The 287,500-nt window shown below is 39.2% G+C and overlaps 9 protein-coding genes and 1 long non-coding RNA gene across 22 annotated transcripts in view; 4 read left to right on the top strand and 6 right to left on the bottom strand.

Annotated features, from left to right (window-relative positions):
- LOC108263499 (regulating synaptic membrane exocytosis protein 1) overlaps positions 1-5,239 on the bottom strand; it is an 83,444-nt gene extending 78,205 nt beyond the window's left edge. For all 4 annotated transcript variants that reach the window (XM_017464347.3, XM_053679740.1, XM_053679741.1 and 1 more), the window contains exons 1-2: positions 4,676-5,239; positions 2,999-3,073 (exon numbers count right to left, since the gene is read on the bottom strand). In XM_017464347.3, the coding sequence (XP_017319836.1) occupies positions 2,999-3,073; positions 4,676-4,845 (245 nt within the window). In that variant the 5' untranslated portion in view covers positions 4,846-5,239. The remainder of the gene's footprint in view (positions 1-2,998; positions 3,074-4,675) is intronic.
- asrgl1 (asparaginase and isoaspartyl peptidase 1) overlaps positions 1-17,856 on the top strand; it is a 19,228-nt gene extending 1,372 nt beyond the window's left edge. For 2 of the 5 annotated variants that reach the window (XM_017464362.3, XM_017464363.3), the window contains 6 exons: positions 9,281-9,482; positions 10,197-10,339; positions 13,631-13,785; positions 14,552-14,673; positions 15,949-16,059; positions 16,730-17,856. In XM_017464362.3, the coding sequence (XP_017319851.1) occupies positions 9,296-9,482; positions 10,197-10,339; positions 13,631-13,785; positions 14,552-14,673; positions 15,949-16,059; positions 16,730-16,932 (921 nt within the window). In that variant the 5' untranslated portion in view covers positions 9,281-9,295 and the 3' untranslated portion in view covers positions 16,933-17,856. Of the gene's footprint in view, positions 1-5,396; positions 5,554-6,226; positions 6,330-7,505; positions 7,527-9,280; positions 9,483-10,196; positions 10,340-13,630; positions 13,786-14,551; positions 14,674-15,948; positions 16,060-16,729 lie in introns of those variants that run through there. The other 3 variants (XM_017464361.3, XM_017464364.3, XM_053679745.1) reach the window with 3 other exon arrangements.
- A 7,161-nt stretch (positions 17,857-25,017) lies between these two features.
- Positions 25,018-33,630, top strand: LOC108263638 (uncharacterized). The gene is made up of 2 exons (XR_001812220.2): positions 25,018-25,625; positions 33,068-33,630. It is a non-coding gene; the product is annotated as an uncharacterized LOC108263638 (long non-coding RNA).
- A 4,356-nt stretch (positions 33,631-37,986) lies between these two features.
- Positions 37,987-48,533, bottom strand: ogfrl1 (opioid growth factor receptor-like 1). The gene is made up of 7 exons (XM_017464782.3): positions 48,135-48,533; positions 46,488-46,574; positions 46,006-46,084; positions 43,732-43,810; positions 42,390-42,456; positions 42,077-42,222; positions 37,987-40,069 (listed from the first exon to the last, which is right to left on the bottom strand). Exons 1-7 carry the CDS (start codon positions 48,303-48,305, stop codon positions 39,589-39,591), a joined length of 1,110 nt encoding a protein of 369 aa, XP_017320271.1. The 5' UTR covers positions 48,306-48,533; the 3' UTR covers positions 37,987-39,588.
- Positions 48,534-63,091: 14,558 nt separating this feature from the next.
- b3gat2 (beta-1,3-glucuronyltransferase 2 (glucuronosyltransferase S)) lies at positions 63,092-79,427 on the top strand. The gene is made up of 4 exons (XM_017464057.3): positions 63,092-64,418; positions 69,419-69,563; positions 74,231-74,379; positions 77,910-79,427. Exons 1-4 carry the CDS (start codon positions 63,879-63,881, stop codon positions 77,994-77,996), a joined length of 921 nt encoding a protein of 306 aa, XP_017319546.1. The 5' UTR covers positions 63,092-63,878; the 3' UTR covers positions 77,997-79,427.
- smap1 (small ArfGAP 1) lies at positions 78,844-199,940 on the bottom strand. 4 transcript variants are annotated; one of them, XM_017464052.3, is made up of 11 exons: positions 199,569-199,940; positions 162,432-162,565; positions 158,740-158,825; positions 152,799-152,874; positions 145,100-145,171; positions 139,527-139,607; positions 109,656-109,734; positions 106,584-106,711; positions 84,307-84,529; positions 81,926-82,257; positions 78,844-80,014 (listed from the first exon to the last, which is right to left on the bottom strand). In XM_017464052.3, the coding sequence occupies exons 1-11, from the start codon at positions 199,684-199,686 to the stop codon at positions 79,886-79,888; spliced, it is 1,458 nt and encodes a 485-aa protein (XP_017319541.1). In that variant the 5' UTR covers positions 199,687-199,940; the 3' UTR covers positions 78,844-79,885. The 4 variants fall into 4 exon arrangements, with proteins under 4 accessions (XP_017319541.1, XP_017319544.1, XP_053535713.1 ...); XM_017464055.3 differs by lacking the exon at positions 145,100-145,171 and having other exon boundaries at positions 199,569-199,933; XM_053679738.1 differs by lacking the exons at positions 158,740-158,825; positions 162,432-162,565; positions 199,569-199,940 and adding an exon at positions 153,230-153,469 and having other exon boundaries at positions 152,799-152,916.
- Positions 199,941-201,541: 1,601 nt separating this feature from the next.
- sdhaf4 (succinate dehydrogenase complex assembly factor 4) lies at positions 201,542-205,346 on the bottom strand. The gene is made up of 3 exons (XM_017464059.3): positions 205,192-205,346; positions 204,906-205,028; positions 201,542-201,851 (listed from the first exon to the last, which is right to left on the bottom strand). The coding sequence occupies exons 1-3, from the start codon at positions 205,292-205,294 to the stop codon at positions 201,742-201,744; spliced, it is 336 nt and encodes a 111-aa protein (XP_017319548.1). The 5' UTR covers positions 205,295-205,346; the 3' UTR covers positions 201,542-201,741.
- A 2,343-nt stretch (positions 205,347-207,689) lies between these two features.
- Positions 207,690-212,403, bottom strand: tlx1 (T cell leukemia homeobox 1). Of its 2 annotated transcripts, none has more exons than XM_017463212.3 (3): positions 211,420-212,403; positions 210,082-210,319; positions 207,690-208,872 (listed from the first exon to the last, which is right to left on the bottom strand). In XM_017463212.3, exons 1-3 carry the CDS (start codon positions 211,889-211,891, stop codon positions 208,662-208,664), a joined length of 921 nt encoding a protein of 306 aa, XP_017318701.1. In that variant the 5' UTR covers positions 211,892-212,403; the 3' UTR covers positions 207,690-208,661. The 2 variants fall into 2 exon arrangements, with proteins under 2 accessions (XP_017318701.1, XP_017318703.1); XM_017463214.3 differs by having other exon boundaries at positions 210,082-210,283.
- Positions 212,404-237,775: 25,372 nt separating this feature from the next.
- Positions 237,776-240,516, bottom strand: lbx1a (ladybird homeobox 1a). Its single transcript, XM_017463331.3, has 2 exons — positions 239,734-240,516; positions 237,776-238,992 (listed from the first exon to the last, which is right to left on the bottom strand). The coding sequence occupies exons 1-2, from the start codon at positions 240,056-240,058 to the stop codon at positions 238,508-238,510; spliced, it is 810 nt and encodes a 269-aa protein (XP_017318820.1). The 5' UTR covers positions 240,059-240,516; the 3' UTR covers positions 237,776-238,507.
- A 45,686-nt stretch (positions 240,517-286,202) lies between these two features.
- The window catches only part of slc2a15a (solute carrier family 2 member 15a), a 14,931-nt gene continuing 13,633 nt past the window's right edge, over positions 286,203-287,500 (top strand). For both annotated transcript variants that reach the window (XM_047154131.2, XM_017463229.3), the window contains exon 1: positions 286,203-286,454. In XM_047154131.2, coding sequence (XP_047010087.1) covers positions 286,410-286,454 — 45 coding nt within the window. In that variant the 5' untranslated portion in view covers positions 286,203-286,409. The remainder of the gene's footprint in view (positions 286,455-287,500) is intronic.

Here is a 287,500-nt window from a genome sequence, read left to right as displayed (position 1 = left end):
GTTCCTCGAATCATTCCTGAACAATGTATGCAGCGTGGCAGGGAGCAATAGCTTGTTGAAAGAGGACACTGCTATCAGGGAATACCATTGCCATGAAGGGGTTTACCTGGTCCACAGCAATATTTAGGTAGGTGGCATGTGTCAAACTGACATTAACGTGAATGCCTGGACCTAGGGTTTCCTAGTAGAACATTTCCAATCGGATCACACTACCTCTGATGGCTTGTCTTCTTCCCAGAGTGCATCCTGTCGCCATCTCTTCCCCAGGTAAACAACGCACATGTACCCAGCTGTCCCATGATGTAAAAGAAAACCAGACGACATTCTTCCATTGCTTCAAGGTTCAGTTCTGATGCTTGCATTCACATTGTAGGCAAAATGCACTGTGTGTTGTGTGATATTCCTCCTGTAACAGTCTTTAAAGGTTTCTATAACTTGTGCCACAGTATCCCTTCTGGACAGAACTTGTCGCTGGTTCATTGTTTATTCCTACTTGGAACACTGTAGGTAGGTACTCGCCACTTCTGACCGAGAGCACCCCACAAACCCTGTTTCAGAGGTGCGCCGACCCAGTCATGCAGTCATAACAATTTAGCCTTTGTCAAAGTCATTCAGGTTTTCATGCCTGCACATTTCTCCCATATCCAACATGTCGACTATGAGAACCATCTGTTTGCTTACCATCTAATACTTCCCAGACCATGCCTTTTATATTTTTATATATATATATATATATATATATATAATTACACACACACACACACACTTTCTGTCTAATTTTGAACATTCTATTATCTATTATATCATCTATTATTTTTATGTTTCTGTTATCTATTACTTTTATGTTTTTAAACATAATCTGTTTTTATGTGCAAGTGTGCTTATGGCAACTTTCTTTAAAATAAATGCCACATGATTTTGACATGTTTCCTAATGCAGTGAAATCCATACATTAGTAAGTGTGGCCTAAGTGTCCATATACTTTTTGCGGCCACTGTATGTTGTGTAACTTAACAACATCTTGTTAAGTTAAAACAGCTTTATGGACTTCTGATTTCGACTCTGCACTGTAGCTAATAAGAATTTGAACTCAGTCAGAAATAAGGAAACTGCTGTTACCTGTACTGACTGCTAGTAGTGTAGTATTTTGTGCTTTTCGTGTAGCTCAGCACTTACAAGGGTTTTACACACACACACACATACACAAAGTATCAGCATGCAATAGCTCCTATTTCCCATTCACCTGGTATAGCCTGTTTCCTTCTGTGCCCTCAGTTATATCTTTAAATTAGAGACATCTACATTAACAACATTGTGAACACTTTCTCTGATTTATATGACATGTTCCAACAATATTCTGAACCACTAGTCAGTGGGAATGTAGCCAAATGCAATGCACTCATTGCAGTGGTTTACCCAAGACCCACCTAAACTGGCTGATGTCTTGAGCTGCATTATATGGTGTTACCTGACATTTTCTCCATCCAAGTTAGAGCTTTCCCGATGTAACGATGCACACGAGATAGCCAGAGAGTGAGCCTTTGCAGCTGGAGCATTAGGACTCTGACTGTAGCCAATGCCAAACCAAGAGCTCACACTCAGAGCTGTAGGCCCTGCTGGTGTGTGGGAACAAATGGCTTCCTGAGGCTCATCCTCCAGTGGGTGCTAATGTATGGAGTGTGAAGCTATTGAAAGCCTCCACTGCATGATTTGCTTGTTGCTTTATCTATTTCTCTATTCATGTATTCCTCCCTTTTTTGCTGGATTTGTGTCAGTGCTGCTCTGGCACACACCAGAAGAAGAATAGAGATCTGAGATGTGAATTATATTAAGCCCAGCTCCGTGGTGTGATCTTTGACAGAAAGCATCTGACTCACTCAGGATCTAAACCAAATGGCAAAAAAAAAAAAAAAACATCTACAGAGAAAACGGTATGGTCAATGAAATCTCTATTCAATATGACTCATAACCGGATAATCAGCTCAGGTCTCTGTCCTTTCCAACTGTACTAACGGCAATATTGACACTAAACCTGGTGGTGAGTTACACAAATATATAAGTAAATATCACTCAAACACACATTGATGTAGCTGTGGTGGTTTGTTAGTGAAACTTGATATGACCACATTCAGGGGCTCCATGTGGATGCATTTGTCCTCTAATCCTTCCAAAGAGACACTTACAGAGAGACAGAACGATGTTGATGGTCTTTATCTGTACTGTGCTGCAGCTCTCTCAATCTGGTGAACGGGAAACCAGGGCAGTGCTGGCACATATAAATATTTTAATGTGGCATAAATATTACTCTCATGGGCTTCTATAGCACAGCTGCAGGAACCTGTAATCGTTTTTTTTTGTGTGTGTGTGTATGTTTGCAGGACAGAAGAATGTAAATGTGACCGTCTTCTTAATCACAGCACAGACCCTGTGTCCACAAGATTATAGCAGGACAGACTTCAACTTTAAAAACAAAAGCGGAAATGTGAAGTACGCACAAGCTGAGTCACTTTGAGTGATGAATAATATTTGAACAAGATCTTGAGAGGAATTCCAGCAGGCATGATGCATAAGAGCACTGACACTCCATAAGCAGCCATTCCTGCTGGCACAAGATGACAAATTAAGATGGCACCCACATCTCAAAATTTCACAGCTTAGCTAGATTTCTTCCAACTGGAACAATATAAACTGTAGATATACAGATATCTCGTATACAATCCAGAACAGCTTACCCAGATTATGCCACTGAAATCAAGCATGCACTTGGAAATAATTAGAAGCAAGCCTTTTACTGGAATTCCTACAGTGAAAATCAGATGATGAAACCAAAAGAATATCTTCACATCAATAAACTTCTTGAACAAGAGCAAACATAGCAGAGGAGAGATCACTGTTCCTATGTAACTGAGAAACATAACCAGCTTTTTATAAGTGCATCAAACACCTTCAGACTGAACACCTTATTTACCAGTAAAATACGTCTGGATGATGTGTTTACCTGATGTCATTCTGCTGTGGAGGTTTCTTGTTCCCAACCAGGTTCACTGTTTTTGCTTGTATGGGCTTCTCCTCTCTGAAAAATAGAGTGTACAGAAAGTCACAATAAAGCTGTCCAATTTATTGTAAATCATGTTTGGACATGTTTGTTATCTCATTAAATCTTGCCCAAACATTAACCCTTCTTCAGAGTTGTTTGGACAGATCTTACCTGACTAAACAATTCAACTTGCCAAGCGTTTATCTAAATGATGCTACATTATTATTATTATTATTATTATTATTATTATTATTATTTTTACAGACCTGCAACTTTATTCCAATTATAGTTTTATTGTAGTAGCATTTTTTAGAAAAGTGCTGTGCTCCAACAAAACTGCCAGATAGGTATTCATTCATCCAAATCAAATCTTTGGAGTAGTGCCTCTAGAAATAGAGAGGAGCACTGAATGAGAACATGCCATTTGTGTTGTCATTTATGGGACATGGATATAAATGTCTCAAAAAAGCAACCTCCATCCCTTCCTCCATCATGTTACATTAACACAAATAAATAATGTCGACCAGTTTATTATTGTCCTGTGTAAAGTCGGTGATATTAAGTATGCATATCTGAATAAAGGGCACTGGAGTAGTGCCACTATTTTGCTAGTACTGCTAAGAGGAGCAGGTCAATGAATGGGTTAAAAACAGACCGACCGTCACGATGACGAGGCACGGGAAGTTTAGTCGTGACAAAACGAGGAGACCTAAATCTTTCACACCTTTCAGCCGTTTCATCACGTCTGGACGTGATAATGTTGATTCGTTTAAAAAAAAACAAACAAAAAAAAACCGGAAGTCCTTCCCAACACCCGCTTTAACCAGCCTTGGCTCTGTTCATTCATGTCCTGTAAAGGGTCTGCGGTGTGAAAAGAACACAGACGAACTCAAAGCTGTACTTTGCAGTGTCTGTACCTCAGATTACTCCATTTTTATTTAAGAATTTAAGCAACATATTTAGCCAAGTGAAGCCTATCTCAGAGCGAGAGATCAGAAGTATAAATGTTGCAATCTGTTACAGACTCAAGTATCCGAAACTGTGTGAGACTAGGATTGTTGTAAATTGAGGGTGCGGTAATATCAACTCAGTGAGATGCGAGTTAAACAGCTTATTTTTGCCACAACCAGTGGTAATGTTTTGGTCTCAACCGGCTTTGAACCGTCGTGCACATGTACCCGCATTCACAAGGAGCCAAAAGAGTCCTAGCTCCTGTCCGAGCGCCATACCTGTATAATATCTACAAACATAAGGCAGTATGGTGAAAACACGACAGTGAGACAGATGATCGAGCCTTGAGTATTGCTCAGATGTTACAGCTACTGAAATCAAGAGCAGGGAGTACTGTGAGTTCCCAGGCTTACTTACACTTACACTTACACACATACACACAGAGTGGGGGCTATGCTTAAAGAGGGACGGTAAAGCAAACAGCGGCTCTCCTCAGGCGCGCGCGCGCACACATCCACCCACACACCCGTATACACACGGTGCAGCGCAGGTGCATGTGCCTTTTATCGGGTGTGTATGACAAATGATAAACACAGGAATGAATCGGGTCGTTCCTTGTTCTAAACATATGAGAGCTTCTAGGTTTCTCTCTGCAATGGATGGAAACAAACGATCACGCTGTCTTACTTGAGTATGGCCTGCTGCTCCTTGGCCTCCTCCTCCCGTTGCCGAACCATCACAGCCATGATAATCTTCCTCTCCTCCTCTGTGAGGTGGCTGAGGTCCGGCAGCTCGGGCATCGAGGGCGGCGCAGTGGGGGGGCGAGGGCCGCCTCGGGGCCCCACCGAGGCCGACATGTTTTCCCCGTTCCTTGGCGGACTCGTGTTTCCGTTGCGAAAGCTGCTAAAGCCCGCGAATCACGACATGGTCCACGGGTGCATCGGCGGCTCACGCAAGCGTTGCAACCCTTTCATGGTGGCGGGGCGGCCGCCGTTGGTGCTACCCTTCCTAAAATAGTTTATAGCCCGCCCTCCCGCCTGCCTTTACCCCCTCTATCCCCTCTTTCCAGTTATCGGTAGCCCATGTCTCCTCCGGAGGATGCTACTTGATAACAGGACTGTTGTCTTTATTGTCCGGCTCGTGATGATGCTGACGGTGAGGCGTCGAATCCGCGCGGCTCTCTCGGTTGGCTGAGGCGCCAGTGCCGCCGATGCCGCCGCTGTCAGGGAAACGGAACAGTCAATGGGACCGCAGCCCCTCGGGCGCGCGCATCCTCCGCACGGAGACGCGCGCACACTCATTTGAGAATGGGGCTCGCCGCGCGCACGCCGCCTCTCATCTCCGGTCTCCAATCAGAGCGCGCCAGTGACGCGCCTCCTATCCGACAGCCTCCTCTCCTCTCAGCCCGCGTGCACGAGAGCGGCACCGGCCTATAAGTAGCGATAAGCGTCATCCGTGAACGTACAGGCGCTCGCGTGGACAAATTCACACCGACAAAAGAAAAGCGTTGGTGTCTCACATTAGTGAGAACAGCATTCTGGACATTTTTACCTCTACTGAACAAGGTAGATGACAGTGGTACATTTATTCACTTTTGTGACATTGTGTTTAATAGAATTCAGGTATGAATGTTAATTAGACCTGAAAATAGTAACTAAAAGTATCCTAATCAATACATCTTTGCTGAAAGAAGAGGTGAATACACCTTTCAGGACCGTGCGTAAAGACAGGCCTATAAATATATGTATAGTCCTCTGAATAAATTAACATTCATTTAATTATAAAGATACAGACCTCTTCCGAAAAGTTGAATTGTTTCACTTTTTCATTATAAAGGTCCAAATAAAAACGTTCATGTATAAATAAACATGTACTTTATTTATCTCAATGCTTCTTCCAAACACTCAAATCTTTTTTATTATTATTATTATTATTATTAAAAAAGTTTTCCTTCATTCAGTGCACAGGGGAAACCTGCAATACAAACTACACGTTTCTAACAGATCATTTCCTTCATTGTAAACTCGTGCGTCGTATCGTGAAGACTAGGCTGCGGCCGCAGGTTCATTCAAAACAACATTCGGCAGGATGTTTCAAAAACAGTGCTACCTTCAGCACGCGCTGTTCCGGCTTAGACGTTTTGTCTTTTTTAGAATGTAAACTCCTTCAAAAGATGAATGATAAATATTAAATGCAAAAATCGGAATTACTATAAATATCGATCAATTTCGCCTAAATTTGAAACCCATAAACTTTTAATTTGTCGACCTGCGCTAGTGATGATGTTACGCAGCCTCTAGCCATTGGTCAATATCGGATAAACACGTTCTGAGGTATACAGGTAGGAAAATAACTCGTTTTGCTTTAATGTCATATCTGATCGTATTGTGTAGGATTGATGTGGTCACTGTGTCACGGGAGGATATTTTTTATAATTAATTGGCCATTTTGCTGAGCGCGTGTTAAACAGCTCTGCACGCAGCCTAGTTTCTCAGCGCGTGCTGTGCGGTAGATGATGTTGACAATCCCTTTGCGTGCGAAATAACTTAATCCTATTGTCATGTTTAGTCCAACCGGTTAAATTGTGCTCAGGATTAGGAAATAGTTCTGTGAAAGGAAATAATTGCTGTTTGTGAGTCACTTCTGTATATTAGCTCTTCTATTTCATTTTCTTCGTTTATAATAAAGCCCAATATAACTGATGCTTTCACTAGATAATGATGCGTGAGGAAGAAAAATAAACTATTGAAACTAGAGATGCACCGATGTATCAGCCAATAATCGGTATTGGCCGATAAAGGCTATTTTCCCCGCTATCGGCCATCAGCCTATAGTTTAGAAACATCCAATTATCAGGGCTGATTATATCCTGTCAATCAATAGAGGGCGGGAAAACACATCGATTTCGTGCTGTGTGTAAAGATGATGTCTCTTGTGTGGAATGATGACAAGCTGCAGGTTTGTATCGGTCGATATCACACTGAATAATCGGTTATCGGTATCAGCTGAGAAATTTAGTATCGATGCATCTCTAATTGAAGCTGCCTGTCCTCAGCAAGTTTTCAGACTGAGGACGTGCCTGAAATGCTGTGACCTTTTGATGCACATTGTTAAATTTTCCTGTTAGAAAAACAGTAAAGAACTGGCAGCATTTTTACAGTAAAACACTGACAAAAGAATTAGCAGTTAATTAATGTTTATTTGCACTTTTTCACAAGTGGTATATTTGCAGAATTTTATTTTTTCTGTTCTGAAATTACAGTGATGGTGGAAAACATTACAACCTACTGTAGCCCCATCCTCTCTTTTTGTCACGTTAACCTTATGAAGAATTTTACTGAGTTCCGTTAGCCATTGACTGTGGAAAAGTTAATTATCACTTGCTGAGTTACTCTTTTCCCATGAATAAATTTTCAAGAGCTCCCTGTCTAAATATCACAAACTCAGCCAGGCATTTTCAGCAGCAAAATGTTGCTTTGACATTTTGATTGTGACAGTGGAGTTGGAGTCCTGAGGCGAGGAAACCAAATGACCAACAGTAAGTTAGCATTCGTCACTATTTAGTGTTAATGCTGCTGAAAAGGCCTGGCTGAGTTTGTGATATTTGGGCAGTTGTAGCTCAGTGGTTAAGGTGTTGACCTTCTGCTCAGACGGTCATGAGTTCAAGCTGCCACTGTTGGGCCCTTGAGCAAGGCCCTCAGTTGCTCAGATGTATGAATGAGGTAAATGTAAGTCGGTCTGTATAAGGGCGTCTGCCAAATACCATAAATGTAATGTAAATAATTGATTTTTTTTTTTTTAAATAGGATGGCTGATATGTTAATATTTAAAAGTTGGCCAAGAGATTGATTTTGAATTGTATATATATATTTTTTTTATCTTTATTAACTCCATTTCAGAATTAATCTATGGACTCCCATTGCTCCTGTTAGCGCTCAGATCATAATGATAAGCCATTAGCTGACCCACAGAGCAAATGCACATGGTATTGATTTGACATTACTGAAATCTGTTCACACAAATGACAGATGTGGGTCACTTACAGCCACAAATATGACCTGTCCTGATTTTCAAACCTATAAGTATTATATATTTTCTTAACTGGACACTCCAATGATCATACCCATTCACTTAATTAAAAACTGTTGATAGAGTCAAAGTGGATAGTAAATGAAATATGAAAAAGACTCAGTTCATAGGGTATAAAGTATTGGGAGAGAAAGTAAGTATTTTATTAATTTAATGGGGTAACTGGAGATCTAAATGTTTCACTCATAAATTTAATTATAAGCATTTTTCCAAAGTAAAGGTTAAAAATGTAACAGAATATCCTTCAGTGAGCATCTTATGCTCACTGCTAAACTCCAGGCAGCTTGTTTACAGAATATTTCTTAATTCATAAGCACTGTACTTTTTATTTATGTTGCTGGTGATTTATAGCAAGTTAAACAAAATGCGCTACACATGCTGTCTTTTAAAACATTAATATTTGTTGGTGCATGCCGCCATTCCATTTCATTACACTGGCCGGAAGTGGGCCAGAATTGAACCATCATTCATTCGCTATCTTGTGTGTCCTGCAAAAGCAACTCTGCTATACTGTGACTGAACAGCACTGGTCACCCTATCTGACATATACCACTTTTTAATTCCTGTAAAAGAATCTGCTCTTTTTTTCTGCTTTTATATAGTAATAAGCAGCAAAGTAAACCAGCTCCTTTTCTGAAGAAATATTTTGGGTTACAGACTTTAAACTGGGCTGTCTTTTCTGTCCTAGCATTTCAGTTCCAGACTAGAGTTCCTCCAGGGATAAACTCCTAGGTTAAAGTTCCTCAGTGGACAGATTACTAATGTCAGATATCTATTGTCTGGTATGGTGCAGTCTGACTGCACAAATATTTTTAAAATTATTTTTTAATGAACAAAATAATTAAGCAGGTGTTTTTTGTTTGTTTTATTTGTTTTTTTTTTTTTGTTTTTTTTTTTTTTGATGTTAAGTGAATTGTGAGCAGCCTGGCTGCCTGTAAAGGCTGAGTATTCTTTACTTATGGCAGAGCTGCAGTACCTAAGTAAGTCAGAATGAAATAGTCCAAGATTATTTAATTAAAATGCTATACTCAAAGTTTATCACTCATCAGAAGCAGTCTATGTATGAGTGAAATGTATAGTAATGCATAATAAAAATAAAGTCATCATCTATAAGCAAATTCCCATCCCAAATTAAATACTAAATAAAGCTTTGATTAAATTATTTGATTGTTATAGTGTATGGTATATTTCTACCTCTGACAGATTTTGAGGATTCCAATGTTGCCTGTTGTGGTAGTCCATGGTGGCGCAGGTTATGTTCTCAAGCAGCGATTTGAGGTCTCCACTGCCGGTGTGAAGGAAGCAGCAAGGAAGGGATATGCCATTCTGAAGTCTGGAGGGAGTGCACTGGATGCTGTGGTAGAAACCGTTGCCATCCTGGAAAATAACCCAACATATAATGCAGGTAGCACTGTCGTACAGGAAGAGTATTGAATTGAGCCTTGACCGTGTTGTTTAATTTATCCAAAATATACAAACTAGTCTACTGTGGAAAGTGTTTAATTTCTGTTAAATATTGACTTTCAATCTTCCTTTTATTAATATTCTTTTTACAGTTAGAATGGAGAAGATGAATAATACTAAACTAATAATAATAATAATAATAATAATAATAATAATAATAATAATAATAATAGTAATAAAAATTAAATGTCACACAGCCTCAGCAAATCAAACATTCTTAAAAGGCCTGGCAATCATCCTTTAAAAAAAAATAAAATTCTGCAAATTTGGTCATCTGCCAATTGCCTGGTACTCACTCACTCACATGTGAAGCCAACTAATGCATCTTTTTGGCCTGCTGTTCATGCTGTGTCACAGGGTGACATAACACACTCGAACGAAAGGGCTATCTGCTCTCTTGTGCATACATGAGCTCATAGATGCACACCAGTGGCTAGTGTCACACTGATTGATAGGGAATGAGTAATGACATCACAGACAGTGAACATGGGCAGATTTGCCCACTAGGATTCCCGGCTAAGGTTGGCTGTGACATCAAGATTCAAAATCTCCTGATAGGGTAAACACTTTTTTTTCTGTTGAACAACTTGGGTGCTCTGGTGATCGAGGTCGATTTTGGAAAAATGTGGATGTGTTTGTATTTGTGTGATTTCAGGTCGAGGCTCAATGTTGAATGCGAAGGGAGAAGTGGAGATGGATGCTCTGGTAATGGATGGGCGCACATTGGCCTGTGGGGCCGTGTCTGCAGTCAGGAGATTGGCTAACCCAATACACCTGGCCAGGCTGGTCATGGAGAAGGTACATTTGTGAGAGTTAACATCTACCATTATACACAAACACCCCCCCTTCTGAATATCTAGCTCTTTACTCAGTTATTAGAGAGTTCAGTTAACACGGTTTTTAGACAGGAACACTTACTAATTATATAATTAAGTGAAGTCAATTTTCAGTGAAATCCAGGACCAATTCATATTTTAGGCTTAAACAAAATTTTTTCACTTCAATTCAGTTAATGCAAGACAATAAATGTAAACGGATTGAAGAAATGGGGGGGAAAGTATGGTGATTAATGTGCTGTAACAGTGCAGCTCTGACAGAAGTTATTTATTGTAGGTTTATACTGATGTGCTGTATCTAATACATTATCAGTTCTATTGTAACAGCTCATTCACAGATACTTGTACGGTGGATGCGCTACATAATCTAAGGTTAATAATAAATGGATTTTTTTTTTAAACTAAGAAAACCATAGTTAATGATATTCTGATGCTTTCTGTTAGGAAATCTAGGGTGTCGGTGCTTTGCAACAGTAGGTTTCAGTAGGTTTCCTGCCACAAGAGAGTCTTCAGGACGGAGAACCTTCACTTCAAGAGAGGAAAAAAGGAGGCTGATGATGAGAGTGACTGTTTATAAGTACTATATGGAACTATATAAAACTATTTATAGCACTATATGGTCAAAAGTATGTGTTGCCACAATGTAGGAAGCACACGAATACATTTGTGATCCTTACAATTTCTCTTCACTGGAACTAAAAGGCCCAAACGTGTTTTAGCATGACTACCCTGTGTACAAAGCGAGGTCCATGAAGACATGGTTTGACAAGGTTGGAGTTGAAGATCCCGAGTGGACTGCTAACTAATAACTAAAAACAGAAGTTGTTCAATTAATAAATACAAATAGCAATTGTTAGCAAATTGCTGTTGTACAAGAGGTATAAAACACTTTGGGATGGGCTATATTAGAAAAATAATCTCGTTTGGGGTGGTAACAGCACACCCCAAAGTGTTTCATTCCTTACATGACAGATTTCGAATTTCAAGAAGAAACAGATTTAGCAGAGGATCACACAAACATTGTCAGAGTTCAGCAGTGATGTTATACTTAATTGTTGATTATAGATGGAACAAAACTGAACTATCTTTCCTGGACAAAACGTTCTGGACACTTTCTAGAAAAGTGTCACAACACACAGTGCATCAAAGCTTGGTGACAGTGAGTTCCCTGTCCACTGCCGAAAGCACCTACAATAGGCACGTGAGCATCAGAACTGGACCAAGGAGCAATGGAAGAAGGTGGTCTGGTCTGATGAATCACAGTTTCTTTTGTAGATGGCTTGTGCATGTGTTCCATACCTGTGGAAGAGATGGCACCAGGATACACTGTGGAAAGATGTTAAGTGGAGGGAATGTGATACTCTGGGCAGTGTTCTGCTAGGAATCCTCGGGTCCAGCCATTCATGCGAATGTTACCACCTTATCACCAAACTACGTACCACCTTCCTAAACATTGTTGCAGTCAAGTACACCCATGGCAACGGTATTCCCTTTTAAATTAGATTTAGTTTCTTTCTAGAACAAAAAATAATTGACTGGGCTTCCACTTTAAATAATTGGACCTCAATGCTCAGATACTTTCCCACCAGTAAAATAACCGGCATTTAAAACGACAGCTGAAAGCGGTCGTTTTACTTCCCCCCCCTTCCAACTGCCCTCGGTGAGCCAAAAAAATGTAAAACCCGAAGGAGAAAATTCAGAATGCAGGGTTGACTCCCCAGGTGTAAGTAACATTTCAGTCACAAATAAAAAGTGTAGGTGTGCCTACAAAAGTGTGCCATATGATGTAATGAAATTGTTTAAAACAAAAGTCTTATTTGAAATTGGTCGTGCATTAATAAGAGCCGTCTACACTGAGGTACAGTAAACTCGGATTCTGATGAGGGTTAAAACTCCAATGATTGGAGATTCTGATGATTAATCCCCCCTCTGCGGAAGTGCGTCTCACTGTTGGTACGCAGGGATCTGGCAAGGAGTCCGAGAATATATGGAGTCCTGTGTGTCTGAGCTCCATGGAACGGCAAGAAATGAAGCGTCCATTTCCCAGGTTGTAATCAGGGAATACACTGTTAAACACTGTGATAGTCACCAGAACTCTCCTAATCCTTGCCCGAACTTCTCCCTCGCTTACCGCGTTTTCTGTGGTGTTTCCTTTGGTGGAGGGTGCAACTGCATAGGCTACAAACACCAGCAGGTAACGGGAGAAAGAACCAAGGATTAGAGATCCTGTCCCCAAAAGTTCAGGCTGCACACATCCGCAACAGAGATCTGTATATTAAGGAGAGTTTGCTGGTCATCAATTTGGATAGATGAGGCGGTAGGTGCAGGAAAACTTAGTCATGCAAACAACACAACCATACTGATCACCGACAGGAAGCGATGGCCTACCAAGCACACTGACGCCATCTCTGTCCTTCCAGAGATCATCCCTAATGACCGTGGCCTCTTTCAGAAGGATAATGCACCCTGCCACACTGCAAAAAATGGAATGGCTTGAACATGACAAAGTCTTCAAGGTGCTCCAAATTCCCCAGATCTTGATCTGATTGAGCATCTGTGAAATGGGCTGGACCAACAAGTCTGATCCATGGAGGCCCCACCTCACAACTTACAAAACTCAAAGGATCTGCTTCAAACATCTTGGTGCTAGATACCACAGCACATCTTCAGACGTCTTGTGGAGTCCATGCATTAGTCGGTCAGAGCTGTTTTAGCAGCACAAGGGGGACCTATACAATATCAGGCAGGTGGTTTAAATGTTAGAGCTGATCGATTTACTACTATTGTGTGTGTATATATACACTTCAGATTTACACACGTTTTGTGTACTTTGTGCCTTCATAAGTATAAACAAATATGTTTTTTAAAAAAACTAAAGCTTTCAGACACCACAAATGAACAGCATTAGTACTTTGCAACAAAGACGTTGTTGGCAGTTACAGCTTTGAGACCTCTACAGTAAGAATGATTCTTTTCTTTTTTTTCAACAGTTTTGGCCCATTCCTCTTGGCAAATCATTTTCAACTCCTCAAGGTTACAAGAGTCTGTTGGACTCATAATTTCAAAATAATTTTTCAATGGAATTTAATTCAGGAAATTGGCTAGGCCATGCAAGGCTTTCTTCAGTTATTCTGGCTTAAACTCTTGTTGAAATGTCCATCTTGTCCCCAAATTAATTTTTTTAGCCAATGAGATTATATTCTCCATTCATGTTACATTTGATATGTAATCTCCTTATATTTACTTTATGCAGACTAGTCATGTGTGTCTGACTGCTGAAGGGGCTTCCAAGTTTGCCAGGGCCATGGGGATCCCTGAAGTGCCTGAGGAGTCTCTGATCACAGACCATGCCAGGAAGTGCTGGAAGGACAACCAATGTCCAGACGCCAACCCTGTGCAGTACCAGATGTAGGAGTTTGTTGTTGGTTTTGTTTCTCCCTGCAAACGAATGCTTAAGATTTATGAAAATGTAATTGCTGTTAAGTTTGTAAACAATGTACAGAAGTTCAACATTGGAATCACCTTGTTACTAATCAATTATTGTGTGTGAGTGTAACTGAAAGGTATTAAGTACACAAGTCAATTATGGACCAACACAAATCTGAAAAAAAGACAAAGACTGACATATGTACAACTTCAAACTAGAAATTAGATAAACACTCACAGACTAGTCCTCTCAGATGAAGTTTATTACAGAAGGATGAATACAGGATAGAAGATGAGAGTGCTCTGGGGCGCTCGTGCTGAACATGTACTCTATATATGAAGCATAGGGCATGATGCACAGTAAAATCCCGAGTGTTGCATTAACACCCAGAGTGTTTTTATATGAGTCCAGTTGACTTATATAAACACTGAAGGGTGTGAATTCAACACTGTGGGTGTTAAATCAACACTGGTGATTTTGCTGTGTAAGGAGCAGTTTGAGGCAGTTCAAACAGGCTTTGTCTCAGGGTCTTAGCAAGGGTGCAGATGAACCCTTAACAGATAAAACATGTTTGTGTCTCTGTAAGCAGATAAACATTCTGTACTAATATAAATGACATGACATGACCTTCTTAGGTGTGTGTCCTTGTGCAGGCATAGAACACAACATACAGCATGAAATAAAAGACAATTTCTCTCACACTTTAATGCTGCAACACCCCGTAAGCTTTTTACTTGTGTCTTCTAGGGGTAAAATGGGTACAGTTGGGGCAGTAGCTCTGGATGTGCACGGAAACCTTGCTTGTGCTACCTCTACGGGTGGCATAGTGAACAAGATGGAGGGTCGTGTGGGAGACACTCCATGCATTGGTGAGTTAGAAACATCTATCGTTAAAGCATAGTGCAATAGTGTAATCACTGAACATGACTGCATCGATAAAATGGTACCTCATTAGCAAACTGTCAGAACTTTATTATTGGTAGTAATGTTCATTTTGCAAACTTAAAATTGTGATGTACCTGTCAAGATAACCGTCTGTCAACAGCACATTACAGTGATGCAGAACTAGCCAGCACATTGTAGCTGAAATAGTCTGATTTTGTCTTCTTGATTTTTCTTTGCTCTTGCCCATGAAGCTTGTATTTAGGAAATGCAAATCACAACAGAAATGGAATCAGGAGATTCATATTTGTATAATGGCAATATCAGCTAGGTTATTTTATTTATTAATGCATTTATTCAGAATTTAACTTTTTATTAATTTATTTATTTATTAATAAAATAATCAAATTATGACCCAATTTATCAATAGATTATTTATGTCATGTAGTAGTAACTATATGCTTATTTGCTTAAAGTAATAGTGTGGTCTACCATTTGGGATTTTATTTATTTATTTTTATATATGTTTTGTATTTTGGGGTAGGTCGCACAGTCTAATAAGATAGGTCTGTCTCATCCCATGTCTAATATTCACAATCACAGTTCTCAGTCCTGATGTATAGGCTCACTGCATTACATGTCCAGTAAGAAGGAAACTGACAAATACTGTTTGAGTATAAGGTACAGACTAGTGAAAAGCCTGCAGTGGTTTTGATCACAGTAGACCTTTCACCTTTGAACCTGCAAGAGTGCATATCAACCTGCCATGCCTTGCGGAGTTAATCAACATATATCACCTTGCTGACCCACACATAGATTTCCGGCTTCTACACTCAAGTTTAAAATAGACAATCAGATGGTTTTATTTGTTAGTCATTAAACAACTCTATATAAAACCTATTTATTTTACCCAGTTGCAACATTTATTTCTTTTCTATAATTCTATAATTCTTTTAATCTACTGTATATTCAATATAGGAAAGTTTTGTATATCTACATGGGTGTGCTACTTCCATCTAGTGGTCAAAGAAAGTGAAATCACTTAAATTGATTATTTGCTGTAGTTAGATTAAAGGTCTGGATTCAGTTTACTTTGGAATAGATGTAGTCCAAAGTACATGACTGGCAATATCACACACGCACAATATTCGGCACAAATATCCTTCAAATCTTTCGCTAGCAGAACTAGCCACAAAACATTCATCAAGATCAATTTGGCCATATTTTGTCAAAATAATTACGTCTGTGTGTCTGTGTGTCAGGGTGTGGAGGTTATGCAGATAACAAGCTTGGGGCTGTATCAACTACTGGTCATGGAGAAGCCATCATGAAAATCACTCTGCCCAGGCTTATTCTCTTCTACATGGAGCAAGGTACTGTGTCACTGTACCACCAATCTATATTTTACTTTAACATGAAAACACTAGTTATCTTCTGATTTTAAAATACTCATAGGACCACACAACAAAATGTTAAGCTTCCATAACCAAGTGAAGCCAGTGAAAAGGTATGTACAAGGCAAAATGTTAGTATGTTGAAGGTTTTAAAGTTGATTTATACCACTGCACTTTTTTAAATTCTGGCTTCTTCTCAAATCCAAATATAATGCTTAATTTCTGTAACAACACATGGCTCGGGTTCATATTTTATACAAGTCACATGTTTATACTTATGCACTTGTTCTAATATGTTATCGTTTCTGTAGTAACAAATTCCACAGAGACATGTATAGCAGAAGCTCTATATAAACCGAGTTTTAAAAAAAATACATTAAAAAGCATGATCATTGATAATATTGATATTGATCATTTTGATCCAAGTTTTCTCTTGGGAGACATTATTAGGCATTTTTGGAAGGCGCTTCTAAGAGACTGCAGGGCTGCATTAAGCAATTTATGTAGTCTGCATACTGTTTTGTGTTGCACCATAGTCCTGAATAAACATTTCGTTACAATGTGTACAAGCTATATAGAGGAATGACAATAAAAACTCATTTGACTTGACTTGAAAATGGTGTAATGTAATGTAAAAACTGTTTTGCAGGAAAAAGCCCTGAGGAGGCAAGTGACATGGCCCTGGCCTACATGATGGAGCGAGTCAGTGGTCTGGGTGGAGTGGTGGTTGTGGACCCTAAAGGTACCTGGGCAGCTCGCTTCAACAGCAAATACATGTCATGGGCTGCAGCACAACAGGATCAGCTCCACTATGGCGTTTCTCTTGGAGAGGACTTAACTGAGCCTCTATAGTTTCCAGCATGCTCACCAAACGAGCTTGTTTCCCTTTTAAATTGTAATTTGCACTATGGCCAACAGATACCATATTTGTTCATAGTGATTTATTACATGGGTCACAGAGGTGGTTGCTTGTTTATGCATACAAACCATTAACATATTACATATTCAGTAGAGATTAATGGGAAATTGGTATGATTTTAATTTAATCATAAAATGCTATTGAATAACCCATCATTTCAAGAGAAAATATATTACCTATATGCATACTGCTGGTTTTTACTGCTCTGTCTGCCTTATCTTCTATAAACTCTTGGCAAACTTACAAAATGCAATCCACTGTTATTCACAAAACTTTTTTCATTCACAATTTTCTAGAAATCTGCAGCACCAAAACTGTAATATTTAGGATCTGGGTCTGTAACTATAAATGATCATTTCTGCCCAAATAATTTTTACTTCCTAACTTTTTGTTAGAAATCATCACAACAGTTTTGAAATTACCTGCCATTTTTAAAGGGACTTTGGGTAGAACTGGAGTAAAATACTAAAACAACAATACCAGTAAATATCTTTACTCCTTGACCCCCTCACCTCCCATCCATACTTCCCTGGTGACTACAGTTCATCCACAGTTGTGAGGTAGCTAACTTTACATCCACTAACTAACTGGAAACCCATCTTAAAATTACTGTATAACATTTACATAAGAAAAGCAAACTAAACCTCTAGTTCATAGTTACACCGGTGATGTTTATTGCCTTCATGTATGCAATGTTTTTAGTTAATTAGCTGATTAGAGTTCTACTCAGGTTGTCATTTCTATATTATATTAGAATAACTCTTTATTCTAATATTTTGAGATACTGGATTTTTGATTTCCATGAGCTGTAAGCTGTAAACATAAAGATTAAAACAATAAAATCTTGAAATATTTCACTTTGTGTAATCAATCTAGAATATATGAAAGTTCCACTTTCTGAAGTAAATTATGGAAAATAATTTTCCACGATATTCAAATTTTTTGAGATGCACCTGTATATGGTTAAACATTTGTGGTCACACCTATATGTGGGTCTCCTCCAAACAAATGCCACAACTTTGGCCCTTTTGTCTCAGAATGTAAATGTGCCCCTCTCTGGTCATAGTAAATAATTTCTTCTTCTTGTTCTTCTTCTTCTTCTTCACCATTTCCACTAACAATTATAATAATAAAAAATAAAATAAATAATGTTTTGGCGGAAGTATGCGGAGGTGGAGTGGAAGGCGGAGTTTCCTGTGCAGCCACGCAGCAGTTTCTTAGCCGCGAGTCTTCAAAATACACGAGCAGATAAATGTACATTTATTCTACCATGCTACTGTAAACATAGCCAATCCGGCAGCATGCGAGTTATACTTAATTATAATAAAAGTATAACTCGATTTCAGCCACATTTCTGAAAATGACATTCAATATATTTTTATACAAGGCCATTCACCGACATTAGCACAGTTTAGCATGTCCTCATGTTTGGGGAAGCTTGGGGAAAAACATCTAGTGAAATGAAATCGAAGTCCAAGTCCAACTCTCTAAATTGTAAGGAATTTTCATCTTTGATTTCATGATAGCTAGCACTTTCATCCATATAATACAAACATAAAGTTTACAACATCAACAAAACTGAACCAGAATTCATCATAATTACCTTCTTGATTCTTGCCGTTTTGTTTGGTACAGTAAAAGTAAATAATATTTAGTAATATTATCATTTCCCTATTTTCATTTGATGTGTTATTCATTCTATTCTGTTTGTATCAACGTCTTTTCATAGAATGTCAAGGAAAGAAAGGATAAAAAGAAAAAAAAAACATAAGAAACTCTCTGATGCCGCCGAAGGCAGCATCCCTCTCATTAAAATATTTAAAAACATAACAGACAGACGAGTACTGCTTTAAATACAGGTAATTTATCCATCCATCTTCTATACCACTTAATCCTTTTCAGGGTCACAGGGAACCTGGAGCCTATCCCAGGGAGCATTGGGCACAAGGCGGGGTACACCCTGGACAGGGTGCCAATCCGTCGCAGGGCACAATCACATACACACACATCACAATCACACACACCGATTCATACACTACGGACACTTTGGACATGCCAATCAGCCTACCATGCATGTCTTTGGACTGGGGGAGGAAACCAGAGTACCCAGAGGAAACCCCCCACAGCACGGGGAGAACATGCAAACTCCGCATACAGGGCCACAGTGGGAATCGAACCCCCGACCCTGGAGGTGTGAGGTGAACGTGCTAACCACTAAACCACCAGTAATTTAGTTAATAAATAAGTACATTTAAAATCTGTTGTTGTTGTTTTTTTTAAAGAGAGAGAGAGAGAGAGAAAGAAATACATTTGGTTATGTTAACAGAAGTAATAATGTTTTTTTAGTGCCACTTTTGGTCCTTCCGCCCTTGCCCCAGAGGAGTTCTGTGCACACCGCTGAACTGTACTTTGCCCAACATCAGTTCCTGACATCACTAATACTCTTGTGGCTGAATGAGTGCAAATACTCACAGCTACACTCCAAAAATCTAGTGGCAAGCCTTCCCAGAAGAGTGGAGTTTATTATAAGAGCACATAAGGAGACTATATCTGGAATAAGATTTTCAACAAACACATGGATAGGTGTGAAGTTCAGGTGTCTACAAACCTTTGGCCATATAGTGTACTAACAAACTTTTGACTCACTGAAAATCTGATATATATATATATATATATATATATATATATATATATATAAAGGTTATATAAATATGTCTCTTAGCTATTATTTTGAAATAATCTCTTATGGAAATAAAGTAGATTATCATTAATTGACAACACAGGAAATGTATGGTAACATGAAATGTGTGGAAAATTGAGTCTGAATGTCTTTAACCTAGGTGTATGTAAACTTTTGGCCTCAACTGTATTAACCTGTGAGTACAGACTCTGGCCATAGGTGAGGTGTATAAAGTTCTGATTTGGTTGATAAATTATTTTTGTAGACCAAAATGTTCTAACGTTGCAAAGAATGTCCAGTTGAATTTGTCAGAAATTTTCTCTGCAGTGAGTAAGCCTATAATCTAATGTTAGTTGTCTAACTTGAGATGAGTAATGTATTAAATTGAACAGTCAACATTAATAACTGCATGTTAGTGGATAAGTGTCTGTTCTTGATGAAGCCAGTTTGATCAGGATTGCTGCGTTGATTCTGGCAGCTAGTGTTTTACTTTTTAAAATATTTATATTTGTGTTCATTAGTAACAAAGTGCAGTAGCTAGATGGTAGCATGGGGCTTTAGGTGCCATTAAGTGAAGTGAAATATTCATGTGTAAAGGAAGTCTTGATCTTTCATTAATTTCAACTGTTAACCTATTAAAGACTAGTATTAAGATTGTCCAAAATGCTTGTAAAATTCAACAGGGTAGCCAACAGGCCCTGAAGGGTTATTATCAGGTATATGATTAAGGGCATCCTGGAGGTTTTTTTTTTAATGTTAATCAGAACTTACAGTATGTATGTTGGTTTGTTCCTTTGTTAATCATTATTATTCAGTATTGTTATGAAAGTTGCTAATACCGTCCGTGCTTGGATCACATTCTGAAATGTACATTCTACATTTTGTGAAGAGATTTCAAAAGGTCTTATTTAATTTCTTCAAAGGTCATCAAAGGACTCTGTAGTATTTCCAGTTGCATCTTAGCTGTGATTGTTGCTTTTTTTCTTTATTTCATTTATTCATATCACCTATAACTTTTCCAAATTTATTACTAAATTCTACATTTTCATGCCTACGTTTCTGTAATAAAAATTGAGTCTTTTTATTTATACATTCTTTTAGTTTGAATTCTTTGAAGCTTTGCTTTTAGGTCACTTTCTTTTTTCCTTACTTTCCCCTTTAGTTCTGCCTTTTGCTTCCCATTGTACTCTTGTCAGGATGTCTGAAGAATCATTTATGTCTAGAAAGGATGTGCATAGTCTTTTGATGTATAGTAGCTGTCAAACACTGCAGAGTGTATTACAGCATCATAAAAAGGTTGCTTAAACGGATTATATTTACATTTTAGTCCTCGGTCTACACACAATAACCCATAAAGGCAAAGCAGAAACAGGTTTTTGCTAATGTCTAGCAAATTTATTAAAAATCACTTGGATAACTATTCAGACCCTTTATTCAGTATTTTGTAGAAGTACCTTTGGCTGCAGTTACATCTTCTAGTATTCTTGGGTAAGTCTCAACAAGGGTTTCACACCTGTATTTGGCAGTTTCTCCCATTTTTCAACATGTGTGGGAAGACTTTCCACAGATGTTCTATTGGGTTAAAATCTGGGATTTGCTGGGATTTTTCCATTCAAGGACAGTAAGAAACTTGTCCCAAAGTCACTCCAGCATTGTCTTGGCTGTATGATTGGGTCATTGTCATCCTGAAAGCTGAATCTTCACCCTAGTCCAATGTCACATGCACTCTAGAGCAGGTTTTCATTAAGGACCTCTCTATATTTGGCTTTATTCATCCTTCCCTCGATTATGACCCATCTTCCCATCCCTGCCACTGAAAAGCACCCCAGCAGGTTCTCCCACCTCTATGAAGGATTTCTGAAGCTCTATTAGAGTGTTAACTGGGTTCTTAGTCACCTCCCTGACTGAAGACCTTCTAGCCATTTACTGAGCTCCAGGAAGAATCCTGGTAGTTCCAAACTTCTTCCCTTTCACAATAATGTAGCCCACTGTGCTCCTGGGAATAATATTCAAAGCTTTAGAAATGATTTTATACCCTTGCCCAGATCTGTCTTGACACAATTTGATTGTGGAGGTCTACAGAGCATCCCTTGAAATTTATAGCTTGAATTTTGGTTGGACAAGCAATGTGAATTGTGGCTTTCTATACTGTGGGCAATCACAGGTGGACTCCAATCATATTCTATAGACATCTCAAAATAATCAAAGAGCTCACTTTGGAGTGCTATAGCCAATGAACCCCACTGAATACCTTTGGGATAAACTGGAATGCTAAATGTGCCCCAGACCTCTTCGCCTGACATCAATGCTTGACCTTACTAACACTCTTGTGACTGAATGAGCACAAATCCCCATAGCTATGTTCCAAAATCTGGTGGACTCTTCCCAGAAGAGTAGAGGTTATTATAACAGCAAAGGAGGACTACATCTAGAATGGGATGTTCAACAAGCACATCTGGGTGTGATGGTGAGGTGTCTACAATTCTTTGGGCATTTTCAGTCATGTGAAAAAATAAGTACACCCCATGATATACTTGAACAAAACTACAAGGAAAATTAGCTTTTTCAATCATTTATTCAACAGAAATATCAATACATGTGATATTCTTCTGTGGAAAAAGTAAGTATACCCTTGGCCTCAGAAGCTAGTATTGCACCTTTAGCAGAAATAACTTCTTGTAGGCATTTATATAATTGTCCACCAGGCTTGCTGGAATTTTTGACCACTCTTGCATGCAATATTCTTTCAGTTGCAAGATGAGGGTTTTCTTGCATGTACTGCCCATTTCAAATCCCCCCACAACATTTCAATGGGATTCAAATCCAAGCTTTGACTAGACCATTCCATAACCCATTTCTTCTTTTTGAGCCATTTCTTGGTGCATTTGCTAGTGTGCTTAGAATCATTATCCTGTTGAAAGGTCCACTTTCAGCTCAACTTCAACTTTCAGACAGATGGCCTCACATTGTCTTCAATTAATATAATGCAGAATTCATAGTAGAATCAATGAATGCAAGTAGTCTAGTCCCTGAGGCAGCTAAGCAACCCCAACCCATAACATTTCCACCACCATGCTTCACAGTTGGTATGAGGTGCTTCTCCTGAAAAGCTGTCTTTAGTCTGTGCCGAACATGTCTGCTTTTACTGTGGCCAAACAACTCTGTCTTTGATTCGTCTGTCAAGAGCACATTATTCCAAAAGGCCTGGTCTTTGCCTATATGCTCACTGACAAACTTTTTTCCTGGCACGCCTCCCATGCAGATCAAATTTGTGCAATCTCTTTCTGATTGCATGAACTTTGACACGAACAGTTGCAAGACTTACTAGCAGATCCTGTGATGAAACTTTGGTGTCCTTGGAGACTCCTTTTTGCATCAGATGGTCTGCTCTTGGGTTAAATTCGCTGGGAAGGCCAATATAGAGATCTTTTTAAATCCCTTGCCAGATTCAGGCATCCACAACCTATTTTCTGAAGGTCTTACAGAACTATTTAGATCTTGGCATGATTACACCACACACCTGAATAACAAAGATAACATCAGACACTAGATATGAAATGGGTATAAATAAGACAGGTTCCACCTTTACTCCCTAAACAGGTTCTAATCACCCAATCTTGAACACCTGATTCTAATTTTATGGATTTGAAGGTGTGATAAATGTAGGGGTGTTCTTACTTTTTCCATGTGACGGATCTATTTTTTTGGTTAAATTAAATTGTGAAAATTACTAAAAAATGTCAATTTTGTGTCATTTTATAGTGCATCAACTTTATTAATAGGCACTGTTTCAAAGATGATCAAATGTTTGCTTGTCCAAATATGTCAAAAAAAAAAAACAGGGTGTACTTATTTTTTCACATGACTGTAGTGTACTAACAAAGTGGATGTAGACTTTTGACTCACTGATAATCTGATATAATATAAAAACTGGCATTAATCTGTCACAAACAACCATGCCACAATGCATGTGTGTTTAGGGATTGAGTGATACCTTCTTAATACCCTTGCACTTCCACTTGTTTTGTTTTTTACAAATCTTTGATTAAAGAAATTTTTTTTTTTTTTATGACCATGATTATCTGGCTGGGTGCTCTGCACTGGATAACATCATGTTCAACTTTCTGGGAACTAAAGATGGATTGAAAAGGTCATACAGGAGTGTCTATAACAACGACTGATGAAAGGAACATGTATACACAACCAAGGAGTGTGTCACAGACCTCTGTTTGTACAAACAGTTTCCCTCTGGTACACTTGATTTGATCACATTACCTCAACAACTATTTTCCATCATACTCTCAATATATTTACACATTATTTCTAATTGTAAGACTATGACAGTGTAAGTATAACATACTATAGTCAGTATATTAATGAAAAACAGTACTAAGGAACAAACAGGTGTCTATATTGAACAAATCAACTAATAGTTGTCTAATGATTTAATTGCTTATATTTATTATAATTACTTATAAGTATGTTATTTTCTGTATCTGTTTCCTTTGATTGTTGCTGCTAATAATCAAAATCCCTTTAATCCTTTAATATTCCAAATAAGTGAGCAAACAAATAAAAATAAAAACAAAACAATTGAGAGACAAGCTGTTTCACCAGTATTCTATTAGTCTCAGGCAGTACAGTAAGTCAGCGGACCCTCATCTGATCTCTAGAACAGTGTAGTAATACAGGCCCGTGCTTGTTGTGTCAACAACAACCAGCTTGCTTAGTGCTTTCAGATGTGATATATGACACAGCTAATACCCCAAAACCAGTCTCTCTACTCCCTGCCCTCTTTCAGTTTGTGTTCAAAATATTACACTGCTTATGAGGGTGGCTGAAACACACTTTACTATTGCCTTTCACAAAAGCACAGAACTAATTTCTAAGGTCATGCCTTAGAAATCCTTGATGTGTCATTACAGTGCATATACTCCATGTTCAAGGGCAGGGCAGATTTTTTTTTTTTAATTAAAAAAAAAAAAAAAAAAAAAAAAGGCCTAAGGAAGAAAGAAACACTTATGTCAGTGCATCATGTTGCCAGATGTTACAGTAGGCTACAGTGTATGTGTAGCTTCCTGTGGTTTATCTCCTCTGTACAGAGAGAGAGATTAGATAAATCTGCAAAAAAATCATATATTAACGCAATTATGTGCAATTACTTTGCAGTAAGGTTTGCTGTAAAATGGATAAAACAGTAACGTGCTGCGTGAATGAAGTGGAAAACAGTTGATGGGAGGATATGCAGGTTGTGCCTGAGGTCACAGAGTGCAGAAAGTGAAGGCCGTAGAGTACAGCTGAGAGCCAAGCGCCTCCTTATTGGTCAGCCCGGACAGAAAAGGGGCGTGTCAAAGCGCGTGAGTCCGCCTAGAAAAAGTGAGGACAGAGACAGTGTCCAGAGCGGGAGGGTGATGTCTGTCTTATCCTCAGCTACGGCTCGGACGGAGCGAGATGAGCCATGAATCCACCTCACTTTGAGTTGCCATCTTTTCCAGCGCTCTGCATACTAACAGCGTTACGTAATTATACAGTTATACGAATGACCGGGTTACGCCAAAAAACCACACACTACCGCACTAAATACCGTACGAGGCGTAGTTTTGTGCGTACTGTTTCGACGGGTAGTGATTCAACGCTCGCTTAAAGTTCGAGCCCGGTCAAAAACAAACAAACAAACAGCCGTTTGAAACGGGAAGCGCGTCGGTACTGAAAGTTGGAGGCAGGTCGAAAACTGTGTACAAGACTGAAGAACATGGCGAGGGTCGGTTTAGAGAACGGCGTCTTAATTACCTGCTCGAAAAGAGCGCATAAAACTCCGAGGCGAGCCGGTAAACACCGCGACGTGAACAGGAACGAGGCAGCGAGCGGAAAAAGCCACTGACGACCGAGTTCAAGTCTTCAGAGAAATTCGCTGAAAGCAAGGCTGACAACGATGTGAAAACTCCGGTGAGTGTATAATATTTATGATACAGTACTGCACGTTCACCATGACGGTTTATCTCCGAATTTATCCACCGGAAATGTTCAGTTTAAAAATGTTTTCAAGTCTACACCGGGTTACCCGGAAATGACCTCATTAGAACGACCGGACTATTTCACTAGATCATACATGTTCAGTGTTTTTACCACTTAGCTTCTCAGTTATATCTACAGTCTCTGGTCGAACTGGGAAGTTCCTTGTGAGTGTGGAAAATGTAAATATATCACATTTGATTCTATATATGAGAATAAATTTGCATAACCTGTTTATTTCTTCCTTCATGTAGGGAACGCTTACTAATGAGTTCATTTTGTAGCTTCTGCTACCTCTCTTCTGAACGTAACCGGAAGTCAGTAATGTCTGTAGGCCTGCAGATGTTCTGCAGTTGCATGATCTGCCCCGCTATGTGCCCTTTTGCTCTGGTTTTCTTCTGCCTCAGAGGACAGGGTGTTCTTCATTTACAAAAGAAGCAATGGATCTTAAGTTATTCCAAGTAGAGTTAGAAATTTGGAGATTAGTCTACTGCAGAGGAAAGAAAGATGTACTACTGTAAGCATTTTGATTTGCAGTAGTTTGCATGTTAACAGTAGTATAGACTTTTTTTTTTTTTTTTTTTTTTTTTTTTTTTTTTTTTTAAATGGCTTGTGAGAAGAGAAGGAGTGGGACTGTGTGTCATTTGTTATTGTATGTCAAATAGTGGGCTCCCTCTGAGTATGGAAAGTTGGCTTTCTTGGGAGTGTTCCCATGGAGATAGGCACACTTCCTGTCTCAGCTTAGGAATGAGGGAGTCTAGCTTTTCAGAACTGCTTACTCTAACTTTTTTTTCTCTCTCTCTCTTGTGCTCTTTAATTATTTTAGTTGAGGCTACATATGGGGGAGTGATCTATTAACACTACAATCAGGAGTTATTAGGTGCACATTTTGGTCACTCATAATAAAGGCTTATGTTGTTGCAGCAACCGAAACCCGGCCTTCCACTTGCAACAAATGAAGCAGGCATTTGGGACTCCAAAATGAAACATTTTTTCCCAGTTTTCCTGTACTTTTCTTGTGTCTTGGGACAAAGTACTCTTCAATGAATACAGCGAACGACCTCTGGAAGTTAGTCAGCTCTGTTAATCAGTGTATGGGTGACATGGATGACTTGTTCTGTTCCTGCACATTTCGTGCCTGGAATATTGTCTCTGTGTTTAAGCGAGAGAATGAGAGTACGAAAGTGTGACCTCTCACAAGGTCAGAGAGCCTTTCGCTCATCTGATCTTTGCTTCAGGCATGTGTTGGTTCTTGTGGGAAGGAGATGAAGCGGAGAGAACAAATAAGTGAGTAGAAATGTGTATGTGTGTCTTATTTATATAATATAAAAGAGAGAGAGGGCAAAAATTCAGCATTTGTGTTTATTTATTAACATACTTGGTGATTAGTTGGTACATGTATATAGCTACAGATTAAACTTAGTCTGTTGTCACAAAAATCAAATTTATAACCTTTGCCTTTTAATAAGTGATGCCAGAATGAGCACAAATTTCAAGAAATTAAAGCGGAGAAATGTGGTTTGAGAGTGATTTAAGGAAGAATGCTTTGATGAGGAGGCAAGGATCAATAAAAATGGTCCACACAAATCAGAAAGTACAGGGAGATCACAGGAGCTGGAACATCAGGTCTCATAACCTGGTACTATTTATGGTTCTTCACTTTTACAACACGTTCCTCGCTTTCTCTGATCTGCGCATCTGTTTGATATTGCTAAGGTTATAGGGATAGAAAAAGAAACAGACAAAAGGAGTAAGAAAAGTAGATTCAGGCCAGAGGGTGTTGAACTGTTGTGCGCACACAGAGTTGGATCTCTTTGACCTTGATGTGACTTTGCTGCAGTTGAGGAACATCATCTTCTTTCAGTTCAATGTCTAAAATCTTTGTGTTTGAATGACCTTAACGAAGTGTTCTTTTGGAAACCTGTCCTGTGATGGACCGTGAACCAGGACAATCAAAGAATGGAGAAGAGCAGAGCAAGTTGAGACTGAAGCAAGAATACAATACAGTAGAGTTAGTCAGTAACACCACTGACATTGTCAGTTAACTGTGGGACCAATCAAAGTAAGCACGCACTTGAGGAAGCAGTGGGTTTCTCTCCTTTACCCCTCCCCCTCTGCTGTACTGTGTGCTATACGGTTGCCAAGTGCTAAGAATCTGTGGAATGTGGGATTGCAGTGTTCTGATAAAGTTTGCTTTGTTCCCGCCGTGCCCTGAACACTAGGAGGGATATGAGACCCTGGGAGTTTCACTGAAGCACTGTAACACACAGACATGCATCCCTACAGCATATATCCAACAAGCTTATTCTGGTGTGTGCCTCATTCACTTGACTTGTAGACTGGAGACATGGCGCACAGTGGAAGAACAGCTGGAGTCCTGTCAGACATACTGTATATGAGGTGCTATAAAAATGACCAGTAACCTTGGACACAAGGACCCATGTGTTTTTTTTTGTTTGTTTGTTTGTTTGTTTGTTTGTTTGTTTTTTTAAATCACCGTCTTGGGTCTAACCTTTTACCCTGAAAAAATTCCTTAATTACGTCTATAAATTTTCCCACAGACTCATTATCTATGCTATTGTGACTGTATTGAATTATTATGAGAAACAGTGTGAGAATATTTTCTGTGATTATTTTCCTCTTCTACAGGAATTTGAGGTTTCTTCTGTAAGCGAAGGATTGATGACAAAGAAAATACTCATGAAACATGAGAAACCTCAGACTGCCCATGAGTCTCAGATTACTATGTTGAAATGCACACATCACCATTGTGATGGGTGTCCTGCATGTACAGAGGACAAAATGGAGGCTGGAGGTGGCTGGATGTTACGCAATGACCTCACAGAAGTCGCATTCACAGCATCAAACTGAGTCCAAAAAAAAACACGTAGGGAGTCTGAAAATGCAAGCTAAGCTCCTTGAACATAGGGGACATAACATTGCCATTTAGAGGGTAAACAAGATGTGTGCCTTATGGTTGGTACTCACAAAGGTGTTTGTTGTGAGATGGTGACGATTCTGACCTTAGGACATCTTGCGTGTGAAGCTTCTGCAGATTTGACCTTTCTGGTAGTGTCATAGCAAAACAAACGGCTTCCACTGACTCCCTTCTTTTATGTTTTCAATGTAAATACAGCATTTCTGCTCCCCATGGTAAGCAGCCCTCACGAGTTCTGATGGAAAAACAGCATCAGATATGCAGGTGCACTAAATGCTTCCACAAGGACAGTCTCTGACACAAGCTCTGCCTACCTTCACACAAGCTGACCTTTTCCCCTGTAGACATTTATAACTATTAATCGTTGTATGTGTTGCTCTGGGTTAAAAGTTACATCAAAGGGTGACCGGTAAAGATGTGTCAACTGTAAGGCAACCAGAAGGATCAAACCATGCCTGGCTGGCAGTATGGGCTACTGTAAACATCCTTGACTGGAAGCTGGTGCTTAAGATGGAGCTTTCAGTCGGATGTTTGCAGCAGCCAACTGCCATTACCTCTTCTCATAATGCTTGATAAAGTATGGAATGAGTGACATACAGAAAGTACTTTCTCACTGTCTTCAGGTGATGTAAAGGTGCATTCATTTATGCTCATTAAGATGGAGACATACTTATGCCAGTGTCTAATATTAATCCAACAAAACTGATGTCGGAGCATGTGTTCTTGTGTCTATGAGAATTTTATGTTGTATGTAAAAGAGGAGGGATTTTGTTAGCTTAAGCTCTTAAGCTAGTCAAATAAATATTGAATTTGTATTCTCATTATTAACAGAAACACATGTCAAATGGTGAACAAGATTTAGAGCTGTTACTTTGGCAGCACAAGTGGATCTTCAGATTGGGAGCTATGTGAATGGTATGGCCTCAGGCAGGTTGAAATGGAAAGAATAGTGCCAGTGAGCGATAGCAGTTGATCCTGGATATGGCTGGATTGCTGACTCCAGAGGCTGAACGTCAACCTGAGGGGCTGGGGCACACCATTTGTGTCACATTAGCACCTCAAGGCCTGTAAAACACATTCCGGCCTGGCACCTGTGGAGAGCTAAAACCCAGATTAGTGCCGTTGCTTCTGTGCTTACTCTCCAGTTCTCACTGTTTCAAAGGCCTGTAACATGGAGTTGAGTATCACAATCTCTTTTTCCCACCTTCTGCATGAAGTCTCCCACGGGAAGAGCAATGACGCTCACGGAAACGTGATCTTGTAGCACTTGTAGCTCTGCCTGGCAATGGGAAATTGTTTGTAGAGAAACGAGTTACACTGGGGTAATGTTTCAACTCCTTTTCATACAGTTTTGTCAATAATGTGCCCTTATTACTGGTTCGGCATGAATCTAATGTATAACTTACAGTTGTTGGTTACTGATAACTTGGTAAAGCTGGTAGATTTTACTGAATTTAGGGTCTACGTGACTCTTGATTGCAGTAGATAGTCACTTCTTGTTTAGTACTCCATTCCAGTTTCTCCCAGTAGTACAATTTAGTGAATAGTTTCCTAGCATAGTTGCATATAATGTTGTATTTGAAGTCAAAATACTGTGCTTTTTTTTCTTTCCTCTTTAAACCAGCCTTGTTTACTATACATGCTACAATTAAATGAACAAAATGATTATTTATTTTTTTTAATGAGTGTCCAGTTTCAGCACTCTGGACAGCTCTTTTAGGGTATGACAGTGGAGTCACCCAGTCCCAGGGGAGAGAGCGAGTCCTCAGGGAGGTTGGCTGACTGATGGGCAGTACCCCCCATTCATTCTCTCCTCAAGAACTCCTCAGCCTTTTTACTGATTTGTGACTCTCACGTATTCCACCAACTGAACTCAGTTTTTTAACTGCAAGTGACACAAACATTTACAAAGTGATAAGAAGGAAAGGTACTAATGAGAGAACCGATACAATATTTGTACAGTTCAGCAAACTCGCTTAAAAGCAGACTAATGATAAGCATAGCTGTATGATTGTAATCTGCCATAATGTAATGTACCAGCAGTTCCTGTTTGCCCTGGGAAGGGTGTTAAGAAGTTCAGGGGAGCATTTGAAAGGAACTAATTGTCAGTAAAAGCTGGATAAATGGGAGCTGAAGAACATTGGTGGAGATTGTGTATTTCCCATATTAAAGTCAGCATACTGTTGTGGGCTTACCAGAGTTTCGTTTCTCCACACATTGTGCCGATCATAAAAGAAGAGCTGGAACACTTAAGAACTATAAAAGCAACTACCATATTGCTGTTACCGTTTTTTCCATTGCTCTTGAGCTCTGGTTCTGTCTACATCCTTTTCCCTTAATCAATGCTGCTTCCTTATGTTTTACAGATTCACTCCAACCTCTTTGTATCTTTCCTCATGTACAGTTTACCATATACTGCCTCTCTCTATATCACCTTCCTTTCCTGTCCATGCCCATAGCCTGTTCCACGCCTGACCTTTCCCACAACAATCATTGCATGCATTAAGCGAGGAGCCCGAAAGCAAGAGAAAGCGCTTGTCCAGTAAGAGGAAATAGGCCTCAAGAATGCGAAAAGCTCCAATTCAGGCGGGTTCACAGGGTCTGGGAGTGGCCACATCCTCAAGAGAGGGGGGATCTTGGACTGGAGCCATGAGAGCTGTGCTGGCCAGGCAGATGACGTAGGTCTGTGTGAACACCCAAAGCGCCCCCCCCCTTTCTATTTCTATAGTGGTATTGCCCTTTATGTACCCCCACCCACCCCACCAATAAAAAATATATGCAGCTTGTGTCTCCCTCAGGCCCCTAAGAACAGAGCTCAGGTGGCTAGTCTGCTGATGAATGTAGCTCTATTAATAGAAAGTTCTGCTTATCTCAGAGTTGAATGACAAACATTGAGCACATTTCTCACAGGTCTGAAAAAGATATGCCCTCACCCACTTTAGTTTCACTCCTTAATTGATGCCGTGAAGCATCAAAAGCTTAATACAGTTATTTCTGAGCCGAGCATGACCATGGGGCGGTCGGGTAAAGTCGGTTAGTTTTTAAACACCAGGCCAGGCCGTCTCAGCTTAACCCAGGAGCCTTGTGCCGTGTGAGCTTCAGGGAATGTAAACATCCTACACTCTCAGCTGGAGCCAAGACAAGGCCGGGAGTGGGGTGTTTGCGCTCTCTGGCTTACGGATGCCGTGGCAGCACAGAGGAAATGGAAACAGCACCACAAAGGAAACCGGCTTGTCTGCCATCATATCAGTTGAGCTCATTGGACACATCCGGAGGCTTTCAACGTCTGGTACGTCAACGCAGTGCTATAATCTTGATGTTTCTCCATTTTTGTGTGGCTTCATCGCTTGTGAATTGTGAAACATCTTCAAGATTGTAACATTGCATTGAGATACTTCTACTAGACATTCAAAATAGCCTTGATGACTGAAAACCTTCATAGACAACAAGAGGCGTCTGTTCTCTCTGTGTGTCTAGAGGCCAGTGTGGGTGGGTGTGGTTTGTAGAACTCTGAGGAAGTAGAGCTCCATTGTGAGCATTGCTGTTGGGTCAGGAGGTGAGGCTGAAGGCTCTTTTTGAAGCACTCTAACCCAGCAGGGTGGGACAACTCCAAATGTTTCCAAGCACTCCTGTCCAGACTAAGCTGTTGTCACGGCGACAGAGTGGCCCAAGAGGAAATGGCTATTTATACCCACCAAGTGCAGAAAGAGAGGCACCCTTCCAATGGGCGGCATTTGACTCACATCCTCCAGCAATCTGAGTTTGGGCCTTTGCATGTACCCACGTTCCCCTGTCATCCAGCGTGTATATATTTAAAAAAAAAAAAAAAAAAAAAAAAAGAGAGAGAGATACTTCTGCTACCATCTTGCAGTGATTTAAACCATGCTATGGTTGTTCTTTCCTGGCCCCACACATGGACACAAACACTTAAGCAACTTCTAATCTCTGAGAAATTACTGGGCTCACTCTCCAAATGCAGTGTCTTGTTGTATGTGCTGTCTGGTTGGTTTGTTTCCGCTCAGCCTTCTGTCCCACAGTGACACTCAGGATGCATGCCTGCTGGTTCGTGTTCCCACCCTCTCCCACTGCAATTATTTCAGTCTACTTTTATTCTGTGACCTCATTACAGCAGCTGCTCCTTCTTAATCCACAAGGTGGCAGACTGTCACTAAAGATGGCCTGGGAAATGCATTTATAGAACAGGTTGCGCAAACACTTTTAACAGAAAATTTGTTTGATATGGGTGGCTTTAAAGTTCAGCCAAAAACTGAACTCCAAAAGCAAACAAGCTACAAGAAATCAGCATTTATTTTACTGTTTGATTGGAGTTGCATTACTATGTCAAGTATAAAGAGGAAAAGATGAAGTAGGTCTTACTGTTGTGACACTCGAGTCAGGATTGCTGTGTGTTTCTCACTGTTATATCTGTCCTCTGCAGATGAGCAGCATTTTGGGGAATTGGAGTGATGAAGTGATGTTTACATGGAGAGAAATGAAGAAAACCATTACGGCAAGAGTAAATTCATGTAAGATACACTGAGTGTCCCTGAAGCTAAGTGGCATCACTGTTGTGCATTTGAATCCTAAGAATTTTTTTATTATTGTTTTTAATTCCGACATTCCCTGACCCTATATTTAGTGAACCATAATAGTAGTTTGTAAATTCCTGTAATGCCAATGAAGATCCTGGGCAGTGCATTTGACACACATTGTACTGCTGAATAACTGGTAAGCAATTTGGATGTAAAAACAAGAACCACATAATGAAATTGTAATGCTAATTCAAAAAGGTCATTTTAAAATCTTTGCAGCAATTGTTTACTGGTTAACAGTTCACTGTTTTCCTGTGGGGGAGTTTGCAATAACCTGAAACAGCACCTTGATCACTTATGCAAGGTTATTGTTGAATATACAGTGTACCGTTATAGTACTGTATTTAATTTAAATGTTATGTGCTGTAATGTATATCTTGTTTAATAAATCATTTTTTTTAAAAATCAACCATACTGCTTGTTGTGTGGTAACTCTACAGGTCCTACTAACAGGTTTTACTAATCACGTGTTGATTTGATAATATCTTGATTTGGAAAGTCCGCTGAAGTTCCGATACTGTAACATCCGTGTTTAGTTTCGGGAATGTCCAAACTTTCAACCACATGAGGAACTGAAACCATGCTCTATTTTTGCAGAACATTTTTCAGTTGTTTTGAGCTGCTGCTGTGGCACTAATAATAATATGCACGTTCACATGTGTAATACTAAAATAGGCTAAGATACCACAGGTTACTCACAGGTCATGAGGCTAAAACATAGCTGAACCTCTGGTCTTCTGCTCTAATTCATGCTTATACTCATTTACACAGGCTATAAATAGTGATGTCAACATCAAGATATGTTAGTCTTGTTAACAGCAGAAATTATAAAGAGCTTTTAGCGTGATTAGGCAAGAACATACAAGCATTTCATTTCATCTGTCTCAGAAACCGCTGCAGATATCTTTAAATTCACAGCAGACAGACATCTGCATATTGTACACAAATAACTTTGCAATGAAGGATGTTAATCACAGCTTCAGGTCCCTGGTTCAATCCTGAGTTTCACATGGTCTCCCTGTGAATGCATTGGTTTCCTCTGGGTTTTCCATCTCTTCTTTTTGTGTGTGCATGTGCATGGTCCCCTGTGATGGACATTCTAGGTGTATTCCTGCTTCATGCCCAGTGCTACTGAGAGAGGCCTCTTGGTTGGCAAGTTCTGAACTTCCCTTTGTGTATGTACATACAGTACATGAACACTTTGCCCTTTAGGAAAAGGAAATTCATTGGGGTTTCTTATGTCTCACTATTCTAATGTTATGAGTATTTCCGTGTGAATTGCCACAGTCCTTTTGCAGCTGGTATTAATCCTCTAAAGGTAAGATTAAGAACATTGTTACATTGCACAATGCTGAATGTTTCATATCTGATACATACATTCATATATTATACATGGAAATCAGATGCCTTAAAATGAGACATTCACAATCACATGTACTAGGCAAATACTGGCTCATTCCCACTCAAGAACAGTCACTCTCTAATACCTTCCTAGAGCTTTGTCAAGACCTTGCACTGAACACTTTTTATGCCAGTGAAAAACAAACAGCACCTTTTCCTTTATCACGCAGCAGGGTGCCAGAGCACTGACTGTACTGTGGAAATTAAACTGATGTGTATTATCTTCTCCAAACACCCTCCAGTCTCTCTATCACATTCTGTTTCTGGAACATTCTTCTCCTGCCCTGTGACTGGCACACCATAACAGCCTGCCAAAAATGTTTGAACTGCTGCTCCCAGTTGAGGGATGAGAGGGATGAAGTTGAGTGTGTTAGAATGAAAGAGATGAATGGAAGCACATAAAAGAAAAAAATCTCCATCACTTCTAGAATGATTGGCGTGATAGTGATGGGCCCTAGGGCCTGCCCTGTGCACATCCTGCACCTGCACTGGGCTTCTATCTCTGCTTTCAGTCAGGTGGCCAGGGTTAACCACCCAAACAGAGAGAAATGTTAAAACTGAGTGTCTGAAAGCCTTTGCTACTCTGCTCAGTGAAGCAATGCATCACATTGGAGTTTCTATCAGCATTCAGTACTTTTGTGTTTAGATGTGAAAATACCACCTTTTATATCAGTCACATTCTTACATTTTTGCAGCACTGTTTCCAGAACAGATTGCCTCATGGCAGCATTACAGACATCACTGCTTTAACCTCCAGTGGACAAGCAAGGACAACTTGGCAAGGAAAATCTCTCTCAGATGGAGCAAAGAAACCAAGACTCAGCAGCAGGGTTTTTCAGTGGCTTGTAGACCTCACAGTGGTAGGAGTAGGATCCAAAAGGAAGTATGGCAGTCTGTCCTGGATTTCGTGATTGCAGAAATTAACACAAAATCAAGGAATTTTTTGTAGATTTGGACCAGGACACGCCATGTTGCGTCATCACAATGCACATTCAGCGAAAGCCCCCTTCAATTCACATATGTCGAACATGAGTACAGCTTAAAGGTTTCATTTACCAACAAACATCACTGTGAAAGACCATGCAAAACAATTTTGTGTAAAAAAAAAAGTTCTCTACAAAAAAAAACCCTGCAAATAACATCGCAAATTTAGAAAAAAAAAAGCCATGGCAAAATCAAACATTTTTGGCTGCAGCAATCACAAAAAGACTCTGAAATCCTGTAATGGGCTGGTAGGGGCTTGTAGGCCTCAGACTGGTAGAATTAATATCGAGATGGGACTGAGGACATATAGATTTGGACAGAAGTAGGAGCTTGGAAACCTCAGGTTGGTTGGAGTTGGATTTTGAAGCAAAGGCACATACAGTATACCTCAGGCTGGTAGAAGTAGGATTAAAACAGGAGCAAAGGCTTACATACCTTATGATGGTGGTGGTAGTAGTAGGATCGAGAAAGGAACAGAGGCTTGTCAATCAAGTATTGGAGCTATGGCTTGTAGACCTCAGGATGGTGGGAATCACTCCAGCAACCTTCTGTTCTATTGTAAACATTGTCAACACTGTATGGCCAAATGTTTTCCAATAGGTTTTGAAATGTGGCTGTGTGGATTTGCTCATTCAGCCACAAGAGCATTAGGTCAGGCACAGAAGTTGGGCAAGGAGGCCTAGGGAGCAGTCGGCATTCCAGTTCATCCCAAATGGGTTCAGTGGGGTTGAGGTCAGGGCTCTGTGCAGACCACTTGAGTTGTTCCACTCAAACATTGACAAGCCATCTCTTTGTACAAAGGGGCTTTGTCATGCTGGAACACGTTTGGGCTTCTTAGTTCCAATAAAGGGAAACTGTAACGCTACAACATACAAGGATATCATATACAATTGTGTCCAACTTTGTGGCAACACTTTGGGGAAAGCCCGCATATGGGTGTGATGGTAAGGTGTCCACAAACCTTTGGCCATATAGTGTACAGTTAAACAGGTACATTGTAATATATAAGTCTAAGATAGGGAGTCATCTGCATCTTTTGGAAATACTGTGTCTGGGTATGGCCATACCAGTTAAGCCACTTTTGCAGGATGCAGATTCTATATTATCCACATTTCCTTTTATGAGAATGAAGACTTGGGAAATGTGCATTATTTGTCAGAAAACAGCAGTAAAGTAAGTGCTTTGGGATTCTTCTCTACACCAGATGCAGTTAAAGAGTGCTGTTTTTTTTTTTTACTAATATGTGTCTCTTATGAGGTCATTCAAATACGTTAAGTTCATGTGTGCTGTCTGGTGGTCTAACACTTAAGCTTTAAAACACAGAGCTGTATTTAACAATTCTCAGTCCAAGTTGTCAGCTAAATGGTGTACTGCAAGCATGAGCTACTTGTGGACTTAAGTGAAAGAGACTACCACACAGTGAGATTCATAAACACACATTCACCTAGACAGCGATTCGACAGGAATCAGCGCGTCCTTTCTACACTCGAGACCATTAGAACAAAAGGCCGCTGCCTCATTCTGTCACTCCCATTCAACTCATTTTACTGCTTAGCACACCCAAGTGCACACTCTACCCAGCAGGAGCACGCGGGTTTACCTAATTCACTTAACTCAATACTTCACAGACTGTGCTTACTGTAGAATACCATGCTCCCCAAAGAATTCTCAACACCCTCAGATACATTTCAAGTGGTAGAGAAGTCATATTACCCCTGAATGATGTATTAACTAGCTTTTCACAATCCCATAATGTACACTGGAGTCAGGAATGAAACCATACATAACAATGTTGAGGAGACTGAACGTCTACAAAGTTGAAATGTACAAAGACTGCAGTAAAGGCAGGACTAATGCTTATACCAAGTGCTTCTAGGCACTTCATCAAAAATAATATGTTCATGTTTGGTCACAATCAGACCAAAGCTTTCTCTGCTGAAACACATCTGATCAGTTGCAGCAATGTTTTGAATAATTACTGAGCTTAAATCACCAACTTTGTGAGGATCATGCGGGGGGAAAAAACAACAACCTAGGACTAGTTTGAAACTGTAGGATTGGCATGTTATGCAAATTAGATCAAGGTATTCCCAGTTGAAGGACAACGGCCCAAAAAATAAGAGATACGAATTTGAGATAAGGACCAGAAGATAAAACACTATTTTCAATGGGGACTTCCTCACTGGATTGAGTAGCAGGGAAAAGACTGCCACTGCTAAATTATATTATTTAGTCCTTATATGTTATACACAGAAAACCAGATTGTTAAAACAATACTGTTCTCAACGTGCTTGGACTCCCAGTAAAAAAAAAAAAAAAAATGTTGATCAGATCCTGAATTTAAATACAAGAGTGAAATCTTCAATCAACACATAGTAAATAATTTTCCAGAAATAGCTGCAACTTTAATACAATAAGTCACAAGAAGAGCCCTCCATAATCTCACATTATCTTGTACAAAACATTATAAAACACATGTATAGTGCCTCACATAAACAGAGACAAGTCAGCACTCAATCCACATAAGTAACTTACAGAAAACATTAAAAAAAATAAGAATCCTTGTGTTGCACTGAGAAGTGTTTGCACTGCTCATGCTACAGTCCTTATTGAATTTGAGTTACTGCAGAGGGAGTCCAGGAAACAGATGGCTATGTTCTCCCCGCTACCTGTGTGAGAGGATGCAGTAGGAAATATGTACCAACAAGACATGCATACACACACAAAGAGAGAAGAGATTGAGAAAGAGAAGAGTATACAAGCTGTAATCCTTCCTTACTCCTATGTGTGCTTTCATAGAAACATAGTAATAGAAAGTGCAGGCAGAAATTCAAACATACACACATGCACATACTTTCATTTTAGCCCATAATCTAGTGAGTATACACTGGAGCACAGCACAGCTTTTGTATATGTGTAGTTAAATAAGAGAATTTGTATATTCAACACTTCACATATCAAAGCACAATTCCTTCTCTCTCAGAGGCCAGTGACCTCATTTCTGATTGTCCTTACTGATGTGGGTTAACTCAGCCACACATAGACTAAAAATTTGAGGCACTTGATATAAGACACTGCACAAACTCTGGATCACACACACACACAAAATAGTTCTAACAAATAGTGATATTTTAAATATGCTACTCATTAAAGTGATATGTTCATAATAGGGCTGTCAAATTAATAAAATAATCACAATTAGTCTCATTTTTGTAGCTGGTTGCAATTACTTCTATAGATAATTTCCACATTTCAACATCATGCTTTTCTAGTTCAGCAACTAGACTAAGAATAATTCAACATCTGGCTGGAATCAAAACATACTGGTATGTAGAGACACTGTTTCAATTTCTATTTTAAAAAATTGTGTACATCAGTATTCAAATCTAACAAGGCAAAGGATGGCACCAGGAAAATGCATTAAAAGCTTTTTTTTTTCTCTTTTTAAAAAAATATAAAATAGGATGATTTTATCAAATGTATTGTACTACCGCATTCTAGCCATGTTAACTTTGACAGCCCTAGTACTTATGTTTCTATACAAATAAACTTCACTCAGCTCTAAGACTAAGGCTCAAAAGGCTCAGTTGAAGCCTGGAGTCCATCTAAACTCCACAATATGTCACAGAGGAAGACTGGATAGGCAAAGTTGCAACACACACACACAAACACACAATCAAGTTAGGTAATAATTCACACCTACACTTTGTGTGTTCAAGAAGTGTAACAGATTGAGGCAGGATTAGCAATACAGTAGAAAATCATCATCTGATATTCTAAGCCTCCAAGTGAAATTAACAAAATGAAAATTGGTATTTAGTTACGGATTTGCAAAAAAGCCAAAGAGTAACAAATCTCTCATTGCTATTCACTGAAGGCCAAGACAGGGAATAATATTGCTTTGAGCCACACCCACTACTAATCCCCAACACTGTCGGTCCTATTATCAGGCTCGTTTTCTCAATCCCCCATTCCAAAATTCTCAAAGAGGTACCGTTTCAATGTATTCCTCTATTTCCCCCCTACCCTGCTGATGGCACCTAGATAACTTTGTTGTTTTCCTCTCTCCTACTTCCCTCCCGTGTACCCCTTCTCTTTCTTCGTCGGGCCTGTTTGGACTCCCCTGCTTTAGAGCTCTAGTTATTCTTACACTCCTGTCCAGTGGGGACACGATTCTGTTCGGTCTTGACCCAGGGGAGCCTCTCCTCTTTGGAGGCCCCCAGATGAAATTCTCCGGAGGTTGGTAGTGGCGCTGGGCGAAGCGCAGCAGTGCACGTCTCTGGCTGTGCTTTCGCAGTGTGTAGACAAAGTACTCGAGCGCGCTGTGCCGCATGTTAGCCAGCGTTCCCTGCACCAGAGCCTCCTCCAGCAGCAGGTGCACCAGAGGCAGCTTGTAGTTCTCGAAGCCCAGCTCGCCCAGGCTCTTCAGAATGCGCGTGATCCGCAGATAGTTGTGCTGAGACCTGTGTGTGAGAAACAAGAACCCTTTGGTTGATTGGCATTTTTAAACTTAATAAGAGTTGGACCTTATCAAATGTAGGCAGCACATGAACTTTGCATGGGTAAGGGCTATGATAACAGACCGCATAACTCTGAGATCTCTGTAAAGTCATTGTCAAGGGATAGGGATTCCACTCTGAGTGTCTGACCCACTTCTCTGCACACTGAGTGCGAAAGTAATGGGATATTAATGGCATAGAGTCGGTCTCAATGACACTTAGGATAAGCAAGAGCAAGTGGCTGATGCTCTGCAATTCTGCACTCACAGATTCTAAGCGTATAAAACACTGCAAAACATAGCAGGAGAAAGACTACATACGTACATGTAGAACAATACAGAACAAAGCTAACTGTGGGACAGGAATAGCAGGAATGCTAAGTCAAGGTCTGGACAGGAAGGTCGAGTGGAGAACTGCACACACTGTACACTCATTTGCATTTTCAACTCAATTAACAAAAGCAATGATCCATCTACACATGCTCATGTTTTTAAACTTGCTAATTGATATTATGCAAATGCTCCTCTCAGCTTTGTCAGCAAGAATAGTGAGAAAATGAGTGGGGCTTCGGGGTGGGATGGGGGTGGTGCAAGATACACAGAGTACCATGTAGTCATGGGAGGAAAGATTTAATAAAAGAAAGGGGAGGAGCCAAGAAAATGTGAGTGAAGTAGAGTGGAAGTCAGACCCTGCACAGGATGTGTTTCCACCATGAGACCTTTACAAGAATACATGATGTTTTTCAGGAACTCAATATCTTTAGGAACCAAGAATAATGTTAGTGTCTAGAACCTCTTTAGTTTGAGCTCTGTACTGATCATTCCTGATCATGTGTGTTTGTTACAGAAGGAAATTCTCTCTCATTTTGTATTTTTAAAAGCTAGTGTTTAATCAAACTGGTTTTCGATCAGTGGCTGTTTTCACATGAGTAAGGAGTCAAACACATCTGGTGTACATCTCACAGCAAACTGCACTATACAGTTGGGTACATTAGTACTTGGGTAGTGCAACATATTTTTTTGTAATTTTGCCTCTGTAAACCAGCACAATGGATTTGAAATGAAGCAAGATTGAAGAGTAGACTTTCAGCTTTGCATTAACCATTTAGGAATTACAGTTCCGGAGCAAGATTCTTTGGACAGATGAAACCAAGGACGAGAAGAGTATGAAAAAGGAAAGGAAGGGCTCATGATCCAAAGCATAACACATCATCTGTCAAACATGGTAGAGGTAGTGTTATGGCATGAGAATGTATGGCTGCCAATGGAACTGGGTCACTGGTGTTTACTGATGATGTGGCTGCTGATAGAAGTAGCAGGATGAATTCTGAAGTGTATAGATTGATACTTTCTGCTCAGATTCATTCATATGCTGATAGGACAGTGCTTCATAGTACAGATGGTAATGACCCAAAATATACTGCAAAAACAACCCAAGGGCTTCTTAAGGCAAAGAAATTCAATGTTCTTTGGTGATGTCCATGGGTTCCAGACTTCAGGCAGTAATTGACTGCAAAGGATTCACATCCAAATATTAAAAATGATAATTAATAACTGTTAGTTTGTGAAAATGGAGGGACTATGTAATGGCTGTGATTCCTAAACAGTTACACCCGAAACAATATTTTTGTAAACACCTTGAATTAAAGCTGAATGTTTAACCTTCTGTTACATATTGATTTCTTCATTTCAAATCCATTGTGGTGGTCTAAAGAGGCAAAATTACAAAAATCACTGTCCAGATACTTATGGACCTAACTGTATAATGGTCACTGTCCGTGCAGTGTGGAGGAATATCAAGCTACAAATTTGTCTAGGAACTATCATTCCTATTCAGGAAAAATTCCAGAACCCGAGAACACCCAATCCCCCGGTTATTTTAAGGAATATTTCAAGTTCCTCAAAATATTCAAGAACTTTGGAGGAAATGCAACCAAAGTTTGTAGAAAAAGAGTCTAGATCCAGATCTCACTCATTCAGGTGTTGGAAACGATCTTTCCAGTTTGCAGCACGTGCTACGTTTCCATTCTTATCTAGGAGCTTGATCCCAAAGAAGTCCAACATGACGGCGTACGCCAGCACGAAGCGCTGCTTGGCTTCTTGAGTGTTCTGGAATTCCTGTTCATGATATCAGAGAATCACTCTGTTATTGATCAAGCATCGTCTCACCTAATACACCAAAAAACAACTACAGTACATCTCAAGAGTTATACACTGAATGTAACATTTTAAAGCCTTCATCTCATGATCAGAGAGATCAAAAAGTTTTCAACTTTAGCCTTTACCTTAATCTCATCCTGAGTGAGTTCATGGGCATAGAAATTGAGGCCTTGTTCCCTGAGTGGGAAAAGCCTGCAGGAATGGACAGAAGTTACTGCATTATCTTCATGTGTAAAGAAGACTACAATAGAATAGAGTAAAGAAGAATCGTTTCAGCAATTCTACAAAATTACAAATCACAGTGTAATGATCCCAGACTTTTAATCATTTTAATACATGCACAACAACACGTTAATGCATAGGTACAAACATACAGAGACTACAGCTGCAAAACTTATTCTGTTTCTTTTGTCTGTTTCTAGGTGATGAAAGCATTAATAAGATCGCTCTCAGCTCTAAGAAATCCTGCTGGAATGGCCATGAATGACTTTTACCGGGAGAAAATGAGAGATAAGACATATAGAAAGGGCAAACTGCCTCTCTGTCAGCTACTTGATGCCCTGCGCTGCTGCCATTAAACAGAAAATGGGCAAACTCAGCCCTAGGCTCATTTCTGCTCTGTCTTGCCACCCTTCTACTTCTGTCACTCTTTTCTCCCAAACAGACCAAGCAGTTCTGGCTGGCTGCCTGCCTGCTTCACTAGGCTGCCATTTCTTATTAATTCAATACTAGCAACTCCTCTACATTTGTGTTTTTGAACTCGCTAATTGACATTATGCAAATAGTCCTTAGTTTTGTCAGTTCAAAGTGTGAGAATGTGAAAGTGTGTGAGAGAGTGGCGGTAGTGGTGGTAAAGCTGCTAGCATATGTGTGAGGTCTGATTTCGTTCTGCTGATTCCTGCAGGGCCACCGAGCTTACACCAACCAAACATGTCACGCAGTAGGCCTCAGATCACACTGAACATTTATCCTAAGGTTTATTAGACATTGTAAGTAAATCTCGGCAAAAGACAAAGTGAAAATGTCGACTGGAACACACACTTTAATTAATCCTAAAAATGAATCTCTTTATCCTGTTGTCTTTCTACTCATAGGCAAATCTTCTCAGCAGTGTTATTTAGTTGAACAAATTTAAAACTTGCATTTTGGATACAACTTTCTCAAGTATCAAACAGTCATACACTGAGTAACCACGGTGAATCTGCAAATTATCCCAGGAACATTTTGTGTGAGGCAGGAATACACCTTAGCTTAGCCAATCCACCTACTGGTATGTTTTTGGGAAGCAGGAGGAAACCTGAGAACCCAGAGGAAATCCACATAGATATGGGGAAATGAGCAAAACACAATACAGAGAGTAATCTGAGCTCAGGATTGAACCGGGGACCACTGCCACCCAATATCAAACAGAAAGTCACTGTTACTTGCCGTATGAGACAGGAAAAAATACTGGAGGCTTGACTTTACCATTGTATATATGTGTGATTGTGCTCAAGCTTGTCATAGTCACCCTTCCATTTGGTGAGGATCTCTTCAACATAGATTCCTGCAGGGACAGATACAAACCTTTACTGTACCATGTGTCAAAGGAAACATAATACACAAGTGGGCAGCATACTTCAAATTACAAGCATTCATTCTTCTCCAGTAACTGCTTTATCATGGTCAGGGTCATGATGGATCCAGAGCCGATGCCAGGAACACTGGGCACAAAATAAACCCTGGATGGGATTCTGGTATTTTTGTAAAGTTGGGGAAAAAAAGGAAAATCCAGAGAAAACCCACACGAACACAATGTGACGCTCCGAAAAGACGGTTACCCAAAACTCAGGATTGAACATGGGACCCTGGATGCTACCTGCTGTGCTGTGCAAAGGTACACTGCCTAAATGTCAAACCAGTTCTTCATTCACGTAATGAGAACTGAAATGCAGTAAACGATGCCAAGTAATGCCATGAAAAGACTATGGAGACCTAATCATGCAAGTATAACTGTCTAAAAATATAGACGATCTCAGTTTGCTTATGACCATGTCTGTGTGGATGTGTTTGTGTCCACTCTTTTCACCAGTTCCTATGTGGTTCAGTTTTCAATCCACTTTATGATCACTGATGTCTAATCTGAAAACCACCTCGCAGAGACAAATTCTTCCTAAAGACATTAAGGAAGAAGGAGAATGCCAAGTGCATTGTTTGTGACTGTGCATGAGATGGGCCTCCTGAGAGTGCTCAACTCAGGCTGTTTCATCACTCACGCTGATGTGCAACTGATGTGGTTTTATGTACTGCTACATTACTGTTCGCACTGTGTGATAGATCTATACCACAGGTTCAGAGTTTGTGATTCAACAAGGCTTTCAAAGAAACATTACATACACAGTGCACAGAACACTGAACAGTCATTTTCTCACCACAACTGCGAATGCAATTGTCATAAACCACAATAGAAATGATTTGTGAGAGGTTATCTTCATGACACAGGCAACCTTCTTGCAAAATTATACTCAAATGTGCTGATTAAAGGTTACAGGAATGTCACTGTTCTTATGGAAATTCCTATGGGATTTTCAGTGGAATACAGGGGTTACCATTAGGGTTCATGGGTCACTGAGGGAACACCATTCAAACTCACGGGTTCCCCCATGAGACGCTGTCGTGCGTTCATAGGAACTCATAGGATATACTGTATATGGTGTTATATAAAAATGTATGGTGCTCCCACACAGCCTGCCATAAAAGTCATCTAAAGTGCTACTAAGGGCAGAATGGTCAGGTGAAAAATGAAAGGAAAGGTTTGGGTCCACTTGCCTCTTGACTTAGAGGGACGGGTCACTGCAAATCAATAAAGATCTTCTGACTGATCACCTTAATCCTATGGAGAAATATTTCTATCCTGATAGGGATGGTCTCTTCTAGGATTACTCACTGAATTATTTGAGTATGAAAATAATGTAAATCATATGCTATGGCCTTCACAGTCTTTAGATCTAAACCCAACCGAATGCCTATACAGGATTTTGGAACAATGTTTTAGACAGCGCTCTACATCACCATCATCAAAACACCAACTGGGGATATATCTTTTTGAAAGAAAAGTTTTCTATCCTGCCGGTACAGTTTCAGAGACTTATAGAATCCATTCCATGGCACTTTGAAGTTGGTGTGGTGGCTCGTGGCCTAACGCCTTACTAAGACACTATATCAGCGTGTCTTTTAATTTGTCTATATATTTGACATTAATGTCTAAGTGATAAAAAATAAAAACCCAAAAGGAGCCCCATAGATCACACCCATTGATCATATTCAAATGGGTACCATAAAAACAGTAATGCACTAAGGTACTATGAACTACCATTAACATCCCATATTCAAGTGCCAGTTCCACGTGGGATATAAAACTGAATACCTATATAATTTTCATGGAACTCACACAGGAATTTTCACACAGAAGGGTGACGAAAGATAAAATGCCAAAGTTAAAGCTGAAGAATAAACCTTTACAGGTGCCTCAAAACATATTAATCCACCTTTTACAATTACCTGCTGTATTTCCTTCTTCTAACAGCAAACACACTGACTCTCCTACAGCTAACTCTTTCACATAATGATCCATTAAATGAACATTAAAAAGTGTGTTAAAGCTTAGTTATGGTAATGCACAGAAAGACCTAAGTGCATACACTTTACATTTACAGCATTCAACAGATTCAGCAGATTACAGAAGCATACACAGACTCTTACCATCTGGAATCAGAGGAATCTTATTCAGATAGAATCTCAGATTGCGGTACTCGTTTCTCAGCCGAGGCTCCTTGTAATTCTAGGTGCCGAGAAACACATGGAAAGGAGGAGAGAAGAGGAGTGATAAAGAAAGTGTCTCTAAGTGATAAATAAATTGCCCTGAGGCTAAGAAGAACTCATGTTGAACTCATGATGAACTTGTTCGGAGAGAGGTAGTTATGCATTTTTCATTTGGACACCAAAATTATTTTTCCTTTTTTACAAACCTGACACAAAACATGCAAAACACCCGAAACTGGATTTGAAGATGCATTAATCTAGTGTCTTTCACTCCATTTTTTCTGCTGTAATACATCAAACAGGTTACAGTATGTGAAAAAATATGGCACTCAAAAAAGCAAAAAGCCATTAAAAGAACATCCGTTTCTGAGTACAGTGCTATGGCTTGGAAAAACAGCGAAGAGAGTGGGTGAACATTTTACCGGATAACTATGGCGGTACTTGTACAGGTCCTTGGCAGCATAAAAGCTTCTTTTCATCTTAGTGGATGACTCAGCCGTGTGATTAAACTGTGTAGGAGAGAAAGAAGGAAAAAAAGTAAAATAAGCATAAAGAATGTATGAATGAGTCTGCTCATGAGTTGAACTATTAGTGCATGATTCCACGTATGCATTCCTGTACATTTTTAGGTTTTCCCCTTTCTTGATCCTCACTCACTCTCTAGATCAAAACGCAACACTCTAACCTGACTGTTAGTATATTGCAGACAGCAGCATGTGGCCAAAAAGGACTGGATTATAGTTGGACAGAAAGAAAAGCAGGTAGCTGTAAATTTTTGTTGTTCACTTTCTTAACTTTACTTTATGTTGGATCAAACCCTTTTACTCTTGAACTTAAAATCAAACTTGTAAATGTTGGGATCCTTGTTCTGTCAACTAAAATATATTTTGTACCATGTCAGGATGGTAATGTTGTTTGTGTGTGTGTGTGTGTGAGTGTGAGTGTGAGAGAGAGAGAGAGAGAGAGACTGAAGACTCATGACTCATTCATTTAATAGACCTTGGCCCACCGTCAATCATTTATTCAACTGACTAATTCAAATAATTAAAATATAAATTTGCTTTAAAAATATGAATGAATCAAGTTATTATGCAAAACTACTTACAATAGTAAGTGACCTATGGCCAATAAAAAAGTATACTTCAGATATTATGATATTATACTATAGTTTAGTTTACAATAGAACAGACTAGTGCTGCACCTGCACATGGACCACATGTACACTTTTTGTGGATTTTGTCCATATTTAATTATAGACAAAAGAGTCATTAAGTACAAAAATCCCAGTGAGACCATGATAAAGCGTTGTTGGATTAGCCCATGGGTCTTTAGACTGCAATAGCAGGTGAGCAGTTTGGTCCTGTTTACAATATGGAAGAAAAAAAATTAAAAATCCAAGACATCTCAGAGACATGAGGAAATTGGGTCAGATTTAATAGGTTACAATGTCAGTTTCTAAAACCAGGAAAAGCTCCAGGTTTTAGCATCACAGCGCCCACATCCCAGCAAGAAAAGAAGCTGTAATGAACAGAGTCGAAATAAACAACATTGTAGTAAACACTGAGATCAGATCATATGGATATGGAGATGCTATAAATAGCGCGAGCTGCTTTTAATCCCCACAACAACAGGACACACAGATTATAATCTATTATATGATCACAATAAAGTGTCCTAGTAATAGATCCCCTCTCCTATTATAGATTATAATCTATTATATGATCACAATAAAGTGTCCTGGTAATAGATCCCCTCTCCTGTAGAGGTTTTATTGAACAAATGGCTACACTGCCCTCGCTTGTATGTAAGAGGCTACCCTACAAGGGGCACAGCGTTTTCCCTCGTCTTTCCTCTTTCATGTCGCATTTTAAACACGGCCTGACACAATACGAAATGAGGCCACGTTAGGAACATTATATTCTAGTAGCAGTAACCGTGTCCACTTCCGCACAGAGCTCCATTTCCCAGCCTGTCAGGGATGAAGGTGAAGAGCCCCGCTGTGCTCGGTGCTTCTTTGTTGCCTTTCTGTCAGACGGACAGTTTGTGTGTACTGTTCTAGAGCGGTTTACCTGAGGAAAGCCGTCTTGATCGTCTCCACAGTGCCCTGAGTCTGAAGCACCGGTGGACTCGGACACCGCGCTGTCCTGCTCGTCGCTCTCCGAGTCCGTCCCCCACGTCGAGTCGCATTCCTCCACGGTGCTCGGCTCCTTGTACCTCAGAGCGCCCATCAGATTTCCCATTTACACCAGCGCCGGTTTCTGTCCGCCGCCACCGCGTTCAAACCGCCTCCCTCGCCGCTACATTACTCCCGCTGTCACCACACAGCGCTTTATAAACAAGCCGTGCGATGCTCTTGCGGTGTTTCTATTGGACAGGAAGCAGGACTTTCCAAGCGACGTGAACACAAGCCCTTTAACGCGCAATGGTGGCGGTGATCAGCATCACTGTGCAGTTAGTGAAGATCACCGCCCAGCGCCAAAAATACGCTCTTCAACCAGCTGCTTTACTTCCTCATTGAACTTTCACTGAACCCTGCTCAAGCCCTTGAACAACTAGTCATGAGCACTTCATGCAAAACCAGCCACAGAATCATTTGCTGTTGTTATAAATAATAATAATAATAATAATAATAATAATAATAATAATAATGATGATGATGATGATAATATAATAATATCATCATCATCATCATTATTATTAACAACAACAACTACTACTACGGCTTAGTGGTTAAGGCTCTGGTTTACTGATCTGAAGGTCAAGCCCCAGCACTGCCAGGCTGCCACTGTTGGGCCCTTGAGCAAGGCCCTTAACCCTCTTTGCTCCAGGGGCGCTGTATCAATGCTGACCCTGCACTCTGACCCCAACTTCCTAACATGCTGACATATGCAAAGAAAATAATTTCACTGTGCTGTAATGTATATATGATCAATAAAGACTCATTAACAGCAACAATAATAATAAATCCAGGTACGACAGTTAGCTAGGCCTACCGGTTAACTGGTTTTCTGATTCCTCTATGAAACTTTGGGTATTTAGGATAATACTGACATGGTGAGGCACTGAAGGTATATCGCGATATTTGGTGATGTTCCGACAGCTGTTCATGTTTGTACTCTGTTACTATACTTAAGTATTATTTTGACATATTCATACTTAATATATATATGTATATATATAGTAATCATTACAAAGCATGAAGGTTTCTTCTCTCATCCAGCCAATGGCTGTAGGCCTACACTATTCAGTTTATCACAATTAAATGGACTCAGTTTTGCATCAAATCATTTCAGTTTATCATCCAAGCAAGTTCAAAAAACATATCAAAAACATTCCAAGAATCGTGTCCATTCACCATTTGCACTGAAATTTTCACACTACACAAAGGAGTTAGAGTTATAGCTATCTGTGTGTGTTTTGGATATGAATAAGCCACTAGACTGCAGTGCTGAATTTCAGGATGAGCGTGCCTGGCCCTGCCTCTGTAATATGTTTCAGTAGCTAAGCAAAGACTCATATAAAATGGACTGTCTTCTTTGCTTTGCTCCATAAATAAGAGGCAAAATTATGTGGAACACCAACATCCAGTTAAATTGTTTTTAAATCCAGCTAGAATTTAAAAACAGTTATTGAACTGGAGCACTGTTCCAGAGTTTACAAGGCAGTGTAAGAAAACATCTTTCACCAGATTGATCCTTGGGATTAACAGTAGCTCTCTGAAACCATTCAGAGATTTAAATGTCATGAGCAGGATTTTGTAGTTAGTACTGAACTTAATAGGCAGAAAATTGTAATGTTCTTTTACTGGTAAAGATGGAGGCTGCTGCATTCTAAACTTCTTTCAAGACCTAACATCAGTATTTTTGTTTAGTCAGAATTTAGAAAAAGGAAGAGCTATTCATTCAATATTTCATGTATCTTACACAGGCTGTTATTTTGCATAGCTGTGCCGCTGAATTTGTCATTTAGTGACTCCCACAATTCTTTTTCAGAAGACCAGCTAATTTTTCTGCTATCTTCTTGTCAGTAGATTTAGTGGAGGATGTGCAGTTGTTCACTGTACCAAGGGATGGATCTTTTAATTATTGTTTTTCTCACGTGAAAGGTGCTACATTTCAAGGCACATCTTAGGGATATATTTAACCGCACAAGCTGGAATATATCACACTGCATAGTTCATAGTGAGCGTTGCAGCTGAATGGTGTAAGTACACATTTCTTATGTAGGCAGGACGTAGTGTTAGAATTTGTATTCATCTGAAATCCAAAAGAGACAGTGGTCAGATAAAGCCTCGTTCAGGGGAAGTATTGCTAAAATTGATCCCAAGAGTCAGAATTACACCCACTGAGCATTTTATTAGGAACACCAGTACACCTACTCATTCATGCAATTATCTAATCAGCCAGTCATGTGGCAGATGTGCAATGCATAAAATCATGCCGATACAGGCAAGAAGCTTCAGGTAGTGCTCACATCAACCATTAGAATGGGGTGTGTGTGGGGGGGGGGGGGGGGGGGGGGGGGGATTGTGATCTCACTGATTTGGACTGTGGCATGATTGTTGGTGACAGACAGGCTGGTTTGAGTATTTCTATAACTGCTCATCTCCTTTGATTTTCATGCACTCTAGAGTTCACTCAGAATGGTGCAATAAAGAAAAAAACACCCAGTGAGTAGCAGGTCTGTTGAAGCTCCTTGTTGATGAAAGAGGTCAAGCTGACAGAAAGACTACAGTAACTTTGATCATCACTCTGTACAACTGTTGTGAGCAGAAAAGCATCTTAGAATGCGCAACATGTCGAACCTTGGCATGGATGGACTACAACAACAGAAGGCCACATATCGGGTTCCCTTTCTCTCAGCCAAGAACAGAAAGATGAGGCTGCAGTGGGCACAGGCTCACCAAAACTGGACAGTTAAAGACTGGAAAAATGTAGCCTGATCTGATGAATTTTGATTTCTGCCAAGGCACACAGTGAGTCCTAAAATCTTCCAGCAGTGAAGGAGTTACGATTGATTGAATGAAACTGACGTTGCTATTCTGCAGCCAATCAGAAGAAAACCTTAAAGCTCTCTCCCACTCAGTTGGAGAAGGGTCTGCTCAGCTGCCATGTTAAGGAGGCAGGGGAATTGTTGGCTCTTTTCAGTGAGTCAGCTGATTGTTTAAAGAGCAGACCCTTTACCATTTCTCTTTATAAACCAGGAAAAGTTTATGATATTTTGAGCAGTGATTGTTCTTCCTAGCCTAATTTTGCAGAAATTACTTAATAAAATATTACACTACCTTTTAAATAACAAAATAACATTACTATAGAATTTGTTGCATCAAGTATGTGTTTAATTTATTTGTAGTACCAATAAGGTACTTGTAGTAAGGTATTTGTAGTGCCAGTAGTGTTCTACAAATGAGTAAATATCCCTGCATAATAATTATAACGTAATGCCTGCTGGCTGTGCTTCAACGTTCATCCAAAATAACATGCTCAAAGAGTCGACTCTTTTGCCAGTGTAACATCACTAGAGTGCAGCAGTGAGAAAAGCTGGTTAGAATAGTCTAGGCTATAAAAATCTTGGAGCTGAAAACAGAGAAGTCTTCATAATACAACTTAGTAATACAACATACAACTTCATAATACAAAATAAAACTTCATAATACAAAATAAAACGTCATAATACAACATAAAACTTGAGGGGAATCCATGAATGACTGATTAACAGTCGAAAGGTATGATTTTATCCCAGTTTAATCCAGAATATTTTTGGTTTGCTCGTAGGCAGTTAAACAGAGACAACAAACAGAACCAAGCTGCAGATTTAGTCCAGATCTAGTCCAATCTTTTTATTTTCCTTGTCCTTGTGATGTAATGAGGACTGTTAAAATCTATTTTAAAAAATATGTTGATTTTTCAACATTCATATGCACTATGTACAGAAACATTTGTAGCATTGTAGTAAAAGTGCATGTGAAATGTGTGAATACATAGCTGTTAATAGGAAAAGTTTATTGTTGTTAAGATATGTATATTTTTTATTTGTTATTGTAAGATTTAAGAGGAGTCCTGAGTCCCGAGATGTAATTAATATAGACCGTAAGTACAAATTATTTTTTGTTTTTATTTCATTTGATTACTTAATCAAAATCTAAGTATATTCTTCTTGTTACTGTAACTTACCCTAGTTATCTTACCCTAAGCTTACAAAGTGCCAAATTTAGATTAAACTGCATCTAAAATAAATGAATAAATTGTGACCCGCCTTGTGCCTCAGGTCCCCTGGGATAGGCTGAAGGCTCCCTGCGACCCTGTGTAGGATAAGTGGTATGGAAAATGGATGGATGGATAATTCTAAACTGTAGTGCATCATAGTACTTCATTAAAGGGAAGAATAATTACTGTAGATTATAGTAATGTTATTTTTTGAACACTTTAAATGCAAATACTGTTAACTAAGACTTAAAATGAGCACTAAAGTGTGTTATAGAAAATGATTCAACAGATTGTAAAGAACTGCATATTTAACCTATATGGCCAATGTTTATATTTGGTTCGCATTTTTCAGTTAATCAAAATTCCCAGCTGGTCCACTTCAATATTCTGTATGCTTTCTCATTCTAAAAATTATGGTGTATAAGTAATGTTTTTCTCCCCCCATTTCTTCTAGGCTTCTTCCCAAATTCCTGTTTACTGAAAAAGAAAAAACAAGAGAGAGAGAGAGCGAGAGCGAGAGAGAGAGAGATAGAGAGAGTAATTTAATTTCCTTAATGGTTGTCTTTCATCAGTGGCAGTGCTTTGCGACTTGCTGATGTAGAGAGAAATCCTGTGTTGCTCTTTTTTAGCTAAACTCAGTGTGTTTTGTGATAGCATAGTTAGTAGTAGAGTGGTGATCATCTTCATTTATTTTCTGACTGGTATAAAAAATACATAAAAGAATTTGTCAGGAAGGTTTATTTTCTAAACAGCTTGTTGAAATGGATCGAATAAAGTTTTTATTTGATTTTCCTTCAAAATTCTTTTAAATTAATTATTATTAATTTATAAGAAGGCATAAAAGGTAGAACTATCAGTTATCTGTATCGGCCGATTTTTTATTATTATTATTTTTTAAAGCATGCATTCCTTTTACGAGTAGTGCACTGTATACTGTATAACAGCTGCAAGCTGTATTCTATAAAACAGAATCCTGAGGGAAAGCTATCAGCAATTACATTGCACCATTTTGAGGCTTGTAAAAGCCTGCACCCCTCATGGAGTCTGGCCCTGTCTTAAAACAGATGACTCACAAAACCTGTGTGCTATTGGCAGTTAGATTTTTGAAGTCTGCACTGCTTGGCTACTTGACAAAGTAATTAAGAATGACTTTTTGATTTAGATAGGAAATCAAGAAACGTTACTATGAAACCTGCTAGCCACTCACTTAATCAATAGAGCACATAATGGTAGTGTTCAAATAGGGAGAACGGGTGGATGAATTCAAACTGAGGCCCTGGAAAGGGAATCAGCAAAGGAGTAAAATTAGATTCAAGGAAAAAGTCCTGAAAAGGGACAGGATGAACACTAAATACTGATGAGCTGTCCTTCACAGTCCCAGAGCTCAGTGACTAGAGCTGCCAGCAGCACAATACTCCAGAGTCTTGGTGGGCATCCAGAGCTCATTTAAACTGGGCATGATAGCATATGGCATTTCCATGGCAGTCTGCCTGGAGCCTCTGATTGATGTACATTACTATATAGAGTGGATCTGCCAGCATGTGAAACACCACAGCCATGTCATTAAACCCACCAAGTCTCTAGGTACAGCTGGATACTGGACAATGGTCTTAAACATATCTATTATTAACACTGCAATTGTTTTGCATGTGTTGTATTTTGTGATTCTTCACATTATGTTAAATTTAGTTTCTGTATTTAATCTGTGCTGTCATGTAGTTTATTTACAGATACTATCTGGCATAAGTAGAGACTTGCAGTACAAAAGCTGTTCTCACACTTTCCTGATTTTGTCCAGTGGCTGATGATGTAATAGTTGTTGTCAAAACATGACATTCATTCCATGGGGTTACAAAGATTCCGTTTTTTCCCCTCTGTAGCTTCATCACTTCATAGTCAAATTATGTATAGAGTGTTGTGTGTGTGTGTGTGTGTGTATATATATATATATATATATATATATATATATATATATATATATATACACACACACACACACACACACACACACACACACACACACACACACACACACACACACACACACACACATATCGGATTTGTGCATAGTTAAATGTCTCCTGGTTTTAGAGGAGGGATGTGGAGTGGGTCAGTTTCAGTCTTAAGTGCACTTAGTCTTGCTAAGAGGGGAAAATCCTGGAAGAGAAAGTATTAGTGTGTGAGGAATCTTCCACAATTCAGAATTCAGGTCTGTGAAGGGTGGGAGGCTGTAGCAAATTATTGAATCTGCACAACACTCAATGTGGTGTCATGTGGTGTAAAAGTGTGATGATGCAGATCTAAATCTGATGGAAATAATAGATGTGATGACTGATTCAGTTGTGGGTATAAAGAATTAGAACAGCCGAACTTTTGACAACATTAATTTCTTAAATTGACACCAGGAGTTTATGCAATGTTGTAATTGTGGTGGTCCCATTTAAGTTTCTGTAGGATTCTAGATGATTGTACTCTCCTGACTGTGAAGTTATGAATCCCACTCCAGTTCTGTTTTTACACTGAGTGACTACAGTGATTATCACCACAGGTTTTGTGTCACACGCTCCAGATTATGAGCTATAACATGATGTTTTGCTTCCTTCTAGCATGTGGAAGCATTAGTATTTGAAAGGAGCCCAAACAAGTTAATGTCATCTACTAACCTGGACAACTTTACAGATTCACGCTGTTTGCTTCTTTCACCGTTCAGTATTTGATTGTCCACTGTAATAAACATAATCTCAGAGTCCGGTGCCACCTAGCACTCCTTTTCTCAGGGTTGTTTTTCTTACCACTTTCGCCTCATTAGGGATCAAGAGCAAAATCTGGATGTTCATCTAAAGCTGCTTTGTCTTAATGTCTAAAGCACTATACAAATCAAATTTGAATTTAATTAAATCATGAATGCAAAAAATGTGTGTCGCTCTGAGGAGGGAGAGTGGAGGGAGGGCATTTAATTCATTTTCCAATCCCTCATGGGCAAACTACCCTTCCCAGCACACAGAGATTTGCTAGTAACTATTTGAACTTTACATGACACTGCATGTGGTCAGAGTAAAACAGTCAGCTTACTGTCAATTTACAGTCATGACAGGGGAGTATATACTGTGGGAGAGAGCACACAGGTCAGCGGAACACAAGTACTACAGGGTCTGAGATGCAGAACACAGAACTGTCCGAGTAGGTCAAAGATCATGATGTTGAAGTCTAAAAATGGAAAACTGCAGGGCCATGTTGATGGCATGGTTTACAAATGCACTCCAGAACTGCTTTATCTCCCTTTCAGTCATGGCTATATGAAAAGCTCAAAGTGGTGATGCTTCCTAAAGGTCAAACAACACAAACACAACAAAAAACATCTGTATCCATAATGTCATACAATGTAAAGATTACATAGATATTTAAGTGGTTATCATTAATCGAAAGCCATCATACTGCTGGGTAATACTAAAAATCACCTCTAGAGAGCAGTAGGTCTCCTGTAATGGCACCATGGCCTTGTTGAACTCATATTTCAACAATGTTCTCAACACCCACTCCCCCTTATGCATCAAGCTGTTTGATCATCAGGCAGTAGCAGATGGGTCATTATCTGAATGTGTATGACAAACTATGTAGAGCCAGGCCTGAGGATTTTGCCTTCCATTACAGCCAAGAAAATGCCACCATGCCAGAAATCCCCCTGCTTAAACACGAACACCATTATATATCCATTATTTCCTTTCTCACACTCTTACATCTAAAAGCAAAGCAGCAACTAAACCCAAATCTCACCTCTCGCTTTTTATTATTCCACACCTACGCTACTAACCAACTTCCCCTTGTCCAAACCACTCACACAGCTATTTACTTTACAGTCCAACGCACACACTAGTAGCCCTGAGGTCCAGAGTACTTTATCAGTCCATTACAGTGGCTTTAGTGGTGTAGTGAAAGCACAGTGGCCCCTGCTTCATTAATATCACATCTCTATAAATAACGCCAAACTGCCTAATGCTCTGTGTTTGCCCATACCCACACAGCACACTTTACACCATGTTGCGCACCTCCAAGTCTCCTCATTCCTCTGTGCACATTTACCCATTCAGTACCTGCTAATGAGCTCTGCAGAATGAAGCTTAGAGGCAGAGACAGATCTGCATTATACCACCCCACCCCCCCCCCCCACACACACACACACACACAGACCCACACACACACACACACAGTGTCTTGTAGTACTACTCTTGATATTTGCATTACCTCTTAAAACAGTATACAGTATGCTTACTGAGCAGCATAAAATATGTTTGAATTAATTAAAAAAAAATTAATAAATAAAAATAAAACGTTGTAATAATGGTTACAATGATACACACTGAAGCCACACTGCAGTTTTCATATATGAGGCAGAGTGAGTTTGTCTGTGCAATCAATAAAACACATTTGTTATTCATTTACATTATTGAGCATAAGCATCTAAAGGTGACTCTTTTCATCACGAGCTTGTGTTTGGAATATACGTGGCATTATGCCCTGACAGTATCTGCAGAGAAAAATAATTTAACATGCATCTCGGGCATAGCATGAGGCGGAGCTGAGCTGGGTCCCGATAAGAGTTATAGAGGGCACTGGGACAACATTATTAACCTGCTGGCATGATACTGGAATATGAATTCTGTCCTTAGCAATTCTGTGTTGTTGTAATTCTTATTCCACCCTACATCCTGATATTCCTCACACACACACACACACACACACACACTCACACACACACACACACACACACACACACACACATGCTCTCTTTCTCACTTTCTCTCTCTCTCTCTCTCTCTCTCTCTCTATACTGAAATCCCACCTCAAATGTGTGCCTGGCTGTTGTGGATGTGTAACACAATGGCTTCTGCTTGGCCATAGCTGCTAAATTACATCCTATGGAGCACCATGTGCAGGGACACCACATGCTTCACTCCCAGCACAGTGAAACAGCCAGTAGACTGCTCCCCTGCTTCTCCTTCAGCTGTCTGTCTGTCTGTCTTATGGTCTGTCTCGTCACCATGATGCACAGGGGACAAAAATGCTCAAGACAATGACCTGAAAAAAAAGAGGCATACCTACAAAAGCAAATTGGCTCGTTTGCTGGAGTGCGGATTTGAGAAATGGTCAAAAAATCGAACACAGTGAGTCATTAAAATAGGTTGGCTTTAGCACTCTAAAAAACATATCGCACACCCACACTTAATATGCTACACAGACAGATGCCTGAAAGAAAGGTAGACATGGGGACTTTAGATGATCATCTATAGCCATATGTTTTTAAGGATGGCCCAATAAGGGCTGGATGCTCTTTCCAATGCAGAATTTTTTTTTTATTAAACCTCACAAGCTGCACATCTAACATCTGTGCCCATAAGAGCAGCAAAGGCTACAAAAACCGGCCATTCATATTTTATTGCCCATTTTGCCGGCCATCCATAATTCAACAAGAGGCATACTTAACAGCTCCATGCTTAGGGAATGGTCCAATTATGTAGTGTTTCTGAGGAAAGACTGATTTGGGTTTGCTGTGGTGTTTGTTCATATGCATGGTGCATGGTACATGGTACACACCACCTTATTGAAATTATAAATGTAACAAGCTGCCAGGCAGTGCTGAGTGTTTGGGAGTGGGCTTAATTACCAGCACTGAGCTAGCACCCCATCAAGAGAACCTGCAAATAACTTTCTACAAAGAACCATTCTGGAGATAGCAATGCTAAAGTGTAATGTGGGAAATTATGGCAAGTGAAATGGATAATGATGCAGCATTTTGGTCCATGCCTTTTTTCAGAGTCTGTTAAAGGCTTTTAGCCATTACGTGCAAGCTATTTTTATGCAACGTGGAGGAAGCTATGTGTGGAGCATACAAAAATTGCATTAATTTGAGAGTCCTTTTAGAGGGAATTGCAGAAGACTCAGTGTTTCTTAATCATGTGATGCTAAGATAGAAAGAGAAAGATAGAACAGATATCAGGTATCATGCCAGGGATTCAAGGTTGTTTCATCATAATTGATCTTAGAGCCGGGTTGGAAATCCATTGTGGAAGTGACTGGCAAGTAACGTTGCAGCATCACATACAATATGTTGATCTAGAGACCCAATCACACATGAATTTGACAGTCATTTTAAAGACAATTTCAGAAAACACTTATGTTAGAAATCTGTCATTTCTCAACATTTGATAATCAGATGATTTAATCAAGTCCGCTTTTTAGTAAATAAAAGAGATACTAAGATTGAGAAAAATAGATAGATAGTGAGGTCTATTAGTCATGTCCTGCTTTACACTGATGAGACCGAGAGCTTAATGAGTGTCCTTTTCCCAAGGAGAGAAGCAGAACCAAGGGCACAGCCATTCATCAGCTTTAGGGACACAGAGTCAGGGGGCTGTATGAACAGACGGACAGTGCAGCTCAGCAGGGACAGTGTGGAAACCAGCCTGCATGCTTTAAACTCACTTTAACCAGCCCCAGGTCCCTGTGAACCTACACCATCCCACAACATGGACCACAGAGACTAGCCTAATTGATCCGCCTGCCACTGCTCTTTATTGTTAACAACAACTTGTCATGCTAACAAATTAGATTGTTGAGAGATGAGACCAATTAATTCTGATGGGCATGTGGCATGCCAAGTTTTCTGGGCCAAATTGCAATTGCAAACAGTTTTCTTTCCAGGTAGTGCTTTGAAATGCTAATCCAAATGCCAACTCTCTTACACGATCTCTCATATACTAGAGCATCTAAAGATATACAACCACTGGACACTTTAATAGGAACATCTTTACCCCTGCTCATTTGTGTAATTATCCAATGAGCCAATCATGTGGGAGCTGTGCAGTGCAGCACAACAGGTCACGAGCATCTGTTAATGTTCCCATCAGATATCAGAATCTGATCATCAGTCTTTGTTCAGTTTTTGGTGAGACTGTAGCTGCAGATTCCTGTTCTTGGCAGACAGGAGTGGAACCTGATTTGGTCTTCTGCCATTCACCTCAATGTTTCACATGTTGTGCATTCTGAGATGCTTTTCTCCACCACAGATGTACAAAGTGGCTGTTTGGTAAGAGCCAGAATTAGGCACAACAGCATTCACAAGACAAAGATATTGCCTTGCATTTCTAAAGGCAGACTTCATTAACAATGCACATTAATTCTCATTCTCTCTCTCTCTCTCTCTCTCTCTCTCTCTCTCTCTCTCTCTCTCTCTCTCTCTCTCTCTCTCTCTCTCTCTCTCTCTCTCTCTCTCTCTCTCTCTCTCTCTCTCTCTCTCTCTCTCTCTCTCTCTCTCTCTCTCTCTCTCTCTCTCTCTCTCTCTCCGTTTGTCTTGTCTCACGTGTGCCCATGGCAGACTAATATAATCTCTCCCCAAATTCATTAAGTATGGAACTGGTCTTTTACAGCTTCCATGGCCCAGAGCCAGATGTATGAACAAGTGCTGTTTTATAGCAATCATCCACAGCCAACACATGAATCATCACTCATGGAGTGCAATGATTCACTGGCACCAGATTAGAATTACTATGCTAGATGCATCTTAAAGGATATAGCAGATAATTGGTCAAATCAAACACAGAGTGTAACCTGGCATCACATGCTAATACATGCTTATGTGGATCTCATATCTCTAGGGTAGGCTAGGATTTTAGAAACATCATTATGCTGTATTGGTGCAGTCTTAATATTCATCAGCTCTCATGTCACATCCTTTCTCCTCTGTTTACCCGAGTGTGTGCTGTGAAAGACACTTACTTTTGTTATGCAAATCAATCCCATAACAGATATCATGCCAGGGACTCAAGGTTGTTTCAACACAATTGATCTTATAGCTTTGCTGAAAATTCATGTTATTGCAGTGTTGAACTGTTACCTCTCTTAATGTGGCATTAGAAATGTTGCAATATCACGTCCAATTTATTTGTATGTGTCTTGGGGAGAATCGTTGGCTGAAATTAATTTTTCATAAGTATTTCTGTAAATAAAAATTGGGAAATATCGCCCTTTGTTAAAATTCCCTGAACATTTAAAAGGAAGCGCTGCAATTTCCTGAATTGCAGAAATAAGCTACTATTTGATCAATATTATTTGTTTTGTAGCTTAAAATCATTTTACTCTAGAACAGTTATTGTGGCAAACTATAAGAAACGTTTCTATTCATAAGCAGCAATCAGGTTGAAAAGCTATGAATGCTTTAATCCTGAAATTAAATCCAACCAGAAACAAGAATTGAAACAATTTCCAAATGGCTGTGATTAGTTTAAAGTAGACTCTGTAGCATTACCTTGCCACAGTCTGTAACATAGAAACCAAATCTAGTAAAACGTAAACCCGTTTCGATTGGGTTACACTGAGAAAATGTATTAGCTTGAGTCAAGTTCACACAATAAAGAAAAGTGATGAAAAGCCATTTCTATGCAAATAGTGTTGGCATGCATGGGCTATATTTCCCATTCATTATGAGGATCTAAATTGCTTTGCCACACACTTATTGAATTGAGATCTAAATGATCACTTAATCTAGTTGAGCTGTGATCTATTTTCATGGGGCAGGGCTTTAATTTGTTGTTATTGCACATTGGATGCTTGACTTGAAGTATTGAAGAAATATTTCTCCATCAATAAACCACTTTCTTCAGTCTCCTCCCTGTCCCTCCTCTCTTCATCTCATCCCTCCCTCCATCTTTCAGAAACATCACACTCCAGTCCCTCCTCTGCTGTCAACATGGATGGAGGGATAGAGTGTAAAAAGAAAATGCTATTGCTCTTTTACACTTGCTGGTGAATTATGATTCAGATGGGTCCATGGAACACATCCTTCTTATTCCATCAGCTTCTTCCTTCCCATTTCACACTAGTCAATCCATGTGACACTCATTTCACGCCACAAATGAATGCTATCTAAAGCTTTCTGTGTCTTTCTTGAGCCTCTTTCATTGGCTTCTGTTCTTTTGCTCTACTTTTCTTTCATTTCATTCTAGGTGACAGAGCTGTCACATTTTCACCATCTTGAACAAAAGCGTCTCCACAATGAGACAGTGGCCTGTGACAGCAGCCTCCATCCTTCCCTCTCATCCTCCACTTGATTGACATTTTCCGAGCTGACAGTGGCTTATGTATCAAGGGAAAGGAGGGCAAGACTAGATGTCACAACAGGTAGCTGTCACAGTGCTCAAGAAGGAGAGATGGGAACGTACGACACAGCAGTGCCGACATGAACAACATATTGCTTTGGGGTAAATACGGCAGCCATTTCAGCCACATTGTCTTTCTAAAACATTATGAATAACTTAATTACTATGTTTCTTCTCAGTTGACATTAGTCATGCATCAGAAGATTAGATGCTTGCCACTGGGGTTATCTATCAAACAGAAATTGCGATACGCTTTCATGTAATGAAGGCCAACAGATGGAGCTTTCAGTCTCTGCAAGACAGCCCAAAAGAAGAAAGAGAGATACAGACAGCACGGTCAATCACACCATTTATATGGATACAGATAAAGTGAGAAATTACGGTGGCATGACGAGAACATCGGCACTGAATAGTAAAAATTCATGATAGGCACAAGAAATACTATACATGCTTTAAATCGGCCCATCCTGATACATCCATTCATTTTCTGTTCCATTTATCCTAAACAGAGTCGCAGGGAGCCTGGAGCCTATCCCAGGGGACTTGGCACACAAGGTGGGGGACAAGATGAGCGGGGTGCCAACCCATCACAGGGCACAATCACACACACCAAACAATTTGGAAATGCCAATCAGCCTACGTTGCATGTTTTTGGACTGGGGAGGAAACTAGAGTACCCAGCGGAAACCCCTGAATCTTGGTGAGAAAATGCAAACTCCACAAACATAGGACAGAGGTGGGAATTGAACCCCCAACCACAGAGATGTGAAATCCAAGCCTATCTTGGAAATAATAGGCATAAGACATGAATACATCCTTGCTGGGTCAAGAGTCGATCTAAATCAACACGCACACACGTATTCATACACTCTTTCAAACCTAAAGCAATTCAGCTTGGTCAGTCGACCTGTTGGGATGTTTTTGGGAGGTGGGAAGAAGGTAGAGAACCCAGACGGAACCTACATGGAAATGGAGAGAACATGCATAGAAGCTCTGCACAGACAGTAACCAGAGCTCAGGATCAAGCCGGAGACTGTGGAGATGTGAGAAGGCAACACTGCCCACAGTGCTACCATGCTGCTCCATCTTGATACAAGTTACCAATATTCTTAAATTTCCCATATTAAGTAACTAATCAAAGAGAGATTTTAAAAATCTTTGTGGAATGCACCACAATGACCTGTGTGGTCATCTATATTGAAAGATCAGTGGAAACAAGACACACTGAAGGTAAATACAGTGGTTCCTAATACTCAACAGGTTCGGTCAAAACAGCTACACACGTGCTGGATGATTTATGGTCGGCATGAATTGCATAAATTCGTAGGGTAGTGGTGGCTCGGTGGTTAAAGGCTCTGTGTTGTTGATCAGAAGGTCAGGAGTTCAAACCTCAGCACTGCCAAGCTACCACTGTTGGGCCCTTGGGCAAGGCCCTTAATCCTAAAATTGCTCAGTTGTATAAATGAGATTAATGTAAATTGCTCTGGATAAGAGAATCTGCCAAATACCGTAAAAAAAAAAAAAAAAAGTACATCTCTATTGTGATTTAGCTGGCAAGACTTATTTCCAAGGTGTGCCCTGTGCCCACGCACTTAATAATGCATCTATTATCCTGTGCAGCCATATTGATGATATTAGAATCACAGTGCAAGGTTCAAGGATGAGTTTGATGCTATAGTTACTGTAATTACTGTAAGTCTAGCTGCATAAAATGCGCAGGAAAGTCAAATGGATGCGGCATCTTTGTTATTTTTTCAGAAATATAGTAACAGTGGCAATTTAGTGAGTGTTTAATTCCGTTGCGTTTCAGTCAGATCGTTTAGTATTCAAGTCACACACACACACACACACACACACACACACACAAACGAAGAGAGTGAAGTCTCAGTCCCTCACATGACAGCACTGTTATATCTGAGGCAGTAGCAGCATCAGAGCTGGACCTGCGCACTGTTTCTCGGCTCAGCTTCAGAGCTCAGAAGCGCATCTCAGAGGACAGATGGAGGCAAAGCCAGCAATGCGTTCAGGGACTGCTTTCTGTGGACCCAGTGCAATAACTGTACCTGTACCTGCTGATTGTTATTCCTGCCATCGCTTTCAATGCTGATCAGTAAAGGAATACCTCGTTTTTGCCTCGCCTTTAGCCTTTTTATTTTTGTTATTTTTTAGAGGAGACAACGGAGGAACGGACAGAGGATGGCTCTGTAGAAGAGCCGCTGTAAGAACTGCGTAAGTTTGAACACTGGTGGACTGTGAGAGCATAAAAAAGTCAATCCAGTCTGTGGTTTAAAGATGTATTGAAATAGATAGTGAGCGAGTAGATTATGTTAGATGGAGATAGCTTTAAGTTCTTGTTAACTCCGCATCCTTGAGGATACTCGTGTTAAAGCAGTCTATTCCGCCTGACTGAGATGGATTGGTGATCCCGCATCTCCGGCAGCGTCCTAACTTTGCCATGATGAAGTCCATCTTTTACAGCCGCTTTTTCATCCTGCTTCCATGGGTGCTGATCGTCATCATCGTGATAGACATCGACACGAAGAGGTCCTCCGTGCGCAACACGGCGCACTCGTACCTGTCCCGGCTGAGCAGCGCGCCCCGGCGGGACGCAGCTGTCCATGCGCCCAACCGCACCGCGCCGCCGCCGCCGCTCATCTACGCCATCACACCCACGTACAGCCGCGCCGTGCAGAAAGCCGAGCTCACGCGCTTGGCCAACACTTTCCGCCAGGTCCCGCACTTCCACTGGATCGTGGTGGAGGACTCCGCAAGTCGCACCGAGCTTGTGTCGCGCTTCTTGGCGCGCGGCCGCGTCCCGTACACGCACCTGCACGTGCTCACTCCGCGCCGCTTTAAACGGGCCGGCATGCCGCGCGCCACCGAGCAGAGGAACGCAGCGCTCTCGTGGCTCCGCGCGCACCGCACAGCCACCGACTCCGGAGTCGTGTTCTTCGCCGACGATGATAACACGTACAGCCTGGAGCTTTTTGAAGAGGTAGACTTACATTAAAACAAACAGAAATAGCAAAAGTTAGTCGTGATTGCGCCAGTCGGGCTCGTGCATAGTTCCAATTTTTTTCGTTGTTGTTATTTTTAAAATCACATCCGAGTGGCATATTTCTTCAAACAGTCGAAACCCCTCAAACGAGTTCAAACATCATTTAAATTCTGATCAGGGGTTAAGATGGCTTTCAGAGGTGGAACATCATTTCCTTGATGTGTTTCAACGACGTGGGAAAACTGCCATCATTTTACTGGGATTAAAACAGGTTTTCAGTACAAGCTCTAGTTTCCGCCCTATTGCGCAATTTACCAAGCTACAATTGCATGATCAGACTTAAAAAAACAAAAAACAAACAAAAAAAAAGATCAGTAGCCGATTCCTTGTCAGTCTTGGCATACACCTTTGTAGGCTATCTAAATATCTTCTGATGAAATGAAGAAAGATGTCAGATTTCAGCCTAGCAGAATGAAAAGCAGTATATTTTTTTTCCTTATAATAATCCTTTCCTCTGTCCATCAATAGTTCACTCAGCTCTTAACTGAAGTCTGATCTAAACGGTTTTTGAGACAATTATAGGTTGCACAAACTGCCTATGAAATTGAATTAAAAGATCAATCCCATTAAAAAAAAAGCCTACAGTGTAAAGATGTAAGCGTATTTGATTTAGCTGGCAAGCACAATAGGGACGGTTTCATCTAGCTATACAAAGTAGATTAGACACTGAAAGCTTTGGATTGGCTTTAGTAATAGCAGGGGAAAAAAACAGTCCAGGCAACCTAAAGGTTGAGGCATCATTCAGTAATTTATGTAACGATTTGAAGTACTATAAAACAGCAGGAAGAGCTGCATGATTATGAACATCAGCAGGGCAAACAGGACTTCACCGTAAACATGCATTGCCAAAACAATAAGAGAAAGGTCAGGGGTGTTAGTGCAGCTATATGTGTATGTGTGTGTGGGCTGTGTATATGTGTTGGTGTGATTTGTCACACAGAATAGTTAAATGGATTTCATGAAAATTGTAAGATCAGGATGAAGTGCTTAATGAGAATTAATGAATGAGTGAGTGAATAAATGATTCAAACCAATTTACGATACGTTCTCAGACTGGAGCGAAGCTTTGCTTGCCATCATTTCACATGAAACAAAGGTGCTAGAGCTCCCCTGTGGTCCTGCCAGTTTAACTCCAGTATTAGCCCACCTTGACTTAGTATTAGATGTTCAATCAAAATGACCTTTACTGTTTTAAAAGAGCCTGTCTCACAAAGCACAGTTAATCTGAGCAAGACTTTATTAGATGACTGTTATCGTTTAAAATTAATCAGGCTATGGTTTGATGGACTAGAGAGACTTGCACTTGTTCGATGGATATTTGATACCTTGAGGGAAATTGGGCAATTGTATGATCCCGGAAATAACATTAGCTTAATTTCACTGCCAGCTTCAGAAGTATGAGCGAGCAGCCTGATAATCATTAACCTGTGGGATTGAGAACCTGACAGATTTGTGGGATTAGCAATGTAAAACACATACTGTACAGGTATTTCAGGGATCTAGGAGCTGCAGAAACACAGCGGTTTGCTTTTAATGCGTGTGCAAGTCAATAACTTCCTGCAGCAGATTACTGCTGCAAACAAAATGCGAATCACTTCCTGCGCACAAGTTTGCATAAATCACGTATACAATGTGTGCTAGTATAAAGCTGCATCAAATGTCTCTACATTAAATAAAGATAGCATGACCAGAGCCTTCAGTCTTAGGTTCATGTTCATCCCCAGCCAATCAATTAATTAGTTAGAGCTTAAATTCAGGTTCAGTGCACTATTATTGAAGAAACACAATCACTGACCTGAGTGACAATTCACATAGCCTTGATCGAGGAAACTTGCATTTTTCAACTCCACAATATTTTGTTTATCTTTTTGCATGTGAACTAAGTCACATCTCTCTCTTTCAAAGGAAAATAAATGGGTAACAAAAGTTAATATAGCCATAATACTAGAAAAAAGTATCTAGCTTAAAATTGTTCAATTATTCACTATTCACACAATACCAGCAGATAATCATAAGAAGCTTTTGATATTTTCTGTTAGCTGTATTAATGTAGGGCTGTGTGACTACACTGGTAGGCAGCTACAGTTCTGGAATAATGAAAGCTGCTTCGGACTCCTCAGTTCAGATCGTTCTGCCATGTTGCGTGAAATGCCACGGTTCATTGAGTGTCTGTGGCTAAGGGCTAGAGGACATGCTGCTCAAAATTCCAGTCAACCAATAAGACATTTAAGGTGTATGCTTTAATATAAGGTGCACTAACCTCACAGACAAATGCGCAAAGGAGTCAAAAGCAAAGGCAAAGCTTTAGCACCTTTTAACAAATTGAATAAATAAGGAAAGTGTAGTGCGCATGTTTGTTTTTGAAATGAAATATATTTAATATATTTAAATGTCTGTCTGAATTTCCGCAGAGCATGAAAGTGGAAAATACTATAGTCCATACATAAACAGCTGATAGAGGAATTTCTCTTGTATTGCTTCATCTTTGCAACATCTCTTGCTCAGGCTCGTTTTTTCCCCTGCCTTTCACTTTGATCACAGTCCTGTTTATTTCCATCTTCCCACCCTTGTGTTCTATTACCGCACCCCACTCTAGGCTGTAGTCCTTTATCTCATAACTCATATTCTCCTATCTCTTATGTTTTAATATCTCGATAGCAACTGCACATTCCTCTTTTCCATCTTTTAGTCTTTATTCTCTCCATTCTGTGTTCTCTTCACATATCTCACTGCTATATGCATTACCTTCCAGATCAGCTGTTTTCATGCCACAGGCCTCGTGAGAGTGAAAGACACTCTTTACATCATCAGCATTGGCTTTGTCTTCAGAGTTCCTCTCTTTCTCCCCCGCCTCCTCTCTTTCAATTCAGTTTCTCAGCACAGCTGGACACGGAGTTGAGCACATGGAATAGACCATAAAGGGCAAAACATAATGCAGTTGTGCTGATGAATGCAGCCCCGCTCAACACGAGCACATAAAACACCTCAGGCTTGATTTGGAGCACAGCAGTCTAAGTGCCTTATTATCACTGCTCAAATCAGTCACATTCATAACAAGAGGCAGCTCCTTCATTATGATAGTACTACCTCATTATATTATATATGTGGGTCTTTTCTATCCTGTGGTGACGAACATAATTGACATTTTTTTTAACTTGACATTTTGTGGTATGATGCTGCTGCAAGTTGTGTTGGTGCCTTGTAGCTCCAGAGTCCAAGGTACTGTCTGTGTGGAGCTTTTCACTCTCATCCCATGGCGGTGTGGGTTTCTTCTGGGTTCTCTGGTTTCATCCCACCTCCCTAAAATTTGCCACTAGGTGGACTGCCTACTCTAAGGTGGAGTTGCAATGGACTGGCATACCAGGGTGTACTCCTGTCTGGTCTCATCACGAGCCTAACCAGAATAAAGTAGTCCGTACAGGATTTTGCTGAGGTTTTTTTTTTTTTTTGTGATTGTTGTGGCCAAAAATGCTTAATTTTGCTGTGGCTTTTTACAAAATTTGAGGAGGTTATTTTTTGTGCTTGTTTTTAGGAAAACTACTTGAATTGGTGAGACTGCAATTGCACAAAATTGTTTTGCACGGTCTTTGAGTGTTCGACATGTGAATCGAAGAGGCCTTTGGTAGAATGCATGGTGTGATGATGTCACATGCTGTGTCTTTGCCCAAATCTGCAGAAAATCTGTGGTAATTTTGAAAAATCGCAAGCTCCTCCGAATATTGCGGAGTTTGCTTGATTCCGTGTTTATTTGTGCTCAATCCTGAAGGGACTGATAAAGCAGTTGCTGAAAATGAATCAAGAAATTGACTTTCTTCATGAATTCAGCTACACACTGCCTTGCATTTTGTATGCTCATATAAAACTGATGTTTCGTTCTTTTTGTATAAAAGGTTTCTTTCCTCCAGAGATTAAAGCTTATTCTTTAGCAGGCTCTAATGTCTTTTGCTCTTGCTATGGCAGGTTTATGTGTTCTTAGGTCTGACCTCGGAAGACGCTCTATGATGCCACTGCTTGCTTAACCAGAATGTCTCTGCACTCTGACAGCAATGAATCTAGCGGTATTTGATGCATGTCGGTGCTGCTGTAGTTGATGACTCAGAGGGATGATTGTGCAGCTGCAGGCGTTGATGTCCTGACTACACTGGAGAGTTCTCCGGCTCTCCGGCTTTGATTTAGACTCCCATTTATAGAGCTCCATTAAGGAGGAGAAGCCTTTGAAAAGTCCCTAGGAGCAGATGGGAAGGGGGTGGTGAAGGGACGGTATTAGAGTCGAGCAGCTCAGATACAGCAACACTCCAAGCACGAGCTTCAAAGCTTCCTTCAGCCTACAGGCATCGTCGTCTGACACTTCACAATGCCACGTACCATGCTTACATGAATAGCACAGCCATTAAATATTTAAAGCCTACTCTGACTTTTTTGAGGGGGAAAAAAAAATCAAAATGGCTTATTCACACTCTCCTTGAACCCTATCCACACTTTATAGTTCCGTTACTCCTCTAGTGAAAAGAACAAAAAGATCATTTAGCTTTAGGTTGTTTTAATTTGCACCAGCCGAAAGCTACCATCAAAAAGAACATCTGCAATATAAACAATGTGCTGCATCAGGTGCGAATGATCTTATTGCTTTTCCAGCTTCACAGTGGCTGCAGATGGATGAGGTTATTCAAACTGAAAATGAGCCAACACGCTGTAATACAATCCCACAGAAATCCTCTCTCATCTACTGAAATTCAATAAAAATAGATGGCCTCACAACAAGCACCAGTAGATCAACACAAACCATATATGAACATTTTATATCTAGAAATGAATTTTGCAGTCCCTAGAGGAAAGACAGGTGAAGTGTGTGTTTGCTGAAGCTTTTTATTAAACATAAATTGTGTCATATTCTTAGCGCACATGTTGAACGCATTTTATTCTTTTTTTCCTCTCAGATGCGGTCGACTAAAGGAGTATCAGTATGGCCGGTAGGACTCGTAGGGGGCCGGAGGTATGAGCGCCCCATCGTAGAAAAGGGCAAAGTGGTGGGCTGGTACACAGGCTGGAAGGCTGACCGACCTTTTGCCATCGACATGGCAGGTAAGACTTGTCCATACTTAAAAACCCATTAAACAGTAGCTATGGCCAACATTTAAAGTGCACCTATTATGGTTTTTCAAATATCACCTTTCATGTAGTGTGTTATAGAGCTGTTTGTGAATGTAAAAAGTCTGCAAAGTTAAAAAAAAAATCAAAGCACACGACAAACTGGAGTTTGGTAATGCTGCAATTTAAATTATGAGCACAAAGTGTTTTTCGATCTCGGATCCATGGAAATCTATTGTATGAGACCTTTAGAACAATACTAGGCACGTTTCAAAACCATAATAGGTGCGCTTTAATGCGTTTAGTACTTTAGTAATTCTTTTATCAGTCACTCCATTGAATACATACATGATTTACACATTTGACTGGTACAGCACAACTTTAAGACACAGCAGAACATCCCTCAGGAGGACAATGTGTCTCGCTCTCATTCAAATTGCGAGGAGTAAGAATGTCATTCGCTTCTGTGTGTTGTAAAAGCTTGTCATTTGCACAGTGACATGTGCGCTGGACAGCTGGACTGGCTGTAGCTGCAGTAGCTCACATGACGGGACACAGAATGCCACTCTGCAGAAGATCCCAAACCAAACTTCACTCAAGATGTCTGCAGAGATATAAGGTCACTAAAACTTGACAGCAAAGTGTTACTAAGAGAGCATGGGGTGGGTGAGATACTCAAAGAACATGGAATAAAGACACTATAGTAGCACGTAAAATCACTCACAACCTGGTTTGTAGATTTGCCTATATCAAATAAGACACTGCTTAACTGCTTAAATGTACCTTTTACTTCATGAGGGACAAAAAACAAAAAACAAAAAACAAAAAAAACACTACATGCCCATCCCCTTGTTCTGATAAACCAGTGTTGTCTGGCATGCATTTGCATATTGGAACACGATTGGCTATTATATATTATATGACACAATAACACTTGCTCATCCTGTGTTCAGTACTAAGCTCCTGTTTCTCTAAAGAATGCAAAACAGCTGCACTGCCATTTATTACACTTTCACTAGTCGAACTTCACAAAAGGATTAAATCATGCTGTACAGAGTTCAATAACATTAAAGAACATCTTTTAGATCATTTGAGTTGATTTTTGACTGTTCGTGCAAAAGACTGAGTGTTTTGTGTTTTTTCACGTTGTACGTGCTTGTGCCACATACAAAGATGATCACAACTTAAGTAGGTTAACAAGTTCTTCTCATTTTTTTGTATGCAGGCAACAACTAACTCTATGCTCAGAACACCATCACGTTTCATGTTCCTCGGTGCAGTTTGTCGGTTACGGTGCAGAACAACCCAAATTTATCAAAGGATATCAAACGATATATTATGCTCCAAATGCATTTGGGAATAATGGCTCCGAGACGCAGATCAATCATAGCTGACGGGATGCTGATTCTCTGAGAACTCTCTGGGTGCTCTTAATTAATGCCCCTTAATGACTTTCCTTCCAAAAACAAATTTACCTATAATTTACCTATTATAACAGTAATAACACAATGTCGAGATTTCCGTTGCAGCATATTAAAGTGAGTCACCCTGTTTCTGTTACAAGTCACTGCATTCTGCTGATTTACTGCATTTCTATTGGAATAACAGCAGTGTACTCTAAGGCAGTGTATTAACGTCGGTGTGGCAGGAAGGTGCTGACACGTCTGAAACACGCAGAGTGCCAGACTTCACATAATGCAAACTGAGGAGGATAAAGAGAATGGCAGAGCTCCAGTTATATACAGCAAGAGCAGCAATGCAGAGCAAAGCAGAATGCAGCGGAGAACTCTCCAGGCTCCTGCAGTGCCTCTGGATGTTGTGCTGTTAATTAATGGCTGATAACAGGATACTACATTATCCTCGCCTTTCTTCTTGCCCCCGGTCTGCATTTCGATCCTTTCGCTCTACCCCTCCCCAGCTTTCTCCTGGTCTTATCTCTGGATCAGCCACCTGTAACATCAGCATCAGTATAAAATTCTGTATAATATAAAATTCCCAAAACCATGTAAGCTCCATGAGCCCGATCTATTAAGCTTGCATCAGAGCAAAAGCAGAGGACAATGAGATGAATTTAGTATTAGCGCTGTCTGGGTCCTGCATAGAACAAACAATAGCGGGGGCAAAGAGGTCCCTCCTCAGCTCTCACTGCGTTCAAGTGCAGCTCTCACCTGAAGAGGGGCTCAAGTGTTTGTCCTAACCCAGAAGACTTTCTAATATAACCCTCCTATTTGCCATCTAGCTTTACTTATGTAAGTTTAAAAAAAAAAAAAAAAAAAAAAAGTCTGCATTGCAGCTACACAAGGTTTAGCCCATGTGACTCACCCAACCTGTCTGTGTCTAAGGCAATGAGTGGGCTGCATTAACACAATGTGATTTTTTTGATTGCTCATAGCTGCAGCCAAGCAAAGGGTGCACGCAGGGCCTGTGCCTAGAACATTAAATCTGGAGAGCCCTTGAACATAGCTGAGTGTACGGAGAGCAAAATAGAGCAAAGGATTATTAAAATATAATAAATCCTTTCCTTTTGAGCTCTATCAAAGTGTCTCTGACGCGTAATGTGTAATACGTAATGACGCACTCTTACACGAGCGATATCGGAACGGAATGTATTTAAAAAGGCTAAGAGCATTAGAGGTAAATTGACTGACCATCATTTATTAATAAACCGTAGTAAGGCTCATGATAGAACGTACTTCGAAGCGCTACTTATAGAGCAGGGACACAGTTGCGAAGCTCGGCTGAATCTCGGCGTCTCTGCTGCAGTGAAGTGACTGTCGCTGTGGGGGTGGCAGAAACCCAGGTGGCTTTAGCTAAAGCACAGGCGTCCTAGAAAAATCAGCCTGTACCTGGGATAAAAAACACAACTGAGGGCTATATTTCCCTCTGGATTTTTTCTTTTCTTTTTTAGACTGAGGCTGTTTCTATGTAACCCACCACCACACAACTCTTACACAGGACCGTGGAGTCTTTGTTAGCGACTTATATGGATTATTATAGAGCATTAAAATTACTCCAAAGAAACGTGAAGAAGGCAAATGAACACATGCCATAATGGAAGGATAAGGGTAATCAGTAGGGCAACAAATTATAGAAGACTGTGTGTGGATGCGTATGAGCTTGTATTGAGGACCTGACTGAAATGAAAAGGTGGGAATGTCGCAGAAGAAATGCAAGTAGTAAATACTCACAATAAATACCTCTAATAATAAGCTGACATAAAAACCCAAGATAATCAAGTCACCCGTCACATCATAGAGTCCCAGATGTTTAGTTAAGTCGATGTTTTAATTTGAAGGACTATTACAGTAAGGCACGAATAAAAACGGCAACTTTTAATAAATATATATTTAAAAAAAAAAAAAAAAAAAAAACTTGTTATATCCTCTAAATGAATATCTATATCTTTGAAAGATCAAGGAAAATCATCACAACTTTCTGCCAGGTAGAATATAAAGGAGGGATAAACAAACCAAAGCATCTCCACCTAGTGAGAGGCAAGGTAAAGGTAACCATGGTAGTTTCATGAGTCCTGTAGAAGATAGGCTCTACTGGCACTCTGATAATTGGCAGCAGTGGGTAAGGGCTAAGTGTAAAACTAAAATATTTAATATTTCAAATAATGCACAGCAGAGCCCTCTGACTTCCCTGAAGGACAAGAGTGTAAGGGGAAGATAGGCTGCTGCACTGCTCAGGTTTTTAAGTTAGTAACATGAGCTCTAAGCACCGTCCTAGCGCTTACTATCCCATGCTGACTGAAGCTGCAGATGAGGAGTTTACTTTTCCCAATGCTCCGTTATACCACATGTCAGTCAGCTCCTGTTCCTGTTCAGATTTTGTGCTGCAGACACTGAAGTGGTAAATAAGATATGAGCCCATTTCTAGGTTGGAGACAGTATTAAAAAAAGCATTTTCTGTGGAGACTTAAGGGGGACTTTTGAGTGAAAAATCAATTGTGCGCGCAACAGCAAAGCTGATGGTAGGAGTGAGACAGGTTTAAATTTTGAGTATAACAACACACAAGTGCAAAATAAGTCCTCATTATAATGATCACCAAAGGACATATTTCCAGTTTTAAACATCAGCAGGACGGGAAAGAGGCATGCAATTAAATTTAAAATGATGGCAAAATGGAATCTAAATGTTAAGCGTTGACAGTAAGACCGGCGGTCACCTTTCACAAAACAGAGTGTAGTATTTTTGGTTTCTAGTTGTAGCCAAGAACTGCCTACTTCCACAGGAATAAGCTATTTCACTGTTATTACAAAGGGCATTACTGACATTACTCACCACTAAGTGTTCATAAGTTATGAGGACAAAATGTATAACTTTTAAAGATGGGATACTGGAAGCTTTTTTCAATCAAGTGACAATATAGTGCTCTGAAAAGCTCACTGCATCACAGTGTTTAAAAGTTCATCGTCTCTGTTTGAAGTCAGTGTATGTAAGTGCGAATAGCCAATCCGATTGCACCCTTCAAAGTGCTGAAGCTGGTGAATACATACAGTATGTGTACAAAAGTTGCTGAGGCTACAATAAGACTGTCACGTGAAGAATGAAATGAGGAAAAATCAAGAATCCCAACAGTAAACATAGTTAAGAAGCAGCTCAATCTTCTCATCCATGGCACTACATTAACTTCTCTCCTCTTCTCCATGGCTTAGGCTTTGCCGTGAACCTCCAGGTGATCCTAGATAACCCACGAGCTCTCTTCAAGAGGAGAGGAGCCAAGCCAGGTATGCAGGAGTCTGACTTCCTCAAACAAATAACCAAGCTGGAGGATCTGGAGCCAAAGGCTCGCAACTGCACCCAGGTCAGTAACGTGCCCTACAGTATACAACATAAAATACACAATATGGCCAAACCTATGTGGACACCTGACCATTACATTCATATGTAGGCCTTCCTCAAACTGTGGCCACAAAGTTAGAAGCACACAATTATGTAGAATGGCTTTGTATGCTGTAGAATTACAATTTCCCTTTACTTGAACTAAGGGGCCCAAACCTATTCCGGCATGACAATACCCCTGTGCACAAGGCGCACACCTTCTCACCACCGTATACAGCGGGACAATAGAGTGTGTCCTGACCAGCTGTCTCATCATGTGGTATGGGAACTGCACAATCACCGACTTCTAGATTGTGAGAACAGCGGAAAAGATCATCAGGGTCTCTTAGAACAACTGCTGCATCTGCAAAGCCACCAGCATTGTGGACGACCCCCTCACGCATCCCATGGACTCTTCACCCTCCTGCCATCTGGCAGAAGGTACAGGAACATCCGTGCCATCACCAGCAGACTCGGCAACAGTTTCTTTCCAGAGGCAATCAGATTACTCAACACCCTCCTGCCTCCCAATGATCAACTGGCCTAGTCAAACACCTAACCCAGTACGACTCAATACCACTGCACTTTACAAAGTTGTATCAATCACTTTATGGAACGCTATACTTATTGCTGCTACACTACTAAATAGTTTACAGCCCATGTACTGTGTATTTATTGTCCCGTGCATTTATTTTTCTGTTTAGCGTATTCTTTGTCCTGCACTCGTCTCACACCGTTGTGTATTTGCACTTTAGTAGTCTTGCATACTGTTGTGTGTTGCACCATAGTCCTGGAGAAGCGACGTTTCGTTCTAAGGAATACATGCTATAGAGACGAATGACTTGACTTGACTTAAAGACATGGCTTGTCAAGGTTGGTGTGGAAGAACTCGAGTGGCCTGAACAGAGTCATGACCTCAACCTCACTGAACACCTTTGGGATGAACTGAAATGCAGACTGCGTGACCAACTTCAGTAATGCTCTTGTGGCGGATTGGGCACAAATCTCCACAACCAAGTTCAAAAACTGTTTTGCAAAGCCTTACTGAAAGAGTGGAGGCTGTTATATTATATTATATTATATTATATTATATTATATTATATTATAACTCCACATTAATGCCCATGATTACAGGCTGTTCAGCAAGCACATATGGGTGTGATGGTGAAGTGTCCACATACTTTTGGTCAAACAGTGTACCTTTAATCATAATTGAATCAGTGTCTGAAACATTCCTGTATAAATAGTGGCGAGTCACAATTTTCTGCCTCAATTGTACCCTAATCCAACCTTGACTAATCCCAGCCTTTATAAGATCAGCAATTCCTTCAAGCTTTCATAGTTTAGAACTTCACATGTATTACTTGTGTATAGTTACAATAAATGTCTTTCTATATCTTATATTTTTCATATTTAAAAGTGAGCATGGCAGGTTAGAGTATTGAAGGGTCAACACACGGAACATACGCCTGAGCTGGTAACATCTCCTTACTTTGGGTGTAGGTCTCTCACCGCACCTTATGTCAGAGTAGCTTCTCTTCGCAGGCCCTGCATGTCACAGCTAGTGCCATCATCATTATCACCCAATTATCCTAATGGCAGCAGTGCTGGGATTATTAATAGTGACTATTAGCAGAGCTGACATTACCACTAATCACCAGCGCCAGCCAGTGGAGGACACACGTCGTACAGCAGTGTCTTACACTGCTATCATTATCAGTCATAGCATAAAGGCTCCATATTCAAACTAGCGTAGATCTAAAAGCATAACTCTACATTACACCGTAGCACTTCATAAAGTGAATTCAGGACTCAGCAGAACACCTCAAAGAATGCTGCAAGTGACTGATTATATTAAAGAAATGAAATGGATTCCAATGAATATGGATTATAACACGCTTATTTTAATAGATGACATTCAATTAAACACTCATCAAGAAAAAAAAAATAAAAGGCAAGGCGACTTTGTCTTGACATTCATGGTTCAGCTCGCTCATCGTCATAGCAGTGTACGAGTTTGTGCATCCGAGCAAAGCTTTACACACGTCTTAAGAAAAGGTCAAACTTCTAGAAGTGTTTTAAAAATCATCTCTGGGGACAACAGTGAACAAGCTGTACCACAGACATGGCAATGTGGGCAGCCCCCAGCATGCATCTCAACAGGAAGGGTTGTGATGTTGGACTGATTGGCCTGGTTCAGACTCAACTGAGCAATCAGGAGATGGTGGATGGGGGTGGGAGAGCAGGAAAAGAGAAAGAGGGAGGCAGAGGCGGAGATTGACAGTGAAATAGAATGGGCAAATGAAGGACAGCGTGACAGATGTGGCAAGATGGAGGTTGAAGGAGGGCAGGGAGCTAGAGAGTGAAAAAGTTTGAAGCCGTTCTCAGTCCCGATTCTGCTTATTAATGTCAATATGCATCTCACTCTCAATGTCTAGAACCTGCCAGCTTAGCACACAACACAATCAATCAGATGATTCCTCCTCTCTGCAATGCACTCAGCCTTGAAGAAATATTTCAGTCTAAAGCCTCATTAGACTCAGTAACTAGAGCTGCACATACAGTTGATATTTATTTATATATAAATAAAAACTGTCATAGTGGACAACTACAAAAGGTACAAATGAACAATTTTAGAGACAGAAATGTTACACCTCAGCCAAGATATTGACATGCAGCTTCAGGTTAACTGGAATAAAGCGCTGGTTGAGACAAAAGAATGAATACCCCAACTATTTTTAACTAGAAATTCTTAAATAAAAAACTAAACAATTACACATCTCCTCTGGATTTTCCGTCACCATTTTTAAGGGCTAGATGTTGTGCCAACGTTGATGCGTAAGATTATGGGATATGCAGGACAACAAAGAATAGATGTGTGCCACCTTCAGTCAGATGAATGGTTATCAGAAGCCATGTACGTAAATATTAGATTCGAACACGATTTGATGCCTTCCTCTTGCCAAAGACAGCTCGAGTAGGTAGTAATTGTAACAATTCAGATACCAATAACACAAGTGCAGACACGGTAATTGGCTGAGTCTCTACGGCCTAAACTAGATGCACTAGATAAAAAAAAGAGGTGTAGGATAACTAAAATATTCAGTGTTGGATCATCTCCTGTCGGGATGAGCAGCTCATCAACTTCAAGGTGTCGCATCACCGGCTGCCGAATTAGCCTGGTTAGATATGAAAAACAAGCCAATTATCAGTACCATGTGCTTTGGAAGTGACGCGTCACACCTGGGCGAGGTTGCATTAACAGCACACACACGACTGCTCGCACTCCACTCTCACTTATAATTAAGAGAAATTGCTACAATAGGCCAGGGAGCCTACATGCTCGACAGCATCGACCTTGAGCACAAACAGCATGAAACAGCACCACTGAGGGGTTACTGCTGTAGATGATCTCTGAAACTGACCTAATTTTCCTCCAAAGCACCTTACTCTTACTGAGAAAAAACAGCTATGTTGATATCTCCATTCTGAACATATGATTTTCTATTTCAGGTCCTGGTTTGGCACACCCGCACAGAGAAGGTCAACCTTGGCAACGAACCCAAACGGCACCAGGACTCTGTTCTGATTGAGGTCTAGAGCACAGGACTGGCGTGGGAGGCCTCACAGCATATTGCACCAAGTTGCCACAATCCCTGGTATTTTCCCAATTAGCGTCAACCTCTGCACTGATAGCCTGCTGATTCATGCTGGAAGCTCTGTGTGAACTCTGACGTCTGTGTCACCCAACTCAACACTCTGGACCATCCAATATAGTGAACATATTTCTGGCCGCATAAATTGGCTGGGCTTCATTTTGTTAATATGAATTTCCCATCATACTGAGGAAGCATACTGGGTTACTAGTAAAGAACTCAACTTTTAAACCCGTATCATTATGATACAGCTGACTTCAGTGGCTGCTAGTAGGAACTTTTACCTTAAGATTGAAAAGACAATCTGGAGCGAAAGCAAGTGATAAACTCACAACGATAATTCACAGTCTTAGAACCTGGAGAACTTAATATATACTTGGGACCAGTTGGAGAACACTAAGTTTATGAAGCTGGAAGCATCTGAAGGAGAGCCAGCTGTTGGAGAATAACATGTGGGTTAAATGTACTTTCACTGGACGTACGTAACTGTAACTATACAAGTTTGTTGTATATAAGCAGTTATTAGATAAAGCTTTCTGTAAAAAAGATCTTATTGCCATGAATGTGTTATGAGCCTGAGAATATGGACATGAAGAAAGATCCAGGGCAATGCCAACAGCCTGAACCCAGCACTACAGGAACAAACCTTTGGATTACAATGGTCTTTATTCCAAATGACCCTCTTTTAAAAGTAAAGTAGAGAAGAGAAAAAAAAAATACATAAATCATAAAACAAAATGAGAACTTTACAATAAAATGAAGCATTAAGGAAAAAAAAGATCACACAATAGTTCATGGCTACTCACTGTTTAATGCACGGAAATAACATCTTTTTCCCCTCTGTACTAGGCACCAGAAAAATGTAAACACATTATAGAAATAAACCTGGATGACGAGGTGTGGATACTCACGTTATTGCACAGCAGAGGGACCCTGTCTGAGTGGACTTTCACTCTGCCACAGTCATGGGACCAGCATGTTCATATGTGCACGTTTGTTTGATTCTAAAAATCAGCTAAAATTTCCTATTCGCTCACAAATCCTTTCTGTAGACACCCCCATTCTCGATTTTGCTCCCCGTAGCTCAATTAATAATTCCACCCCCTTTCTCCCATTGGCCGTTACACTGCTGTTGAGTCGTCCAGGTTTATTTGCCTGTTGCTAACTGTGCTTCTCTGTAATGCACACATTAAAACGTCACAGTAAAAGATGGACGAGGGTGATGGAGCTGATGGACTTGTACAAGGAGGGAGAGGTGAGAGGGGGATTGACTGCTTCTCTATCTTATGCTTACATACAGTACATTGGATCATACGATAGCTGCTACAGGGCTTCAGGATATGTGGCATATACACTGGTGGGGGAGGGAAGGGGGCAGCGGTCACAAACATGATAGCCATATCTCTGCCATTTAAATACTAGTACTCACTATTGATTTGGTAATGATATATTAGACGCTTGTATATTGGTCCAGCAGCTTTCTTCGCTGATATGTAATTTTTTTTTTTCAACCCAAAAAATATATAGAAGAAGAACAAGAAGTAGAAGAAGAAGAAAAAAAACTGCAAATAAGACGGACAAAGCTGCCAGTCTCTTCAACTCTTCACAATCTCGATCGCTCGGTTGACTCACAGGGGGCGAGGTTGAACTGACAATCTCCAGTAAAAGAGTTATGGTTGGAAAGAAGTGGGAGGGGGAAAAAAAAAAAGAGCAGTACGTGGATAAAACTCTTCGTGTGCTCTGGCGGATGGTCAAGGGAGGGAAGATGGAGGGTTGGAGGGATGCTGTACCCTTTATTGTCCTCCACCCTCCCTTGCTCGCTCACTCACTCACTCACTTCCAGAGCTGGGTACTGAGGGTCTGACCAGAAGGAGGTCCCACCCAGCCCCCCATAGCGGTCCCAGGCTGTCCAAAGGCCATGGGGGCACCGTTCAGGTTCAGCCCAGACATCTGCTGGTTCATCTAGTCAAAAAAAAAAAAAAAAGAATGAGAAGAGAGACATAATCAATTTAAAAATGACAAAGGTAGAAACCATGTATTACTGAGTTAGCAGCCAACGTCCCGCACTTCTAATCCTCTTCTCAGTCTAGCAATCTATCTATGATTTTATTTTCCAGCAGTGCTTCACCTCCAGCCCATCTCTCTTTAGAAAAAAAATAAACAAAAAAATTCTTATCCTAACAAAATCTCTTATGCATTAAGAAAGAAAGGCAATGAAATTAGAGCGTCTGATTGAGCTAGTCAAACACCTCATTGTCCAAAAAAAAAAAAAACAGCTTTTATTCAAAAGGTGTACACTGAAAATCCCTATTCTTCCTATTCTACACCTTCCATGACCTTTAGGTTCTCAAGAGCATTGTATAACTCTGCCACAAATCTAACTGAAGTTCACACCAGGCACAAAAGACTACTGCTTTCATCGGAGACCTGTTACCCCAGATATAGTTGCTTTAACCAGAACAGCCAACAATGTCTGTACTGTAGCAGTGGCTTTTTGAACGTTCTATTGCATGCCTTTTATTCCAGGACACCTGCAGATGCAAAGGGACACTGCGGTGAGGGGACTTTAATTCGGGTTGCACTTATGTGAGACGCATGCTGGATTTATAATACATATTTAACCTTGTAGAGTGAGAGGTTCGAGACGGTGTGTAGGTATTTGTATGCAATATGCAATGAGGACCGGGTGTTGATACATGCCAAGTGTGGCTGTCATGGTCACTGCACTGCTGTCAGTTATGAGAGGTTATTTTGGTAAATACAGTATACATAACACAAAAATATTTCTGGTGGTACGTTTTACATTTATTATTTTCTATAAATATTCTGAACACACTCTTTGAAAAACGGTTTCTCCCTTTGGGGACCCTTAAATAGTTTATGTAGAACCCTATTACACAGAGTTTCCTCATTAGACCGCCCTGTAGTATTATAAGAGCTTTTAACTATCCGGAGAATCAAAGAGTACATGTAGCAGGATGTAAAATACAATATGATGGCATACAAACACAAAGTAAACCTAATTTACCAACAGAATGAGAACAAGGTGAGACAAATATCCAGTTAAAGGTTTCTGCTGTAAGACAAGTGGGCCAAATAAAGTGCACTGTTTAAGTTCAACTGCTATGCTATGGTTGAAGTGATGTGAACTATTAGCCAATCATAGGGCAGGAGGTGGGATTCATCAGAATAACTTATCATGAGCTCTACTAGCATGTCCCCAAGATACTGCAGTCATTTTCTGTGTGGCAAAACTGTGACAGTCCTAATTAACAAGGGTCTCGTTTTGAATGAGCACCTTTAAACAGGCGGTGACTGAAGATTAGATGCTGTTAAATGATCTTTCTAATTCTGATGGGAGAATACGACAGCCTCTTTAGATGAAGGCTTCACTGTAATTGATCAAAAATATCACTGTCTAATTTGTAGTATCAAATCCTGTAAACGTCTGGGATGAAGCAGCCTTCAAATACCTAAAAGGTTTTATTTATGCATGCATTTTTATTAGTTTGGCAAACATCCTGCTGGATTATGGTGGCGTATCAATTTACTTTTTACTCAAACTGAGTATTATAATATCTATGCTTTTGGACATCTCTATACAGCCTGGCAGCCATTAGATTGATGATCCACCCACCACCAGCACTAGTTCGGCATCATACGGATTTGCTGATGTGGCGATCATAAGAGTGAAAGCTCAGCCCTCTGAGATGAGATACAGTGCATTAGCTAAGACCACTGTGGGCTGACAAAATGCTGCGTTAAGTGTTTGGCACACTGAATCTCCAGCAAATGCGTCCACATGATGCCATCAGCAGATTCAGTATCTTTGTGTCTGACAATATTATGAATACGGCAGGTCGAGTCTTTTACCTGTCCCACGCTCCACTGGGTCTGTTGGCCAGGCTGCATGGTGTACATGTTCTGTGGGGGCACAACGCCTGCTGGCATTGCTCCAGCCTGCGCTCCCATCATGCCAGGCGCCACCCCCATTACTCCCGCTGGGGCGTTTCCCATAAAGCCATTGGGCATAGTCATGCCAACCATCATCCCAGTATTCTGGCCCATCATAGCCCCGCCCTGGCCCATAACTGCGCCCATCATGGTGGTGGGCGGCATGGGGCCGCCCATAGCTGGGAAGGCCTGGAAGTTAGCTTGAGGCTGTGCAGGAAACGGCATCTGAGATGTACCAATGAACATAGCAGCTAGAGGGAGAGAGAAAACAAAATGAAAAACCTTGGTAAACACCCTTACAACGGCATACACACAAACAACAACAAAGATCAGTCAGCACACAAACACCAAGAAATAAATGACGGGAGAAAGGTGTACACAAATGCCCAGAGACAGACCCAAAATGAAGCGTGCACTAATATGCAGTGCCAGGCCAATTCACCTCAAGTGATCTTTGAGATGAGAGAGGAAGAAGGAGGTGCGCCAGCTGAAAGGGCTTATTAAGAGGTGACTCGACAGTGGAGAAATGGCAAAGCCTTCATTTGGAGGCTGAACTTTTGCGGAAATGTGCTGTTTAAAGAGTGCTACACGCCAGGTGTGAGCCAGGCAGGAGCTTTAAACTGCGTTCAGCAGCATCACTGTGCTGAATCATGGAACCATTCAATAGCTAAATAATTGATACTCACATTCAATCATGGGCTAAACGCTGGTTTATGTTTTCTTTTCAGCAGGTTGGAAACAGAAAAGCAGCTGCTGTAGCAGGATGAAGGTCTTCGAGGAAAGTCAGTAGTATTGGTATACCGAAGCTACTTGTTTAAAGTAGTAGTCCGGTGGAAGTGTTGTAGCAGAGTTAAACTATTTTATCAAACGTACCAGAGCAGCACTGATAAATGCTACATTGTTTCTTTTTCCTTTTTTTTACCTTTCCTGCCCAACACTTCAGAGATGTGATGATTGCATGCACTGTAGTCTTTCTTAGATGCGGTGCGACATCTCAGTCTAAAGCTGGACACCATTTTATTTAAACAGACAAAATGACATGTGCTTTCACAGATTATTACTTGATGCTTACTACCCTGCTGCACTGTTTGAAGGACAGCCTGCAACAGCTACAAACCTCCTAATGTTCTTAAAAAGCAAACATTACATGTACATTTATTCATTTACTACTTGTATATCTTAGGGAGTTTTTCCTTGCCACCGGCTTGCTCAACTGGGATAAATTCACACATTTAAAAGCTGTATCCCGTGTTTATATATTTCTGTAAAGCTGCTTTGAGACAATGACCGTTGTAAAAAGCACTATAACAAATAAAATTGAATTGAATATTCATTTAGCAGATGCTTTTATCCAAAGCGACTTACAAATGAGGAAATACAAGCAAAGCGATATATCAAGCGGAGAACAATACAAGTAGTGCTACCATACAAGATTTTTAATTTAGTTCTAGAAAAGCAAGGTGCACAGAGTAGAGGTGTTAGTGCCAGAGCAAGTTGGGTTTTTGTTGTTTTTTTAAAAAAAAGGATAACGTGTGGTTGGCATTTTAGGGGTTGGTTATGTGTTCACAGAAGAGATGGGTTTTTATCTGTTTTTTTGAAGATGGTGAGAGATTCTGTGGTCTGGATTGAGGTTCATTCTACCACTGAGGGACAGTTAGTGTGAAGGTTCTGGAAAGGCACCTTGAGCCAGGGTGAGTAGGCACTACGAAGCGTTGGCCATTAATCGATCGCAGATTGTGGGAACGTAGGAGAGAGTTGAGGTAGGGGGGTGCTGTTCCAGACAAGGTCTTGTACATGAGCATCAAGGCCTTGAATTTGATACGGGCAGCTACAGAAAGCCAGTGGAGGGAGATGAAGAGGGGTGTGACATGGGTCCTTTTGGGCTGGTTGAAGGCGAGGCGTGCTGCTGCATTCTGAATCATCTGAAGGGGTTTGATGGAGCTGGCTGGGAGGCCCGAAAGTAGTGCGTTGCAGTAGTCCAGTTTTGATATGACAAGAGCCTGGACATTTGTGTTTTAGGCCTTCAGAAGTTTGCTTTGGGTGGTTCTGACAAACCACACACGCACAAAACCACTGTAACAGACTGACTCAATGATCCATTCATATACAGACAGACAGATATGCACAGAGAGACATACACAGAAAACAGGCAAAACACAGACAGATTTACTTTACTTAAACATCTACCAAATCCCCTTTTCATGGCCCTTCTTTCTCTTCTCGGAAACACACCGGTGGTTCATAATATGCACAGGTCTCTTAAGTCCATATCTGAAAATGTGGTGTGGTGTGGTGTTTACCTGGTGCAGGTTGTTGTGGGACAGTGCTGGACCCATACAAGGAGAGGATAGAGTCCTTAGAGAGAGGTTTCTTGGTGGATTCCTCTGCTTTGTTGCTGCTGTTCTCACTGAACAGGTCCAGATCAGACTGGACAGGAGCTGCTCCTGCTGTGCCCACAGCGCCCGAGGTAGCTCCCACACCAGGGCCTGCAGGTGTGCTCCCAGCTGCTTTAGTGGAATTGACCTGCACAGATCAGGGGACATGATCACCTCAGTGATTCCACATTCAAGAAGCACTTTGTATGCAACTTGAGTTGTAATACCATCACTATAACTCTCATTAATATAAGCTTAGTACCCTGTTGCTGCACATCAGAAAATTATAAGAAAGTAGCTCATGTCTATGCCTTGTCCAACAGCTACTAGAAAAAAAACAAACAAACAAACAAAAACCCTGACTTGTAACATATATTATACTATTGCAGAATTAATTAGTAATTCTTAATTTGGGGATACTGGTGTGTAGAATGTGACTCATTATGTTGGCTGTTAAACTGAAATATATACACAGATCACACAATACACCAGCAAACTTGAGGCTTATACAGAGCTCATCAGTATATTCATCAGTATCAGTTCATTAGTATTCACTAAATTTGGACAGTTGAGTTTTTGGGGGATTGCCTAGTCCAGGTCAACTGTCCAGTTTTGGTGAACCAGTGCCTACAGACGCCTCAAACCACTTTTCTTGGCTGACAGGAGTGGAACCTGATGTGCTCTTCTGCTGCTGTAGCCCATCCACCTCAAGGTTTGAAATGTTGTGCATTCTCAGATGCTTTTCTGCTCACCACGGCAGTAAGGAGTGGTTATTTGAGTTACTGCAGACTTCCTGTCAGCTCAAACCAGTCCGGTCATTCTCCTCGGATCTCTCATCAACAAGGCATTTCAACCTACAGAACTGACACTGACTGGATGTTTTTTTTCTTCCCCAGTTTGCTTTTCCACACCATTCTGTGTAAACTCTAGAGACTGTTGTGTGTGAAAATCCCAGGAGATCAGCAGTTTCTAAAATACTGAAAGCAGTCTGTCTGGCACCATAAAAACATGCAATGGTTAAAGTCACTGAGACCACATTTCCCCCCGTTTTGTTATTTGATATGACCATTAACTGAAGATCTTGACCAGTATCTGCATGGTTTTTATGCATTGGAGAACTGCATAAATAAGCAGTAGATGTAGAGGTGTTCCTAATAAAGTGGATGGTGAGTTTATACATTATGCAATCTGTAGTTATTGCCAGTCCGTAAAGGTCTGTAAAATCATTTAGTGGCTGTACTGTTCAATGACTATGCAAATGTGCTAAGAATGCTGTCTACCCACATAAACATGTCTAATATAATAGCTTAATATAGGTTTAATGATAATTTATATCACTAGACTACTCTCTTTGCAGTTTGGTGTGCTGCTTTTCCATTTCAGCACCGTGGTTTTTATAAAGAGAATAGTAATGCAGAGGCACAAAATGCATAAAGACAGCTAGGGTAAATCAATACAGTCAGATAAGATTTTTATTTATTTATTTTTTCACATTTTCATTAGACCAGTGTCTAAAAGCTAAAGAACAACATGGAGTTGATATTAATTCATTTGCGTGTAACAAAAAGGACATTAGGATGGTGGAAAATACTTGCAGGACTTGCAACATGATATGTAATACCCAAAACTTGATTGGTACCTGAGGCTAAACAACCTGGACTTGCTTATTTATAATTGATGACACTTCTTGTGCACAGTGCTCATGTGTACAAACTTGAATCTCTATGGATGGAGCAAGCTTACAGCATTATAGTGTGTACAGCCATTAAATTTATTTATAAAGGTACGATCACTGCTGCTACTAGCAGGACTGAAGCCTACGAAGCCACATAGTGTGGCCAATCCCTAAGGTAAAATGTGTGTTTAGTCTTGCTGAGATGCATGTTTTGATGATGGGATGATGAGTCTTTATTGATCACATATACATTACAGCACAGTGAAATTCTTTTTTCTTTGCATATCCCAGCATGTTAGGAAGTTGGGTTCAGAGCACAGGGTCAGCCATGATACGGCACCCCTGGAGCAGAGAGGGTTAAGGGCCTAGCTCAAGCGCCCAACAGTGGCAGCTTGGCAGTGCTGGGGTTTGAACCCCCGACCTTCCGATCAGTAACCTAGAGCCTTAATCGTCAAGCGACCACTGAGACCCCCCCCCCCCCCCCCCCACTCCCACTACTGGCCCCCCAGGATGGTGCTCTCTTGCTTGCCATTTCTTAAAATTCATTCTGAAGATGGAATATTAGCCATTTCTGGTGAATGGTATCCAGCTAAGTGCTGGCTGTAAGTCATCATCAATCCCCCTCTACTGATAAAAACTCATTTGAATTTGAACGCAGCATCTACCACAATGTAACAGCTGTTACTTATATTTATACTTACATTTATACTCCGCCATGCCTATGCAAGCTAACTACTGTACATCCCCACTCCATTTTTGTTCATTCTTGTCCTTTTTTACAAAAAAAAAGAGAAACGAACAGAAAAAAAAAGGATTCAGGCTGACATTGCCAAATGAGCAAATTAATAACCAGTCAATCCCCGTAAAAGTCATTTAAAGATGGAAGACATCTAGCTACAAACAGTATACACCAAGGCTTTGAGTTCTTCTATCTCTCCTTAGCATCTCTGCCTCCTAGACAGAACACCCAGTGATGTCTTTACCTAGAAACTAAAAACCCAGACATTACTCTTAACACAAATGTATGGGGCCCTTTTTCTGTGTTTGCACAGCCTATGGATTCTCCTCCATCTCTGTTGTCATTTATGTGAAAGCAATTTACTTCTCTGTAAAGACAGGTGTAAAGCAAGGCCTGTCAAGAGCTGCGCCGCAGCTTTGAGGCTACACTACGTAGCTAATTACTATACCTTTCACCCTCTATCGCTTTCCCACAAGCTCATCACTCAAAGGCATGACACCAAGAGTGATGAGGAAAAAGGGAGGCTACATATCATTTGGATGCAAATGAACTGAGCAAAAACAAAGAAGAATGGCTCAGCTCCACTGCTAGAGGCCCCGTAAAAGACGACTGATGAACAGAAGTAACTTGAAAAAACGAAAAATAAGAGGAGTGAAAGGGCACAGACTCAGACACTCGGTCACACCTCAGCTCTCCCGTTGCCTTTGTGTCAGAGCTCCAAAGCCCCAGGGCTGAACGGGCACTGTGTTGTTCAGAAGGCTGGAGAAGCAGTGACGTCTCTGAGGACAGGGTATGAAGGACTGGGGTGAAAGCACAGTCAGAATATTAGCACTTTTCCAGTGAAGAGCGCAGCACGGCATGTCTTGGTAACAAATCCAAACTCGGGACTGTGCATGATGCATCTCGTGAACATTCCGGGGGATCAGGTGCTAACTAGTAATATGCACAAGTTGTCAAATGATACTCAGATGTAAAATCTGACTGACTGAGCCACGTTTAAAGCCATTGTAAAATCCTTGCTATACAGTGCATATAAGTCCACATACCTGACATACCTTTTGCTGACATCATCTTGGTTGCATCTTACTTCAAAAGCAATGGTCCACAATGAGATTACAAAGCATGACTGGGACCTCATTGTTGAAAAGGTACAAAAGAATTTCCAAGGCACTAGATGTACCATGGAACATAGTGGTGACAATCATTGACAAGTAGAGAAAACATGGCACAACACAGACATTACCAAGAAGAGGATATCCCTCAAACACTGATGAGAAAACCAGGAGAAAATCGCCCAGGAATGCTACCCAGAGGCCTAGAGCAGCATTAAAGGAGCTGCAGGACTTTGTTCCCTACATGCAATGACGATATTCTTTATTCTTCAAATCTCTGGGTTATAAAGTAGGGTAGCTAGATGGAAGCCAAAACGTGCATATTTTACCAAAACATACACACGATCACCAAAGCCTCATGGCAAAATGTGCTAGTATATGAGGAGACCAAGGTTGAACATTTTGGCTATAATTCCAAAATGTATATTTGGTACAAAAAGAAATTAAAAAAACAAAACAAAAAGAACACCATACCCGTGGTAAAGCATGATGGTGGCAGCATTTGGGTGCAAAACCTTCAGGCATCTAGTAGAAAGCTGAAGAGAACTTGCACCTTTGGGGCACGACAACAACCAAAAGCATACATTCAAATCAACAGAGCTTCACCAAAGATGATCATTTTGGAAAGTTCCAGCCAGAACCCAGACCTGAATCCAACTGAAAATCTGTGGGGTGACCTGAAGAGGGCTGTGCACAGGAGATGCCCTCGCACTCTGACAGATCTAGAATGCTTTTGCAATGAAGAATGCAAACATATTGGCAAGTCAAGATGTTCCAAGCTGATAAGACTCTTACCCCAAAAAGACTGACTGCTGTAATAAAATCAAACGGTACTTCAACAAAGTATTAGTTTAGGAGTGTGCACACTTATGCAACCAGGTAACCATAAGTTTATTAATTTTATTTTTTCCCCTAAAATGTTTGATTACATTTTTTTTATAGGTTGCATTATATAATTAAAGGTGGAAATAATAAATGTTCTTATTTTCATGTCTTTGTATTTAAAAAACCTGCCATTGTAACTGGGGTGTGTAGAATTTTTATATCCATTGTATGCACACCTGTGACCCCATCATAACAATTGAATTCTGTCTTAATGCAGCAAGTTTACACCAATAAGACGGGCCATTTTTCTGTGCATAAAATACCAATCTTTGTCCATTACGTTGCTTAGAAACCAAAGCTTAATGTTAACCAATTATATATTGCATGGTATTTTAAGAATTGTTTATTGCTTCACGTCGTGTTTAAGGCACCTTTACACATGATAAAATCACTGCAACACATTCCCTCTTGAGGCTTTACGATTCTTACCAAAAAAAAAAAGGAGCAGTGTATCTTATTTGATATTCTTGTCATCTCCCTTTCAGAGTGAGCCGAACACTCAAGTGTGCCAATAATTTAATCCTTAGTGAAAATACAAAGAGGCTTAAGTAAAAAGTTTATCAATATACATTTTAATACAACAAAAGCATGAGAATCATGCAGTTTCTGTAGTTGTATCTCAAATAGTATTCTATTGTGCATGTAGTGTGATCTAAGTGCACAGTACACTTGGGTAGTGTGTGCAACTCCATTATGTGAGGTAATAAATTAGGTGAACACAAAGCTATTTGGGATTCAGCCTAAATTGCAGATGCTGGATTATTCTTGGATCTCCAGTAAGAGTGACGGCCATAAGAAAATGAAATTTAAATTGACAAGGAAGCTTTGATGGACAGGTAATAGACAGTTAATGGACTACTGAAGATTGCTATTCCAGTAAAAAAAAAAAAAAGAGGTATTATCAGGAACATTCTGCTTTTGACCAAATTGATGGGATGAGCTATTTTTATCTCCACCCATATGTGGTAGCTGGGTAATACAGCACAGGTACAGCAAAGCTTGGTTGGTGGGTGACACTACAAGAGATGGCCACTGCTAAATGGTCTGCAATTATATGGCACTTTTTTTTTATTTAACCTTAGCGGTTCCAAACACTGGTTCTCATTCACCCATTCACACACACACCAATGGTACCAGAGCTGCCATGCAAGGCGCTAACTTGCCATCGGGAGCAACTTAGAGTTCAGTGTCTTGCCCAAGGACACTTTGGCATGTGGAGTAATGGGCCAGGAATCAAACTGCCAACCCTACCTGCTCTACCACCGGAGCCACAGCCGCCCACAAATCCATTAACGTGGAAGTGTAAGCGCAGTACTGCATTGATGGGATGCAAGGACTCACCTCTGACTGATGTTACTGAGAAGAGAACAGTACTGAAGAGCAGCACTATGTGAGAAGCCAAATATGAGATTAAAGGTCCGTCAGAAGGAACATACATACACACATGGGGAACAACCAATATATATGCACACATTTGTGTTGTGACATGCAAGACTTGTGACCATAAAGCTCGTCATTTTCTGTAGGAGTGAAACAGGGATAATGGGGGAAAAGAAAAAAAAAAGGATTACGCAAGCCCTCCTCCACTACTCATCACATGACAAGCAAATCACTCAAAGGCATCCACAGGGGAAGAGGGCAAAAGCTATTAGGATTAATAATGGATGATGCTAAGACCACTGCTCTATAATTCGTATTCTTCTACACTCTGCTGTGTTTTTCTGTATTTCTATGTGAATGAGGAGGCCATTACTGCAATAGTCTATACACATTACTGAAAGTTTGCTTGATTACAGAAGGAGGGCTATAAATATTCCTGTGATCTTAAAGCTGTGCAACTAACGCAACACATCACACATACACACCAATGAATATTCTCACACACACAGAGGCACTACACAACACTGTGCAGTATATCCCTGACATTCAGGGAAGGCCATAAATATTCCAGTTCCAACTACCCCCAACTAACCAAAGTTACACTGGCGTGCACTCTCTCTCTCTCTCTCTCTCTCTCTCTCACTCTCACTCTCACACACACAGCGGCTTCCTGTGAAACAGAACAGGCTTTGTGTGATCAGCAGCCGTACACAGATAATTAGCACTCTGCTGGTGTACAGGGCTGGGTTGAGCTAATCCAGTTCCCCTCAGCAACCTCCATCTGCCTGGGAAACCAGAGAAAGACTTGCTGAGAAAGGAGAGTCAACGAAAGAAAAGACCAAACAAAAGAGTTCTCAAATGACAAATGTGTGCTTGGAGGTAGTAAAGATGCCGGTTCACACCAGCAGGCTGACTGACTGGGGCTCTTTAAGAGAAATCAGCATCAACAGCATTAATGGCAAGCCATTTTGGACCACTGATGCTGTGAGACTGAGGACTGCAGCAAGAAAGAGGACAATAAAATACAACCGTGCAAAAGTATAGTCATAATTCATACATCTGGTTGTTGTTGTTGGGAGTGGGTGTTTTTAACGAGTGCTCTAAAGAATATTATTAAACAGCGGTAATAGCATAGATGCAAAAAAATAATTAAATCCGAGAAATGTGTGAGAATGATGAACTGTATCTGACCTGAAGCCGTCTCTCCACAGAACCGGACTTCCATTAGCCCTAACCTGGTACTCCACAACTCCTTGAACTGCCATGCTGCATGCTCTATAAATAAGTGCTTTTCCATCCTATTTTCCATCCACTCCTAACCTATAAGATATTACCTCACACAATAACTCACATTTCTCTATACTGAGGAAAGAACAGAAAACATGTTCACTGGAATCGTACTTATAATGGAAGCGTAAGGACATGTTGACGAGTGACATCAATAAATGTTTAGAATATGCTTTTATATTTATATCTGAGAATGAAAGAGAAATGAGAGAAATTCATACCAGTGCAGGTTGTACATAATTTTATGCATCTTTCCGACAGTGGAGCAATACTATAAAAATAGAAGTCCCTGTTAATTACTTTCATGAATGGTTTGCTGGGTTACTGTGCAGTCAGACCCAGACAACTGCACCGGTAACACACGAGCACAATATCTTTCCTCTCTGAAAAGTACCCGTATCTCTGAAAAGATTTTAATCTTCATTTTCACATAACTGACTGAAAAAGAATCAGGAAAGTATTTTACAAAAATATGTTTTGCGTAAAGAATTAGTGTCTGCCTCGTTCTCTGTCCCTATAAGCGAGTTTGAGTAAACATTGTTTCTGTTGTCAGGAACCAGCAGAGATGCTGAAATTGTCTCTGATAAGCTCATATATGCTACAGATGCAGTAGACAAAGATTTATTTACGATTATGATTAAAAAAAATTTGCTATGGTGGTACTGTTTCCACATTATAAGAGTTGCTCACAATGCTTTTTGAAAATCTGTGGCATGCTAAGCATTTAGAAAAGTTCTCAACTGGGGTGGGTGATATGATAAAAATACCATATTATGGTTCTCAAATGCATTTCTCTGATACATGATGCACTATATAGCCAAATGCTTGTGAATACCTGACGATCACACCTGTATGTGGTTCTTGACAAAACCTGCCACAAAGTTGGTTGCACACAATTGTATACAATGTCTCTGTGTGCTGTAGCATTACAATTTCTCTTCACTGGAACTGAGGCAAATATGTTCCACTATGATAATTCCCCTGTGCACAAAGTGAGGTCCATAAAGACATGGCTTGCCAAAGTTGGAGTGGAAGAACTCGAGTGCCCTGCACAGAGCCCTGACCTCAACACCTTAGGGGTGAACGGGAACGCCGACTGTGTGCCCTCAGTCAGTCAGTGCCTTACCTCACTAATGCTCTTGTGGCTGAATGAGCACAAATCCCCACAACCACATTCCAAAATCTAGTGGTAAGTCTTCCCAGAAGAGTGGAGGATATAATAACAGCAAAAGGACCAAATCTGGAATGGGATGTTCAAAAAGCACATGGGGGCTTATAGTCAGGTGTCCACATACTTTTGGCCATATAGTGTATATCACAGTTGTTACAAATAATAAATATATGGGTTATTTTTTAATATGTAAGCTGCATTATTTATTTTAAAAAAGTATTTAAAAATCTGAAAAAAGGTTAAAAAAAAAATGTAACATCAGATCAGCTGTTTCTACTTAATTAAATAAAAAAATATATATATTATACAAATGCTATAAAAGGATATCATGTGGCCAAATTCACAATAAAACTTCACCATACATGTACTGTATCGTTAGATCACTGGTTATCTATTTTCAAGCTTAATATCTTCCAGTGAAGAAAGAGCAAGTGCCTCTTTTGTTTTTTATACTTCTGCATTGAAGTGTATTTGCATCACAACACAGAGGGGGTTTATGTTAATGATCACAACTTGTTCAGAAGTCAGAAATGTGCTGATGTGCAGTGAGATCAGGGCTCTCATGTGAGAGAGAGAGAGAGAGAGAGAGAGAGAGAGAGAAGTGACGAGCTGCAGCTCCTCTAGTCACTGTGGGCATGAAATGCAAGCTCACAACTTCATTATATTTATGCAGGGTTACTATACAGTGCGTGTGCATATTTATACACAGTATCTCACAAAACTGAATACACCCCTCACATTTTTGTAAATATTTGATTATATCTTTTAATGTGACAACACTGAAGAAATGACACTTTGCTACAATGTAAAGTAGTGAGTGTACAGCTTGTATAACAGTGTAAATTTGCTGTCCCCTCAAAATAACTCAACACACAGCCATTAATGTCTAAACCGCTGGCAACAAAAGTGAGTACACCCCTAAGTGAAGATGTCCAAATTGGGCCCAATTAGCCATTTTCCCTGCCCGGTGTCATGTGACTTGTTAGTGTTACAAGGTCTCAGGTGTGAATGGGGAGCAGGTGTGTTAAATTTGGTGTCATCACTCTCACACTCCCTCATACTGGTCACTGGAAGTTCAACATGGCACCTCATGGCAAAGAACTCTCTGAGGATCTGGAAAAAAGAATTGTTGCTCTACATAAAGATGGCCTAGGCTATAAGAAGATTGCCAAGACCCTGACACTGAGCTGCAGCACGGTGGCCAAGACCATACAGCGGTTTAACAGGACAAGTTCCACTCAGAACAGGCCTCGGCATGGTCGACCAAAGAAGTTGAGTGCACGTGCTCAGCATCATATCCAGAGGTTGTCTTTGGGAAATAGACGTATGAGTGCTGCCATCATTGCTGCAGAGGTTAAAGGGGTGGGGAGTCAGCCTGTCAGTGCTCAGACCATACGTCGCACACTGCATCAAATTGGTCTGCATGGCTGTCGTCCCAGAAGGAAGACTCTTCTAAAGATGATGCACAAGAAAGCACGCAAACAGTTTGCTGAAGACAAGCAGACTAAGGACATGGATTACTGGAACCATGTCCTGTGGTCTGATGAGACAAAGATAAACTTATTTGGTTCAGATGGTGTCAAGCGTGTGTGGTGGCATCTGAACCAAATAAGGTTATTAAGTTGATTAAGATATAATCAAATATTTACAAAAATGTGAGGGGTGTACTCACTTTTGTGAGATACTGCATGTAGTGTTTCAGTTAGTTAAAGTTTTGGGGTAGTTAATCAAACATTTAGGTAAAAGTTTAAGAAATAAACCATGCAATTGAGAGATGGTAAGCAAGGCTTATTATATAGTCTCTTTAATTCACACTTGCCTTTGATTCATCTTTTTCTGTGGAGAAAATCTAAATATTTATCATTATATCACTTGACTTAGTTATTCACTTTCTGGCCCCTAGTGAACATGCTCACATTACATGCGAGTATGAAGGCAGACATCAATGTGACAGGACAAACTGACATGCTCACAAATATGCTGATATAGAAGTATAAACCAGCCTCACTACAGTATAGTGAGCTGAAGGATGAAAAATTAAACCTCCAGGGGGTTTCTGTCCTAACACACACTAATAGGTAGGTGGATGACTAGAGACAGCTGGGGGGACTCTTTCTCAACTGGCTATTAAAATTTCTGAAGAAAAAAAAAAAAAACAACCTTTTCCTTTGGATGTTTATTTTATTGCTAACTGCCCAATTACCAATAAAGTTTCTGTTTTGCAAAGATGACAACATGAACTTAGAGCTGATATTAACTACTGCATTTACAACTTGTTTTTGTTTCTTTCATACATGTTTAATCTCGTTTAACACATAATTTAGAAAAGATAATCAAATAAACGGAATAAAATAATTAATATAAAACAAAAAAAAATATATAACATTATAAATGTCAGGGAATTATCAAAGTGGTTTATTTGTTAGTAAATGAATTATCTTGTTGATAAAAAGCAAACAGCAATATCAAGGAATACGATATCGAACCAATTTATAGATGTACACATTTACAGGCGAGAGAGAGGGAGAGAACCCCAAAATTGCAGTGACTTTAATAATTTTGCAGGACTTTTAAGCGGAATGAACAGATGAATGTCAACAGCAGTTTGGAACACTGCAAACAGCCCCATTCTCTTGTCCGGATGAAGCAAAGTTGCCTCAAACAACTTAAAACACATTCTCTAACAGAACCGTGGACAGCACTTTGCAGTAGCAGAAAATGGCCCTCAGCCCAGTTCATACGTCTGCCTGTGAGTCAGTTTCCAGACAACAGTCATTACAGCAGAGGCACTACAGCACAACCCTGCCAAAGAGAAATGCGATCTACTAGAACAAAACCAGACCACCAAAGATCCAAGTTTAAAAAAAACAAAAAAAAACAAAAAAAAAAAACGGGGCAGCAATAAAACCAACAGGCAGTGAAAAGCAGGGCTATGGTAAATGACCTGATAAATAAAACAGTGCTATGCTGCATGACATTCAAGTGCTTAACATACTGCAGTGAAAGAGTCCGGCAGGAAGAACAGCAGTGAGTGATGGTGACAGTCGTTCTCCACAATGCCAGCTTCCACATGAGCTGCAGTGTAGCGGAAAGAAAGCAAAACAACTCTGCTTTCATTACGCATTAGTCCTACTGAGAGACCATCTGCACCAAGAGGCAGAAAAACCAAGAAAAAGGGCAAGATCAGAGCCATGTAATGCACACATCATATATTATATATTTTCATAATCGATTACTTGGCCGAATATTCTTATTTATTTATTTATTTATTTATTTTGGATTAATCGATTAATTGGATGGGGGCGGGGCAAGCTTTCAGTACCCTTTTTTTGGTTTATTTAAAATAAAATCCACAAACTGAGTGTTATAAATATAAACTTCAGAATAAAACTTTACACAACTGATTCTCCAAAACAAAAAAGAACCCAATACACACACACCAGAATATATATTATTAATTTAGGACTGTAGTTTAATAGGGTGCTTTTTGTGCACCCATAAAAATAATGCACAAATATTCTAAAATAAATGTTATGTGTGTGTATATTTTATTTATATATATATATATATATATATATATATATATATATATATATATATATATATATATATATATATATATATATATATATATATATATATATATTACACATACACACACACACACATACAATATCTCACAAAAGTGAATACACCCCTCACATTTTTGTAAATATTTGATTATATCTTTTCATGTGACAACACTGAAGAAATGACTCTTTGCTACAATGTAAAGTAGTGAGTGTACAGCTTGTATAACAGTGTAAATTTGCTGTCCCCTCAAAATAACTCAACACACAGCCATTAATGTCTAAACCGCTGGCAACAAAAGTGAGTACACCCCTAAGTGAAAATGTCCAAATTGGGCCCAAAGTGTCAATATTTGGTGTGGCCACCATTATTTTCATATTACAACCCCAAACACAACTCCAAGGTGACCACCGCCTTGCTAAAGAAGCTGAGGGTGAAGGTGATGGACTAAACCCTATTGAGCATCTGTGGGGCATCCTCAAACGGAAGGTGGAGGAGCACAAGGTCTCTAACATCCACCAACTCTGTGATGTCGTCATGGAGGAGTGGAAGAGGGCTCCAGTGGCAACCTGTGAAGCTCTGGTGAACTCCATACCCAAGAGGTTTAAGGCAGTGCTGGAAAATAATGGTGGCCACACAAAATATTGACACTTTGGACCCAATTTGGACATCTTCACTTAGGGGTGTACTCACTTTTGTTGCCAGCGGTTTAGACATTAATGGCTGTGTGTTGAGTTACTTTGAGGGGACAGCAAATTTACACTGTTACACAAGCTGTACACTCACTACTTTACATTGTAGCAAAGTGTCATTTCTTCAGTGTTGTCACATGAAAAGATATAATCAAATATTTACAAAAATGCGAGGGGTGTACTCACTTTTGTGAGATACTGTATATAGCAAATAGGGCTGCACGATTATGGCCAAAATGATAATCCCGATTATTTTGATAAATATTGAGATCTCGATTATTTTTCACGATTATTCATTGATTTTAGGGATAACATATTTTTATTGTACTTTCACATTTAAATAAACAGACCTCTCCTTTCACCTCCATGTTGTGCTACATTCCTGCTAATGTACGAATCTTTGCATGAAATTAGATTGGTCCTTAAAGTGCATCATCTCGTAGAAGCAAAATATGAATAAAATTGTACCCAAAATATAGGATAAGTACAAATGCCATCAACCAAATAAAAATATGAATCAAATATAACAATATGCAGCTAATTTAAAACAATTCAGGTATATGCAGAAAAGGCAATAACAGTGTTCACAGAAGGAGAGACGCAAGACAATTTCTTTTAGGATCACAGTTGAAGTTTTTTTTTTTTTTTTTTTTTTTTTTTTTTTTTTAAAGAGATGGTAGCGTTAATGTGCCACAATATAACACACAAGTAGGCATGAGAAAACTTGAGCTTGTCAATTATGACAGAATTTAGGAACATAGTGCGTGATCAATAAAAGATGGCGGTTGTGAGATCAGAGAGTTGAGAGAAGCAGATGATGTGCAGTGTTACTTGTCATCATAATGGCTTCTCTGCAGTATTTCCACACTCGTTCGGTTGACTGAGGTGATGAAAAGCAGTGTGAAAGTAACTGTTGCTCAGTGTAGATGCATTTTGGACTTCCTGTAGTTTTTATTCCGATTGTATTATACAACTCCGAACAGGTCACTCGCACCGGTGCGAATAAATATTTATACACAGTCGCACGCAACTGAAATGGTCACACTGTAGAGCCCTGAGTTTTTCTGCAAAGTTTTTTCCCGTTTGACGTGATGAGTTTTAATGACAGCCTCTGTAGTGCCATGTAGCATCGTGCTAGTGTCATGATTTCCCCTCTCGCAAGCGCTGGAGCTCGCAGATAAACTGGCAGCTCGAGCGCTAAAATGCTAAACCCGTTTCCGTGCATTGGCGCTACAAAATGACGTCATCCCTGTGCCGCTCTATGTAAATTGGCTGTAAGTGTAGGAAGTGCTTGATTTGAGTGGAGCAAACAGCAGAGTTTTCTATGAGTGGAAACTAGAGAACTCAGAAGAAACTCACATGTACATGGGGAGAATATGTACATAAGCACCACACAGAGAGTAAGCTCAAAATTGAACCAGGGATCCAGGAGCTGTAAGGTGGCACTGCTATCCAATGCAATACTGCGCCACTCTAGAACATTTTGTTTTGTCTTTGGGCTGGAAGCTATGTCCTCTTGTCTACAGAGGGACTATCCTCATGAATTCAGAATGACCATGCGAGTTCAAAGTGCTTCTGCAAGTGCTAGTACTGTCAATGAATTAAAAAAAAAAAAATCATTCTTCTCTCTGTAATAAATAATGGGGGCAAAGTGAACCCCATGCATTGGTTTTTCCCACTACGACATACAATCCCCTCATACAAACAACTTGGCACCTTTTGTGGAAACACACCCGTTTTCAAGTGATGTAAAATATTCAAACATGCGACTGACAGGTATTTCTTGTTGCCCAGGTGTGCCCTGTTAGATTGATTGTTTAAACAGTTACTAGATCGGAATATCTAATCTTGGTTGTTCTACTCAATTTGCTGTTTAAAAAAATAAATAAATGAAAAATAAAATTGATAAACCAACATGAAGACCAGAGAGAAAAGCAAGCAATTATGAAGCCAAGAAAAGAGGGAAAATCACCACAGCCATTGCACGAGCACTAGGCATGGCCAATACAACACGTTTTTAATGTTGTTAGAATCAGACATCACGTTGACCATGGAAAACAGCAGAAGCTGATGACAGACATGGTGAGAGCTGTTAAGAAAAACCCAAAAACAACAGTGTGTGACATCACCAGGGCAGAGCAGAAATATAGAGGCTATACCACAAGATGCAAACCACTCATCAGCAGTAAGAAGTTGAAGACCAGAGTGGAATGAGCAAAGGAATACAGAAATGAACCGAGATTAAGCTCATCCAAAGTGAAGGAAAGGCCAACGAGTGGAAAAAGAAAACGTCATGATTCTCATGATTCAAAACAAACAAGCTAGTATGAAGAGAGTGCCATGGCTTGTGCAGAATGAATTTAAAAGTCAAGCATCCACAAAATGCAGAAATTAAGAGAGTGAAGAAAAAAAACAAACATGCATCATTACAGTACAGCAGTGCGGGTCTTAATGTGCACGAGTCTGTATTTACATGCGTTTGATTTAAAATCTCACTGTGCATGTTTTTTTTCCCTGCAAAATGTGTTTGGTGTAAATAAATCTCCATAAAAAAATCCCTTAAACGGAATGTCACATTCGAAAAATAGGGCTGTTAACATACTGTAGTCAGACAAGTCCTGTGCCCGTGCTGCCATACACCTCGGATTAAGCAGCACTACTTTGTCTTGACTGCGTACCAGGTTTCAGCAACATGGCAGGACAGATGAGCCTCCATGATCTGGTCGCTTTCTCCTAACCTTTAACTCCACAGAGCACAAAGCATGAAGGTTGGAATTTCAGTCCAGCATTGAGTGTTGGATTTCTTTCTTCCACAGCTATATCATTCCTTGTGTGGTTTTGTTGGACGCATGTGTTAATGTGTGTACATCCAGTTCTTATGAAACACGTATAATATAAATACACTTTAGTGACTGCACACTGGTGAAATCACTGCTCAGCAGTGCCAGCTAGACCATATGCTTTCTCTACGCAATGCTGTGTGTATGTAGATGCACCTGCTTATATATAAAATCTCCAACTGTGCTGTGTGCACGTTCAGAGTCTCATTTGTACACATTCACAGCTTTAAGTGGATATATAATGTATTAACCATATGTTGTGTGAGTAGTGAGACCTGCCAGAAAACCGGTGCCAGACCCTGAACGCCTTGCATCTTGACCTTTATAATTAACATGTAATCTTCAGTGGAATCCAAGATTTATTTTGCATTGACATTCTGACCTGATTCCCCCCCTCCCAAAGTAGTTTAAACTACTTTAATTGACAGAGTTCAACATGACACACTTGCTGATAGTAAGATTGTAGGGATTTATACCTTGCATCACCTCTCTCTAGAGACCGCTGCAGCAGCATTTTAATCCTTTGGTCTGTCCCGTTTTCTCACCTTCTCATCTGTAAACTCTGCTCAAGCTTTCTAAACTTTTCAACTTGCATGCTAATACCGGTGTTGATGTCAGCATGCTCGTCATTGTAGAATCTCAAGCCTCGGCTGTAATGAAGCACGACAACTGGGAAATTGGAATGTTCCTAAACGAACTCAGACTTCCCACATTAGCGCGTTCACGTGAACTCGGCTGTCTGAAGTCATAAATGAAACGAATGCTCGCTGTAAGCGGTCTACAAAAACAGGAATTGAAGAGTTCTCTGGTTAGTGCTTAATTTGCTTTTAAAGTGGATGTGAGAATTTGCTGTAAAGAGCACCAAAAATGACATGAAAGAGCAGTTTGATCAAAACATCTCACAGAAAGCGAATCAACATTTAAATGAAAACATTCAACGTGCCATCCAGTACTTAGTGACTTCAAATATAAACAGAAACCGACTGCTGAATGGACTGCGTATTGTTCTCACTTTATACTACAAGCACCACCATGTTCAAGTGACGGCATGGGATCACAACTCGGAGAAGTTAATCAAAGCTGACTCTGCGAGTAGGAATTACGACTTGGAAAGCCATTGCAATGGATCTTTCCTGCAAGAAATGTAAACTTCCTAGTTCCCATTTGGCCATGAACACAACATTAACTGTGTCCCCCCGTGATGGCACCTTATACAACCACTAACTTCTCACAGGAATAACAAACAGTACTGCCCAACAAATTAGCTCCAGAATAACAAATACATTCATGCAGTTATCTAATCAATTAAGCATGGAGCAGCAGTGCAATGCATAAAATCATGCAGAGACAGGTCAAGCGCTTCAGTTAATGTTCACATCAAACATCAGAATGAAGAAAAAGTGTGATCTGTGTGACTTTGATTGTGGCATGGTTGTTGGTACCAGATGGGCCAGTCTGAGTATTTCAGAAACTGCTGATCTCCTGGGATTTTCACACACAACAATCTTTAGAGTTTATACAGAATGATTAAAGTCACAGTGATCACAATTTTTCCTCATTCTGATGTTTGATATGAACATGAACTGAAACTCCTGACCTGTATCTGCATGATTTTACGCATTGTGCTGCTGCCACACGATTGTCTGATTAGATAACTGCACGAATGTGCATGTGTACATAAAATAGACGGTGAGTGTACATCAGCAAACATATTTAATGTGTTTCATATGCCCATCTGAATTGTATCCTGTCCCATTTGCAAGTCGTTTTTATAAAGATGTCCGTCAAATCAATAAATGCCAATATAACAAAGGGGTTGAGTAGGCTGGATGGCTGAGCTCTTTAAGAGAATAGCTACGTCTCTCGGTTGTAATGCTGAGTACAGCGTAGAATGATGCAGGCTGCTGGTAAGCAATATCAGCGCCCTATATATCCTGTCTGTTTTCTTAACCTTCACACTATAACTAATGCACAGGAGCAGAAGAGTGACTGTGCTGAGCCCACATTACTGAAAGAAAAAAAAAAACCTTGTCACCGTTAAAAGCTCCATCAGAGACCTCTTGCGAGAAGCGATCTCAGTCTGCTTCAAAGCAAAATGGTGAGATTCGACTGCAGTGAGAACATCATTTAAACAAAATTCTACTGAATATCTAATGAATTTCACTAAACATGCTGTGTATTCCAGGTAGAGGCTAGTATTTTTTGTTTTTTATAAAATGAGAGCTGAATTAACTAATTTGAGGGCGATGGTACGCTGCATTCTGGATATATGGGTTGAAAAACAACAGCAATGCTATATACGGTTCACAAAATAAATGTTTTAAAATCATTTACGTATCCATTTATTATTCAGCACCAGCTCCATGCTGTCAGTGCATGCATGTTTTCCATGATTTTAATACACACTTTACACGCAAAAGGTTTATATCCATTTTCCATCGACATATTTCGACCAATGAATTAAAGACTTTCCATCAATTCCTCTTCCCAGATGTTCCTGATCCACTCAGACTAGGCAAACAGACTAATAACTGTGAAAAATCCTAAAAGATTAAGAATACTCCTCATACATCATAACATATGCAGCGATGAGAAGAGACTTGACTGTCATTAAAATACTACAGAGCTAACTTGACTAACACAATTGTTTTTCATTTAGATAGATGAACCAAAGCAGAATTGGTTAGGATTTTTAATAAAGCTGGGAAAAACAATCATTTGATGCTTTAATGTTAAGAGGTATAAACAAAACGGTGCAATCAGACAGCAACATTGCAGAGCTCTAGGAAGGAAACTGCTGCATACATGTGCGTGTGTGTCTCTTGAGAGAGCTGAGAGAAATGGGAGCAGGAGGCAAATCAGACGTGAAAGGAGGCGAGCCAGAGACCGGATTAACATGCAGTTGTCTACAGCCACACTAAAGGAATGGAAAACAGGCACCCTGGTGGTCTCTTACGAAGGCTTGAGGAGAAGCAAATTAATGCACCTCCCCCACCTCTCACTTCGTTTGAGGCTGGAGGAGCTGCCAGAAGTGAGAGCTGTGATACAAACCTTGAGCCAACCAATCAGCTTTGTTCCGCATGTTCGACAATTTTGCCATGCAATTGCTTGGTCTCAAGGAACAGTAAGGCTCAATGGAGGGGTGGAAGGAGGCTCGTTCTCTCATTCCTGCTCTTTCACTTCTCTCCTCCGTGTTCACTCCGTGTGTTCTCTCCTCTACATCCCATCCGATTTCACTCAAGCTGGGTCAATTGTTGCAACGGACATCACTTATGGTATCCAAAATGACAAATCCATCATAACAGCTTGTGTCAAGCTAACGCATCCTTCACACAGGCGCATTTTGAACAAATGACAAACAAGGTGAGAAAGAACAAATCTGCCAGGATCCCAGAGCAGACTCTCAATGAAGCTCAGCACGTTGTCAAAGAACAAAGACGAATGTAACAAAGGAGAGTATATTGTTTTAACTCGCACCGCTGCATACACTAACATGCATTTGCATACCACTACTTGCATTGACGAATGTTTTATCTTTAACATTCCAGTTACATATCCCATTTGAGACAATCTTAATTCCTTCTCTTGGGTATTCAGAGGCAGTAGTTTGAGTTATGTCTAATGGATGTGTGTTGTGTTGTGTGTACATATTGAATGAGCTCTTGCAGTTGAGGATGCTGGTGTGCCTGTTTCTAAACTTCTTAATAAAACACTGGATTATGTGGGAGAAGTTTTTGGTAGATATGTTGGCCTGCTTTCCGTTACCTCTGTCAGTGCCTGGCCTGAGGACCTGCGAGACCTCAAGCTTGCTTTCTCTGTTTCTCTCGCTCCCCTAGGTGTGGACAGGGAAGGGAGAAGAGGAGAGTCCCAGCAGTGCACCAATCTTCACCGATCAAAAACAAATGACTCTTTATGCTAGAATCCCTTGTGTCCAAGCCAGGCGCAAGTGTGCAAATAGAAAGCATCCTTTATATTCCAGGACCACAGCCTAGGAGATACACTGCACTGCAAGGACATATATTTGTGGAGCAGCCTATAGGTTCTGCAACCACAAGAGCAAGACTATTGTCTGTCATACATAATCAAGTATTGGTGGCTGACCTTCACCTGCAATATTCTTGGGGACCCCCACACCCTTGTGCAAACCGGCCAATCATGTTTAACTTCCATCACAGGCCAGTGGGAGATTTATTCCCAGCAAGTCAGTGCAATAGAAGGAAATTAAGCAAGCAATGCTCAAGCGGGAACAAACAGAACGCCATTGTTTTTTTTATCTCCTATGGTGAAAATAGTAATATTTTCCCAATGAAACGGCTTTTGAGATTCTAAAATCTGGTGAAATTCCTTCACTGCTGTGAAAATGGTATCTAAAGTAGTTTGTTTAGGTGCACTACAAATCATAATAAATATGTCAAAATGGTAATCTACTGCAGGAATTGATATTGGTAGGTGGCATACTATGAAGGACAATAGAAGTGGAATATACTTTTTTATTAGGAACATCATACCAATAATGGATAGGACCCAATTGTTTCTGGCATGGATTCTACAAGGTGTTGGAAATGCTCCTTTTCCATTTTGACATGATTGCATCACATAATTGCTACAGATTTGTCACCTGCTCATTCATGCTGCCATTCTACCAACTCAATTCAATTCACTTTATTTGTGTAGCACTTTTAACAATGGACATTACCACAAAGCAGCTTCACAGAAATGTTTATCCCTAATGAGCAAGCCAGAGGCGATGGTGGCAAGGAAAAACTCCCTGAGACGATATGAGGAAGAAACTTTGAGAGGAACCAGACTGAAAAAGGAACCCATCCTCATCTGGGTGATATCGGATAGTGTGATTATAAATAATTCCTTTCTATAACTGTGTACTACATGGTCAAAAGAGAGCAAATGTGTAACCAGGAAATTCATAACCAGGAGACTTGTGTGCAGAACTGTTCATGGTAATTGCAGTCCTAAAGCTATCATAGTAAAACTGTTCACATCAGTTGTACTTCAAAGCCATCTTCACGGTTTTTAAGTCATACCATCCTCAGTAATCCCACTGATCTTTGGGCTGTCTGTGTGGGACCACCCTCAGCAACAGTGAGTGATTTCTAAGTGATGAGAACAATGCCAATGTACAGTACACAGAGTACATTCATTGTCATGTTCATGGAACCAGTTTGAGAGACTTGTGCTTTGCGACATGGCGCATAAACATGCGGAAAGCAGCCATTATAAGACGGGTTAATTGTGTCCAGTTCAGGATTCTTCTTTTTCGATTTACTGCCACCTCCTGGTATTTCGAGTTATTTCCTCTCGTGCAGGAAGAGAAGGTATGCACCCATCAGCTGTATACTTGGCAGTGTGTTCAAGTGCAACTTTTCACAGATGTGAATCGACAGCAGACGATGCTCAGTAAGCCCTGGTTGGTGGTAATCCTTTGATGTCAACCATAAAAAGACCCTATAGATCCAGGCCGACGTCCAGGCCAGCCAGCATTAATGCATTATTAAGGCAGCATCCCATTGGTAAAGGAGAACAGACGAAAACATCAGTCTTTTCTAATAGTCTCTTTTCCCATCTCTCTGGAAGGGCAAGCTCAATGCTAATTCTTTTATGTTAGTTGCTGAGCATCCTTATGTCTGGAAGACCTTACAAATCAATCCTGTCAGCTGTGACCAGAAAGGTAAATGTAACTATTGTGTTTCGGGGGGGATGGGATTAAAACAACCTAATTTGACCATTTATTTGTCTCCCTTTCAAAGTGGTTTTAAAACAATAGAAAAGGGATATAGACTGCTTCTACTCTCTTTGGTATAGAACAAGTGCCATCTATGACCCATACTAACCGACTGAGAAGAACCTCAGAGCTTGCATAGAGATCAGTAAATGTCACTGTCAAAAAGTAGGAAAGCGTTGTTCGTCACCAGTTCAAATGCAAAATCTTCCCTTTATTGTAGGAAACATTATACCATATGTAACTATTATAACCATAGCTTTACACCGCTTTAACCATGAATTACCAACAATACACTGACTGCACACCAACTATCTGGTCATTAACTGATTCTTCAAAATATCACAATCTGCATATTACAATATTGAGCTATTCGACACATGTATACTCGAATATCTGTATACATGTGTATACAGGTAGCTGGTGTGTAACCACACCAATACATTTACTGCTTTTTACTACTGTATGGAAACCACACAAGTGGAAAAAAACCCAAAGCAAAACAAACAAACAAAAAAACCCCTCACCAACAATTTTGGATATAAATAGAGACAGCTTGAAAAATGGCAACATTATAACAAAACTCTAAAGCAATTCAAGATAAAACTCAACAGCTTTAAGTTACCTTGAGTCAAATGAGCTTCCAACCAACAAGAAATACTACTAATCTAATGGATTAAAATATATTGTGTATGAAATGTATGAAAATGAAATGTACTGTTTATTATTATTACTATTGGCTACTCTGCTGATTGTCTAATAAAAGAAAACAATCCCAATATTTTTTTTTTATATTAAAAAAATTATAACACTATCAACTCAATACTGGAACATAAATTAATAGGTTCAGTATTTGTGGTAATGCAATTAAAAGAGATCTTGGTGCCAAAAGCTTTGCAGTTACTGTATCAGACTCTTATGTACAGATTTATGCTTGACTTCAGGAGGTTCTTCTTCTTAAATATAATTCACCGCCAGTCTGAGCCAAGTTTTATACAAGTACAGAAATAGGAATAATGATTCGATGTGAAAAATACTTTTATAGCCTTCTGAACATAGGACAACAGGATTGGGTGGGTAAAAGAAGTGGGGTCAAGAAAAGGTCACAGCATACCTGGTTTGTGTTGGTGCTTGATGGCAAAGGGTTGGACACCATTGGTCCAAAAATATCCAAATCATCACTTATTGAAGCTGCACTTCCAGATCCCGCACCACTGCTGGATGTGTTGACTGCAGGGGCATCTGAAACGAAGAATGAGAAAGAACAGAATGAGAAAGAAAGAAAGAATGAGAGAGAGAGAGAGAGAAAGCAAGAATCGAAGGTGTTCCAGAGAAGGGGAAATGACAGGTCAAGGCTGACTGTCTCAAAGGGCAGTGGGTTCAGGCTGTCTGACCTCTAACTCCCCGGTGCAAGCTGGTTTAAGGTCTCACGGTCACTGTGAATGTCAGAGTCATGGCTTCATGTCCTGCCTAAGGGCATCAAGCACACAGTATGCCTTTTGCCATTGTCCATTTTTAAAAATCCACATATTTCAACTTGAAACTGGAATAGTTAGGCTCTCTCAAGTGCGTTATATAAGTGTCATTAAAGCAGTAGATTGTGTTGTCTTGGCAGACAGTCAACTCCAGAATTATTAACATTCTTTAAAAAGAACTGGCAAATAAAATAAACATTACACACAAACATCCACATGTTGACTCGATCAACTACGAGAAAAAAAAAAAAAATTAGCTGCAGGAAGTTGATGAAGGAGGTGGAGACGTCGTCAATCACAGTTTCTGAATTTTACGGTTCAGTTACTTAACGGTATTGTCAAGTTTTAAAATCATCTATGGCAAGAATCATGCTGTGGTCACATGAGACCAAATTGAAACCATTTTTTTTTTTGGTCATGCACATCATTGGTATGTTTGGTAAAAACAATAAAATAAATAAATGGAGAACGCACAGGGGAAAAACATATGATTCTCTGTAAAATATGGTGGTGCATCACTGATGCTTTGCAGCTGTTTTGTAGCAGGTGGCTCGCACAATATGATTCCGCTAAGCATCAGGATATTTCAATGTAAAATTACCCCAGAAGTTTAGATTAGCTATAGATGGACTTTGTCAAGATGATAACTTCAAATCAACAATGAAATGCTGAAACACAAAATCAGTGTTTTGAAATGGCCATCTCAGGTTCCAGATTTGAACCCTATCATGATCCGAATTGAAGAGAGCAGTCCACATACACAAACCTAACAGTATAAAGAAGCCTGCAATGTTCTAACTGGAGGAGTGCAAGGGTCTCCAACCTTGTTAGACATTACCACAGGAGTTTTAGTGCTGTTTATTCTTGCTAGCTGAGGCATCTCCAAATTCTAATTGTGCGGGTGCAGATCCCCACAAAACAGATTCTGACCAATACATCTCCTGTAGTTATTTATACCTACAATATTTTCTTACCTGCAATTTTTTCTTACGAATGTATTTGGTTCTACTTTCCAAAATATAAAGAAATTAGTGATTTAAACTGCAGAGACCTTTACTCAGATAAAGCAGTTACAGAAGATGAATGAATTCTGCTTGTTATTCATTTTTGTGTGTGTCCATGAAGAGTACCAAAAATTCTGGTGTTGACCGTTTAAACAAAGGAGTTTCTTTCGGTTCCTGCGTCTCCATGCTGCTTATTGACAACATCCAAAAAAGGGAAGAAATCATATCACACTCAACCAGCAACTGTGCCAGGGGTGGGAAACACAGCTGCTAGAGGCTCACTCTACTGGGATATTCACACTTTGTCTTTTCATTCAAGTCCTAGCTGGTATCCGTGCTTCACACACAACAGCCACTGGAGAACAATATCTGTATTAATGACCGTTTCTTTCCCTTATAAGGACACCCAAATATGCTTGGGGACTCTGGAGAGAAAGAGCATGTACTGGAACATGAAGAAGAGATCTACGGGGTGGAAAGGTAGCATGTGATGTAAATTTTCTCTCTGTTTTTATAACCCACTGTGCTGCTTCGTGCTGCTGAGGGGAGAGAGGAAACACACAAAGGCAAGACACGATTCCATCATCACTCATGGCTCATCATCAGCTCCCTCAGCCCTGGAGCATGCCATAAATTCTCCCATACACAAACACACACTGTGCCCCCAGTGGCATGGGCGCACACCAACTAATCCATCTTGTTTTCCTCTTCCAACCCCTCATTTCTATCATTTCCTTTTCCCTCTTCACTACCATATGAGCCACAGCCACAGCCACACACACACACACACACACACACACACACACACACAGAGAGAGAAGGGGGTGGGGGTGGAAATGAAAAATACAGACACTAGTGCAATGTTTTGTTAGGGCTCTATAGTTTTCATTGTCGAGAACATAATGGAGTGTCTGTTAGCTTTGGTCATCCGGAGGGTCTCGCGCCACTTCTCTGATCAATGCAGGGATGATTTGGTCAGCTGGCTTCTTTCGGTCTCATCTAACCACCACAAAGAGCCAGAAAGCAGCAAACAGGACTATTATCCATAATCTAGGGCTGGGTGATGAGCTGAGCTGAGATGGGATCAATATCATGATAACCCAGCTGCAGAAGAAAAAAAATAGTAAATTCCCCCACTGGAACAGTAAATTCTATCACAATACGCTTCTCTGAGAATACTGACCAACTCCATTGTTACTAAAGTAACACTGATCAGTCTGTGGACGTTGTGTTCATTCCTTTTCCATTTCGAAATGAAAACAGGAAAACAAGAAAATAGCTTTTAATTTTCTCTTTCTTGGCACACACTAAACAAACAAAAAAAAAAGAATCCAAATCTACTAAAAAAAAAAAAAAAAAAAAAAAAAAGAATCCAAAAGCGGGAAAAAATTGCCTACTGCAGTACATTTCAGCATAAACAGAGTCAACCTGCAAGTACAAGTAGGCTATCCGACAAGTCTGTTTAAGATGTGCACTCTGGAAATGTATTCTCTTTTCTGCGTAAGATGACTTTAAAAAAAAAAAAAAAAAAACATTTTCCCCCTCATCCATCAACCCTACCATAACCTCAGCTCTATTCCTGCAGCCGGATCCTAACCAGCGCAGGCAGCTATGCGGCTCGGTGGTGCACGAACAGAGCAGCTTCACTCAGACATGGCGGAGGAAGATGGTGGAGGATGAGGAGGGGATTGATTACTTGGGTCTTACCCAGGCCTAGAAGGTCGATGGCAGGTTCAGCACTCTTCTTAGGGCTGGCTCTGGAGTCTATCTGAATGTCCTCTCTCTTCTGCAAAAGACAGAAAAGGAGAGGTTACAAAGGAGAGTTGAGCAAACTTCAGAAGTCGTTTAGTATGTTGAAGGTTTTTTCAAAATACTACATAGCTTTTTGCACTTTAAAAGGTCAACTGTATAGTGGATGATCAATAGTGTCTGGTTCAAGATGAAAGAAAGAAATGCCTCTCGAGATTCACTGTATACAGTGGATTTAAAAAGTCGACACACCTCTTAAAATGGCAGGATTTGGTCCATGTAAAAGAATAAACACAAGATAAACCATGCCAGAACCTGTGGAAAATTAAACAGTGGACTTTTTATATTCACTGTGTACACAAACACACACACACACTCCTGAAAAGTATAAGCATATAAATTCTGCTCAATGTCCGAGGCACTTTTAGTACTCTCTGATTTGTGACTGGCTAAAGGAGGCTCTTCTCTGTGATTGGCTGTGAGGGCCGTTTCTAGGTGAGAAGTAAAACTCTAATCCAGGCTGAACTGCTGATCGATGAGTGCAGCAGCAGATGATGGATCAAAGCCTCTTAAAACCATTACACACACACACACACACACACACACACACACACACACACACACACACACACACACACACACACACACACACACAAAAGGAGACCGGAATGGACAGTTGCACATTTTCTGCCTTTGTATAAGAACGAATGAAGAGGAAGAAAAATACCACAAGAGCTATATGTTTCCAGCTTGTGTGTGTGTGTTTTTTTTTTTTTAGCCTTTGTCACATCTGAATCAAAACTTCAGCATGTGGCATAAGCTTTATTGGCACAATAAAAGAGAATAATAAATCGTACTTTGTCGGCTTCATCACATACCCACACCTACACAATGAAAATGTGGTTTGAGAGAGTGATGAAAAGAAAGGGCGTATGAAAGAAGCTCTCTGATGAACAGCTGATGGTTCTGACATTATTGGAATTATTGGTAGACAAATGAAACCAAGTTAGAAATTGTATTTAACAGCACGCTATAACCACCCCGCAAAAAAAAAAAAAAAAAACTAAAAATGAAAGTTATTACTATTATTAATGATTAAAAATATCAGTGTTATACTGGCAACAAACAGCGTAATTACAATTCCTGTTATACCTTATAAATCTTCTCAAACATTCACCTAAGATATACAGATACCTTTATTTAACCAGAATACCTGGCTGGAGCTTTGGCACATACTGAGAGTAAGTGTGTGGGTTTATTTAGCTAGGTGCTCTGAAAGCAAAGTAATTTGAGTCATTTTAAGCTCATTTGCACACTAAAGTGCTTATTATTCATGACTGATCATCGTCATGTTTCTTTTCTGTTGCATCGCAGCATGGTCCATAGATGAACTTTGAAACCAGAAAAAAAGAATTCTATTATTAGCCAACATCTGCAAGTTTATTAAAGAAATAAAAACATTTGTTATAGAGACAACAGTTTCCCCCTGGTAGCGCTAGCTGCGCTCGTAGCCTTTCATTAATTACGCTAAGCTAATTCTGACACCACCCTCAAATTGCACACAGAGAGAATTCATCAGACTCTGAAAGCATTAATTACCAAAATGCTGAAACTGCCACTTTTAATCTTTCTATAGCACTGAAAAGCTTAACGAGAGTTAGACGGTTCTGTATTAAGCCTTTTGGCGACCTTTTCATTTTCACATGTAGGAGCAGAGCCAGGACTGCGACGTGAGGTACAACTGGCCTTTATAAGCAGGGGAATAGCCCTCATTCAGCACCGTGATTGAAACGTGTAGCAGCGAAGTGGTTAGCTTTGCTTGAATTATGCATGAAGCCAGGAGCTCGACTTCTTTTCTATTTTGCGGTGACAAGATAGGAACTCGCGCAACGCAGATTAAAAAAAAAAAAAAAAAAAAAAAAAACACTAATGCTTTTAGACGGCGCATTCATCAGCAGCAAAATTTTGTGGTTCAGATAAAAGGAAATAACCTCACCTGGACAGAGAAACACGAACACCTTCATAAGACACACAATCATAAAAAGGCCCCATGAATTACTAGTGCTGCTTTAGCTCTACTTTCTTCTCTATTTGTCCAACCTATCGATTCTCTGTGCTTCCCGAGTCATCTCGTTCCACCTCTCCGGCGCTTGCGATGTGGTTTTTCCAAGACTGTTGAGTGAATGGGTGTGAAATGAGTTGAACTCTGTGTTGTGTCTCATGGGCCTCTCATATCAAGGTCATTCCTAATTCATGAACACTTCCCTTTGATGGCACAGTAATTCCATTTGGGTCAGCATCGCTATGCAAACACGATCACCCAGAGACAGAGACAGAGACAGAGAGAGAGAGAGAGAGAGAGAGAGAGAGAGAGAGAGAGAGAGAGAGAGAGAGAGAGAAAGAGAAAGAGAGAGAGAGAGAGAGAGAGAGAGAGAGAGAGAGAGAGAGGGGCTCACTGGTGCTCAGACACTACACTGAGGGCCACTTGTATCACATCAAAGCAGAATGAGGTCAACCTCACTAGGGCACTTGACACCCATTTCAGTTGCCTATATCTGGCTAACAAAGCAAACACAGTCCTGTTAATGGATAGTGGTCTGAACTGTAACAGCTCTTGTGATGTGTCACAGTGAGAATCAGGCAAGTAGGGGATATTAACCACGAGTAAGAGAATTACAAACAGCATCTTTCTACTAAAATATGTCTGAATACGTGCATACACCACTAAATGCCAAATCCCTTCATACAATCTTAATTTGAAAATACAAGACCATATATAAGATTTTTTCGATCACTCTGTCATCAAACCCCCTCACACTACAGGACTGCCTAGAATCACACACCGCACACTTCCGATCTGGGAGCAGAATTTCAACAAACAACAATCATGACCTCATATCAAAACACACATGGCGGACAACAGATCAGCTCAGCTATCAAAAATGTGTGGTGGTCTGGGAAAATCTGTCGGCTGAGCCGGTTGGCTGATTTCTGAAAACGGCACGCTCATGTTTCCCCTTTAGTTTAAGAAACCGTAAAAATATTTCACCGGAACTAAGTGGAAAGGTTTTTCGTTCGCTTTTTAATCGTGCTCAGGCTATCTTCATGTCTAAAGTTGTCTAAATCCTTGCTGGCCAAGTTTGATTTCCTCACTCAGTGAATGTCAGGCTTTGTTGTTGGAAGGCAATGTGCCATGCCAAAATGGAAATAAGCCTAATCAGTTTAGTTTGTAATCAGATACCAGCTGTCAAACTGTCCTCCATGCACCTGCACCACTGTGGGACTGGAATCTGTAAATGCTCGGAATCTTTTAATGCGATTTACTCCCGTTTCACTTATGCGGATAACCAGGCTGCGATAATTTTACTTGCGGTTGAGATACATGCAAAAGGAGAAATTTTCGCGTACAGGAAATCCTGGAGTTTTCTGAACTACATAGTAGAGAGCATCAAAATCTCCCAAGCCAGCACACAAATGATGTCGGGCTTGATAAGAAAACCGGCACATTGCAGCAGCGCTTCTCTACCATTTTTGGGTTACGGATCATTGCCTGCTGGGTCACAAGATCTTTTCTGTCCTGAGTACAAATGACCAATTAGAACTGTATATTTGCAATGTTTACACAAACAGTGACCCCCATCATCAAATCGTGTTAATATAAACGGTCAAACGTAACCGCTGATGTCACTTATTAGCTGTCCAATCATAGACCTCAATCAAGTTCTCTTTATTTAGCTTTGCTCGTACGTATGTGCTAGCTCCATGTACCATGCTTTATAGAACACAATTCATCATCAATTCAAAACATCTGGAAAAATGCATCAGTCCCCCCCCAAAGAAAGCATGCAGTCGATTCAGAAACTCCTATTTCGAAGGCAGCAAAATGCGTTCGCAAGTACAACACATACTATACTGAGTACGGTTTTACTGTTATAGTGGAAAATCCACAGTGTGTCGAGTGTGGTGAGGTTTCGGCCAACGAGTCAATGAAGCCATCCAAACCTTCAAAGTAAGCATCCAACATGACTGGGTAAACTAGAGGAACATGATACTAAGTATCCAGTAAATATTTAACAGGTTTAGTATTTACTAATAGTATTTAGTACAGGTTTCAAGAACTGGACTGTGTATATGGGAGGGGCTACAATTGGATTGTGTGTGCTTACCTCTCAACAAAAGATAATCTGGGAAGATAATCAGTAAATTCTAGCCTAAAATCACGACACCTTTGGCAGTCATTAGGAGTGAATAGACCTCTCGCTATCCTCTAGTGTGGCCCAGGTATACGAAGAGTGAACAGCACAAAAAGAAAGGTCAAACTAATGCATAAGAAGCAAGATGAACACAAAACACAACATATACAAGCAAAACAAAAACCCACATGACTTTAAAAAAAAAAAAAACCCATCAATGTAAGTGTAATAAAAAGTAATGAATTAATAAACACCCAGAGAACAACATAAAATATTTATTTCTTATATTTATTTATTTACTTTAAGTGTCATGTGGCGCTGTATCACGTAACATCCTGGACAGAAAATACGTTCAGCCTGCACCATGTTTGTTGTAGCAAAAACTCTTAATTACATAATCGTAACAAAAACATGCTCAATTAAACTCTTTGCTACTACTTCCCAGGCTACAGATAACACAGCCAAGTTTTAATGATCTCTGGCAACTGTACTCTTCTCTAGGCACCGAAAATGCTGAACGTGGGGAAAATGGGGCACGGTTATTATTTAATGTACTTATCATTCATTACGTTCCCTCGTCCGGCTTCTGAGCGATCAAAACCCGAGCCAGACCAAGGAGTGTGCGGCCCCTCATCATCTCAGGTACTTACAGCACTGCTTCCTTCAGTCTGCTTCTCCTTTAATGAGCCCTTAACTGCAGCTACTACAGTCTATAAGCAGCGCTCAATGAATATTTAAGGAGTCCTCTGCACTGTGCCAGTAACACATGATAACAGCATGTATAAAAATGTTTGGTTTCTTTTTTTTCTTTCTTTCTTTTTAATTATGACAACATATTGCATCAAAAAATACTTAAATATTCCAACTAGCGCATTAATGTGAGAATTTAGAATGAACAGACTTTTAGATAAACAACGCATTATCTGATCCAGACTGCAGTAATACAGCATGGACTGAACAAGGCACCTTTTGATTTTGTTCTTGTGCACACTTCAACAGGTAACAAAATTCAGCAGACATCAATCTAATGGCTTCATACGGCAGATTTTTATTTTTTTTTTTTTTTTAACAGTGGGCATAAACTCAGAAACTGCACAGGTGAAGATTGGAAAAAGACCAACCGATGTTTTTCTATACCCCTTCAGTGAAGCTGTGCACATTGTAACATCAGATCCCCGTTCTTGGTTAACATGAGTGGAACCCGATGCGGTCTTCTGATGTTGTAGCCCATCCACCTCAAGATTCTGGCCATTCATCTTTGACCTCTCATCAACGAGGCATTAATGGAGCAGGATCTCTGAACATTCTGTGCAAACTTCAGATTGGCAGAGCAAACAGAGCGGTTTATGAAATACTCATCAGCATGACTGGCACAGTCAGAGTTCACAGTTTTCCCCATTCTGATGTTTAGAAGAAGAGAAGAAGAAACCTTTATTTGTCACATATATAAATTTATCACAAACGTTTTCCCCCCATATATCCCAGCTTGCCAGGAAGATGGGATCAGAGTGCAGGGTCAGCCATGATACAGAGAGGGTTAAAGGCCTTGCTCAAGGGCCCAACATTGGCAGTATGGCGGTGCTGGAGCTTGAATCCTTGACCTTCTGATCAGTAACCTAGTCTTAACCATTCAGCCTCCACTGCCCTAATGTTTGATGTAAACTGAATCTCCTGGCTGGTTAGTGTAAAATATGCTTTTAAATACACATACAACTACAATACCTGGAGTGTTTTGTCCAGGAAAAAAAAAAAAAGAAAAAAAAAAAAGCAGTACATTTTCAAACTATACTGCACGCAGGTTACATCCGGAAACTGTATTGTGTACAGTCTTACGAAACTGCATTTCTTTACAAATTGTGCAACTGATCCATTTTCGTACCTACCTGGACAATGCATTGAGCAATGCAGTTCTCATACACTGCTTTTATTACTACCTAGAAAGCAAGTCTGGAGGCTTTTATGAAAAACTCTGGGCTGCCAGAGTGCAATGTTTTTTCATAGCAGCTGTATCTAATTCTTTTGACAGTCAAGAAAAACCCACAGCAGAGAGAAGAACAGAGAGGGAAGAAAATTCAGGGCAAGAAAGCCGACCGTGGCCTTCATCTCTAGGATGCATAACCACAGTTTGAGGACAACAGGAGTGAAATCTCAATTGTGCAGGCACACACGATACACAACTGTGCAAGATCTCGTCACTTGCGCGGAAGCATTAGATATACTGGCACGAGTTCAATCAAGAAGCTAGGCTCATCTCTGCATCTGTCCATTTCTCTCACAATCACTGCTGTTGTATCCTGCAACCCTCCCTTACCCATCTTTCCTCTCCCACCTTTATTTCATTCCAAAGCATTATTATCCACTAAGCTCTCAGTCTCCTGCACATTCGGCCATTCTTTTGGATTAGCACTTCATCACTGGTGTCGATTGCAGCCATCCGGAATTCCACAATCTGACACAAGCAGTATGGAATATAAACAATTAGGGGCATGTCAGCAAGAAACTAAATCAGACATCACTGTCCAATCTGGAGGAGTCTAGCATCATACTATAATGTCTGCTTATCGATTTTTAGATCACAACCGAACGGATATATGAAACGCCGCAAATTTGAAACATCCCTTCTTCTACTATGAGCGTACAGGTGACACTTGAGCTAGACAAAGCTCTTAACCTTGCAGCTATATGAGCTCCTCAGCTCATATCTAATTTGCTTTTTGCAAAGGTCAGATGCAGTGTTCAGCTACCCATGGCCTGCTATTGTGACTCAGTAGGGCAGCACGATCATGGCTAGGCAATCCTTATTGTCAAGTCAGAAGAGTGTCTCCAGCATATTTTACTCTGGACTGTCTCTTAAGAGTGAAAAAAAATTTAAAAAATAAAAAAACCTGTAATAAATTACACTTGTATTTCATTATAAAACGAACCTAGAGATATTAACTACACGTGGAAATTTTAATACAAGATGCTATCAGGCCCAGTGCCAGTTCAATAGTCTATAATATCCAGGAGGTGCCGAAAACTAAGACGCTGCACTCCCATTAGGCCCACAGGGCAGCCAGAGAGCAAATTTCATCATCTCCAGTCTTGGAAATAGCCTCCAACAAAAAGTGATAAAAGTAAAGTACGAAAGAAATGCGTGTGCACTGCAAAGATCAATGCAAAATAAATTTGCAAACTGTGATACTGTTTAAAAAGATTGCTTTCCTTGAAGAATGGTGTAATGGGAAAGTAGAAATGAACAGGAGTAAGGCAGGTGGATGATGAGTGGGGTGTGGGTGGGGTGGAGGCGCCAGTCTTTTAACCTCTTATTGGGATCTTTTTTTTGTGTGTGTGTGCGCGCGAGTCTTCTTGCTACATTTGCACGCAAACTATTCACCTCACCGGCAGGCAGCAAGTCGTCATGGCTCACTTGATCTTTACGTACGTCGTTCATAGCAGCAAACAAAACAAGAATTGATTACTGCTCATATTTAAAATCACATATCACCCAAAATCCACATTAAACGTGTGGCCTCTCAGATCTCACTAGCCACAGAAGATCCGATATTTGTCTTTTTCCCTGGCACATCCTGAGCGTACAAAGGCCAGCGTCACAGCTGGAGCTGCAATCTGATAAACTTTTAATTAAGACTTTGCATAAACCGTTATCTTCACTAAACTGGAAGAACTTCAGCTCTCGTTCGTTTATCTGAAGGCTGAAGGTTGATCTCATTAAAATTCGTAAGCCGAGTTGTTGTAATCGAAATGCACAGCCTTCCCTCCTCACCTGATAACGCGCATAAAGAGAGCAGCAGATTGGTTGCTGTAGCTGTAAAAAAGACAAACGGTACAAAGTGTCCACTTCAGGCTTGCGTCCCATAGTTGAAGTGGACAATCAGTAGGTCAACAATAAGTGGATGCTTAGAAAAATTTTTTTTTTTTTAAAGCATGAATAGGTTAAGAAAAGTTCTCGGCAAATATCAACACCGCTCAACACAAACACCCTGTGGATTAAATGTTTCTTTAAGCAGAGATGGAACACACATTCAAAAACGATGAGATGTGTGCCCTCTTAAAGCTGCTCGGGAAATGGATTCAAGTAAATCTCTCCTTTTCTGCTGCTCTAAACCCAGCGAGTATTGATCAGGCTCCCCGTGGAAACACTATTGATCAACCGTGTGCGCGCCTAGGCATGAAGCTAAGCAAAACCCCACTGTGTGAGGAGAGGGGAGTGTGTGGGAGGTGGTTAACAGGGGGTCTAGTTAAGATGAAGATTGTTGTTTGTCAGAGCACAATGTTCATTTGGATTAGATTAAAGCATGTTTACACACGCATGCGCGCGCGCGCACGCACGCACGGGCGAGAACAGGACTGAGACAGTTACATATTGCTGTTTGTGTGTGTAGGAGGTGTGAAAGAAGAAAAGGTTGTAACAGCAATTTGTTCCACCAGCAAAGATCAATCATATCATTAAACGGTCGAGCTGCTCGTGTATTCCACGATGCACAACCACGAGTACAGCACACACAGCATACAGACTCACAGACGGGTGGACAAATGAAAAGAAAAAACAGCAAAGTGATTTAGTAAGGTTACTGGGCCTGTTATAGCCATATCTGTTATTTTATTTGCAAAATTGAAATCGAGGGTTTTTTGGTATGACAATGAACAATTACGATTTATTATTTAGTATTATATTACGTTTTGTTGTATTTAACGATGTGTTTGCTCTGATATCATAGGTTAAGTGTAATAGGATAAAGGTATATGTGACGTAGGTTAACCTTGTTGCGGGGGGGGCTGTGGCGATGGGAACAGGGAGCTGGGAAACACACCTTTTTTGACCACGCTCTTGCACGCCAATTCAGAACAAATAGTTTTATGTTAAGTTTAATGGCAAGGTTTAATTATCAACAACTTTTCATTCATCATTTTGTTTCTGTAAAGACAGGAACCCACCCAACCAGGTTTCCACGTTTCTCCGGCATGGAACAAATGGTCAACACAGGGCCACTACGAGTCACTGGATTCACAGATTCTACACGTCTCTGTTTCTCTACTGCGCCGATGGACACCGTTCTTCCCAAAGGTACTCCCTCTTGTAGTGTTTTGACGATAGAGGATGGTCTGACACGTCAACTTAAAATTCCTCCAAAAGTGTCCAGTTGAGTCAAGATCTGGTGACTGTGAAGGCGATAGCATATAAATGACATCATTTTCATACTCAAACCATTCCGTGAGCCTTCGTGCACTGTGGATGAGGACACCATCGTCCTGCAATAGCCCACTTCAATCAGAGAAAAATATTTAATTACAGGATAAATTCAGAGGACTCTTCAATGCAATTACTCCTCCGTCTAATGGGACAAGTGGCCTTGAAAGCAGTATAAAAAAATAAATAAAAAAAGAGAATGTTTTCGATATAGTCCTTTTACAGACTGCATGTTTAAAGTAACTCAAAGAAACGATGGCATGGTTCCACATGGCTGACATTTTTCACTGTTGATGTGCGCAAACTATTTGAACGTCTTTGCACTGACAGGTGAAGGACAGCAATGGAAACAGGGTTTCTTTTCCAATCATTTTCTACTCATCATTACTATTCAGTTTATTTATGAAATAAACAATGGGCTTCCAGGGGTGCCGGTGAATATTAGCGAGATCAAAACACCTACGCGATTGCCAATCGTTCCCAATGCATATGTCCATTGGCTTATCTGCTGTTTTTAAAGGCATGGTGGTGTGGTGGGTTACGGGAAATAAAACATTTGCTGTATTTTTGATAGAAAACTTGTACTGGAATACTTCAATGTTAAAATACTGAGCTCCTACGCAAAACTGTGTTTAGATTGGCAGTCTGGAAACTCAGATGTGTCACCTTTCTGTATCATGCCTACTGAATTCCTGTCTCTCACATTAATGCCAATGCTACAGTAAAGATCCTGCATGCAGACACTTATCCACACGTTTACCGGCTAGCAATGGCATTTCCCGAGTAAGACTGAGATCAGATGCGCTTCTTCACTTTACTCTGCCAACTCAGCCTTAGGGAAACAACTCCTTCATACACACAGGAGCAAGGTGAGCGCCATAAGACATGCTCGCTTTTCCACCCTATTGTTCTCTCCAACACAATATCTTCTATACTTCCACACACAATTCCACAGAAGGATCAAACCCTCTGTTCAAAGACATTCATAAACACACTGCAAGGACACAAGCACTGCTACAGTAATTGAACAAACAAGTTATCAAAGCTGCTTTTTAAGCTTTTAAGCTGTGTGTTTACAAGCATCAGTGTGTGTGGTGCGTGCAAACTGTTAAGGTGTTCTTTAGGACAAGGACATGTAGAAGACCTCTGTCAGCGTCCTTTAGAAAGCTGAGGATGTTCAATAACTCATTACGGCACTCCTGAAAGGACGTCGACTCTTCCCGCAGGTAAGCCGAAGGGACTCCATCCTTCCTTCGCATTTCTCTTCCCTTCCCTTCAACATGCTTCTCCCAGCAAGACGCTCCATATCTCTCTTTAGCTCTTTCCTCACATCCATATCTCACTCTGAGAATGTTTTCACTACTCACACACTAAATCTTACACATCATTTCATACCCAGTCAGTTATTTCACATCTTTCCATCAGGGTTTTGTTATGAATCTGTGGCTTCAATAGAATGCAAACCTTACTGATGCTGGAAGAAGCTGTGCTCGCTATACTGCACACTAGACTTGCACCAATAATTGATGCTGTGCAATGCAAAGAACAGTTATTTTACACTACAAAATACACTACAACTTGTCGGTACAGCTCAGGGTCGTGGGTTTGAGCCACACGTTGGGCACCAAACCCAGCCATTCTGGTTGCACAAGCTAGTGCATTCTCTGTGCCCAAGTCCGGATAAAAATGCGAGGGTTGCATCAAGAAAGGTATCCAGTGTAAAGCTCTGCCATATTAAATATGCATATCATAAACCAGATTTCCATCATGGAGACGGACGATCCGCTGTGGTGACCTCTAACAGGAGTATGTTTAAAAAAAAAAACCCCAACTATAAATAACTAATGATAGCACAAGCTACTCATTCCCAATCCCACCAGCTGCTGCACCACACACGTATCGGCTGAGGCACGTTCTGGTTATTACTAGCCGAATTAATTAGCGTAAAATGGAATTTAGATCTTCTTTTCAGAATCAGGTAGAATGATATTGTTTCATGCAGAAACAATAAAGAAACCAAGCAAAATGAAGTCAAGCACAAGGCTGTTAAACAACTCTACTGCTTACTACATGCCGTCACCTCACAGGTAAACGTACAGACAGTAAATGACGGATATCGGTCAACAACTTACTGACTTCTTGTCAAGGTCCCAAGCATGATGTGCTACATTAGAAACCTTGTAATAACAGTATAATAATCATAAATGCTTTTCAGTTATCTGTGACTGTATTCATTTCTTTGACTAGCTCTCTCTGTGTTATTACATTACTTTAGCTACCACTTTTTGTCAATTAGGTTTCCAGGCAAACAAAACAATGGACCGTGCAAGCATATTAGAATTTTACTTGCCCAGATCATCATAAACTAATTAACCACAATAACACAACTTTCATTAATAACAAGACTATAATGTACATTAATGGTTTGATTAAGAATGTTGGGGAAATCAGTAAATGACACAAAGAATCTTTAGCAAATATGTGGAAAGCTCAATGACCAGCACACATTCAAATGAGGTCAAAGAAAACCAGAGAATCCACCAATGAGAATATCACTAAGCAGCGATTTTCTCAAAGAAACCAAATCTGGTGCCTGTCTGGGAAGAGCAGCACGTGTCTGCTGAAATAAACATGAAAAAGTCATCAAGACATACATACAAACAAACAACCCTTACTGCAATCTGTACATATACACACATACTGTTCAAGAAGTCTACTCGAGTGTGTTTTCAGGACATCTTGCAAAGCCGGCACGCGGTCATGTCACACACTCTGCTTAAACCTGGACAAATCTGCAAAGAATGCATAAGCTTGCAGGGTCAGATACAGTGAAAAAAATATATATCTTGAATATATAAAAATGTAAAGAAGGTTTTAATGTAACTGAAGCTCAATTAACATTTTTATCTTCACTATAAATAAAAATCAAACAGATTTCTAATCTAGTAAGCACAGCCATCGCTGCAGACATGCTGTGCTGATAAGCCAATTAAACAAATAGGAAAGTCTGTTCCATTATGCCATAATGCTAGTTGGCATGATCAGACAATTAGAAATGGATTTTACAATATAATGGCTGATTATGGATTATTATATGAAATTAGAAGCTGGTCTAGACTGTAATAATAATAATCAGCAAAATACAAACTATAATGTAAGCGGACGAATCATACTCGTACGTTATGTTGGAATTAAGTAAGTCATTTCCTTAACCATGAAGGAAATTTTTCCTGTGATGTTCCAGAGACAATCATTTTATTGAGACGACTTTATTGTCCTCAACCCATGCACTCACATTTCCTCATATTTTAGATCATCTTACACAATGCAGGAGAATGCATGACCGAATCTTCACCCCAGTAACATGTAGCCTAAACAAAATGGAGCAGGTGAGATGTTCTGGGTCAGCGCTGGAGAATAAAGCCGTATCAGAGCAGGATCTGAGAACTGGCCATGAAAAACAGAAGATGAGAGCAGCTCTGCTTCCAGCCAGTAGCCAGAGCAGGAGACTCGCCAGCTCAGGAGTGGCCTGAATCATCATGTGCAGTCCAGACAAATCTCATTTCAAGCAAATGTCACGGAAGAAGCAGATGTAGTCACTGACTGTGGTATCTGCCTCCACAGGCTTCTGCAGATTTGCGGCTCCGGCAAAATGGAGGTGGAAAGAAGTGCTTTTTAATCTGGACAGTGTGTGTGTGTGTGTGTGTGTGTGGGACACAGTGGCTGCCGGCCTTAAGGAAGAGTGGACACTGGACCTTGAAATCCCATTCCCTGCATGAGTGACACAGTGAAAGATTCAGCATCACCTTTTAACATCAGTCAACACCACACACAAACACACACACAAGCCTATCTCTCTCACTACCCCTCATCCTTGTTTTTCATCTCTTTCTTTCTAGCTTCCATCCTCCAGTGCGCTCTCATCTCGTCGACCTCATCACATCCTTCTCTGTACCCATTTTCTCCCAATCCTTTTCTCCCAGAACTTCACTTCTTTACCATCGCTTTTTTTTTTTCCCTTGGCAGTCATTTCCCTCTAATTTGCTTGCTTACCTCTGCCTACCTCTAAGGCTTCTTATCTGTCTCCCTTCGTTCCTCACGGTAACATTTTTATTTTATTTTTTATAATTTAACACCGTTTTCCTTACCATTCCTCTCACCCACAAGCCCCTGACTCTCTCTCTCTCTCTTATATATATATATATATATATATATATATATATATATATATATATATATATATATATATATATATATATATATATATATATATATATACACACACATACACACACACACACACACACACACACACACACATAAATGTGTGTGTCTTAATAGGGGTGTGGACCGAGATCCAAGGTCACTGTTGGGAATGATTAGAAGCACAAGTGTTCATTATCAAGTAACCGAATTCCTTACTGCTTAGTGTCCTATGGCTGGAGGACAAAGTTGTCATAAATTTGCAAACGGGGTGAGGTAGGAGGGCCAATATCATTATCTAAAGGAATAAGACTGAAGAAGGGTCCTTGTGCACTGACCTGATACAGAATTACAGAATACTTCAACTGTCATGAAAAGTATAAATATGAACAGTTTTAACACACAGTTTAACCCCCCCAAAGATAAAAGACTAATTGTGTGATTTTTTTCCCCTTCCCTCACAGCACTACTATCAAATTTATCAGCACCTCTGAAGTTTATATTTAGTTATCCAATCAACCAATCGTGTGGCAGCAGAGCAATGCATACAATCATGCAGGTAATGTTCACATCAAACTTCAGAACAAAGTCAGATATCACTGACTTTGACTTGGTTGTTGGTTTGAGTATTTCAGTAACTTCAAAACATCACTGAATAACCCCCCCCCCGCCTACAGTCGCCTCACACCATTCTGTGTAAACTCAAGAGACTGATGTGAAAAGCCCATGAGATCAGCAGCTTCTGAAATACTCAAATCAGCCCATCTGGCATGCCATGCCACTGACAAAGTCACTCAGAAAACCCTGTTAGGAACCCAACAGGAAAAAACCGAACGCATTTTCTGCATTATGCTCCGGCCACATGATCGGCTGATTGAATAACTGCATGAATGAGCAGGTGCACTGGTGTTCCTATAAAAGTGGCCGGTGAGTGTATAAATCCATTAGCTGATATGTGAAGGTCATTTCCTCCTACGATGATGGACGATACAGAAATTTTACGTGTGAAAATTATTGGCTAAGTAATTAAGGAAATATTACTAGAATTTATTGGAAAATTTCAGGAATTGAGTGAAATGTTTATAAAAAATTTTTTTCGCCCATTGTCCTAAAGGATGCCGACGTTTGACCGTATATAAGAATTATGTGTTTCCCAACACTGAATTGAATGTGTTCAAGTAGAGAGGTAGAGAAATGGGCCAGCAGTGTGTGTCTGTGTGAGAGACTGATTATTGCCAGGGCTTGATCCTGAAATATCTCATCAGCATTAATTATGCATTTCACCTCATCAAGACTTCAAAGGGAAACCATCACCTGGCAGCACCACACACACACACCAGCAGGGCACAGCACCCTCCGGCACACGCACATGCACACAGCTATAAAATACATACAGGGTAACCTTAAGTAACAGAAAAATCCACTGATGTACTACATACAAGCACAAGGCCTCAGGACATCATGTGAAGGCCAAATATATGCACTTGATTAAACCTACTTTCAACAACTTCCCACCCACCTTCTCACTCACACCCCCTAAGCTTTAAAACTCACATTTGATTGGAAAATAATTCAGGTCAGAACCCTCAAACATGGAGCCCTCAGGAGGTTGTGCTTAAAAAAACAGAAGCCTACTGTATAAAGTGAGACTGTGGATTTGATCACAGCATGATATTATTGTAATAAAGCACACTGAATTAATGTGAGTATTAATGCGCTTGTTCTAATGCAGTGTCATTTCTAAATGAACAACTTGTTCACAGGGATGTTTGTGGTCGATGCTCCACATAATCCAAGAACAATAATAAACTTTTTTTTTTTTTTTTTTTAAATGTGCGGATATTTAACAAAGTAAAATGTATCATAGTTGATATGGTGAAGATTTCTGTAAGGAGATTTGCTTAACATTTATGGATGGAGTCTCCAGTGTCAGTACATCAGGAAACCACCACAAACATCTGCACTCCAAGTATACAAAACCACTTTAACACCGTGCACAAGGATATTCCTCCGTGTAATATATGGTTTGACATGCTCTTAGACGGACTATTTCTTTTTATTACCATTTACTACAGGTTTATTTATTCATTCATTTATTACTCAATGTCTAGTGCAATGTATTTCTGTTTGCATGTGTAAGCCATGCTGCTATGGATAAATATATATCCACACATCCACCTACACTATCCATCTATCTACATTATTTATCTATCTACAGTATTTATCCATCCATCCATCTACAGTATCTATCCATCCATCCATCTATCTATCTATAGTATCCATCTATCCATCTACAGCATCCATCTATCTACAGCATGTATCCATCCATCTATCTATCAACAGTATCTACCTACAGTATCCATCTAGCTACAGTATCTATCCATCCATCTATCTATAGTAGCCATCTATATACAGTATCTATCCACCCATCTTTCTAGCTACAGTATCTATATATCTACAGTATCCATCCATCTGCAGCATCTATCTATCAATCTACAGTACCCTCAACTATTATCGGCACCCTTGATAAACATATGAGCAAAGACGGCTGTGAAAAACGGTCTTGTAAGTAGTAACCCCGCTTCACGTTGGGTCACATCACACGACACGCTTGAAAATTATTTCACATAACATGCGCGATCGTATTTTGTTCCTTCCTTATTAAATGCAAGCACAAATATGGATACTAATAATCAAATACACCAGTCTCAGTGGCTAATTAATAAATGAACAATGCATTTTGTTTGCAATTTCCCTCATGGTTAATTAGAGCACAGCCACGACCACTATTAAGAGAATTAATTAAATTAACTTTGGTTCTAAATATCACTTGTTTTTTCTGATACAAAATGACATTTTAAACTACACTACCCAGAATATACATTATGCATTAAGCATAGACGAATGTGACTGCATTTATGCACTGCTGTATGGATTTATATGACAGGACTCTGCAGTACCATAGAGAGGCATATGACAGGATTTCTGTAGTGCTATCCCATTAGACTGCACCTCTAGAGACATAACAGCAGCAACAAAAACCATCTGGACCCTGCCACCAGAAATTCATACCACCATGTGCGTGGTGTGCATAAGCAAAAAAAAAAAAAAAAAAAGTGTCCAGAACCTGTCCTCTGAACAAAGTCCCTTGCCAGCCTGCTGTCACTAGCACAGCAGGGACACAGAAAGATCTAAGCAAGGGCAGCACTCGTACACATGCACATACTCGCACTAACACAGACATACAGAAGATATACCATTAAGACGAGCTATCCACACACAGACACACATATCTACACACACACAAACAAATCTCACACCACACAAAATAGCACACGCACAAAAAGAAAAAAAAACAAGGATGACACCATTTCCAGTCTAGTGAATATCGCATGTGGTGCTTTGATAATTTATTCATGGCTTGAGCAATAATATATAGAGACACATAAGCTTCTTCTTCAAAAAGTAAACAAGAAATGATGAGTGAGGAAGAAAATAAGTGAGGAAGTGACTGAAATTGTGACTCCTCAGTGGATTTAAAAAACAAAACAAAAAAAACACACACGCACAAAAAAATAAAAACCAAAAAACCCCATACATGGCAAAAAGCACAGAGCAGGCTGCTGCTGCTCCCATATTTGGATTCTGATGTGAATGTGTGTGCATGCATGAACCATTTAGAATTTTTTATAAATCTACATAAATTTGACCTAAAACTTCAGATTTTCACACAATCAAGCAACTGAGACAAATATATTACACCTGGTCATTTATGACCTTAATCGAATAGAAATGCTGTGGAAAGATCCTGCAGCAAGCAGTTAATGTGAGGAAACCCACCAACATCCCAGAGTTGAAGCTGTTCTGTACCGAGGAGTGGGCTAAAATGCTTCCAAGCCGATGTGCAGGACTGATCAACAGTTACTGCTGCACACGGGGGTCACACCAGATACTGAAAGCAAAGGTTCATATACTTTTACCATTCACAGATATGTAATATTGAATATTTTCCCTCAATAAATAATGAGAATGAGTCTTCATTAATCATATATACATTACAGCACAGTGAAATTCTTTTCTTCGCATACCCCAGCATGTTAGGAAGTTGGGGTCAAAGTGCAGGGTCAGCATTGATACAGCATCCCTGGAGCAGGGAGGGTTAAGGGCCTTGCTCAAGGGCCCAACAGTGGCAGCCTGGCAGTGCTGGGGCTTGAACCCCCGACCTGCCGATCAGTAACCCAGAGCTGACCTTCTGATCACTAACCCAGAGCCTTGATGTCAAGCCGCCACTGCCCCCGATAAGTGACCAAGTATCATTTTTTTGTTTCTTTCATTTGTTTAATTGGGTTCTCTTTATCTACTTTTAATACTTGTGTGAAAAGCTGATTATGTTTTGTCATATTTATGCTGAAATATAGAAAATCCACAAAGCATTGTAGAGTATAACATAACCTACAAAGTACGTGACATGCAATACTAGATCATTCAAGGGTCAGAAATTAACATCTTACAGTGAGGGAAAAAAGAATTTGATCAAATACTTCTTTCCCTCACTGTATGTATAAGATCACTTCTAGGATTTACTTTGTTAAAATGATTATTTTTTTTCCATCAAGGTTATAATTAAAGTACAACATAAATGGCTTGCATTTATTCAAGCAATGATGCATTGCGAATTTCAATATGTTTACATAAGTGAACAAGTAGAACATGTATTCAGAAAGCCACAAAAATAAAATAACATTCCATCTCGTTCCATAAAAAAAAAAAAAAAAAAACCTCAACATTTTTATCAAAGCGGGTTATAAAAAGAAGATTTGAGTGTCAGGAAAGAAGTATGAGATACCATCATGCGTTTATTACTTGCCGGTTGTACACTAACTGTACTGTAAATCAAGGATGGAAACAGAACTGGGTTTATTGTTATTTTATTTTTAAAAGACATCCAGTCGAAAGTTGGTGTTTATTGCATTTTTCCTGGAGGATAATAAATGTTAAAAAAAAAAAAAAAAAAAAAAAAACCACAACAAAACAAAACAAAAAAAACCCACTGTCAAAAGGAATGAGAGATGTTTAAATCAGCTTGGGGACTAAAAAAAGGAAGCAGTTCTGCCCTGAACCCATGCAATCTCTTGTAGTTTTTTTTTTTTTTTTTTTGCGGGGGCGGGGGGGGGGGAGTGCTGAAAGACACAAAGAGAAAAGTATTTATGGAAATTGCTAGTTTTAACAATTATACTGCAGCAGCCTTCATTAATGAGGAAAGGACCTTTAAAGCTACACTATTTCTACTTAAAGCATAATAAGTAACACACAGCGGGCTAATGAGAGACTGAGAGCAGGGCTGGTCACTCTGGTCAGATGTGAAGGTGAACACGCACAAAGAATATTCTTGTAATGATATGAACAGAAAAAAAAAAGTTTCGGAGAAAAAACAAAAGAAATCCATTCATTTCCAAGGATTTTAAAATGAGGAATTATTTACGCTCCAATTAAATTTGCAAACCAAAAGCATCAAGTATAGCAACTGAAATCAAAGTGTTATCATTTCAAAGCTGCATGTGCAAAACTCTTTGCTCCCTTGAGTCATCTGTCCACATCTCAAAGCCTCGCCTATTATGCCGCTGACTGATGATAGCATTCAAGAGAGTAGAAAGACTGGAGGGAGGGATGGAGGGAGGAAGAAGGGTATTTAGGCACAGGGCCTTTATGCTGCCTGTCATTCACAGAAAGTAATTTCAGTAAAAGCCAGACCTGGCTCAGGTGCTGTTGAACATGATTGCAGGTGCGTGTGGATGCTTGAGTGTGTGTAGCTTGTATCTAGGTCCAGGAAGAAAGCTCTCTGTAATCGTCCCAATACTCCGTTACCGGCTTAAAAACCACAAGCGATTGCCACATTTCCTTGCGTATTAGCCATTTTTTCAGGAAGAGGTGCTGCACATCCATGTTGCCAAGCTGAGAGCACGTGAACGTCACGCCAAACCCAAGCACGCCGTTCTGGATCTAATTACGCATTCCAGAGTCATGTTTGTTCGTAACAGACTTCAGGGCTGCATTATGCAAAATCCGCAGGTTAAACTGGGCTTTCCCCTTTAACCCAAACGGCAGAGAAATCAAAACAATTGACATGCGTGCACACTCTAGGACTTGCGCACACAACCTGAATGCCAAGATGACGATTTCTCCTTGACATTCAGGCAATGCCGGCAGCAGTGGGATACTAAGAGCAGAAAGTGAAGGAGGCTGATGATAAACATGTTGCCATGACTGCACTCTCAGTCCTTCAGCAGCATACAGTAGCTCGCAGACTTCAGGAACAGCGGAGCAGAGGCTTAGGATGGACCTGTAGCTAGCGATCTCAGCTCCAGTCCAGCCGTATGTCCAAAACCACACCCTACAGTACATCATTATACAGTGCACCGGTTAGGTAGTGGTATTCAACTACAATTTGTAAAAGTCCAGTTCCATACAGTCCTCTCTGAAACTATTGGAACGGAAAGGCGAATTCATTTTATTTGGGCTATACACCAAAGACATTTGGGTTTGAGATCAAAAGATATGAGGCAAGAGTTTAGGATCTCAGCTTTTATTTTCTTGCTGTGTTAAACAAAACATAGAACCTTTTTCAACAGACCAGCCAGATTTGAGGCGAGCAAAAGTATAGGGACAGATATGTCTTGAAGGAAATTAATGTAAATAACACTTAATATTTGGTTGCATATCCCTTGCTGGAAATAACTGCATCAAGCCTGCGAATCACTGACATCACTAAATTGTTGGGTTCTTCTTTTGTGTTGCTTTTCCAAGCTTTTACTGTAGCGTCCTTCAGTTGTTGTTTGTTTTGGGGGGATTCTCTCTTCAGTTTCCTTTTCAGGAGGTGAAACGTTGTGTCGTTTAAAGCCCAGTTCACACTGCACCAACAGATGATGACGATCACCAACTTTTAAAAGATGGCCATTGGATTTAGAATGTTGGGAAACACAAACGTAATGTTCATATTGCCCCAATAGACACTAAAACTTTTTATAGACGGTCAGAATGGTTTTAAAATAGATGATCACATCATATTTACCACAAACCGATTGTTTGTACGTGTCGTACTTCACCTGAAAAGACGAAGAGAGAAATGAAAGATGTTGTGGGTGAAGCCTTGGTTGTTGTGATGGGAGAGATAGGGCACTTACATTTATACAGAGAACTGCAGACATAGGATATGCGCTTTCAAAATTTTGCTCAGTTTGTCCAGGGGCGTAACCTGGCCTGGCACTGTAGCAGCTAAGCCACGCATGATTTTCTGGAGATGCCAGTGATCCTGACACTTTCTGCTCTCCAGACCTGCCTGATCCATCCCGATGCCCTACCTCTGGATGGAGCGCTCATAAACTGGAGGCTATATTCTGCCACTGTTTAAGTCTCCAAGCAGTGCAGCCTAGAGATTGCTGAGGATGGTGCCACTTGAAGGTCCGTGGAAATGGTTTGGGACCTCAATTTCACATGGACATTTTCGCTGTGGTTGCTGGGACTACGGTTGCTACTATTGTATATAAAATATAAATGAAATAAACACGAGGGAGACCTAGTATGAGTAATATGTAATCTTATTGAGAATTCACTGGGCTGGTGGACTGTATGAACAGATGTTCACCTAAGACACACACACACACACACACACACACACAGAGAGAAGCCTGGTGTGTATGCAGAAAACAGAAATTAATCTGTTTCATATTCTGTTTCATGAAAAACTCTTATAGGGTAATGTACACGCAAGCACTACAAACAAAAAAAGAAATGTAGAACAAACATAAAATTTACTCAATGTTGAGATGGTGTGTTTTAAAGTGTCCGTTCTCAACGAAAATCCAGCCACAGTGACACAGACAAGGTCAGGTTATTGTTAAAGAGGGAAACAAAACAAAATATATTTTGGAGTCAAGCTGCACCTGCAAGATAAGGGTTAACATACGTAATGGTGTTCTGGGACAGCTAACTCTAAACATATTGGTGTGTGGGTCATCCTGACCCTAAGAAAACCATATAAATAGAAGAGATTCAGCTGTGGTTTTTGAGACGTCTCAAACTGTGGGGATCTCGTGTGGTGGAATGGAACGAATAAACCTGGACCCGTGCTTCTTCTCACTTACGGCTGGTGTCTTATTTTTCTTGCTCCAACTGAATATGTGAGTATCTGTTTCTATGTTAAGTGTCTTCAGGTAATAGGTAAAATTTGAGCCGGCACTACTATGGCGTTAGGACTGCAATTACCACATACAATTCTGCACTCAAGACTCCTTTAATGAACAGTGGACTAGTTCAACAAAACAGACTTCATATATAAACCATAACGAACTTTGTTTTTACACTATCCGTTGTTGCCCAGATGAGGATGGGTTCTCTCAAGGTTTCTTCCTCATATCATCTTGATTTTTTCCTTGCCACCGGCGAGGTCAATAGGGATAAATTCACACTTAAAATCTGAATCCTGTGTTTATTTCTGTAAAGCTGCATTGAGACAATGCCCATTGTTAAACGCACTATACAAGTAAAATTGAATTGAATTGAATTAAACCCATACAGTAATAGCTTGGTTGTGCGTCTCCTTGGCTAGCGACACAAAACTAGCCTAGTCTCATGTTAGGTAGCCAAAATGTCTTATATTTTATCTGTCTAGTAGTCCTGCAAACATTCAGAACACCCGAGGCAAGTCTTTATCATAAACCCAACTTTGTTTAAAAAAAATTGAATACTGGGCACACAATTAGCCCTCACATGCAAGGAAAAAAAAAAAATAGAAACAGTCTATTTAAAAGAATGTGCGCCTAGCACCTAGCACACAAGCTTTTGTTTCTATGGAGGTTGCAGGGACGCTTGCCTCATTGTCATGGCAACGGTTCGTGCCCAGGTCAGAGTATGTTAGAAAGTCATACCACACTGCTCAGATATTAAATGACCTGACAAACGCTGATTAAACATGTTCAGTGGTTGAAAACAAATGCGCAGTGTGAACTGGGCTTCAATCTTCTGCATATAAATACCAGGAATTAAACGCTGAAATTCTAAACTCTCTTATCATATTCATCTCTTGATCTAAAACCCCTAAGTCTTCAGCAAAAACAAACAACTGGCCTTGCCATGCAAATAAATTCTAAGGGGACGGTAAAATTCCTAAAAGGTCCAAATAAGAAACAAGCCTGCCTAAATGGCAAAAATTTAACTTTTAATGTTTAGTCCTTAATTATTAATATATTCAGGAAAAAACAGAAACATCCTCTCACATTCAACTGCTTTTATTTCCAGCAAATTTCTTAAAATTATTTGTATCAACATAAAAATATTCAGCAACTGATACATAAACTGAACAAGTTTCACAGATATTTGACGAACAGAAATGGAATAATGAGTCCCTAAACAAAGGGGGAGGTGGGTCATCAATATTAAAAGTAACAGTCAGTATGTGGTGTGTTCACCAGCTGCTTTGAGTACTACAGTTCATCTCATCCTCATGGACTGTACCAGATTTGTCAGTTCTTGCTGTGAGATGTTACTCCAAGGCATTAGCAAGTTCTCCATCATATCTGGGGGACACATGGTTACATGTCATTTTCCACTGCAAGGACGATCAGCTGTCCTTCCTGTCTCTCTGTAGCACTGTCTTAGGCGTCTTACATTACAGACAATGCAGTGTATTGCTCTGCAGTCCTCATGCCTCCCTACAGCAAGCCTATGGCATGTTCACGCAGATGAGCAGGAACCCTAGGCATCTTTCTTCTGGTGTTTTTCAGAGTCAGTAGAAAGTTCTCTTTAGTGTCCAAGTTAGTGTAACTGACTTTAATCGCCTACCGCTTGTAAACTGTTAGTGTCTTAAGGACTGTTCCAGAGGTGCATGTGCAATAATTGTTTATGGTTCTTTATGGAACAAGCATGGAGAACATTGTTTAAACCCTTTCTGATAAATAACTGAAAAGCTTATTTGGATTTTACAAAATACAGTCTCCTGAAAAAGGGATGTTTTTTTTTTGCTGAGTTTATAGGTATATAAATAAGGCACAAGCTTAAACTTTCATTTTTTTGTTTTGTAGTGGTGATTCACATTACCTCTTACCACCACAGAATCTGAAATGGGGAGAATAACCACATACTTATTTATCCAATTATTTTTAAACATTGTCTGCATCATTGACTTTTTTTCCCCCCAGTAACTCTCCCCTTTCTGACCTAACCTCTCTTGCCCTGTAGCTAGTCTCTGGTCTAATGAGCTGTCTTCAGCTAAATAACTTGCTAAATACAGGTGATTGGTGCAGTGGTGGCTCGGTGGTTAAAGGCTCTGGGTTACTGATCAGAAGGTCAGGAGTTCAAGCCCCAGTACTGCCAAGCTACAACTGTTGGGCCCTTGAGCAAGGCCCTTAACTATAAAATTGCTCAGTTGTATAAATGAGATAAATGTAAGTTGCTCTGGATAAGGGCGTCTGCCAAATGCCGTAAATGTAATGTCATTTGATTGGATAAGCTGGAACACAGGATCTACTACAGAAGTCACAATGGTTCCAGTTCAGAAGATGTTTTATTTATTTATTTTTTAAAAAATAAACACATTTATTAACTCGGCTGAAACATTTAGCCAAGTACTTGGATGCTGTGTCTACATCTGGACTGCATTCCAACATTTATCGACCTGGATGTAGGATATCCAGTGTAGGACATTCCAGGTTTACTAATGCACAGCAACAGGTCCATGTCCGAATGATTCACCCATGATGCACTTTGTTGCTTGCTCCAGACACTGGCTAGTCTCAGATTTCCCCTGCTCTTTATTTACCCAGACCCTGTTTTTTTAGTACATGGAGTACTGCATTCTCTAGATTGGATTGCTGACCATTTTAAAAGCACCCATTTGTTCTGACTGTTGCCGAATCCATAACAAAGATTAGATCACACATTTAGAAGCATTAAAGACACATTATATGCGTCGCTTTATCACTTCGCTATTGGAAGTTCTTGAATTATTTGGTTCATTTAAACGGACGGTCATAATATAAAGTAGAAAATGAACAAATAGGTTATAGCTTGGTTTAAGTAGATGGCGATGGATTATTCGAATAGGACTACATACGGTATATCTGGATGTTGTTCTTTCATGAACTGCACATACTTAAAATCTTTTGATCCATTACATCACATTTGCTCTAGATGAGAGTACACACACGTTGGGTGCACTTTAATTTAACAAGTATGCAAGATAGTACATTATAAAACTAATAAAGGAAATATTGGTTACATTTTTAATTATGGACACATCATACTACATTTTGAGCACGCCACAAAAAAATAAATAAATAATTGTGAGGCGTCTCTCCAGGGTTCTGTGCTGCTCTGATTAGCCAATTATTGCTTTGCTAGTCATGGTTTTGAGTCTTCATATATCTGCCCATTCCAATTAATACAAGATCGCATAATTCTCTCAGACAACTCAATCCAGGTATTCTAATCAACTCTGCACGCACAGCCGAAGAACTGAATTAAAGGGTTTGAAATGAGTAAACCTGGTCAGTTAAACTGGCGTGCGCTCGCTCGTGTTGTTCTGTTTAAGTGACATGCCGAAGAGAGATCCAACTTCCAGCTGATTATCAAGAGCCTCGGATTCTGGATAAGGTGCGCTTGGAAATAGGTTCAAATCGATTCAGTGCAGGAACAGACTGGAATTAGAAACTCAAATCTTGGTTTAGATCAAAATCAACAAGCCGTTATATCGCATGAGCTCTTCAGTGTACTGCACAATTTCAATTTCTTCCATGGAAATGTGTCAGGGATTGAAGCATCCTGTGCGTCACCAATGAGGACTGGACATCAGGTATGCACCAGTGTGATATCGAGTATCAGATTTGTCTGAAGCATGGAACTGGTATTGGGACTGAAAACACATTTTCTGATCCAATCCATTGGCATGAATGTCATTTTGGCTGATAACACATGTCTCGTACCTGAAAATAGGATAACAATTGTGGGAATCAAAGTGACAGGTTGCAGTCTAAGCTTGATTGAAAGCACAGATCAGATAAATGGAGCGCTGCAGCAAATTACATTGAGTCTGTTCAAGACCAACTGGGACTGGCTCCAACACAAACAACACTCAATCCACACAAGCATGGCTTCTACACATCACGGCAGTATCTGAAGCAAATAAAAACACCTCCTTCACACATTGTGTCTTCCTGTTCTTCTCTGTGAGCAAAAGCAGCTACTTCCAAGAAAAGTGTGTTGCCCATTTAACACACATGCTGCAGGCGAGAGATTCTTATCCATCGCTGTTGGCTTTTAGCTTTCTACAAAAGCCTACTATTTTTTCACGACCATCCTCCATTCTCTGTCTTTTATGCTACACTATTCACTGCTGTCACTGGATCAGCACGGCTTCCAGCGCACACGGACAGGCGGAGCGCCATTTTAATCAATTCACACACTGACCCGGGGACAGTACAACACACACTGCATTCACACAGCCTCCAGTCTGAGATCGGGCAGGGAACGATTATAACCTCAAGTGAGGAAGAACACCCACACAGGGTGGGGGTGACAGTAAAGGTTAGGAAAATCATTGCAAGGTTTTGCACTTACTTGATTCCAACACTGCCCATCTCTGAAATATTTATGGAGATTAAATCCCACCGACAAGCAAATGAAAGTTGAGGAAGAACGAATACATCAAATGCAGCAAACAGAAACATCCATAATAACAGAAGCACTTTAACGCTGCGTTGCATCATACTGTAATTTCATGCCTGTATTAAGTGCCTTTGATATAAAATCCACAACAGTGCCGGATTCACCGATCACAAACTTTTTTCTTTTTTGTTTTGTAGCACACTGGCAGATAGAGGTGCGAATCTCTAGACTCCTCACGATTTGATTTCCATTCACGGTGCCAAAATATGATTAGAAAAAACTATTCTTTATTCCTTTTTTCCAGCATACATTATGTGTCTCTTTTTAACAGAATTACCACTTGCTGCTTTTAAAACATAATATCATTTTCATCACACAAGGCTTAATGCATTTCTTTTTCATCAGATATGTGGGTAAAGCTGACATTTTATATTTTCCAAAAACAGCATGATACATAAAAGTCGGTGACATTTTGTACCTCGATGGAGAATCTTTAAAGAGAGAGACCTGTGACGCTTCTATTATTTTTAATCAGTTAATCTATTTCAATTCCACTGGCTAGAACACTGCACTGTTTATATAGATGACATAACACTAAGGGGAACAAATCAGTAACCCAGGCACTTGTGACAAGCAGAATTTTTATTAGGGCTATTACTTGTCTTTTTTTTTTTTTTTTTTTAAATTCATAAAATGTCCATTTGGGGTTGTGTGCCCAAAAAGAACGGGAAACCGTTGGATTAGAGAAAACCATCAAACCATTTTTAAACACTTTTACTTTAACCAAACGGCTTCATTCATACATTGGGTCACTGTTCTTGTAGAAGAAACATAGACTAATCATTGTGCAGATGAAAAGAAATGGCGACACAAACATGATCTTTTCAAACCCTCAGTCGAGACCATGGTTAGCGAGATCAATGCCTAAGACTGAGACAAATCCAAGTACAAATCCAGCCCAGACCTGAGGCAAAGCTCAGATTTGAGTCCTTCAGCTCTCCAGGCAATGTTAGTAATTTATAACACTGGTGCTGCTGCAAAAAAAATACAGGATTCACAAAGACAAAAGTCAGATAGAAACAGAAAAGAATACAAAGACACCATCTGAAGCTACGATGCTACAACTCACCGAACACTGCAAAACTACAGGGTGTCCCAAAAGTCTCCTTACATAAAGGAAAGTAACACACACACACACACACATATACATACATATATATATATATATATATATATATACACACACACATATTATATATATATATATATATATATATATATATATATATATATATATATATATATATATATATATATATACACACACATACACACACACACACACACACATATTGTATGTGTATATAAGACCATATTGAAATCATTCTCATGGCTGGACCGGGAAGCTGTCGCAAGGTTGAGATGGCCTTTAACAGGTAACATGGGAAGCACATGGAGACGTTTGGGACTCCCTGTGATTGGACAAACCCTATGCAGCACCCACAAGTAACAAATTGTGATGGCCATATCCACTGCCAGTAAACAGAATGAGACGTGGATCTTCGGAGAACAGGCTTTAGCACTGTCAAAGTGAAATATCTCTAAATTATAGAAGTATTCCCCCCTCTCACATACAAGAGATAAATAAATAAAAAAAAATCACCACCACCACCACAAAAAACAGTAAATAATTCTGCAGTGTTGTGAAATATATCGCTTTTGTTTTATTCTCTGGTCGCTGGACCTTTACCTCCTACCTGTCAGTCACCACCACAGTGCACCCTGACAACCACATGAAATCCTCTCCTCACCTCTCCCTCTCGCTGCACACATGTTAGAGGGGTGAAAGGGAGCCTGCAGGCAACACTGACAGGCTTTTACCAATGCTTTGACAGAACACATTTAAATAACGGCTCAAATCAGCGAGGCTAATTCCAGCCATCAAAATCTGCTGCTGATTGTTAAATATAGGTTTATAATAGTACATTTTTCCTCTAAAAGTAAACCTGTTCTTTGTATGACCAGCAGCTTTGAATTTTTATTGTATTGAATTTTTTTTTAATTTTATTATTTATTTATTTATTTAATTATTTATTTATTTATTTTTTTAACCACACAGCACTCGCGTCATGTTGGAAGTTATAGGAAACTCATGTAATGTCATTCTGGATTCAGAAATTGCTAAGGCTTCTTGCTGAGAAGCAGTGTATCGAGAGAGTAAGAAAGTCGAATATGTTGTTTTTCTCACTTTTATGTGATAAAACGATGCTAAAATAAACTCCTTGGGACATGCTCCTACAGAAAATGGTAAATGGTCTGAACTTATATAGCACTTTTTTAACCTTAGCAGTTCCACAAAGCGCTTTACACTGTGTCCCATACACACACACACACACACACACACACACACACACACACACACACACCCATACTCGCACACACCAATAGTAGCAGTGTCATGCAAGGTGCTAGCTTGCCATCGGGAGCAACTTGGAGTTCAGTGTCTTGCCCAAGGATATGTGGAGTCACGTGGGCCGGGAATCGAACCGCCAACCCTACGATTACTTGAAAACTCTACTGGACAAATCTTCCTGATTTTTGTCAAGGGTGCAAACACAACATGCTACATTAGAAAAGTAAAAAGAGTGTAATGACTGACTACACAGACTCGTTCCCTCAGCGGGAATTCATAAACTGCATCATACATCAGTTAGATCCGTAGGTATACGTAGTATAGCATCACTGGTTCATTTCACTGCCCATCACTCCACTTGTCTGTGTTCACTGCATAAAATCCCAACTCTAGCAAAAGTTCTTTAGACTGAAACCCTTACTAACACTTACTACACTCTGTCAGTCTGTACATCGCATGGCAACATACAACGCTCTATCCAGTGTTGTATGAGGCTTCATTGGGAATACTTTCACCGACGGCACACAAATGAACAAAATTATTGCCCATGTGTCAGTTACTCGATATTGATTTCTTATTTATAAAAACTGATGCATAAAAGCAATATCGCACTCACAGTCATGCTGTTGTACTGAATATCAGCGTGGCTATAACTACCTGCGGCCGAATCACAGCTATTCTGATATTCAGTACAACATCATGACTGCAAGTGTGACACTGATTTTATACATCAGTTCTATAAACAAGAAATTAATATCGTGTTTATTTTTGTCCATATGTCAGTTACTCGATATTGAACATATTATTATTGCACTGAACTAGCCAACTACAGTATCCCACCCATGAATTTATGATTTGTCCACCACTGTAGATAATGATATTTCTAAATATTTCATGCCAGAGTTGTGCGTACATTTGAGCTTTTATACAGCCCTGAGTAACTGATGCAATCCAACAATAGAGACTTGGTCAGAGTAAGACTGTGAGCCTGTGCTTTTCCCCCACCCCCAGCCAATTACACTCTTTAAAAAAAAAAAAAAAAAAAAAAAAAAAAAAAACATCATCATCCATCCCATTTCACTTTAGCACACTTACTGTGTGCTTTTTGTTGTCGTTTAAACTACAACGGCACATGACAGGGCCTTAAAGTCAGCAAATGAGTGATGAATTACCTTGTCAAAGACTGTGGGCTTGTTCCCTTTATCAGTTTCCTTTTCTTTCTTCTTCTCTTCCTTCTTCTTCTCTCTCTCCTTCTGTCATGACAAAGGGATAGAGATGGGTGTCAGCAGGGCTGGATGCATTTAGACCTTCATCAGATCATACTATCTCCCTCTCTCTCTTTCTCTCTCTCACACACACACACAAAATCATGTTGAAAATGCTGTAATTTAATTTTTTTTTTTTTTTTTTAATACAGGTGTCCACAGGGGATAAAAGACTGGGTCAGATAAAGCCCAAACTAATTTCAGACTAAATTAAACCTTATTAAAGCTTTGACAGCTTGAGTGCAGGACTGTTCTCCACTTTTAAAGAGAAGTGTTTTTTTTTTTTTTTTTTGTAGATGGTCATTAAAGTCTGTTGCTCTAATGGGAGTTGAATGGGCACATAAATAGGGCTGTCCAGCAGAGTTATTATGACTAACATCAGGCTTATAAAGAGCTCCCATTGCCACTGAACTACACAGGCTCCCAGTGAATTCTCTAAATGAGACAAAACCTTCCAAAAAATGCCCGAAAGTGGTCCGACATCATGAGATAGCTGGAAGGCTGTAATGCGTCACTAGACAAAGACTAGAACCCTGGATCAGCCACTTGAAGCACTTTATGAGCACTTCGATTACTCCATTTCCCCATGCATGCTGACAGAGCTGCACTATCGATTGCCTCTACACAGAGCACTCACGCACAATCCAACCCTCGCTACAGCCACGGCTCCAGATGCACACATTTCCAACCACAGACCTGCAGTGTACTACTCCTTTGATAATCTATTAATCTGTTAAGACATTACATGTACAAACAACTATTTTGGTCATGTCAATGATTTTTCAGATTTATGCATGAATTACATCGAACGTCTTCACTTACACTCTAGTAAAAAAAAAAGAAAGAAAAAAAAAAGAAAAGAAAGACATTTCACTGCTTTCATCCATAAACAACTACCTCATTATCTGCAAAAGAAAAAAAAGGAGCTGTTTCCAAATAAATATAAATGCCAATTTCATGCGTCCTTGTGATAGACAAGGTGCACCCCAAATCGCATATTTACACACTATTCTACGAAATTTTGCAGTATAAATAGTGTGAGCAATGTTCCAACAAGATTCCAACAAGAAGTAGTACCTGAATGATGCACTTATTCAACTGAAAGAAATGAAGTGTGGAACGTCGAACACTGCCATGCACTCAGTGGTCGCAGCTTTGCTTACGTAGCAGAAGAGGGGCGTGGCTACCAGGTGCTGACGCTGGCTCAAATTCACTCGGAATCAAAAAAGGTCATGTTGGGCATAAAAGGTAACGCTGACAAACAGTAAAATGAAGAAATTATTTTTCGTCGACTCTGGGTATTCTGCTAAACTAGCGGTTGCGCATTACGTGCATTTCACCCCAAGTGCCATCGACTGGGAAATGGCTTATACTAAATCACTAGTGTTCCATTTGAGATGACACTACCCTTGGTAGAGTACATAGTGCATAATGTAAGTGCATAGTGTATAGTTTGTCATTTGGGGCTAGAGTACTGTGCAAAAGTCAGTACAAAAATGAAACGCTGTATGCAGAGATGCCTTCAAAAAATGAAAAAGAAAGAAATAAATTTACAGCAATAAACTGTATTAAACTTAAAATAAATTTAAAAAAAAGTCAATATTTGGTCTTGTAACCCTTTGCTTCCTAAAAATGCATCAATACTCTCGGGTACAGTTTGTGCAGTTTTATAAGGAAGTTGGCTGGTAAGTGTTTTGAAGCATCTTGGAGAATCTGCCACAGCTCGCCTGGAGGTTTTGAAAGTCACACTTGCTTAAGTTTTTGGAAGTAAAATGACAGCCTTCATTATGTTTTTTTTTTTTGTCTGAAATGTGGTTTATTACATAATTAGTTACTTTCTTTACTGACAAACTTTTTTTCAGCAATAGTAAATTGTTTAATTGAAAAATTAACTATCTAAATCTAAAATGTTTTTTTTTTAACTGACTCAATAAAACAAAAGCCATAAACATCTATGAAAGAGTGCCTAATAATTTTGCACAATACTGTATGTGTCAATTTCCTTCAGAAACCATACTTTTACAATGTAAAACACGTGAAACCACATTGTATTCTGAAAACTATCCCCCCCCCCATATTTGTCCATATTCAGAACCAATCTATTTCTTCATTATCTGCATCCATGACATTTTACATGCTTATTACCATCACTTATTATTAGATATAGTCATATTACAGAGGAATTTCCCTAAAGGTTAATTATTGGTGGATTTCCTTTAGATTTTAAGCTGGATAACGGCTATAAAATATTTCCCTTATAACAGTGTGTGCTATTTTGTTGATTAAACAATAAAGAAATGACAAATTCCAACTTTTCTGTAAAATTCTTTCTCGAGAGAATCTTCATAGAATTAAAATATTTTGTTTTCCTAACATCAAAAGCCTAGATTTTTGGTTTGGTTAAGGATGCAAATTTTATGTATATGTTTAATTAATCACATAAGTCTAGTTCGCGTTTGAGATTTGAGGCCCTTGCCTTTGACCCAGGGCCCATGAGAACAAAGTATGAGGTTGCCTATCCGTGCTCCTCGAAAGAAAAAAAGGAGTCAGCGGTCCTTAGAGTGGAGGGTTTTTTTTTTTTTTTTTCCCTCAACTTGTGGATGAACATTTTGGTTTAGTGCTGCTCTGAGGCCTTTGTCTGTGTTCTGAAATAGGATCAGCATCCTCCTGTTTATTTAGAGGGCAAAACTGATCCTAGGGCAGAGATGCTTTATACAGGTTTGGTCTGGTTTTTAAAAAAAATATGTTGATTTTTTAAAAAAGTTGCTACACTCCAGCGTTTGTAAATTTGATTCAGCACATGTATTTACACACTTTAGTGACCAGGTTCCACAAGTGCCCTTTGACTTACAAGAGAAATGGGTCCCCCCTCTTCTCAGTACTGAAAGCAGCTAAACAAGCAATTCTGGACAATTTTGCTTTCAGTCCTACAAATGTATTGCAATTAAAAGAATGGAAGATACACAATAAGACAACAATGTCACATTTCATATGATGTCATGTACAGCTATAACTGTAAAATAAATAAATAAAGAAAGAAAGAAAGAAAGAAAAATCCATCCCTTCCGAGCTGTCAGCAATGCTAAGAAATTGTGATTGATTTCATTGCAGCAGCATCATTACATACAAAACAATGCAGTGTGTGACGAGTCTGCAGTGCAGTGTCTATCCTCCTCTCGCCCAAGATGTGTGTGAGAGTGTGTTCAAGAGTGACAGGACAGGACCAGACGGTCCCTGATCATCTTCTGGCCTGCTTAGCTCTTGCATTTACACAAACTCTCTCTCTCTCTCTCTCTCTCTCTCTCTATTAAGAGCCTCTTCAGGCAGGACAGAGTGAGTGGCTGTGACATGGGTTGTTTATTCACATTGATCGTGTACTCACTGAACTTCAAATGGTTGAAGGATACGCTGTCAGTAACACGTTGTGTTATACACAAATATGGCTTGACTGATTAATGGCTTGACGTGTGGGGTGTAATTATTAGAAGAGAATCGTCAATCAGATGGTCAATCAGAGATTGTCTATTTAAGTCTCAGGACACTACAGCACATTCTTTTCTTTCTGAAAAGCTGACAGCTAACATTCTACAGGAAATAAATGACTGAATAGTAACCTACATGTTGTAGCTTACAGTGAAATGAAGCAATATAAAAGACAATATTAAAGATTAAAGAAATAGATAACTCTAAAAGTAACAAGAATATTTCATTCAAGCTAACTAAAAGTTTAAAAAAAAAAAAAAAAAAAAAAAAATCTCTCATATCACTGGGATTTGGTAATGATTTCAACTGTTTAGTTATTAAGGAACGACATGTACTTGTTACCTATATACAGTACAGTTACATTCACTGTTAGGGGACATCTGCAAAACAAGATAACACTTACATTATAGTACATTTGTTCTCTCATTTTCACTTGAAGTTAATGAGAGTAAGAACGCAGCTTGGTACTGAGGAAATACAACGTTCGCCTCTTTAGACTTTCTAGTGGCAGAAAACGTGATTGTTACAAAGCGCTGACACGGCACTCTCCTTCCATAAACGCTGAATAAACTTCTCCTTACAGGAAAGGTTCACCATATGAATCACATTTTCCTTTGTTAGATAACAGCACATTTGAGGTCTATTTATTATTGTGCTTAGATTACATGGAGCATCTGCCAGACAAATCCCTGTGAATGAGCTATGGAAATTATAATGTATTAGAATGAGAGGCATTAACATAACATTTTACACCGGACGCTGCAGCAGTGAAGCGGGAGTTTCGGCATCGAGTCAATTTTTTTTTGTCGAGCTGCTTGTGCTGAATTAAAGCGCCAGTTGAAAGATTTAAATGAAGATGAGTTGACAAAAAGTATATAATGCACAGAAAAATATATTTGTAGAGTAGTATATTTCATATCCAGTTAATGTTTAATATATAAAAAAGTTTAGATTATATATTACCAGTTTGATGTTCAGTGATGAAGTGGAAATTATTTTGTTTGTGGTGAGTGAATGTGAGACTAACAGGAGGATTTTTAGAATTCAGTCAATTAATTCTGTTAATATGAATTAATAACATACAATAAGTTAAGAAATCTTAATTTATCTTCAGAGTTTAGTTCATGTGTTAATGTTAATTAGAGTAAAGTGTTTTCTGTTTATGAGACCAGTTACTGTGAAACAACTTGTTGAAATGGAGAGAATAAAGTTTTTATTTGAATTTCTTTCAGAATTGTGGAATTAATTATTATTAATTTAAAAGAAGGCATAACTATCGGTATCGGCCGATATCACTCTGAATCGGTTATTGTATCGGCTGAGAAATTCAGTATCGGTGCATCTCTAATCTTGTCAGAACCGGGAATAGACAAGTAATAGAGAAGCAGAGATAGCAGATTATATATATATATATATATATATATATATATATATATATATATATATATATTTTTTTTTTTTTTTTAACTGCTAACTGACATTGCTTGGAGCTTTGACACATGCATGCTAAAGCAAGAACTGCGACTACTTTTGTGTTATTTTTGGAGAGTAGTGCTATTTTGGTTTTTAGACATCGCCGTGGGGAATATGCAGTTAGACATGAATATTCAGTTCAGTGCTCTTGCTTCTGCATTCTGCAAAAAGTACTTTTTCAGTAAATGACTGAAAAGCGTAATGCAATAATTCAAGCATAAGAAAGCCTCAGACTCTCAACTACAGCTGTATTGGGGGGGGGGGGGGGGGGGGGGGTAACGACTGGCTATAGGGTCCTGAGAAACAAACACTGGAAACAGACTGCAAAAGTTAAGAGACTGAATATTGACTCATCCGGTCCCCCTGCACCCTGACGGACAGGGTATTATGGTATCCAGTTTCCTTTTACAATAACAAATTACAAACCTTGGGCTTGCGATCCTCAGCATTTAACATGATACGAGACTCAACAGCACACACAGCAAAAGCACAGCACACCACACCCAGCGAGCGCTCTACAGTACCTCCAGTTTGTTTTTCTCGGCTGCTTGTGAAGAGGGAGAAGATGCCGAGGGCAAAGGAGCATCAGAAGACTTCTGCAGAGAGCCAAGAAGGAGAAAGAAGGACACAAAGACAAAGTTAAAGGGGTGGGCAGGGGTCAATAAAATGTGTGGGAGTTTGAAGCCGAGTTAATAGGGAAGGGAGAAAAAAAAAAAGTGAAAGACATGAAGAGAGAAGAGCACAAGCAGTTGAGTAATTGCATTTATTGAGCAGGAAGGACACAGCAATACATATACATGTACTATTTAATTGCTTGGTCCATACAATTCAACACGCTCACACAAAGACACGGACTATCAATGGAATCAATGCAAAAATAAAACGGGCATTAAAACTATAATTAAACGCACAACTGGTTGATAAATAATCCAGCAATTTTTAAATAAAAAGCCTTTATGCTGTATAGATCTTCCTCCCTAGAGTATCTTACAGATAAGAGAGACTTTTGGGGAAAAAAAATCCATTAGACTGTTATCTAGAATCAGCGAGCTGCTATGCACACTGGTATCTCTCTCTTCCTGTTCGTTTAGGGTGTCTTCCTGTACTGTTCTACGGCCAGATAAACGGTCAGCTCCTTGCACCAAGCCCCACAAAGAGTCTCTTTCCATTACGTGAGGAAATATGCGGAGTTGGATTAGCGTCAAGAGTTTCACCGTACCTCCATATGTTCACCCAGGTGATGGAACAAAGGGGAATGAAAAAAGAAGGAGGTTCTACAGAAAGAACATGGGCCAGAAAAGAAAAGACAAGACAGTCTACGTAGGTTTGTAGTCATCCCGGTTGTTTGTGAGCATCTAATGCACTTTTAAATATAAATAAATAAAACTGCACCCTGGTGCTTTTGTTTTTGAGTGTATACCTCTCTGTATTGGCATTTTTTATTTTACTTGGTTTAATTACAAGGGCTATCTCTGTGTGTCACTGCACATAATAAATTTTGGTTATACAGCTGTTTACGGAAACCTCGATATCTCGGCTCAGGATGGGCCTAGCTCCTTGGAACGAAAACGGATGTCTTTCTGTGGAAAATTTCAGGTTTGTATCTGAAACATTTATGAAACATTTATGTTTTATTTTGTTAAAAAAAATATATTTTTGGCTCTTTAAATAAGAATTAATTAATAGGTTCATCTGTCCATACATCTATCCATCCATCTATCTGTCTGTCTGTCCAATCACCATTTGTACTGATGCTACAGATAATAAACAAACAAACAAACAAAGAAACAAACACTACTCATTGCATCAACACATATGGTTAAAGAGCCACCAATCAAAATGTTTGGGAAGCCAAAAGAACCCCTTCTGGCACCCTTGTGTTTAAAATTGTGGAGTCAAGTCAAGGCAAATGAACATTTTACCACTCATCTGAGGAGCTTCCTGAAGTCTACTGGTGATCAGCTCTCCAGCATTTAATCAATTCCTGTTACAGTACAACAGGCTGAGAGGAGAAAAAAAAAAAACACAAGGAAGCCAGAAAAATGAGAAAAGAAAGCAAGAAGAAACAAATTCCAGAGGGGAAGTGAGAAACAAAGAAAGATGACCCATTCTTCTTCATTTCAACAGTGAAGTGGTGCTGTCAGCAGCGTGGGTCCACAGAGACGGAGTAAAACAAGCAGGTCGATTATGACCATGGTTAGTGTGTAGCTGTCCAGACTGGGCCATTACTTGCTGATGGATCCTGCTCATAATCCACCCTTATTGGGTTAGCATCAGCACTATGCTATGCTGCAGCATTAAAGATCCGATAACAGATATGCTGCAAAACTTCTCCCCTTACCAATACACCTTTCAGCAAGGCCTCTATCCAGGGAAATAAACAGCAAAGTGCCCACTAGAGAAGATGGAGGCAGACCAGTCAATATGCAGGGACAGCTATCATTGGAGAAGCGCCGAGGGCGAAGCATATCACCATCTCGATCTTAATGCAATCTGGGAAGCAGCAAAAAGGACTCACGTAATTGGGCTCCCATTTTCTGAGAAGAGCTGAGCAAAGCCACGAGGGGCCAGAGGTGTCTAACTCTATGCTAGGGCGAGTAATAGAGAGCATATATATCAATGCAAGACAATACAGGCCAGTCAATGCTGGATGGCTGGATAAGAACCCGACGATGACAGGGTCAGTGGAGCCACCAGCCAGTCCATCAGTAAGAAACCCAATTACTAAGTGAAGAATAGAAGAGTGAAGAGCAAATCTATAATCTTATTATACGTGTTCAGATCTCACACATAAAGCAATCTCAAGCTAAACCCAATAACATACGAAGTCTTTATCTTGACTTATAGAAATCAATTTTTAATCATTTTTCTCTATATATTTTTAAAGTCATCAGTAATTCCCCAGTCATGTAAGAGGTAGGGCTGGGTGATATTGCAAAAATATATAAAAAAAATTTTTTAAATCTTGATTTTTTTTTTTCAGCTTTATGAGCAATTCTTAATGAAGAATTTTTTTTTGTTCTTACATAATGCAACTGAAAAATTACACAATTTATTTATAAAAGGTTTTTTATTTATTAGAATCAACTTTGAAAAAGTAGATAAAGTAGAATATGAAAAATAGTAACATCTATAGCAAATAGTGTAACAGTGGTTATTAATTAAATATAAATAAATAAAAACAGGGCGCACGGTGGCTTAGTGTTTAGCACGTTCACCTCACACCTCCAGGGTCAGGGGTTCGATTCCCACCATAGCCCTGTGTGTGTGGAGTTTGCATGTTCTCCCCGTGCTGCGGGGGTTTCCTCCCCCAGTCCAAAGACATGCATCGTAGGCTGATTGGCATGTCCAAAGTGTCCGTAGTGTATGAATGGGTGTGTGAGTGTGTATGCGAGTGTGCCCTGCGATGGACTGGCACCTTGTCCAGGGTGTACCCCGCCTTGTGCCCCATGCTCCCTGGAATAGGCTCCAGGTTCCCCCATGACCATGAAGAAGGACAAGCGGTATAGAAGATGGATGGATGGAAATAAATAAAAACATTGTTTGCACTATTTGCTATAGATGGTGCCATTACTATTTTTGCACAACTTCGTGAACCCTTCTTTCTTAACAGAGTAAACTTTGTGAGATGAAATGGCACCGCAGCTGAAATGTCCTTAGGGTATTCTTCTCAAATTCGAGTTTCTTCCCAGTTTAAAGAGCGATGTCAAATCAACTTGGATGTGCACAGCATCAGAAATAAAACATCTTACCTTTAAAGTGCACCTATTATGGATTTTCAAATATTACCTCTCAAGTAGTGCGTTATAGAGCTGTTTTTCGAATGCAAAAAAGTGTGCAAAATTATAAAAAAAAAAAAAAGAAACAGAGTTACTGACTCCCAGAAGAAGGAACCGATTCTGAACAGCTGAAACGAGTCATTAGAAATTCCACATTTACTTCCTGTACAAACCTATGTAGGTCTGTAACAAAAAACCTCTGGTCTTCATTGGCTGTTCACGAACAGGCGGAGCTGAAACTCGTTATGGTAGTGGCCGTTTCTTTTTTGAAACACGCTGACAGCCTTGACCAATCACAACAGACTGGGACATCTCCTTTCAGAGAGCATACTCTGCCTCTGCTCTGATTGGTCAGGAGTTTAGAAAGAATCCTTTATAACGCATCATTGAATAAATCCTTTGACTCTGGGGCTGGGGCGGGGGGTTAATGCTGCAATTTAAATTATGAGCACATTAAAGTGTTTTCTGAACTTGGATGCATGGAAATCTATTGTATGAAAGCTTTAAAACAAAATTTGACAGGTTTCAAAACCACAATAGGTGCACTTTAGTATTAGCTTTAATTTAATCAACTTACAGACATATTTGTTTGTTAAATCTAAAATCCTGACTACAGTTCTCTGTTTGAGAAAGAAAACTTTGTATGTCGAATGTGCCGAGGTCGAAAATGGCACAATTAAAACTCGCAAATTACCATTTAGGATGTAATGCAGCATTATATTTCACGATATTTTCCATATCTCTGAAATGATATTTGCACCTTTCTTTGTTTCGAGCTCAGTCTTCGGCAAAGAGCTGACTGTTTATCTTATTGTGTTTAGTTTTTACATTTTTTTTTTTAATCTAAGCACGCAGGGAGTAGTGCAGGCTGTCGGAGGCGTTTATCAAGTTAAGAAGATGCTGGTTGCATGTACAGATGCTTTAATAATAATAATATTAAACATGCGCACGTGTATAATCTCGATTATAACATTTTGAAAAGAAGGTAAAAAAAAAAAATTCCTTCAAATTAATTCAAATTGTCATGAACATCGTCCAGCTCTAGTACGAGGAATGCAGAAGTTTCCATCACAAGGTCTGGAAGCTTCTTTTTGAAACTCCCGTTTAATAACGCTCAAGCTAGATTAACAAAAGGTTTCGTATCAGTATGACAAATAACCTCCTGAGACTCATTATTTGGTGATGTTCAATTCGATCAAAGTAATGAAAAAATACCTACTACAAAAGGAAGCAAAAGATAAAAGGTAAAAGCCATGTTATGAAAACAAGGAAGGGGGATGATGGTTAATATCCTGGCACATTTATTTTCCAAGGCTTTACTCGCTGGCTGTACACACAATCATTTAATTTCAGCGAACCAGAATGGCAAGAACATAACATCATTGCAGTGGCTTTTAAATATAAAATGCTAGTTATTCCTCTACAAAGCTCGACATTTATTTCCTAGTGATATTGGCATACTGGAGGATGGAGTGGGTTTAAATGGAGGTGAACAGAACAGAGACTGGGACGGTAAAGTAAGAGCTCCTGGCAGTGCTGCATGACTGCGCTCCATCTCGTGTAAGACGGGGACATTCAGGACAACACTGAGCAGGGGTTTGGTTTTTCTGCCCCCAAAAAACAGAGGCTGCCTCACCTGAGACTTCATTTCACGCCTGGTTTTCTTGTTCTAATCACAACAGCACTGCACCATGATAGAGGGAACTAAGAGAGAGCTTGGGGTGCAAACAACTAACGACCAGAAGCCGACTATTCTCTACCAAACAAGCTGTGAAGCTTAAGATCGGTAACGAGTGTGTGTAAAGGTGTTTAGGACTGATACAGAGGACAGATACAGACTGATACGGCTGAATGAATTCACATAAGATTAGACATGAAAATAGAAAATTTTTATTCAGAGTGACATTGGCAGATACCGATAAAGATAATTTGGTGGTTCGGCCTGGTTCCGCATCTTTTCAAACTGCTGCTCGTGTTGCGTCACAGGACAGAGTAACACTTTGAGGGGGGGGGGGGGGGGGGGGGGGGGGGCGCTACAGTAACTGTTTTCTTCTGCATACATGAGCTCACAGACACTCATTAGCAGCGAGAATCACTGTGATTAACAGGAGAGAGAGAGTGTGAGTGAGTGAGAGATAGATGGCTGTGGCATTGTTGGTATTTGAACGATTTTCTGTTGCACCACTTGACAGCACAAGTTGCTTGTAATAATAATAATAAGAAGAAGAAGAACTGAACGATGCAAAAAGTTTCCAGTTCTTTCTTAAAATGCAATCTTCGCCGGTCTTTTTTTAATGTCATAAATGAAAATAATCAAATTAAACACCTAATCCATCTCCATGGATAAACAGGCGCAAGAGTCATTAAAAAAAAAAAAAACGACGATGAAAATGTCACTTGCACGCGTCAAACACTTCAACGACGTTTCAAATGAGAAAGCCCACAGATGTTTAGTGTCAATTATCACCCATTTCGAACAGATGCAGCCCCGTCACTTACGTTCTGATTTTCATCCTTCCCGGTTCTCTCTCTCTCTTTTCCATATCAACCACAGTGTAAAGCCCCTTTAACCGACACAGAGACGTTTAAAACAATTCATTTGCATAGAAGAGACGCTGAAGCACAGGTGCATGAGGCAGACTTGAAATCACACTGACTAAAGGCAGCACTCCAGTCCTACTGAGGAACACACAATTACTCTTATTTACTTATTATACACTTATTTACTCTTTTTAAAACTCTTCCATCAAGGGGCAGCTAAGGTCTGTTCCTGGTGCAGGCCAAGGCTGCATGAACTATTGAACGTAGCCACGGATCTCGTCTTTCCATGGTTTTCTGCTCTCAAGAGGAGTTCAGTGAGCTGTGACGGCTTCATAACCTATGCACTAAGGGCACCTTTTCATCCATTTGCTTGTTTAATATTCTAACAGCATTGCTACTGTTGACTATTCTGTATATAAAAAGATTCTTTTTAATTGAAGAGAATTTTTCCATTTAACATACTTGTGGGTGCCCTGTAGTGAAAATTCCAAATGTTTAATTGGATCTACTGAATTCTGGAACAAAACTCTTCACATACTGATATCTCGAGTATTGCTCCTGGTATGTTAATCAAGATTAGCCAAAATTAGTCCAGATTAGGTGTCTACTGGCTTAGTTCATGCTTTTGCCAGAGCAGGTATCAAACTCCTGTGTCGTCAGGTGTTAACATGAGAGCTCATAGAATGGTCAAGAGGGTCTACACAGTCCTGGTTTTCTTTGCTCTTATGCGCTTTTCAGCTGATAGTTACTACCGGTGTTAGTTAGTTAGCATTTCTAGCTGCAAAAGAGCTCGCTAGCTTTACATATATTCAATGAAGCCGGTTCATCCAAAGAATTACCTTACATGGCAGCGTTGCTAATTTCAGGTCAAACTTCAAGGCCCTTTGCCAGTAATAAGTTTATACATCTTGGAAAAGTGTTACATGTTTATTCTACTTTTTGCATGTTTCTTGTCATTAAGGGTTTTTTTTTTTTGCAAGTTTGGTGTATTTTCACTATAAAAGTATCTTGTGGCACTGAATACTTATTGGATTCTACCATGCTTTTCTTCCTGAACAGACTGAGTTAGGGTGGAGTGAAGGGGAGATGGGGAGTGTCTATAAAAAGACCGACAGGAGGCTCAGGTAAACACAGCCGAGCATTCCAGCCCATAATACAGTTTGGGTTCGAATGGGATTTCTCAGTCAAATAATATACACGTGTACTGATGCAATTGCTTAAACATTTATTTATTCATTTTAATCATATTCTACTTTCTGTACCAGTAAGATATTTATAAAAAAAAAATAAAAAATAATAAAAAAAGATTACTGCTCCTTTAAGACATTGCATGTTTATTTTGTACTAGAAAAATACTTTTTTTTATTTTATTTTACTTTTTAAAAAAAAATAGTTTTATTGATGGAAAAACTGAAGGAAAACCACTTTCTGTTGCCATCTTCTGCTCAGTGTGACCACTGAGGGATATGTATGTAGGACGACTTTTTATTTTTTAAACCAACTAATTAGCATGCATGACAATTTAACAACATTTGCTAAGCTCCAGTTTTTCTAGCGCATACTAGAAACAGACACCTTGGTGTGACCTTCTGCCCAGAACTCTGAACAGCTGTATGATGTCTGAGGCCTCTAGTGATCTACAGCCTGAGCAGCATACATATTACCTACTTGTGTTTTGCCTTGAGCAAACACCTCACTGAAATTCATATTAGACACAGCACCATCATTTGACTAGTAAAATTGAACACACTGGATATTTTCATAAGAACCTATGTGAATCCTTTACATTAATAATGCATTTAAAACGATTCATCAATAAAACAAAACATATTCACAACAATGCACTGAAGGACATTACTGCAGCTTGCCAAAAGTGATGCGTAGATGATCAGGCCATACTTACAAAAGAGTCAGTGACTGCGTTTTTGTCGTAGTACTTCTTCTTCTCATACTTGTCCCTGATGAAGAACTCTACAGCTCTGAGAAGGTTGTTAAGGAAGAAAACTCTGGGGACAACTCGCCTGCAATGCATACAAAGTTAAAGCATGTGCCCCCCCCCCGTTCCCATCCCCCCTACAGGCGAAATACTACATCACTAACTAATACTAGCGAAATACTACATACTGTTGGCCTATTAAAAATGCAGCACTGGTCTATATTATAATGCTGAAGTGGTATCATGGTAAATTCCGATTCCTCATGCATCCTTATTGTAGAAGTGTATAACCATGCCTGTGAGACGGTCAGTTAGCACACCATCACCTAACCATTACACTCTCTCTCTCTCACTCTCTATGAACAGTTAGCAGCTGCCTCAAAGCCTCTCATCCTCACCTCCATGTATCAAAGCTGATTAAAATCTTAGTTTGAAGGTCCACTTTGTCTTTGGATAGTATACTTGCTGCTGCAAGCTTTAATTGGCATCTTACACTTGTTAGTATGTAAGCTCCTGCAGGTCTGGCCTCTCTTCTGAGTCTTTGCTCTTTCTTCACATCAGCAGCTGCACCAAAGTCAAGACTTTTAATGCTGCTACTGGTTTCCATGAGAGAGGGAGTGAGAGAGAGAGAGAGAGAGAGAGAGAGAGAGAGAGAGAGAGAGAGAGAGAGAGAGAGAGAGAGAAAAAACACAGTAAAGGGAAGAACAAAGAGATGGGTAGAAGAAAGATTCTATACTAAGATGTACTCAATTATAGAAGAAATTTTATATTATATATGGAGTATAAAGGCAGAAAATGCTGCGGGTCTCTGATGCCTCACTGATCCCTGACACTGCTGAGAGATCGCAAAACAAATAGACAGGCACACTGATCATACAATACACACTCACACACACACGCCAAAAAGCAGCACTGCCATCATGCAGGCTGGCAGCAAACACAGTGTTAAGGGCAAAAGCTCCTTTGGCATTATTGGATTTGCACGTTCATGAATCTTTGATTACGCCACAATTGTACATCTGATAAAAAAAAATGGATCGGGGCCATCACAGTGACAGAGGACCCGGGAGAATGAAAAGGAAGTCAAGTAAGACGAGAAAGAAACAAGTAAGAAACAAAGAAAGAAAAAAAGTACAGGAAATGGGGATGTCACGAGAAACGTGACGGTACTGGTTTTTCTGCAGTAGTGTAGGTACCGTTAGTAATGAAGGTACTGAAGTTGTAATTCTTCCAGAACTGAAGGGGGCATCAAATACACGCAAGTGTTTTAGTCGGTCCACAAGAGGTAAAGAATAAGAACAACGCCTACAAGCACACAGGGAAAACTACAGAAAACGGCAACAAGTTTAGCTCCGCCCCGACTCGCTGAGAGGAAAGGTGGTAGGAGTCAAATATGGAAATACTTCGCATTCGAGGCGGATGACAACAAACATAAAATTGATGCTCTGAAGCCGGTGTGCAGCCGATGCGATCGTTCATTTCAGACGTAGCGAGGAAACACCTGGAATTTGGTGAAGCACCTGAAAGACGGTCCTATATTATGTTTGTTTGAGGCAGCTGGCATTGTGGTCGTGAAACCAGCTAACCTTACGCTCCATGTAATGTTAGCGATAGCCAGTTATTTGTTAACGATGCTAATCAATTGCAATGTTATAAACTACCTCCTAATGGGCCACCCTACATCACCATTCAGCCCATGTCCTGTCAGCTAAATGTAGCCTAATGTCACTAATAATTATTCAAATGTTCATGCTTTTAATGAATCTTTTTGGCCTGCCACCATATCAGTGAATTTAAACTAATGCTTGCATTCAGAGTATGGGGGGGGGTGCTTAGGAGTTTTTAGGGGGAGGGGGGGGATTCAGAAACAGTGGAAAAAAGGAAAGAATAAAATTGCAAAACAGGGAAATGTAAAGTACCCGTCATTCCTGAAAAAGATTGGCAGAAAATTACTACTCTTTGTAATGGAGGGAGGACAAAAGAAATTAGGAGCTCCAAGCCGCTTAGCCTTAACACTGTAAACGGAGAGATAGTGAGTCATTAAACAAGTTGCAATCCCTTTACTACGACTGCAATTATCTAAAAACTACCTTAATACAAAATTTCAATATTGCGCTGAATTAATTGAGTGGAAAAATTTTTTTTGCATGTTCTGTGCCATTATATTTTCAGAGAGTTTGTTGAAAACAGACGCACATGATTCTGGACTTGAGTTTAATTCAATTTTTATTTTTTTTAAATTCAACTGATTTAAAGTACACGAGTTTTTCCCAGGAAGAGGACATATTTAAAAGAAATTATTTATCTCTAGGACTGTTAAAATAAACCAAATTTAAATTCAATGCATGTGATTACAATTAGGACTATACATGAAACAAAATATTGGCAATATACTCCTCTACTATTACATGTCACCTATTAGCGAGCGGTTTCTTTAGTGAGGAGGTGCTGTTCTTTTAATGTTATTTTATAAAACCATCTCAGACTACTTAAGAAAAAATAAGGCAAATTAAGGCATTATTGTGAACAATACGCTAATGTTAATTTTATTAATCCGAACAGTCTGCCCAGAAATTTGACATAAGGGCTGTTGAGAAGACGGAGAATATTAGCATAAATATTGATGTAATTTTTGAGCTTAAAGTCCCTGTGAAGTGCCTTGAAACGAGCAGCGTTATTCGATGTCATTTCCACTGAAACAGGAAGTCAGGGCAGGACATATTGAGCGGCTCCTCCCAATTTTTAAACAGCCAACAGCGTTTAGCTTACCTCACAGCTCGGGCTGGGCTTGACGGTTAATACCATGGATGCAAGCCAGAGCGATAAAGTGAACGAAATCAATAAATTACATCAATAACTTACAGTTGGGAAACTGAATAAAACGCACGCGTTCGTACAGCCAAAGACCCATTTATGACCCATTTTTATAATTCTAGATTTCTAGATTCTAGAGCATTTTATCGGACAGAAACTCTGATGAAAACCTGAAGTGCAGAATGATGTCCTGGGTTTTTTTTTTTGGTCATTGTTTTGGAGCACACTAGCTTATAGATAACCTTAAGACGAACATATTCATACGAAAAGCCACAAAACTTCTATTTTGATTTCATGGCGATTTTAAGTCTGAAAACCGCCCCAAATCGTTTATTAGATTACATCATTTTTTTTATTTAACTGAATTCTAATACTGAAGCTAATCTAAGCTATACCTTCAAAAAAGGATAGTATAATTATTTTGTCAGCAGTTCACAATAAATGGAAAGCGACAGAGCGATAGAGATCAAGAGAGCGAGAAACCGAGAGAGAAGAACAGTGGGATAGAGGTAGACTGATCTTCAATTTTATTCATTAGTCTCCTGCTTTCCATAGTGAGCAAGACTATTTTTCTGATACAATTTAAATGAAGAGTCAAAGGCCAAGAACTGCATAAAACAGGGTGGGAGTGAGAGAGTGAGCCCAAGAGACAGACTGAAATAACATAGATAAAGGAAAAAAGGAATGAGAAAAGAGACCAAACTGGAAGGAGGAAACTAGGGAAAAACGAACAGCAGAGAGGAAGAGAAAATGCGGAAGAGTGCTGCAGAGTGATTCTGACAGAAAGGCTGCTCTTCGTTGCATATCTTTTCTTGACCATTCGTAACGCTTACATAAATGGGGCAAGTCGTCTATTAGCGGGCTCATTAAAAACATGAGACAAGGAGCAGAGGCACAGAGCGTGACAACATCTGGCAGCGAGAAAAAGGTCTACGACACCAGATGCAAATCTCCACTCAGAAAACCTTTGCCTCCAAATGAAGCGAGTTCTATCAAAGGCTTTTTTTTTCCTGGAAGAAGCTTCACCTTTCCTATCCAGATTAATCCATTTCGACAGTTAAGAATATTGTACTGCAGCGGTCAGCATAGAAATGAAACGATTTCCACACCCACACCAACCACTAGAGCGCAGATAAGCAGGGTGCCTGCCAAGGAAATTCAATTAAAGTGTGCAAGGGCTCCAAAGAGGAGAATATGGAATTAGCTGGACTGCCATACACACCCAATTAGACCAGCTGTGTGTGACAGGCTGCAGGAGGGAAAAGCAATAGCCAAGAAGAGACAAAAGAAACAAACAAAGGGAAGAGGTGTTGCTATTCTAGGTGTGTGTGTGTGTGTTTCACCTTCCCTAATAGCATGCAGGTCCAACTCAAGGTGAGCGTGTTAGCAGTGAAAGCTGTATGTCGCGATGCATTAAAATACTGTAAAATCCTGTGTAAGGCCTTTGTATCCGAGCACTAAATCTAAGTGAGGAGTGGAGAGTCACTAGAGACTCTAGCTTACCCAAGGGCACTGAAGTTCTCCTGTACATTATTTTAAAAATAAATAAATAAATAAACAAAGAGCACAGTGTTGATACTGGACTCTGAGCTCAGAACATTACTGGAACGATTGTATTGTAATGATACAGCCAAAGCAATCTGATTATATATTTATAAAGCAGTAATGAACCTAAAATTAAAAAGGACAGCAACATGGCCGTCAATGTCCTTTAAAACTTGTTACTATTTACACTGACTCGCGGTATGCTTTTGGTGTCGCACATGATTTTGGTAAGACATGGAATGCTCATGTTTGCACTTGAATTTTAACTAATTTGACTACTATTATATTAACATATTAACCACAATGGATGGGGGTTTGATTCCCACCTCCGTCCTGTGTGCGTGGAGTTTGCATGTTCTCCCCGTGCTTCGGGGGCTTCCTCCAGGTGCCCCGTTTTTCGCTACCAGTCCAAAGGCATGCATTGTAGGCTGACTGGTATCTCTATATTGTCCATAGTGTGTGAATGGATGTGTGTGTGAGAGACCCTCCAGGGTGTCCCCCATCTTGTGCCCAGAGTTCTCTGGGATAGGCTCCAGGCTCCCTGCGACCCTGTGTAGGATAAGCAGTATGGGAAATGGATGGATGGATCATTGTGGCCAAAGGTAGGTTTTCCCCCCAAACAGATACCAAAAATTTGGAAGCACACAATTGTATAGGACGTCTTTATATGCTGTAGCATTACAATTTCACTGGAAACGAAGCGGCCCGAACCTTTTCCAGCATGACAGTGCCCCCTGTGCACAACGTGAGGTCCATACAGGATTGAGAGCCCTGACCTCAACCCCACTGAACACCTTTAAGATGAATTGGAATGGCGATGGTGCCCCAGACCTCCTCACCTAACTTCAGTGCCTGATCTCACTAATGCTCTAATGGCTGAAAGGGCAAAAATTCCCCACAGCCACAATCCAAAATCTAGCGAAAAGCCTTTTCAAAAAGAGTGGAGGTTATTATAACAGCAAAGGGAAGGAATTACATTTGGAGTGGGATGTTCAAAAAGCACATATGGGTTCGATGGTCAGATGTCCACATGCTTTTGTCTATACTGCGACGTTAAAACCTAGAAAACAGGACACTATTGTCATACGTGTCTGTGGGACATTGATACGAACAATTTACCAAATATCTATAAACACGCACAAATGAGGTATGCAGTTTATTCTTCCCATTGTTTTAAATAAAGTAACAAGGTCATCATGCTAAAATGATGTCATGTTATGATGAACTTGTATATGTAAAAAACAAAATATTTCACTGCATATCTAAAGGCAAAAATCTGCATTTAAATCTAATAGTGATACTATAGTAGTAATTTCTAATAGTAGTACACCTGAATCAGCTCATAGGTATAACACAGGGTTCAGCAGAAATGTTCAAGCAATGAATCACATAACCATGCTGGACTCTGGATATACAGGACTGTAGCTGAACATCCATGGCATCTTAAAACACACATTACAAAGGCTTCTTGCACCATACCAGATATACAACACACACACACACACACACACACACACACACACACACACACACACACACAAAAAGATACTGGTCAGTTTGTGGCCGTCTGAAGTTATCTGGCAGATGGGCTTCATACAGTTGTCTAGCCTTGGTGTTGCCCATGCTCTGCACACTCTGCAAACAGACACAAGGAGAGAAGAGATGGGAACAGATAGATAATCACTGATGATGAACGACTAAACGTAAGCAATGCACATTCTTAATTTTGTGAGAGGCAAATTACCATGGGTTTGATGGAGCTCATCGAAGAGCGAGTGAGGAGGGGGAAAAAAAATGTCACGCAATTACTCATCAAGAATTAATCAACCATTAAAGCTCCAGTTAGTATTCAGAGAGGAGATGCTCTCTTTGTGCTGCTCATTTCGACAGAAGGAGAATAAATCATTCATGCTGTTTTTAATAACGGCTGTGTAGGGCACTGGCTTTAAAACACTGGTTCATGACCTGGTAATGAGCCTAAAATATTTCATTTGAAATACAAAGCTAGAGTTTTGAGCGTCTGGAGCTCATTATGTGAACAAATCAGTAGTGGAAAGCCCTGTGAGAGTTCAAACCCCTGGACACATGGTTTTGAATGTTAAAAATAAAATTTAAAAAATGGAAGAAAAAAAAAAGAGAAAATTGTTTGACACACTAAAGGTCCGTCACTTAATAAGCATTTACCGTATGGTACATTTGGGAAATAATAATAAATAATTTTTTAGAGCATGTCAGAGCACACACTGACTGGCAGTAGCATCTTCAGTGGTGGGTCAGTGGTAGCTCAGTGGTTAAGACGTTGGACTTCTGATCGCGAGTTCAAATCCCAGCACTGCCAAGCCCTTGAGCCTCAAATGCTCAATTGTATAAATTAGAGAAATGTAAGTCGCTCTGGATAAGGGGCGTCTTCCAAATGCCATAAATGTAATTGAGATCTTCCTGGCAATGCAAACACCTCCTGAACTGCGGCTAAGAGGAGTGCGGCTTCCACGGCGCTTTTGTTTTTACATGTGAGTCATAGACATTGAGTGGTGTGTTGGTGTATTTCGTACATATTTCTAGCAGCAAAGTTCTCGTGGAAATAACAAACAAACAACAATGTAAAATAGCAGTTGGTTTTCACTGTTACTTCCTCACTTTTGGCTAATTTAAACGGCTATAGCTTTCAGAGCATGGCAATGCAAAACGCAGAAGCAGCATGCGTGTCGTTTAATAAAATGGATTCAATCGAGCTTTACAGTCCCTCTCATTTAACTGCCTAATATAACGGTGGCAAGGGTTTTATTAACCGTTTAGAACTGAGCATTGCCAGTAAGATCAGATTAATTGAAGATCATTATTAACAATGCGTTATTAACAATGAGAATTGTTTAAAAAATGATTAATTAGATGAAAATACATGTTGTCTACCATTTTACAGGACTAGGTGTAGATTATGATGATCTCAATCATAGCACAGCTAATCTAATTCTCACACTGAAATGCTGAAACTCCTCGCCATTAACACACAAACTATTACGCTAAATTAACTAAACTAAATGCTGTCTCGTTCACGCTCAGGCACAAAAAGACTGCAGTGAGCAGATAGAAGTCAATTTGGTTTTCGTGGCTAGAGACAATGAGCAGTTAGCTAATTCTTTGTAGTTTGGTATGATTCAATTCAATTTGCATAGCGCTTTTAACAAGGGACGTTGTCCCAAAGCGGCTTTACAGAAATATATTAATTATTCAGGATATACATTTTAAATTCATCAATCGATCCCTACTGAGCAAACCAGAGGTGATGTGACGAGGAAAAACTCTCCAAGACGATATGAGGTACCGGACTCAACAGGGAACCCATTATTATCTGGGTGCAATATAAATTAATATATAAATAACTCCCTTCTGTAACTGTGTACTACATGGTCAAAAAGTGCAATTATATATAGAGGAAATTCATTACAGTTTTCACATGAGATCTATTTTGTTGACGTTATCAACTTTTCACTGATGGAGGCTTGATTGCAAAACTGTTGGTCTCAATTGCAGTCCAAAGCTTCATGGTTTCTAAGTGGTCAGCTCAGCTGGTCTCAAGCTTCAATTATTTGACTTTAAAAGAGATGAACTGTTGTTTGTTAGGCGAGCACTAAAGCTTTGGGCTGAAACTTCTTCTCACTGATCTTTGCTCTTTTTTCACTATGCAAGTTTAAAATAATAAATATATATTTTAATAGACCTCTGTAGACTGGTTTTCCTTCAGTATGCAGATTGCCTCTGTCTTGGATTGTCAACATTTTCTTGCTTCACACACCTGAGGCCACGCATTTGAGCACAACTATCCTTTAACCTTACGTGGGTTTCTAAAATGGTACCATCCATAGTAATTCCATGTATCTCTCATGGCACGGTGCTGCGAAAAAGTTTTTGCCCCCATCCTGATTTATTCTGTTTTTGTCTCATCTCATACTAAATTGTTTCAGAAATTAATCAAACAAAGGCAGCCTGAGTAAACACAAAATACAGTTTTTAAATGATAATGTTATTTATTGAAGCAAAAATGTTATCAAATACCAACTGGGAAAATATATTTGCCCCCGTAGTTACTAATTCCCCAAATTGATGAAACTACTTTCATAATGGGGTTCAGCTGGACTAGACGCAACCAGGTCTGATTACTGCAAACCCTGTTCAATCAAATCAACACTGAAATAGAACTGTTTCAACAGCATGAAGTTGGTTAAAAGGTCTTACCCAGTAACACACTATGCCGAAATTGAAAGAAATTCCAGAAATGATGAGGAAGAAGGTGATATATACATATACATGCATCAGTCTGGGAAGGGTTACAAAGCTATTTCAAAGGCTCTTGGACTGAAAAGAACCACATTATCTCCAAATGGAAAAACAGAGCACAGTATGGGACCTTCCCAGAAGTGGCCGACCTTCCAAATTTCCTCCAAGGAGCATAGCAACTACTCATCCAGGAAGTCACAAAAGTGTCAAGGAGAACATCAAAGGACCTACAGGCCTCTCATGCATCAATAAAGGTCACTTTTCATGACTCCTCTATCAGAAAGACGCTGGGCAAAAATGGCATCCATGGATGCCAGGCTCAACCAAATTTTGCCAAAACACTTTGATGATCCTCAAACCTTTTTGGGAGACTGTTATGTGGATTGACAAGTTGAAAGTGGAACTGTTTGGAAGACAGGGTCCCATTACATCTAGCGTAAACCAAACACAGAATTCCAAAAAGATCATCATACCTACAGTCAAGCATGGTGGTGGAAGTGTGATGGTGTGGGGATGCTTTGCTGCCTTAGGGCCTGGGCAACTTGCAATAATTGAGGGAAAAATTAATTCTGCTTTCTACCAGAAAATCCTAAAGGAGAATGTCTGGTCTTCAGTCCGGTCTTCAGGTTATAAGTCCGTAAATTGAAACTCAAGCACAACTGGATTATGCAGCAAGACAATCATCCAAAGTATAGGAGTAAGTCCTAGAAGTAAGTGAAAGACTGATCTCCAGTCATCGTAATTAGTTTTTCACATGGGTGATAGGTTTGGTTAACTTTTTTTTTTTTTTTATCATAAAATTGCAGTGTCACTTTAGACACTCATACCTGCAGCATTCTTTCTAAGTGTTGAATATAAATATTATAATGGATTTTAAAATTAAACCCAGAGTAGAAAAAGCTCCACAAAGAGCAGACAGTGACAATATTAAAAAGTGTCAATCTAAGCATTACTTATTCAGTTTACCTGGATCTGCTCGGGAGTCCATTGGTCCAGGTTGACTGATTTGACACGGGATATGTGCACTCCCAGGTTCCGGTGGATTCCAGCACACCTGATACAGATAAACACACCCAGGTTCCAGGAAGCCCATCGAGGTCCTGCATGAAGAGAAGAAGCATCTCTTAGAACACAAATCTCTTAATGTCCATCTACTCCTTGCCTTTCCATTGTTATCTTAGGTTTGCACATTGATTGCAATGAGAACGTACAAACAAAAAGCAAAAGCAGAGTTTGTGTTTGTCAGAAAGGTGCTGCTGACAAATTCTCTCACGCAATCACTGCTACTGACCTTGAAATACACCGTCCTTAACCTACAGGTGATAATGTACTTCAGCAAACACACTACACAGCACTACAGCCATAATACCATCCACCGGACCACACAAGAATTTAGTTCTGGGATGTATTTCTAGTTTATTTTTGACCAAATAGAGAGAAATCACTGCAGGAGGCTCAGTGAGAACTGTAACGGACATGTGTTACCACAGGGTATCAGCACTTCCAATTTAATACTTTTTAATACCATATTCAAGACATTTCCAAAATATTTTAAGACGTCACTTCAATAGATGCGACACGATACATCAGCTGTAATGAATTGTGTTCGTGCATATACATCCATTTCTGGGTTTAAGTAAACTATAGCAGGGTAAACTTCTATAGAGGGATATGGGAGACCAGCGCAAATATCCTTTTTGCATTACCATTTGCTCCAACAATGAAAGAAAAAACCCCCAGTATTTTCTTCCCATGACTTTCCAAGAGAGGAAAAAACGTAGAGAGATGGATTACGGCAGTCAGAAGAGAAAAAGATGTCAAATTTGCCATCACTCCCTCGGCAGCTGTATTAGAAACCCCCTCGCGGCAGTGTTCACTAGTGTTTTTGTCATTTAATTCAAGGGTAATGTAACAAGTAGTGCTATAAATATACATACATTTTTGTATAGAAGGAAAAAAAATACATAATATATTAATTTAAAAAAAAAACTTTGCTTTTTGTCATATTACTACTGCACTGAACAATAATTAATAATGATAAAAATAAATTTTTATTTGGGGTACAAATAGTCATATAACAATAGTAATACATTTCTGATGTACTTCACTTTTATGCGTTAGACCTTGTGGCTTTTATTTTGGCGGAAAACCGCAGGAAGACCTCAGTTTAACACACAGAGTCCAACACAGTCACACGGCTTTAACATCTCAAACAGCAACGAGCCAAAATAAAATCTAAATCTGATCTAATCTAAATTGACCGTGTCGGTTCGGTTGTATTTTTAAGACATTTTAAACGTGAATTTAAGACATTTTAATGCCAATTAAGGCCTCATTTTTACATTAAGGAATTTAAGACTTTTTAAGGATCCATGTAAACCTTGTATCATATTGGGGTGCGGATGACATGGAGAAGGGCTTGAATAACTACTATTTATTTGTCTGTTAAATCGTTTGTCTAATGAGGATTACTGGCACACAAGACAAAAAAATAAATAAATAAAAAATAAAAAAACTGTACCATTTTCATTTTCATGCAGGAACGTTATCAATGCCCTAAAACCATCTGATGCACTAAAACTCACATCCACTATGATCAGAATACAGAAGTATTTTTTTTGCTTGTGCTGTGTTTGCACTTATCATACCCTGAAAGAATAAAATAGTTGAATATTCCTTTTGACAGACACAGTCAGCAGCAACAAACCAGACCATTGTGTGTGCTTGTGTGCTTGGAAATTCTGTTCGTGGACATGCATATGGAGCAATCTGTTGTGGGACACAGTACGTCTCAACAAATGACTACACGATTATATAAATAACTAGTTTCAGATAGTTTATGTATCGCATTCAGCATTTTTATTGGTCCGAACATCCACAATGCATTACATTTTTGCAGTCCTACAACAGTACTGTGCTCTGCTGAGTTTGCACCTTGAGGCTCTGTTGAACAGTTCACTTCTACAGTACATGTTTGCATGTTGGGTTCACGTACTGCAGTCGGGCTGATTCAGTGATCAAACCATTTTTTCCACTGCAATGAAATTGTGCTAGTGTTGGAGTGGAACTAGTACAATATCACCAGGACAAGACCACCTAACTCCGATGCCTTCAGAGTGAAAGATTTGATCCGTGTGAATAGTGTGTTCTCAACAAATCAAGGGTTTAATTCAAATGGACTAGTCATCCATCCATTTTCCATACCACTTATCCTACACAGGGTCACGGGAACTCGGAGCACAAGGCAGGGGATGGGGTGCCAAACCATTGCAGGGCACAATAGCACACCCATTCACAAACTAAAGACAATTTGCAAATGGCAATCATGGGGGAGGAAACCGGAGTACCCAGAGGAAGTCCCCGAATCATATGGAGACCGTGGAAACGCCGGGATTTGAACCCCTAACCCCGGAGGTGCGAGGCAAATATGTTAACCATTAAGCCACCGTGACCCCTTAATATGGACTAAACGCAGCAAATGTGAAAGTACCTTAAAAGGTCAGCCATGAGAAAGTATGGTATTAATAACAAATCAGCAATTAATAGTGTCATGGGGGTTCACAGCAAAACTAAACAAAAAAAACAACAACAAAATAACAAAACAAAACTGGGGACTACCAAATTCTGGTATTGGGTATCTACTTCTGTGGTGGAAAAAGGCCTATATTGAAATCTTATGTAGGTCAGGTTCAAATGACTAATGGATACAAAAAATATATAATGCAGTTAATTTTGCCATAAGGACTAGTTCAAGAAACAGTCCCTACTCAGTCTAGTAAAACGAGCAACTCTGAACAGTCCAAAACTGGAAGAGATACACGATATATACAAGCACTGCATGTGTATGCAGATATCAGGTTGAACAGGGTGCCAAGTATGATGGGTGATAAATAACAACCCTTGCTCTAAAATAACATTTTTGTGACTCCCTTCACACATTGTAGGGCTCAACAAAGCCTGCTCCCACTCTCTTGTACAGAAGCACACTGTGCATGTGATTCAGACTTCTTTTAGAGTGCTTGGCATTAGCCATCATGCCCACTGGACAACAGGAAGGAAGGTCCCAACGTCCCTGGCACTGTTACCACTCCTTACCGGCCTCCTGGTAGAGTGACTCATAGTATCCACATGCATATGCATACACGAAGACTTATTTGCATAACAAACAGTGCGGTAAGGGTTCATTTTTTTTTCAGCATGCTCATAACTCATGCATGGCACTGCATGATTACACAGGATATTAATGACTGTGTCTCAGCACTTTTCTCCACCCATTGAACAAAAGAGGTGTACATGGAGCGAACACGCTGATGACTCCCGATGCAGCGTAAACTCGGGTGGAGACACAGTAATGAGCGAACAGACTCTTATCTCTCCCCCACCCTAACTATTATCCAGCTCAATGCACACGTTCCCATTGCCACCCACCCACATTTATTAATCCAATAAAGGGCTGGGAGATTGTGTCTCACCCCTGAGCAGCAGACACTACGTAACTCACCCACCATTAAATGTGTTTCATTAGTCACAGAGCAGAGTTGGAACCGTGCGGTGGCGAACTGAAAGTCACAACATACTTGAGAGCTACTACATACAAATTTCTGGCTAGATCTAATGGTTTCAAACCGGCCTGAGTGGCTTATTGTAACCTCTAATTGGGCTTTTTACAATCGGAGGAATGTTTGCAACACTGAAGTCGTGGCTGTACACAAACCTAATGAGTTATTAGCTGTAAATAAGCTCATTATAAAATAAAAATAAAATGGTGTATACACTACACGTCCTGTGTTGAACAGTGGCGGGGATACTTATTCTTGAATTCTTGTATAGCAGAGTAGCCCTGATAAACAACACACTTTCAATTTCAAAGTGTGAAAATCTCTTCATTTAAATCTCCGTTCATGATTCTGTAGGGGAAGCCAAGAAGCATCAGAGAAAGAGGATTTGCTCTGCTCCAAAAGGTAGACGGCAGGTTATTAAGGTTTGTATAGGATACAAAAGAAGCTAAAAGGAAATAAAGATAAAGTGTGTTGTATCTCATCACATGTGCCAATCTTAAAGCTGCAGACATCACACTTTCCTACAGACGTTTAAAGCGTCCAACTTGACAGCTATCGCGATAGCTGGAATTTACTGCCGATTCCCGATGCTACCGCCAATCATCCCAAGCCTATCTTGAACGAAGCTGGAGTTCAGAAGGTAGGGTTAGCTATTGTACAATGCCCATATGGCAGTTGAGGGTAGTTCTGTGACTGCAGGATAACGTAAGCCTAACCCGAACCCACACAATGTTATAGAACACCAAACACCACATTAAACCAATTACGGATGAGTGGACAACATGGTGGTATGTACTTCCATTGTGTAGTCAGTAGGGATGGGCGAGATCTTATCGCCTGCGATATACCGGTAGAAATTCTCCCCACGAAAAGAATTAGCCTTCCCGTGATAGTAACGATAAAGCTTAGTTGATGACGTATTTCTGTGTGCGACCCATTCACAGCTCATGTGCAGAGCGAAAACAAGTACGGCGGAAAGGAAGCCGAGGATGGGTTTATCGCTAAACGACGAGCTTCCTCTACAATACGGATCCGGTTTGGTTACAGAAAATCAGTTTTACTTTTAGATCAATGTTCGTGTTTCTGAGGCTCTCAAGACTGCATGCAGCCGTCACTTGTAGCCAAAAACAGTGGTGAATGGTACTATATTTAAATAGTCACTGATATCGTTATCGCAAGAAATACCAGAAAATATCGTGATATAGTTTTAAGTCCATATCGCCCATCCCTAGTAGTCAGATTCTTTATAAAAAAAAAATAATAATAATAATAATAAAAAAAAATTGGATCCATTGTCTGTGCGGTAGAGACTTTGGAGCCAGAGCTCAGAGTCCCACCAATATTGGTGATGGACATTTTACTTATTCAAATCTGTAGTGCTCATGCTGTGCGATCTTAACTGAAGTGTAACTTAAGATGTCACATCGGTTAACGCCAAGTGGCAAGTACAGGGTAATTAATTAATACGAAAAATGCTGAAATATAGCGGTGTAATTTTCACAAGTATATTGTTTTTACCGCTGAGAGAAAAAGATTTTTAGAGCTCTGAGTCATGACTGACTGAGCTACCATTAGCAATCTAGCTGAAATTGGCCAAGCCATCATTTTAATCAAAGTAATGAAAGTACAGCTTAAGTATAATGTAATGTACCAACTGAAAAATAAACTGGAACAGCTGTCAACTTTTACATGGAACACAAGCTCCTTGTTCATCTTGATTTTCATCCGGCTCTCATACCTGCAGTAAGTTACCCTGAACGGAGAAGTGCGCTCTTTAATACTTAGCTCATTCGGTCGGTGGAGATTGCTTAAAAAGGAGTGATTAGCTAACCTTACCAAGCTCTTTCGAGTGTTAGCTATGGTCATACACACAATAAATTGGTATGAAATTTAGCTTGCCTTGGTTTGTGCCATCGCTTCGTTCACTCCTATTAGTTTGCTAGTTATAATATCAGTACAACAAGCTGGCTTAGACATCGAAATGAGCGACATACTGGAAAAACTTTAAAGAAAACTTTCTGCTGAGGGTCTATTTGAACAGCTTACAGCAGAAAAAGATGTGGCTCTGCTATAGATCCGTCAAGAGTTTCAGGTGTGTCTTGGAAAGCATGTGCTCATGAGGATCAACTGTCCTGTCCAAAGCGGTCAGTTACTTCATCAACCACACCCTTTTAGTTATCATTAAATACCTCAAATAAAAGACATTTATTATATGGAAAAATATTGGAGATATCAAGGACAACTAAACTTGACAACGTGATGGAACACTATTCCTGAGAATAATTTGTGGAGCTATAACCTAAAATGGAACTTCGTCTGTCAGCCTTCATTCACTAAGGGGCTTTCACACTGGCAGTTTAGTCCAAAACAGTTATATGACATCGGTTATATAAAGCTGTCATGTGGACCTGGAAGCACACCGTGGTATCGAACCCGAGACTACCTGTAGGCGATGGTCTGACTTCAGTTGAATGTGAACACAACTCGTACACGGGCCTGCACTTATTCGGGAAGTAAAGTAACCTGCGCATGTGCTTTAGCCGATGACGACACCAGAAGTTTCCACAACGCATGTGTACCATGAGTGGCAGGGGATTTTGTGGGATACAGAAGAGGTACAATTGTGTGCATAACAGCAACAAAATAATTTTTTTTTTCCCCCCAAACAAGAAAATATGGTGAGTCTTGTTGTGTTCTCCATGCATGTTAGTGATGATGTAAGATGAACGCAAACAAGCGTTCTGAAACCAGACCAACAGTGCCGGGGCGCCGGGAATAATCGCACTCAGATTCGGACTGCAGCAAACGTGCCCAGTGTGCAAACCTCCTTACATGGCAACAGGCAGGGTTAAAAACTGCAGTGCAGCCAGCCACTAGAGGGGATCAGACATTTTGGCTTCGCTTTTTCACCACTCCCTTATGACATCCACCCACATATACAGTACCTGCATTAAACACACTTATCCAGCCTGAAACACGCTCCACCAAACTGGAACAAACAATCGTGTCCATGGCACAAATCACTATAAAAACCACCCAATGTTGGAAGTCATAACTTCTTTTTAAATCTTCAAGAAGGCATGAGCGAGTCTTGGACCTCCACCCTAGAGGTCAATGTGAAGAAAGGTCCCCATTTACTTCCGATAATACAAGGCAGTCTAGATCTTTAGTCGTTCTTGTTTCAGCCCTTATCTGTCTGCCAGTCTCGCCTCCTTTTTCACTTTCAGACTTTCTGAACTAGGTGAGCCGAGAGCAGCAGAGCAGAGGAGAGCAGGGGCTCAAAGCAAAGACAAGCTTAACTAACCCTGTCCTATTTGTGACTGCCTCTCTGGACCAAAGCCAGTCTCAATTGTCTGGTGAGGAGATTGCTGCTTTCAGACAGGACATGCACGCACAGTTTCTTACTGTGTTTTTCTGTTGTTGTTGTTCTTGCTCTTACTATCTTCTGCACAGCTGGTTGCAGCAGATCCAGAGAGACAGAGGCCAATGCTGCAATCGCTCTGCACTAGCAAGGACTGTCTAACTACATGGGAACAACTCATAGATGAACACGATGCCGGCATACACTACAAGTACAGAGTCTGAGCTAGCATAGAACCTCAACCCCTTTATACACACACCCACAAATACAGACAGACAGAGAGAGAGAGAGAGAGAGGTGAAAAGAAAGGCAGGTTATATGAAATCATTTTGGAATGCCTGAGCCCTGCTACACTGAGGCATTAAGAAAGCCCACAAGGCTGTAATGAACAGCTGGAAAGGGAGATAACATTATGAACATCTGGGAGAGTCTGCAGTACCTGGATTTTAGCCAAGTCCCTGAGCTGGGTGGTGCTACCTTAAAATGCAATTAAAAAGGCAACCTAAACTAATTCTTCACTGTTTTTAAATTTAGCCCGATTGCACTGGCATGGTCCACGGTTCTCTGTGTGTATGAGGCAAAGAGTGTGTGTAGACAAGGTTTGCAGCTGGTTCTACACCACTCTGGCCTCTGAGCATACTTAATCCTTAAGCCAGGAGCTAGTACAGTCACAATCAAAATGATTCAACCCCTACTGCAAATCAGGTTTATTGTTAAAATGTACAGACTTCCAGCTGTTTGCAATGAACAAAATCAAACAAAAGCAATTGAAATAGTTCAACACAACGAATGCTTCAAGTGGTTTCCCCAAATTCAACTGAAAACACAGCTTATAATGATTTCTCCAGCTTGTAAAACAGGTGTGGTCTCAAGCACGCTTGATGCAACTAATCAACCTGAACTGGCTAGGGGTAGAAAATGTATGAAATACCTGGACGGGGCAGAAAAAGGAAGCTATCAATGGCTGGTAACCAGATTTCTGAGAAGGCAGGTTGTGAAAAACCCTCGAGTGACTGCACAAGACCTGCAGCAAGACTTGTTGGCAACAGGTACTGAGGTTTCAGTGAGCACAGTAAGGCGCATACTAAGTGCAGAAGGTTTCCATGCTATATATCCAACCTGTACACCACTACTGACCCAATAGCACAAGAAAAGTCGGCTCATAATCATATAAATAAGCTACACAAGGTTTGGGATTCTGTTCTGTGGAGTGATGAAACAAAACTGGAACTTTTCGGCACGATGGATCAGCGGTATGTCTGAAGGAAGAAGAATGAAGAAATAATACTCTGTCCACAGTCAAGCATGGTGTCTGGCTATGCACGTTATTTGCCGCAGGTCATAACTGCAAAAGAGTGCTCTACTAAGTACTAAAGATGCTTTTCATGAAGGGGTTGAATAATTTTGAGACTGGAGAAATCATTATAATTTGCATTTTCAGTTGAATTTGGGAAACCACTTGAAGCATTCGTTGTGTTGAAATATTTCAATTGCTTTTGTTTGATTTGTTCATTGCAAACAGCTGAAAGTGTTTTGACAATAAACCTGATTTGCAATGGAGGTTGAATCATTTTGATTTCCACCATATACCTGCTTGCAGTGGTCAATTAGTAAAGTATTTTTCATCGTTACAAATAAACAAAAATAAAAATAAAAATTATTGGTATATTTTGTTTTACTTTATGCCTTGCAAGTACAAAGAACTTGTTTATAACAAATGAGGACACTGGAGGAAGACTTGTTTTTCTCCAAAAGAACAGTGTTGCGCTTCATTTTAGCTGAAAATGGTACTTTTCAGCACTTGTTTCAGCATGAAAAACAACAACAAAAAACTAGAAACTCAATGTAATGTCCATACAGACAACCAGACACATTCTTATCTCCATTTTCAGCTCCATGAAGCATTGTTCTTGCTCAGATTCCTCCTCCCACTGCAACACACAGCAGACACAGTACACACATAAATGCAGACACTCACTCCTTACCAGCTCATTCTCCATGACCCTTTCCATGACTCACAACAGACACGCTCTACACACACATTAACGGCAAACAGTCAAAACACCAAAATAGTAGCCTCACTTCTTTCACAGTGTTGCAAAACTCTGTTTAATGCTAAACTATTTACAAGTACAAGCATGTGCTCTTGGCCTGGAATAAGATAAGTTCACGAACTACACAATGTATTTCCATTTATAGCACAGGACTGGGCAATAAGTCAGGGTAATATCAATAACGTGACGAATTATATTTGTAGTTTTTCACAATTTTTTAAAGCATCATTTGTTTCTCTAGACAAATAGGTTTTGTAAAATGCAGCAGTTTGTTAGCATATACTAAAATAAAATTTCATTTCGTATTCCAAACTGCATATGCTTTAATTGAGTAACCAATTTGGACCATTCAAGAATTTGCATATCCAAATAAATATTGAAATAACCACATACAATACATGTCTAATAACTGCTGTGAACGAATATTCATCCTGCTGGCTACCGGATACACAAACTCAACACACACCCCTCTATTTTTACATGTACAAAAATGAGACGCCCGCACCGTTTTGTCAATGTCACCCCAAGGCTACCAGAACGCATTTGTCAACATAAGCAACAGTTGCCTTATCTACTCCATCGCTCAAATTTCTGAAGCCGTGCTATTCAGGGACAGCAGCTCTTTTTTTCCCCTCTACTACCCTACACCCTGCAGCAAAGGAGATAATATATATAAAGAGAGAGAGAGACAGAAAAAGAGAAATAGAGATCATCAATCATATAAAAAAAAAAAAAGGTTCAAAATGAGGTAGAGTGAAGGCTGGAGACTGCAAAGGAGAGAGGGACGGAGAGGAAAAAAAAATAAAAAATCCAGAAAAGACCTCAGTATAGTTGGCACGTATAGAATGGTATTGCAGGGTTTGTTTGTTTTTCCCCCCGGATTCTGCCGGGCTGTTCGAAGTTCACTGGAAGGCTGCCAGTACAACTTCCAGCTTCCCTCCTCACCACGTGACACTATACTAAAAACTGATTAAGGACCCGAACTCCTAATCACAGCACAGCACAGCAGAAAAGAGCCCATACGAACTGTATGTTTCCACTCCCCTTCTCTCCTCTTTTCTTGCTCTCACCATCTGCACATGTAAATGTGAAACTCACAAACAAGCTCAGTTCATCAATAATTCATGGGGGTACAAGGTTTAAGCTGATTACACTATGCATAATCATGCAATCACACAACAACAAAAGCAGAACAAAAAAAATGTGTGTTTTTTTTTTTTTAAAAAGAGAGGATAAATATTAAAAACAAGAGAACAGTGCGCTAAAGATAATTTGTGCCTGTCAAGACGTGTTGGAGATCTGGGCCTCAGGTAATGTGTAATGAGAATGCAGGTGTGTGTGTGTGTGTGTGTGTGTGTGTGTGTGTGTGTGTGTGTGTGTGTGTGTGTGTGTGTATAATGTGTCATGAGAATGTATGAGGTGTGAATGAATGTTTGAGGAACTGTTATTCTGTATTTTTCTTTTGGGCTGTTTTTCTATATGAGGGAATTAACGGGTACCTCAGACTAAAATCGACAAGCTGAACTAAACAGACCATGAGATAATAGGCTTGAGATAAATGACTAATAATTGAGGCTAATAGGAATCTCCAGTAGTCGCCAATGGACATTACATTGTTTACGCTAGGAGGAAGTCTAGGTGCGTCCCAAATCGCATACTTATGCACTGGGTCTACGCCATTTTGTAGCATAGAGTGTAGCATCCGAGTACCCGGATGATGCACTTATTGAAATGCAAAAATGAAGTGTGGAATGTTGAACACTTCATGTACTCAATGCTTGCAGCATTGCTTACGTAGCGGAGGAGGGGAGGGGCTATCAGGCACCGACGCTGGACGATAAAAAATTTCGAGATGGCCGACGACACTCCAGTGGACAAGACATCTGAAAATAATTCATTTTTTGTTGACCCTGGGTATTCTGCTAAAGCTAGCTGCATCGCATTATGTGCGTTAGTCTTCGTTTTCCTTCGACTGAGAAACGACTAATACTTCCGGTTAGTTTAAAAAACAAAACAAACAAACAAAAAAAACCACAGTGTTCCATTTAGACGATTTTTCCCTTCTAAAAATCCATACACTAGATGGCAGAGTACATAGTGCATACCATGTTATTTGGGACACAACTTCTGTTTAAAGATGTCAAGTCATTGGTCACCATTTCAGAGATTATCCGACCTGCCACAACATCAAGAAAATACAGGTCAAGTGCTTCAGTTAACGTTCACAACAAACATCAGAAGTGGGGGGGGGGGATGTGATCTCAGTGATGTTGATTGTGGCATGGTTGTTGGTGCCAGGTTTGAGTGTTTCAGAAACTTTTTCCACACGGTCTGTATAGTTTACACAGAACGGTGCAACAAAACTATGGTGTGAGTAGCAGTTCTGCAGGTAGAAACACCTTGTAGATCAGAGAGGTCAGAGGAGAACGTTGGTTCAAGCTGACAGGAGGACTATGGTAACACAATCACGTTTTACAACCGTGGTGAGTAGAAAAGCATCTCTGAACTGAACACGTCGATCCTTGACCTGAAGAAGACCACACTGGGTTCCACTCCCGTCAGCCAAGAAGATCTGAGGATACAGTGGGCACAGACTCATGCTGTTTTTCCAATCTTCAACTATAGACATCACCGAAATCACATTTCCCCCCCCATTCTGATGTTTGATGTGAACATTAATTGAAGATCCTGATTTGTATCAGGATGCTTTTACACATTGTGCTGCTGCCACATCGTTCAATGAATGTGAACCTTACGGACAGAGTCAAGTAGTGCAATAACTCATACTGAGGGTTGGATATGTCTGCTTAGAAAGGGCAATTAGGAGAGATTAGGAACAGACATGAAAATGTGGTCTGTATGCTTATTTTTTCCTGCGTTGTGAATGCAAATCCCGACATATTATATAGCTATTTGCCGAGAAGGAGAATAGACCTTACGATTCCGCAGCGTTGCTGCAAAAACATTTCGTCAAATATGAAATGGTTGAAAATGTGTATAGGATAATTCTATGTGACGTGTTAAAATGGCATGAACTGGACAGTTCTAATTACAGATTTGTCAGGGTGCATGAGTGTCTAATTTGTCCTTGGTGAACACTCATAGGGATTATGGGAACATGTGAAATTGGTTAGCTTTCAGCACAGCCTAGAAAATGCGTGGAACTAAGCTTAATGCGCCTTGAGCACAACCGCATTGAAAGCAAATCGCTGCAGCCTTTACTAGCATCATAATACCAATTTTACTGCAGTAAAATTCCAGCCCTGCTCGGCTATTATCAATCTGCGCGCAATCATTCCTGTGATATAACGCATGGCTACTTAGCGGGAAATCTCAGTATAAATGAAATATAGAACAAAATATCTATACGTTGTTATGCCTCCATTGAAGAAGGAAACAAAAGAAGGAAGCATGTCTGTCTCGATCAATTCAAGTCTTGCTAGTATTGTTCATTTGAGAGCATTTCATTGCTGTTCACCGGGGAAAGCAAATTCTTACTTGGAACCCCCAACGTGGCCGTGAACAGGAAGAGAGGCAGAAGAGCTTTCTGATGTGGCCTCATCTTGCATTGTCGAAACAGTCAGCAGGACCAATACAGCACTGGAAGTACAGGTATATACGCGTGCACACACACAGCATCTGTTCACTAACTGAGTATTTCATTTTCAAGTGCTGCATTTCCTTAAAGCTTCTGTTTGTTTTCCAGATTATGAGGGTTTTTATAAAAAATAAAAAATAAAAAAAAGTTTGTGCACATGCACTTGCCTTAATATGTCCATTTTCGGCTGATCAAATGCTCAGTTAGTATCAGTGCCAATGCTGCAAAAGTCTATTTTCCCAACAGCCATCAATACTAGGTGAATATGCTGCTAAACCATGTGGGTGTTAGAGAGAGAAAAGGATTGTGGCACAGGTCTTCTGGTATATCACAGGAAGAGCACAAGGCCAAGCTTTAGGAGCAAATCATTGTGAAGTTCATGCTGTTCTTCAGAAAGGGTGTAATGTGCATGAGAAAGCATAAGAGCGGCCAGTGCATTAATACAGCTAAATGGCATTTCACATTTGACACTGTAGAGTTGTTGAGTCACTAGGGATGTGCAAGTTTGCTCAAACATGGTTAAAGTCCCTGTGAAGTGCCTTGAAACGCGCAGCGTTATTCGATGTGCCGACTAATTTCCACTGAAACGGGAAGTCAGGGCGAGGTGCATCTAGTGGCTCCTCCCGCTTTTTAAATAGCCAGTAGCATTTAGTTTAACTCAAGCCTGGGCTAAGCTGTGATTGACAGTTAGTGCCATGGATTTTTATAATGTTGGGGGCAGGAAATCTGAGGAGACGCCAAAGTGCGGAATGAGGCCATCAAAATTGTTGATTCGTAACGGTGGCAGAGAGAGAGATTGTAAATTTTGAATGCATATAGCTGCTAAATGTGAATTGTCATTATTTTGGAGCACACTAGATTATAGATAACCTTAAGGCTAACATATTCATACAACTGATTTCATGGGGACTTTAACTCTTTGAGGTGCCAGTGTCTGAGTGGTGGAAATCTCTGTTCACTTTTATGTTCTTTATGCCCCATATCCACATCCAAGCAATAACAAAATATTTGGGGGGGGGGGGGGGGGGGGGGGGGGGGCACTTCTGGAAATATTATGACCCAGACAGCAACATTGCCATTGTGTACAAGTTTGATGTGTGCATCGGGATTAAAAAACATTCCCGTAGTGAGCTGTTTTTACTCTTATGGAGGCTGGAGCAGGCAGTCAAATCTGGAGGCTGTGGAACAAATGTTCAGTACAACTCCATTATAACTCCAACTAAAATGGACACACAAGATACTGCAGTTTGCAGAACAATTTTCTCCACCAGAAGTGACACTGCTGTGTGTGTATAACTGTAGGAGGCAGCAAATACAGGCGAGTGTTTTAGTCGGCCCACAAGTGGTAAAGAAGAAGAGGAACGCCTACAATCACACGGGGAAAACTACAGAAGATCAGCTTAGTTTAACAAGTTTAGCTCCGCCCCGACTCGTTGAGAGGAAATGTGGTATGGAATATGGAAATACTTCGCATTCGAGGCGGATGACAACAAACAGATAATTGATGCTCTGAAGCCGGTGTGCAGCCGATGCGATTGTTCATTTCAGACGTAGCGAGGAAACACCTGGAATTTGGCGAAGCACCTGAAAGACTGTCCCCATATTATGTTTGTTTGAGGCAGCTGGCATTGTGGTCGTGAAACCAGCTAACCTTACGCTCCATGTAATGTTAGCGATAGCCAGTTATTTGTTAAAGACAGTGACACATTGCAATGTTATAAACTACCTCCTAATGGGCCACCCTACATCACCATTCAGCCCATGTCCTGTCAGCTAAATGTAGCCTAATGTCACTAATAATTATTCAAATGTTCATGCTTTTAATGAATCTTTTTGGCCTGCCACCATATCAGTGAATTTAAACTAATGCTTGCATTCAGAGTATTAAGGGGTGTGTGTGCGTGCGTACACGTCTAGGAGTGCTGCACCTCCACTCATTGTCAGACAGTGTTTGATAACTAAAATCTCTCTCTCTCTCTCTCTCTCTCTCTCTGCCAGTATCAGCCAGAGGAGGATGTCCTCCAGGAGAGTTTTTAATTTAATTTAAAAAAAATTATTTTTATACCACACCGTGGTATCGACTTTGGTATCAAGTATCATGTACTTTTGGTGGTATCGGTACCGACTACTAGATTTTTGGTATCGTGACATCCCTAGTGTGTATATATGTATGCATGCATGCATGCACGCATTAAACATTAACGTATAAAACATTAAAAAGAGACACCACCATATTTAACAGTGGACATGAAGTACTTTTCCATATGGCCACTCAACCCATCCTCTTCACAGTGCATTGAGACAATATAGACGCATTTCCAATTCGAGGTTGATTCATAACATTTCCAGTTGACTGGAACTTCTTAATTATTGTGCTATTTTCTTATAGCCACTTCCCATTTTGTGAAGCTCAACAACCTTTTTCTGCACATCACAGCTATAATCCTTGGTCTTACCCATTGTTATGAAGGACTAAGGGAATTTGGCCTGTCTGTTATCTCATATTTATTCCCTGTGAAACAGGAAGACATGGTTGAACAATTTCCAATTTCCTGTTCCTAGTCACCCAGGTGTACTGAAATAAATAAATAAATAGATAGATAGATAGATAGATAGATAGATAGATAGATAGATAGATAGATAAATAAATAAATGGGGGGATATCAATGGGAATTTACTTCAAATATATTTCTAATGAATTCATAGGGGGTGCCAATAATTGTTGCACATCTGTATTTAACAAAGATATATATTTTTGGATAAACTTGTGCTGTATTTGCAATTGTTTGATATGCATGAGAGCAGAGTATTTTTGTGATTTATTTATTTTTTTTTTTTTAAACAAAAGATCAAAAGGTTAAACAATAAAGACAATTTTTCACAGCCTCTTTGCTATTTACCAAGGGTGCCAATATTAGTGGAGGGCACACTCTCACTCTCTCTCTCTCTCTCATATATTTTATATATATATGCCAGGTTGTGTGTGCCTCAGCGTTTTTTTTTTTTTTTTTTGCATAAAAACAGTAAAGACCATGGTTCTATTTAATGCAAGTCTGTATTTTGCCTTCAGATCCCATGTGGCACCATATGATAATCAGTGCAATGCTGCTGGAAAGGAACGACTGAAAAAGAGCATCTTCAAAAATGCCATGCACAGAATGTGTCAGTGTGTTCGTGACATGGCTAGCATATAGTGTTCACTGTGTTCTTGTTGATATCCAATTGTAATTATTGACTTCGCACCGTCTCTGTTACCGTGTTACTAATCCTCGTTTGTCACGATCTTATGTTAAACACAGCACTGTGACTACGGAGGAATTACATTTGGTTCCTAATGATGCACCGGTCTGTGAAGTGGAATGACAATAAAGCCTACTTTCCTAAGTGACACTTTATACGACCCAGAATATCCATCCCGTCAGCTCTGCGGTTTTCCTTTCAGACATAGACAGTGAAATACAGTTACACACGGTAAATAAAATAATCAGCTCGGCATAATAAAGAACTCTCTTCCTGAAAAACAGAAACTCAAGCCCTACTATACTTGCTCGACACTGTAATGAAATTAGGCTCAGTTCACATCTACCATATTATCTTATTGTCTGTCATTATTGTGTCAAATCTTATTGGGTTTTGGTTTTATTATTTTTCTCTTCTTGACGCACTAATTTCTATTCATGTGGAGTGTGGAGTGAGTAATATCTAGTGCGCATGCCCCATATGCTTGGGGAGGGTTCAGAACATACACATTGCTCACTCACCGATTCTAACAGCACCACCTTGGGGCAGATAAAGATATGCATATGGCAGGGCTGCCCCTCTCCAGCCTGCAAGCAAGTCTGCGCGCTATATCTGTTAGTCAATACTGCAATATTGCTCCTCGCAATGTGAACAATGTAGAAGGCTTCAATCAGCTAATGAGCTTTCCTACAAATCACGGAACATTTTACTGTGTGCTGTCTGATCTCTTAAAATGGAAAAAGTAGATATTGTACTTCGGAGATGCGAGAAATTACTGAGAAAATCGTTTCTCAATTCTGCAAATTCTATAGAAATGCCTTCGCCACTCACGAGAACATATTAAATTAAGTAGCTTTACAAAGTAACAGAACAGACTAACAGTTTTGCCATAGTCCCTTCTTCTAAATGGACTTAAAGCACTATCAGGATGTTATTTGTTTCTCAAAGGGACATCAGTAATGAAATATTTGCAATGCGTGTCCTCATTCCTGCATTCATATTCATTCAATTTAATTTTTTACAGCTCTTTTAACAAACTACATCACCACAAAGAAGCTTTGCAGAAATTCAGATGTAGACGTGGACCTTTAATGAGCAAGCCAGAGGCGACAGTGGCGAGGAAAAAGAAAAAGAAAAAAAAAAAAAAAGAAAAAAAAAAAAAAAAAAATACACATTGAGATGTAATAAGGAAAAAAACTCAAAAGGGAAGCCATCCTCCGCTTGGTGATACAAGAGAGAGGGATTATAAATCATTCCACTAGACGTTCATAGAGAGAAAAGACTGATGGTATTAAATGTGTTGCAAGGATAAGGAATGGTCCGTTTAAGCACACTGAGAGCTCAGGACATGTTTTATGATTAGACGTGCACCTCCTAAGAACTGCTGCTGTAGACACACGTTATGGTCTCTTGATAAGATTATCCACTGAAGCAGGAAGGTGAGACTTTCGAGTAGATTACGCATGCTACCTGTATCTCTTAATGTTGTAGGGCATTAAGATCAGATTGCAAGATCGACTTTTGTTTTGACTCCGAGTCGCATTTTCAGTCTAATGGGCGTGCAGTAGTATGAAAAGTCTATCACGTAATCATTTACCGTGACACTGATATTCTATAGAGATGCGTTGCTCAGCCCTAGCTCGCAGTGAAGATGCTAAGGAAAAAAGTAGCAAGAGTTATCATTTTGTGAGTGCACAACGGAAGCAGAAATTTCCATGACATGTAGGACTGATCAAAACAGATGCAAAAGCCAAATTATCAGACATCTAATATTACACGATTAAGGAAAAGACTCTCAACAGTTCAGTCATTTACTTCATTTACAGCTGTAGCGATATTCAGTATACCAGCACTCCTGCTCATGTGACATTGCTTAACTTAGAAAAGAAAAGTCATAGATAACTAATGTATTATAGATAGCAATACTGTGTACTCCTACGCACTCATTTTTCTTTGGGTGCTCATACCCCACTGTCAAAGTCAACATCAATCTAATGAGCAGCGACTCAATTGAGCATCAACACTGGACTCGTATCAGCGCTCCATACATCAACTGTCAAACTGACAGTAGCTTTAAGTGATGATAAAGTGTTGCACATTTTGGATAGCACTCGATCAGAAAAGACCCGACGCACGGGAGCGCGTATCATGCATCCATGCGAGACGTTAAACTGCAAATGGCTGGTTGTCCAACACAATAAACTTACTTTGTAATGGCTTTTGCACGATCCTGCTCAAAGCTTTGGGGTTTCTAAATCCGTGCCAGAGGTCATCTTACAGATTTTTGGTATCACTCTACCTCAGAAGATTGTTTGCCGCAATTAAAAAGCTTGAACACTCCCATGTGTCTTGCGTTCTCATATTTCTGTGTCTGCCCTGGCCACACTGTTAAGACTCCTTCCACACCTCAGATGTGAGACATGGAGGAAGGTCTCAATGTTCTCTGAATAGCTCAGTCATAAATCGCTCTCCCTGGGGCAGCAGTCTGTCTCTCCTTCTGCTGAGGCCCGCACTGAAACCTGGCTTTAAAGTGCATTCTGCCAGCGCTTATTGATTAGCTGTTTTCAGCAGAGGCCCCAGCACAGGGCCAGTAAAAGCAGCCGCCACCTCGAGCCGCCCACTGCATGCCATGCTGGGGGATATGAGTCAGAGTTAAGCAGACAGCAGCGAGAACACAGGAGCAGCTCTGCTCTAAAGGCCACAAACAGACCTGCAGTGGTACTCAACGCTGCCTCTATATACGCTGTTTATACTACAAAACCCCACGTGACTACAAAATACCCAGGTCAATTAGAAGCAGAACACAAACGCGAGCACTAAACGTCAACCGGAATAACGCCATTCATGGAGGGGGGGGGGGGGGGGGGGGGGGGGGGGGGGGGGGAGACAGGTGGGGGGTAAACCCTGTAATGAACAATTAATGAAGCATTTTCACCATCCCATCATTTTCATATTAGTGCATCCCTGTGATTATTGAACAACACACAGTGAGCGAGCTATTAACAATATTTTCATGCCTGCCCTATGCTCTGTAATAGAAAGACATAAAAAACTGGAAATCCGGCTATTTCAGGACATCCAAACAGCATATTTCGTCATCTACAAGTTTATTCCCTATTAACACTTTTTTTTTTTGTAGTACCTTCGTCAATCGTTATGAACACATCATGTTGAGTGACCCATAAAAATGAAAGAGCAGTATAATAAATACAGAAAAACCTTCCAATAGCACCATGCAGAAGCTAATAGATTACTCTCTACCCATTGTAATTAACAGCACAGCTATATATTTCCATGCCTAATGATTCTCATTGTATTGTGGATGAAGACGACATGCAGTATGAATCAATACGCGGCAATGTATAGCAACCTACATAAGAAAAACAGTCCAGTGGGAAGGTGGTTTGAAATATGATGCAGCTCAATGCCCTTCTCCAGAGTCTCCCTATTCTGCCATTTGCTCAAAACAAACGTGCATTTTGTTTCTAAACTTGTTTAACTAGTACAATATTTCCCTCCTACGATATTCTAATAATAAATAGTTGCAAAGCTTTGGCTCCTGACACTTCTGACATTTCAAGGCTGGATATTTTTCCCCTCTTCTTGCATAAGTAAACAAGCCCCCATCATAAAACAGTGTGATCATATTGATGAAGCATTAAACTATAATGACGCAAATGGATTCAGTTTCATCTATGCAAATAGGTTCAGGAGAAACACACGCGCCTACTACACAAAGCGGACCGGTCTCTATAGCAAACACTTTCTTTGTTTGTTTTGTTTCTTTTTGTTTTTGTGAGCCAGGCTTTTAGCTTTCACTAGATTGTGTCTGGTACTTTTCTTCACTAAGTGTAACCGAGAAGTGTTTACCCCACATTTTTCTCAGTTCTATGCAAATTAGCCTAGATATGACATGGTGACGTGAGAAATCTAAAATAAAAGACTGACCCGAATGTGATGCAGTCACAACTTTTCAGTCCATCCCCGATTTTGCGACCGCAGAAATGAACGCAAAAATCAAGTAAACGCCGCAGCATACGGAGGAACTCGCACGTCTTTTTAAATTACTGCAGATTTTCCGCAGATTTGGGCCAAGACGAATCATGTGACATCATCACAACGCGCACTCAGTCAAAGCCATCTTCGAGTCAAGTGCGTCGAACAGGAGTACAGCTAAAAAAAAATAAAAATAAAAAAAGGCATTTACCAACAAACATTAGTGTGAAAGATTGCCAATTCAAGTAGTTTTCCGCAAAAAAAAACAAACAGCAAAAGTCGTAATCAAGCATTTTTGACCGCAAAAAAATAATTCTGTGAAATCCTGTCCAGACTGACTTAGTTCCAACCTGTAATTTTTATTTTAAAACACATAAGGGGATTATTATTGCCAAGCCAGTTACATTTATATAGCACTTTTCTAGACACTCAAAGCGCTTTACATAATATGGAGGGGCAGCCATAGTGTGCCAGAACCCCCACCACACACCAGCTAATAGTGCAGAGGAGAGAGTGATGTAGCCAATTCAGAGATGGGGATTAATAGGGGGCCATGATAGAGAAGGTCCGATGGGGGAATTTCACCAGGACACCGGGGTATACCACTACTCTTTCACGATACGTGCGCTGGGATTTTTAATGATCACACAGAGTCAGGACCTCGGTTTAACGTCTCATCCAAAAAACGTTGCTGTTTTTACAGTATAGTGTATCTGTGCCTATACTGGGGCATTAGGCCCCACACAGACCACAGGGTAAGCACCGCCTACTGGCCTCCACTTCCAGTATAATAATACTTCCAGCAGCAACCTTAGTTTTCCTCAGGAGGTCTCCCATCCAGGTACTGGGGGGGGGCTCAACCCTGCTTAGCTTCAGTGGGAAACCAGGCATGAACTGTAGGGAGATATGCCTCTATATAGGATAAAGCCATCAAATCAAGTCTCCAATTAAAAAGTAAACTCCAAAATGACCCTGAGAGAATGAACCCAAAACAAAGAAGGAAAGCCATGCTGATAAAACTCCTCCCTCACACTCAGTGAGTGAAAAAGATGGCAGTGGTGTCCAAGTGAGAGACAGCAGTGTTGAGCGTCACAGAGAGAGGACTAGCCGAGCATGAAATTAGAGCCAGAGAGGGAAAGACAGGGAGAAAAAGACAGACAAAAAGAGATGGCTAGCTCCCGGATTGATCTCATGTCATCGGTCACTGTCCGTGCTGCCACCTTGTGGCCTACTTAAAAATAATTATTACTGTCTTTTACTGGCAATGAGCTTCCTAATGTTCAAACGTCTATTATTATGCATTTATTCTGGATAACCGAAATCAGATTTTTTTTTTTTGCCCATTTAAATGCTTAAAATTCAGATTTAAAAAGCGATTATAGAAAGTCTTCTCTTAAAATTCCATTTTGCTAAATGCAATTTGACAGTGTTAAGAAAGTGTGGATTCGTAACTACACCCCGTATTTGATTTTTTAAAATTAAACCTTCACCACAAAATTCCCTGTAAATAGTTTTATTGGGCTAAAGTTAACTAACAGAATATGTGAAAGCACACATGCACTGCAAGGATGTTTTTACAGGAACAGAATTTCACATTTAAATGAGACTTGGATATAAAAGAACGTTTCTAATGGAACAGTAGGCCCAAACTGGCACGCTAAATATTAAGGGAAAAAAAGAAAACAAAAACAATGCACCGATGAGTGACGATGCAATAAAAAGCAAATGGCATATACATCAGACTGATCCTATTATACAGAGAACTTTGAGCAGACAGAGGGAAGGGAGGAGGTAAAGAGTTTAGCCTGAGGCAGCTCACTCAGAAAGACAGGTCAATAAAAGCAAATTATGCAGCAGAGAGATGTGATCCTGTGTCCTTCTCAGCCTCAGACAGAAAACAGCCTCAGACCCATACGGCACTAACCGATAAGCTGAAGCAAAAGGGCAGGAGGGAGAGACTGGGAAACTGGGAGCTGGAGGACTGCCCCTGTTATTCCAATTCATGCCCATTTCCGTCATTACGGTTTTCACCATGCACGCATCTACATCCCTATCATGACGACCTATCACCTACTTCCCACGAGTAGCTACTTGCAGAAAATAGATTTGAGTTCATAGAAACACACTTGCCCTTGATAGCAAACACACTGGAAGCATTTAGTTTTCTAGTGAATAGATTAATAGATTAGTTTTCTAATTAATTTAGATTAATCATTAGATTAATTAATATCCATTTCTTCCGACACTACACAAAAAAAACACCACCACACTACCATTAACCCGAGCTAGACAGCAGCTGGTGGTAAAGAAACATGCACTTGGTAACTTGTTCATAAAGCATGAGTGACATACACGTACAGACACACACAGGCAGATCAGCCAGAACATTAAAACCACTGACAGGTGAAGTGATTGACATCTCCTTACAACGGCACCTGTCAACCTGTGAAGGGGTAGGTTAAATTAGGCAGCAAGTGAACAGTCAGTTCTCGAAGTTGATGTGTTCGAAGCAGGAAAAATGGGCACGCGTAAGGATCTGAGTGACTTTGACATGGGCCAAATTGTGATGGCTAAACAGTGGGTCAGAGCATCTCCAAAACAGCAGGTCTTGTGCGATGTTCCCCGTATGCAGTGGTTAGTACCTACAAAAAGTGCTCCAAAGAAGGACGATGCCCTTTTAAAGACATTTGCATTAAATTGCATTGCCTGCTGCTCATGAAATCTAGAGAGATATTTACCCGACCCCTATGTCTTCCAAGGGCCCATTTAACAAGATACACTTGAGCTGATATTGTAAACACTCCTGACAGTGTCAGGAAGACCCCTCAGATGACAATTGCCAGGGCAACGCAACAAAAGACACGTTAAACAATACCAGGGTCACTGTACCGGTTTTTAACTGTGGCAGTCCTCTGCTGCCTCCTAGTGGTGACGCCAACAGGAAAGCTATGGGATCCAGTGAACAGATTATTGTGAGGAAATAGTCTGAAACAGAATAACATTCAGAAACATTCGGTCTTTCCTAATATTCTTCTGACTGTTACATCAATAAGAGCTGAACTGCTTAAAGGTTAATGCATTTTATAAAAGGTGGGGGCGGGGGGGGATGAGGTGCGGGAGTAGAAGGCTGACAAGCAAGCTCCTCTAACCTGCTGAAGTAGGAGAAAAAACATTAGCAGAGTCCCTCATTAGGTTTAACGGTACGCCTGGTGAGAAACATTTTATCACTCTGTTCCGTTCTCCTCCCCAGAAAGTGCTCCCACATCCATTCTCGTTCTCCTCAGGGAGATTATACAGTATTTCTGAACGCTAGCAGACATCATGATAACGCATTTCTGCCGCGTCCAAATGCAGAAACGTCACCGAACAGGGGTGTGCGTACTTGACTACTTCTTAGCACTGACACGGTACAATGGACAGAGCCAGATACCACAGACACATGCAGAAAGTGCAGACGTCTTTTCTGCGTTCAGTACGGCTACAGTGTCGTGAAGCTCGACAGGTCAGAGATCTGCAGGCAAGGAACCTGATGCTGATGGCTGGATAATGTCATTAACAATAAACTGGTCTGTCTTTCAGCCGTCGCGTTGAAATCTACAGTGAGCGTGTTCGTCTTGTTGGCAATCGGCTTCAGCTTTCTGCTACAAGAATCTCCAAATCACCCCTGTTTGCTGATATTGATCAGTCTAATAATAGCAGGGCTGTCTGGAAATTAATTGAGGTTGGTCTAAAGCTGGCAAACAATCAAAAGCAGCGTGGCACTGATAAAAGCTCACTTGGTAGACACCGTGTGAAAGTTTCTAACAGCTAATATAAGTACATTATATTATTAGGAAGTGTACATACACAGGGCCCTCCAGAACAAGTGGTACCCTTGGTAAAGATGAGAAAGGGAAAAATCAGCATGATGTTGCACTATCAATGAGACAAATTAACCTCTTGGGAGGGGTATAATTATTTTTTTAATAAATAAAAAGAAGGAAAAAGAAAAGGGGGGGGACCAAGCCCTTGTGCAAAAACACATTTTTAAGCCATTATAAAATGGAGCGATCCACATTAAAATGTAACATTTCTCCAGCACATCTGAGACTTTAGCAGCTTGAGTAGTTGTTAAGAACTTCCTGTTTCAGTGGGATATAAATACAAGAGGACACATCAGGCCAAACAGCCTTAATCATCAACATGGAGAAGATCAGAGTACACATTCAGTAACGGAGACAAAATGTTTTTGATTAAAATAGCGGTTAGCCACCCCCAGGCCAACTGTCTATTCAGAGGGTGTGCCGAAAGAAAGCCTGCGTGTTGTTCTCAAACCACCAACGACAGCTTCTGGAGTTTGCTAAACATCACTGGAGGCAGTTTTTAATAGTCAGAGACGACACAAATGAAGCTTTTATGCAACACTGAGTGAAGATCGAGCAAAAAGAACCAACTCCTTAATGTGAAGTATGGTGGCAGATTTAGAGGTCACCCCCCTACAACAAGCTGTGGGAATCCTGTCAGACTACATGGCGTCAGAAACTCAATCATACAGCCAGAAAAACAAACAAACAAACAAACAAACAGATAAATAAATAAATAAAAAGAAGAAGTTTACCTCTAAATCTGACTGCCTGTCATGATGCTAAGACTGGATCAACAGTGAATCCAGAAGGACAAATAAAATATTTTTTAAACCGACTCGCTGTTCATCAGAATCTTACAGACGCCATGACCTCTACAGTCTAAAGTAGGGTGGAGAATAATCCACAAGCAATGCCCACGATCTCTACGTTTTCGGGAAAGATTTTGTGTGAAGCTTTAGTAGTGTTTATCGGTGCGAAATCACACAATTTCCACCGATATCATTTTTATTCATTAAACGTATTACTATGTTTTGTGAGCACTGCGATTTTCCTTCTTTTCAGTTATCTAACATTTTGCTTCATGTAAGAGCCAAAATTCGTCATTTCTCAGTGCAAACTCAAGCTCATTTTTATCTTTTACCAAGGATGGCAATAGTTATGGAGGCTGCTATGATAAACAGACTATTTATTTATTTATTTATTTATTTATTATTAAATTGTTGCCAAATTACTTTCTACTCCGTCCGTACAGAATTTCACAGTTTGTTTGCGATCGTAGCGGCCAAAAAAGCTTGATTTTGCTTTTTTCAAAATTTGCGGAAAATTTTCAGCTTTTTTTCCCCCTTCAGAAAACATAAATTGTCAAAACTGCAACTGCACGAGATTGTTTTGCACGGTCTTTCACAGTGATGTTTGTTGGTAAATGACCTTATAGCTGTACTCATGTTCGACGCACGTGAATCGAAGAGACCTTCAAGGACTGACCGCGTTGTGATGACTTCACAGGACGCGTCTTGACCCAAACATCTGCGGTAATTTTAAAAAATTGCAAGCTCCTCCGAATATCGCGACGTTTCCTTGGTTTTGCGTACATTTCTGTGATCGCAAAAATCTAAATCGTGGAAGGACTGCTTAATATTATGCTGAACGACAGCACGGTTGGATCCCAAGGACTGTGTTGTTCCAATATTAATGGCAAATTAATCTGAATAAACTTACCTGTAACAGTGATGTGTACGTCCTGTACATCACTGCTCAGACCTGAGTGAACGTTCATGGAGCGGTCACATTCTGTCAGCTGACATCATTCATTTCCCGAGTTCCACATTTCTCTAAACAAGAGTACAACCCGTGTAACCAAAAATAACCTGGCAATGTGAATGTTCTTCCACAGACACAATAAGCAGAGCAATATTGGCTGCATTGTTGGCACGTTATTGGCCTCCGAAGTGGCATTGAAAAGTCAGTCAGTAAATGTGCAGCCTAAACCACAAAACCATGCGAGTGAGTGACAGACAAATCTGCACCGATCCTAATTGAGCTGGTTCTCAATAATACCAAACAAGCTTCCAAAACAGCGCCACGATAGAGTCGCGGCAAAACAACATTGGCTTTAGTAGCTGAAACAGTATGTGATCTCATTATGTGCTGACTTCACATTGAATAGCTTATACGCTGAAGGAGTAAAGGAAACTGCAGAGGCAAACACAAACACACAGCTTTTAGTTTTGAAAGCAAAACTGAAAGCATTTAACCATCTGTTTTGTCAAGAAAACCATGAACCGAATGTGCTGAAACAGCAGGGCTCTGACATGACATGAAATATTTTATTTACAACCAGGTTCTTGTTTTTTTTTTTGTTTTTTGTTGTTTTTTTTTAAATACCACTGGCAAAGGTTTCTAATGAAATCTAGGCACACATCCAGTCTAACATACGTTTATAACTTTGTAGATGGTTGTGCAATCGTATACAAGTTGCACGCAGATCTAATATGATGTACTCCCATATTACACACCGTCACACTTCAATATCAGCAGGAAACCACATTATAGCATTTCATCCACATTGTATCTCATTTATTTTACATTAAAAAGATGTCACTTGCAACACATCTAAACCAAAAAACATCCACCAGTCTAATAAGATCACAACTGACTGAGCGTGAAGATCCGTACACTCCAATATAAGCATGTTTACTGAAAACATCTTTTCACTCACTCCATAATAATGAAGGACGAGAGGAAGCCTTTTGAAATAGACCAGAAGAAAAATTAGAAGTGTCAGTTCTCAGAACATACAGGTTTGAGAAATGGGTCCGAGGGAACCAATATTCTCACATACCGCTATACCGCGCTGGACATGAAAGAACACACAGACAGTAGGGATTTACATTAAAAGGCATGATGCTAAAGCTGCAAAACATTTCGAGCATCTTTGCCAGGGCAGCTAATTACCTGGAAAAGAATCACTTTCATCAGACACACTGAAGCGGCGGCTACAAAGGCTGCGTGATTTTAAGCTATTAACCGCCAATGAGCTACCACTCATGTAAATCCCTACTCTGTGTGTTCTTTCATGTCCAGCACCGTATAGCGGCGTGTGAGAATTTTGGTTCCCTCAGAGTCATTTCTCAAACCTGTATGTTCTGAGTACTGACTGTACTTTTGTTTCTTTTCATCTATGTTTAGTAGCGACTCAGTGGTAGCTCATTGGTGGCTCAGTGGTAGCAGTGGCGGCGGCTCAGTGGAGGCAGTGGCGGCGGCTCAGTGGAGGCAGTGGCGGCGGCTCAGTTAAGACGGCTCAGTTAAGATGTTGGACTTCTGATCGGACGTTCTTGAGCTCAAATCCCAATGCTAGGCCCTTGAGTAAGGCCCTTAACCCTCAACTGCTCAGTTATATAAAATGAGATGAACATAAATCGTTCTGGATAAGGGCGTATGCCAAATGCCACAAATTTAATGTGATGCAACGTGTGCACCGAACTGAGGGAGAAGTATTCTGCAAGGTTTAGATCCACTTGTCCCCTGAGAAGGTAGGATCACTCCAAATCTATGATGAAACATTTCTATCCTGATGGGAATGGTCTCCTCCAGGTGACCCCGCCCCCAGCCACAGGGTGTGAGGACTCACTGAATGGTTGGAGTATGTAAATCATATGCTAGAACTTTTGCAGCACCAGATCTCAACTGAATTGAGTACTATTGGAGGTTCTGGAGTAACGTGTTAGACAGTACTCTTCACCACCACCAAGGGAATATATTTTTGGAGGAATGGTGTTCATCCCTCCAGTACATTTCCTACATACAGAGACATTTTCTGACAGCTTGTGGGGGCCCAACACCTTACTACGACACATTGTTAGTTTTTTTTCTTTATTTTGCCACATCGCATTGCATCTTTTTAAACTGAACGACAGGATGTACTGTGCTGTATGCAGATGACTGCATATTCACTAACTTTTACCAAGCAATGTGAGCTCAGGTGCAGTGCGTGATTTTACGCTTCAGCTGAAAGCACAGTGATCATGTTTACTTAGGCAGTAATGTTCATCGGATTTGTTTACTCATTCATGAATTTTACGATGTACCAAACTACCATAAAGATAAAACAGCACGTTGTCATGTACTTGTCCTGTTCCTGACTATTCGTAAGGTAATTAGCACGGTTCACTTTAAAGGCCTGGCAAAATGTGGGCTTCATTTTTTCTTCTAATTGCGCGTGAATTTTATGTTACATTAATTACCATTAAGTGCCTCTATTTTCACAACATGCAGAAAGAGAAAGGGTGAACACCTACATCAAGCCATCCACAGGGGCGTAAAATGGCCTGGGCACTGGGGGGTGTAGGCCCGAAGATTTTTTTTTTCCTTAGCCCTGAATGATTCTCCACTTGGAGCGGTTTGTCACTAGATCATCGAACGTCAGTAAAAGAAGACGGCGGTGTTGTCATTTTGTATCTTCACTGAACGGAGCATTATATTTTATCCACAGTAAACAGAGGCAAGACCAATCAGACACCATTTTACATTCATGGTATTTGGCAGACACCCTTATCCAGAGCAAATTACATTTATCTCATTTACACAACTGAGCAGTTAAGGGTTAACGGCCTTGCTCAAGGGCCCAACAGTGGCAGGGATTTGAACTCACGACTTTCTGATCAGTAGCACAGCGTCTTTACCACTGCCTCCGTATTTACAGGAAAATACGTGGAAATACTCGTGTCTTATTGGCTAACAGGTCTCCATTGTGCAAAACACTAGCTCACACAGTGTGAGGGGGGAAAAATGGATATACACTATTTTTTGTACCAGTAAAGGGGTTGAAATTGAAAGACTAACATCCTCTTACTCTGGGGCAGGAAAACTAGGTGTGTAGATGTCTATATGAGTTAGAAGTTATGTGAACATGATAAGAGCAGAGCATAAGGACAGCTAACATACTCTGCATGGCACTGGAGCAGCTAAACCCATACAGTAATAGCTTAGTTGTGCCTCTCGTTGGCTAGCGACACCAAACTAGCCTAGTCTCGTGTTAGCTAGCCAAAAAATTTTATATTTTATCCGTCTGGTAGTCCTGCACACAGTGATAACACCTGAGGCAAGTGTTATGATAAATCCAACTATTATTCACATTTTTAAGCAATTAGCACTCACATTCCCAAAATACATGGAAACCGTCTATTTGGACTATTTTTAAAAACGGTTTTTGATGGAGAAGGATCTGGGCTCAGCCCTGGATGATTAACAGTCCAGCTAACGCCCCTGGCCATCTAACCTGCATAGATTTGTCATGCTCTGTACTAAAACCATGGCAAAAATAAAACGTGCACAGCATCACGTGCTTAACTGTAATGTGAAAACTCTGTGCTTCCGCAGAAGCATTGGGCCCTACAGTGAAAAAGAGGCTTGACTTTAGCCATTTCAGCATTTTGGCAGATACACAATGATCACAGCAAAAAATACACACACACACACGACATTTTTAACTCCTTTATAATCCATTTCCCCATCTGCACCTGGTGTGTGTGTGTGTGTGTGTGTGTGTATATGTTTCTTTGCTGATGGAAGATGATTATAGGCAGGCAGTAGAACTCTTCTCGGTTGTTAAATAACAGTATAAGTGCATACACCGCTACCCTCCCACACACCCACACCAGGTTGAGGCTTAAACCCACTAATGCTTGCTCAAAATTATGAAGAAATGACTCTAGTTATAACCACAGCACCACAGAAATACATGTCCTACTCAGAACCTTGAAAAAATGTTCCGGTACTCATTCACTGATACGCAGTGTACGCATTATTAACCTGAGATTTTCTCCTCATATGTAGAGATGCATAGGCGCAGATTAATTCTGTGATGCAGAGCTGTGGACTGAATACTCATCCCTAGTTGTTAAACATTAGGGGTGTAACGATATACTCTGGTCGTGATTCGATTTGATTCATTAAACAAAATCTGAACAGAGAAAGATTTGGACTCTTCTACGCCACACTGCATTGATGCAGTAATTCGTGCAAAAGGAGCCCCGGCCTACAGTAGTATTGAGTGCATAAATGGACATACTTTTCAGAAGGTCGACATTTCTGGATTATAAATTCTTTATTCTAATATTTTGAGATACCGGATTTTTGATTTCTATGAGCTGTATGCCGTAAGCATTAAGATTAAAACAATAAAAGGCTTGAACTATTTCACTTTGTGTAACTAATCTAGAATTTTTTGAGATGCACCTGTATATGGAGACGATACAGAATCATCCAAGACATGGTGCAAAAGGTGCATAATAAATCATGCTTTCTGTATTCGAATGGTTAACCGGCATTTGAATCACTTTACACACCCCACCCACGCTTGATGTAATGTTTTGGGAGGAGTTTTGTCCATCTATAACAAAATAGATCTGACTTCCTGAAGGGATTGTACTAAAGTCTTGGGTGCCTATATGTCTGCCTTGTTATATGGATAATCCATATCTGGATATATACACGAGTGTAAACAGGGTCTCTGACAGGACTCGCACGCTCCTCATTATTCTGGGATCACGGACACAGCATCCTGTTAACCATACGCGTATATTTGGTTAAGCTTTAGATAGGCCCCAGGCTCCCCGCAACCCTGTGTAAGATAATCGTTACGGAAAATGAATGGATTGATATTCTACCCTGCGTTTTTACCAACCAGAGACCATGATCTCGCCGTTTTGTTTTCTATTGCCACACAAAACTGAGATTTATGAATTAACAGGGCAAAGTTCACCTGGATGAAGTCACATGAAGCAAAATAATCACTAATTGGAGCAAAATGCACTTCCCTCCAGTGAATTGGCTTTTCCACCACTGGGGTAAAGTTTATTCACTGCTTTAACTTTAAAAGCAGAAAGTTGTCCAGTGTCTCATGATAAACGGATAAACTGTAGATGTTAGCAGCTCTGTCAACAGTTCACTCAGAATTGCCAATTGTAATGAATGCATTCAGACTGACAAAAATGTGAGCGTGTTCAGCAATCACAAACAGCAGAAAAACACCTTTTTTAAATAAAAATAAAAAATCCCTAGCAAACTTGTCATATTTGCTTAGTGTTATTAATCAAAACAATAAGGAGCTGCTTACACTGACCTAAAAAAAAAAAAAATAAATAATTAAAAAAAAAGGCCGGCTAGAAATGAGAAAGCAGTCAATGTTCAGCTATTCAGAGAAGTTCTTCAGGCTGAGCAGTCATGTCTGCTCTCTGTTCCATCCACTTAAGGTTAGAACCTTTTGACTAATCACTACCAGTGTGAGCACAGTGTACAGGAATGGAAGAAGTGCTCTATAGCAAAGAGGATGAAGGAATGCCAGGCATTTCCAGGTCGAGTACATACTCTCTGAGAATGCAATCTCGGTCAATGTCAAGAAGGGTGAATGTATTCAAAGACCCACATGCAGTGAATTCAGGTCTCACAGTATTTTAAAAAAACTAAAGAAAATAACCCTTCAGGTTTCCCTATAAAAACGAGCAAGCAAATCTTTGTTTTCATCAAGCAGTGCTATGCATAAATTCTCAAAAGGGCACATGTAAATTAGACACGATCACTGGCTACATCCTCATCCACATACTTCCTCACCAAAGTAGAATACTAAAATAGTACCGCCGCATACTACTGTACTATTTTGACACATAGCAGTATGTGGATTTGAACATACTCATGGTTACACTGAAACTCATATCATTCACGTGAAAAAAAAAAAAAAAAAAAAATCTACTTTAGAACCCTATATTGATATTTTAACTTTCGCTAAATTATCACAAAAGTAACTAGATAAAAACCTGATATGTAAAACACAGACAGAATTAAATTTACCAATCAACACACGCCTGTCCAACACACTCGGTCTAAAAAGTAGTTTTGACCATTTACTCTCCAAAATGTACTCATTAGGCTTAGAAACAGATGATAATCATAACGTCTAAATTCTAGACCTTAATCTTTAAAGATTTCCTGTTTGCTAATAAGCGAACTAACATTACGCTAACTAAATACTAAAACTAGCCGTATGCGCTAGTAAGCGAACTAATGTTACTCTAACCGCTGTGTAAATACTAATATTAGCTGTGTTTGCTGGTAAGCGAACGAGCGCTTCACAAACCGCTGTTTGTAAATATTAAAATTAGCCGTGTTTGCTAGTAAGCAAGGTAACGTTCCCAATTTCATGTCCCCCCGAGTTCATTTCCAAATTCAGTTATTTATTCCTAACGTTGTGCTCATTCTAACAGTAGAACTCAGAGGACAATTTACATTTGCAGTGATTTCATTGCTCTAGGGAACAGTAGATGAAATATGTGACACTGAATTAGCTGCTTGCCGATTACATGATTATTCTTGAGTTTTTCCAACAGCTAGTTATTCATTCTCATTAATAAAAGTAGTCAGAGGAAAATTTGGTTTGCCTGGTTTCATCTAGAACCATGTATTTCTTTCAAATTTGGTCCATTTTGTAGATTTGAATTATGGATTAACTAGGGCTGCAACAACCAACGACAAAATCGATAATTAAAATAATCGATGACGAATTTCATTATGGATTAGTTGGGTCTGTGGCATCACGAAGGAAAACCCCATCAGTGACGTCACTTCAAAATGGTGAAAAACAAACAAGATCACCAATAACGCACAAACAATTATGTTTCATTAACTGAAGAACCCAAAAATCATCCTCATGGATAAGCTACAATTCATTACTGAACCCTGGCTAGCAGTGGCATTAAGCAGCATATAGACTGGTGGTGTTCAGTGAGTTGGTTCTTTCTAAGGTGAAATCAGTCAGCACCTTACAGCATGAACGCATCTGCCCTGCAGTACCACGGGGTTTATGCTAATTGCTAGGCAACAGGAATTGCATGAGGAATGTAAGCCTAAAGCAATGCTCATCGATGATGTAACTTGGGACAGGCGCATACACACACCTTCAAAACCACCTCCAGCACCCAAAAGGTCAAACCAAAACCCAGAGCATACAAGTGTGTACAAAAGGGAGAAGCCAGGGGCAAGAGTGCAAGAATGTAGAAACCCTGTAGATCGACAATGCTCGGTTATATCCTGCTGAACACTGTGTTAGCTTGCAAATATGAAATATACATGGCATGCCCTCCACCCAACACAGTACGCCCCTTCCTTTATCTGGCAGACAGCAACGCATCATCCTGTCATTCATATTAAACAGCAGTAATCAGCACAGCACACAGATAGCCCTATCTCAGCTGTTCACACATGATATGCTAACTACTAGAGAGAGAGAGAGAGAGAGAGAGAGAGAGAGAGAGAGAGAGAGAGAGAGAGAGATTAATGCCTACCTACCAAACACTTCAGGACTGAAAATACTGTAATTACTCCTTCAGGTCTAAAAAGCACACAGAACTTCTAATGTCACTGATACAGTGCAGCCACGGAGCACTATTACACAATTCAGAACATATACAGGAAGGACAGAACGAGACAATATAACCAGTGAGGCATGCCTGTGCTACAGATACCCGAGAGCTCATTTGTGTCAAGATGGAAACTGGGTGAGACAGAAACCAGAGCTAGAAGGTAGGGACAGAGTGGGTAAACTGAGGAAACCTCTCTCTCCACCAACAAATAAAAACACAATACAATACAAGAACACACCAAAGAACAAAAAGCCAAACACGTGTTCGAAATGGCACAGGATTGAGACTGCAGTCTTTCTCTATTTTAAACACAACATTTTTTATATTTGTCGCAGTACGACACCAGCCACTGACCCGGGCACTCAGAACAAGCACGTTTTATGTCTGGGTTATTCAATTTTTATTCATAGTTACCTAGTTCAACAACCAGAGAATGAAAATAAAGCATACTTCTTATTGAACATTAGTACAAATAATTAAACATAACGCAGATTAAACAGCTGAAATATTTTCAATATAAGGATGTAATGCTATGTGAGAACACTGATGAAAATATAAGTAAAACTAGTTACTAGTCAGACTTTACTATTTTCATGTGCGAAAATAGTTCGCACATAAAAATGACCTGTGAAAATAGGAAGTAGTTCTCTGGAGCGATTTAAAACATGACTCTACTATTAAGAGTAAACACTAGAGATGCACCGATACTAAATTGATATCGGCCGATATTCGAACTTTATTCTCTCCATTTCAACAAGTTGTTTCACAGTAACTGGTCTCAAACAAATCAAGTGACTCAAATTAACATTAACACATGAACTAAATTCTGAACATTATATTAAGTTTAATTAACTTATTGTATGTTATTAATTCATATTAACAGAATTAATTGACTGAATTCTAAAAATCCTCCTGTTAGTCTCACATTCACTCACCACAAACAAAATCATTTCCACTTCATCACTGAACATCAAACTGGTAATATATAATCTAAACTTTTTTATATATTAAACATTAACTGGATATGAAATATACTACTCTACAAATATATATATTTTTCTTTGCAATATATACTTTGTTGTCAACTCATCTTCATTTAAATCTTTCAACGTATACTGGCGCTTTAATTCAGCACGAGCAGCTCGGCAAAAAATAAATAAATTTAGACCCGACGCCGAAACTCCCGCTTCATTGTTGCAGCATCCGGTGTAAAATTTTAGCAGTGCAGAGATTACAGAGTTTACAAACTGCAGTTTTGTCATCATTCCACACAAGAGACATCTTTACACACAGCACGAAAACGACGTGTTTTCCCGCCCTCTTTTGATTGACAGGATATAATCTGCCCTGATCATCAGATGTTTCGAAACTATCGGCCGATGGCCCATAGAGTGATAAATTACCTTTATTGGCCGATACATCGGCGCATCTCCAGTAAACACCAACAACTGTTGCAACAATAGGCGCACATCAACGTCTAATGCACAACAATGTTTACACTATGTTTGATGTTATTGCAACTGACTAAACCGAATTTTCCAGGTTCTTCATTGAACTTGACGAGAGTGTTCTCAAAAACCGCTCCTGATGATTGTGGAACGTGTGGAAAAGTGAGATATCTGAACGGTCGCGTTAAGAATTATCAGCCAAGAATGTTCTCAATCCTTAAAGACATTACGGGAGTTATAACGACCGTGCCACTGCAACACTATCGGCCTGGCTATTCACCCGAAACACCGAAAGCGCTTTTACAGAGGAACCTGTACACAATATCCAAACTCTACAGTCTGAGAGTGTGAATTAACAGATAACTCCTCGCAACACCTGACAGATGTTATGATATGAAAATGGGCAACACATGAAGAGGAAGTATTAGGAAGTAAGGAAGTGACTGTGTCCTTTTCATTGTCTCAGACTCTGAACGTATATGACAACATGTCAGTTAAAGACTTCAGCGCATCCATGGAACATGAAGTAAAACTCTGTCCAGGAACACGTTAAATATGTTTATACTGAAATGTCTGATGTGCTGGTGCTGTGTCTTCGTTAGAAGTTAGCAATGGTCTAATTCTCTGATGTCACAGGAGGAAAACGGGGTTAAATAGGAGAAAAAAAGATTTGACGCCATGGATAACAGTCAGATTTTGCTTAAACAAGAGAGCAAGAGCTTCTTTTCTCACGTCATATTAATAAGAAATACAATATAGAAGTAGTGGAGCTAAACACTGGACTCAGAGTATTAGCATTAAAGTTGGATGCTAATGTATTTGAGCAGAGTGTACAGACTAAAGGACTAAAGCTGTGCTGCACCATTCTCTTTAGACAGACACGAAGCAACCGCTACACCACTATCAAAACGGCACACGTAGGAATCAGTTAAAATTCCCTGTGAAGTGCCTTGAAACGAGCAGAGTTCTTCGATGTTTTGAAGTAATTTCTATTGAAACAGGAAGTCAGGGCGGGACATATCAAGTGGCTCTTCCCAATTTTTAAACAGCTAAGCCGTGCTTGGATGCGAGCCAGAACGATAAAGTGAATGAATTCAAGCCATTACATTCTTACTCAATAAAAACGCATGTGCTCGAACAGCCAAAGACCCATGTTTGCTGATGAGATTCAACAACAACGCCAACTTTAGCAAGGCGATGTTTATAACATTGCGCGAGAGACATTTCCGATTCTAGAGAGCATTTGACTGGACAGAAACTCTGATGACAAGCTGAAGTGCAGAATGATGTCAGCAAAATTGTTCACCCGTATCGGCGGTAGAGATAGAGAGAGAGAGACAGAGTGTGAGTGTCTGTATGTCTTGAATGCATACATCTTCTAAACGCGAATTTGATCACTGTTTTTGGAGCACACTCGCTTATAGAGAACCTGGAGGCTAATCATTATTAATACTAAAAGCTACAAAACTTCCGTTTAGATTTCATGGGGACTTCAAGTGAAAATGGATGATAAATCTAGAAAATAACATCTTGGAGGTCACTGAAGATCATAATGCTAAATGTGTGTCGTTCAGGGTAGATTTCCTTGTTAAGTTTGAGGCTATCTGCCTTTTTCGTGCACGGTATGCAAACACACATGAGGAGGTGTTAATAATAATAATATCAATAATAATAATAATAATAATAATAATAATAATAATAATAATAATCACTAGCTCTCACTCCTTGGTGTTCCACAACCGACTACAAACACAAACCACGGAATGAAATACAGAAACGAGTATACTTTTTTTTTTTTTTTTTTTAACACCCCACCCCACACCCACACAATAAAACCTCAACTAATCTGTGTTCCGTATTGAAATATTCATGAAATCCCATGATACCCAAGATCCATCAAGATCTCTGAGCTGAAGCACAGGCGTAAAGGCGCATCACTGGCTCATCTTACTCTCCCTTTAAATAACCCAGCAGTGCACAGAAGATCCCAAACACTGATATCAGACCACTGCTGATTTTCCACACACATTAACAGTTTCTAGACTTTTCTTCAGCTCTTATTCACCCATCAGTTCATAAGTGAGACGAGATGACGTAGTAAACCTCGCTTACGCAATGATGACGCATTACTTCTGGGATTTTAATTATTTATTTTTCTTTTAAACTTTAAATCCACACCCAGATAATTTACCTGGGATGAAAGAGAAACAATTACTTACGGACACGTCATGCTAAAATAATAAAAGCTGTTTGTTGTAGGGTGCACTAGCGACTCTTCTCCATTCCAGTCCCGGTGAGATAGCGTTAGCTCTCCGCAGTTAGCCGGAACAACGCTGGATCAATGACAGCTACAAGTGTAGCGTCGCTATTATATTATACACAGACACGGCTGTGTATGGCTCAAAGCCGCATACTCTCCTGCTACTATGTGAACAGTATGAAGCATGATTTAGTATAGAGGTTTAAACCTAGTCAGTGACTAATATCGCCTCGGAATAAACTCGAGAGTCATTCCTAGAAATGCGAAAAGATGTCCGTGTGGATGTTGGGGAAGATCTCGGTCCTTTCCCCTCGAGCAGCACTCACCTTTAGCCTCGCAGTCGGCGCAGTATTTGTTGTCATCCTCCCGGAGCATTTTGGACAGGATGGCCTGATGCTGCTCATTCAGTTTCTGAGCCTTCTCCCTCTCCGAGCGCGTCGTCATTTTCTCCCTGCTTTCTTCCTGACGTTTCGTTTCACAATCCGCAACCTTTCCCCAAGATCTCTCTCTCTCGGTCTAATTTATCGACACTAAATTGAAGACCATCCCCTGGAGAGAGAGAGAAAAATGAAACACATTTAAACAGACCCAATTTCCAGCTGTGAAGCGCGGGGTGTCTAGAATCAGTGGAATATGGCAGATGGAATCGACAACCCGGAAGCGGAAATGTTCGTCCTATGAATGAATGTCAGTTTTTTTTTTTTTTTGTTTTTTTTTTTACAACGTAGAACTCGTTCTAAACAATTCGGTTTGTTGTTTGTGTATCGCGTTTGTCTTGTGTTTCAGAAAGAGATTTTACCTAAATATGTAACGAGGCTTGATTACATAATAACTACAAGAAATATTAAATATGTTTTACGTCATCACGTATGCTTCTCAGTGATTGGTAGTTCGTTCTGACGTAAAGAAACTAGTAAGGATTGTGATGGTGATTCCTAAAGAATGTAGTGGGATGAAAATGGTTTTGAAAAAGTTTAGTTGGTTGAATTTATTACTTTTCTCATTAATAAGAATAATCCGTGTATTCAGGCTCTTTTTCAAAGAGATATTGTCTCTAGGCCTGCTAGTGTAACTTTTTGAAATTACTGTGTTGATAGACTGAGGTGGATTCAAATTTGGAAATTACCTCAAACATTTAATCACAAATAAATAAATAAATAAATAAAATCTTTTAAACCCATTTATAAACATTTCTCCTGGAAATTACTATGTAAAAAAAGGTAAAATTTTGAGACAAAGACTCTGCCGCTCTAAGACACTCCTTTTTATACCCAATCATGTTAATGACCTGCTGCCAATTAACCTCCAGCTGTTTCTTTTCAGTAACACTTACTTATCCAGCATTTTGTTGCCCCATTCCAAATTCAAAATTACTTTTTTTTTTTCTTAAAATGGTACATTTACTTAGTTTAAACATTTGATATGTATTATATGTTCTATTGTGAATAACATGGATTTATTAGATTTTCAAATCATTGCATTGTTTTTATTGACATTTTACACAGTGTCCCAACTTTTCTAGAATTGGGGTTGTATAATATTATGGAAAAAAAGGAGGTAAGGAGGACTGGTAAATTATCATGATGAATTTTGAGATTCTGACATGTAATGTCTCAAAATGTAATTTTGAGACAACATCTGCTTACTTACGTGACAATTTCATCTCCTGATAGTGATACTATGCTGTACATATAGTGTACTCGCTGTCATTGTGCAATAGGTAAAGAAAACAGGAACTTATTTGATTCAGAGAGAAACATTAAACATCAAATATACTGCTAACAGAGCAAGTAAAAAAAAAAAAAGTTTTTGGTTAGTAGAAAAATACTGGAAATTTGGCTTTCAGCAATATAGGTGATGAATGAGGTCCACTACAGGCGCCTTAGTATAAGTACAGGGACTCTGAGACAATTATATTTATTTATAGTTACCTTGTGTGTTATTGAATCAGCTTATGAAGAATTCTGTGTCAATGCCAAATGTCATGTTGGCATATTTGTTTGTTCTTTTGTATATTGTACTGTATATTTGGATTAATTGAGATCAACGTTTTTAATTCTTTGCAGTTCAGAAAGGACAACAGTCCATTCAGTCATCTTCAGAAAATGCTTTTTTTTTTTTATTTTATTTTTTTTATCTTTGTCAGAATAGTAGTTAACCCAGAGCCTATCCCTATGTCCTGTCCCATAGCTGGGATATCAGTCCATCACAGAGAATCATGCAAAAGTAAAGGAATTAACATAGAAATATTTTTTTTTTTGAAGTTAGAACATTTTACAAATATTATAGACAAAGAAAGTCAAAAGCCATTCAGCTTTATTCAGGTATATTTTCAACATTCATGTTTTACACTGATGTACACAAGTTACACCAGTAAATGCATCTGCCATAACAAATAAATTCGGTCACCTTCTCAAAAATGTATTACATGGTTCGTCTACATAACACACATCCAATGATATCAATACACTTGTGGGATGCATACATGTTAACATTCAACTAAAAGTCAATACAGCGACCCTTTCTCTCCCAGTCTCCATATCGTGTTGGCTCAGGACCTGCCGGGCCACCTTTTTCTTTTGTGTATGGATTCACATCATCTGGAAATTCTGTAAGGTAAACAAACAGGCTAAGATTTCACATAATGTATGTTATTCTTTATATATTTCAGTCTTCACACTCTTTATCGCTGTTACACAAAAGGTTTCTACACTTTATTTTGCCTAGGGCTGGGAAAAGATGTCTTCAGCATACTTAGTTATCTCATGTTACATGATGCACTACAGTGCATTCAGGCCTCTTCCGTTTTCTTATTTTGCTTTATTCTAAGGTGAATTCAATAAATTTCTCTTATTAGTCTTGCAAATATAATGCATAAATTTAAAAAAATAATTTTGTAAATGCATAAACGATAAAAAAAAAAAAGTAACTACCACACTGGCATGTGTGTCCAGACACTATGCTGAGATGCTTGAAAATTGAGCTTAGATACATCCCATTTGCACTGATCATACGTGAGAAGTTTCTGCAACTTGATCAAAGTTCACATTTAATAAATTCAGCTGATTGAACCTAATCTTGAAATCTCTGTCAACATGACGCCTGGAAGCTGACAGTGAAAATTAGCAAAAAAAAAAAAACAAGCCACAGGCCACAAACCAGTTCACAGGAACTCGCAGAACTCTGAGACAGATTATTTATGGGGAAGAGAAACAAACATTTTCTGCAGCTTTGCAGGTCCTAAAAAAAAAAAAAAAGTACAGCGATTTCCATTACTCTGAAATGGCAGATGTTCAGTCAGTACTGGATTTCTCTGCATTTTTTGTTATTGTTGCGGCCAAAAATGTTTGAGTTTGCTGCGGCTTTTGTCAAAACTTGCGATTCAACTTTAATAGATTTCTTTTCTATTTTGCGGAAAACTACTTGAGTTGGTGAAATTGTCTTTCACAGTGATGTTTATTTGTGAATGAGACCGTTTAGCTTTACTCATATTCAATGCACATGAATCGAAGAGGGCTTTGACTGAATCCATGTTGTGATGACGTCGCATGACGTGTCTTGGCTCAAATCTGCGGAAAACCTGCAGTAATTCTGAATGATTGTAAACTCCTCCGAATATTGCAGAGTTTTGATTGACTTTGCGGTCATTTCTGTGATCGCAAATATCCTGGAGGGACTAGATGTTCAGAACCACTGCGATTCTTCTTAGAGCTAACTGTCCAGCCAAAAGGATCAAACAATAGAGCTAGCAAACATTTTTCTCCACATCACTCCACCAATCAGACTTTTAACATAGAGCGGCCAAGATGGAATCCATTCTTCAGTAAAAGGCACAGAGATCAGTTTGACAAAAAAAAAAAAAAAAACGCCTGAAGGACTCTCAGTGCATGAGAGACAAGACAATTATATCTGGAGGAAACTATGCACTGCTCATTACAAGGTCAATCCCATTCCTAAGGTAATGTGCTGTGTTTTTCAGCAGTGACGAACGGAAGGCTTGTCAGAATCAAGGGGAAAATGAGCTGATCAAAGTAGAGACATTTTTAGGAAGAGTGCGGCAAAAGTTCAGCTTCGACAATACGAATGGGGCAAAACATGCAGCCAAGACCACAGAGCAGTGATTGCACAAAATAAAACAGCAGTACATCGACTTTACCTATCCAGTGCTTAAGAGGTTCTATGGATAGGATTGGGAAAAGATCCACAAATCCAGGTGTGCCGAGCTTCACCCCCACCCCCACCCCCAAAAAAAAACCTCAAGGCTGTCATTCTGCATTCTGCTTCAACAAAGTACTGAATAAAGGGTCTGAATACTTGTGCAATATTGCAGGGTTTGTGAAAACCTGATTACGCTTATGATTTAGAGAAGGCTGTAATATAACAAAATGAGAAAACAGTGAAAGTGGTTGAAAACATTCTAAATGCAGTGCAGGTTTACTAACAAAGTGTCAGCAACAAAGTGACGTGGCCTACAATGCGCAGGATTTTTAAAAAATATATACAATAGTCAAGCATACTCTATAACGCTGACTCTGAGCTGCTTGTGAGTCTGCCTGACAATCCTGTAATAGTAATTCAAAATCAGTGCTGTGTCAGGTCTGAAATAATCTCAGCCTCATATACGCAGCAACCATGTGATGTAGTACACCTGATATGTTTTGTACACTTTTCTGGCCAGAAAACGTAGGATATTGAAGAGTAGAATCTGTCTGGCTCTCTGCAAGAAGTCACTGGACTTTAAAAAAATAATAATAAATTCACAGATATCAGTGCGTGTAGTACTTAGTGTTAAGTAATCGTGTATGTTAAACATCTATGGGAGAAGGTCTACGTATGGTCATCTGCCGAGTCAGTCAAACAGCCTCTTTTATATGTGTTAATTCATAAATGTTTTGCAGCCTGGAAAATTATTCTCACTGACCCCCTCAATACAGATTTATTTTGTGAACATAATCAGACTATTTAATCCAACTTCTTAAAATATATTCAAAAGCTTTGGGCAATTTATTGGCACCATAGAGCTTTTTGTTTGTATACTTTCCACTCCCAGAACACATTTATATTAGCATTGATTTACTGAGGTTTTGATTAACTCCATTCAGGTGACCAGTCGAACAGAATGATAACTACTTAACTCAATATATGTATTAACTTTGATAATGATGTGTTGTGAATTCCACTGTGCTCTCTCTCCCCTATCGATCACAGCGACACTAGCCAGTCATGGGCATCTGTGAGCTCATGCATGTGGAAGTGGGAAGATAGTGATTTCCAAATGTGCCCCCAGATGTTGCATGAGCAGCAGTTCGAAAAGATGCTGTCAGCTGGCTTCACGCGAGTCCTCAGAGGCACGTAAAGCCAGCTGACACTGAATTAATCCAGTCTTTTGCCATTTATGATATAGAAATCTCTGATAGTGTATACTGACAAATTTATTCTATGACTTAAGGAAGAAAAAACCTTACACCCTAAACCCTGTGGTCAAAATCCTGATGAAAATGCATTTCCATCTATTGCCTAATTTTTCAATATCTCACGAGTTTATCACAATAATGATATTACGTAATCATATCGCGCAGCCCTGGTCTAATCATCTCATGGCAAATGCAATCATCTGATGGTAAATGCATCTAGACACTTATAATGGTGCATCAGTGGCCTACTTTTAAAGGCGTCTGTAGTTTTTGTGTCCTTATCATCCGTGTCGAACTTCCCCAGAGGCGTCTTTGCCTTGCGGAGGGGCTTCTTATCCTCTTTGGTTGTGTAGCCTGCTGTCCTTGAGCACGCTGCAACACAGAAATCACAAAACGCATAGACGCTAATCCAGTTACACTAGTAATCCAGTGTAATCCAGTAACACTCAGGTGTTAACGTTAACTAGAGCTAGCTAACTAACTGGTGCAAACATCTCCGGAAATATAGCTAAGTCAAGATGGATGCTTCAGTTACCTGTAATCATCGACTCTAATAATAATCCATTTTTTATCAAACATTTGTTGTTAAAAGAACAGAAACGTAAAAGGGACATTATGCTCAGCTGACACACTGACATTCAGCACATTACACAACTGCCCCAATGTTTTGGCGCACTAAAATGACGTATATTGTTCGCCATCAACTAAAGACCAGCAATGTATTCAAGGGTGGTAAAGCAGCGCAATTTATGCGCAGGCGTAATATGCGCAGGGGGCAGACTGACTGTTTAACTCTGTTAATTTATCAGTTTCTGGATTTTTAACTATATTTAAACTGACAGGAAATGTAATGAGATATTAGACACTTTATGCAAATGCAGAGGCCGTCCACTTTGTGATAAAAAATAGCTACAGTTAGAGCTGTCCTAATGGTTTCCATTAACCATTTTTGAGCTAACGATTTTAATGGTTAAATGACGCCATTATATAAATTTTAAATTAGTGTGTGTTTTAGCAGTACTAGCCACTGATGTGTTTCATTTGGCAGTTCCTCAGTTTTCTCTCATTTAGTCACTGTTTTATTTTCAGTAACCACTTTATGCATGTAGTGATTGTTTTGAACCTTTTATTGTATTTTTTAAACCTAAATATGTGCCTGTAGCTCACCTTTAAATCATTTATTTAACGCTAATTATAAGTACAGTAATGATATTTATGGTCCAATAATGTGCCACAAATTATTTTGAATCAAGGTACACTATATTCACATTTCTATTTGAAAGATGTACCCTTAATGATACCACAACAGAGACAATTTTAAGTTAAGTATCTCTTTTGCTGCGAGTGCATAGTAATTTGGGGGCAATATCAGTAGTCTATTCCAGTAAAAACAAATAATTTATTTAAAACCAAAAGCATTATATAATAAATTAGGTTATGGAAATGACCAAACAAACAATATGCATGTTTATTAATTGTGAATATTGTAATACATTATTTTCACACTTTTATGTAATTAAATGCCCAAGAACAGTTAGCCTCCTGCAGTATAACTTAACAGAGAACATTTTTTTTGACCAAACAGATTTTTTTTACCTGCATGAAAACATAAATGCAAAAGAGCTATATGCCCATTTGAGTACACGCTCAGAATAATTTAAAATTTTAATAGTGGTCCATGTTGACCCTCAGGGGAACTCTGTACACTGTAAAATTGGATAGTTCATTTAACTAAAAAAAAAATTGAGGGAACTAATTACCTCAAAATTTTTCAGTTGAAAAATCAATTTCTTTAAGCCAAATACACTTAAATATAACAAAAATGTAACTCAAACCTTGTAATTTAAAATTATTTTTTGTTATATTTAAGTGTATTTGGCTTAAAGAAATTGATTTATAAACTTAAAAAATTTGAGGTAATTAGTTTCCTCAAAATGAACTTAAATGAACTTATCTGGTTTTACATTGTAGACGATTTTCAAAAAAGAAGAACCTTACAATTGAGTGTTTCAGAAAGCTTTCCAAGTATTTTATGAATCTAATATCTAAATAACTCCTGAAGAAGCCTTAGAGTGTTCTTTTTTTCTTAGATATTTATCACATGGTTTTTATGGGTCCCATCTTGTTTTTCCTCATAATTACAAATGAGGATAATTACTAAGCATTAATATTTACCACAGCCTCTTTACATTAGGAAATTCTATTAATAACTGTTAATAGACAAAAATGACAGTATTCTTTGAAGAATATGCAACAATATGCTTAATTTGTTAGGGTGAAACAGTATCACTATGAACTTTTATGTAAAGGGAATATATAGCCTACTACTCTTTTTGTTCAGTGTTCAAGTATTTTATTCACATATGTCATGATCTCTGACCACCATATACTGTACTGCAGTGTACTTAACGAAAATGTAGAGGTAATAAACATTGTAGCATAGTACATTACGTTTCTAGTGCAAACAAATCAAAAGTATCAACTGGTTTTAAACCTTACAGCTTCAGAGGCTTTTTGTTCTTTATTTAATTTAATTAATTCATTTATTTATTTATTTATTTATTTGCACAGCCGATGAAGGACTTTTGTCCAAAACGTCCTGTTTGTCTGGAAACTTGGTGCATGTTGTAATTGTTACTACCTATGTACATCATCCATAGTTTCATGGAAAGTTGGAATGCAGCTATTTGCAATGCTTGTTTCCTGTATAACTGCATTACAGCTTACCCTTGTGGAAAAATGGAGAGCTGAAATGTTAAATATTTATTAAAGCAGACATAAACCAGTTATGCTGGAATATTGAATTCTTTACTAAATGAAAGTCTATAAAATAGGGTTGAACCAGTCTTTGTTTGCTTATTTATGGACATGTCGCCATGACTACGGGTTGCTTTTGGTTTTCCTCGTTTCCCATGTCTTAATATTTTGTCATTTTGAAAGGATACATTTAATGCACTGGAGCATTTGGTATGTGCTGATGGACCTTAACACGATACTCCTCTAGTATGGCCATGGAAAGTTTCAGACACACTCTCACATCTGCATATATTTAATATTACAAACACACTGTTACAGTCCCCATACAACGAGGAGGACATACATTTATCATGCAACCAAAACAGTCATTCACTCTGAAATGAAATCCAATATCTATCTAAAATTTGTGTTGCTACAGTGTGTCAGTATAAAAAGATGTTTCTTTGAGTAAAAAAAAAAAGGAATAAAATTTGAGTTCAGTGTTTAAAACTTTATCTGAACAAAGTAGTTGAATGAAAAATGTATTTGACACAATAATATACAGCTGTTTTACTGCAAAATAATATATCCAGCTGTAATTAACGTGAAGAACAACGAAGAGAAGACTCTTGGTATTAAAATAGGGTTGGTTTCAGATAACTATCTCTGATTTATTTAATATGAAACCTAAGTTGAGGAAAGTATGTAATTAAGCGTAGCATGCTGAATAAATTTAAAGTATGTGATTGCTGTTGTAGCTTGCTTTGTCCATGTATATAAAAAATTAAAACCATAACATTAAGACCATGTTCTATCAAAACTATACAGAATTACCGGATTTGTTTGGTAGGAAGTACCCCCAGAATAAGTGCTTGAAACCTTCTTGAAATCCATTTTCTGTGTAATTTTTTTTTTTTTTTTTTTTTTTTTTTTTTTAATGTTGCAACTTAACCCCAGGACTTTGTGTAATTTAATCTAAAATGCAGTGGAGAGTAAAAGTGCAAAAATGCTGTATATATAAAAATATAGCCTACTACACGTGTGAGTACGCCAGTAAAACCCTTATCTTACAAACACCTGGTATTTAGAATAATTCGTACAGTTTTCGTTCAGACTGGAGACAAGAAGAAGCCGTAAAGAAATAAAATCTGTTCTCCTGCAGGCTAACACACAATAAGAGTAACAGTTGGTGGAAAAGTGACGCCGGGATTATTAAATAATATAGAGCTAGATCTACATAGAGCCTACAAAAGGGAAAAGTTGGTGTTGCTAGTCGCAGGTGGAGACGCTGCTGATCTTGTTGGTATTATCAGTCCATGGCTGCAGGTTGTGCAGGGCGAACAGGGAGCTGTTGTGCAGGCAGATCGGGTCCGGAGTTACAGGCTGGTTTAGAGTCTTTTGAAAAGCTTCTTGTTGTAGCTGCATTAATAAGCGGTTTGCCTGCTGCCGTTCGGCCTCTCTTTCCTCCGCCGTCTGCCTCCTGGACACACGGCAGATAATAATAATAATAATAATAATAATAATAATAATAATAATAATAATAATAATAATTAGCAACAGAAGAAGAAGAAGAAGAAGAAGAAGAAGGAGGAGGAGGAGGAGGAGAAACAATAATGCCAGGGGATCAGAAGTCCCAGATTGGAAAGTTTTCATAATAACCCTGACGCCATGTATTCAACCTATTTAATTATGCAAACATTTATTCAGTGATTTACTATGTAATAACTCAGAAAAAAATAAAAGTATAATACTCAAATAGAAAATAAAATAAATAAATAGATAAATAAATACATAAATAAATGAATGATAGAAAGTAGGTCTAACCTATTTAAGTATTTAAATAATTATTCAGTGATGAGTTGTGCAATAAGAGATAGATAGATAGATAGATAGATAGATAGATAGATAGATAGATAGATAGATAGATAGATCAATGAAACACCCACAAACACACGAATAGCCTAAATAGCCTAAATAAATAAATGATAAACCATGTATCTGCTTAAAGAATGGGTTTCTCCTTGATTCGAAAATTCAGAGAACATTATTGCTTTATTATCTAATTTATTTAACGTTACTTTACTAGCCTACCAATTTAGCCTATTTAACGTTATTTATTTAACGTTAAATTTATGTAAACTCGTGTTATATAAACATGTATTCAGTGATTAATTGTCCAAAACGTCAATAGCTAGATGACTAGATAGATAAGAGCGACTTTCATATTAAGACAAATGCATTAATTTGTCTGTTTTTTACTGTTTAAGTTTAATATCTTGTGCCTTCTGTGGAAACTTCCATTTTTATGTAAACATAATGTTTGTCTTTCAATAAAGTATATCATTAAAAATACAATATAGCCTATTTAATACTTTTTTTAAAATCCTGAAACATTTATGGTTCCATCTTTTTATATAAACTATATATTAAATACAAAGCCGCTGTTTTTAAGTAGCTGGATTAGATCTATGCGTTTTCTCTCAAATAAAGTTTGCAAAGGTGAAAATACTGCATTCAAGCATTGACCCAGTTACAGATATATTTCTAGAGCTTCCTGCATGAATGTCAAATGATCGTTTTGTTGCAAAGGAACCGAACCAACAGGGTCAAGACAAATCAGTGCTTACAGTCTCTTTATGAATGCACATGTTGACTTTAAAGACAGAAAATGCAGGGCGTTAAAGCTCACCTCCATTTTGTTCTTCTGTTCTGGAACCATGTTTTGACTTGTGCATCAGTCATTTTAAGTGCTTTTGCCAGAGCGGCTCTCTCTGCTGAAGCCAGGTACTTCTGGCGGTGAAAGCGCTTCTCCAGCTCGCAGATCTGCAGGCGCGTGAACGACGTCCTCGGCTTCTTCTTCTTCGGTGGTGTGCGGTTCTGGTACGGGTGACCTATACGGCGTGTTACAGTGAAGGGTGAGAGGGCCACTGGATTGGGGAAAAATAGGGCGAAAGCAGGCAAGGAAAAATCAGCAACATGACAAAGCGAAGCGGTGAAGAGAGCGGGATTTCGAACTACAGCATGTAGCACATGATAGCAGCATTAAGGTGACAAGAAAAATAAACACAATGCAACAAATAGCCATAGCATCAGGCTTATATTAACCTAATCAAAGCACAAAGCGGTATTTGTATGTAGACCATGAATTGAAATATATATTTTTGTAGGATTCTTAAAGGATAAATCCTAAATGAAGTCTGTAAAAGGACATTTTAAGGCTGGTCGATGATCTTCTGATTAGTCTACAACGTTCATTCACATAGGCCTAGTTTCCAACAGGCGTCATAATAATCCCATATTTTAATAATAATCCCTTATCTTAATAATAATCTCATATCTTCTTAATAATTTATCACAACGGTGAATTTATCGCTTTAGAAAATCTGCTCTAGATTTGCTACCTCAATACAAAAAAAAAACTATTAAAAGATATTTATATTTAATGTGGGTTGTTTAGTGATAAGGAAATAAATGTAGTTCGAGTATTTATGTTTATTTAAGTTTTACTGGAGGATTAGTAGGGCAGTGTTAACTAGCTACTGTTACCAAGTTGTGTAGTTTACAGGCCAACTGAACAAATATGTCCTATTATCTGGTTAGGAAATTTGGCTTTTGGGTTTGTTTTGTTTGGTTTGGCATAAAAGGTTAAAATAACGTTAAAATAACATAAAATGCTTTAAAAAATAAAATATAAATGTCCTAGGAATTATGACGTTAAAAGGTCCATAACAGTTTTATCGTTTCAGTACACATCATCAGTATTAAAACTAGAAAATAAAAATAGAAATGATAACAGACTAGCATATTAAACGAATTTTCGATATTTTAAACATAAAGACAACAGATTAATTATGCTTTGCACAATATCTACATTAGAATATGTGTGTATTATATTATATTCTTATTATATACTTATAGTATATTAGTTAATAATAATAATAATAATAATAATAATAATAATAATAATAATAATAACAACACAGTATATATTATGTTAGAATATGAACCAGGTGTTGTGTCATATTACCTGTAAACCTGTCTTTGGTATACCTCCTGTTACTCTCCATCCACGGAAATGTTAATCCGGTGAGGTTGTTCAGAGTGCCCATGGCTGCCATGTTGTGCACCGTGGCCCCGCTTGTTTGAATGGAGGAGTGCATGCTGTTGAGTGGCCGGTGTGCGGGTACACGGATCACCCCGGACGCGTTCAAGCCGTTTCCGTTCCCGTTCATGCCAATGTTCATGTTGTAGGAGCCACCGAGTGGTGCAGCGCTGCACGCGTTGCTGTTGTATCCGCCGGTGTTATTGCCGTTGTAGTTGCCCGTCATGGTGTTGTAGGCATTGCTCACAATGCTCCCCAGCCCGTAGTCCAAATCCTGCATCCTGGGGTTAGAGATCATACAGCTCCCTTGCTCTGCATTGTTGAGAATCTGATCGATGCCGAAGCTGATGGAGTCTACGTGTGTGTGGTGGAGATGTGCTCCTATGTTATGATCCATGGTCCCGAAGAGGCGCGCGCTCCCAGAGCTCCTCCGCGCCGCGCCTGATCACGCAGCTACAGGAGCGCGGCTTAATGCTCGGATCCTCGCTGTCTCAGAACCGCGAGTGCGTGAGCATGTGTGAGAAACACTGAACTTCAGCCGTTTGTCGTTTTCCCCCTACCTCCTTTTTGGCTTGCCGGATGGAGGGAGCCACAGGAGCATCAATCAAAATGCCAAATAGGCCGGGTAAGCTTAAACCAGAGATTTCAGGCTTCGGCACCCAATTGGCTAAAGAAATAACGACGATTCCATTACACAGAAGACATAACAAAGGTCACTATAATCCCCTCTCTCTCACTGAGGTGGCTACATAGCGCATTTGTATCCTATTTTATAAGCAATACAATATAGCCGCATTCTCTTGCATCACCAATAATCAATAAATAAAACACTGAAATATGACACGTTATCAATTAAGTCCATATACTAACATTAAAAGTATGAATAACAGCAGAAATTTAGTATCAAGAAGTTCCTCAGATGAAGCCTAAGCTTTACTTTACGTTTTAGAGAATTTGGATAGGATTCTTCTAAATTCTACTTTTCTGCTTTTTTTCGTTGTCTCGAATGTGAAAGAACTAAATGTTAAAAACCTAAAGTAGATTTTTCATAATTAAAATTTACTAAACATACCAAAGAAGTCGACATTTTCGACTTTCATATGATTTTACAGCAGTCCAGTGCTTCGGTAGCCTATAAGATCACTGCAACAACTTTGCACGAATTTCATTTTATTGTAACTTTTGCTGTTCACCCTTTCAGCATCTGACTGTGGATGAAAGTCTGACTCGACTAGTGCAAAGGCTATATATCAGGTCATATGGTTGTGTGCAATGAAGTAATGCAGTAACAGCAGTTTAGTATCTAAATAACATCCTCTTGTTAATGTTATCATATCATATCACACTCATATTTTGGTTAGCATAACTTTTCTTTCTAATTTGCTCCCAAGCATATAGAACCATACAGATAGGAAAATACTCTGTTTTCCGCCCCTGTTAATCTAGATGTTTTAACTCGAGTTAAACAAACGTTAAAACACCTTGGTTATGCGTTAAGCTACGAGTAAAGTTATGATTTGTTTTTACACAGTGCAGTTCAAGCCAGTATAGACATCAAGCTATGAGTGATATAGATTAGCCTACTATTTTAGCAAAGTCGTAATCTTAATCACCAATTTTACAATGACTTTATATTAAAAGACGATGCTTTCCTCAAAAGAGGATACATGGAGCCCTCAAATCCAATGAAATATTAAGCCTACGAATCGTAATATTAAAAGATTATTATAACCATTATAAATAAACTATTTAGAAAGCGGAGATCAACTAGCCTAAATACATATTTAAAGTGGGAAGAATAACCTTGCATAAACGATGCATACACAAAATACATTTTTAATACATTTTGAATTGTGAAGAATAACCTCTAGCTTGCTGCCCTAGCCTATGGGTAAAGCTTTAGAGAAGATTATTATTTTAACACGAGGTTCATTAGAGTAGCCGATTCATATTAGATGAGTCTCTCGATTCAGACTGTCCAATTAACCATCGAAACATTCATCACATGGGTTATTTTACTATAAGTGTATCTACACTCTCAAATGAGCTTTAAAACAACAGTAGTAGGATTAATTCGCCTTTGGTGAAAATTGGTACAAATAATGAAAAACTGATTAGTCGTTTATAAGTTTAATTATGATCATTATTATAATTATGCGCACTAAAAACCACTTGAGAAGGGACAGGGGCATCTAATCAATCCCACTTATTAATGAGCTGAATGGGTGCTGCCCTAAACCTGAAAGGAAGCCCAACAGAATATTAGGATCCTCGTCAGGAAACAAATTGTGGGATTTTCTTTCGATGTCGTTTTAAGATTTATTTGAACATTTCTGTACCTGCTGAGGAACCGTTCTCTATTTCTCTGTTGGTTCTCTACTTTTATTTAAAGCGTTTCCAGCTCTGAGGTGTCTGGGCGCGCCGCCGCCGCCGCTTCAGGTCTCCAGTGGGCGTGCACGCTCTGCTTACGAGAAACGTGGAAGACACGCTGCCGAGGTGATGACGCGGTTAATCAGGTATATCAGGGTCTATTTCCTTCCTGAACTTCAGTTCAGCCGCTTAAAGGCGCGTACTGCAAATACGTTCTTTCGATTAAAGTCGAAGTCCTGTGGAGAAGTTTTGGTTTTGGTCAAGGAAATAAAACAACGTTCACAAACAACATAAAAGTACTCTCATATTTAGACTTTCTAGTCTAAAAGTTATGTGTAATAAATTGCTTCTTGTGGCTTAGTTTGCGTGTCTGTTCAGACGTCCTTATATGCGCTGACTGCTATTGATTCTTAGTATTGTTTCAGCTCTGTTATAATGAGGACTAGACTGGGGGTTGAAACATATAGGTAGATTTTTTTGCAACTTGGCGATTAGTGACTCTTTATAGGTTATCTGCGTTCTGATAAAAAAAAAAACACATTTTGTCATTTTTACGTAATTTATGTGAAGTTCATCATTTAAACTATGTCTTAAACCTTGTGTGTACAATTTGGTAGACTAACTAAGCACTGTGGATTCTTAATGGCAGATCTTCTTCCTGTGAGTAGTATTAATAAAGTTAATGCGTATTATTTATTATAGGATAGACTTGTGTAAATGTGTAGATGCGGTTGTAAAGTAATGTGTCTTAAGTTCAAAGAAGACTACATTAAAAACGTGCTTTTTCCAAAAGAGCAGCGGCAAAAAGTTAGTCCAAAGGGCTGATCTGGATCTTACTGTGTGTGTGTGCGTGTGTGTGTGTGTGTGTGTGTGTGGGATGGAGGAAGATATATAGATCTATAAGTTTAATTATCATGGAAAATTTTAGGAGCCGTTTGGTGGGGACATAATAAGATTCTAAATACAATAATATTTACTGATTTGTTATGATAGCCTATAATAGTGAATAGCCTCACCTCTTTACCCTGTGATGGACTAGTGTGACATTCTCCTGCTTCATGCCCAGTACTTCCTTGATAGGTTCTGGATCCACCATGACCCTGACAAGCATGAAGTTGCTTCTGAATATAAATGAAAGAATGAATGAATCTCAACAAAGCCACAAATTAGATAGCTAAGTGTTTTTGGAATAATAAACCAATTTTATAAGGGTTTGGAGATATACTGCATATATATTTTACATTCATATATACAGAGCTCTGAGTGCAACTTCAGGTTTGTACGTATATATATATATATATATATATATATATATATATATATATATATATATATATATATATATATATATATATATATATATATATATATATATATTATATTTAACACATAGTCTTTTTCCCCCCACCACATGTACTGGATTTAGAGTATAAACCTCAAACCCAATCATGCACTTTAAATTTGCCAAATGTAGGATTTTCACTACAGTGCAGCTGTGTTACTTTGTTAGTATTCCAATGTAAATATAGAGTGTGCACATTAAATAATTAATAAATTGTCCTTAAGGTATATATATTTGAAAACTGGAATGTCTAAATTGGTAGATTTAGATATGCCATATAATCTTGTTTAAAATACTCCAACAGCTTGTGATATTTAGTGATGGGGTTGATACACAGAATAAGCCATATCTTTGGATTGACTGTAAATGGAACCAAGAGTCCCATATTCCCACACACACTCAGTAATAAATTAGAAAGTACAGATTCTTAATTATGCAGGTCAGAGGGGAAGAAACCAGGTATTTCCATCTTCACTCCTGCACAGTAACCAGGACAGTTTGGACCTGAAATTACATAAATATTAAAATCCCTTCTAGTGGAGAAAATGACTAAGAAACATATAGTAATGTAATTCACATTACAATTTTATTAAAGAATGGATTAACCTGTACATTTGGATCTTGCTGTACAGTAATTTCTTTGAAAGGCTGCTTGATAAAAATTTGTAGAATATTTGTACAAGTATGTTTTAATTATTTTAAACACATTTACAGACCTGATTGATCAAATATGAACCAGTGATAACTCATTAGTCTAGCAGCAAACAAAAATAAATCTGTAACTGAGCAAAAAAGACCAAAAGAATTAGACAATTGCTCATAGTTAAGTGTTGTGATTAGTTGAGTGCTGAGTGACACATTCTCCATTAACTTGTTGTGTCTTTCTTTCAAATGAGTCTTTTACTTGACAACATGTCAGTCAAAATATAGCTGGTATGACAATGTCATTATCAAATTAGATTTTATTACTTGATACGCTGATAGATACCATTATTTTGGATATGATAGATACATGTTTGGTATACATGGTTAAATGTAAGTTAAATGAGAAAAGACTGTTTGGTTGTTTCTAGTATTTTTTTTTCTGTTCCTGAGCATATAAAAATCTCTAGCCAGAGGTCTTGTGCTATGTGTTAACAGAATTTCAATGTAAATCGAAAACTTTGTAAATGGAGATTTCCTCTGGTATCCAGGTAGACCAAGACATAACCTACTTCTGTAGGTCTACCCTTATGAATATACTGTATAGTAAATATAATGAATGATACATTTTTATTTTATAATATTATATGTCAGATTTTCAGATTTGTTAACGAATGTACAATATCTCTAACACATGAAAAAGAGATTTTTTGGTCTGGGCTGTATAGGTTTTTAAATGTAATTCATTAATATGTGGTATCTGTTAAGTGAGGCAGTACGTAAAGACAATACTGCTACACAGAATATTACAACATAATGACTGCAATTTTAGACAAAAATGAGAGCAAGGTTCAAATAAAAAACAATTCAAGCTTACAATTTCAAACACATAGGTCTGTCACCAAAATGTTTACCAGCATATTCAGGAATTTTTTTTCTCAAGATATAACCCTGAATTGTTACAGTTAAACTTTTTCATTTGCTACAGATTCCATTTAAGTCTAGACTGTTCAGCTCAGGGTGTTGATGCTGATTCTCATCTGTGAGCAGGTCACGTGTGTTTGAAGAATTGACCTGTTCAGAGCTGGATCTCTGCAATATTTTGAAATGGAGTGTGGCAGGAATGACAGATGTGGTAAGGAGAGTTTCTTGATTACCAAACTGTTATCAATAAGTTCGCTTTCCTTTTACATTGCTTTGTAGCACCGTTTCCACATAGCTAAAAGCGTTAACTCCCTTCGCAGTCCCTTTTGAAGGATATGCATTTCCAGAGGTTGTGTGTCATGTTTGTAATGCATATGAGAGACAGATGACTCACTAGATGAATTAAAGCACATATTTATTGCCTGAAGTCCAACTCCCATCTCGCACGAACACATGGGAAGTCTCATCTTTTCCTCCCAGCACCATGTGGACTTACTCCTGGCCTGATAGGGGACTTGACACCCATCACAGCGGAAGCTAGTCCTCCCCGCTGCTGATGGTGTGTCCATGCTCTCAAGTGCAGGCGCATCCTGTCGCCTGGTTTATTTGGGGGAGGCTCAATGGACAGTCCCACTTCCCTTTCCCATCCTGAGCGCTGTACCCCAGCTGGGACCTGTTTACTTCTTAGAGATAGATGGATTCAGCCAATTCATCCCACCAGCTACTGGTCATTACATGCAAGCACCCCTTCCATTCCCCTGGGTGTCATTGACTCAGGCCTTCACATTGCCATCACTGTCACTGTGCATTGGCTTTCTCCTTCGTCCTGCTGCGTTTATCAGCTGTGCCTGAATAAAAGACAGTACACATAATGTTGATTTTATTGTTTTTTGGGGATTTTTTTACTGTCAGAAACTATAGTATCCTGTATTCTTTTATACAGCTTATTTGCATGCACATGTAGGGAATGCTAGTTCGCATTTTGAGTCTTCTTCCAATGATTATGATCATCTCTGTACAGACGTTTGCAAGAGAGGATTAGCTAGACATTGGAAGACAGCCTTGGTAAAAATGTGTGCAGTATTTAGAATTCTGTGTATCAGCTTCTTCAAGTTACAGCATATGAACATCTTTGGTGAAAACAAAGAGGGTGATATTAATCAGAACTACACTATGCATTAATTTCAACCTAATTATTCTTTTTGTTTAACCCCCCACCCCCCATCTTTCTAATAAAGTACCATGACTACTAAATGTTTAAACAGTTTTCCACTGACACTATATTTGTAATGGCATTGCTGCAAACAGAGCAGATTATTTCTCATTAAACTCCTGACTACAAACCAGTAACTTCAAAGACTACAGCTGAATCAAATCATCACTTCCTGTTCGTAGGTCCTGACTATGTGCTGAGCAACAGGAGACAGTACAATCTGTCACCACACAGTGCCTTCAACAGGTAGGAGGTTTTTTTTTGTGTGTGTGTGTGTGTGTTTTTTTTTTCGTTTGGCCTTGTTCCCCCTGCCCTCGTCCCAATTATGCAGTCTACTACACCATAACAAACAGATACTCTAGCCCAAACGTACAACACAGAAACACCAGCACAGACTGGCTGGTGCCTTCACTGGCCTCAGGGGCCTCAGCTCACACTTAATGATCTGCTCTGATGGACAGAGGCTGTGGGCCAGGGCTTAGTGTCTACTCTGACAAGCCAAATCCATTCCAGCACCAAGGTATAAAGGTTCAGCTCATACACCATTCTGAACCAGGCTTTAAAATATGCATTTATAACACAAACACAAGTGTCCACTACTTTTCTGTGCTGCAACCTTAATCACAATAAGTTCAATGAAGCAAGTTCAATGCATGTGCTCTGCTTTAAAATCAAGACTGAATTTTTTTACGCCTTAAGCACTATAGCATGGCCAGAATCTCAGCTCACTGAGAGGTCGAAGGTTATCGCAAGTTGGATTAATGGAACAGAAAACATTTTTGGTTGGTTGATCTGATAGCCATGGAGAAGAATCATACACAAGGGATTAAGCCTTTAACAAAAGTTCATGGAATAATGGATCATGAGTCATTATCTTTACCGCATCCCTAAACCATTACAGGTTCAACTATGCATTTATTGAAGAAATCATAAAATATTGGTGTCTTCTTGGTCAGCTTAACATAAATTGGTTAAGTTCATTTTTCTTTTCCAGACAAGACAATATTATAAGAATAAGATTCTGTAGATAAAGAAAGTAGAGAGGAGACAGCCGCCACTCGGAAACTGGCCAAACAGAAGCAGGGGATTAACCTCACTGCACCAGGGCCATAAATATACATCAGGCAACCAGTGAGAGTTATATTGACAGCAAAAGTTAAGCCAGGACAGGAAGCTGGAGTCATGAGCTGCCATAAGTCTCGTGGGATTCTGGAAAATCATTTCTTTCTCGTCCAGCGCAAAATCCGAGAAGCTGTCTAAGATATGTCGAAAATGGAGCAAAACACCTAAAATAGAAAAAAATCTTTTTCTCCCAGTATACTTAATCCTTTCACATGACAATTATGTTGTTATGATTCACTAAGGCATATGAATATCTATCTTTGAAGCATATACATTTGTCTTGTTCTTTTTGTTTTTTGGAGCACTTATTTTGTCAGTGGAGGATTTTACAGTGGGCGAGAGGGAGAGTTATATTCTGTTTAGCTGAAGTCAGCACGGCATCACTCAGCCTAGTAAACAGTGTCACTTCCTAACACTGCACAGACGCCCCTCCACTTGCTTACAGGGGAAACACACTCAGCAGTCAAGTGTCAACACGACCCATGATGGCACCGTAACAGCCACCGATAAGCCTTCCCCCACTGAGGACACAGAGAGAGTGGGGGGTGAGCAGGATGCGCTGGCAGTCGACATCTTTTATTGGCTTTAATTTAGCAAACTTGAGTAAGACATTCACAAAAACAATAAAGCAGTCAATTTGCTGGCAATTAAAATGGCCTCACGTTGGGAAGTCGTGCCTGCTTACGACAACTGCCTGTCCCTCTGACAGGCTGATGATTGATTACCCAGCCCGGGTCGTCTTTATAATGCGATAAGCCAAATTAAACCCTTGACTGTGGGGGCCCATCTGAGGCCTGGCTGGGCAAATTAAATCTCCAGCACTGCTGTCGTTCTCTACTGTTCATTCTCCTCCACCTCTCTGCGCATATCATACCAATAGATACTGTCTTTCTCAGAAAAGAAGGCTGGGGGAAAAAGGCAATAAAACACGACATAAATGGCCTCAATCGCTCTGCTAGTTCTCTCGGGAGCAGCGAGCCAGGTGAGACAGCAGCAGCCACCGAGCTGAGGACATTAAGCCATATTAAACGTACTAAAGACTTAATGAAGTTCAGGCAAGCACTGGCATTGTTGACTTTATTAGTTTACACCAGATTAATGGGGATAATCATTTAAGTGATGGAGATGGATTACCCTCTCCAAGCTGGTCTCTGGCATTGGATCTCTCAGACAGCGTAACAGAGAGAGTGAGGGATCCAGTGCAGCTCAGACCCAGAAAAAGCACAGAACTGGAGCAAAAAGTTAGTGACCATGAAAAGTTATTTTTATCCTACTATGGAATGAGTAGATAATGATGATATACTTTAATATGCATGAACAAAAGAATAAAAAAATAAGGCTAATGTTTGCAGTGTATTTTTTAGCTGAACAAGGATAACTGCTGGAATGGCATTACTATTCACATATAACGTACATTAAGCACAACAGAGCAAAGTGTTTAGTAAAATACTACTGTCTATCATAAATTTTACAGAAATTAAACACATATTCCGTGTGTGTGTGTGTGTGTGTATACTATATATATATATATATATATATATATATATATATATATATATATATATATATATATATATATATATATGTATAGTAAATATTTCAGAGATGTTCACTGAAAGTACATTTCATTGCTAACAAACACAATTATATCACTTTAACCATGGATTTAAAAAAAAATAAAAAATTGTAGAAATTAGCACAATATAAACAGTAATGATTCAAACATTTCACCTGAATTTTGGTATTGTAAGAATCAGTGGTGTGTTTATATGCGAACGCCTCTTGCTTCCAGATAAAATAGGACCTACCATCAAGAGACTCAAACAGGATATTGCATCTGTGCTAACAATAAAAGTGTCAGACTTGTGCACACACACTTTCTCTCTCACACAAACATACATGCAAAAACATGCACACAGACAGACAGGCTTGTGCCAAACTCTGTCCAAAAGAAGGTTTAATTATTGTCTCTTGTTGCCTGGTGCAGTCTAAGAAAGAAAGATAAATTTCACTGTCAAGGCAGTTGACAAATGGAGATAGAGTACAGGTATTGGGACATACACTATTCACACTACACACAATAAAATACACTCCCCAACTACCCCCAACTGGAAGCAGTTTTGTAGAATTCAACCAGAGACGTAGACATGTTTTATTTATTGTGAAGAAGAAACAATCACATTACAAATAGAACTGAATAATTAAATACAAAAAGATACTATTCTGTATAAATACCACTTAAAATTGTTTAAGTCATAATATATTTGTTTTAGAATGAAATTGCTTTTAGGCTGCTTTTAAGGTACTCTGGAATTACAAAATTACTAGAATAGCACATAAACTGATTCGGTTATAATCAGTCTGCATGCATTTTAGCTTTCATGCTTGCAACAAATAAAGAATTTTGTTTTTGCGACATAATAAATGGGAACTTGGAAATTCACGTTCAATCAATTTCAATAAGTTGAAGACTATTCTAATGCTGATTATTTTTCCTGTTGACGGTATCACTACTGCACTGCTGCAGGGACTGGAATAATATACAAATATCTAAGACACTAATAAATAAATAAAAGGTTCAGAATTCACAGCACACTACAATTTTACATCTATTGCTATTCATACATTGCATCACTTTGTGTGCTAAGGCGCAAGTTCAGTACATTTAATAATAAACAATGTTGTGGTCACATTCTCAGATTCATTCATTCTTTTGTGACAGGCGACAAAGCTCAGAATGTCTGTCCATATTATATTAGTGAGAGTGATGATTTTATTCAGACATCATCCTCTGACATCGGTGTGGGTTTTTTTTTTCCATACATAATATTTTCCCATTAAAAGTACCCAACAATAATGTCACAGAGTTACTGCATATATTTATGGCTCATATTTGCCTACCTAATACAACGGAAAGCTCAGAGAACTTTACGTGTAAATAATTGATAAGATGAATAGGAAAATGTATAAAGACTAATGAAGTCACAACAAAATGAAATGTATAGCATTGCAAAAAAAATAAAAAAAATTTGCATTTAAATAGGGATATGAATCAATAGCCTTATTCATTTCTATTAGATTTTATAATGTATTAGTTTGGGTTTCTGTTCTTGAGTATGAGCTATTGCTCAATGCAAATCAGTTAGCTCAGTCAAGTTTCCATAATTCCAGCTCTGCCCTCTAGTGGCTGAGGATGTGAACTTGGCAAACGTTCATACTGCTGAAAGACTAAAAAATCAGAACTGTAAAAACAGGCCAGTCGGTTCAGCAGGTGGAGTATAATGCATCATTTCCAAAACAGAACACCATTTAAACGACCATAAAAAAAATACACATGCATGCACACATGAACACACGCTGACTGAAACAATGCTCTATTTGACTCTTTTTCTCAATCTCGGTGTTATTTTGAGAATGGTCAGCGACAGCAGTGCTAGTGTGGTATGAGAAAGCAGGAGAGGAGCGAAAGGGATAGGCCGACAGTCACGGTGTCTGACAGACCATTACTGCAGACAGGCCCATAACTCACCCTGATAAGTGCTGCTGTTGACACAGCCTCAGAGAAAGAAAGGCAAAGAGCAAGAAAGTGTGTGTGTGTGTGTGTGTGTGTGTGTGTGTGTGTGTGTGTGTGTGTGTGTGTGTTTGTGTGTGTTTCAGCATAAAACCATGCAGTTAGCACTGCCATGCCACGGATCCTCAATGTTGACAACTTAAGTACTGTGCCTGTGTGGCTTTTGGCCCCTGCTCTCTGTTTCTCTCACTCGCAGTTCCTCAACTTCCTCCTTTCCATTTCCTGGCAAAATGTGTACTGCGCTTTTCTTCCAAAATCCACTTCTCCTACTCATCTCTCCAAGTTTGATGGCAAATCTTGTGCAACCTCCCCAGTTCTACTCATCACAATGTGTGTTACTCAAACATTACACAAATGACACCAAAACAACTGATCCCAATGTAAAAAACAAAACAAACAAAGGTAATGTTATTAAAGTAAATGAAAAAATCTGGATTAAACCCGATTTTTTAGTGTTGCTATGTTTTCCAGAGTAAAAGAGAAAGCATATTTCAGGCTCCCAATTCTTATATTATTATTCTCTCTCTTTTTCCACAACCAGTGATTTTTAGAGCTGCTCTGTTCTCTTATTAGACCCATAGTTTCCAATTCCCAGTCCTGGAAAACCCCAGGTTTAGAAGAGCTTTGCAATTTTCTCTGCTCTAAATCACAATTCAGCTCATGAACAGTTTGATGATTAGCTGATAAGTAATGACGGGTGTGTAGAGTAGGAAAAAACAGAGCAGGATAGGAGTAACAGGCCTAGGCTGTGTTCACTGAACATATATATGGTTATGGATAATATATCTCTGTCTCTGTCTCACTCTCTCAGCACCTGCAAGTGCAGCTCAGTTTGGTGCTGTGTGTGTGTGTATGTGTATGTGTGTGTGTGTGGCTCTCAGCAGGTTGAGACAGTGTGCAGGCCTGTCCCAGTGGGCGCTGAGCAGCACTTCCACACAGCCCGGGGTCAGTCAGCAATGATAACACAGGGTCAGAGGTCACACACCATACAGGATCTCTTTACACTCAGTCAACTGCCAGAGAACAGTTCAGTCGTCTCCACTCTCACTGCTTACACACTCCTTAGTCAAAACTTGAAGCACATATTTTTACACACTGAGGATATGGTTACAAAGAGTCCAATTCTAAGTGTAATCTGAACTACACTTGGAGTGGAAAGAGACTGTATTCTAAAGGCCTTCTCATTTCTAATGGAGGATATTATAGCCTATATAAAATGTGTTCTTCCACACAAATGATCTTCAGCATTTTATTTATGAAGCCTGTTTAGATTATAATTCAATTATAGTGTGTATACTTCCTCCATATACAAATATGAGGCAAATGTAGATCTACTATACTGAGTAACTATACAATAACCGCTGGACAGATGATTCCCTTCAAGGTGCACATCTGTAAGCACTCATCATTAGTTTTGTGGATTGTCAAAGTATTTAGCTTTCTAAATTGGTTGTACTTGGAACCATTTCTGAATTGGAAACACTTTATTGTAGGGCTCTACATCAAATCCTTGAAGGTTTCCTGCAGTGCAACTAACCAATAAACCTTTTAGGGTGCTAGATGATACCTTCTTTCATGAAAGTGGTAGGTCATTCATTCATTTCATTCCACATCTCACACACAGTGGATGAAATAATTAGTCATTTTTTTTAGATGGCTGATTGTTATATATTAATGTAAATTGATATTTGGATCACAGACTCAAATATTTTTCCATTGAAAACAGAAAGTGTTGCATACAAGCTGATTTCACACAATAGGCTCAATGGTCTGATAAGCAAATTATTACAGGACATCTTGTTACTAATTTAGCTAATCTTATTAATTAATAAAATGATGGCTTTATAGAATATTTTGACATGTATGCCTACTGTACATGCAGAGTGAAACCTCAATATTGACATCCCATTTATATCTATAAACAGGCTTGGGAGGTAACGGAATACATGTAACAGTGTTACGTAATCAGGATACAATAAACTGTAATCTGTTACATCAAAAAACAGTAAATACTTAGTAAAAAACTTAGTAAAAAAAAAGTAATAAGATTACAGTTACATTTTGTAAAAAACGGGAATACTATCAGGATTACATTTTTTTTCTTTTAAAACCAAAGAAATGAATCTTTTGACAGAATACACAACATAACAGAGCTGCTTAATTATAGTTCTGGTTCTCTCTTGCCAGTCGTGGCTCACATGAGCAACCTCCTGCTGTATGCGCAAATAAATTTTGCGCAAAGTTAATTTGGAAGAAATTAACACAAATTGTTTTCTGAAATGCTTTTGTTAGGGTGACCATACATGCTCTTTTTCCTGGACAGATCCTCTTTTTCGGACCATAAAAAAGGACAAGATTTCTAAATTTGAGAAAATGTCTGGGATTCGGCTTTAGTTTCATTATGATTTGCTTATGGTCTAATCTGCATCATGTGTGTGCATATTTGCATTGCTTAAACCCCTCTCTGTAATTTCCACCTTCTCGCACACAAGTTGGTCGATTATAAAAGGTTTGCAGCAACTATTGGCCAAATTCTGCGTTTCAACCATTAACCTACTCTCAGCAAATGCGTGAAGGTGAAACGCTGTTCTGTACAGCATCAAACACTTACTGGACAATAGCAGTAAATGAAGCTTTCCTGAGTCGAAACAATGCCCATGGCCACATTAGGTCATTTTTAATTTCATGTTATCACATCGCTTCGTATTATATGGCCATTTAAATGTGTAAATGATGGCAGAAGGTGGGATTTAATATTTTATTTTATTCCATTCAAAAGAATGTAATTTATATATATTTATGTGATTCTAATAGTGTGTCTTTTTCAGAGTATCAAGGTCTGCATTCAGTAACACTGTTTTGAACACTATTAAAACACGAAAAAAAGGTGTCCCCCTTTTGGAAAACCAGAATATGGTCACCCTAACGTTTGTGATGTAACTTTATCCACCTCAGGGACAGGGATCTTTTATTTATTTATTTTCTTAAAACAAATACAAACACTGAACATGTTTTAAGCTCTAAAGTAAGCTCTCAATGAAAATATTTTAGATTATATTGCTCTTCTCTTGACTTTATTTACATATGTGTCCTTGAAGTAATCCAAAATTAATTAGATTACATTACTTTCATATTGTGATACTTGGATGACGTTACTGATGACATTTTTTATGAAGTAATTTGTAACTGTAACAGAATATATTATTAAAGTAACCCTCCCAACCCACCTGTGACAAATGAGCTAGGTTATCATTTAACAAACTATGACTGAATGTTACCTGAAGTTGTACAGTAATGGCAAATTACTGTACTGTGGAGTGGGATTGTGATAGCAGGAGAATATGGGGATGTTTTCAGTTTAGATATTCATGTGGCTTCACATAGAACTGTGCAAGGTTAAGGTGTAGAGATGTTCCTAGACTATTTTAGTTGTTTTTTTACATTTTTTATGTGCAACAATGTTTAGGTAGCTGCTACGTGTCAAAGTAACATCCACATGAATGCCAGGAGCCAATTTTTAACAGCAGAACATTGCCCAGAGCATCACACTGCCTCCACCAGATTGCTTTCCTCCCATAGTGTATCCTTGTGCCATCTCTTCCCCAAGTAAGCAACACACACGCACCCGGCCGTCCACATGATGTAAAAGAAAACATGATTCATCAGACTTCTTCCATTGCTCCAGATCTGATGCTCAGGTGCCCATTGTAGGTGCTTTCAGTGATAAACAGGGGTCAGCATGGGAACACTGGCCTGTCTGTGGCTACGCAGCCAGCCCATACACAGCAAGCTGCCATGCACTGTGTGTTCTGACACCGTTCTATCATAGCCAACATAAAATTTTTCAGCAATTTGTGCTACAGTAGCTCCTCTGTGAGATCAGACCAGATGGGTTAACAATTGCTCCCCACATGCATCAGTGAGCCTTGGGCACCCATGACCCTGTCACCAGTTCACTGGTTGTTCCTACTGGGACCACTTTTGGTAGATACTAACCACTACATACTGGGAACACTGCGCAAGACCTGCCACACCACAAGGCCTGTCATCTAGCCATCACAATTTGGCCCTTGTCAAAGTTGCTCAGATCCTTACATTTTTCATGCTTCCAACACATCAACTTCGAGAACTGACTCTTCACTTGTTGCCTAATATATCCCACCCCTTGACAGATGCCACTGTAATGAGATAATCAATGTTATTCACTTCACCTGTCAGTGGTTTAAATGTTATGGGTGATCGGTATGTGTGTGTGTGTGTGTGTGTGTGTGCAGAAAACATAGTACCTAGGTGTCAATTTAACATATATCAATATAAAACATGTCCTTACTTTATTTTATGATCTATTGCATTGCTACAGTGTAATGTCTAAATATATATCTTATATTCTGTGGTAAATAGCAAATAGGTTTTCTTTTTTCTTTTCTTAAAAGCATTTGTATTATAATCTCTTTTTATTAGAAACTGTTTATTTTGTTTTTTAATGGAAATATAGCCTATATGTAAATTAAGTACACTTTAATGTTTAACTGTACAATGTTTACTCTGTGAAATACTCATAAGGCTATAAGTGATAATTTGAGACTCTTAACCTGTAAATAAAAGGCAAGCAAAAAAGCCATTCACCAGTGTATCCGGATAATTTCCAAATAAACATACAGTGAACACAGAATATTCTCGTTTGTGTTGTCATTGAAGTTGTATTTTGGCCCTGCTTTTTAGCTGTAAATTTGACTTCTTTACATTAATATGTGTAGACTGTTAATTTGACTGTTGATTTCAGACTGTTGATTTATGTGCATGAAATACATGAACGTGTACAAAACACAGCACTGTAGCCTATGGGTAAAACCAATATGAACAAGCAAGCTAACATATAGTACATATAGAAATTATAGCAAGCTAACTAATGTAGTAAAAGCATACAGTCAATAATAATACTAATACTAATCATCATCATCATCATCATCATCATCATCATCATATTTGGGTGATTTCATGATTTGGGAGCCATTATTGGGTTTTTGGAATTTGGGTGCAATAATTTCTCTCTCTCTCTCTCTCTCTCTCTCTCTCTCTCTCTCTCTCTCTCTCTATATATATATATATATATATATATATATATATATATATATATATATATATATATATATATGCATGCTGTAATATTATATAATTATAAAATTATAATATTGGGATCTGGCATCTGCCAAATGCCATAAAATGTAAATGTAAATGTAAAATGTCTTTTACTTTACATACATATTTTAAATGTAGCATCAGTGGGACACAAATGGCACTCAGTCATGGAATCACATAATTGAATGTATCTAGACATCTTTCAGTTCATTATCCAGCCTGATTTTTTGTAGTAGGTTTACTTAGGCTTTTTTGAAGGTTGAAGCTGAACTGCTTGACCATTAAACACAGATGAGATAGTTTATACACCAATCAGTCATAATATTAAAACCACTAACAGGTGACGTGAATAATGTTGATTATCTCATTACAGTGGCACCTGACAAGTGGTAGGATATATTAGGCAGCAAGTGAACAGTTAGATCTCTAAATTGATGTGTTGTAAGCAAGAAAAATGGGCAAGTGTAAGGATCTGAGCAATTTCAACAAAGGCCAAATTGTGTTGGCTAGACAGCTGGGTCAGAGCATCTCCAAAACAGCGGGTCTTGTGGGATGTTCCTGTTATGCAGTGCTTATTACCTACCAAAAGTGCTCCAAGGAAAGACAACTGGGGAACCGGTCATAGGGTCATGGGCACTCAAGGCTCACTGATATGCGTGGGGATTGAAGGCTAGCCTGTCTGGTCCAATACCACAGAAGAGCTACTGTAGCATAATTTGCTGAAAATGTTAATGCTGACAATGATAGAAAGGTGTCAGTACATACAGTGCATGGCAGCTTGCTGCGTATGGGGCTGCATAGACGCAGACTGGTCAGAGTGCCCACGCTGACCCCTGTCTACCAACAAAAGCACCTACAATGGGCACCTAAACATCAGAACTGGACCATGGAGCAATGGAAGAAGGTGGCCTGGTCTGATGAATCATGTTTTCTTTTACATCTTGTGGAAGGCTGGGTGCATGTACATCACTTACCTGGGGAAGAGATGACACCAGGATGCACTATGGGAGGAAGGCAATCTGGCGGTGGTAGTGTGACGCTCTGGGCAATGTTCTTCTGGGAAACCTTGTGTCCTGGCTTTCATGTGGACGTTACTTTGACATGTACCACCTACCTAAACATTGTTGCAGATATTCAGCAGGATAAATCACCCTGCCACACTGCAAAAATTGCTCAGGAATGGTATGAGGAACATGACAAAGAGTTTAAAGCGTTGACTTGGCCTCCAAATTCCCCAGATCTCAATCCGATCGAACATCTGTGGGATGTGCTGGACAAACTAATCCACTCCATGGAGGCCCAAGTCACAATTTACAGGATCTGCTATTAAGGTCTAGATACCACAGCACACCTTCAAATGTCTTGTGGAGTTCATGCCTCGAGGGGGCAGAGCTGTTTTCATAGTACAAGTGGGACCTACACAATATTAGGCAGGTGGTATGGCTGATGGGTGTAGTCAATTGAACAGGCATCCTCTGTGATGTTTGATGGGTTGTAACGGCCATCCTCTAACCACGCCCCCTGGGCGAAGGGCAAATCCAGCGAATCCACTTACTTACTTCTCTTTGATTGACTAGAATTGAACAACCGACTTGCATTCATTCTACTTCCACCAGGGGGTGGGGTCCGTGGAATTATACAGTACATATCATGTTAAACAGTAGGCGTATGCTATATTTTTAAGTAGTAATATTGTACGGTTGTGGGTATACTACTATTGTATACTACTACTATTACTATTACTACTTCCAACAACAACAACAACAACAACAATAACCTCACGGGTGAACAAACATGGTAGTGGCAATGGCGAAACGTAAATAAATACATATAAGATTAAAAACAAGAGCATGTTTTTGAAAGTCTCATCTTATCATTATAAGACAAAAAGAAAAGAAATAGAGGATGAATTACAGCTTCCAGGTGTGTAGCTAGCTAGTTAGCACACAAATGCTCTGTTCATGTTTGTTTTTTAGTTTATTTACTATTATGAAACTATTTTATTTTGCTTTCCAGAGCCTTCCAGAGCTACAAACCTGTGCTGCGTCGCTGTGCACTCGGTATGGCGCGACACAGTAACATATCTTCGTCGTTAAATCCGACATGAAGTACACGTAATTGCAGTCTGTTACAGAATTCTTACTGGGATCATCTCGTACAGTGTGGCAAGTATGCCTAATAATCGTAAAAGACCGCTGGAATCGTATAGTATAAAATCGGATTTGGTCTCCAATCACCTATCAAGTGTGCTTCCAATGTGGCTGTAATGAAAGCCTGCAGCCACACCGGTCCTTTGTGGATAAGATTGAAGACCACTGGTTTACTGTAGTACGTGTATTTTCAGATGCATTTGATTGAATCCTCCACTAGATGGCGATGGAAGCCCATGATCACTGGGCACAGCGCTGCCCGGACTGAAAGTGAGAGCACTTCAAAAGCAGACAGAAATATCCTCCACAAGGTGGCAACCTCGACATTTGTCTGACCTGAAACTCTACATTCCTATCTTTATGTGTCCCTCAGTCTAGAGCACAAGCTAATATCATTTGGGAAACTAACATTATGCTGATTGTCCTGATTAATTCATGCAATTCATTATTGGACTGTATCATTTGTTTACACATCTAACTAGCAGTGAAGCACAAAGTCAAGCATCTCTGTGTGTATGTCAATAGCTATGTTCAAATCCATTTACTATTCTGACATTCAAGATTCAGACTTATCTTACTGCCACACACTTGTATTGGTGGCAACTGAATTTGGTAAAGCTCAACAATTAACAATGCACAATAAACAAGCACAAGACAAAAAAGGTGCTAAAAGTGTACATTTATACTGAGTACAAAATTAGCAGAAAAGTATGTGCAAATGTTGCAGTAGCACAGATAGACTGAAACCAGTAACAGTAGTACTGAATAAAGTAGATGTGTAACAGTATTGACTATACATTAATGCCAATTAGTACAGTAGTTTGCATTTGTGGACATGGCCTAAACATACCCAGGACATTCTCTTTTTCTAGTTTTTTTCCCTGTTTGTTTTCACATGAATCCACTATAAGCAACTGTCATGCTAAATTTGTCCTAGGCTGAAATGTTTTCCATTGTATTTTTAACCTATGATAAAGAACGTGTGACCAATTATTATTTGTTAACCAGTCACTGTTATTTAGAACTTCATTGTCTTCTATTTCAAAACAAGATAGTGAACTACATGTGAGAAAGCACTGTTTAAGATTAAGAACTACAAATTCAAATCCATAGGACTGGTAGTAGTGGCTGCAACCCTTATCCTTTTCCTTTGGTCTTTGTCGAGTGCTTCTCCTGAAATCACTCTGATCTCATTCTGCCACTCTGTGCTACAAGGCTACAATGAGTAAAGCATCTGCAAATGCTACTCAATCCTGCCTGAATTTGATCTGCATGTAAGGAAGCATAAGCCTCATCTTATCTCATTTCTACTCTCCAGACATAAAATACATAAAGAATGATACATGTCATTATTGTAACAGCGATCTCTCAGTATGGTAGTAGAAAATTCAAAGTGATCTCAATTAGAAGCATGTAATTTAAGAAGGTAAAATTGTGCTTGTCCATAACACAAGACAAAACAGAAGTGGCTAGGAAAATAAAAAGAGAGATTCATTTTTATACTGTGAGTGCAACATGATGTGTGGCTTGTACGAGAACTATTACAATTATGTCACATACTTTACTTATGGCAGAACTAATAACGTAATGAAAGTGTTGTGTTTGTTTATGCAGCTGTAATGGAACATAGACATTGAGATGGTTAATGGACAGTGTCTGATGTCTTAAAGTTAGGAATGCGACATCGCCAGTAGGACAAAAAGTGTCCTTTGGGTAGTTGTTTAGACTGCTAATTGGATTATTATTGGTGCAAGGTTGATTAGACTCTTACTAGGGAATGCTATTTTTTTTTTTTTGCATTCATATTAACATAGGGACTGAATTCAAGAAGGATTGCTACAGCAGGATAGTTCTCAGGATAGCTAGCGCCCCCTGTGGTGTATGTGCAAAAGTCAAGAAAACAGAATTTAGAGGCAGTATCTATGTTTCACTTCAATGTGCTTCAAGACGTGCTATTATCTCCATTTCAGAACAAATAAAAACTGTTTTTGTGTCTCTCTGAATTCAATCTCATAGAATAACCCATGAAGACAACACAAAAGGAAAATATATCTGCATTACTACTGCCTCTAGTATTTGATTCTATATTACATGTTGAGCACAATATTACATTGTTGTGATGCACTAACCTAATCATAATAATATTTTCGCTTTATTTGTCATAGGCTATACATTCGGTTTCTAAGTTCAGGGAGCCGATAGGAAACTAAATGCGACATATATTCTAAACAAAGCCTACTAACAAACTTTTATGGTAAATTATTAAAGCAATAGCATAATTTCAAGCAAAATATCATTGATAAGCTATGGGCTATTCTATTTATTGGTTAACTGAAAATTAAGTAAAATTGTACCATTAATTTACAACATGAAAGCCTATATGCTGTATTTTGTTCTGACAAACATAATAACTATAACAACAGTACTTCCACCACCACCAGAACCACTACTTCTACTACTACTACCACTACTACTACTACTACTACCACTACTACTACTACTACTACTACTACTACCACCACCACCACGACTACTACTACTACCACCACCACTAGTACTACTACTATTACCACGACTACTACTACTACCACCACCACCACTACTACTACTACTACCACCACCACCACCACCACTACTACTACTACTACCACCACCACCACCACCACTACTACTACTACTACCACCACCACCACTACTACTACTACTACTACCACCACCAATACTACTACTAGCACTATTACCACTACTACTACAACAACTATTACTACTACTACTACTACCACTACCACTACTACTGTTACTTCTACTACTAGCACCACCACTACTACCACTACTACTATTACTACTACTACTACTACTACCACTACTACTACTACTACTACTACTACTACTACTACTACCACTTCTACTACTACTACTACTACTACCACCACCACCACTAGTATTACTACTACTACGACTACAACAGCTACTACTACTACTATCACCTCTAGTTTTACTACTACTACTACTACTTCTATTACCAGCACTACTACTACTACTACTTCTACTACTAACACAGCTAGTATTACTACTACTACTACTACTACCACCACTAGTGTTACTAGTACTAATACTACTACTACCACCACCACTAGTATTACTACTACTACTACTACCACCACCAGCACTAGTATTACTATTACTACCACCACCACTAGTACTACTACTACTACCACTACTACTACTACTACCACGACTACTACTACTACTACTACCACCACCACCACGACTACTACTACTACCAGCACCACCACTACTACCACTACTACTATTACCACTACTACTACTACGACCACCACCACTAGTATTACTACTACTACGATTACAACAGCTACTACTACTACTACTACTACTACTACTACTACTACTACTATCACCTCTAGTTTTACTACTACTACTACTACTACTTCTATTACCAGCACTACTACTACTTCTACTACTAACACAGCTAGTATTACTACTACTACAACTACTACTACTACCACCACTAGTAGTATTACTACTACTACTACTACTACTACTACTACCACCACCAGCACTAGTATTACTATTACTACCACCACCACTACCACCACCACCACTAGTGTTACTACTACTACTACTACTACTACTACCACAACTACCACAGCTAGTATTACTACTACTACTACTACCACTACTATCACCACCAGTATTACTACTACCACTACTACTACTACCACCACTAAAATTACTGCTACTACTACTACTACCACCACCACTAGTATTACTACTAATACTACTATTACTACTACTAATACTAATACTACCAGCACCACTTGTATTACTACTACTACTGCTACTACTACTACTACCAGCACCACTAGTTTTGCTACTACTACTACTACTACTACTACTAAGACTACTAAGACTACTACTACCACCACTATTATTATTACTACTACTACAGTGATGAATTTTCCTCTTTCTCTCTCTCTCTCACTCTCAATCACACACACACACACACACACACACACACACACACACACACACACACACACACGTTTGTCTTACAATCCTTATGAGGATAATTCATACAGTTAATTAATGCTACGCTACACCTGAATCAAATCTTAACCCGAGTAATCAAAAGGTAACATTTCTTACTCGTTTATTATTATTATTATTATTATTTTTTAAATAACCATCCAAATGTTCCCACAAGGTCGAAATGATCAGATATTCCTATCATAATGGGGACATTCGGGCCACACCATGATATAAAAACGTGCGCGCGCGCACACACACACACACACGCACACACACACACACACACACACACACACACACACACACATACACACCTTGTGTGTTGAATAAGCCTTTTTCTCCTTTAAATCTTGGACATTTTGACAGGTCGCATTAAGATCTGCCTGCTCAGCATGAACACATCATAAAACTGGACAGGCAATTTCTGTTTTCACCAAATAGCCAAGCTAACTCGTTCTGCATCTTTGATTTTAATACACTAGACAAGCAGCTTAGCAGCAAGGGAGGGAAAAATATCTGGCTTAGGTATATTTTTCGAGTTATGCCTCTCAATTCCCCCAGATCCATTTTTCCGTTTGAATTATCAACTAGAATTTGATTAATATGCAAATTCGAGGTGAGAAGCCTCGTATAATTCTTCCAGTGAAGAGTAATTAATCAACAGTTAAAGAAAATTAATACATATATCAATTTTGTCAGGGACACGCTTAGTTCAATCGTCCGTAAAATTGAAGTTTGAAGTATTAGGGGGTTCTACAGGAGCGCTATAACTAAAACTTTCAAATGTGGCCTATTTAGTGATCAATCAAGCTTTCCCCTTAGGTTAATCTAGTTAATATTTCACCTCAAATCATACACTACTGTGACATGTAGTCTCGGTTGAAGTCCATGAAAAGTTTTTTAAAGCGTTAACGACTTGAAATTTTCAGTTGCGCGCTATAATCATGTGTTGAAACGAAATGCAGAAACTAAGAAATGTTTGGTATTATTTGCGGCGTGTTGTGCAAATATTCATCCCTTTATTCATCTCTATCTATCTATCTATCTATCTATCTATCTATCTATCTATCTATCTATCTATCTATCTATCACTTAGGCTAATGTATAACTATTTGGTATGCCATTTTTAAATAATAATGTTAAGGAATATCAATAACGATATGAAAGAATATTGTTAAGAAGTGCCCATCTTCCAGTCTGTACAATTAGGCAGCCATGAAGAGGGAAGCTGTGTGTGCAAACCCCATTGTTTCAGCAGGGACTCATGCATCAAACTTCAATTTTCCGGACGATTGAATTAGTGATTTTTTTCTCTCTCTTTCTTGAGCTGAAATACACTTAAGACTTGGGGATTAATTACCACGTTCTGCTCTTTCGGATTGTAGTATTACTTATCTTTGCCACGTTTAACAACACCTCATAAAATAAGGAACTGTGCTCCAGTAACTTGCCTGGCCCTGACATATCAGCAAACTTTGTATAGGCTATTCTCTACTATAACTATATAGGTAAGGCTATATAAATTTCAGAGTGTGAAAAGGTATCAAGGGAGATGATTTTAGACATTGGTACCAATAAACTTGATTTAGGAAAGACATCAGACATTAATACCATGCGGCATCTCCAGCTACTGAGAAGTTAGTAACAAGTTAATCTTTGATTTGCGCTGCCAACGCGATCTGACATGTGCAATGGAAAATGTACAAAAACAAAACAACCCTGCCCAAACAAATTCAAAACAAAATAAAAACTGTGCAAAAAAAAAAATCAATACAATAAAATCTTATTATGCACGCATAAAGTCACCTTGCTTTTAAGAGATTCTCTTTTCATGTAGCCTAGAACATGCTGACAGTGGCATAGGAATACACAGGAAGTGACGTTGTTGTCCGCCTTATCTTAAATCTTGTTGTGCCCTCGTTGATTTTATGACACTTTTAAACATGAGACCGCTTTCATTATCTAAATGGATCATCAATTAATCTGCGATGTAACAAATGAAAGAAGGGTAGGAATGAAGTTTTCCCTGTCTGACATCTCCATCCGATGCCTTCTGTGAAATGTTACTGCTCATCCTCACTGCAGCTTCCTCAAACAACTCCTCGAAATAAAGGGGGGAAACTGAATGTAGGCGCATTTTACTTAACTCTTATTAAATATAAAATGGTTCATGATGAGTACACTTCTGAAAAAGCTCAACATTCATCTATATAAAAAAAAGGTAATATAAAACGATAACTAGAATACAAATACTAATTGAAATATTATCACATATACTTTGTTAATAAACAGAAAACTAGATAATACGCTAAATGACGTTATATCAATAATAATAATAAAAATAATAATCATCATCATCGTCATCATCATCATCATTATTTATTGTTGTGCTAGTAGTAGCCTAGTTTTTGTATTATTATTATTATTATTATTATTATTATTATTATTATTGTGCTAGTAGTAGCCTAGTTTTTGTATTATTATTATTATTATTATTATTATTATTATTATTATTAATATTGTAATAATAATAATCATTATTATTATTGTTGTTGTTGTTGTTGTTATTGTTGTTGTTATTGTTGTTGTGCCTGTAGTAGCAGTCTAGTTTTGCATTATTATTGTTGTTTCTTTCGTATTAAATATCCTCAATCATATTTTATATCATATCAAGGGATCACAAAATAAATGCGTTAATAAATATCAATTTATGATTTGCTAAGTGCGTTAAATTATACAGTTCGAAATGAAGGAAATTAAGGTTTGGGGAACGGAAATATTTGAACTGACTCTCCTGCTTAGTATTAAAAACAGGCCAATCCAGCCACAATATGAACCATTTTAAACGGTTTCCCTAAAAGCCCCTCATACAAACACATAAAGGCAGAAGGCCACCTCTTAACAATCCAAGTCACAATTGCATTGTGATTCATAGACTGGTTTAAAACAGTCGAGTAAGAAAAGAAAAAAGAAAAAGAAAAGGGAGCACATTAATGAGCCCAGATGCCCTCGCACGGGACTATGTATGCATTAATGCCTTTGTGAAAATTGAGCGAAACACTTTGAAGGGAGGGCTAACTCAATCCATCAAATTGTCTGAAATTGTGAAGAAAATTCAAAAACCATATGGCCTCCAAACGCTTGTGTCCTTTTCTGGGCGACGGGACACGCTTGTCTCGGCATTGAGAGCCGCGGGAGGCTGGAGATGCTCCATTGTAGGCTGTCACATGAGGGAAGGCTGCTCATTTGTCCCCGAGTTTCACGCTCCGCGCTAAAAATGACAGCGCCGTCGCTTTTCGGCAAACACTGCGTCCCAACCGCCGAGAAACTGGCCCAAAAACCCGGCGTTTTCAGGCGCCATTTATGCACACATTCACCCATCCAGATTTCTGTTTCTCACATAAATCTATTGAAGGTAGCTCATTGAAAACAGGAGTCGAATGGGCAAAGGTTACGCCTGTTTGAAAATGAAAGGAGAAAAAAAAGAGGCGAGACAGAAAGGCCAGAGGTTAGTTAATGTTTGTAATAGTCCACTTTTGTATGAAAAAAAAAAACAACAAAACAAAACAAAACCCGAGGTCTGCTTTTGCAGCACGCGCAGCTGATGTTAATAAAATAAAACGTATTCATTAGCTTAGTGTTTTTAATTAAATATCTCTAAAACGTGTGGTAATTTATTTGGAAAATTCTATTTAAAAATTGCAAAATGAAACTAATCACTATTAGGAGAACATTTGAGAAAAAAAGCATTTATTTCCTTTAAATACATTACACTTTTTACACTGGGTTTAAATGGTGTCTGGGTTTAAAAGGCACTTACAGGCATACAAACCATAAGAAATATATTCAAAATGTGACCGTCTAAATTGAACCACAATTGTCCTGTTTTCCCCCACACGCAGTAACGTTAGTATGAAATGTTTTGTAACAAAATTTAATATATCAAACGTTGAAGACGTTGCAGTCCTGTGTACGCATTACATGGACACACGCTCTACACGTGTGAATGCTGTAGCCTTTGAACGTTTCGGAGATATTCATATCAGATCTGCAGTCATTTTTAACAAAAATAAAATCGTAACATAAAATATAACATGCATTATACATTTCTCAAAACACGGTGATTTTTTTTCCCTATATGGCCTAAACGGGCAATTATATTGTGTGTGTGTGTGTGTGTGTGTGTGTGTGTGTGTGTGTGTGTGTGTGTGAGAGAGAGAGAGAGAGAGAGAGAGAGAGAGAGAGAGAGAGAGAGAGAGAGATTATGTCAAGGTACTTATTGCTTTCCTTCAACTAACAGTTTGAAATAAATAAGCTACATGATTGCGATGTTTGGATAACTGTCATTGCATAAATAAATCTCGGAAAACTGTCCATGCTTTTGAGTTTTCATTTGTCATGAGTTTTTTTTAAATACATTTGGTGCATTAATGGCACTTTAAACTCTAGCGTTTTAAGGAAAAGAGGTTCGTAAACGGTGATTCTGAGCATCAGTCATCAACGTCGATTTCCTCCTCTTCGTCCTCGGAGCTGTCTTTGCTGGTCGTGTGGTCTGTGAGCGGTGATGGTGGAGACGCAGGCAGCTGGCTCGCGCTGCTCCGCTCCCTTCCGCACAGCCCCGCAGATTCGCTCAGCGGAGGCGCAGCCGTGCCGTTTGCGCACTTTTCCAGGTCCGCCAATTTCGCCATCTTTTCGAAGGGCACCGTTCCCAGGGCTTTGGCCGATTCTACATCCGCTTTCATCTCCTCCAGGTCGCGTTTGAGCTTAGCTCGTCGGTTCTGGAACCAGGTGATGACCTGCGCGTTGGTTAAACCCAGCTGCTGTGCGATCTGATCCCGGTCCGCTGGAGATAAATATTTCTGATAGAGAAACCGCTTCTCCAACTCGTATATCTGATGATTGGTGAAGGCTGTCCTCGACTTTCTCCGCTTCTTGGGAGTATTCCTCTGGCCAAACAGTGTCATACCGTCTCTTCCTGAATAAAAGAAAATCAGCCAATACAGAAAAAGTTTGATATTAATGTAACAAAAATTGCACCATCACCAGAAGTAGCATAAGCAACAACAACAACAACAGCAATAATAATAGTAATACTACTAATAATAATAGTAGCCTGATAATAGTAATAGTAATAGACCCTTATAAAACATAATAATAATAATAATAATAATAATAATAATAATAATAATAATAATAATAATAATAATAATAATAATTGAACGTGTTTATATTTTATTTTTTCAGCTTTTAATCTGCTCCAATGTGCCATCCTAATTATGTAAAGGCATTTGGTATTAATAGCATTAAATACACTATATTTAGGATTCATTTCCTCTAAATTACAAAATAGATCTTTAATTGTTACATGCTGTACATTACACAGTTAAATGTAACACGTGCTGAACGTTACACTGAATAACTCGATACTATATTTACATTTTTTAATTGAATTCCAAAGAGCAGAAAAATGACACTATTAATATCAAATAATAAATACCTGTCGATACACTATTAATATCAAATAATAAATACCTATCTATACACTATTAATATAAATTAGTAATATATATTAATACAAATGTGTAAACATAGAATAATCCAATATGTTAATATATTTTTATTTAAAAAATTTTTTTTACAAAATGCACATAAAGCGTACACAACAATTTCATTTTTTTTTTTTTCAAATACTAAATAAGCAGTTTTAAGTATTTACCTTCAGCGGCTTGCAGAACACTGACTTCGAGCCCTTTGAAGGTTTTGCTGGCCAGCTCCTCCAGTGCGCACAGAGGAGAGGTGTGTGTGAGCAGAGCCCGGCTGCCTAACGGGTGAGCCGCTGACGGGAGCTTCTCACCGGCAGAGAGAAGATGCGCCGTGCCGCAGAGCGAGTAACTTCGTTTCACGGAGGGTTTGTTTAATATGTCCTCAATGCTGAAGGGCGTGAGAGGCTTGTTGGAGTTTGCAGGAGGAGGCAGATGGTCCAGCGGACTGCGCCTTCTCTCCTCAACCGAGGCGCCTTTTGCGTCTTCTTTGGAGGTCATTTTTTTTCGTCGTGTTTTCAGTTTGTGCCGCAAATATTTCAATGATTAAAATATGTGGAATTTACAGTCTTATTTACAGCAGTAATACTCGTATTATTTTACAGGACTGGACCGACAAAAGAAAATAAAAAAAACGAATTTGAAGACGCGGTCCAGAAATTGTGTGCAATTACATGCCCGCCAACATGGTGTAGTTGGTTTTGCCGCAGGGTTGGAGAACTTCGAGTCCTTTAAAGTGGCAGTTCTCCTGGCCACAGCTCCTGTGGATGGGATCGAGCTCGATGAGCTCAACAATCCGAGAGCCTCTGAAGCCTCAGCACAAACAGCCAGCCTCAAAAGCAGCTGGAATTGACTATACTAACAAGTTATTGTTGATAGCGAGACAATCAATTATATCCAGTGGCACTTTCTCTCTCTCTTTTTCTGTGTGTCTCTCCCTCTCCCTCTCTCCCTCTCCCTCCCTGTCTCTTGCTCTTTGACTATGTTGCAGTCCAGTGCGAGCTTTAGTGAAGAAGGGGCTCCGTTAATTAGAGGGCATGGCCGGGAGGAGGAGCCCAAACCCGATTAGAATACTTAATACTCCCACTATTTCCTCCATATTAATGATTTGTCGATAGGAATTTTCGTTTTGGCTGAGCATATTTAACAATCAATGACTCTAAAATTCGTTGTGGCCTGTGATTTACAAAAGCAGTTAAACACTAAATTCGACAGAATGTAATTACTTCACATGTGATAAAGTAAGTGCATATTATTCTTATTTTTATTATTAAATTAATGTTATTATTTTTGTTATAATACTGCAACTAGCCTACTACTTATACTACTAATTTTAACACAGCATTATTATTATTATTATTATTATTATTATTATTATTATTATTATTATATTATTATTATTATTATTATTATTATTATTATCATCATTATTATTATTATTATTATTATTATTATTATTATTATTATTATCATCCATCTGAAATAAGAAATAGGTAGGTATGAAGCAAGGCAGTATATAACAGTTGATAAGAGAGAGAGAGAGAGAGAGAGAGAGAGAGAGAGAGAGAGAGAGAGAGAGAGTTCATCCCTCTCAGCTGCTCCAAATCTTCGGTGCCATAACTCAAGCGCAAAGGGCCAGCACACATCAGCAGTAAGATATTTCATCTCTAAAAATCACCCGCTGCTCTCGCTCCCATATTTTTGGCGTTGGGTGGATTTTCTCCTTTTCTTGCGGGGGATTTGCGCAGCATGAGAAGGATAACGCTAAACTTTATATGCGTGGAAATACAAATCAGCTCTTTTCTGTTTGCGATTTATTCAGGTCTAGTTGGGTGTCTATTTGGATGAAACGATAACAGGCCATTTCCATTGACTTTATAATAATTTGTTTTGTTAGTCAATTTGTTTAGGTGTATTATTTGTTTTTAGTTATACGCCATGACGTTATTTAGGTGTATAAAATATGTTTTTGACTGACCCTGCACACCGTTTGTGTGATTTAGGAGTGTCAGGCCTCGGTTTATCAGGCGCAGAGCTGTGGAGGATGAGCAGCAGCTCTGCACTGATAGATGGAGATATGTAAGTGGCTGTAGTATTCTGGGAGGGTCGGTTATACTGCCAATTTTAATGTGATTTTTTTTTCATGGCAAATACTCGTTCGTTTCCAAACTTAAAACGAAATTAGCTCAAATGTATTTTTATTGTAGGCTATTAATTAAATAATTTCGCCCCTTTTATTTTCATTAGACTAAAACAGAATAACCAGAATAACCAATCAAATCCAAATAGGGTAAATTCCCCTTTAAATAAATCAAATGACGTAAACAAACAATCAAACTGAGAATAAGCTGAAGCTGCAGATACGCTGCTTTAGAAATCCACAATGTCTACTCCGAGTGAAATGATTGCGCGTGCTGGCGTTGCCAAGGATACAGAGTACGTAGTGTGCGTAACGTGTGACGCAATTAAATTTTACGTGAGGAGAAACCGGAAGATAGTATTTTGAAACTGCTTCGTGGGAAAAAAAATCCTGCAATTTCAGATACAAATGCTGACTCGATATGGCTAATCTATTTTGTCCATTTCAAATATGACTCTTTCATTAAGTCGAGTAACGAGTAAACAGACATCGAGTAACAATACCGTGTGGAGACTATAATATCTACAACCTGACATTTATTCGTTTTAAATATCCATCAGAAAAGAGCGACTGAATGTTCGGGTAACTTATTTTAGTCTGATGTTAATTAGGCTAAATAATAGGCTACTAATTAACATTTGCGCCCATTTTGAAAGTCTGATCACTTGGGTCTCAGCTAAGCGGGTCTGGAAATAAAACTAGATGGAAATATCCAGCACATACGATTCAGGGAAATTTGTCATTTAGTTATAGCCTTGTGGAAGGCTGGCTGGACAGGTTTATTATTTCATTTATTCATTGCTTCCGAGCGTGAGTGATCCGATTTCACAGGCAATGTCGGATCTGTTCACCAAGTCAGGCTTTTTCTTTTTTTCTTTCTTTCTAGAGACAGTAAATCATCTATCCACACATCTGCTGTGATGGAGGTCTCCGGATACTCTCTGAATCGAGAAACACCACGATTTTCACATTCACCCTCAATTTAATCTTTATTCAGCAGTGAGGGTGGTCTAACCAAGAAAAGCTTAGAATATCTAATAATAATAATAATAATGATAACAACAACAACATTAACAATAATGATGATGATGGTTATTATTATTATTATTATTATTATTATTATTATTATTATTTATTACTTAGGACCCTGACTAAAGTCATGCATTACATGGTTAAGATTATTTATTAATTGTCCTGTTGACTTCTCGTTAACCGCATAGCCTACATAAGGGAAATTAAGTCGAATTTGGCCATGGATTTTCCATTTAGCCATCAAAATGAGCAAAAGTCCTTTATACACATATGAGTTCACATAAAGAATGGCACTTTGGCAGGCGGTTCTCGACTTCATGAAATCAGACGACTTTATCACCGTTCACCAACAAAAGCCGAGCTAGCACTAAAACAAACAATTAAGCCCACTAATGAATCTTAAAACATTATTTTCAAACACTGTAAAAATATTATATGATGGATACTTTCCTGTAGATGCTTACGTTTTAAATATTCTCTAAAAATTACCGGGATACAAATAACTCAGTTTGGAAATCCAGAGCTAAGTTCAAGGAGGACCATCAGCTGTTTTGCCCAGTTAGGCTGGATATTGACTGAGCATGCTGGGTTGACTTTTTAACCCACCTTGTTGGTAAAAAATAACTGCATTGCTGGGCTGTATAGACAATAATCCAAGATAATGTTAAAATGAAAACCTGAGGTAATTTTAGCTATAGGCTAAGTAATGTAAATACTTAGGTTATATAGAATTCCAAAACAAAGTAGTTTTATGTTAATTGTAAATGGAATTATGTAATAAATTAACTAATATTTACAACTATTCTTACATAAATGCCCACCAACATCCACATTACTCCCCCCAAATAACATTAGCTAACATAGAGTACTTTTTCCCCAGCCACCGAACACACGAAAATACACGTCAAAAAGTTATTACCTGCATAATATCCAGTTTAATTACAGAAATATTATGATGAAAGGTTCAAATAAATGATAAATTATGCGAAAAGGATAATCCTTACAGATTCCTTACAATTGCAGCTGGATTCTTTTACTTCTGAGTGTGCATGGTTTCCTCTCAGTCGAAAATTCCAGAAAGTGAACGTTGACGCAATGTGCTTGTTCCCTTTCAGGTCCGCGTTCCAAACCCAGCATGGTGAGTGACCCATTATCAACCCAAACATCTACCTGGGCCACCAAGCTAAACACAGTAACCAAGTTGTAACAATAAATGAGCATTTCATACATAAACAAACATTAGAAGTGCAACTTTCTACGGTTTCCAGTTTGAGGACGTTTATGCAGAATTTGATTTTCCACGTTTAAACAAATAAATAGTGAATAAATAGACACCTAAAATACACACACACACACACACACACACACACACACACACACACACACACACACACAAATTGGGGTGTATATAAAATGTATAGCCTATACTATGCTTACATAACAACGCATATTTTCCATTATATGCATAGACAGTATTTGGCTTGGTGGAGTCTTTCTTGAAACTAGTCTCTTGAAATGGTTCTTGTTCTGATTGTATAATAATAATAATAATAATAATAATAATAATAATAATAATAATAATAATAATAATAACAACAACAACAACAACAACAACAATAATAATAATAATAATAATAATAATAACAATAATAATAATAATTATTATTGTTATTATTATTATTATTATTATTATTATTAATGGGTGTGTGAATGTGTGTGTGATTGTCCCCTGTAATGGATTGGCACCCTGTCCAGGGTGTCCCCCACCTTGTGCCCCGTACCCTCTGGGATAGGCTCCAGGTTCCCCACAACCCAGTAAGGATAAGTGGTACAGAAAATGGATGGATGGATTATTTTATTTTTATTATTTATTTATTTATTTATTCCCCTTTAATTTTCTGCACTATTCATATTACATATTGCTACATATTGCTCATGTGATGCCATTTCTGACACTTGGATCATGGTCTGAAACTAAATTAGCTCTTGTACTGACTAGTTCCCTGATGCTGGTGCCCTAATCCCACACACAGATGTTTGTAATTAGGGAAGCGATAGTTCCCTGAGCATGAGAGGACAGAAAATGGACAATGGACTGAATAATCAAAGAACAGAATGACTCATATGCAGAGTAACTGTTACATAGTTTTGTTTACCCTTTTGGAGCATTATTTACTGGCAAACACTCACAAGTCTAATTGCCAAATTCTTTTGGATGGCTCTGGTTATTCTCAATATATATATATATATATATATATATATATATATATATATATATATATATATATATATATATATATATATATATATATATATATATATATACACATAGTGTTGTTTTCAAATAGTGCTATTTTTCCAGCAAGTCATGTATCTTATTACAACCAAACATACTGACCATAATGTATCACTGTATAACATCAATTGTGTGTTGTAGTATTGCTCCACTTTTATGTGATTTCTGTTGTAAAAGCTTATAATATAGCGCTTACTGTGATACATATGTAAATTAATTAAGCTGTTTAAACACGTGCATAAACTATGAGGTACAAAGATATTTTAAAAAAAGCCATAAGAAAACAACATGTATTTTTCACTGTAGTAATTTATATGAAGACATGATAAACTATAAATGGATAAATTCTGCAAACCAGGACCTACATTTATTATTAACAACAGTAGCTTGGATACCAGCCCATCTGAGGTGGATTAACATTTGGCAAGCACAGCATTGGCACCAACTGTTCTGTCATCCCCATGTAAATTACCTTCCACACACACACTCACACACAAAAAAGAAATACAAGGTCAATCTGATGTGATTAGAGCTTTTCTCTGAAGAGACAAATGTTTTTTTAATTCATGTCTGCAGCAGTCATGCTGTACCATTACCTTGATGTACAAATCTACACCATAGTAATAAAATAATAACACTAGGAAACATACCATGACAAATTATGTAACACAAGCATAATGTAAATCTTCCTTATAGCACAACTAATTGTATTCAACTGGACTATTCACTACAACAGAATACTCACTATGTGAAATTTTGTTTTATGATATGATGATGTTGGGCATAAATGCCTCTTATTTAACACTATGTATACTAAAGGACTAGTTCTAAGTATAATACAGATATAATGTAGATTCCCACTGCAGCTATTGGTCACCAAGGCTTTATAATTCAAACTATCTCTAGAACGCTTAGTTTGCTCATAATATTGCTAAGATTGTTTTAAGAACCATTCTACAACATTTGGACTGATTTTGAAAGCCCAGGACTAGTAAGACCACAGCACGTTTATTGCCACCTCTTCGAGGTGCCCTATGCAGTGCCCTGATTTTATAGCTTGATGCAGAACCTATGTTCTGCTCCATCCACCATAGATGCACACAAGGTTTTCCCATGGCCTCCGGGACAACACCGTCTAATGTAACGCCAGATGAAACTCCAAATTGAGCGGCTTTGTGGGCCACAGTGGTTGCAGTGGAAAAGGCTCTGGGTGGTTAATCTGTAGGGCGAGTGCTCAGCACACAAGCCTGCACATCAATTAGGTGAGTAATGGATGTGGAGCTGGCACAGGACCCGAGTGAAACCAGAGCTGACAACTAGCTGAAATCAGATCATGAAACTAAGGTCTGTGCGAACTGTGCTTGGCTGAGAGGGGGGCAGATGAGGCGGAATGCCTCCATGCTCCCATTACAAGAAGTGTTTTGTGTGGAGAGGAGCTTGAGTGAGATGTGGGCCACACTAGACCCAGTGACATTTAACTCTAATTGCAGTCTGGCTTCGATGGTGGTTAAAAGATGACTTAAAAAACTGAGTTTGAGAACTACTTCACACAAGTAGAAGTAGTCACACTGATTTATCTCCCTAATATGTGCAAAAGCATTCTAATAATGCAATGGTATAAGAACATCAACAAAATATTTTACACCAGTCATCACAATTTTCTTTGCATTTGCTAAAATCAATTTAAGAAGCGCATGTCCCATATGACCTCCTGTAATTCCCCAAACTTAGCAAACTCAATAAATGAAGTGCAAGTGCCTCTCTAGATCAGGTGCTGTATCAGAAGTGCACTAAAGGTTGGTTACTTAAATGGTAAAAAAGAATAAAATATACATTGGTATACTTAAAACATACATACAGTTTGTTTATCAAAAACATCTATATCTCTGCCCAGTTATGCTCAATAACCAGAAGCAGTACATGAAATCTATCAACACAGTGAGAGGATTCAGACCTGGAAGAAAGCAGGTACTGTGATAACAAGTAGCTCATAGTCAGACACAGCGCTTTATTGCCTCTCATTCTCTGACAGCACGTTTCGAATGTCACAGTCTGGAGAAGTCCTGAGGCACAGGTGAGAAATAGACCCATGTCAGAGGAAAGATATTGAGAGGACAAAGTGTGTCAGATATGCACCTGAGGTTAGCTGCCATGGCCCAAGTCCAGTCTCTGCAGCTGAACAGAACAGAGAGCCGCCATGACCCGAGGCAGACAGAAAAGAGCGACGACCCATCTCTCTGCCCTGATTGCCTTATTAAAGATATCTATAGTCGCAGATGACATATGATGTCAATGATATTTATTAAGATTTATTAATATACATGCTATATTATAATAGCAGAATTCACTGTTAAACTTTTGCCTTGCTCCATAGTTACTACTAAAAGTATAGCATTAAGGGAATTTTCACTTCAAAGTCACTCCAAAATTACAGCATTATTGGTTATATCTTATGTACAAATTGCAATATTTTACAGTATATATTTTAAAAGTCTCAACACACAGTCAAGGAACACTACTGTCACTGTCTGTGCCTGATCTGTGTAATATAACTGACTGTGTTTGTCAGATAAATAACAATCATTTTGGCTAGTATTATCAAAATTTTCTTCAATGGACAGGCTTTCAATATATATTTGGTTATTTTTCAATAAATTATATAGTTAATAGCTTTATTACTGTTCCCACTAAAGATCATAGCTATTGATAGCTAGTTATGTAGCTAATTGTTGCTATCATTACGTTATCTCTATTGCTAACTGTCTACTTTTTAATTGCTGAAATAGCTAGGTTTTTTTTCACATTGCTGATAGTTTCACAGTTTTTGGCAGTACCACTTTGGTCTGGTATAACTAGCTAATTTTGAGCCTTTTTTAAAATTTTTTTTTTTTTTTTTTTTTTTTACTGTTAATGAGTTAGTTTGTTACATTTGTGACATTAGTAGCCAGCTAATTATTAAGGTTTAAAAATTCTAGCTAGGTATTGTACTTATTAACATTAGCTGAAGGTTAGTTCATGGAGCGCTTTAGTAGATGTTCACATTTTAGACTTCAGACATCAGAATAGTTTGATCAGAAATAACCATCAGTGGAATTTGCATGTTCACCCTGTTCTGTGAAGGTTTCTTCCGAGTACTCTGGTTTCCACGGCCAGTCCAACGACATGCATGGTAGGCTGACTGACATGTCCAAAGTGTCTGTAGTGTATGAATGGGTGTCTGAATGTGTATGTGATTGTGCCCTGCGATGGATTGGCACCCTGTCCGGGGTGTACCCCGTCTTGTGCCCCATGCTCACTAGGGTGGGTATAGAAGATGGATGGATGGATAATTACAGTATTTTCAGGGTTGGCAGTATATTACTGGAAAAAGCAGTGAAAACTCTTAACAGTCAGTCCCATACTGGATTTCGTGGAGTTTTTTTGTGACTATTGATTTTGCTGTGGCTTGTTACAAAATGTGCAATCGCACGAAATTGTTTTGCACAATTTGTCTTTCGCGGTGATGTTTGTTCGTAAATTAGACTTTTTAACATTACTCACGTTCACGCAAGTGAATGGAAAATGGGTTTGACTGAACGCGTGTTGTGATGACGTCACATGACGCGTCTTGGCCCAAATCTGCGATAATTTTGAAAAAAGAATGTAAAAAAATGCAAGCGCCTCCGAATATTGTGGAGTTAGCCTGATTTAGAGTTTATTTCTGCGATCACAAAATTGTGAAACCCTGCAGGGTCTGAACAGTGTATGTAGAGTATTTCTACTGAACATAGCAGTACTAAGCTCAAACGGTGCATTATAAACTGTTATAAATCAAAGGTTTTGTTTTCAAGCATAAGCAGAAAGCAAAGCCCACAAATAAAAACTACAAGCAATTTTAGAAACCAAAAAACAAAACAAAAAAAAAACAAAATGTTTCTATAAATTTTAATCAGAGTAACATCAGATACAAACCATGAAGTGCTGAAAATATTAGAGTATGATGACACTAATTAAAGCACAGTCAATGTCTTACTTCTTAATCATACTGGAAAGCACTGTGCTCCTTGTTACAAAATAAAATCTGAAAGATGATGGCGGTAGCAGTCACATTTGGCTGCATCTGGCTATCAGAGCTAATTTGGGTGTACAGATAACACTCCTACAAGCAAATCCAGCGAGTGTGACTGCTGCTGTGTTAACGAATGCCTGCTGACAATAGGACAGAAATATTCCTCCCCGACTGCGAATCCTTTCTTACCAAATGAACATGTCATGCTTCACCTGCTTTACCGAGAGCATTCCCAAAAGTAAACTAACACATAAATAACAAAACACTGAAAGTTTTTACAAAACGGCACTTGCAGAGCCCTCAATTCTCATTATAACTTAGTCTGTGGCACCCAGCTGTCAAGCCTGTAGTTTTTATTCAACACTATATTTCACTTACATAACATGTATTGTGGCTTATCTGCAGCTTTAGAACAGCAGCAAAGAGTGTGAAAACAACACAGCACACACTACACACTCAACAGCAGAGGAGATTTGCAGGCGCTTGAACAGACTCTGCTATCTATCATGGATGAGGAGGTGAGTGTTAAAAGATCGATGTACAGCAAGGAGAGAGAGAGAGAGAGAGAGAGAGAGAGAGAGAGAGAGAGAGAGAGAATATACGAGCAAGAGAATCATCGCTCACCTGTTATAATTAGCCCTGGCCCTTTCACAGGATTAATTACCGCAAGATTTTTCACTTTCCTGATTAGACCACATGGGATAGCTAGAAGCAGTGAAATAACTATGGCTGAATAAAGAGGAAAGAGCAAAAGAAAAGGACAGGACAAAGATATACTCTCTCTCTCTCTCTCTCTCTCTCTCTCTCTCTCTCTCTCTCTCTCTCTCTGAGTGTGTGTGAGTCTCTCTTCTCGTGGATAACATTTCGCTTTGCTTTTCCTTTCCCTCCCACTTTCTCTGTTGACCCTAGTGAATCCCTGTTTCAGGCCTTAACCACAACTGGCTCAGATGGGATTGCTCTATCTACCTAAGATTTATGGACTGACCTCTTTGTGTCAAAGACTGTTCACTCATCTCTCTCTCTCTCTCTCTCTCTCTCTCTCACTCTCTCTCTCTCTCTCAGAGGTATGATTGGCTCTGTTCGCTAGCTGCTTCACAGTATGAAACACTAAAAGACACACTACAGAGTACCTAAGCAATAAAGGAAGGAGACTAGAGAGCAGCAGAGAGCGAGGAAAAAAGAGGGAGATAGTGTTAAAATGGCTGATGAATGTCTTTACCTGGATGGCTAAAATAGGAAAGGAGGACGGGTGGACCTTGGGCGGCGCAAGGGGAGAGCTGGTGTTATGATTGATGGTGAGGAGCCGGGTGTGTCTGGATCAATGCTGAGAGCTCTGTAGTGTGGAACAGGTGAGAGGAAGATGAGAAATGGGGGTTGGCAGTCTGGCCTTGCACATGAATTTGCCATTTCAAAGCACATTGCTGATAATTCTCGCAAACACACCAGAAAAAAACAAAACAAAAATATAAGGCTTAATCAGCCTTGAGTTTTTCTGTCCCATTATAGCCACTTGAGCATGGCTAATTCTGTTGCCCTCTCCTCACCCTTTCCCTCATAGCCACACTAGGGATAACTCCCATAGCTCAAGTGCTGGAGTTAACTTGATATATTCATTAGCTGTGAGCGATGCCCCTGGATGGCTCCAGCAGCTGTGTGTCTCTTTGTGCGAGCTGAACGGAGTGAGAGGAGTCTGATTGAGCAGCAGCAGTAATCTCTTACTGACAGACAGGCAACCAGCCACTCGCTCATTCCCTCATCTGCTTCAAGATGTCAGACACACACACACACACACACACACACACACACACACACACAACCACACAGTCACATCCTCACATTCAACTTTCAATTAACTAGCCAAGCCGGGAGAGGAGAAAAACACAGCTGAAGGTTGTAAAAAGTGTGAAATGGAGTAATGTAGAGAGAAAGCTGGAATGAAGTTGTGCATAGAGAATGCTGGAGAGAAAGATAATGGAGTGAAAGAGATAAAAAAAAGGGAAGCAGAATGAGTGGGAGAAGAAAAGAAAAGCATGAGAGAGAGAGAGCGAGAGAGAGAGAGCGAGAGAGAGAGAGAGAGAGCGAGAGAGAAGTGAGGATTGGGAAGATGTACGCCTCAGTGGCCTGTCACATACAGCAGATGTTGCTGCCTATTGAGCTGTTAATTTAACGGAAGTTTATTGAATAGTAATTAGGTGGAGCTAGCTTAGCATCATAGAGAGAGGCCCTGACTGCAAGCAAAACTCTGCTGTCCTCTCTTACACACTCTCCCTCACTCATTTCACCTCCTGCTCTCCTTCTCCCCAGTCCTCCAACATCAGTGCAACAACATCTGTACCACACGAAACAAGAATTGAATAGATCTTGAAAACACCTCCATAAAAATGTGTATCCTTATTAGAATGTATTTATATGGCTGTTTCTGTACACCATCTCCACATAGGTAACATAATCAATTCAGAATGTTGCTCGAAATGATTTGGTTGCTCTATAACAACAAATGTTATTATTTTTTCATGTTGTTTAGTTTTTTTTTTTTTTTTTTTTTTATATGTACACGTTATCCGGGTGAGGGAGGGGGGGTGTTGGAGGAAAATCAATGTTTAATCAGCAGTGAGATGTTTGCCTGTGCGGCACGGGGTGCAGAAAAAAAAAGATCCCGAATGAAGGTGGATTTAGTGTTATAATTATCTCAGTGTGAGCAATCAGTCAACATCTACAACTCTATAATTCAATATGCCAAACTCCGCTCTATCACAGCAAGTCTTAACAGCCTACCAAGAAGCAAGAACATTACGCATATACTGAGAGCTCTTTATGAAGCATCACAACACTTTTTCTGGTTGGAAATCAGAAACAGCAGCACTTGGAGGGAGCCTGTTACACAGCTAAAGCAGCGTTCCACAAACACTGCTGCTGTTCTCTTCCATCAGTGTCTCCTCCATCACAGAATGGACTGCCTGTGGGTGTTTTCTGCTCCGGCACCTGGTCTCTCTAGTCAGGCTAATATGGACACTGCCAGTTTCATGCGCTGAAATACTCAGAAACATATGCTGCTTTTGTGATGGAGATGAGCAGCAGGGTCTTAGCAGCCTTCTCCTTTCACTGCACGGCCAATAGGGGACCCCCGTGGAGGAGCGGAGGTCAAGTGGGAGCTATTGTGATTGGCGGGCTCCAGGGGGAGGTCTTGAGGATGTGTGAATTAGGCTCATCAGTGTGAGGTCGTGTGACCCCTCGTGTGTCTCCCACCCCTGACAGCTTTATCAAGGCTCGGGGTTATGAATAAAAACCTCAACAGTCATGAATTTTAACACACCCAAGGGCCAAGGAAGCATTCTCAAAGGTTAACAAAACTAAACCCAATGAACTGTTAGTATCATTTGTCACCCATGTCATTTTTCAGCCCCATTCACTGGCTATTAAATTCAACATGGAAAATAATCTGCATTTGTAAATTTGTGCATGTGCTGTAAAAAGAAATGGATAAGAAATTCATATATTTGTAAGGTACAGTATGTTTAATAAAAACATATTAAATATAGTTTCAAAAGATTTTTTTTATTGACGTATTTCAAATTAAACCATAATAATATTGTTCTAGTACATAATTACATCTTAAAGTCATGTTAATTACTTACATAACTTTACATATGCCTTTTTCTATTTAAGCTTGGAATTCTTTTTCTAAGCAAGTCAATTAACCTCTCCATTCAGTGATTTATATATATATATATATATATATATATATATATATATATATATATATATATATATATATATATATATACACACACACACACACATACACACACGTATGTGTATGAATACATAAATAAATAAATAAACAAACAAACAAACAAACAAATAAATAAATAAAAGAATAGCTACACAAGATTCACAACTCTTGAGGATGCCATTACGGCCAGAGCATTGATTTTAAATAAAACACTGAATGTCTGCTGTTACTTGGAGCACATTTCAAAATGTCACATTTCTGGCCTGTCAAGCTAGCAGTGGCTTAGAGCTGTTTAGCCTGCATCACACTGCAAGAGCAATGCCCAAATCACTGCTTTAATATCACATCACTCTCCCATTGATTTCATGTTAGTTGGCCAGTCCACCCTTTTTTTTCTTGAATCAATTTGAAAATAAACTAAAACCTGAGGCAAAAATAACTATAAGAGGTTGCAACCTTTGATCCCCATATAATTGAAAGAAAAGGTCAATGCGTATAGGCACCACCATACATTTGCTTTTCCATTAAATGTTATCATTAATGTTTATGATCAAAAATCATTGGCTTAGTGCAATGTAAAGATATTAATAAACAAGAGCATTATGTCTATTCAGACTGTCTTTTCTAAGCTCCGTGGTAATAATTGGAATTTATCCTGCAATTGATTAAATCTGACACTGATGTTGCAAATACAAAATAGATTTAGTTGAAATATCCATCCATTTTTTTGTACCCCTTATCCTACACAGGGTCGCTGGGAGCCTGGAGCCTCAAGGAATTCGGGGCACAAGGCCAGCCCATCACAGGGCACATTTACGCATACATTTACACACTACAGACAAGATGCCAGTAATGCATATCTTTGGACTGGGGAGGAAACTGGAGTACCCAGAGGAAACTCCCGAAGCAGGGGAAAAACATGCAAGGCAAATGTTCTAACCACCAAGCCACTGTGCCCATACAAAGTTTACTGCCTCTCATATGAACTTCAATTAATTCTTAAACAGGCTAACTCATTGACTAGCAAGTGCACTAAAATGTACATATGGCACAAATATGATTTGATATGTAACAACCTTAACAGCTATTATTTTGTTTAAAAGCAAGCAAACAAACAAACAAACTAACTAACAAAAATCACTGAACACTGAAGTATTATGAAGGCATTTTTCCCCAGTCACCATTTAGTTCACCTTCATACTGGATTGGTGATTATTCAATGAATTTTGACTGACATTTCCCCAAATCCATCAGCAGCAGAGATGTACAGTATATGCTGTACAAACGGAAACTAAGTGAAACCTGTTGAGCAATCGATCTACTGTGGAATGCATCACACACACACACACACACACACACACACACACACACACACACACACACACACACACACACACACACACACACACACACACACACACACACACCCTAATGAGCACTTTCATTTATATATATACAGTATCTCACAAAAGTGAGTACACCACTCACATTTTTGTAAATATTTGATTATATCTTTTCATGTGACAACACTGAAGAAATGACTCTTTGCTACAATGTAAAGTAGTGAGTGTACAGCTTGTATAACAGTGTAAATTTGCTGTCCCCTCAAAGTAACTCAACACACAGCCATTAATGTCTAAACCGCCCGGCAACAAAAGTGAATACACCCCTAAGTGAAAATGTCCAAATTGGGCCCAAAGTGTCAATATTTTGTGTGGCCACCATTATTTTCCAGCACTGCCTTAAACCTCTTGGGTATGGAGTTCACCAGAGCTTCATAGGTTGCCACTGGAGTACTCTTCCACTCCTCCATGACGACATCACGGAATTGGTGGATGTTAGAGACCTTGATCTCCAACACCTTCCATTTGAGGATGCCCCACAGATGCTCAATAGGATTTAGGTCTGGAGACATGCTTGGCCAGTCCATCTTCTTTACAAGGCAGTGATCGTCTTGGAGGTGTGTTTGGGATCGTTATCATGCTGGAATTCTGCATACTGATCATGCTCTGCTTCAGTATGTCACAGTACATGTTGGCATTCATGGTTTCCTCAATGAACTGTAGCTCCTCAGTGCCGGCAGCACTCATGCAGCCCCAGACCATGACACTACCACCACCAAGCTTGACTGTAGACAACACACACTTGTCTTTGTACTCCTCACCTGGTTGCCGCCACACACGCTTGACACCATCTGAACCAAATAAGTTTATCTTGGTCTCATCAGACCACAGGACATGGTTCCAGTAACCCATGTCCTTAGTCTGCTTGTCTTCAGCAAACTGTTTGTGGGCTTTCTTGTGCATCATTTTAGAAGAGGCTTCCTTCTGGGACGACAGCCATGCAGACCGATTTGATGCAGTGTGCGACGTATGGTCTGAGCACTGACAGGCTGACTCCCCACCCCTTCAACCTCTGCAGCAATGCTGGCAGCACTCATACGTCTATTTCCCAAAGACAACCTCTGGATATGACGCTGAGCATGTGCACTCAACTTCTTTGGTCGACCATGGCGAGGCCTGTTCTGAGTGGAAACTGTCCTGTTAAACCGCTGTATGGTCTTGGCCACCGTGCTGCAGCTCAGTGTCAGGGTCTTGGCAATCTTCTTATAGCCTATGCCATCTTTATGTAGAGCAACAATTCTTTTTTTCAGATCCTCAGAGAGTTCTTTGCCATGAGGTGCCATGTTGAACTTCCAGTAACCAGTATGAGGGAGTGAAAAGATATAATATGAAAAGATATAATATATACAGTATTTCACAAAGTATCTCACTTTGTACCATTTCACAAAGTACACCCCTCACATTTTTGTAAATATTTGATTATATCTTTTAATGTGACAACACTGTAGAAATGACACTTTGCTACAATGTAAAGTAGTGAGTGTACAGATTGTGTAACAGTGTAAATTTGCTGTCCCCTCAAAATAACTCAACACACAGCCATTAATGTCTAAACCTGCTGACATGTCACATTTCTCCTCCAGCCTCAGCTTAGCCGCCTAGCTCAATTCTACTGCCCCCTTGTGTTTGGATTGAAAGCAGTAATGCTTGCTAAACCATCAATACCCAAGGTAACTTGGAAAGTTCAGTATAAAATTTCAAACTGAGACAAATGAGTAACACCATAAGAAATGCAGAGTTCCTGTAAGTTATGTAAAAGTTATCAGCTGGAATGATAGTTTAATACAAACATTAAGCTATTCAATTAACCTACATATTCATGTTTGCAGCTGAGTGCCTGATCGATGAAATTTAGCTGAAATGTGACATTGAGCTGATGTGCTTAAATGTCAGTTGAGTGTTAAGTGTCTTAGCTGGGAGAATCTTTTCCTCTGCATCACTGGGAAGCTGAGGAAAGTGTGATGGCCTCTTCCTTTCACACCTGAACTGCTTGTAATGAATCACTGGCCAACACAATATCTACTCCCCTGAAAGAGGGAGAGAGGCCCTTGAGCTTTAAAGCAGCATCCATCTGCACATAAGTCTCCTCCTGCCACCTCAACTGCAGCGAGTAAAACAAATGCAGCGGGTCATCACTGCCAGTCGTGCTTTAAGGGCTCGACGAGAAATGACTCCACCTCCCCGTCCTCCTTCTACCCGGTGGGCATAGCACAATTTCATCCCTCTGTTCTGCCCTCTTTAACTCTCTGTCTCTTGCTTGTTTAATTTCTTTTTTTCTTTCTTTCTTCCTTTCTTTCTCTCTCTCTCTCTCTCTCTGTCTCGCTCTCTCTTTCTTTCTGCATTGGATCCCAAGCAAGAAATCACTCCCATTCAGCCAAGGACACAAACTGACATCACATCACACACATACACCCACCCACACACACAAACACAAACACACACACACACGCACACACACACATACACACACATACAGACACACACACACACACACACACACACACACACACACACACACACACACACACACACACACACACACACACTCTCAATATAAATATCTCCAGAGCTCTGGATAGCTCTGAGATTTATTCTGCTGCCAAGGCAGCAGAAAATTGACTTGTTTCATGGAGGCAGGCTATTGACACACTACCGTTGGGAGAGTTAGGGAAGGAGAGAGAGAGAAAGAGAGAGAGGGTGAGAGAGCACAAGTTAGAGAACGACAGAGAACCAAGAACAGCTTTTCTCCATTACAGGATAATGTAATCAGCAGTGTGGGAAATGGCTATGAGTAAAATGGTACAGCTGACATTTATATAAGAGGATATTGATGACATAAGCTGAGGAGGCAGGCGTCCTCCCCTCTGCTCCCGTGGATTGATAAAGAAGCTCATTTAGCCAGTATATCATTCTTTCCCCAGAAGAGCAGAGGGAAACTGCTGGGCCTGGAGCGAAGCGCAATGGCGGGGGTAGACAGGGATAGACAGCAGATAAATAGGCTCAGATTTGAGCCTAACCTTTTCAGGCAAAGCAGGCAGGCCAACAAAATACAGCATCTTCCCTCTGCTAGTGCTTGGAGGCAACAGATTACATGGGTGATATACAATGAAAGACTTTGATACTGTCTAATCCTGATAGCTTTTTGCTTGAGTATTACAAAAAGGAGGCTCTGAAGTCAAAAGAAATAGAATGGTCTGGTGGAAGCTCTCTCTCTCCCCTAGCAAAGTCTGAAAGAAGAGCTGGGAGCCCAGGGAAGGGGGGAAAGATGGTGAGGTGAGCATGAATTTCTGCTTGTATCAGCATTCACACAGGCAAGAGTAGAGAAGAGAGGGAATATAATTTAGTGTGGGTTTAGCTGAAGGTCCATGTCAGCCCTAAACAACGATCTTAGACGATCATCTGAGAGGCAGTATTCTCATCCATCTAATTATGTTGATGAAGTCTGTGGAGAATCACAATAGTTAACGTCAGACGTTTTACAAGCTTAGACCAGAAAGCTGTTGGATAAACTCTAAGGTAGTGGACTGCTTTCTGTTGGCTCCTAGTGGTGCTCTTAAAATTCCCTTGTATTTCTAGATCATACAAGTCTTCGGGAAGCTTGAAGTCGTGTTTAATAACAGCCCATGGAGAATTTCAGAGGAGCTCCACAGTATGTGGTCTTAGAATGGTCTTCACCATGACCAGAGAACACAGTATGTTTCTTGAATACACAGCTCATAATGTCTGCTACCTAACAGCAGGACTCCTATTACCTGCATATCACTTGTAACACTGAGAGTGTTGAGAGTGTTGAAGTCATGACAGGATGTTCAAAAGGAAAAAATGGCTATTTCAAAAATGGTATGTAAAATGCAGAGAATTCATTGGCACCTATGACAAGCATGTTTAATAGCAAATTTATAAAGCTTATTACACTGATTTTAGTGTCATCAATTTTCAAGCTAATGTATTATAACTGTTCAAAGAACCATTCGTCCATCACCAACTTCACTTCAAAATATTGATAAATTCATGCATGCACTCCAATCTAATTGGTAATTCCTAATTGGTTATTGACCACTGACTTGCAGCATTGCTCACAAAACTGCTAATGTCTTTGATTATCAAATTATGTATTTTAATATATAAATAAATTGATGACTTAAGGCCTGTGAATAGTTTAGCTCACCAGAGGGTGCTGAATAGCTCTGTGGGTCATAACCCATAATGAATAATTAAAAAAAAAAAAAAAAAAAAAAGATTTTATTTTTATCTATAATAATGAGATACTTCCTCAACATAAAATTCTTACCCTTAAATAACTATTATGTTTGGCTTTATGGGGCCGAGCCTTAGGATAATTAAAACTCTGGGTTTTAGAATTCAAAAACGTAAAATTAATGAATGATGAATGAGCATTAACCAGATACTGAGCACATTTTTTTTCTTCTTTCTAATACATCATAAATAATACACATCAAACTACCAAACCGGGTGGAATGTATATGTGTGTAATGGAGGACTAGGGTAATAGCTACTGTAGGGAGTATGAAAGTGAACACTACACTCCTCCTCATCGCAAGATGCCCGAGTCTATTACATAGCAGTGTAACAGTGATAAAAAGCTCAATCAGTCTTTATGATTGGTGTAGGATCAAGTGTTTCTTTAAGCAGTTTTTATGTCACTCCACATACCACCAACAGAACAGAAGGCCTGCAGTGCACCTTTCAAATGACCTCAGATTTCCTTCAGAGTGGTCAGTGCGTGGTTGGAGTCTGCCTACACAAGGGTGACCTTTTGCTGTTTTTATTGTAACTCAATCAGAGCCTGGGGCTTGACACCCGAACCCAGTGAAGGGCACAACACAGTCCCAGAACACCTCTAACAGGCGTGACCGCACCCAGCTCATACTCACTGCCGGTCCCCACACACAGACAACTCAGATTTATTACAATTCTCTCTTTCCTCTGTTTGTCTATAGAATTTCCATGCTGCCAAAGTCTGACATTTTATGTTAAAATAATTCATCACTGAAAGTCAGCTGCAATGCTGCAGTCAGACCTATAAACCACATAAACCAGAAAACAAGACGCATCCTTTAAAATGGTGCCCATGAAAAGAAATAACATAGAAAATATAAACTGAAGTGAAAGTATGATGACTACATAATAAGAATGCTTGCTTTGTTTTTATAATTATGAAAGGAGCATCCCTACTTTGTGGCTCAAATATAAATCCCTTCACAGTTCTTGTATACCAACTAAGCAATGAAGCAAGTATATCATAATCACATTCCCTCTCTTCACACTAAGCCTTTGATGGTCTCTTTGAAATATCACATTTCTATACAAAGATTAATGGTCACTCTTATTGGCCTAGTATAGCCCTTACTTTGTAGTCAGTAAAGGGAAATTCATCATTACTGAATTACATGTATCACACAAAATCATCTGTTATGATCACTACTCAAGCACTTTAATGGGCAACAACACAACCATATTTCATTCCATTTCTATCATGAGTATTTTCCTTAAGTCTATTCTTCAATTAATCACTACTTTCCCCCATATTATAATAAAAACACATGAATTATGGAAGTCGAAACCCTTCAATAATAAACTGGATCACTCATCAAGTTATAAATCTGCACCGCTGTGGCTGGGATCAGTGCTTTGAGAAACAATGTGTAGCAGTGACTACCTATCTAATTAGACTCAATCTATTTCTCTGGCATAAAGAAGAATGTAAAAATAATAACAACAGTGTCAGACTTAGCATAGATTGTGTTCAAGCGATCCCTTGGTATGTTTCTCAGTGTTGGGTCAGCTGCTGGAGCAAGGCTTCAAATTTAGTCCTGACTGGTAATGCAGGTGGAGGCTGTGTGGTGCTGTGACCTCTCTGTTGGCTCTGGGGCTCAGGCACACAGTAAGGTCAACAGTGTACACCAGATCAAACACACAGATGGGCGTAGAAAGAAAAGTGAACTGCCACAGTCTAGACTGAGTCACTGGAACAGATCTATGGCTCTCTGTTTGTCTAAATAGCAATCACAACTTGTGATTTCGTCCACCCGACCCCTATTAACCTTCGGACACAGTGTTACAGCACTTTGACTCTGAAAGACTTCCACTAAGCAGAGTTTAATTCTACATGGTTAAATGTCAAGACTATGGCACCATCTTGTATTACGAAATCATGTTACATAGGTTTAAAATTTGTTCCCCAACACACTGAACACTCTCCTTTAAAGAAGGCAAACAAGAAGGTTTAGAATTCTGTCTTTGAATTTGTGTGTGTGTATATATATATATATATATATATATATATATATATATATATATATTTTTTTTTTTTTCCCATAAGTTTTATACTTTCATGAATGGTCATGCCAGTCTATGGGATAGATGATCTTTAAACCCCTAAAGCTAATATTACATTGCATGATTGAGAAACAATGAAACTAATGGAAAAGGTATTAAGCTATGAGAGTGATTGCATCCTGGAAGCTTGAACTGTTAATGTGTTGATTGTCATATGCATGCTTGTAGGCACTGGGCTGTTATTCAGGTGACACACGGCGTATGTGTCTCTGATCTCAGTTCACAACTCTGAGAGGTCTGTTACTCCTATTCAGTTCATTATTGACTTAATACATTATTTTTAGCTGATTTTGTTGCTTCGACATTGTAAATATTAACTAATATATTTCAAGGAACTATCAAACAACTATTGAGCCAATATAGTAATTTCATCATGGATCACCTTTGGTTACATATAAATAACTAGATGTATTTGTCGTATACATAACTTGAACGACCCCTGCCCCACCCCCATTCCCGCAACCCCTTCCACACTGTATCTAAAAACCAAGACACACCAATACACATAACAATAGCTAAGAATATCCCGGGTGGTTAGTAATAATCACAGTATTATTATGAAGCACATGAGAAGTTTACGTTACATTTGTATACACCAAAACAGGTGCTGAATGTTGCCATCAGCTCAAAGACTGGCCAATGCTGCATACACCAACAGCAGCAGCAAGAGCTTAATCACACGTAAGGGACATTCCTATAGCCTCCCATAAACCAGCAAGCAGAAAACCAATTCACTTACACATCACAGAGGCCACAAATTCCTCTGATATAATGCTGTGTTATTTTTAATGATGTACTACCCGGCATGTGACCATACGGCTCAGTACAATCCAGAAATATAAGACGTAGACTCAAAGACAAAATATTTCAACTTTAGATGGACATAAATCTGTTGAAGCTGAACAGATTGTCTCTTCAAGCCTCTTTATGCCTTCCACCAGTCATGTCACATATAATCATGAAGTCAACACTCCTTAGATGACAGTAGCTACTATCTCATTTGTCTCTCTGTAAATTGTTGTTTATGAAATGGATAGCGTAAGCCCTGCACAGGCATAGAGGAAACCAAAGGTGCAAACATTTTTTTCTCAGAAATCCTGTCAATCACTTTTATGAGCAGGTCTAGTGAGAAGAGATTAGCGATTTCCAGAGGGTGCCAGTGCAGAATTCTAATGCCAACCCAGAAGGCATGGGTACTCGCTAAGAAGCACGGTCTCAGCACTAGGGATTGAACATGGGTAGCCCATGAAGACACAGAGGAGAAATACAGCAAAGAGCAAAGGAGAAGTAAACCTCGTCGACCTGAGTCTTACTCGCATTCTTCTTAAAACGTTATTCTCACAGGGGTGATTCAGAAGCTACCATTCACTAATGGATCAAATCCACTGGTGAGCTAAAGAGTTTTTTAATTATAGACATCATGATGCATTGAATTAATTTTACTCGTGCATGCTGGGAAGCTCAATCCAAACGAGTGACAGAACATACAAAGCCTTTTGTGTGGGCATAGTCAGACCTGAGCTTACTGTTGTTGTTATTGCAGCTTCAACAGAGCACTGGCAGCAAATGTAGTGAATTATTGTCCTTCCTGCATTTGCCAAGCACTTTGCCATGGATGCATATCCTCAGGCTCTATAGATCTCTCTCTCTTGCACTCATAAAACTCATATTTATAATATTATTCCACCTCCTTAGCATATTTATGAGAGAGAACCTGGTGGGGATTGTCCCCCCCACTTTTTTTTTCTTTGCTTTTTTTTATGAGACGATTCAGAGAAGAGGAGTTAGCCTCACCGCCCCAAACCAGAGGTCGGCCTTGAGTTCTAGCGTAGCTGTCTCTTGCACTCTTCATTCATTACCCCAGACTTAGCGGTGGCTTTCTGTCACTTCACTCTGCCATCAACACTTAGGCTCAAACTCTGCATTAACTATTCAGATGAGGCTGACTTGTGGCTGCTCCTCTCGGTACCCCGAGCCATGTCATTATCCTGTCTCTCTGTCGCCAATCGGCCCTTCTCTAATAACAGCCATTGTGAATTATTCAGGCCTAGTTAGGCACAGATCTCAGCCTGATGCACAATGCACATCATGAAGTCCATCCATCTCGGTGCTGAATAATGGTCGCCACAAGCCTCTTCTTCCTCAGAGTCCTTAATCACATGGCCAGTTCTATCTGAGCACCAGGAAAAAACACTGCAGCTGGGATGGGATAAAACAAAGGAATCTCTGGAACAAAAGGCATGGTTTTACTCATTCTGTTCTCTTCTGTTGACTTATTAAACACTTAACTTGGCTGTGAAACAACTTTGCTGTAATGCTTGACAATCTATCATTTCCTAATGAATATGACTGTTAAGATGGATACCAGTTTCCTGACTGGTGTATGTGTACACATTTGAAGCCTCTTTATTATTAAAGCATCTTTTTTTGTCTGCACAGTTCCACAAACCTGGTTTCATAACCAAGTTACATCCATCCATCTTATTCTAATTCATATGAAATACAATAAAATGAGATATACTCTACATCTAGCTACATAAATCACATTAAATGCATCTGCAGCTACAATAAAAAGTGAGTTAAGTTCCATTGAAGGTGGTATATAAGCATCCTACATAATATTTTGCCTTTTTAGCTGCTGCTTCACCCCATCTTCTGTAAGCTATACGTTCACATCAGCCACATATCTTACACATTTGTTTGAATTGTTTTTGGATAAAGGACAAGTGGATACAGGATCAATGAAGCCACTATAAATGCTTATAAATGCAGGGCACAAGCTGTGTGAAACAAACCTGGCAACCCAAGTCTTTTGTCAGAGAGCGTTGGGGCTTTACAGTCATTATGAGGCTAATTAACAGGCACAATTATTTTGTAGGAAAGCTCATCAAAGAAATGATGGCGAGATGGAAGCTAAAACAACTGTTTTCTAAATCAATGAATATGTCATTAAGATCTAGTAAATTAAGTAATCTCCTTCTATCACTTTGCTTTCTAAAAGCAAAACACAATAGCATGCACGAAAATTGCACACGAATCGGATGAACTTGTCAAATCCTAAATGATTTGGTGAATATTATGTCATTATGTGTTAAGTCTTTTGTCAAATCTGTGGCTGTGCCAGTTTCCTCTATCTGGCAGATTGAACTACATTTGGCAATGCTGTGTGATACAGAGACAGCAGACGAGTCAAACACACCTATGGGAAACACACCTGAGCCTAGTGAGCATGTAGACATTTTCCACATGAGTGCTTTTCAATTCCAAATCCACAGAGATGAGGAGCGCGCCGTGCCCCTCATTTCAACTGAGCTCTTAATTAATTAGTGTTGATAGAAGCTCTAATAGAATATTATTATGGATTTCATGTCTCCAGTCAAGAGCTGAAGCATCCAGTGAATGCAACTAAAACTACAACAAAAACCAAACACCTAAACAGCCACACAGTTATTGAGTTAAAGCAGCCAAATATGCCAGTCAGTTTAACACATATCTTTGGCTGGTCGCCATTATTTGAGAAAATAAAAGAACCAGAAAAGTTAAGGTTTGGGTTGGTCAAATAAGTGAAATAAGCATTAAAAGCTACAGTAATACCGAACTGAATGTGAATCCTGAAGCAGTATAGCCCATCGCAAGCTCAGCTTAAGCTGACCTGCTGTTTATCTGGAGGATAACTTGTAGTTCTGCTAATGGAATTTTTTTTTTTTTTATTATTATTTTTATTTTTTATGTCCAGCCTAAACTCTGGAACAGTGTTTCAAAGAAAGTCAGGTATTTGTAAATCCAAATAAAAAAGTATTTGTTTAATCTGGCCTTTTTAAGTTTCTGGACCTTTCATCTTATATACTGCATGCTTTTTAAGATTTATAGTAATTCTTACAGCTTTATAGACAGTTGGTTGTATAATAATAATAATAATAATAATAATAATAATAATAATAATAATAATAATAATAATAATTGTAAACAGTAATACATTATTATTATTATTATTTTAACTACTCAAAGATAGCAAGACAGAGTGTGTTTGTGTGTGTTTGTAAGTATGTGCATGAATGTGTGAGAATCTGCTTCGAGCCAGCAGGTGTGAGCTGCTGGCCTCAGCATTTTCTCGCAACTGAGACTCACTTTCAGGGGGAAAATCCTTCAAAGCCTCTGCATTGCATTGCACCACACACAGATTTTTCTTACCCCAAGAATCCTTTTTTTTTTTTTTTGAGGTAAATCAAACATTTCTCAACCACCTGCCTCACAGAAACAGACCACACAAGTCTTCAGCAGAGCAACCGGAACAGCGCATTTACACCAGAATAAAGTTGCCAACCTTTTAACACACCAGGCATGACTAGCCAATCAAACGCTAAATTTGTTCTGCTTTCTCATGTAATTAAGCCCATTACTTCCACATAAAGATGCTGCCGCCTACATGCTACAGCGTGGGAAATTATAAACACAGGACCAATGTAGGCCTACATGTCTTTAAATGGATGAATGCAAGAGCTTTGACACACATACACTGTCTCTCTCTCTCTCTCTCTCTCTCTCTCTCTCACACACACACACACACACACACACACACACACACACACACACACACACACGAATACATACACACTCATTAGCCAGTAGTTGCATAAAACCCACTGTGAATGCAGAATCAGGGATAAACAGGTGACATAAATGCTGACTGTGTTCCCAAGGACATGGAATAGTGCACAGTGTACTCTAAAAAGAGGTACAGTACCGCTCCTAATTACACCAGTGCAGGATAATGTGATGGGTTTCATTTAAAGTGTTGCTTAGATGATTTTAACTCCAGGTGCACACACTCCTTTAACTTGTCATGGTTTGTTAGATCACACTAATGGCAATGTCGTTGCAGAACAAAAAACAAACAAAGAAAAAAACTAGCTGAAAGTTTGCAAATACTTGACATTCTTAATGGAGATCATTTCAAAATAACTGGTTAATGGCGGAATCCTATTCCTTAAATAACCTCAAATGTACAAGAATATTTGATGTCTAGCACAGTTTTGTCTTTCCCACTTTCCGCTACATAAATGAAACTATTGCTATTATTTTTAATATCAGTTTTACTCTGAAATTCATGATACATTATATAAAATGTTTTGTGAAATGCACAAAAAGCACAGCCTCTGTAAACTTATCCACACTTATGATTGCTATCACCCACGTGGTAATTAACAGCGTTTGTTTATTAATTTTACAAACAGTAAACTGGAAAACAGTCACAATATGCATCCCAAGTGAGATTGAAATGACACCTGTGTGCACAGCTGATCAGCCTTGCATTTAGCTGCCAAAAGAATGCACTTTCTACTTTGTTACACACTACTCTTAGCCAGCCATGAGCAGTGGCTGTGGAATTAAACCATACTACACTAGTCAAGCAGCCATTACCTTCTCTATTGACTTATCTAATGAGCCTTTAAGCCTTTATGATAGATCTCCATTTATGTGCTTCCTAGATCCACTCAATCCATCCGACTGAAGAACATTCATGAAACGCCTGCAATTTCAGCTTTTACACTGAAAGTTTTGTCCTTGTGGAATGTCCCTTTAAAAGATGCCGTGTTCTCTTTAGTGGCAGTGCAGTCAACAGCGCTCAGAAAAGCTCTGACTTGGCACAGTCATTTGAGCTGATTAGGGAGAAACACGTCGGCTAGTGTCACACTGTTTACTGCCTCAGCTCTATATTTGTACCAGTGCCCAGTTCCTGTACTGCATGAACAAACAGACACACACATACATTGATCCTTACAGTCTCACACAAACACACACACAAACAAGAATATATACAGTCACAGCCAATAAAATAATAAAAATGCATAAAAATGACCATTAATACAATAAGCTCATGTTTGTGGTCCTGGTTCATGACTGCAGGCAGAGCATGCATGCAGCAGATAAAGTAGGCAGGCTGTCAGGCCTTTTCCTCTTCTTCAGCTCTGAACTAAAAGTGAACTCGGCTTTGCTATATATAAATACAGCTTTGCAGCCAATCAGTGGCGTGGCTCCAGGGCATCATCTCGCTGCGCTGACTTTCCCATTACGATAATGCGAATCTCTCGCTCAGCCACATAATACTGGCAAGCGTGGATAAAATACTGTCTCCCCTCCGCTGTCTCGGCCCGCTCTTGCCACACACAATGAGAGAAAGCCTGTGCATACTAATGAATGAGCCCCGGGACCCACAGCCCCTGCAATGTGCTGGAGCGGCCTGTAGGGGGCAGAAGTTCTGGAATTACAAGCTTGATATGGTTGTATATCATGCTTCTTCCTCAGGGTACAAGGGTGCAGGATTAAAAGGTGTGTCTAAATATGCAGTTTTCTAGACACTTTGACAGTTTCTACATTACTGAAACTGAATTCAAGCAGTTTAGCTTGGATAGTTTCCAACTGATATATATATATATATATATATATATATATATATATATATATATATATATATATATATATATATATATACATAGTGTTGTTTGGTTTCATTTTCATGACACAATTAAAACTAATTAGAGTTAACCTAAAATTAAGATACAGTTTGTCTGTATCTCAAATGCATATCACGAACCCTAACAAGAACTACAGCACTTTTGAACCGTACCCAATATGATATAGTCATAATTTATTTTGGAAAAGATAAGTCAGTATGCGTTCACTTATTCCCCCCCCCCTCCCCCCCCACACACACACATACCCACACACCACCACACACAGGCACACACAGCTGAGCACTCTGCACACATACACACTGCTGCAGAATGGGCGGAGGTGTGTGACTTGTGGACCATGAACAGAAAACATGGAAAGAGTGTTTGGATACGGACACTGTGTTTGCCATTTCTAATTTGTAGGCAGGGGACGGGTATGGGGCGATCACAGCATGATTCATATTAAAAGTCAATTGGCCTTCAAATTCCTCGGGTCCCCCAAAGTCACTACTGGTGTGAAGGAAATGAGTCTTAATGGAGTGGCAGTGCCACTATAAAATATCTGAAATTGAATCTGACCACAAAACCCAATGGTCCAGGCACAGGAGCTGAGCGACTGACCATTACAGATATGAGATTCTTTATTCTTTTTGTTCATAAGGTTTTTTTTTTTATCTGTTATTTGATTATGAACATCAGAGCACTCTCAAGATGTCCTTTCTGTGTCCAGCTCTCCCTTTCTGCCTGAATATCAGAGCACTTAGTAATCTCAGCTCCACTTTTAATTTCTCGCATGTCTGCCTGCGCTCAGAGTGCTGGGGTAACTGGGTAGGCGATATAAGGCGAAAAGGCCATAAAATCCTCCTGCTGTGTGCGATATATTAACTTTAACCTCATGGTAATTACCAAAAACTATTTAAACTCAACTTTTCCACTTAGGGTGCTTTCCTGTAATACTGACCACATTTTAGCTGCTATTAGCTGCTGGAAGCAGGAGCAGGAGTGGATGTGGTGCTGATAAGGTGAAATGTCTACTTTTAATTTATTCTCACTGACTTAAACTATGTTCAGGTTCTCTTTTTTTTTGAAAAAAGGGTTGGTTCATTCTATTAAAAAAAGTAGAAGGCCAATTAAAAAGAACTATAAATTCTTTATTTAATCACAGTGTCTGTGTAGGCCATAGAATTATTATTGTGTTTGCATTGCACAATTTACACATTACACAATTACGCATTATTACAGATCCTGTCATTATTTTTGAAAGGTCAGGACTGGCATGTGTGTCCAGACCGGTGCAAACGTTCCTAGCATTCAGGCAGACACGTGCTCACATTGCCCTCTTCAGGCCTGGCTGTGTAAGATGACCCTGCTCATCCATCATCCTGGCTGGAGGAAATCCAAACAGCTCAATATCATGTTTAACTAATCAGACAAGATAATCTATTTAATGACAGCCTGGAGACATGAGATAAATGTTAGCCACTCAAAGCACTTTGCAGTCAATTCATGTTGCCTAAATACTCTCTTAGGAAATCTAGTACATGGAACTAATCGCCAGTTTATGTTAGTATGTTTGGCAATATCATTTGCATTTCGTAAGAGCCTGACTCTTTTTAAGACTCAAAATTCTTGATCTTCACTAATACATGTTAAAGCCAACTCCCTATCTCCCCCCCCCCCCCCTCCCTCCAATTTCCTGTATCCATCTTCATGACAGATGCAGGGAGAGGCCTGAGGCTGCAGTTAAGAATATGTGATGCAGAGATTCTTTATTAACATTTCATTCCCATTCCCCGCACGACATAAATTAGATGGGACGTTAAAGGCTGTCAGCTGTGGCGATATGTCACAGCAGTGCGGCTCTGTCCGTAGGACGTCCTCTGCCTCTCCTGCAATGTCTACCTTTACCACTGCTTAAAAGACACCTGAGCCAGTGCCCATTCCAACCAAGCTGACTACCTCCATACAGAAACACATCAACACCATGCTTTAAAAAAAGCATGGTGTTTTAAGCCTGTGTCTTTCACCAGATCCATGCTCTCTATCTGTGCAGTGTTTATATCTGTGGCATTGTGTAGCTTGTTGTTGGCACTGCTGTGTTGGCTGAATTAAAAATGGTGGCAGCTTGTATGCATGGTGGCAGTTCTGAAACGTGTCTGGCCCAACACTAATGTATTTATCATTAATCTTATCAGTGCTGTCTTTCCACATCATTTCAGGGCACTAGCATGATTTTTATCTCTAATTTGATGGTAATGAACCCATCAGCACAGAATGGTTTATGAATATGATGAAAAATTGCATTCATATTCACTCTGGACAAGACACGTCTCCTTATCTCATTAGAAAAGCTGAAATTAAAATCACTCTTCATTTGTGAACATCCATATTAACAACGTGTGGTCTGCAGACAGCACCTTACATCTTCAAGACAACAGCCGCGTTTTGAATGTCTAAAACATTATCAAAGAGAACGGAAAATAATTGCAGCTGAAGAAAAGCGCAAGAGGTCTATGAAGGTTTTCAGTCATCCAAGTCGCTGAATTGTCTAATAGTAGTAAGTCAAAGTGACTGGGCTTGCGGTGTAATTTTCATTACCAAATAATCTTATTATACCACAGTTGCTTTGATGTACTACTTTTAAACAAAAACATAAGACATCCTTCACATAACTGGGATATAATAATGTTGGTGCCATCTATTTAAATAAACTCAACACAAGGTAAATATTTGAGTGAAGTTTGGCAGAGACACTGAGTGAAGCAGATGCAGGGCACAGTGCCGGGCTTGCCTCTGTGTTTTTGTTGCTTTAATTGCTCAAGCAGGACTCAGCAGTGTATGTTGCGGATAAAATGTCAGTGCTGAGAGGGGTACCACTGCCCCAGGGGCCCAGTGGATGCTCACTCTCCCGCACATTTGAACACAAATTGGATCCGAGCTCTGGACGGCGAGCCCAAATGTTACGTTCCCTATTTTTACCCTATGGACAGGGAAGGGGGAAAAAATATTCTCTCAGTGTGACCATTAAAGACATGTTTGTCACCTTTAAATGAAATGACCTATTTTTTCGCTGTAGCTCCTGCTCTTTAAGGAGCGGTGCATTGCAATATGTTATAAAAGATTGGCTGTGTTTCTTGGTGCAACCCAACCCATAAACAGCTCCCGGGTATATCATTCTCATGTCTAAGAAGGCTACAGGAGAGGTTACACTAAAAAATACCATCTGAGTAAAAAAAAAAAAAAAAAGAAGAATATAAATGTAAAAGAAAAAGAATAAAACTGTGTTTTATGACACATATAGTAAATTGTTTCCCATCTGTCATGATGGTGAGTTCACTGTCTTAAAATTTTCGTCTGTTGTGCTCAGCAGCACTTAAAGCAAGTGCCTGCACGTTGTCCATATTAGCAAGTTAACTACTGTACACTTTGCCTCCCTGCTGGTTCTTGAGTGGCGAATGCTGATGAGCTCTTTGTCGCCCATGCCTCTCTAAAGAGGAGAGGCAACGGCTTCTGTTGAGTTGACTGGGTGCCAGACCTTCCAGTTTGGCCTGATCCCTCAAGCATGAGCCTCACACATTCAAGCTGTTTCAACAGCCTGTCAGCTAATGGGATTTGGGAGAGGTACATTAAGCCTGTATGAATCTGTGAGGGAGAGAGAGGCTAGATGCTCATATTGCTGTGCCATATTAAAAGGGCCGGCAAAGTGCTTTTCTGCTCAATGTCTTCCTGTTAAGTGTCAGGCCACATATGCTGGGGAAAAAAGTACCAATGGTGCTGATACATTCTGTTTATAGTGCATTAAACCCATAGAAACCCCTATTTGTCCAGCAGAGAACCATGTTTATCCCCTATGAGGCAATCTGTCCACTGGGGAAAATTCTGTTTGTGTGTTCCTCTTAACTTAAAGAGGCCACTAAAGAGGATGCCATGATATAGCTGACTGATATATTGAAGATACTATTGCTCATCTTTCTCTAGGCTTTAAAAAGCATAGCCTCAAACTAGATATCACCTTAAACTGTTTGCACCTTTTTACATAGCAGTGCAATATTTAATGGTGTTGCATTGAACAGTTTATGACATGATTCAAAACTTAAGGCCAAACTAATCTACAGTGTGAACCGTTTGCATTCAGAGATGCAGGATTTGTGTTGTGTGAAGGCCAATGATACTTATTAATGAACACAATAAAATAAAGTGCCAAACTGTGGTTTGCTAAAAGCCCGCCTGCCCAGTGTCAAGGGCGGCTCTAATAAAAGGCATTTCTCCAGCTCAGTACTAAATACAAAAAATATCACCTGAATTCATACAAAAGACCAGGTTCAGCTCAAACTCTTTCCCTATACGACAAATGCAAAAACCAAAGCGCTGTGTGATAAATCTGAGCAATGCCTTGAGCCCACAGACTAATCCGTGTGAGTAATCACAGGAATAATTGATAAACCAGATAAGATTTAATGTCCCTGTCTGTCACTGAGGGACGGCCAACCTCTGGCACTTTGACATGTGTATGGTGTGTGCAGGGATAAAGTGTGTGTGTGACTGATGGATCTGTGTTTGGGCAGATGACAGTGGTGGTACTAAAGCGCGCTGTTTAATTAACCCTACAGTGAACTGCTTGTCACAAATGCCCATTCCCTCCTGATTGAGACTCAGCGGTTCTTAGGGAATGGCAGGAATGGGGAGGAGGGAGGGGGTGGGCCAATGGTGATAATGTGAATCCACAACACAAGATTGCTTTTTTTATTCTATTTTATGGGTCAGTGATCTGCATTCATTATGGAGCTGGGTACACATTCAGTTGTAAGAGTAATGCTCCTTTCCTCTAGACTCAGAAGAGTTGGTAGAGGGCATTAATCTGTGACGTCTTTATCTAGTTATAATTTAAACCGTAAATAAAGAGGGCTCCTCTGCTTTCATTTAGCAAAAATTAGATGATCATCAGCTATGCCTATTCCATTAGACCAATTCAATTATAATCAGTTAAAACCTTGATTATTCTTGCCACCGTGATCTATTCTCTCCTGCCATTTTGATAAAGCTGGCAATGTCTCAGCATAGGCAAAGCACTTGTGATTTGAGCTCAGGACAGGAAAGAGGGAGATTAGCCTAAGGAAAGTTCAAACAGAAACTCTAAATCAGAGCTGAGTTTAACCCCTATTCATCTACCATATTGATGGTAAGCACACACACACACACACACACACACACACACACACACACACACACACACACACACACACACACACACACACACTCCCTCCCTTCACTGAACTTTCATAGGGATAATGGATTCTCCAGACTGGAAGTCTATCAGAGGGGCTGCTTCTTCAGTTTAATCAATAGGCAGCATATGACAGTGGGTCAGCAGTCAACATTCTGCCCAGCATCCTCAGGCAGCCGGCTGATGGTTGGGCTGTAGGAAATTTGCTTAAAGCCCACACCAATTAACTTCAGGATGATGAATGCAAGGAGTGGGCGAGAGAGTACTGCCTCTTTTATGTGTGTGAGCTTGTGTTTAAGCAAGAGTGAAGTACGTGAGAGGAGAGTCTCAGCTGCTTTGGTAAAGCAGGGGGAGGAGGGCTAGGGGGGGTGTCTTCAAATAGATAAAACTGTCGAGATCTGGTTCTAGGTCTGCCCACCCCTAATGATTATGTCAATCTGGGTAAGTGCACCCACATTGGAGCTGTCAGAGGGTAATCAGTCAAAGCTGGGTTTGTAAAAGGAGCTGGGGAGACCCACGAGGCAAGGCACAATGCTGAGGCCCATTTGCATAGGGAATTACCCTAATGTTTGGAAACGAGGAGGTGCAGGGGTCAGACTCTTTTGTTGAGGTTGTCAGTGAGTCCTCTTGAAATGAAGTGAACAGCATGTGTGCATTCTCATCACACACTTCATAAAGCGAGAGGAAATCTAGTTAAAGGGAGACCTGAACAATAGGCACGGCACGACATCACATTTTTACCATATGGGGAAAAACTTGTTTTACATATACATAAAAATGGCCCTGAGCTGAACAAGTGTAACTACTATTGTTGGGATTTTTTTTGTGCAAATATTACCCATCCCCAAAACAGTAAACTTAGATGGAAAAAAAATTGGACACATGTCTAATGTACAAGACTTACTTTCACACATAGAAAGCGTTTTAGGTGTATATTACAACATAAGCTACTAAGCAAGTACAATAATTTCCACCATAGAAAAAATGTTTGTTTTTTTTAGAAAAATACATAGAAGAAATATTTTCCTGTTAAAGCTAAATTACATAACAAAAACATATTTCTTTGTTTGTTTATTTATATTTGTTTGTTTGTTTGAACTGAATTCCTTTAGCCAATGACTGAGTTAACAAATATCAATGAATTGAGTACCTCTACGTTAATACTTCCTTAATTTTATCCTTATTGTCATTATTATTGTTAATATTATTGTTAATATAATACATTGCTCATGAGTTTTAAAGTACAAACGGTTCATTTGGAAGAAATCTAAATCAGCTATTAATAATTTGAGCATTCCTTCCTGTTCTGTCATCACTACATTATGTACTTCATAATGATAGTCTTGCTCCTACTGAGGATGTTTAGGTTGTGTTGCAAGGACACATGGCCTCTTCCTTTAAAGTGATGAACTTTTAACAATGAACATAAAGAACGTCTAGCTGGCTGCTCCAATGAGTGATTTTGCTTGCTTGCTTTATAGCTTCTTATCTGCAAGGCCAAATACTATGCAGGTGTACCATAAATCATCTGTATATCCTCAAAGGTCAGCAATAAATTATCTATGTGCATTTCCTTAATTTTTTTTTTTTTAATTATCTTCTTAGCTTATACTTTAACCAGCATATAATGGGTTTAGTATAAATGTTTTGTGCTGCCCTCGGCCCCCAAATATTGCATGAAATGTGATGCGTGATATTACATACAAAAGACTGTATGATTTCTTCCTCTTTATTAAATTGCTGTGTTTTAAATCAGATTATTAGGAGATTATGAGAAACAGACAACCGTAACAGTTGACCTCAATGACATCTTCTGTTAGAAAAAACACATTTCTGCTCTTACATTAGTTTTCTAGTAAACCCAACCAAAATCAGCCTATAGTTTTATAGCTACAGATAATAAATGACAATTGTAAGGTTTGTTGCCTGTGTTTTGTTAATTTTGTTATCAGATTAAACAAGATACACAATTGCAAGGGTAATGGCTGAATTGAACACTCATAAGGTAATAATAACTATGTAATTATATTAATATGACCTACTCGGGATGATGTGACTATAGTTTAGTTTTTTTTTTTTTATAAGGGATAATAGGAGTATAGTGTTATTAGAGATAATATCGGTATAGTTTATCTGTTAGACATAATGATAGTATAGACAATCTGATGCAGCCCTGATGATCATAAGGATTACAATCACTTCATTCAGATGTGGACTTTTATAGATAAACCCAGTACAGAAATATGCAGAGCCACTCATATACAAGGGGGAAAAATATTTTTTCTGTCATTCACTGTGTGGGTCAGAAAATGTTCCAGATTATTTTATCAAATCTAACCAGGCTGGCAAGGATCAATATTCAATCCGGGCATTCTTATTTGACTTTACTGTATAAAACTATAGTAGGACTGGACCCATTTTCAACTTAACCGATAATGAGGATCACGCCGAGCATTTTTTTTTCAGTGATTCACACAGGAAAAAGACATAAATGTTGCTGCATATTGGATAAAACTTTATAAACATAAAAAAAAAATAAACATAACTTTTCCAAGAACTGTAGTTTCAGAGTTCAGAGATCAAAAGCAAAGACTGTTAAGAACTATAACATTTCTCACAGCAAAAGGTCACATTGATTAACTGACTGCACTCACCCTGTCTTTTCCACTAGTACAGGTTTAAAGAAAAAATGGGCAGTCTAACCCCAATATCATCCTTTTATAAAAATCCTAACCCCCCCCCCCCACACACACACACACACACACACGCACACACAGTACAGTATACCTTATTCAACAGCCATCTTTTTCTGTCTCAGACCCTCTAAATGTACACACAGAAAGCTCAGAGAACCGAAAAACATCGAAATTTAATGAATGGGAGCTCAAAGAAAGGTCTAATAGTGGATAAAGCGAATGCATCATGTGATACAAGATGAATATCATCATAGAAAGCAACAGCTGCCACACTTAGAACAGTCAGAGACCAGATGCCACTCTGATACCACTACAGATCCTCACTACTGAGGTTGACTCAGCTTGATTAATGGACAAACTATCATTTAAGCCTAGATATGGAGCAAATATAAGAATCTGACATGTCAGTTTACAGTTTACAGTATGTCAAAAAATTATGGCCAATGTATACACCTCTAGCCCTGCAAACCTTTAGATGCTTCAAAACATCCAGACATGTTTAGATATTTCATATGATGACGATCACTCCAAGACAAATGTACGAGAAATTAGTCATGTCTCTTTTTTTTTTTTTCCTCAGAATGTTTTAAATGGACCAACAAGGTTTCATCATGCACCCAGATCTCAGTTTTTCCTCTACTGGGACTCCCACTGAGACAACAGCCTGTGAGATCTCATTTAAGATCATTTACATCAAGATATCTTTCATTCTCCCTTTAGACAAGGCTTATCCCCCATTATAAATCAGCTCAATGTTAAACACAATGCATAGGTCAGCAGTTCTTCTGCTTTAATCTTTCCCTCGGCTTCGACAGTCTGCCTTCAGCTCTCTTTTGTCTGCCCTCTGTAAGGATAAGTACAACCGCCTCTTAACAAGCTTTGCAGCTACGTTTGGTATAGTCTTTCTCATAAAAGGGGAAAATTCTTCTAATCAATCCCTTTTAGTATGTTATCTGTTACTACTGACACCTTAAGTCCCTATCGATTAGCCATTACTTTGCTGGATAATCTCGTGTCAGTGGGACATTATAAAAATTAAGCCATTCTCAGGGTGCACATACCTTAGCAGCAGGGTCGATTATTTCTATTTAGTTTTTTATGTAAGAGCCTGGCTTGGCTAATAAGATTACTCCAATATGTCATACACAGTCTGAGGCTGTTTTATTTTTCTTTTTTTTTTTCAGTCATAGCAAATAAAATCTCTCAAAATCTAAAACACAATGAAAACCAGTACACAATACAATGTTCGTATTGTATTTTCGTGATTATTTACACTATCATACTTATTGTGTTTTCACAAAAGGAAATATACATATTACTGTAGAGTTAATGAGGATATTAATTAAATCTCTGCTATACTGAGCCACAAAATTCAATTCAGTTACAGTTCAGGTTACGCTTTGCTTGGGTTTGGATCAGTAGAAAGTATATCAGATGAGTGAACATCTCCAAGATCATTTCCCATGGGTGTTGTATCTCAGAAATGTGCTGGTCTGATCCCTGACTCCTGCAACTCTCATGTGTGTGAAAGTGCCTTGGGCTTCCTCTTTAGCCCTGAGCAAGCTTTCATTAATCGATCTCATTCTGGAGACGGATGCTAATTCGCACACACTATGAGCGCTGTGGCTAGTTGTCATGGACCAAAAAACAAGCCTTTTTTCTCTAAACAGACATCTGGCAAGTAGTGGCAGAGTAAACCACATTGTTAGGAGAGGGAGAGTGAGGCAAGACAAATAAAATTACTGCTTGGGTTGTGAGATCGGTGGGAGCCTTCCCTGCCTAATCTCACCGATGGGAGAGCACACGGCTGTTGTAATCCAATTACAGGAGCATAAGCAATTTGTTAGACACTTCACATAATGTAACAATTTCCCAATAAACTCTGACTTGTAATAGCATTGCTGAGCAAGTGTATAAATTCTAGGAGAAAAAAGGAGGTTTAGAGAGTGCAGCTGAGGGCACAGAGAGAGCAGCAGTGTCAGCATAATCCTCCACATTCCATACACTGGCTACGAGCTGTGTTCAAAGGAGTGAATGTCCTGCATGACCATATCGAAACAGGAACCTGGAAGAAGCTAAATGTTTCGGCAAGGCATATGCATTGGTGTCAGCTTGTTATACAGGTTTCTCATTAAGACATATTCAGTCATCTCAGATCACTAAATTATGCAAGTCCACATTCCAGCACATTTGACGAGACAGAACACTTCCAAATTGTCCCAAAATGATCTCCAATGAAGTCAGTTTCATCACCTCAATAAGTCTCAGCACAGGTATATTATACAAAATTTCATTCACAGATTATTAACATCTAAGATCTACTGTAGTAATAACACTATGCAGGACATTACCATAATTATGTGACTATACATTCATCTATCACACCATAAAAAGCATAATAACTCCCATTAAAACAATAATCATTAAATGCACATCAGAGAAATGAGACCATATGTGAATGCCTGACACAAGTGTGCATTCAGACCAACAAGAGCAGTTGAACTCCATCTCTCTGTTTCTCTCATGTTTCTCGATGGCTGAGGCTGCAGTGCTGGGGGTGACATATGCACTGGCTGCTGCTCAAAGCTGTTTGGCAGTGAGTGAAAGGAACAGAGGGCTGAGGAGAGAGCCCATTCCCCTGTGAGTGAAGGCAAGCAGTCAAGGTCGGAGGAGATCAGGATGGGGTTAATGAAATGCTAGCAGCAGGAGCGGGAAGGGGAAACTCCAGTGGTAATTTACAAGCCTCTCCCCTGTAGGGCTGAAGGTTACACAGAGCCTATTGGGGAAAGTAGGGAAACGGGACGAGGGGATGGAGTGACTCCATACTACACAGCTTCAAGAGAAATGTTACAACCGTAGTAAGAATTTTTACAATATCCGGTGCAACTTCCTACACCTGAGGTTATTTTACTGAGCCAATTAAGAAAGTTATAGCTGCACTTTAATTAAGTTACCAAACAATAGTGCTTAAAAAGCATTCTAATAAGACAGCTTCCATCCTCTCGCAGTAATTTTCATTGAATGATGCTATATTTGGCTTCATATGAAATTGCAAAACATCTTTAGAGACCCCATATAAGATATATCAAAGCCTTGCACTCATATTTTCAATTTTTATTAAGTTGTGTCGCTAATAAAAGCCTGGACATTAGTGATCACGGTAATAAGACTGCTTTAAATTACAGCCCTAATTCCAGACGATGTACCCCACCATTAACGTGCTGCTGACCCAGCTAAATATTCCTTCTTGATGGGACTCCTGGCTCTGTCATAAAAATATCTGAGGTGTAATCTTCAACTGATTTACCTGCCATTTTCTCACCATCGCCTAATAAAAAGGGCAAGAGCAGCATGGCTTTGTGGGACTAGTTTGATTAGGGATGCATAATTGTACCCCGCTTTGGTCGTTTTCATGCCTTATAACCCTTATAATATGTAATGAGAGGGACTCGTGAGACAAGCAGAGTGCGGCGTAAGCATAGCAAAGCTGGGAGCAGTGCAGGATTGGAGGCTTTATGTGCCTCTGGAGGCAAAGCCGTTATGATGTACATCACTGGCTGAACTGGAGCCAGGGCTACTTATACACATCCCGCATGACACATTGTGAGGTATTGACCACTTGTTCTTTTTGGTTAGATGCACTGCTAAACAGCAGGTTAAAGCCGACTAGACTTCCAGACAATCTTATGAGAGCTGATACACACACACACACACACACACACACACACACACACACACACACACACACAGAGAGAGAGAGAGAGAGAGAGAGAGAGAGAGAGAGAGAGAGAGACTTGACTTTCAAACACTTTTATTTTAAAACATTACATAAAAAATGCACCATTTTATTTCATTATGTGGAAAAAAGAAAAATAGGAATGAATGAATGAATAAATAAATAAGTAAATAATACATAAATAAATAAACTACCAGTGAAACGCAAGACTGCCAGATTCATGAACAGTAACAATTGCCTCTTTAACACCCCGCATCATTTTAAAGACATTCACATTTCAGAGAGAGAGAGAGAGAGAGAGAGAGAGAGAGAGAGAGAGAGAGAGAGAGAGTGAGAGAGAGTGAGAGAGAGAGAGTGAGTGAGAGAGAGAGTGAGAGAGAGAGAGAGTGAGAGAGAGAGGTTGTTAGGCAAAGCAAAATTTAGACAGTCATCAAAACAAGCTTCTCTATTCTTTCACATTCCACCGTATTTTCTGAGAAATACAGCTTCAAACCAAGTTGAGTGAGTGTTACTTTTTTGTTATGGTATTTGAATCAGTGATTGCTACTGTTCTTGTTTCAGGGAAAGTTCAAGGCATTATTCACAAAGCAAAACTGTGACACTGACATTACAATCCAAATGGATGTGTACTCTCGTCTCTTCCCCAACTCTCTGAGGTGGAGGTAATGAGATGCTATATCACCATGATGGAGGGAGGGGAAATCTGATTAAGATGTGTTTGCATCCAACGTTTCAACTCACTGCGAAACTCATAAAACGCATTTGCTGTCTCCCCCATAACTAATGGCTGGTTTTCGCAGCTTTGACAGCGAGCCGCGTGTGTTATTTTGTCCGGGTATTATAATAATAATGAGAGCAAATTAGAACAATCAATTTCCATGGGTGGTTCTTGATTGGGGATGATGGGCAATATGGCACTGGGTAATCCATCTTCCTGCCCCTGTCTCATTAATGGCCGCGACGCCGCAACAACAGCCAATGGCAGCACGACACAGAGGAACACATGGGGGCCCATTCGGCGAGCCTCTGTTCAATTAGCAGCAGTGGCGATAAACAGAGTGATGGATGCAGGCTCACACATGCTGCAGCTTGCATATAGAGCTTCCTTTTAAAGCTTCTCTGTATATTAACTGCATGACTGGAGACACTCATGACATTGAATTTTTGGAGTGTACAACACACAGTAGTTGAGTATTTTATAGCATCTCTGGAAAAATAGTTACATTTTCATCTACTAGTTTTGTATTCTAGGTTTTTTTTTTTTTTTTTTTTAAATAAATAATGACGGTGTCCACAAGAGGGCCTCAGTGCTTTGACGGATGTCAAGAACATGCCAGCTATCAACCGAATACTTGACTGGCACAAGAAACTTTTTGTCAGGAAACCTATGTAAATAGCATAAATCATTTTAAATCAAAATAAACATTTTATTGTTAAAAAAAAATAACTCTGCTCTTTAAATCCAACATAAGACTATTTTTCCCACACACAAAAAACTGAATTCCTTCACAATATATCACTATCTCATGAGAACTACAAATCCTGTTTCATAGGAACTTAGTAAGTCAAAGGATATCATTGCTTTGTGGAACATGACCTCCTGTCAGGTGTGTGAGTGTCAGTCCCTGATTACATTCATCAGAAAATCAGCCATAGAGAGAGAGGATATTAGGTTTCAGGAGCTGCCATCAATCTAAGTCACTCTTAACGTGATCAGGTACACAACAGCCTCGTATTCCACACTAGAGGAGCCCTCACTCTCAATGGCAGTAATCAAGTACAGTTCAACATGCACACTCATTTAGTCTATACTGTCATGCGTAAGTCATGCGTACTGTCATGTGATGTGAGAAAAGGAAAATGGTAGGGGCTATACAAACAATACAGGAGCAAATCTTACTATATGACTCAGTCGGTGTTTGCTTGATTAAAAATAGTCTAGACTGCTAGTGCATAAGTGGAACTTATGGTTGACTCTATGAACAACCATGATTTGCCTTTAGATATCAATTTTTTTAATACAATAGCTGAAAAATATCATTGCTCCTAACGCCACTAGATAAAACATTTTAATTAATGGTAAGATGATGTAGTCATGCACTTGATAACTCAGATATTACAGTAGCCTATATATAAGCTGACACATGTTCATTTGAATTTCCATAACAAAAGATATCTTTCCCTACAAGTATACATTATAACATGGCGTCGTAGTCTAAGATGAAGCGCAAAAAACCAAGTTGAAGCTCAAGACCACAAGTGCATTCTTACAGTATGTACATATCCAGCATTGCATTGCTGCTTATTTGATTTGAGATACATTGTACAAGTGAAGAAAACTGAGCCCAAACAATGCAGGAGGCGGAAGGATCACTGACCTGAGCAGGAATAGCAGCCCACTGCATTCTCCCACCATTACACGACGCAATTAAACATGGGACAAGACAGAGGCCAAAATGAGGGAAGAAAATATCGATCTAGCCCTGGAGGGACATCTGAAGTTACAGCCCACCTCCTGCACACAATAAAAACACTATTGTCCTCAAAGATTAGATTCTGGCACACATGTGATGCCCTGGTTGTGGAAATACACCACCAATCCAGCTAAAATAGCTCACACCAAACAAAGAGATCAGTGTCTTTTTTATAGCAATAGTTATCTTCAGGTGAAAGAAGGTAAAATAACAGGGTAGCTCATCTACTTTTAATCATCATTTTGCATGGAAATGGTACAAGCGAATAATAATGTTTAAGATAGCACATTATTACAAATGATTGTTATAATTTAATAATTATTAAAGTATTACTATTATTACTATTACTACTAGTGCAGTGACCTTCTATGAAGCCTTTATTATTAAATCATTATAACTGTGCTTATAATTCTTTGTAGGTTGGTAATGATTCCTTGTCAATTTTATAATCATAAATGTGCTATACATAATTTCTTGATAACTTATAATTACGTAACGCAAGTGTTCACTGTAATAACATGTGATGCAAAGCCTTTATAACTAATAATGGCCTGTGAATAATTATAAAGCAACTGTACTATTTAGTAAGAATTAATACATGAATTAATACATGTATATGCACATTAGCATAACATTTTAAATGTTTATAATGAAAAACAATTGCTAATAAATATTACAGTTGCTTTATAGTTGTACACATATAATTATATATTATAGTAGTGACACTTCAACAAGCACATTATTAGAGCTTTATAGGCAATTATTAGTCTTCATGAAAATCAGGACAAGACATCATTACTAACTTACAAGCAATTATAATGATTTATGAATCTGGGCTTCATAGAAAATGTTACAATACATTATCATTACATTAAAGATATATACTTACAGTCAAATATATGCAGTAGACCTGGACACCATCACAAAAATATGAAGGGAAGGATGTTTTGCCCAATTTTAAAATATATTAGATATAAAAGTTATTATTTATTATTTAATACTATTAGAATATTATAATAATATTCCTTTATTATAAACCACAATTACAAATATATATATATATATATATATATATATATATATATATATATATATATTATATATATATATATATATATATATATATATATATATATATATATATATATATATATATATATATATATATATATATTCAGATTAGTGCATCTTCATGAATTACCTGTTATGACTAGGCATCGTATATTCTATACTTACAGTAGGTGCTATAAGGAAATCTATATTTTGATATTCCCTAGTCATTATAATGACCACTGTATGTGTCCAGTATTTAAGTGGGTTTAAAAAATCTATTTGTATAAAAATAAAACTATCATGATACAGAGAAACAGCAAATAAATAAGTATAAATTAAAGGTTACTAATATGCTACAAACATTTTTTTCATGTTATATATCGAGTAACATTTTTAGATCAGTCAAAAATTCAATTAGCCATATATCATATGGTACGTAAAGATAATTAAATAAAGAGTATTACCCATTATAGGTTTTAATCATGTCTATATGAAAAAATCCCACATCATTAAAGTCACTCTGGACAGCCATACAATTACTTGAATTCTTTTCCAATACCATGTTGTCACATATGCATTCTTATAAAGCATTTCTAAATTTCTTCAGTGCTTTAGTTTACTCTGGTAAAGAAATACCATGAAAAACCCTTTTCACCTCATTTTTCTGCCAGTTTTAGTCTGTGCCAATTTCCTCTCTCTAGCTAGCTCTCCAAGTAGCATGTGCATCCTACAAAACTTATGAAGCTTACTACCAGATCTTTTCAAACTGCTGCTCATACCTCATTAGAGGACAACTGAACAGCCTTGAAGGAATATGCGAACTTCCCTGTTCCTTATAGGTGGGTGCTCACTGGCACCCACAATTAGCTAATATGGTTTTGACTGACAGGGGAGAGAGAGTATGCCATCCCTCCCACTCTGAGAGCATGGCCAATTATGCGTTCTTGGACTCCTAGCCACAAATGGCTGTGGCTTTGTAGGCCCACTTTGTGGCTAGAAAAAACTGAATTTTAAGTCTCTTCTAAAACATTTGTGCATATTTGAAGCAATGGTACTTATGTCAATGCTTCACTGTTCATTTCTTTCAAAAAAACTTGTTTGCCTGTACATATTTCAGTGCTTATTAGTGTCACTACACTAGTTTACCTGCGGTCAATCATTTTCTAGGCTCAGCAGGAGTCATTTTATTCATGCAAATAAGCACTACCAGTGGATGTTTGAGAAAACAGAATTGCATGAAACAGTAGCAGTGTGGAGGCACTAAACACACAACAAAAACACAGTTGAAAGACTGCTCAGTTTATAGCAATAATTCAATAATTCAATTCAGCAATGAATGCACTTCTACAGTCCATTTTACAGCTGTGTTATAATTGAACCTGCCTTTGTTCATTCAGTGGTGCAATTTTTTCAAACCAGATCTTTGGGGGCATAATTTAGAGCATCTGATTATTTCCTGATCAGGATGTTAATGTATGTCAATTAGATGAGCTATTTCTCATGCTCTCATTCCTATTTCATGTGCTCAAACTGTTTCATATTACAGGGTGTCCCAAAAGTCTCCATACATGGGGGAATTTAACACTTTTTTAACAAAATGTCTTCCAAAAATTTTCATTTTCATACCTATTTATATACAGTCTGTGAGGTGGACAATAGCTTTTCATTTAATTTTCACAATAGCTTTACATTTAAGGTTCTCTACAATGACTAACTGAGCCTCTGATATAATTGTCTATCATGAACATTCAGCACAATGTTGAAATAAAGCTAAAGCAAGTAAAATTTATTTGTATACTACTAAACTAAAGGGATCATGTTAAAATCTGACCATTATATTAAGTTTGTAACAGAATTTAGAGAAACAGAGCGATGCACTGTGGTCTTCTATAGGTTAGAGACAGTGTGTGGTTGGATCATTAGTACATATAGGAAATAGTGAATGATAAAGTTAGTAGAAGAAGCAATCCCATACCTGCAGCTGTGTTTCTCCACATGACACTGTTGCCAGGGAATTAATGTTAACTGAAATGTGCATGTGAATAAGGATCCTAGTCTATAGGTTCTTCAATCATCTAAATCTGACTCATTGTTGCAGTAAGATCACACTAAGGAACTGTGGTTAAATTGCTATACTGTATATGTAACCGGGGAATAGGTTTTGAAACTAGATCTGTTACCAGGTGAAAATGCAACAGAGGTAAGACTTGTTAGGAGTTTTACTCTCATGTTTGGGTTGCTGCACATGAACAGTGCTGGCTGTCCCTCTCCATAAGAACAAACAGTATGAAAATATTTTATAATTATAGAAAATATTTCTTATTATAACCACAAAACACATGCCTAATTATACCACATGTAGACATTTTGTCACGAGGCAAATAATGATATTTGGAGCAAATGTTGAGCCATAACAGTGCTATGGTTATGAATTTGATGAAGACAACAAGCCCTTAGTGTTCTGAAATGGGCATTTCTGAGGCCAAAGAAGAATCACATGAAACAGGTATCAAATGCAACTCTATGGTTGGTAATGAGCAGCTAAGTTTATATCCCAATTTTAGAACCAGAACCTAAATTCACAATGCTTGAAAAAAAAAGAGAGATTTAATTTTATTGAAATTTCTCACTGTGAATCTAAATTATTTGAATAAAATTATAAACCCACCTCCCAAATGGGCAAATTCTATTATAATGCACGTGTATTTTCAACACCTTTCTTTTTAGTGATTTTTTTTGTTATTTCCACCCATGAACATGTTGCATGTTAATGGTAGTTTTATACGATGAATGATCAATAATACACAAAAGAACATGGGTATAAATGATAAACCTATCACGCATTTAACAAAATCTGCATATTTAATGAACTAACCTTACATTTATCAAATCGAATTAATGATTTAATAATACAGTTTTAGTGTTTGATTCAGATCCATAATATAAAAGTGTTAAAACGTATTTCAAATATATCTTGTTTAATAACTGTTAAATAAATTCTGAAAAGGTATCTTTTCTAATTTCTTTAATGTATGTTAAAGTCTTAACATTATAAATATGTTTTTAGGATTTAGCCCCATAATGGAACTATGGAGCAAAAACTTCCCAGTGTTACCACCTGTTTCATTTAGCAGTTACTATTCGCTGCTATATAGCATATTTTTTGTTTTGTGTTTACAAGATTGTAAGTAATATCACTTTCTATGACCTGCATGCAAGTTTAATAAACTTTCGTTAGCTATACCTAAATTGCTGAAGCTGTAGAATTCATTTAAAGGGACAGAATACAGCTTGTCCATTGTCCTTGTTCAGTCAGTCCTACAGCGTACAAAACAGATTCATTAAAACTGTATCATTAGATTGTCCTATGGATTTTCCTGTAGTATGCATGAGCTATGTGATGATAGCAGTAAAAAACACGGGACCTATACCTATTGCTGACTTACTTTTGGTTGTTTTAAAACAACTTTTGGTTGTTTTATCCCTTTTAACAATTTATTACTAAATGTAACGTAAATGTCTTGAGCTTGAAGTAAATGTTCATGCTCAAGTTGCTGCCACCATTTTCCAACAAAGCATGTGACAAGGAGGCAATTTACAAATCTGTGGGTATAGATTGTTAAAATGAGGAAACAAATAACATATCTTTATGTATAGTTTATAAACTTTGATTTTTAAATGTTGATTTTTTCAAATACAAGACTTTTAAGCACAGAACTTCCAAAATAATCAAATGTATAATATTTTCCTTTTTAGGTACATCAATTTACAAATCCCATGAATTCAGTTTCATGTTCTGGTTCATTTGATTCAACTCCACACTTGATTGTCAGCGACTTTTCATTCCCCGTGCTGAGCCAAAACAGACTACTCACTCACCAGCACAGAGTTTCCATGATTCAGACCACAGGCTGCAGCCTTTACAAATTCACTTAGTTAATTGACTTCAGCAGTGTCACGTTGCTGTCCGTCATGTGAGTGAACGTCTCAGCTACTCTGAGTGTCCTAAACAGCCTCACCATCTTCGTAACTGTACATGATCTAAGAGAATAAATGGCATGCTCAACCTTTACAGTCTGGCCACGCCTGTCCTTCTCCACAAGATGAAGGCTGTGATCCTACAACCAACCCACTACAATCCAAGCTGAAAAGAAACTTTCTCTCATTTATGTGCGTCGATAGGGAATCTTTGAGACACATCAATGGCTGAACAACTGTTGATTACATCACCAGGCAAAATTACATCGGTAAGTTTTTTATTATTATTATTATTGGGGGTTTTTTTTGTGCTCTGTTCTTCATTGATTGGATTTTATATAAATGCCCTTACAAAGAATAACATATGGTTTTAGAAAATTTGAGTGTGAAATAACATCTTTTCAGATTTTGTTTTTCACATTTCCCCCACAAATTCACAGATTATATAATTCTAAATATAAAATAATGCATGTAATATTATGTGTATGAAGTATGTAGAAAATAATTGTAGAACTTTTAAACTTGAAAGTCTAAACCACTTTAGAAAGGTGCATGAATGTATGTATGTGTTTATATGTTGTTGCTTTTTTATTTAATTCTTTTATGTATGTGTGTATGTAGGTATGTAGGTATGTATGTATTTATATATATATATATATATATATATATATATATATATATATATATATATATATATATATATATATATATATATATATATATTTATTTAGCCTGGGCACGTACAGCTACTCATTCTTAGCCTGCATATTCTTTCAACAATGCCACTATTTCTGATTATTTTCTATCAGCCTCCATATTCATTTCTCAAACTTACAAATTCCTGCCATTTATCCTAATACCAGACTCAATACCTTATAAAATATAGTTGTTTTACACTGCTATTGAGACCAGATTTATCACATGAACTCAACAACTTGCCTTTGGAGTAACGTGTTTAGGTAGAGAGAGGGTGTTCATTTGATATCACAAGACACTGTCTTTCCTCACGTGTGCACCTAAGCAGCTGAATCTGATTACTTCATGCTCTAAATTATGTGGAGTACAGACCACTTGTACCAGGGTTACTTTCAAGTGTTACACTGTCATCAATCTGCAGTCACTGATTTAAGATAAAGATGACTCAGCATAAATGACTAAATGATAAGTGTGGTTACTATGTTGAATAGACTATTCATTGATGTTCTTGTCTAAGGATTACATCAGTTACTAATGTACTCTTTTAAGGTTGTGGAATGACCAGTGGTTTTATTTATTGGTAGCGCTGATAAATAAATATTCATAGATAAATGAATAT

Source organism: Ictalurus punctatus, chromosome 3 (assembly GCF_001660625.3).
Source record: "Ictalurus punctatus breed USDA103 chromosome 3, Coco_2.0, whole genome shotgun sequence".
Taxonomy (NCBI): domain Eukaryota; kingdom Metazoa; phylum Chordata; class Actinopteri; order Siluriformes; family Ictaluridae; genus Ictalurus; species Ictalurus punctatus.
This window is presented reverse-complemented; position numbering and strand designations above follow the sequence as displayed.

Excerpts from the sequence above, each read along its gene's own strand:
- ogfrl1 (XM_017464782.3), bottom strand. The coding sequence starts at position 48,305 with ATGGGAAATCTGATGGGCGCTCTGAGGTACAAGGAGCCGAGCACCGTG. Across the intron at positions 46,575-48,134 it reads ATCAAGACGGCTTTCCTCAG|TTTAATCACACGGCTGAGTC; the intron begins GTAAACCGCTCT and ends TCTCCTACACAG. Across the intron at positions 43,811-46,005 it reads GATTCCTCTGATTCCAGATG|GAATCTATGTTGAAGAGATC; the intron begins GTAAGAGTCTGT and ends CTGTCCCTGCAG.
- b3gat2 (XM_017464057.3), top strand. The coding sequence starts at position 63,879 with ATGATGAAGTCCATCTTTTACAGCCGCTTTTTCATCCTGCTTCCATGG. Across the intron at positions 64,419-69,418 it reads GCCTGGAGCTTTTTGAAGAG|ATGCGGTCGACTAAAGGAGT; the intron begins GTAGACTTACAT and ends TTTTCCTCTCAG. Across the intron at positions 74,380-77,909 it reads AGGCTCGCAACTGCACCCAG|GTCCTGGTTTGGCACACCCG; the intron begins GTCAGTAACGTG and ends TTTCTATTTCAG.
- smap1 (XM_017464052.3), bottom strand. The coding sequence starts at position 199,686 with ATGACGACGCGCTCGGAGAGGGAGAAGGCTCAGAAACTGAATGAGCAG. Across the intron at positions 162,566-199,568 it reads CGCCGACTGCGAGGCTAAAG|GACCTCGATGGGCTTCCTGG; the intron begins GTGAGTGCTGCT and ends CTCTTCATGCAG. Across the intron at positions 84,530-106,583 it reads CAAGCACCAACACAAACCAG|GTCAATTCCACTAAAGCAGC; the intron begins GTATGCTGTGAC and ends TGATCTGTGCAG.
- sdhaf4 (XM_017464059.3), bottom strand. The coding sequence starts at position 205,294 with ATGTCAGTGTGTCAGCTGAGCATAATGTCCCTTTTACGTTTCTGTTCT. Across the intron at positions 205,029-205,191 it reads ATTAGAGTCGATGATTACAG|CGTGCTCAAGGACAGCAGGC; the intron begins GTAACTGAAGCA and ends TCTGTGTTGCAG. Across the intron at positions 201,852-204,905 it reads AACTACAGACGCCTTTAAAA|AATTTCCAGATGATGTGAAT; the intron begins GTAGGCCACTGA and ends TTTACCTTACAG.
- tlx1 (XM_017463212.3), bottom strand. The coding sequence starts at position 211,891 with ATGGATCATAACATAGGAGCACATCTCCACCACACACACGTAGACTCC. Across the intron at positions 210,320-211,419 it reads TACCAAAGACAGGTTTACAG|TGGCCCTCTCACCCTTCACT; the intron begins GTAATATGACAC and ends TCCCCAATCCAG. Across the intron at positions 208,873-210,081 it reads AACAGAAGAACAAAATGGAG|GAGGCAGACGGCGGAGGAAA; the intron begins GTGAGCTTTAAC and ends CCGTGTGTCCAG.
- lbx1a (XM_017463331.3), bottom strand. The coding sequence starts at position 240,058 with ATGACCTCCAAAGAAGACGCAAAAGGCGCCTCGGTTGAGGAGAGAAGG. Across the intron at positions 238,993-239,733 it reads TGTTCTGCAAGCCGCTGAAG|GAAGAGACGGTATGACACTG; the intron begins GTAAATACTTAA and ends TCTTTTATTCAG.